The sequence below is a fragment of the Arctopsyche grandis genome, chromosome 1, assembly GCF_051622035.1.
Source record: "Arctopsyche grandis isolate Sample6627 chromosome 1, ASM5162203v2, whole genome shotgun sequence".
NCBI lineage: Eukaryota > Metazoa > Arthropoda > Insecta > Trichoptera > Hydropsychidae > Arctopsyche > Arctopsyche grandis.
The window spans coordinates 6,727,232-6,930,119 of NC_135355.1; the positions used below are offsets into that span (position 1 = coordinate 6,727,232).

General features: G+C 32.9%; 2 protein-coding genes across 2 annotated transcripts; one reads left to right on the forward strand and one right to left on the reverse strand.

Annotated features, from left to right (window-relative positions):
* Positions 1-50,667: 50,667 nt before the first annotated feature.
* Positions 50,668-192,044, forward strand: AdamTS-B (ADAM metallopeptidase with thrombospondin type 1 motif B). The gene is made up of 19 exons (XM_077434917.1): positions 50,668-50,959; positions 63,244-63,752; positions 104,418-104,655; positions 121,051-121,213; positions 165,160-165,483; positions 168,527-168,718; positions 168,786-169,036; positions 184,583-184,696; positions 184,995-185,141; positions 185,215-185,285; positions 186,631-186,800; positions 186,881-187,068; positions 187,143-187,273; positions 188,462-188,727; positions 188,803-188,918; positions 189,007-189,124; positions 190,323-190,497; positions 190,576-190,715; positions 190,789-192,044. Exons 2-19 carry the CDS (start codon positions 63,566-63,568, stop codon positions 190,936-190,938), a joined length of 3,141 nt encoding a protein of 1,046 aa, XP_077291043.1. The 5' UTR covers positions 50,668-50,959; positions 63,244-63,565; the 3' UTR covers positions 190,939-192,044.
* A 19-nt stretch (positions 192,045-192,063) lies between these two features.
* On the reverse strand, positions 192,064-194,953 carry LOC143915113 (G kinase-anchoring protein 1-like). Its single transcript, XM_077435550.1, has 7 exons — positions 194,687-194,953; positions 194,100-194,264; positions 193,889-194,023; positions 193,633-193,813; positions 193,273-193,545; positions 193,036-193,190; positions 192,064-192,408 (listed from the first exon to the last, which is right to left on the reverse strand). Exons 2-7 carry the CDS (start codon positions 194,256-194,258, stop codon positions 192,376-192,378), a joined length of 936 nt encoding a protein of 311 aa, XP_077291676.1. The 5' UTR covers positions 194,259-194,264; positions 194,687-194,953; the 3' UTR covers positions 192,064-192,375.
* Positions 194,954-202,888: the final 7,935 nt, after the last annotated feature.

Genomic DNA, 202,888 nt, shown 5'->3' on the forward strand with positions numbered 1-202,888 from the left:
TGTCTAAATAGATAATTTTATCAGACGCATAACATCTCTACATCTGGTCACCATCAGTAGACTTATAATACCTTCTAATAAAATATCAATCACGTCACGCATAACTACATATAACGCCTTATTCAGACTCACAATAAAAACCTTTTAATATATATTTTTTTCAATGTTGATAATCTAGTACTATAATCGAACGTTAAACGCCCGAAAACGCAAATATCGGAAGGCAAAGATCGAAAATCGAAAGATCTTAAGTCGAAAGATAAAAAAGAGTCTCTCCCCCCGTCGTACATACTCACTTAATTTGCGCGAGCAATTAAGTGAGTATGTACAGGCTTTTCCTCCCGTATTCTGCGCGAACACATTAAACAAGGCTGTATGAAAAAAAGAGAGATAATTTCACCACATGCCACAAATATTTATTATATATACATAGTACCGTTTACCATACACCCTTTTTTTTTATATTTCGACTTAAGATCTTTCGATTTTCGATCTTTGCCTTCCGATATTTGCGTTTTCGGGCGTTTCACATTCAGGCCCGTGAGGGAGACCGATTTTGAAGTTGCCTATTCACGACACAATGTACATATGTATGTCACATATGATATGTATTACTTTAAATTTACCGAATCGGTCTAACACATTGGATGGTGTGATTCCCGCATCAGATCTGTTTGGCCCGCCACTGATTTTGATGTCGCGACTGAGCATTATTGTCATGGGAGACACGTCCAATTCCTCCGGTTTAAATTAAGAGTTTGTAATCTTAACAAATATGAGTGGTAAGGAGTGTAGGGTGTGTCGTAAAAGGGCACGTCGGCGCATAAACATATCAATTGTGTTGCGTCGAGAGCGAAAACCCGCGCCGCGCCCAGATAAGCTAATGGCTGTCGTCGTTGCGAGTTTTACGATGTTAACCTCGTTAACTGGGGACAAATGGTATGGTCCTGGTGGTTCATAGTCGTCTTCTTGCAGCATCAGCAGCAGAGAGATTGATGAAGGGCACAACCCTCGAATGAAGGAATAGGGTATTGTTCTGCGAGCGCTGACTACGCTCACCATGAAGCGTGTGCTCTGCTTTTGAATACGTGTACATATTAATATTACAATATCTAGAGTCTAGTGATGTACATATTGATATGTTTTAGTGGTATGTGACGTAGATAGATTACCACAACTAAACGCAAAAAGCACGGATACTAAATTTTTGTGAGAGGAAAATTCTGTATAATGAATATAGTAATGTATGTAGTTGGGCATAGAATGTGTTCGAATGGGATCGCAAATACAATGAATAAAAATTATCTAAAACAAGTAGAAATAGAGATTTTTACTCAGCCGTGCATAGTGAAATCATTAGTTGTTCTATTTACGAAGGCCTGTCCCCACTCCACGGAAAAGGTGCGCAAGATATCATCTTGTACCGACCGTTGTTTTTGCGCACCTTTTCCAAGGAGTAGGGGTGAGCCGTCGTAAATGGACTGACCTCTTTGAAGTGAGCACTCGGAAACAATAAGGATTTGAAGCCTTTTTATCATCTGTCACGAAATTATGTATGTATGTAAGATATATATTTTTCTGAAAGTTTTTTGTGTCGAAAGAATAGCTGGAATGATTTCACGATTAGAAAAAATAATTCGTAGGTGCCGATGGTACATTTATAAATAACGGTCACTCCAATTGTAAAGTCGAAGAATTTTATTTTCAATCTGATAGAGAAAACGCTTTATATTTTATGTGATGTAAATGTGGTACTTCACATTTCCATACTCATAAAGAAAATTCCTCCAATTTTTCTTAAGAGACGTAACATTATTTTATCACTTCGTGCATAAACAAACGTGACGTTTAAAATAAAAATAGTGCTTGTTATCTGATCTCAATGTCCTTCTAATGTACGTATTAATAATTCTAGTTTGTAACGATACTTGCGCAGATAACGTCAATCTACATTTATGTGTTATTTTTTTTTATTTAATTTTAATTCAATGCGTTGATTGATGTATAAATAGCACTAAACATTTCATTGAAATCAATCGTTCTGTTATATTATATTTTTTAATTGTTTTGATTCCTTGTATGAAATTTATTCATGACAACATACATACATACATACATACATACATACATACATACATGCATACATGCATACATATGTTCGTGTAAAATATGACTGTACCGGGACAAGAGCCTTTATAGTTGTTGTTTTAATTTCTACCGATGATCTTTTGACTCTAGATTGTGGAATGAAAATAAAATTGAAAACAAATTTAGATAAATCCACTTTCATTCAGTCATTAATACTTATCGCCAATTATTCATACGTATGTTGATTTTTTTTATCAACCAAGCATTGTTTCTTCAAATGAATTTTTTGTGCTTTATTTTTATTTTTAACTTTAAGAAAATACGTGGTGGAAAGTGAGAGGTAATGTTTTTTTGGTTGGCAGGATTACTATTTTATGTACCGATTCAATGTTATTTGTACTTTATCTTATGGTCGTAGTATCAATAGATAAAATTTTGCGATCGTGAGAAAATTCTATTTTGATCGATTTGAACTAGAAATTGTTCATTGATCATGTTTCTATGGTTCTTAAAATATGTGTGTGTTTTGTAGATAATTTGAACAATCTAATGCCATTGAAACTTTGTAGTGGTTAATGAAATGATAATCGTTACGCTGTAAATTTTTTATAAAATTTTAAATCGACCATATTTTAAATCGTATCGAACAAAACTTAAAATGTTACCTCCTCTTTTTTATTTTATTTTTTTATTTTTATTTATATATCTTTGGATTAAGTTATCTTCTAAGCCGCTCAATGATTGCGCTTCAACTTTTTTATTTGTATACTAGATGAACCCGTCATGCGTTGTAATGCCACAATATGCAATTCCCGTTCCCGTTTTTCCCGTTCCCGAGTGAAAGTCCTGGTAATCTGACGTATCCAGCGTTTAACAGCGCAAAAATGCAGGCAGCAAACATATTTGAAATTATTCAATTGTTATAATTTCAAATGTCCCTAACAACGCAGGTCGCGACGCGAAAATATTTGAAACTATTGTGTTGTAATGCCACTCATCTTTTTGTGTTGTAATGCCACTCACTTTTCCCGTTTCCGTTCCCGTTTTTGGCCGATTTTTTTTCACAGTAAGCTTCCCGAATATGCATACAACAAATCCTAATAGTTCCATCGTAACCGGTTGAGTGTTTTAGGAGCCTATACGAGACAGACAGACAACCAGACATTAATTTTTATATATACAGATAACTAGTTGTTTTATCCGGCTTTGCTCAGTATTTGTAATATAAACAGCTTAAACATGGCGAATCTAATAGTAAATATTCTTTTATTTATTTTTATAAAATTTATTTGAATAAAAAAAAAAAATGTTTACGAAGTTCCCTGTTTTGTTTACGAATATATTAGATAAAATATATATTATACAAGAATCCGGCGGCCCCCGGGAGCCTTCGCTACCAGCCTCTTAGCCCCCGGAGCCTTCGCCCCCGGTGACGCCCCTTCGGGGCGAGTTGATTAGAATCGAAACTGATTTGCTTTCGACTCCGAACAATCCTTACATACATATACATATATATACAAAGTGTCTTTCAAAATTATATATTAGATAGCGGTCTTCGTGACGAGCCCGAATGTGAAACGCCCGAAAACGCAAATATCGGAAGGCAAAGATCGAAAATCGAAAGATCAAAAAAAAAGGGTGCATGGTAAACGGTACATACTCACTTAATTTGCGCGAGCAGGATACAACAGGAACAAGAGGAACAGACTTTTCCTCCCGTATTAATGTGCGCGCGCAGAATAGACCCATTAGATATGCCCGTGAGATAGACCTAAGGCCGGACCCAGAGCGTGCCGCGTATTGTTCAAATGTTGTAAATGCATTGTTAAAGGTTTGCCGAACCTCTTTTACAAAGGATTTACAACAATTAAACAATGAGCGGCCGCTTGGCTATCCTACCTCTAGATAGACCCATTAGATATGTAGGTACAATTATATTTTTTAAATATTTTATCTAAACTGAAAGAATTATTTTTTTAGAGTTTTTATGTTTTTTTCCGAAAATTTTCCGCGTATTGAACTGAAATTTCATAGCTACATATGTATGTATGTATAAGTTTCAGCTCAATATCAAGTAAAAAAATATATTCAGTGTAGATATGCTTTTAAGTTTGTTCGCCTTTTCTTCTACTATTTTTTTCGTTCTCATGTTTGATCTTTATGAGAAAATTTTTGTTTCATTTAAATAGAAGCGATGAAACGATTAAAAAAAATAAAAACATAACGATTCGCAATTGAATTAATTCAATCGAAAGTATTATTCAGTTGTCCGTTAAGCGATTTAAAGATTAGTGTGCAATTAAATTGGAATGCAACAATAATTTTTGGTTATCGAGGCGAGCTTTTTTCAGCAAAGCTCGCTTTCATCGCGTGCGTTGACCGCGCGAACAATACGTTAACGAGACGCATTTAACCCGCTGAGCGCCGGCCTCCGCATTGTCGACGGGTTCGCGAGCGCTCGTAAAATCGCGGTCGAAGCCTCGTAAAACGAGCCCTCGACTTCGTAAATCGAATCGAAACGATAAATCACGACACTCGAGACTTGCGTCGTTCTCTACTTGCGCGTTAACGCGTTCACTGCCACATGACGCAGGCGTGGCCCACCAGGTGCATGCACTATACAATTTATTTTCGACACTCATTTTTCCATTCAATTTTTATTATATTTATAAATATAAATTTAAATTGATTTTTATTCCCTTTCTTGTATTGTACATATATGGTTTGCCATGATTGCCAAGTAACTGAGTGAAGTGTATGCTATTTTGAAAAGTTTTGGTTATGCGTTACCTCGTCCCACCAACTTGCAATATCTCAACACTCTTTTTCCCAACTTTTTCAGTGTATTTCGCCGTCGAGTTTGTTTATATTTGACTAGCTGAACCCGGTATGCGATGCAAAGCCACAATAACACATGAAATTCCCGTTCCCGTTCCCTTTCTCGTTCCCGTTCCCATTCCTATTTGTCGAAAAAACGCAGGCAGCGAACACGTTGGTCGCAACGCGGAAAAATTTGAAATTATAGCGTTGCAATGACACTCATTCCCGTTTTTTCCGTTTCCGTTCCCGTTTTGGGTTATTTCTTTTCACAGTAACCTTTCCGGACATGCATACAACAAATCCTGAAAGATCCATCGTAATCGGTTCAGTGGCTTAGGAGCCTATTCGAGACACAGACAGATATTCATTTTTATATACAAACATATATTATCATCTAAATTCTATTGACGATAATTTAATCGTTAATTACGGTTTTTTAAATTAATTATCATCGGTTACCGGATCAAATCGAGGACAATTTATTTTTGGGTCACGATGCTGTCCTTGAAAGAGTGAGAGTACTTGATTGGATTCGGTTCCAGAATTAGCAAAAGTGTGTGTCATTGGTGGATGGGGTAAGGGGACACTGGGAACATCGCTGACGTCAAAAGGAGAGAATCGCAGGGGTCAAGTGTGAGGTCAATTGAAATATAAACACATTTTGATAGGCAAAGGTCAGAGGATCACCTCGGCCGAGTGCAGCGGCCGTCGTCATCCGAGACCGTTCGCCAGGTTCACGTCAATCATTTCGATCATCGTTTGAGAAGAAACTCTTCACATGTCTTTCAAATTATGACGCGCAAGGTCGTCTGCTGACGCTCTCTGAAGTAACGTGCTTCCGCTTTTTAAAATCACACCTGCACAACTCTGCTTTGGTGTTTTGACGAAAATTTAGGAAAATTCTGTTTGAAATCAAAAAACTGGATTGCTTAGAACTACATACATGTTGGATATTTTTATTTGCGAAAATAATAATACGTACATATTTTCGTACAAAAGATTCATTTATATCATCGTTGTCACTATTGTCAACATTGTCCTGTACATTACTGGATTTTATAATAGTTCATAATTTTGTTTTACATTTTTAGAATAACTGTGGATTGAAGTCGAATCAAAATTCACCGACTCTAGCTCCGGCCTTATTTTATGATTCGACTCCGACTCCGATTTTCTATTGACAGTTAATGTTATTCAAGGAATAACTGAAAAATTTATCTTTATAAAATTATATATAACATATTATATACGTGTTTTTATTTAAGACAATTTTTTTCTTGTCATTATATTATTTCAGTTTATAAATTATAAATTTAAATATATATGTAGTTGTTTTCAAGTGTTTTTAAAACAAAAATATTGATCCCCATGCGTCTGCATAAGTATGTACATACATACATGTGTACAATACATACATATTTAAAGAGTATGATTTAATGTTTTCCTGTAGAACATTTTTCAGATTTTTGTCAAGGTTTTCTTTTGTACGAAATGTCGGCAATAAAACAATTCTTTTATGTGTTTCTTTCTTTTTATTCTATTTTTTTATCTATTCAGGTTCCGTCTTACTATTATTCTTCATTTTTTTTATGGACAATGCTAATGTCACAGTCAGGATTTTATAATGAAATATGAATTTTGCATATTGTGCAATGAAGTTCACGATTCACGTTACCCCTATGTATAAAATTGCAATTATAGCCATTATGTTTTATCGAAAATATTTATATTTAACGTAAACGATAAGAGTTATACTACAAATTCATTGTTTTATACGGATTCATTCATTATTATGTCTGATATTATAGGAGTTTTCTTATCGGCGTGGCTTATTTGACCTGGAACTATCTATTTAAAATTTTCATAAACATTATAATAGAACAGACACAGGAAAAAATATTTTTGCTCAAATCTCCGTTGTTTTGTGGATCCGAGAGAAATATGGAATGATTTTAAAAACTAACTCAAATAATATACATACACACATACATACATACATATATGAACGAAGAAAAATTTCCATATTTATGCCTTATTTTAGCTATTAACTTTCAGTATCTTAAAGCTCACGCAATTTAATGTATTTAGGGCTTAAGTTCATCTCAACTTATGCTATATTGCTATTAATCGATATATTGAATTTAAATTGTTTAAAAGAATAAATATAAACTTTTATGTTCAGAAATCTGGCGTTCCATTTATTTTATTTAGGAAGTCGTTTTATTATACACGTTGTAGTGGTTTAAAAGTAATTCAAATAATTTGCCCAATATTGAGATTGGAATTTGAACAATATAATATTATGTACATATGTATATACAAGAGTCAAAATTTGCTATCTGACCTGATGCGTCTCTCACTTATACGAAGACGGATAATGAAATCGATAAAACTTTATTGGTTGTAATTAAAAAAGTAAAAAATGAACGTTCATACACAAGTTAAGGAACGGTTCGTACCGTAATGAGTTTAATTTGTACAATTTAAAAGTCGTAATTGTAATTGAACGCACGGTTGCCGCGAATAATTTATTTGCATCAAATTGACAGGCGCTAATTAACATTAGCGATCGTTTTGTCACATTTACATTCGTAAATAACGTTACGAAACACACAATGGCGACGTCTCCAGCATTACATGTCGGAATATTACTAATTGAGTAATTTTCTTCTAGGAAATTTCACGCATGATTTTCATGTGACTTTCTCTCTGCTACGGACTTTTTCTCGCTTCAAGTCTTGATTATAACCTCCTGCGAATACATTACGTTGATTTGCTCAGGTTTTAGCTTTAAATGCTATGACGTTAGGCAGATTAAACAATGGACTTTCGTTTGCGTTCATCCGCAACGCATTGTGCGAATTACGGTGACCATAAAACAATGCGGACCGGAACGCTCGATTAGTCTCGTAGATCAGTGATCCGCCAAATTGTCACCGTGTGTCTATTACATGCGTAATGCTTAAAAGAAACGGACGATTTAATATCGATTAAAAAAAAATTAAAAACCTGCACATATTTTATTTTATTATATGTACACATATGTACGTATATACATGCCCACGTCCTCTTCCGAGAAAGTCTCAATTGATCGGCAATAATATAAGCACATCCATTTTTTATCAAAATGTACGAGGCCTTAAGTCTAAACTGGATGAATTAGGTTCTAACTCGGCTATACAATGTGCTGATATCCTGGTACTAACGGAAACCTGGCTTGACGACTCTGTGCATAATGCGGAATTGCTGGACGGAACTTACTCAATCTTCCGCAAGGACAGACCTACGAGAGGTGGAGGAGTTTTGTTAGCAGTGAAACGCAACAAGTATGTTACAATAGAGAGACTTGATCGTTTAGAGAAAGGAAGTGAATGTGTGTGGCTTAAGTTGAAACTGTATTGTATTCCATTCTTATTATATATATGTGTTGTTTACTTTCCGCCTAGATCAACGCCTGAATCTTATAGGGATTTTTTTAATTTGATTGTCTCAAATGTTTTAGATTTATCCAAGGGGCGTGTAATTTTGATTGGGGATTTTAATTTAATCTCCTCGAACTGTTCGAGTGAGGATCTTAATTTTGTTTTATCTTTGTTAGATTTAAGTCAAATCAATTTTATTAAAAACAATTATAATGGTTCTATTTTAGATTTAATCTTCACTAATATTGATTGTGTTAATATATCTGTATCAAGAGCGTCTAATCCTTTAGTTACAGAGGATATTTATCATCCAGCACTTGATGTTGATATTATTTTTAATTCAGCTAAAGTTAATATTAATAACATGTTGTGTTCTGATGGAAAAATGATACCTGGATGGAAATTTGAATATGGAGATAAGCTGGTTAAATTAGGAAATAGTCTGGCCAATTGTAATTGGAATGAGTTGTATAAGTGTTGTGATGTAAATATAGCTGTTTCCACCTTCTATAATATTGTATATAATGAATGTAATGGCATTTTTAATAAAAAGAAATTTGCCCAGTTATCCAACGATTATAAGTATCCTAAATGGTTTTCAAAAGATTTAATTAAGATTATTCAAAGAAAAATTTACGTCCATAAAATTTGGAAATCAACGAAATGTTGCATAGCACGTGCTGATTTTGTATATCTGCGTAAATTAGTAAAATCAACTATGGATGAATGCCGTAAAAAATATATTTTAAATTGTGAAATTGCACTATCTAAGGAGCCGTCTGCTTTCTGGTCACTTATTAATTCTAAACGTTTTACTAAAAATATGCCTGGCACTATGATTTATGAAAACTGTGAGGTACATGGTTCCCAAAATATTGCTGATAAGTTTGGTGAACATTTTAGCAATATTGTGCGGAGTTGTCAATCTGTACAAGGTCAGTCTAACAGTATATCAGACAATGGCTGGTTCCCTTTTCTAAACCTAGATTGCTGCAATCAAAATGACTTAATTTATGGTTTTAACAGACTGAAACCAAAACTGTCGGCTGGTCCAGATCTCATTCCTGCGTATGTGTTGAAAGCTTGCAAAGCTCCTTTAACGCAACCACTATGCTTTATCTTCAATTTGTCATTAAATTCGGGAATTTTTCCTGATTTTTGGAAAATCACAAAAATTGTTCCCATTTTTAAAAAAGGTGACATTTTATCAATTACAAATTATAGACCGGTTGCGCTACTTTCTGCACCTGCCAAGGTGTTCGAGGCAATTTTACATCGGTATATCTACAATCACTGTGAACCATATTTGATCGATCAACAACATGGATTTAGAAGTTCTCGTTCAACAGTTACTAATTTATTATTTTTTTCCAATTATGTAACCAAATCGGTTGATGCGGGAAACCAAGTTGATGTAGTATATACCGATTTCATGAAGGCCTTTGATATGGTAGACCATAATGTTTTGTTTGTGAAGTTAAGAAATTTTGGGTTATCAAATGGCTTGATGCAACTTATACAAAATTACTTTGAAAATCGGAGGCAATTTGTCTATTTTCACCCTAATTCCTCAAATGAGTTTATTTCACATTCTGGGGTACCTCAGGGGTCCAACTTAGGGACATTATTCTTTTTAATTTACATTAATGACATCTCAAAAATAATCAAGTATTCAGACTATCTTTTATTCGCCGATGACCTTAAGATTTTTATGACAGTTAAGTCTCATAGTGACGCAGCCCTTCTCCAATTGGACTTAGATGCGCTGTCAAGTTGGTCTGTCGATAATAAATTATTTTTTAGCATTAAAAAATGCGGTGTTCTCAATGTGGCAAGATCTTCAAATCGCTTGATTTATCCATATCGCCTAAGTGGTGTTGAATTAAAGTTTGTGGATGAATATTGTGATTTGGGGGTCTTGTTCTCGAATAATTTTCAATTTAAACGACACATAGACAATATTTGTTTGCGAGCCACAAAAATGCTGGGATTCTTACTAAGAGTTAGCAAACCTTTCCAGAGTACGTTGGTGCTTAAAATTCTTTATGAATCTTTAGTACGTAGTATTCTAGAATTTTCTTCTATTATATGGAATCCTACCCATATAACTCATTCATTGAAGATTGAGAGAATCCAAAAACGGTTTCTCAGATATCTTTATTTGAAACAGTATGGTTATTATCCTTGGCTATATCCTAGTGCATTCCTATTAGGGGCGTTAGGTTTCAACTCATTGGAGTCTCGTCGGAATATGTTACTGGGAAGGCACTTTTTTAAGCTGTTGAATGGGATAATTCACAATCCTCAGGTTCTACATGAATTTAGGTTTAATGCACCTAGCAAATTCTGGGACTTGAGATATCGTGATTTGTTTGTTCCTCCTGTGGCTCGCACAAATATGTTGACAACGGCTCCTATATCTAGGGCTATATATCTGCTCAACCGGATTTCTGGTGAAATTGACCTCTTCAATATAAAATATACTAATCTGGTTGAGTGGTTGTTGAGGAATGCCAGTGGTTGATTTTGCCTATTAAATATGAATGATTGTTATTACTTTATCTATGTTTTTTTTTATGATTTTAATGATGTTGTGTCAATATTGTTATTTTTATAAGTTATTATTACTGTTATGATGTTATTTTTACTGAATGACCGGCCACAGTGACGCGTTGGAGATCTCTGTAATGTCACTTTGGCTAATATGTTAAATAAATAAATAAATAAATATGTAGATCATATGTGCCTATCAGGAATTACCCCAATGTTTAGATAATTTTTATACATATGTGCGTACTAACAATTTTTCAAACAGTACATAGAATAAAATTGAGACATCTTTGGACCGTCAGCAAAATTTTTGATACCTGGCAAGTTCGTTTAGGTAGCATATTTTTATAAGATTTAAAAAATTCGACGTGCTAAGAACTCAAATTGAGGGGGAAGATACCAATTTACTGGATCCGTCACAATAATTAAGCTAGAAAAATCGGAAACTTCTAACAGGAGACGTTCTATCCATGTTTTATTAACCACTAGATCTCGCCAGCAGCGTATTTGGCCGGGACTTGAACCCACGACTTCTCTCATTGTATGCAATAGGTCTACCAGTGCAATACGCTGTAATGTATAGGTATACATTTGTATATTGGATGATTGCATCAGTTCTTTTCCGATTTTTATACATGGCGTTAAACGGGTATGGACTTATGCAATCATCTAATAAATACAATCAGTGTTTATGAATAATTTTAGAGAGAGGAGAGGAAGGTGCCTAAAATGTATAATAATAATATTATAATAATTTATTTATTACTTTATCTATGTATGTATGTTGTAATAATAGATGAATTCACTCCGGATCACTCCGGCCTAATGCACAAGGTTCTATGTTGATTTCTGCTAACTTATTACATTTATTGGTAGAATTTGGTTAAGTCCATTTTTTGCATCAACGGCTGATTTAAATATCATCTTGCAAAATAAACTGTTTTGGATTTAGCGGCTGACGAAGAATCGAACATGGTTTTCAAAATCATGACATCACTATCTTCTATTTGGATACATGTTAAAGCAGAATATCTTGAACTTGCTGAGATTGCGTTATGTACGTAGTAACAATAGATGAAGTTTTGTGATCATGCGAAAATTCGAACTCCAGATTTTGACTGATTCGAACTCAGAATCGATCACTGATCACGTTTTCATGATCTAGAAAAAATGTGTGCGTGTGTGTCTGTGTATTTTGGGGATTTTTTGAACACCGTTAGTCCTATCGAACTGAAACTTAGTATTGGTCACTGAAATTTTTATGGACACGACCTAAATTTTTAATCGTACCTCTCTTATAGGTGTCCCCTTTTTTAAGTTTTTGAATTCAATCATCTAACAAACCGCTAACTGAATCCAACTGAAATTTTTTCACATGTAATAGAAATTATAAATTTTATAATCTAATATTTTTATCTGATTCGGAAGTAGTACTTTTACTTTAGAGAATTGAGGTTTTTTATGTTTTTCTCAGAAACATTCTAGTAAATTGAACTGAAATTTCATATTTATCAGTTTAAGTTTAATACCAAGTTTTGTATAAAATTTGGTAAGCATCCGTCAATCGGAAGTGGCAGTTTACTCTTGTTTGATTTTTCTTCCACTATTTTTTTCGACCCCTTAAACTTGAGGGATCTTCAAAAAAAAATTCAAGTGTAGTTCTTGTATTAATGTGATGAAAAAAATAAATTTAATTTTATAAACCGGAAGTGGGATTTTTTTCCTCTTGTAAAGGTCAAAAATGTTGTCGCCACTACTCTGTACACCCCTAAACGTATCAATCTGAAAATTTATATTTATATACTAACTGAGAGCTGATAAGGTTTTGGTTAGAATTCATAAACCGGAAGTAGTATTTTTTTTTAAAACAATATTTCATTATTTTATTTTGACCTTTTAAATCATTTTAATCTTATATTTATTGTGTATAAAACAGATAGTAATTTTAAGTAATAAAAAAAAATTGAACAAAATCCGACAACCGGAAGTAGAACTTTTGTCTTGTGCAAGTTTCCATACATTTGCGCTCAATTTGTATCAAAAATTAGTATTTCATAATGCTGCTGGTATGTGTGAATGTGTATGTACGTTTCAATATCGAATTTTGTTTTGTGACCTTCTTATATTCTTCAAATTCATAGATAAAGTCATGGGTTGGTCACATCCGAATTTTTTTTTAAGTAGTTGAATTCAATTATCTCCTAAACAACTTATCGAAGAGATCTGAATTTTTTTTTCATATAAGAGATATGATAAATTACATAAGCAAATATATTTACCTCAACCGGAAGTATAACTTTTACTCTAGAGTTTCAAGGTTTTTTTGAAATTTTCTCGGAATTTTTGTATTGCGTGAGTTTACCTCCATTTAGCGTTTATACTTATTTGTATCGAAAATGCTCTCATAGCCGGTATGTGTGAATGTGTATTTGTGCTTCATTATCGAATTTTGTTGTTTATACTTTTTATATTCCTTAAATAGTCATGGGCTGGTCACATCCGATTTTTTTTTGATTTTGGCTGTATGCGAAATAGTAATAAAACGATTGGCATTTATTTTAAATGGGTTTCAACTTTAGCTAAATAATTGTTCCACTATAAAAGACTTTCATTATATAAAGTCAATATGCATGCAAATCTATTGGGTTAGGTTATAGGTTGACAAAGGTTCTATTGCGATATTTAAATGTCATAAGTTCTAGGTTCACTAGGAATTAACATTTACCTTGTGCTCGTGATATTCTTCTGGCGGTTTACGCATTGAACAAAGTTCACGTTTTGTGTTCGAATACATTCGAATATTACCGCAACATAAATTAGTCGAATTATAAGGGGTTAAAAGCAATTCTGTCGCTTTTTTACAACAATTTTCATAGTTTTTTTTCAATGCCGTCTTTATTCTGATACACACAGTCCACATGCAAATTGTCGTATTATTTAAAATTCTTGTTGGATTTCTTATTTCAATACAATGTGCAGTTACTCGTCACCTTATCGATGCAATCTCTCAGACTAGAATAATGATTGTCTGCTTTTACATAGCGAGAAATGAAATCATCGGTTGTTATGAAATTGTTTAGTATTTATATTACATATGAACATGTGTATATATTTAGATACATATATGTATGTACATAAGTAGTTCGCTATTGGAAATATTACTAAATATTACTATTTGATGGAAATATTAATAATCATCGCTATATATATATATATATATATATATATATATATATATATATATATATATATATATATATATATATATATATATATATATATATATATATATACATATGTATGTATATACATATGTATGTATATACAGAGCTGTAGCGATGTTTTTTGCACCCTTGGCAAATATAAAATTTGTCGCCCCTTTATTTTTTTATTAGATTTAAAGAATTTATTTCATTTAAAAAATACATATTTATTGAAATATTTCATTTCAAAAATACATATTTATTGAAATATTTCATTTCAAAAATACATATTTATTGAAATATTTAAATTAAATATTTAAAAAAAACAGGGTATTATTTATGGTTCGGTAATTATTATTGGTCACAAATGTATATGTACATAGTATATAAAATTGAACCAGATATATGTATGTATCTTTGTGGATATGTCGCGGATGCATCAACAAGTATGGAGACTTCAAAAAAAATTTTTTTGAATAACAGGAGTATATGTATGTTATGCATAGGGATGTGGCGTGACGATCGATCGTGTTGTGGAGGCGGATCGGGGAAGCGAGGTAGCGCGAAAGTGGGGGGGAGGGGTGTGTAGCGTGTGACATGTGCTCCTGATATTAAGCACCCGACTTGGAACGGGTAAGGTCAGCGTCAGATGAGGCTAAGCATGCGCGGGAGCGTACATCCATATACATATACATACACAAATGCACGAAAACACACACACACACACACACATTTATTCATCATTTTGAACGAGTGAACGAGTAGAATCTGTGAGCGTGTAATGCACGCATCTAACTTTTTAATATGAATACGTGCGCGCGCCTATAAATTACCTTACATTATATGTATTTATAAATGACATAATTTTATTTTAATTCGTGTATCAATTCCTTTCCGAAACCACCCGTTGAAATCAACGGGCACAACACTAGTATGAAATAATGTGCATTTAATGTATATCGACGAAATGCTTTGCGTGGAAAGTTTTAATGGTTTCCGGAAAATCCGGTCGGTTTATATGAATTTCGCAATGCATTTAATTTATATATTTATATGTACATACATATATGAACTTCACCTCTCCGACATACAAATTTCGTTGTAAAAATTTATACTATTTATCATAAAACAATCAATATTTCATCTGATATTAAGATAAATATGCAATTGCAATGTATGTGTGTATCTATGGATATTTGAATTCAACATACATTTATTCGATTAAACCATGGCTGTAGAGTCGGATTCGTTAAAAGTTTGAGCGACCCCGACTATGTTTTCGCTTTTAATTGGCATTTCAAAATAATGGGAAGAATGAAGTATTATAGATTGTATGTATGTATGTACGTCCTCCTAGGTATTATTTTCTGCAATGGTGATCCAGTGGCGAGTGCTCCAGACATAAATAAAGCATCCTTGACCCGTTTGCGGCCAACAGACGAGACCAATTCTTTTGTCGTCGGCTGGAGTCTATTCGAGGCTGCCGTCTCCTTCATCATGCTCCATTTGGTACATGTCGGTCATCAGTCTCCATCGCCATTATTCAGCCTTCGATTTTTCAGCGGAGACAAGTAAATATGTACATAAATCCATCCATGCATATTTACTATGTTGAGTAGCGGTCATTTAAATAATAACAACTTCTTGAATTTTTTCAAATGAACTAAAAGATTTATGTAAACAGTATAATAAAAAAATGTGATTAATAATCTAAAAGAGGTATGTACATACATAGTATAATTAGTGGCAGCATTGTGTTAGATTAGTAATATAATATTATTACTTTTGACTAATTGGTCACACGTAGTGTATTTCCACAGGAAAAAGTATCCTCTGCTCATTGCCATATATTTACTTTATCTATGTACATATGTATGTGTGTACCAGTGGCGTGCGGTGACTTTTCAACCAGAGAATGCTGTCAAAAACAGGATCATTTTATTTTTTTTTAATTTTATTTTATTCATCCAAACATTGTCATATTTATATTTATTAAAATGTTTTCGTTTTTGAATGAATATTCAATATTGGTGTGAGTTTTGGGCTCTTAACAATAATCTCTTTTTCATTATATGGTAGAGAAGCAAATGTCCTTTTTAGTACATTTTTAATTAAACAATTGCAATTATTATTAGCAACGGCGATAAATCCACTTGCATTGTTACTTTGGCTATTTATATTTAGGGCCATAATAAAATAATAAAAGTAAATAACTTAGAACTTAACGTACGAAATATCAATCAACGAATCAAGCGAAAGTCTATACATAAAAGGTGAATCAAGTCCATACATACGCAATAGGAGATTTTGCTTCCAGAGTAAGTGTAGCGCGAGCGACACGACTGTAGAGTCGTCTCACTTATGCACATATGCAAGAGTGACAGCTCACTTGTGCGCATGCGCAAAAGATTTGTAGAGAACTTCAGCATCCATGGTAATACAAACTTGATGGGAAACAAGCACCGGTCGCGCAGACGGCTACGGCCTTTCAATTGGGATGATTGTTTATGTCAATTTTGGATCAGACAAAGATCGTATATATCAGAATCACGTAATCAAAATTAAATGAAAGAGAAATAAAACTAAGAAATTCAGAAAACAAACGGTATGAAAATATTTTTGAAGTAAATTTTAAGGGATGCGCAGCATCCACAGTATCCACAGACGGCACGCCACTGATATGTACGTAGTAACAAAGTTTTGTGATCATGCGAAAATTTGAACTCGAGATTTTGACTTATTCTTTTCGTTTCGTTTGAATATGATTTGAATATGCTCAGATTACTATAAAGTTGTGGTCATCAAATGTTAGAACGAGAGTCTGCTCACAATATTTGGTATACAAAATTTTATATGAAATATTAGTTAAAATATTTTTAAATTGTACTCGAAAAACATTGTTTATATTAATCAAAGTGCCAGGACGGCGACCCGGCCAGACCTGACCCGACTACACCACTACCCATAGATGTTGTATAGGTGGTGGTTGGTATTGAAAATTGAAACATTTGATATTTTTTGTATTGAAAAGTGAACATCGAACGATACCGCGATATTTTTGACGGTCAAAGTATCTTTTTAGACGTGAATATGATTTGAAAGAAAATATTTATGCGATAAATTGTATGTATGTAGTATATGGACAATTCCCGAAGGTGCCCGATATAGCTATGACGAGGACAAACTTTGCCATAATATACCTAAACGTAACGATGTAAATATGTCATTATTCTCGATTGCGAACAATGGAACGTCGCTTCGTCGTCGCAAATCCCTATAATTAATGAAGGCATTCCAGCTATAGGTTTATTTGTTGTGTTTCGTTGTAAACGTGCTCCTTTTGTGCGATCTCCCACGCTAAAATTTGATCGTATTTATTATTATTTATATATACGTACATATATTATATACATATATTAATTGATTATAAATTTAATTTTAAGAAATAAATTTGTATCAGTTTTAAAGCAGTTTCTATCCTTGCCGGAGTGAAGTAAGTAAGCATCGAATAAGGTTTTGTAAGTGCATCAAACTTTTTTTTTATTTATCAGAGATTGGCTATCATTTTGGTCTGAGGCCTAAGTAAGAATTGTGTAGATTAATCGGCCATGAGATCTCGTCGTTTTCCTTCACTTTTTTTTTCACGAATTTTCTTTTTACTGATTATAATAATGCTTGAAGTATTTGCATTTTATTTTTTTCTGTATATTGAAAAAGGCCTCTTTTACGATTTAATCAACATTTATTTTGTGATTTTATCATGCAGGAGATCCTTAAAATTTGTCTGAAAATTTTCAAATTATAACGGATGTAAAGTTATGGAGAACAATATTGTGGTCTTGATATTTTAGTTGATTTTTTTAAATCGACTTAAATAAAATAAAGTAAAAATGGGATCAATAATACGCTTGGACTGTCGGTTAAATGAGCGGAAAGCTCACCAACGTTCCAGAAAATTGAGAAACACTTGTCGACGTTGTCCTTGTACGCAATGCATGTACGGGAAGTTTCGTATTAAATTACCTGTTCTCTCACATAACACATCTCGTTTATCTTGAAGATTTTTACAAGCGTTACTATTATTTTTTTATTAAAAAAAATAAAAAAACGCTAGTTTTTTGCCTCGGCGAATTTTCGACATTCTCTTCTGAATGTGTGTAGTTAATTATTGGCATTGTTATTTACAATATTTTATTATGAATCGTGATCCTGTTCATTATTGCATTGGCCTTATAGGGCAAGTTGCATAAGTGCAATGTAATAGGAAATGCAATTTATTTTTTCGTACCCGTATACTTAGTAAATATAATAATATCGCGTAAAAAACTCCTATTCAACAGTCGAATAAAACAATTATCAAATAAATAAAAGATAGCGCGAAATGAAGTTTCCGCATTTATTCGTTGATTTTTTTTGATTTGAACAATTTATATCCCCCCGTATATACATATGTATGTATTTATGTACATACGCATTTTTTAGTTCGGATGAAATGTCAATCGTGTAGAATTATAGATTATCGGCATCGAAATATTGATGTTTTGGCAATCAAACCAAGGATGGTATTTTGCAACATTTCGCGGAAGAATATTGTATAATTCGACGTAGGTATTCGCTTACATGCGGGCTTATGGCCGTGAGTTTTATCCGTGTGGACCACAATGTGTGTCATCGATTTTGACGTGCGCATATCAATTTTCACACTTTACGTAGGCACGTGTGAAAATTTTCAATTGGATACTCGTATCTTTCTTCTATCTTTCGGACACGAGTAATCGATAGAATAACGTTTTCGTTGTATCGTATTTCAAATAGTTGAAATAGTGAACTTAATTTTCGAGTTTTTTTAATTAATTTTATCTTTTAGGTGCAATAAACGTTAATATTTTTAATTTACTCTATGGAAGTGTTAAATGTGTAGGTATCATCATCATCATCATCATCTACAGCCTCTCACCATCCACTGCCGGATAAAGCCCTCTCCAACACGCTCGTATTTGTTTTGCGCAACTCTCATCTATCTCACCCCACACATTTTCCTAATTTGTCTACCCATCTTCCCTGCGGTCTCCCTTTCACCCTTTTGCATTCTCTAGGGTACTGCGTTTGTCCATCTTTCGTCCATTCTTCTAGCCACGTGGCCCGCCCATTGCCATTTCAATCTCTTTACTCAATCCACTATATCCACTACCCTTGTCATATTTCTCACCCACGTGTTCCACTTCATGTATTTCCTCGTTATGCCGAGAATACAGCGTTCCATACTTCTTTGAGTGCATTGGAATTTGTATAGAATCTTGTTATAGAATCGTTCAATGTTCAAGTTTCAAATCCATACGTTATCACTGGTAAAACGCATTGATCGAAGATCTTTTTCTTCAAGCAGAGTGGCTTTTAAAAATAACGTTCATTCGTCCAAATGCACTCCATCTTAATATCACACGTCTCTTTATTCTTCTTTTTTACTTCCGGACTATCTAATAAAATGCTATCAGGCATGCAAAGCTATTGAACATTAGTTTGATAGTTATACCTATATCATATCGTACTGATATATTTAGGTATATGTACATTTAATATATGTAATGTAATGCTTGAATTTGTTATGATTTTTTTGATAAAAAACAAATAAGTTGGTAAGTTTTTTTATTACGTAAAAAATATATGAGATTCTTTTTTTCTCTTAGCTTGTTTCTTTGGTTGGTTACGTGAAAATTACCTAAATTAAAATGGGAGGAGTTAAGCACTTTAAACTAACATGCAAATAATCTTCATACAAAATTGTATAATAATTGTAATTGCTTGGTTTGAATTGATGATGAAATACTTTTATAATATAATACATACGAAGTATCTTTGTGTAAAGTGCATATTGTGCTCTTAAGAAAATTTGAGAGTATGTGTGTGACATCATTAGAATTGATAATAATTTCATTTACAACAGGCCAAAAATAATTAACATAATGTGAAGTATGTATGAAAAAATTGCTAACAAAACTTTGTCATTCATGCTCTGTGGTAAGTGAAATATTTACCTACATAACGTACATACATATATATGTATGTATGTATATAAAGACTTTAGGAGCAACACATTTTAGTGTCGAGACTATCTACCGGTAATGTGTTCTCCATGAATATATGTAATTCAATTTCCCAATCGTTTTTATTTTTTAACTATTCTCAAAGCTTTAATGTCATACGTATGCTGTATGCTGAAACAATTTTTAAGAAATGTCGACTATGGGCTGGAGACGCGTTAATACCTACTGGCGCTTAAGGTATCAAATTTTTTTAATGTAAAATTATTCCATTTTTATGATGAGGTGAATCGAAAAAAATTAACTACTTGAAAAAAATACGCCACTAGTAAAAAAAAAATCGGTAAACTTTACGATTTTTTCAAACTTGAATTGGCTGGTGGCAGTACAAATATATTTTTTATAATTTTTATTTTACTTTTTACGGATTCCCCGTGATACAGAACATCTTTTCCAACTAGAGGTGTTTTCAAATTTCAGAAATCGATGTTTTAGATCTGATGTGATGTATTTACATACATACATACATACATACATACATAGATGATATTAATTAAATTATTCTTGAAGTGTCGAACGTTAATCACTCTTATGTTAGCACTTCTTCAACGGTCGCCGAGTTCATTAATCTTCCTTACCGGAAAAAGAGTCATCCGCACCTTTGCAGTGGTATCACGGACGTGGACGGATGCGACGACCGAAAGCCGCATTTTTTATATATAGGTATATCGTATATATATATCGATTATATTACGAGATCGCAGAGCCGTTATGATGGAAGACAGTGCGAAGAAGGAGAATGAGAGGAGAGGAATGATAATAATACACACACACACACACACACACAAACACACACACACACACACACACACACTCAGCATACATACGAAAAAAAGGAAATTATTTCGCGGAAGTCTACTTGCAGCGGTATTGAGTGAGACAGGTTCTGGCACACCCAAGTGGAAGAGAAGCACCGCAAAAAAGTTGCGCAAAAAAGTGGTCGCCGCCTCGCTGTCTGGGGCCCACGTGCAATGTATATACACTCACCTGCTTTTTGGCTATGAACCACCTTGCCATCTTGCTTCTCACGACTCGTCTATTCATCTATTGTGCTCTGTCCCAGATGTCTGTCTCGAAGCTTTAGTTGCGTTGTTGGCCGTCGCCAAAATCCTCCTTGACATTAGCCAAATTGGTCCTATTGATACTGTGCACAATGCGCTTCAATCAGTGCAAAAAAAAAACGATAAATCACCCCCAATCAATCCCCACAGTCGAAGACTAATTGGTTAGGCCTCAATGTACTTAGTTCGATTGTAATTATTGTTGGAAAAAATTGTCTTCAATTTGTAGGCGACGTGTATTGTTGGATTTGTTAAAATCGGTATGGTAAAAATAGTGTGTACATAAATTCAATTCAATTCAGAAGTCCAATTTTCAGTTCCAAAAACACTTTCCGTTTGACTTAATTCACAAATTGCTATCACTTATTTTAATTCGATATGTCCAGAATCTCAGAAAAACAGAATAAACGTAATACAGGCCACCAGTATTTTTAAATATTGTTAAACATAAAACATTATATTTAATTTTTTACAAAATATTTCTCGAAATGAATAAAAGTAGACTTGTGCCACTTTCAAATTTAACAGCTCATATATTTACGTAATACATATATATGTATTCCCGTGTTGTACAGTTGTCATAAAAAAAGTCTCGACATTTTCTCACAATCCGACTCTAACTACGATTTTAAATATTTAATTTTTTTCCATTGAGCTAATTTTTGAATATATACATATGTATGTATATATTTTTAATTATATTTCTAAATTAACGATTTATTTGTTCTATTGATAGGAGAAAAAATAATAAGAAAAAACTATACACATTTTTGTTTTCAAATTTAATCATATTTAAAACAAACCCTAGGATTCATGGACAAAAAATATTTCATCATAATACATGTACAATCTTTTCTAGTCCATTTTTTGTTAATTTCATTATTTGAAGTATTTCAAACTGTAAATAGTTGAACATTAATATTTTAAACGATTAATTTATGTAACTATTCCATTTATGGGCTAAGCGGGTATTTTTTTTATGGAAATCCATTAATCTGACAATATAAATAGTCGACATAAACAAACAAAATTTTACTAAAAAAATTATGCCTCAATTTTAAATGGAACCAAAATTAGGCGGTTTATAAAAAATAATGTTGCAAAAATGCAAATTTATCCATGGACATCTCTATGATGCTCTGTAAAATTACTCTACATGTACATGTAAATAAAAATAAAATAAAATCAAAGTTTTTCCATTGGTCTTCATAAGAAAATTGATAATGCATTGTAGCCTATACACAGATTATGGTATATACAAACATATATACCTACATATATTTAAAACATTTACTTTTTATCTGAACGAAATTAGAATTGATGAATTGAAATTAAATTTGTGAAAAATCAATAAACTTCACGTTTAGGCGCCTATTTGGGCTGGTTAGTGTTTTAAAAGTCAACTGTTATTTTATTTTAAGAAATCAATACACCAGAGACTTGACAGGTAGCCCCAAAGCGTCACTGTGGTTTTAATACAAATATAAGTAGGAATACATAAAACAAGAATAGCAAAAATAATAAAAAAACAAAACTTCATCTATTGTTACTACGTACACGGATAAAATAATAATAAGAAATATGTATGAATAATGAAAAACAAATAAATAATAAAGTTAATTACATCGTGCTATGTAGGATGTGTTCGACCGACTCAACATAACTGGCATTGAAGAGATCTAAGGAATTTGCCAGTAAGTTGAGGAGTCGAACAGTTCTCGAGAGGGTGGAGTTCACGAGCACGTTTGTTTTAGCCGTAATTGACAACAAGATATCATGCTTTCGTAAAACCCTATGCTATCTAGAGGTAGATATTTAAATGCGATAAATCGTGAACGTTACATCAGCGCAAATGGGAAAACCGGGAAAATTTGTGACAAAAAGAAATATCTGCTGAAAAAAAAAATAATTGGTTGATTGTCTGAAAGCCACCGAAAAAGTATTTTTGTTGAGAGATTTTTTCTAAAGATTTTTTTATTATACGATATGTTGTAGTAGCGAAGCTTGAAATCGAGTATACATTATTATTATTATGATAATATAAATAAAAAACCAGGAAACTTAGCAAATATTATTGAGACATCAATAGTTGTGGTATTATTAATTTTGAAATGGGTACATAAAGTATTTTCAGCGATTAATTGCTTTCATTACCCCGAGTCATAACATGTCTAAAATGTGACTTATCTTCTCTAAGAAAATAAACATGTATATTTATTTCGCATTTTGATGTAAATTTTGCATGTGTCTACAACACATTTATGCATTTTGATCGCCGTTAGTTTGACATTAGTATTACATATATAGATGATTTTAATGCCAATTTTTTATATTCCTCGTTTATTACATAGTAATTACACATGTATATAATAAAATAAAAATAAAACTGGCGTTTCCAATACATCACCACGACCTTAAAAAAGTTTAATGCATCGATAAAATTCTTTATTTAATCCAATTTGAATATTGATATTTGAAGTGAGTGGTTGTGGTGATTGATTAGGTAAAGAAGTGCGGCATAATAAACAAAGAATTTTCAAAGAGCTTATTAACCGATCACAGCAACTCAATAAATATTTTTTTGCATATGAAAAAACAATTTCACGTTTTACTAATTGCATACATCCTATTAAAACATTGAATATTATTTGGGAAAAAAATCCAATATATCGACACCTGAAATTAATTACTTGGGTTTTGTTTACATATATTAAAAAATGTAATAGATGTTTTGACGCGAAAAATATTATATGTAAGTATTTTATTTCATAATTTATGAAATTGAAAGTCAATGAAATTTGTAAATATTAAAATCATCAAATTATAGATTGGCCTTTTCACGTCAAAGGCTATCAATAAAATGCTTTAAATAAAATATGTATGTTAAAGCTTAGAAACTTTCAGTTTATACCAAAAATTATGTACCAATATTTTTTTCATTTCAATTTTATAATATATGTAGAATATTCTTTATGTTAGGTTTATTTCACTATCGTGATTTAATTTTAAGCTATTGAAGTTCTAAAGGAATTAATTGAATATGCAGCACATGCACCTCTAATAAAACTCATCGATTAATCTTTCATATATGTATGAACATTATGTACGTTGACATCAAATTTATACGATTTCAGTCACGATTTAATATTAGGTATATAATGATATTCATTCATATCCGAAGACATTAAATCGTTGATAAAATTCTTCTCGTATAGATATTATATTTACATTCTACGTATGATATATTTTTTTTTGTATAATATGTATGTATGTAAAGTTTCGTTTGTATTTAATCGATCGATCGGCCACGTGTTTCGATGCCAAGTGTTGTGTTGTTTCTTTTCATTAGCCTTATGCTAATGAGCAGTGTCGGTCATCGAGCGGGCTTCTTCGTGGATTAGTGTTGTCAGTACAATTGACACACGAATTTCCACTGTTGATGGCTTGCTTTAAAGCGATTACACAAACAGACGGTTTCTTGTGGGCGACCCTGCCTCGTCGGCAAAAACAGTGGATTAAGTCCCCGTGTGCGGTTCCATATCGGGTTAATAACAACACGCTTTTCAACTGTGCGTACAGTGTCGGTCATGAATTATTTTCATTTCGTGAACATTCTCTCATCACGTTGTCCCCGGATTTATTTTTTAGGTCAACTTTATAAGATGAAAACTGTGGTAGTGCATATTTTTTTTATTTGATTAAAATTCATTTGAAGTATACATATACAATGATGACATACATAAGATAGAACGATTGCGACGTATGTATATATCGATCCAAAGTTTGCGACAAACAATCCACCAAATGAAATTTTCAAACCTAGATTGTCTATTCGATTATTGAACAATGCTATGCAATGTTGTTCTCTAAAATCTGAAACAAAAATTATTTTTTTTAATGTTTTATCCAAACTGCGCCACTATTCAGTGCAATTTAGTGCATTTTTCCGGGAACCGTATGTTTATATAAAGTGTCTGATATTTATGTATCATCTGTTCAGTGTCATATTGGGGCTACCTGTGTAAGTATAAGTGTATTAAAATAAAAAACAATAGTGTAGGAATTAGTATTACAAATGTAGATAAAATCGAAAATAAACTAAATTTAGTACTTATAAGCGGTGTAACGATTTTTAATTAAAAACAATGTTAGATTTTCATTCAATTTTTCAAACACATTTGCGAGCAAAATAATAAAATCGCAGTTGCTATACTCAAATTGAATAGATTTGTTTGTATCACGTATAGATCCAACAAAAATGGATGTCTTTTTGAAATCGAACTCACCTTTTTCTTGATTAATTGCTTTCAAATCAGAGTTAATGATTTTTAAAGCATCGGTAAAAAGACGGATTTACAAAACAATTTTAAAATGGTCCAAAATAATATTTAAAAAAACGATCATTGAGAATGTATGTATAGTCTTTTGTTGATTTTACGGAAATCTACATATGTTGAGTAACTAGCACCAGAATATAGCATATATAAAATAATCTGAATTTTTGTAATCCAGTGTAAGGTTGTGAGGATTTTATCACTGACACGGAATTATGTTAAATTTCATGATTTAATTATATTGTGAAATTTTTTTTTTTTTTAATTTTTAAATGCTTTTTATTATTACTAAATTATGTTCACAATACATCTTATATCTATTTTAATAGCTACTGATCTACTGATCATTTTCTATTTTACAATTTTAATTTAATTTTGTTAGTAGTCATAGTATTATATTATTCTAATATTAATGTACAGCATGATAGGAAAAAGAGCTCAAAAACCTATTTAAAATTATGGTTTCATCAAGATTGATGGATAAAATCAATGATTTTTCAGGTGTATAGACGGTTGTGTAACTTAAGCACGATTCTAAGATTGAGCTGTTGGTAATTGTAATTTTTAATTTTAATTTAAATAAATATTTAATTAAATTTTGTTTGTTTTTGTCGACTATTTCTTTTGTTAGATTATTGGATTTCCAAAAGAATACCCGCTTTGCTCATTAGATATATTAATAAAAAAAATTAATTGTTAAAAATATTAATGTTCAACTATTATACATATGTAGCTGCAAATAATTCAAATACTAAATTACATTTAAAAATCAAATACTAAACTTTGAAGATACATGTATTATGATGAAATTTTTAATGTCGATAAATTCTAGGATTTATTTTAAATATCATTAAATTGGAACACAACAATGTGTATAGTGTTTTTTTATGAATTTTTCTCCTATCGGTGATTGAATAATATCATAAGTAGAGTATAATATATGTAATGTATATTTTAATTAGGATAATATATACGTACATCAAGTACTTTCAATAGAACAAATAAATCATTAATGCAGAAATATATTGAAAATATATATACATACATACATATATCGGGGCTAAAGTGAATTCGCCCACTCACGTGGAAAATCGAAAATACCATTATTTCATATTTTTTTATTTTTTTCTTATTTCATATTTTTTATTACATTTGATTTTGCAAATATTGTTATAATTAAACATACATATGTTCATAATTTCGTTTACCACAGTATTTATAGCACTACAAAATCTCATACCTTAATTTATTTATACAGGTATACACCCATTTTTATTTTATTAACACCCCATTTTTATTTTATTAACACCCATTTTTATTTTATTAACACGAAATCTATACATGGTCAACATTGTACATAAGTATAATTCAAAGCCAATTACAAGCATCAATCATCAAACATTGCAGTCATCATAGAGACATTTATGGACAAATTTTTACAACTTGGCAGAAAAATTTTCCGAGAAATAGGACAGGGAAACCAATTTGATGGACCTGTTTCCAATAAAATCAGATAAATTGGCAAACTCTGAATGGAAACGATCGACTTTGAAGTTACATATCCAAGGTCTGGCCAGCAACAAAGCTAGGAATATAGCCCGTCACCATCTAATCGAAAGTTGACACGCTAATCACTGATATACATATGTTGCTGGTTAAGTACATACATATAGTAAGCTAGTCAACTTTAGAATGTAGATTCAATTATAGAACTGTATGTTTAAGGAAAATAATAAATTGGCATAAATTCGAACGTCGATGGCCGACACTGTGTGTAAGAGGAGATACATATTGTATTTTAAGATGGATATAATAAATATGTATGTTTGTGTTTGTTAACGCGTTTGAGAAATGACGAAAATTTGTCACGTCGGCATACAAAAAAGGAGACTAGAACAAAAGTGAAAAATAAACCTTGAAGCGTTTCGGCAACGCGTAACACAGGGGCTCTCAAAAGTCATACTCACTAGTACTATGTACATATGTATGTACATATGTAAGTGCAACCTGTGTATTATTTTACTCGTATGTCAATGTTGCAACGTTGGTCTGATTTTCTTCGATTTTGTTGCGTTCGCATGTTTACGATGAAATTCCGCTTAATGATTGTTATTAATTTATCGTTGCACTCGTGCGCATGATTTACGGGTCAATAATGTCAAAATAAGGTGTGTGCGCGTGTAACGACATGTAATGATTGTTATTTAAAGTAATTTACAACGAGAGTAGTTTGTTTTGCAATTTACAATCATTTTATTAATTGCGCGCTCGGACTCAACAAACTGACGCTTTTTCGAGAAGTAGACCAAAGTTTGATAATTATTTGAATGTGTAGGTGCTTTTCGATACTTTTCGTGTGATTTATTTTAATATATTTTTTTATGTATTAGACAGTAATTTTCGATAGTAAATAATATGCAATTCAAACTTAAGTCACTCATTTTACCGAATATATGAAATTGGCACAACTTCGGTGTAAAAAAAATTGTTAAATGTACTATTCTTGAAACATTAAAAAAGTTTTTATATAATGAATTGAAAAAATACATAAATTATATGTACATATGTATTTGACCAGCATATTATACTCTTAATAATTGGAAAAACTATGCTACAATAAGGTTTTCCAACAGGTCTCTTTACAAGAGAACATGCCCTCATTTTGACAAAATTCTTTTGTTCTCTTATTTGATTTAGTCGACCTTTAAATATGTTGTAATGAAAATAAGCATTTACGATTTTTTTATAATAAAATAGCACTCATGATAGTGATTAATTTAGAGAGTTAGAACTTTGTATTTTTATTTTTTATTATTTATATTATTTATATATATATATATATATATATATATATATATATATATATATATATATATATATATATATATATATATATATTTTTTTTTTTCACTATTGAATGTGATGTACATATGAGTGGAATTTTGATCATCTCTCTTCCATTTCGGCCTCACAGGGATATTTTGTATTTACGGCTGGTTCTTATAATATGTACTTATATATTTATGCAGGCTATAGGTGAAAGACATTCCCTACTTTATTTTATTATTTGATATTTTTACTTTATCTGCTACTTTATTATTACCTTTTATCATTAATTCTTTACACTGTAACAACTCCTGTGAAATGCGCTAAATTTAAATATGAGCAAATTTTATCTGTGACGGTGGGAAAAGTTGAAAAAGTTGTTAATATTTTTAATATTAATTTATATCATGTAAAAATTATTTACAGCTCCAAAAATTATTAGTCAGCTCCATTGTATTTTTGTTTAAAAGAAATAATAAAAGCCCAAAAAATTATTAATAGTGACTTATTGTTTAAATTTAAGGTACATTTTTAGCCCATTCTCAAAGACTTCAAAGAGTGTTTGTCTGTAATAGTCCCCTGTCCAAAAAATGTTTTTAAGTTAAACCAATGAGTGAGAGGTGACTACGAGCTTGTTAAAATACAAAGTGTTCTATGGCTCAGGTCTTCTATGGCTCAAAGTGTTCTATGGCTCAGGTCACGCAGGGCTGTTTTGGTCCTTCGGACAAATGTATCTCCGGACTCCGGAGAGATATATGCAGTTAGATTAAGCGTTTCACACCCGGTGATTTCTTAGTCGTTCACATTTTTATACATTTGGTCTGGTTGGTGTAGCCGAGAGCTATGTTCTGGGACATATGTAATGAAATTAAATATTTATAATATAATACTGATTCTTCAAAAGGTATAAAATCCCGACTGTTAAAATATTGATCAAAATGTATAAAAATAGCATTAATTTATGTACAAGTCATATGAGATGATCGAAACATATGTATGTAGTCATATTATACATAATAATATGTAAATTAAACTAAATTAAACATCCTCATTCATCTGACACTTGGTTATAATATTACACGCTGTCCAGTTCACGCATTCGGCAAAGAATTTGCCGAATCCGTGAACTGGGCAACGTGCTTGCATTTTTCACGCATTCGGCAATTCTCCTGCCGAATGCGTGTCATAGACAATTTCACGGATTCGGTGCATTAAGGACTCCTGTAATGCCACAATGGTCTAAACTTAAACTTAAAAATAAAATAAATAAATCTATTAAAAATATATTATAAAGAAAATTTGGAAAATTATAATCTGATCTAACCAATATTTATTTTTATTGATTACTTTTAATTTATGGGTGTTAACTATATAATTCACACTATTTTGTAAAAAAAATCGCGTATTATTAGATAACATTTTTCTAATGGTAAAGTGAAAGTAAATGCACCAGCAAATATGCAATGAGATTTAAGAAATAGTAAAAAAAAAAGTTAAGTACGGTGCTATTTTCTGACTATAATTTTGGTTAATTTGACTAATACTTATTTTTATTAATACCCTACTTTTCCAATATTTCGTATGATTTGAAAGTTGCAATTTTCTCATGATTTCAACTCACGAGCCTTTAATTATTTTCAAACGTATGTTATTCAAATATTTCACAAAAAAATGGAAGAAAAATACTGCTGTTATACTTATATTGATTAATTATTTCCATAGAAATATACAAATGATTTCACATAGGCAAAATTTATCATTATATTAAAAAAAAATAAGGGGGGCCCAATTTTAGTTGATGATAGGTACGTCACTGAGTGCATTTCATATAAATAAAATGGAAGTGTTCTAAACATTATTATATAAGTGGAATTTAAAATTATGATTTTAGTTGTCGATGAGGTCCGAAAAGCTGGCAATGCCTGTTCTAAACGTTCTCATGTTAAATTTTGAACTAGTTCCTATTTATTGTGATTAAAAAAAATAAAAATATGTTATTGAAAAATATCCTCTTTTTTTAGTTCCCAGTAGGCAACCCTATGATATTGAGTTCTAGAAATGTTCAGTTATGTATAATAAACGTTCAATGTTGCCGTTATAATGTGACATAAAATAAATTAACCAAGTATAATAAAATAAATCAACCAAACTTTGTTTATATTACAATTTCACTGTCGTTAAATTATTTTTTTTTAGAAATTAAATCGCATTATAAACAGGAGCATCCCTTAAAAAACTCAAAGAATTTCATTAGCTTGAACACATTTTTTCCTACATTTTCAAATAATCGAATTAGCTCACTCCCGCCTCGTATACGAGAAGATTGATGACTACCGAGCGAAACGAAATGCCAGACGAAGTTTTATATTATACATACATACATATGAATGTACATACAGTGAAATTCATTTTTACTTTAATATGTATTATAATTAAAACATTTGAAATATCGATCAATCACAAACCCAACCGAACTCATAAACAGTTTTTGATCCTTACAACATAGAAGTAAATAGGTATTTACATTATATGTGGTGGTTCGATTCGTACACATTTTGGAATGCAATAAATCACAGCATCCGTGTCAATGCAAACGCTATCGCTACCGACTTTACATTGTGTAACTCGAACACACTATCCACGAATCGAACATTGGAAACTAATACCCATTCCTGAAGAAGATCGCCCGAAACCATACGTACTGTATGGTTTTCCTTTGTCGACTTTCCCAGAGCGCACAATTCGCAACCCCTGAATACTCGAGCGAGAACAACTGTAATTCTATATACAGGTGTATGGACTCTCGAATAATTGTTTCCACGTCTGTCATTTCAAGTCATTCGTTACGTCATCGTTTGTAAATTTAACCGGTTCGGTTTTGCTTCGTCGTTCCCAATTATTAACGGTGTTTATATATGTGTTTGATTATTTATAGAAATTTTGATTCAGTATTACGTCTAACGAAATCGATACGGTGAAATTGTACGCATTTCAAAGTCGAAATGCCATATTAATCGATGGTATGTGTGTGTGTGTGTATTTTTTTCTCGATAATTGATTTCACCCTTGTCTTGAGATATGTTTATTTAGTGTCCATTAAGATGCGTTAATTTTTATTTCGTGTCAAGGAGTGGTGATAAATAATATTTCAAGCAAGTATTAATTTGCAAATGACATGTTGATTATATGTTTTATTATATTATATGTGTATTTTTAAACGTTGGACATTTAGCGCTCGATGAATATCAAATAAGGCACTATTTTATCCTTGATCGGTATTGAAATGTTTAATGTAATTGGTTTTCGGTATGTTTCCTAATCTAAATTCTTCGAGGAATCGATAGGCTAAATATGAATAATCTTTTGAGGTCAGTCTAATTTAATACGATTTAAAAAAAATCATTTATTTTTGAATTATGATATTTTTAACGAGATTTTTCTTATGATTCAGAGTTGTAAAGCAAAAAGAAAATTCCTCAGATATTTAATGTCTCATGGTATTCTTATAAAGTTTTCTCGAAAGTATTCGAAATATCTGTAGCTGGTTTTGTTTGAAGTATTTATTGTATGTAGATCATTTTCGAATTATTTTGCTATGCTTTTGATGCAATTAAATTTTATCCCTGTATATATAAAACAATTTCGAAATAATTCGGTTAACATTACGAAGTTAAATAATTATAAAACAATGCCGAACAAATTGAACGAAAATTCACTCTATGTAACTTGACGAATAAATTTTATTCGTAGCATTTGACACGCGCACTCATCATTCGCGAATTATCCGCGAGTCATCGCATAATTTCCTTGATTTAAATGGGTCGAGATCGCCTCCTTTCCAGCACAAGCTATATCTACACATACATATAAGCACACACGTGCTAGATTTTATCAAACGGGCAGCTTTTGTCGGTTTATCGGACGTGCTGAATGGATCATTACCGGCCTCGGTTTCTTCCAGTCGGGGTTCAAACGTCTAAACTTAAACAATGAGCTTCTGAAGTCACGTACCGACATACATACATACATACATATGTATACGCCAAATGAAGGTCGCGAAACGATAATACTAATTCTTATGCGAAAACTAATCTGTCATATTTAAATTTCCCCATCGTTGACAAATTATCCACAATTATTGTCTCACGGTGAATACCTCGTCGTCGCGCGTTACGCGAGACCATAGATCACCGAATTTAAAAGTGTATTAGATATTGTCCACTGTATTGTATTTATTATCATCATCATCATCATCATCATCTACATCATCCGTTGCTGGATGAAGGCCTGTCCAACACGCTTACACTCGTTTCTGTATTGCGCAACTGTCATCCATCTCACTCTACACATTTTCCTAATTTCGTCTGCCCATCTTCCCCGCGGTCTTCCTTTTACCATTTTGCATTCTCTCGGTTACCATTCTAGTAATTCTTTTGTCCATTCTTCTAGCCACGTGGCTCACCCATTGCCATTTCAATCTCTTCACTCTATCGACTACCCTCGTCATATTTCTCACCCACGTGTTCCGCTTCCTGTATTTCTTCGTTATGCCAAGCATACAGCGTTCCATACTTCTTTGAATGGATTGGACTTTGTGTAGCATCTTGACGTTCAATGTCCAAGTTCCACATCCATACGTCATCACTGGCAAAACACTATGTCGAAGATCTTTTTCTTCAGGCAAAGTGGCATTTTTGATTTAAAAACCGCATTCATTCGTCCAAATGCGCTCCATCCTAATTTCATACGTCCCTTTATTTCTTTTTCTATTGTATTTATAATATGTATAATATGTGCATATCATGGAATTCCTCAGCTCATTGTTTTGGTTGGAATGTTACGAGTCGGACACTCTTACGTATGTACATATGTATATATATATGTACTCCCTAATATGTAGCATGAAATGAGATGCTCCATGCCTTCAAGTACATACTGTACATATTTTGCAAAACATTCAGTGCCGTAGTTCCAAATTAAAGAATGCTGGAGCGGTGCTTACATTTATTATATGTACATTTTAAGTTTTATTAAAATGTAGGTTTTAGAGTTGTTCATTTTGAGACTGATAGGCTATTCAGTTTAGAATTAAACACATGTATTGTCAAATATAAAATGCATAAATTAAATCTCAGCGCAAACCAACTTTGCGCCGACCTTTCGGCGCAGACAACTCAGCGGATGACAATTCAGCGCATGGACTATTCAGCGCAAAATTAATTTTTTCAATAAGTTTCAAATGCGTTTTCAAAAATAAAAAAATAAATTTTTGAAAACGCATTTGAAACTTATTGAAAAAATTGATTTTGCGCTGAATAGTCCATGCGCTGAATTGTCATCCACTGAATTGTTATTGCGCTGAGTTGTCTGCGCTGAAAGGTCGGCGCTAAGTTGGTTTGCGCTGATTTGTCGTGCCACCAAATTAAAAATTCCATTCACAATGTATTCCATTCACATTCCATTCATAAATTTCTTCACAATGATTGTTTTGTTTCCATACAATCTAGGAGGAAATTTTACGATTTTTTTTTTGTTTAAGCTTTTGAATTATATAATTGATAGTTCTTATTTATTAAGTAAGATCCTATTCCAATGTTCAATCAGATCCCTCCGCAATTCTTCATTATTTCACATTTATCGTTGTTCTTCCAACTATTCCTCTAATTGCTTTTCACATTTATATATCTTGCTCCTCTTTTAACAATATTCCCCCTCATACTAATCCTTTTTGTTATTCCTATTCTTGCTTTAAATTTCTATTTTTTGAACATTTTTCTTAGTACATATGTAAATAAATATTTACACATATAAGATATAGATTAATAGTTTATTGTATTCAATCACACAAATAATAATATAATGGGGAATCCGTAAAAATAGTTTTATTAGTTTATTTTTTTAATTCACCTCATCATTTTTTTATGGATACCCCCGTGACACAGAACAACTTTTCCGACTGGAGGTGTTTCCAAATTCCAAATTTCTCTGATTTAGATATACCCCAATATACATATACATACACATATGCACATACACGCACTTACACACAAGAAATAAAAATAACTATTTACACATTCATACAGAGGAGTTGCCTTACAGATATCAGGAATTTATCAATATTACTTATTTATATATTTCTAACTTTATCAGGCAGCTTATTATAATTCAGCAGCAGCGTGGCTCGGTCGTTAAGCTTCTGCTTAACACTGAGAGGCGCCGAGTTCGATCCCTTGAGCTGACCTCGATTGAAAAAGAATTTTTCTGAGTATATCTGTAATGCTGCTGGTCAGACCAGGATTTGTGACTCCTGGTTGATCGTTTCCTATCAGAGTTTGCCAATTTTCTCTGATTTCATTGTTGAAACGATTCCCGATTAAAATTGGCTAAAAATCCTTCCTACCCACTATGTCACCACTATTTGAGTATGATTAATGTAAATATTACAATAAAAATGTATGTACAATTCATAGATGTCTCGTTAATTGTCGAGTTTGTCAGTGTCTCGTAATTTAGCGACTTATGTATATAATAAAAAATGCTGTATTGTTTGTAATTTGGCCAGGAAGGCGCATTGGGGTTTACCTGTAATGCCTTCCTGGTATGAAATAAAAAAAAAATAAAAAAAAAAATAATTAACAACACATCCTTAAAATATGTTTTTCTACTCTTATTTAGTTTTAACCTCTGTATGGTTAATTTATTTCTACCTTTAATACTATATTTAAGTAAATCTAACCCTCTAATAAAATATCTATCAAAATACTCAGGTAACATTTTCTTATATAAATTATACATAAAGACCCACGTACATACATATGTACATCACTAATGTTCATCCAATTTATTCATCCAGTTCATCTTTTAACATGGATCTTATACTAGTATACAATACCTATTTACATCTAAGATACCCCTCATATCCCATATCTATGTATGTACGTACATACATATGTATATATGTAAGTAATATTATTCAACGCATTTTTCTTTGTTTTTTTTTCATTGTTGTTATTTATATTTAGAAACTTTTTTGGTGTCAATTTTATACATTGTAATTCTGTTTTTTTTAAATGATTAAATATATGTACATAGTCCAGTGATTTCAATGAATTACGCTCAGTATAAAGAAGATGATACACATATATAAAACGGTGATCCGATAAATGCACTCAAGAGAACCGCACTCTCGAGACATAAGACATAACAGAGATGAATGGAAGCATGTTGGAGAGACTTTCATTGAGCAGTGGATGGAAATGATGATGAGGAATTATGTATTATAGATTTAATCCAGTTGAACAGCGTAGATGTTTGGATTTCAGTTTGTAATCATGAATACCTACATATGTATCTTCTTTAGTCGTTCATTAGGGTCAGTTTCGCAACCGCTACGCTGTACAATTAAGAATGCATTTCTGTGGAGGTGGGCCCTTTGTGGCAAAGCACTGTGGTATTTTCTCGTTCGTCGAGTGGTAGGACAGAGTAATTGACCGCCACTATTTGTGTTTTAACTGCGCAGTGAAATTTATTGCAAAATGCGCACTAACCGGCGGTTATAGAGGAATTTTCGTCGGCCCGAACCACCTTGTTCCAAATTATTTAGTTTTAATTGGCTTTTTATCATATTTCACGTTGAAATGAAATATGGCTTTCTTTTGATGTCCAGAATGCAAATAATCGGTTGATTTAAGCCGCAATAAAGCGTTGTATAAACGCACGAGAGACCTCAACGTAACCGGTGCGGTGCCGGTTAACCTTCACGTCAAATTATATTATAAATACAAACGATACAAGCAAACTAAACATCTTCCTAGCTTTTATATTATTCTCGTGTATGATAATATAAATATGTGTACATCTGTGTACATATTTATTATTATTTTTTTTCTTCTGCGGGCAAACGAGCGTTATTGTGTGTGCCGATCGAAAGTCGTGTCGTTTGTCTCGGCCGACCATTACATTTTAATCAGCTTTTGGAAGTGTCAATTAATCGACGAGAAGAACGCCAATGAAAACATCGTTGATGTTTTATTTCTTTTTTTTTTTTAATTTTATTTGCATAGATAGTCTCATGTTCACTGAGATCCGTTTATGCGTAATAGTAATGGGTTAATGCCAACTTTAGCGATTAGAATTAAATTAATTAACATTTTTACGATTTTTTTTTTAAATTTAAGTAGCAGACTTCATAATGTCAAGTATTTACTATGTAGCGAAGGTTTATTAACAAAAGAGTTTATCTCCAGTGGTGTAAAGTGTTAATTAATGGATTATGATTTTTTTTCGTTTCCTATACCCTACTTCTTTCCTTTTGTTTTGGTATAATTCCCTTGAACTTCATAGAAAATTCTCATTATTCGATTTGTTTTCCAGCTTCTACGTGGTAATACGTCATGCACGTTTTTACTATATATAATAGTTTAATATAATATGTATGTAAGTATGTGCGTGGTAGACATCATCACTTGATGATTGTACCTCCTACCCGCACAGATCTTTACCGGATAGTTTCTATCCTATCAAGAGCTATCCGACTTCTTAATGATATCGTTACTGCCATGCTTGCCATGTGATTTTCCACATAAGTGAGCGTAAGTTATCGGAGATTATTTATTACTATTTGTCTGGTAGCCGGCACATATCATTATTTTCATAATTGAATGGTGATTTTTAAGTGAGTTTTGAACTCCTCTCTTCTAGTTGGGCTTCACGGGAATATTTTGTATTTACGGCTGGTTCTTCTACATATGTACATATATTATAAATATATTGGTGCTGACTGTTCATGCAAGATATTCCCAATTTTTCTCCTTATATATTTTAACTAATAGTATATGTTTTGTGACTCCTTCTATTTTTGTTTGAACTATTGTTATATTTTGTAGTATTGATTGGATATTCAGCGGTACCGATTTTGTATGGAGTTCAATAATTATTGTCAGATAAAACCGACAAAATCTATTTGTCTGGTAGCCTGCGCTCGTCATTATTTTCATAATTGGATGGTGATTTTTGAGAGAATTTTGATCTCCTCTTTTCTATTTGGGCCTCGCAGGGATGTTTTGTATTTACGACTGGTTCTTATATATTGGTGCTAGACATTCCCTACTATGTATTTTATTGTTTGATATTTTTACTTTATCTACTATTTTTATAATGCTGTTGTTTTTTTTATGATTATGTACATATATGTAAATGTATTTTTTTTGTCTGTGTATACGTTGATGTATATATTTTTATTTTTCTCATCTCTCTGTATTCTTTCGACCATTATGGCGCATTAGGGACTTCTGTAATGCCACAATGGTCCAAACTTAAACTTAAATAACCTTCTGACAGCGATTGGCATGTTCGTAATCTTTGAGAAAATCGAATAATTTTTCTATTTCGGCCGGGATTCGAACTCGACTAGTTTTATGTAAATTTAAATTTAAATTCTAATTAAACGTATAGGTTCACATTTGCATTTAATGTATTGGTCAGGAATGGAATTTTAAATGTTTAAACGTTATGTTTACAATTCACCTTTGCTTTATTCTTTAATTAATATTTACTGAACTAATTTTCTATTTTACAAATATTTTTTTATTAGTATTTGTTGTATTGAAAAAAAATCATGGGGTCACATTAATGATGGTATTTGGTACTATGTATAAAAGTTTGATTATATGTAGGTGTCACCTTGGGCAGCCTGTAGTAGCACTGATGGTCGGGGTTCATATAAAATGGATAATTAAGTAAATAAATAATTATGTAAAAATATTGGAATACTGTATGTTTCTGTTGTTAATAAATAAACTATAAAAATTACAACAACGTGCTAAAAACTCAAAGGCTAAAATTAAAAACAAATTGCAACGTAATCCAATTTCATGCGCATGTACATACATATGTATATTTATAAATATCAAGCATCCCCTATTGTTAAATTCAAATTCATCTGATAAAGTCGCTCCGTAGTGATCGAAATCAAATGAGAAATGTATTGTCCAAACGCAATATTGTATGAAACACAATGCCTTTCGTTTTCGACATAACTATTGTACGTACACACTCGTACGATGATTCTGCATGATCCGCTCTCACACATCAGTGATAATACCAAATGTCCAGTGCTTATGTACATACATATTAGTCATGCACTCTCTAAATAGGAAGATGACCGGTTGAAGGTTCGAGAGAGTCGTTCTTCTTCAGATATTACGTAAAACTATCGCCAAATTGACTATTAGCATTTTTATCGCCTCGTAGAAGAAACGAGGCCTCTTCGTAAATTTTTATCGCAAACACGCGCGCGTACAGATATTTGTATCCGCGCATTAATTTCAGCGACCCAATTATATTTATTATAGACTCGAGAGACAGAATGAGGTATAAAAGAGGCAGATGAAACAAATTGGAATTGAAAATACGAAGACGACGAAGAAGAGGACGGTTCTTTGGGTCAAGGGTAATATTATTGGGCGGGTTAATTGATTTATACGACACAAGGACCACAGATGATCCAAATTTGCATACGGCTATCAATTAAGTATGGGCGCGTCGAAGTCACCAGTGGCGTGGATAATTTGAATTTTTTTATTTTTAAAACTCGGTCAATTGATTGATAGTGCCAGATAATTTTGGACGTTTTCCGTAATTGTGCTCGACGTAAGGGTCACTTCAAATTAAACGACCTGTTCCTCAATACGTAGATGTAGAGTTTACGATTGTTCATTTGCATATATTATATAGCAGTGATGATATATTAGGATGATTTTTTTACATTGTTTAACAAATTCAATTGACATAAAATGTTAAGGCCTTCTCATTATACAAAGCTGTAGAATGGGAAGGTTCTGTATTAGAGATATCAAAAAACCGGCCGAAAAAAAACGGTTTTTGGTTATCTTTCCAAATCAAAAGTCAGTTAAACGGTTTTCACCAGCTTCAGAAAATTAAGATTTTTTAAGTTTTAAATTTTTATATCAACAGTTGAAAAAAAATTACTTGCGTAAACGAGAGGTTTGAAAATATATACAGCTTTGAACAAAACACTTCTAAATTATAATTTACTAGCTGTATTACCCGGCTTCGCTCAGTGTTTATAATATAAACCGCTTAAACATGACTAAGCTAATTTAATTAAAAAAAAAAAAAAAATTTAAAAATTTAAAAAAAAAATTAAAAAAAAAATTAAAAAAAAATAAAAAAAAAATCAAAAAAAAAAATTAAAAAAAAATCAAAAAAAAAATTTAAAAAAATCAAAAAAAAAAATCAAATTTTTTTTTTTGCCTTCTAGGGCTTCGCCCTCGGCACCCCCCTGAGCCTTTGCCTTCTAGGGCTTCGCCCCTCCACGCCCCATGAGCAATTGCCGTTTAGGGCTTCGACCCCATGATCAGTTGCCTTTTAGGGCTTCGCCCCTCCGCGCCCCCATGATTCAAAGCCGTCTAGGGCTTCGCCCCCCTTAGTTAATGCCTTTTAGGGCTTCGCCCCACGCGCCCCCAAGATTAATTGCCGTTTCGGGCTTCGCCCCCCTTAGTTAATGCCTTTTAGGGCTTCGCCCCTCCGCACCCCCATGATTAAATGCCGTCTAGGGCTTCGCCCCCCCTAGTTAATGCCTTTTAGGGCTTCGCCCCCCGCGCCCCCAAGATTAATTGCCGTTTAGGGCTTCGCCCCCCTTAGTTAATGCCTTTTAGGGCTTCGCCCCTCCGCGCCCCCACGATTAAATGCCGTCTAAGGCTTCGCCCCCATGATCAGTTGCCTTTTAGGGCTTCGCCCCTCCGCGCCCCCATGATTAATTGCCGTCTAGGGCTTCGCCCCCCTTAGTTAATGCCTATTAGGGCTTGCGCCCCATGAGGCTGGGCCCCCCGGGCCCCCTTCGGGGCCCCACGGGGCTGCGCCCCTTGTGGCGCCCCCTTTTGAGCCCCATGGGGCTGCGCCCCATGAGGCTGGGCCCCCCGGGCCCCCATTCGGGGCCCCACGGGGCTGCGCCCCTTGTGGCGCCCCCTTTTGAGCCCCATGGGGCTGCGCCCCATGAGGCTGGGCCCCCCGGGCCCCCTTCGGGGCCCCACGGGGCTGCGCCCCATGTGGCGCCCCCTTTTGAGCCCCATGGGGCTGCGCCCCATGAGGCTGGGCCCCCCCGGGGCCCCACGGGGCTGCGCCCCTTGTGGCGCCCCCTTTTGAGCCCCATGGGGCTGCGCCCCATGAGGCTGGGCCCCCCGGGCCCCCTTCGGGGCCCCACGGGGCTGCGCCCCTTGTGGCGCCCCCTTTTGAGCCCCATGGGGCTGCGCCCCATGAGGCTGGGCCCCCCCGGGGCCCCACGGGGCTGCGCCCCTCGTGGCGCCCCCTTTTGAGCCCCATGGGGCTGCGCCCCATGAGGCTGGGCCCCCCGGGCCCCCTTCGGGGCCCCACGGGGCTGCGCCCCTTGTGGCGCCCCCTTTTGAGCCCCATGGGGCTGCGCCCCTTGTGGCGCCCCTGGCGGGGCCCCATGAAGCTACTCGCCTTGCGCCCCCGCGGGGGTGAATCCATTGAAACGAAAAAAACAAATCGGCGCCCATGGATCGAAAAAAAAAAAATCGAATCACGTGTTCGATGACGTCACCGATCTACGGACGAAAACGACGAAAACGACGACCAAGGATACATACAAAGTCTCTTTCCAAATTATAGATTAGATTCAGGGTTCTCCATCAGTTTCGATCGGTGGGTTGGATCGACTATAATTGTTTGAAGGCCGGCCAGCCAGAACCCGATAAAATAATAAAAGAAATAATTCGATTGTAAGAACGTAATTTTTTATGAATATCACAAATAATATACATATCTTGAATTTCTAGCTGAGTAGTTTTTTTAATCATCTGGGTTAAGTTTACAAAATAGTAGGCTTGTACAAAATAGTAGGCTTGTAAAGGGCCACGGGTCAGATTCAATGTAAATCCGACGTTGGATTGAAATAGTTCGGAAGCCGTATGTTGGAGAGCCCTGGTATATATGTTGTATCTTTCGTCGTAAGAAAGTTTTACTTCTCGTTTGAATCAACCTTCGAGTCTTTACGTCTTTAGCAAATTGTCCCTTTGCCGTGACCTTGTATAAATTATTTAAACTACTTTCAATAATAACTCATTGGTTTATGAACCACTAAGTGAAGTCCCTTTTTTGTAGTTCAATGAATCATACGCCTATTCCCTTAGAAAGTCTGGATATGCTCATTTTTACTTTATGTATGTAAGTAGTAAAAATACATGAAGTTTTGTGATCATGTGAAAATTCGAACTAGATACTTTGACTGATTCGAACTCAGAATCGATCACTGATCACATTTTCATGATCTAGAAAAAATGTGTGTGTCAGTTTGTCTGTGAATTTTGGGGATTTTTTGGACATTTTTCGTCCTATCGGACTGAAACTTAGTATCGGTTACGGAAATTTTTTAAGTTTTTGAATTCAATTATCTCCCAAACCGCTAACTAAATCAGACCATTTTTTTTACATGTAATTAGAAATTTCATACCCTAATATTTTTACTTCAACCGGAAGTAGTACTTTTACTATAGATAACCGAGATTTTTTATGTTTTTCTCAGAATTCTTATGGTTTATTAAACTGAAATTTCATATCTAGTTTTATTTTGGCTTCAAAAAATAATATTAAAAAAAGCCTTATAATGCCGGATTTCAGTTTTTTGAAAAATGGTCAGAAACCCGGTTTTTCGGTTTTGGTCTAAGCCGTCTTTGAAGCCCTAGTTCTGTGTTCTACATATGTGTTAAAAATGAAGCGTGTGATAAATTAAATTGGCCACTTCAAATCAATTATACATTTGTATATGGGTATCTGTTAAAAAACTAGTGTTATATACGGTTTTTGTTTGAAATTGGTATGTGTATGTGCAATGATAGGCCATTATAATGGTAAACAAATTAATTCGCTCGTTCGAGACACTAGTGGTTTTTGCGGTGTGATTTTTTTCTTCCGGAAACTTGCTGGTTTCAGAATATTTATAGCAGCATTTTTGAAAATGTCCTTAAATTGAACAGTCGGAAGTGGAAGTCGCCTTCTGTGCTACATTTGAAATGCATCGATTTCGTACAAAATGGCATTAAACTTCGCGAAAGGACAACAAACGTAATATGCCGCGACATTAGAAATTCAATTATGCGATACTGTGGGGTGTTTGCGTACGAAATGCGATAAAATCGCTTAATTTTATTTCAGTAGATATTTTGCAACCACGGCGGATTCTTCCATTTCCTTCGTTACCTCCCTCATACATAATTGAATAATTTTATAATTTCAGTATATATTTTTTCCTTATAAAATTTACATTATTAAAGTCGGCATCGCAGTAAATTTAATTTGTATAAAATTCGTACAAAATTGCCTTCTACTATGTAAAAATAACAGAACGAACAATGAAAAGAGATTTTGTATACAAGTTTCAAAGGTGTCATATATGTAAGTACATATGTATATGTATATGTCAAGTTTACTCTATTTACATATATGTACATACATACTGTTTGTAGTAAGACTTTTGATTCTGTCAACCATAATATTCATATTTATTTGTTAGTTAAATAAAATGGGATTTTCCGGATCATTTCTTAATTGGATCCACTCATATTTGACAAACCATAGATTGTTTGTTAGAGTGAATTCTGAATTTTCAAATATTATTTATTATAAAAGTGGTGTTGCTCAAGGATCTCATTTTGGAACTTTATTAATTTCCCTATTTATTAATAATGATATTGATATTTTCGATAGTGATATTGGTGTTTTATTGTATGTAGAAGTTTTTGAAATCTGTTTCATGGGACGATATGAATTTAGTAAATAATAAATTCGAATATTTTTTTGGATATCAGCCTGGATTTCTTCTCTGAACCCAGAACCGTCTATCAACCATTGACCTTTTTGTTGTGAATACAAACAAAAAAGCTCCAGCAAACGTCTATTTTTTTAAAATATCGGGTATTTTTACTAATTATCCATTATAGTCACAAATCATTAGTCTGTTTAATCCACAATTACACAAAAATATAAGCTTTTAAAATATCTATTTAGACTTCTGAAAAATTCGAACGGCGACTAGGCGGCTTTCACTCTAAATTATCTCTTTTAGAAATTAAATACATAATTGTGTTCGTACTATGTAGTAAATATTGATATTGGCCGTTTTTAAAGGTATATATACGTATGTATAAATGAAGGAATAGTTGTGAAAACGTAATCGTTAATTAGATTTGTTTAATACTTTATCCTAAGAATGTAGGCGATCATCATAGTAAAGGTCAACTGGCGTCCTTTCAGACTACGAGAAATAAGGACACAGAGCAAAGTACCCGTAAGTCCTTCCGTAATGACGGTCGGCAACCCTAATTAGTCTGTAAGTTTTGAGATTGTACGTGATCGAAGTGTGTTAGTTGGCTACACTCGTCATCATCCCAGGAACGTGTTATACCGGCAAACGCTATCATCGATACATATCAGATGATTGATCTGCGATTGGTGGCAGCACGATTTGCCTGCATGTCATCACGAAGTTACATATCGGAAAAAAAGCCACGTCTTTGTTTCAACTTGGGTTTCCTTAACGGGCCCGAAATGATAATGCCGTCCCATCAATAACGGCCGTCCCGGCTCGTAATTCTCAATCATCATGGAAACCGTTCGAGAGGATTACGGATCATAACGAATCGTTAAGTGTAAAATACGAAGCAAGATGCGATGGAAAAAAATGAGACTTTTCGCCGCAAGTCCTTCGCTCTAATGATCAATAGTCGATCGTGAGCGATAATGGTCGTTTGTAATGAGTTGAGGCCTTACATGGACGTGCGTTCGTCCGTCCAAGGCTTTTATGCCAAATATGCAATGGACGCGGATGCGATCTGAATGAAATTATTATAAATCAATTAAGACGTTCAATTTAATGTTGTACATAATTCGTATGGCGTGATGCTGTGAAGCTGGCTCTTTCTCCCTCGATTGAGACTTCTGCTTTCCTTGATTATGTGAAGTAATTTAGGAAGATACTAGAAAGTAACAAACAAACAAAAATTACATACTTATGTATATTTTTATTTTTAATTCATGCTCGATTCCTATTTGCCGTGTTTTATTGGAAAGTGTATTTATCAAGTGGTCAACTATTTCTGGAACGGAAATTTGATTTTCGTTAGTGCCAATTCTGTATGGAACCGTTTCAATCAGGGCTGTGGAGTCGCCGAGTCGTACAAAATCAACTGAATCCGACTACTTTTTATTATTTTCTTTAATTAATAGTGTAACGGCATGTGTCAAACAGAGTCTCCAATTTTAATGAAATAAATTCGCTAATAGATTTTAATTTAATTATTTCTTTACTAGTGCTTTTATCCGGCTTCGATTGGTATTTGCAATATAAACCGCTTAATCATTGCCAATCTAATAGTAAACATTTTATTTAATTTATTTGAATAGTTTTATTTTATTTAAATTTATTTGAATATTAATTTGTTTTCTTATTAAATTTAACGGCATGGATTTTACGAACCAAAACTTACATATAAAGTCTCATTCAAAATTATATATTAAGAAGATATTACAATATTAATTGAGTTTGCTTTTACATAACAAATAATAACTCGAAATCAAATACAATTAGCACAAAATAACAAAAAATCACGTTTTTTACTTTCCAGAGTGGAAATTCACAAACTTAAATATAAATTAAAATAGAGTGTAAATTAAATTAAACAAACATACATACAAAGTCTCTTTCAAAATTATATATTAGATTAAAATCATGTTTTTAAATTATGTTATAAATAAAATCGTTGAATTGCAGGTATTTTGATGTTTTGTGGTCAAAACCGATTGTTTCCTCCATCTTATACTTTTTTACTCTCATTTTTATCATTGATAAATTTGTCTATGAAATTCATACACATATACAATTAACGTGCCTCCTTTTTATTTATACCTATTTAATTACCAAAAATGCAATAAATTGGGTTATACGTCAATTTTTAGCGATTTATTTCATTCCTTTAATTTTGTTATATTTTGAAAATTGCTATTATTTTTATTATTATAACAATTTTATACGTTGGTAAGAAAAGTCGATCGTACTAAAATCGTTCAAGTTGGAGTCGATAAATTTTGATCCGACTCTACAGCCCTGGTCTCAATAGTTATTGTCAGATAAAATCGGCAAGAAACGCTCGATCTGAATTTTAATCATCAAGAAAATCGAATATTTTTTTTATTTCGAACCCACCAGTAAACATTTGCTCACCAGTGAGCAACGTTATTTGGAGAATGGTTAATTTCTGGGTAGCGGACTGTTGAAATTTTCCGTTCGAACATTATATTTTACATATGTACGTACTGGTTGGTTTGATGAACAATCTTCAAATAATGGTACTTGCAAAATTGAGCTTCAATGTTCCTAGCCGACACGGCTACATTAGATGCTACAGCTTGTTCTCTTCTCATGTGGCACGCACCAGTGTGATTTCTTCGTCACATGTCGCAAGAGGCATCAAGCTCTTCAACCAGATTTATGTTAGCTTGGATTTGTTTAATCTAAATATGCTGATCTGGTTGAGAGCTTGTTTAATTTGAAACCGTAAATGTGTTCTAATATTGTATTAATTTCTTATTTTATTTTTACATCCATATTTATTATTGTAAGCCTTTTTTTTGCTTGACCATAGTAACGACTTGGAGCAATTCTGTCGTGTTATGCGTACTATAAGGGCGAAATCACACAAGAGTGGGACGTTGCACGTGTTTTTCTTTAGATACTTTTAAACATGCGAAAAAATTCAGCAACTCTAGCACGTAGCACGTGGCGTTCATGACACACAGTCCCAAAAATTACCGAAGATATGCCGTGCCGTTCATCTCTGTATGATTTCGCCCCAATTCGACTTCACATGCTATGAACTGAGCTATGGTAACGTGCGTCCTCAGCTTTACGTATCCGCTCTCGCATCGGATCTCGTGTGATTGTCGCATCAAATTAGGGGGTCAATAGTGCAACATTTGAAAAATGTAACCGTAGGTTTTCGCGTTCGCATGCGACACGGGCCTTGATTGTAGGCCGTGATCTTTACATGGGCACCTCGGGTTGTTAACCACGGCCCGAATTTGGTCACAGCCAATCGTACGCGACGTGACTATACGCAAAATAGGCGGGCTTTTATTATTTTTTTTTGCCATTTTTTTACACAGTCGTTTGTCGGCTCGCGATCTCTTCAAACACTTTCGAATTCGGCACAAAAGCGCACTTGTTCCGACAACTGTCAGCGTCACTGACGGATGGACTTGTCGGTGCGACAACCTCTTCCATACATGTATATTATATTGTATATATATGTATGTACATAATGTAATATATTTCAGCCGATCTGTATAATTTGTTATATGTAAGTACAGTGAACTCCGTAGCGTTCGGTGATTTTTTTTTGCACGAGTAGTTTTTCCTGTGGAGAGTGTTTGAACTTTTATCAGGGTTGTAGTTCGGCTTTTGTAGTTTTTCCTGTCCGAGTCACTGGTGTGGTTTTTTTTTATTTTTTAAACGAATCGCGATCTGTTACACAATGCGTTATGAATGCGATTGGGTAATGTGGAATTTTAAGTTTTGCGATATGAGTGTACGTCATCTTGGATTTATTTTTAGAATTGAATTTTGAGTTTGATTCAATGGCCGTTTAGAAAGTGTTTTTGTATTGTAATTAAGTCAATTGATTTGTTGTTGTAATAAATTTTTAGTTTCCCATACTGTCCGTGGTTAAAGGTGGTGAGTTCAATCTGTGAGATTTTTCGATAGTCTAAACGAGACTTTTAATCGATTTGTCTTTGATTTATCATTCACATATATGTACATATGTACATATATATATTTTTCAAATCAGTATAAAAAGTATTTCAAAAATAACATATTAAGATAAGAAAAATTTTACTAAAATTTTTTAAATTTTTATGGCATATTTTATTATTCTTTACGGGTTGTCCTTGAGCCACGCCTATGGTATTTAACTTGTGCGTATTTAAATGTATAGATTATAAATTTGGAATCATGTTCAAACAGTGATGAGAATGGTTTTGCCAATTGGATAAGAAACTGTTTCAACAATGAAATCGGATAAAATTGGCAAACTCTCGGAAACGGTCGATTTGGTGTTACAAATGCCCAAGTTTGACCAGTACCACTACAGAAGTACTTTCGAATAAATTAATTTTCAATCCAGGTCAACCCAGGGCTTGAACCCGGGAACCTTTCGGTGGTTAGCATTAACCCACTTTGCTATATGTGTACCTATGTAAATGTACCTGTATATGTATATATACAGGTACATTTACATGTACATATATGTATATAACGTTAATAATTTTTATGATGTTTTAAAGTAAAGGAAAACTAAAAATATTTTTTTTTATAAAAATTATATATTATTAACAGTAGAAATTTCTTGACTAGAATTTTATTCAAACATAACTGACATGTGCAGTATCGTTTTACACACGTAGACAATTAGGTGATTTAAAATATATATTATACATTTTTATATGTTTAATTTCGGTATTTCTATTTTATCTCAGTAATGTATTCGCATTTTTATTATGAATAAATTTCTATTAGATGCAAATAAGTAAACTCCAAGGTCGGTGAGTCATTTTTAGGGCTGGTAAAAAACTGGAAATTTTATATATTTATTTGCATAAAAATTACTATGGACGAATATATTTGCCAACTGTGTTTAAACGTGGAACTACGCACCCAAACTTAGAATCCCTCGCAGAAATGACAATACCAGAGATGCTGTTTTTCAAAGAGTTGTCACCTGAACATCATTGATATTAACAATAATTTCAGCCATTTAGGAGACTTTATACTATTATATTAAATGTATATTTATTACAGTTAGTATTATGACAAAGCGTAATTCTTGATCCATTCAATGATATACACGGTCATAATATTATTGGCATGGGCGTACACAGGATTTTTTTTTGCGCGGTTCGACCGAGAGAAAGAGCGCCGTATTAGATTTTCTAATTCAGGGGCGTGACCTATTTTTTAGTGATAAGAAAAGTATAACTGGATTGATTTTTTATATAATTTATTTTATAATCTAATATATACATTACATATGTAATTTCGAAAGAGACTTTGTATGTATGTAAGGTTGGGTGGTAGAATCCGTGATGGTAAATTTAATAAAAAAACAAATGAATAAACAAATAAATTTAATAAAATGTTTACTGTTAGATAAGCTATGCTCAAGTGGTTTATATTACAAATACCGAGCGAAGCCGGGTAAAACAACTAGTGTATAATACGAGTAGAATATGTACATGTACATATGTATGTATGTACATACATAGGTATATTCAAATCCTTAGGTTATTCCGGACCTATTGAATGATCCTTATATGGGCCCATGATTATTTTTAATCTCCGATTTTAAAGATGACACATTTCTGTAATACACTTTTAGATAATATATACCCTCACCAAGGCTGTAGCAAGGGGTTTTTTTAAGGGGGGGGGGGCTAAAAACAAAAGTGTAACCCCCCCCCCCCAAGCATCTTTAAAAGAAAAAAATTAACCTTTTTCTTCGTTCGATACTAGATTGTAATTTGAGGAAATTATCTAATTTTAATTATTAGATTTATCTCGTGAATTCATTCGACTAGAATATCCTGTTGAATAGAATAATCATTATGACTTCTTTGGACCAACTTATCAATCAAATTAATTATGCTTTCGAAAAGATTTACTCCTGTGGCGCTTTAATACAGTTTTATATAAAAAGTTTATGAATCATATTGTGTATTATCGGAAACAAGTTCACGTAGTCGTACTTCTTTAAGTACTTATTTATTATTTATTTATTGAAAAAAATTAAAACGTTTTTTTTTCTTTGTAAATACATACATATGCGCCATTTTTTAAATTTATGGGGGGGGGCGTCTGGCGTCTCCTAACCCCCCCCCCCTGGCAATGACCGAGACCCTCGCAAACAGTTCTAGTTTTATTTTTTTGACAAGAATAGGTACCTCTTGATAATCCATTTCAAATAAATGTATTCCTCATATTTTTATTAATTTAATGCCTTCCCCTAACAAATAATAAAGAAAAAATTATTACAAAGAATTCTCGGACATGCTACATATTTAAGGCAATAATAGTTTATGAAAATTTTTTTTAAATAACTATTTGAGTCTCATGCTACTTTCTGTATTCATCCAGTATTTCAAGTATTTTTATTTTTATTTTATTTTATTTATTGAAAAATCAACAGAAAACAGACGTAGAAATGCACAAAAAAAGAGAAACAAAATAGCAAAATAGCGTCCGAGTCCAATTAGAGATTTTTACTAAATAACATAATAAAATATATATACAAAAAGAAGGACATACGTAGATATAAAAATAACAAGTATACAATATAGTGCTATCAATATTGTACAAAAAAAAAGATAGTAAGAAGAGAATAATTATCATTCCAAGCTTGTATATATGTATGATAGTTCTATGAATTTCTAGAACATGATTAAATAGAACAGCACATGACTAAACATAAAGTGATAGAATATTGCATAATAATCTCTCCCGATGGCAATCCTGAATTGATGCAAGGAAACACCGAATAGATCAACCATATTCAGCTCCCCGTTAAACATACGATAAACACGCTGTAGATAGGAATACATATGTATATTAGGGTATTAGTATTGAAAGGATTAATAGAAAAGAGTGCAGCGTTTCTAGTATACCTAATTGGGATCCTGAAACCAACCCCACTCAGTAAATTGGGACAATCAAGGAAACCATTTAGGAGCTCAAAAAGGAATGTGGCATTAGTGAGTCGTATAGCTATGTATATACATATATGTAAGTTGGGCTTTTTATTATTTTTTCGCGTACCCCTAAATGACCCCGCGCGTATCCCTGAGGGAACACGTACCGACCCCGGTTTTAAATCGCTACGATAGGTAAAATTTTAATTTGAAAACTTTTTTTATTTTTTTTGAATATACGCACGCATAATCGTCACATGAAAGTGAGACGATGATTCATACGTGTAAAAAAGTAGGGGCACGTGAGAACCGGTGCATCGGACACCGGTGCATTTGCATTTGCATTGGTTTGCGTGCAGTCGACCAAGGGGGTTGGGCATCTCGACAAAGAGCGATTCGACGACTTGTATATATATGTATAAATATATATATATATATATACATATATTCCGGAAACTTTCCAGCGATGCCAGTTGCCGATTCCTACTAGTCGGCCACCATCCGGCGAGCCGGCCACTCGTCTCAAACACTCGCTCGTCGACGCGTCTCTCGCGACACCAAACTCCACATTACGATCACGAAACTTCGATTTCAAACTTTGTTTATTCCGTCGAAAAATCACTAAGAGCCCCCTTCGTATTAAAAGCGAAAAATAATCCAATAGATTTTAGCATCGTCGTACGATTTTGTCGAAATCGTATTTAATCAAGTGGTTGAGGAGACCGCGAGTGTGCAACACATCGATGACACCTAAGGTAGTGCTCGGGTCAAATTTCGCCGGTAAGTTGTTACTATCGTGCATACGCATCGTTTTTTTTTTCACTTTATTTCTTTTGTACGTCTAAATTTTTCACACCGAATTATTATGTTGAATTCGTGTGTATTGTTTTATCGGTGAAAATTCGATACTTTGAACACGTGTCGGCTTGGATGATTTCCCAAGTGGAATCTCGTCGGAATTGTGTGTGTATGTGTGACGTTTAATTGCATATATTTATCTTCGTTGCCGGGTAATTTTTCAGGCCGATTCTTTTTCGACTTTATGATCAAATTGAATTATAGGTATAATATTTACATTATTTTTCTACGTATGTATGTATGTAGGTGCTGTTTTACGGCAAATTTGCATATATAATATATTTATATGTATGGTGTGCAAATTTCAATGTCAGATTAGATGTGACAGTGTGTGTTTGTGTGTGTGTGTGCGTTCTTTTTTTGAACCTTTGAACTATTAATAGGCATTTTATTTAAAGCAAAACTTTATATATTTTATCTTGTATAATTGTTTATTATTTTTTTTTTTAAATTCCATTGAAACTTTGATAAGCTAATACGTGTAGTAAATATAATAATTTTAAATTTAACAAGTGAAGTTTATTATTTTAATTTGAAATATTTACATATTCGAATTATTCAACAAATTTTATTAAATTATAACTTCTTCCATAATTTTAGATCAGATTAGTCCCCGCCGCGTGTCTTTTAATATTATTCCGCGTCTATTATTATCTGAGAGATTATCGGTGTGTGCGTATGCAATTAGGCCATCGCGAACCACGCACCAAGTTTTTCTTTCGGGTTTTTTCGCATTTCCTCCGGTTTTCCGACGCCTGTGCAAGGCAGTGGGTTTGCAAGACCTTGCGACCACTGTTCCATATCCCAACAGTTTGTAGCTTGTCCCAGAGCAGAACACAGAGCAGGCGAAGAGGCCACAGCGAACAGCTTCTGGTTTATTTTGGCCGCAGCAACACAACACCGTACCTACAATATTTTTAAACACTTAAATGCAGTCGATGAAATGGCTACTCTAAATTGTAAATATAGTTTTATACGCTATTTAAATTTTTAAACGTTTTGCACTACTAAAAGAGTCTCATTATCTTCCTTCAAATAAATTACAATAAAACTTCAATGTGTACGTATTTTTTTCCAACGCATTTGAAATCTGCCTAATAGAATTTGTGAAATAAGTGCTCGTGTGATAAAAACTCTATTCATATGTAGATCGTTTTAATAAGCCTATTCACAGTACCTTTTGTAAATTTTATCTGAGATTCCTTAATTTGTTTTGTTAAATATGAGAATTTGACATTTTTAGATAACATTACATCATACTATACGCTCGAATAAAATTTAACTATTTTCTGATTAATTGCTCATTTTCGCACTCTTTGATTAATTGAAAAAAAGCCTTGAATTTTCCTGTAGAATAATTGAAGGTAATTGAATAACCTGCAGATAAAATGTATTGAATTTCCTAAAACATTTCAATGGTTTTAAGCTTTTTATCGTTCATATATTATTAATGCTATTTGTGATCATTATCTATTTTTTATACATTATTTTTCTTTTTAGTACTTTTAATATAATATTATTTTGAATGTTAGTATTTATTTTTTTCTTTTCTTAGCCTGTTTAATGCACAATCGCCAAACAGATCACTGCAAAGCGATGAGTGCATTAAACAGATTAAGAAAATAAAAAAATAGAAGAAAACATACATGAATTAAAAAAAAACATGTCATTAATAATTCACACAATAAACATAAATATAATGATGGTGAATTTGTTAAAAACATCCAAGTGAACAGTTAAAAAATAAGTTAGAATTAAAGGCATAAAAGAAAAAAACAGCTTAAAAACCTATTTACGCATTTCAATGTGAAGTTTTTTTTACATAATAATTATTTTTATTTTTAATTAGCAATGATAATTATTTTTAACTGGCCGAAAAATAATTTACTCTTGTGCAAATAACATTAAAATACTTGATCAGTTAAGAAATTCTTAAATTAGGAATTAATCAGTCAGGAAAAATTCAAGTTGTTGCTATTTGATTTTGTTTGATTGAAATGAAAACTTTATGCACTGGAAAAGTTTTTCTCATACTTTGAATAGTCGAATACTAAAAATAGGATACATAATATAAACATTGTACACGTTGTATCTGGAGCGAGAGTAATTTCAATACACACTAGATGTCAAGCGTGAAAAAAATCATTGGGTTTTTTACGCACGTGCACTTAAACAATAACGAAATAGTAATTTTTCTTCCGCCGACCCGAGCGTTATAAATAAACTATGCGTGTGAATGAAATGTGTCCGTTATCAATGGCACACGGTGTTTCGGTATCAAAACAGTTATTTTTAAACTAGTTACCGGCCTTAAGCACATGTATGCAATCGTCGTGAACGTTTGCAGCGAATGAACCGGAAAGATTTTCTTGATTCATACGAATTTATCAACACGAGAAGAAGCTGTAGTATTTTTGCTAGATACATACATTTTAAATTGTCGAAGGTTGCTCGTTTAGAATCGTATGGGTTATATGTCGAAAGATAACAGGCGTACGATGTGGCTCGTCGTTAATTTACGAGATAACTATCGTAATTATTTTTGAAAAAAAAAAGAACAGCTTATATTTGTCATGTGTAATGTATATTAAGCGTGGTCCAAGTTCAAGTGTATTTGTTTGTTTTATTAATGATATATTTTTCCCACATAAAAATAAACGTACGCTTTTGTTTGTGTTAAAATGTGTGGAAATTTCGTGTGCGTTGTGCCGATATTCAAATTGGTTTTAGTTATCTGTGTGTGTGTTTTTTTTGCCGCTTATTTTGTTTTATTTGACGTACTTTATATCTGGAAGTTTAATTCGTGTACGTATTTTTATTATACAACTTCTAGTTTATCGTATTTGTATTAATATATACGGTGTTAAAACTTGTTATATACTTGCGAGAGTAATATTATATGATTCGCTTTAAAAAATATTATAAAGATGTTTCTGTCTTGTTTATTTGAATGAAAATAGCTCGATTATGGATTGGTATTGTAAGTTTTGAAATTATAATCATATAAGTAATGAATTCAAATGATTAAACTCGTATATAACATATATATATATATATACTTGCGAGATTAATATTATTTGATTCGCTTTAAAAAATATTATAAAGATGTTACTGTCTTGTTTATTTTAATAAAAATAGCTCGATTATGAATTGGTATTGTAAGTTTTGATATTATAATCATACTAGTGTTTTTACCCGGCTTCGCTCGATATTTATAGTATAAACCGCTTAAACATGGCCAATCTAATAGTAAATATTTTATTAAATTTATTTGAATATTCATTTTTTTTTTACGAACCAACAATAGTTACATACAAAGTCTCTTTCGAAATTATATATTAGATTAGTAATGATTTCAAATGATTAAGCTCGCATGTAACAATTTATATTATTGAATTTTTTATATTATCTATTTAATGAATTCGAAAATAAAGAACATTTGACGTTTCATTAAAAGTTAAATTATGTAATTTAGGCATTGTATAATATACGTAGATATATATTTTCCGAACCATTGTTTTCCGCCTCATTTTTCCACAAGTCTCATTTTCCTCCTTTTGTTTTGCTTCGCCTTTCATTTCACAAAAGAAATCTTGTTGATTTTTTCGAAATTCAAATGAATAATAAAATTCGTATTTCTAAATTAATAACACGGCAAAATATGTCATCACTTATATGTATAAATGATTATTTTTTTAATCAAAGTGATTCTAATTTATTCGTGCGATTTATTGTCGATGTTGATTTTCCGCATTTTCCACGGGCGGACGTGGTCCAATTTTGCTCGGTGCGGTCCATTTGCATCGCAAAGAGACGGAGAATTAATTTGTACGTTCCTTATTCCTCATATAAATCGGCATATCAGATTGTGTATGCGGGCTTGAAACGAATGTAAAATAAACCGACGCGGTCCAGAAAACGATGGAAAATGATTCATTGCGCGGTGAAAACGAACGAAAATGATTTTCTGCAGATGAATTCGCGGAAGACACATTTCGATAGACATCATAATTGATGAAGCGCCAGTTGTGGGGAATCAACATACACACACAGAAACACGAATTTAATTTAATATCGGCCAGAGAACCCGGTCAAAAGTATTCCCAGAGCACACACTGCATATTAAATTATTTCGAGAACTCGTATAATATAAATAAAATTCGAAATACAACCATTATTTTTCGCTTGGCTCTCCTATCGCTTTCCGACATGATTATTTTCTAATGTATCGACGTTCAAAGCTTCGCAGAATCCGGTCTATTTCCAGTGTCTAATTATACTTATTTTATCCTTTATGTAGCCAGACCGGTAAGTTCTTTAAAATTTTGAACAAATATAAACCGCATTCTAGAGTTTGAGTTTGTTCGTTTCAATATGAAGAAAATTCAATAACCTATGGGAAAGTAAGTCTCTAGTTAGTAAGTAATTACGTAAGTCAACTTCCCAGTCGACGTCTCACGTCTGTCGAATACTGAGATGAAGGGATAATGATTGGAAGGGTAGAAATTATATTTATTATATTAATGACTAACCGTGTATAGAATCATTCAATAGTTTAGTTAACCCTAATCCGGATAAGATCGGTCCAACGGACCGACTCGCCTCTTAAAATTTCAATAACTCAATAATAGAAAACAAAATTGGTTGATATCCTTCTAATACTTCCTTTATTGACTAATTTAATCTTATTTATATATTACAATAAAACATTTTAAGACTTATACGTTCGTCAGAAAAAAATAAAAAAAATTCTTGTAAGGCAACCAAATACAGGGTCTATTTGACCCAATAAGGCAATTAGTTTGGGATTATGCATTTTATTACATTTAATGATAAAAATAGTAAATGTAAATGAGAAAAAAATGCAAAAAATATTATTATTTGATATATTTGTGATTAAATAAACGATATTATAAGATAATATTTTATATCCAAATACAACTTTATATTCCATCATCATTCATTCTACTCGTCTAATTAGAAATCAGAATGCATTTTTGAATGTCCATTTCGAAAATATTATGTTATAAAAATACCCGTTTGGTATTAGTATGGAATAAAATTTAGTTCTTTTAAGTAATTTTATCACCAAACGACCGCAAACCACGGGTTGACTATCACGGCACTTACGTGAGACTTAATTTTAATCAATATAAATAAATTATTTTTATTTTTAATCAAAATACCTGTATAATATGGAACTGGGTCAACTTGCAATTTTTTTTTCCAAGGTGCCATTTATTATTTTGAATTAAAATATATTTTATTTAATCAAAATAAATCATATTAAGACTTTTATAATCAATTACCTTTCATATAAAACAAAAATAAACTATAAAACACATTTGAAAAGCATACCGATATATGCATGTGTTCAACAGACCCACCGTATGTATCCGTTTATGTAAGAAAATTGTAGTATCCGTACTATAAATGATAATTCCGATATGGATTCATGTCTTGTGTATTAAAAACATATGTGGATGCGATCTAGTATGAAATCAAATGAAACTGTTTTGCTTTAATTTAAACCGAAATGATAAATATACATACACACATTCGAATAAATTGAATTTGCAACTTTTTATTTTATATTTATATTATACATATCAATGCTCTTTCCTGGTCAAAGTTCGCCATTAAAATAATAAAAAAGTAAAGAAAAAGTGATGAAGCGGCGCTATAACTAAGTTAAACTTCGGCCATAAAATTATATCAGTCATTGCGGTTTTAATGAATCAGAATAAATTGGGGGTCACACGACCCACAGGTCACTTAATTATACACATTAAACGTTTGAGATTTCGGTCATCATCTGTGGTTATAAAGCAGTACTAAATTTTACTCCTATAGTATGATGTACATATAATCTAATATATAATTTCGAAAAAGACTTATTGTTGCTTCGTAAGTCCGTGACGTAATCGAACAAATGAATTTTCAAATACATTTAAATAAAATAAAACTATTCATATAAATTTAATAAAATTTTTACTATAAGATTGGCCATGTTTAAGCGGTTTATATTACAAATACCGAGCGAAGCCGGGTAAAAGCACTAGTATGGTATAAATCTGTTTTATAATATTTACACCGGGGTTCGGCTGCGCGATTCTCGCTTATTATCAATTGTAATCAGTTGCAGGAGCTGCATTCCTACGGTGCATTTGCTCGTAGACCGCTTTTGTCCCAAAGACAGTTCGAAGCCGGCATTTGTGAATTGCTTTAAACGAATTCCTTATGTAATTTGGCGCACATGTAAAAATATAATCTGTACGTGTGAGATGAGTTCACGTAAATATTTCTTTCTGGGTCACAGCAGCACAGATTGGGCGTCGCGCAAATTTAACGTAAATATTGTTAAAAATAATTTTCTTTTTTAAACGTTGATGGATTTTCATCGGATGGATGGATAGATAGATGGACGGATAAAACAGGTACGTATGCCGTGGAGATGAGACGAACTCGCAATATTTTCTTGCACACATCGCACGTATATTATATATGTATATGGGCGTTGGGTTTATGGTGCAATCGCGCCATAAATCACGAGCAAATATTAATTTCTAATGTCGGGACGTGAAAAAGGAGTGTTGCAACGCAGTTGATGAACTTCAGAACGCCGTTTTCAACTAAAGTAATTAAGGTTTTTGTTGTTAAAACTGACGGTTTTCGCTTTGTAGTTTCTTTTTTTAATTTCATTTATTTGTAAACTGACGAAGATCGTTGATTGCCCTGTGGAGTTTTAAGCGATTGTTTTTTCTCTCCGGTGAAAAATTAATTGAATTTATTTTTTTAAGCTTTATTCAACTATGCATCCATCATATGGATGCATCGTGAATGTCTAATGGAGCTAGCTTAGTAATTTTTTTTTAACATCCGCAACTTTTTAGTACAATATCTTATGCTGTTACATATAATAATTCATTTTAATTTTACGAATATAAGTAATGATATTAAAAGGGCATCAAGTAAATTTATGACTAATTCAAATTTATGTATGAATGTACGTCTAAAATTTGTATTGTTTTATCTTTTTTATGTGTGTAATGAATGTGAAAAGTTTATAATACATAATAACTCATATTTTTTTTATTAAATCGTATGCGAATTTGACGCCCTTGCATATTTTGCGCCTCAGGCATTCGTCCTTTTGACCGGCCCTGCATAAACATTTTTGGATTTATTCAAATTACTACGCTATCTATTATGGTTATAAAACATTTATATCTCCCATCAAATGATGCTCAAGAAAGTATTCATTTTGAAAATTGCTTACAATAAATTAATGGGCATCCTGATTTTTTCCCCTCAAGCCCTGTACAATTGAAAAAAAAACAATTATTATAATAATATTATTTTTTAAATGTTTAAATATTTTTATTTTTGTTTAGCGATATTCAAATGTCTTTTTTATTTGAAAATTTTTCACAGACGTTCAATTGCTTGGTTAATTTTGCTGTATTCATAAAACAGTTTGATCGGAAAATGTGTGGAATATCGGTATGACGTTAGTATTATTCAAATCATTAAGTATAATACAAATTTTTTTTTTTTAATATACTGGCTAAATGTTTGCTTGTAGATAAAGCATTGCTACATATGTATGTACATGTGTACTTGAAACTTGAGCAAAATATATGTTCTTACGTATAGCAGTTTGGCTTCTGAAAGGCTTCTTCGAAAGTAGTCTTAAGGAGTATCAAAAGAAAAAGGTTCATCGCGTCTTAGGCAAAAGCATCTTATCTATTCGACAAAGTTTATTCCCGATTAATTAAAAGACACAAACCAATATGTCTAAGTGCAAATAAAATCCGACCAACGAACATACAGTACGTGAGTATTTATTGCAATATTATATTATAATAAATGTAATAAGTAAAATTTGAATCTATCAAATAAGTTATGTTATCAGTGTAATATGTAATAGTTAGTAATTTTGAGAATCTTTTTTGAACAGTTTAGTATTTTATTAATTAAAAAAACAGTATAACAACGTATAAAACATTGACACAAGATATTATATGTAGATATGGAATACATGTGTACACATGTATTATTAAAAAAAATGATCAAACAATAGAAATTTAAAGCAAGGAATTATATGAATAGTTCATAGAACAGGGATTAATGTGAAAAAATGAAGAATTACGAAGGGATATGATTGGACAATGTAATACGATCTTATAATATATAATTTCGAGATACTGTGTAAAGTTGTAAGGTTTGGTTGGGAGCTTCAAAAACAAATGAAAGTTTCTGTGAAGATGGTTGAATATTATTTTTTTTTCGATTCAAATAAATTTAATAAAAAAACGAACGAATGTTTACTATTAACCATGTTTAAGTGTTTTATATTACAAATACCGAGTGAAGCCGGGTCAAACCACTAGTACTTAATAAATAAGTATTATCAATTCAAAAGCTTAACCAAAAAACATAAATCATAAACTTTCCTCCTAGATTGTAAGGAAACAAAAATATCATTTTGAAAAAGTCTGAAATGGAATTTTTTTATGCATTCTAAATTATTAACATACATATGTATGGGTATATGCGATAGAAAGGATTCTAAAAAGTACTAGAAATTTCTAGATGATTTTTTAAATTAATTGAAAAAGGCAACAGTACTATGGGATTTAAAGGTCTTGGATAGTCTATAAATGAAACCCAAATTCCTATATGCCTTGCTCATTATTGAATGAGTATAACAGCTGTTATATTTGAAAGTGGCGGAAGTCCAATTTTCAGTTTCAAAAACACTATTTCTGTTTGACTTAATTCACAAATTGTTATCACTTTTTTTAAGTCGATATTTCCAGAATCTTGGAAAAGCAGAATAAACGTATTACAGGCTACCAGTAAGTTTAAATATTGCTTAGCGCAAAACATTATATTTAATATTTTGCGAGATATTGCTCCAAATAAAGAAAAGTGGACGCTTTAAAATATAACGGCTCATACATACATACATATGTACGTATGTAGCAATAAAAAATAAACCAAAAATTGTCCATGGAAATCGATGTTTCACAAAAATCATTTATTTCATAATTGCCACTACTGTCTTGTACATTTCCTTTGTGAACATCTTTGAAGTTAACAAAAGTTCCTTTACGAAGATTTCATACAAAAAAAAAAAAAAACATGTCACTCAGGAATAGTCAAAAATGCGTCCATCAAAATATTACTCAGTTGGCTATGGCTTACAGTATTACGCCTGTATAATGCAGATATCTGCATTCCACGTAAATTTTATATGTATAATCTTTATTATTCTTGTGTTCGTCTTTGAAGCAGCTGATTTCAATAAACTCGAATTTATTGCGCTCATTGCTTTCCGTGCCTATTTTCATCTGAACAGCTAGAGCTTTCAGCCTCGCATCCGCGGCGAATTTTCCGGCGAACTTTACATATGTACATGCACCGATGCATGTTACGTTGTTTTTGCATGCGAATCGTGTCGTCGCACCTGCCTCCATACATACATACTACATGTACATACATATGTATATTTCAAAGCACAACCGCCTATGAAAGGTAGCTTCGTAACTTCGCCGACAATGGCCAGAGGTGTCGAACACCGGTCATCTTTTCATCTCGTCTCAAACGAGGCCTGAATATAGATTCAGCGTTGTCGATGGATCGCTTCAATCGGTCACATTCCTCTGATTGCTCGCTGGTCGTGCGCACGCAACACCTGATGATGTAATTATGTGTATGTCTGCTCAAATTGCACCATAATAAGCGAAAAATTCTCGGGACCGATGCACACGCGTTCGTTATACGCGTATGTAATCATTTTCCATTATATTATATTATATATGAACATGTGTGCATATATGTATATGTATGTGTGTGTTTTGTGTTCGTAGGGCAGGTGGATCGTAAAATCTCGGTGTCGATTTTATTATTGAATAAATTTTAAACTGCATCGATTTATTAGTGAGTAATGTATCGCTCTGATATGTACGTGTGTGATTTTATTAGGATAATTTCGGAGCGATCTGTTTTTATGTGTAAATTTGCATTTCGCTTCGTAGTGGTTGTTACTCACTATACATATACATATGTAATTTGATGGAAAGTTCATGAATCGATTTTTAAGTAGGGCGAAAAATATTTTCGGTATTTTTATTTTATTTTATTTTTAACATTTAAACCCCAATGCACTTTCCTTGCCATTTACAAAAACATTGCAGCATTTTTTATTACATAAATCGCTGAATTTCGAGATGCTGAAGAACATCGTGAAATTAACTATTAATTAAATAATTAATTAATCCATAGAGACGTCTATGGATTTAGACTTGTGTATAAATTTTTACATATTGTACATAAATCAAATTCAGATATTGGTAGGATTGTTTTTGACAATTTGATGGAGGAATCGTTTCAACAATGAAATCAGATAAAATGGCAAACTCTGATTGGAAACGATCGACTTGGAGTCACAAATAAGACCAGTGACGCTTTGGGGCAACCTGTCAGGTCACACTGGTCATTTTATTGTTGTTATTGTTTTAAAATAATAATAAATTAAATAAATAAATAAATATCCAAGTCTGACCAGCAGCATTAAATATTAGCACGGGATCGAACCCGGTAACCTCTCGGTGCTAAACATAAACGCAACCGCCGAGCCATACTGCTGGCTATATATGTATATTAATTGATATATTTTAATTGATTTAATTTAATTTTAGTAATACATATGTATGTACATGTCTGAGGTGCGTTTCTTGTGGGATTGTTTCGCGGCGAACTTTCGCATCGTCCTGTGCTAAAAATGAATGTTTTTTCGAACACTGGGATGACGTGTCGGTGTTATTTTGGTATTCTTTAGCATTCTGCGTGGAAATTTATTGCAGTCTCGTCCTAAGCCGTAGGCGTGGAAAAATCTACGACAATGTAGTTCAAGTTCTCAACGCGTCATCAATTTGCAAACGCGTTCTTAAAATATATTTATATGCGTTCAATTTACACACTACGGTTTTGATACGAGTTTATAGTAAACGTTCAGTAAAGACGCATACTTGTATGTATGTATGTATGTACATATGTATGTATGTATGTGTGTATTCCAATTTTCGAACTTTGACATTGTATTAAAATTGCGCTTAAATCAGCTGTGGAGTCGGCGACTCCGACTCCAACTTTAACGATTTTAGTAAGATTGTCTTTTCTTGCCAACGTATAAAATTGTCAGTAGTAAAAATATTAATGATTTTCAAAATAAAAAAAATTATGGAAATAAAAAAATCCTCTAAAAATTGACGTGTGACCCAATTTATTGAATTATTGGTAATTAAATAAGTATAAATAAAAAGTAAGCAAATTAATTGTGTAAATTAATGAGTTTCATACACAAACAAATCAGTGATAAAAATGAGACTAAAAAAGTACATATAAGATGGAGGAAACAATCGGTTTTGACCACAGCACATCAGAATACATGCAATTCAACGATTTTATTTATAAAATGTAATTTAAATTCATGATTTTTATAAAGAAATTGTTTACTTCAATAATATTGGAGACTCATACCGTAATACTATTAATTAAAGAAGATAATAAAAATTAGTCGGAGTCGTTTGATTTTCTACGACTCCGACTCCAACTCCACGGTTTAAATTGAATGCTCGCATTTGTATGAAAGGCGGTAATGATTTTATATGTAACATTTGTAGGATTATTGCATCTTCCTCAAACTTTTTAAATCAGAAGTCATGAGATTGAAAAAAGTTTTTCGGTGTAAATCTCGCAATGAAATACACATTTAGGATGTTTATGGGCGGGCGATGTTATGTCGTTTATTTAATTTATACACTGAATTATTAACAAGAAAAAGTAATCGAGTGTGCCACGATATGTGATTTTCTCGATTGAAAAATAGACGGAAATGTTATTTTTCGAGTCCATAGAAACATCGGTAAATTTTAGAAAGAGCGTGTTATTTCAGTCTAGAGCATTTTGTTTGGTTAACTTAAGATATCGTTTGACTGTTAACGACGAATTTGTTTGACTCGACTTCAAAAGGATACGATTTTAAATAAATGCACCCACACATTCGAATTGCCTTTACAGCATGTATTTACATACAAACATGTATCACATGAAATATGTACACGTGGGCATATGCATGATAATATGTAGGTATTGGAAATGATTTTTGTATGACCGTTTTGTTTTTTTTATTTTTGCAGATCTCAATTACGATGTGGACTCGTCACAAACATGAAGAGATTGAAATCGCCAAACAGCTGAACATTGAAAATAGATACGTGTTCATCAAATAACAAATTTTGGGTGTCTCGTTGTTTGGCAGTTTGCTGTCTTTGTTCGTCGTCGATAGCACTTTTCGTGATGTGATTGCCATTGCGAAAAGTGCCCACGTTGTTGAATTATTAGCGCACGCTTACAGACGATAGACATTTCTTTATCAAATTAAACATAGACCGTGTACATTTTACGTATACGTGGTAGGACATAATAGACACAATAAAAAAAGTAACAGAACTCTGTAAAATGTGGGGTGTGGTGTTGAAGTTGCTCGTGTTTCAAGCGTTGTTGTCGTGGTGCAACGCGCGGCTTTTACCCTCGGCAGAAGACGTATCTATACCGGAACTGCGACCGGATGCTGTGCAAGACGTAGATGACGTTCCGATTGCACTCGTTGCTGAACACTCCAACGAGCTGTCTGATTCGATCATTGGTAAGTTTTTTTTTTTTACTTATATTACTTGCCATTGGTGTTTTAATACCAGACTTTTTGATGTTCGCTTTTCGGTTCTTTTTTATTATTACACGATAAACGAGTTCTCATATTTTACGCTTTGAAAGAAATGTGCCTTTTATAATAATATTTTAATGGAAATTTTTGATGAAATATTTTATTAAAAAACTCTCTTCGAAATACACTCGAGTGAAAAAAATTGATTTACTCTTGGAGAGGACAGTAGTCGGAATTTTTCACAATGTAATATAAAACTTTATATTTAAAAATATATATTACTTTGAGCTTTTGGGAGCGATTTTAACAAGGCTTTATTTTATGTTCGACTCCGACTCCGAATGATTTTAGTAAGATCTTGAAAGATTTCTTTTTCAACGTATAAAATTATTTATCATATATGTATGTATAAAATATCGCTATTCCGCCTGTCTGTCTAAGATAATGTTCGCCGTACTTTCGAAATAGTCGTTTCGATTCGAAAGACATATGTAGATATGTACGTCACTGCTAAAACGTATACGAATATATAATAACAAAAGAAAAAAGCTTATATATATATATATATATATATATATATATATATACTAATCAATGCCAATCTTTGTACTTGGCTGAGAATTTACCGCCATCTATTGAAAATTTATTTAATTAATTAATTTTTCTATCGGTGTTTTATATTGTTTACCTATAATATCTAGGTAGATAGATAGTTTTTACCATTTTTTTTTTTATTAAATTGATTTGTTTGTGTAATGAAATTCATACACATATGTATGTATACTGTGTACACATATACTTACTTTGTACATATATATACCTATTTCATTCGAATAAGATGAGACGGTAGAAACATCGGTTTTGGCTAGAATATGTACAATTCATCATGTACAATTCAACGTTTTTATTTATAATGTAATTTAAATTCATATTTTTTTATCTATTTTAATTTATTGGTCGATTTACCTCAATAAAATTAGATACTCTTGAGTAGTTGACGCATATTATAATAGTATTAATTAAAATGATAATAAAATTAAGTCAGAGTCGGTTGATTTTTTACGGCTCCGACTCTGTTATTTCCACAGCCCTGGATTTTAAGAATTTCAACTAGAAAACACACAATTTTTTTTGTGTGTTTGTGAATTGTGATAAAATATGTTAATTTTTAGTAAGCAGAAAATAGAGAAAAAACAACTTTTTTTATTAATATCTTCTAATAACTATTATATTTATGAAAAAAATTATAGAAATACATATGTAGTTGGAATTGTATGTGACTTAAATTAGGGTAAATGAAATTCCACCTGGAAACAAAAAAAAAAAAAAAACAATTTGCTAGTTGGCATTTTGAAAATGCTAAAGCCTTTTTGAAAATGTTTGTAAAAATATGCATTGAATTCGCATTTGTGTCAAAAGATTTCCACCCGCGGTATTACATATTTATTCATCTCGCCCCATGTAGCATGCAACGTGTCTAGTATAATATAAATATTATGTATATTTAAATTTTCATACATAGTGATATTCAACTACATATATAAAAGATGCTTAAAATCAATCGAAAGGCCGATTCTAAGCTTCAATCCGGTAACTTGGCAGTAGACAATCTCTAAATCTCGATTCCAATTTGTCGACGAGCTTTGTTATGAATTTCTGGCATACGTGAATGTGTAATATATGCATATAAATACGAGATTCCTACTGATTGCGTGTTTTTTAAAAGCTTTTTTATCGCTAAGTTATCTGAAATAGAGCGTAAGCTCTTCGCGAGTATGCTTTAGAATCTCCACACATGTACATACATACATTGTACATAGATATTGTAAATGGCAATTGTGACGAATATTATCTATGTATATGACAAGTAATGATATGTTGAGAATTTTATTTTTATAGCGTCAAGTCTCGGTACACATGAATAGGGCACATGTACATAAATAAGTTCGTGGCTATGAATATTTTTCCGTTGCCTGTACTTATTTTGTATAGGAAATATGAAAATATATTCGTTCATATATACATATATGAGGGAATTAGCATAGTTATTTGTAGGATTAGTGTTCGTTTAACGACGGCACGGCGGAGCTCGGAAACAATTACCATATGAATTATAGAGGAAGCCGTCACTTGCAAATGCATAATGCACTCAAATTTACGCACGCCGTGCTGCTGCAAAACACACACACACATACACATACAATACATACATATGTACATACGTGCAATGGCCGATGCACATGCAGCATCCCAGGAAGAGGGAGCGGAACATCAGAGCAGACGGTGTGTAAATGTACATAATTGCAGGGGCGTCTGCGGGAACTCTGCCAAAAATCCTCTTTCGACGGGATAACCGGTCATTGCCAATATTTTTCGATTTTTCCGACAGACAACAGAGAGAAAGATGCAAAGAGGTGAAGGGGGAGGGGGGCCGTGGAAGACATCCCGGTATTATTTTTACGCGTTTATATTACTCACGCAATATTTATATTGTCAGCCAACACGTGCTCGGACGGGTAAATGACTTGTGTCTTGGCGACGTGTTGCACTTTTGCTATTCTAATTTCGTTCTATAATGTAATAAATAGTCGCGTTGATACTTTCGAAATGATGTTTCTGTTGGGAAATTCCGGAAAATTCGAATGAAAATAAAGGTTGTTGTTCTAAAACGAAATAATAAAAAATATTTGGGGGCTTGCGTAAAATAGAATAAGACTTTTAATGAAAAAAATAAATGAAGTTGTGATATTAAAGTATAATAGAGGCTTTTATATTCTAACGAGTGCATAAAGTTTGGGGTCTTTATTTTGCGCTTTCGTATGTAAATTTTGTTTTGAAATGTTATTTAATTGTCGTTTTTGTACCGAACGTATATAAAACATCATGTTAATATTCAGTAAAAAATGCTAAAGTTTAATTTCGATTATTTGAATGACCACTTTTTAATCTTATTTTAAATTTATATTGAACTAATTAAAGTTTTGCAATTTTTCAATGGCGTTTGAGTGCAGGATATATATGTACATATGTATATACAAAGCATAGTAGAAGTAGTAAATAATTATTTATATTATGTCCGGTAGTAAAGAAGAAGAAATAAAGAGATGTATGAAATTAAGATGGTGTGCATTTAGACGAATAAGTGTTGTTTTTAAATCAAAAAAGCCACTCTGCCTGAAGAAAAAGATCTTCGATTAAATGCGTTTTGCCATTGTTGACGTATGGATGTGAAACTTGAACATTGAACGCCTAGATGCTACACAAAGTCCAATGCACTCAAATAAGTATGGAACGCTGTATTCTTGGCATAACGAGGAAAGACAGGAAATGGAATACGTGGGTGAGAAGTATGAAAAGAGTAGTGGATATAGTGGACAGAGCAAAGAGATTGAAATGGAAATGGGCGGGTCACGTGATTTGAAGAATGGACCAAAAGAGGACAAAAGAAGTACTAGCATGGTATCAGAGATATGGCTAAGATAAGATAAGACGGCAGGGAAGATGGGTATACGAAATTAGGCAAATGTGTGGGGTGAGATGGATGAGAGTTGCACAAAACGGAGACAAGTGGAAGCATGTTGAAGAGGCCTTTATCCAATGGTGGATGGTGAGCAGCTGTAGATGATGATGATGCAAAACATACTTCAGCTATTACTCCCGTAAAGTGTTGATGCTTTAAATTTGGGAAATCAGTGAAATTTTTCTGAAAAAAATGTTTCCAAACCTTTCGTTAGTGTGGAAATTGTTGAAATGAAATTCAGAATTTTTATATAGAAATTGGTATGGATAGGGTTTTATTTAATGCTAGTAATAATTGATTATCATCTCTATCGGTATTCAAATAAATGTCGCAATAAATACTGTCGGAATTTTTACTACAGATTAATATTGAATTGATAGTGTTATATTTCAATTTCATTATACATAATTGAGATCAGACCTACGGGCGGAGCTCAAATACGCCAAGATGCCAAATTGCTGAAAAAAATAATGTTGTCGAATAAATTTAATATACAAACTTTAAAATTTATGTTAACATAGTGATATCGGTTTAATATGCAAAATTTATAAAATACTATTTGGCCGCTCTGATGTCGGAAATTGAAATTTTCAATTACACAGTTTAATATCGATATTGAATACTTAAGTGTAAATATACTGCAATGAAATCTTTCAGCAACTCCACTCTTATTATTAGTTTATTTAGAACTTTCTTTCAAAGCTCAATGCCGTAATTTGGTGCGCGCACTGGCCATGTGCTTGGGAACTTGTTTTACAAAACATATGTACATTTACACACAACTATACAAGTATGTACATACATATATGTATATGTCGATATGTACATAAATATGTATGTATAGCAACTCTGCACAAAGTCGATTATGCACAGATTTTCCGGACGAATTTTCCGATCAATGACTCACGCCACGAAGCGTGCGCGAATTAATTCTCATTTTAATCGCATAAATAGAAACAGGCGGCGCTTCAAATATTGCATTGCGAAATATGGATATTCCGGGAATGAATACGCGTATACATATTACGGGCGAATTTATTATTTTAAACAAATTGTAAACGACGGTCAAATGTTTAGAAGAGTCGCGCCAAAAGTCTAACTTTGTGTAAACTCGTGTATTAAGGTCGAAGCAAGTTTATTTCAGGTCATTTTCCTACACACATATGTATGTACATATGTACATGTACATGTACGCTTGGTCCAGCGGCTCTCGACCTTTTTTTGACTCGCGTACCCCCTGGCAGCCAATTTCTAAACTTAAACCATTCAAACTAGATTATTTTACCGTACATATAAGCTCCAAATACTCCTCACATAGACATAACACAACTAACCTCTTTTTTAAAAACTTTTTTCCATTTAGAATTATATATATAAGAAACCGTACCATGAAATATTTGGAGTCAGAAGGTCAGAAATGATACTGCTATTGTTTATAGAGAATGCAAAAGGTATAAAGAAAACCGCAGGGAAGATGGATAGACAAAATTAGGAAAATCTGTGGGATCAGATGGATAAGAGCAAAACAGAGACGAGTGGAAGTGTGTTGAAGGGGCCTTCATCCAGCAGTGGATGGTGAATGGCTGTAGATTAATGTTTTATTACCCATTACGCCATTACACTGGTTGGAAATCGCTGGCGTATTATATAATAATATATGAGCACAGGTCCACTTTTCTTCATTTCGAGAAATATTTTGATAAACATCAAATATAATGTTTTGCGTTTGACAATATTTAAAAATACTGGTGGCCTGTAATACGTTTATTTTGCTTTTCCGAGATTCTGAATTAATAAGTGATAACCATTTGGGAATTAAGTCAAACAGAAATAGTGCTTTTGGAACTGAAAATTAGACTTCCACCACTTTCAAATATAACGGCTCAAATTTACCAATATTTTTATATACATTCTCAATTTCGAGTGCACGGACTTCATTATGTCAAAAATTTGTACTTTCGTATGGTAAAATTATCTTATGACGCGTTTTTGTTCCCAACGGTGTCTCGTTTGCCTTCCGGAGCGGAGAAATAGAAAATTAAAACGAATTATGAATGTATAAGTTTGATTTTTTGCAATACCAATTGTTGTCGGACAGAGCCAACAATGTCTGACAGGAGATGATCCATCTGGTTTTTATAACAATCCAGATCTCGTTAGTGGCGATAGACATACATAATCATCGATAATATCCAGCCGGGATTCGAGAACCCAAGAAACCTCATCAGGTAAACAAGACGCATAGTCTGTGAGCTTCGCCGTGGTAGTAAATGATTTTCCGGTGTAATTATTATAACTTCAACGGTGCATGCTATGTTAATATATATGCGTGTACTTATGTACATATATACGGTATATACAGCTGATGACAAATTGAGTGGGTTGAAGATGAGATGAAGCGTAACCGCTAAGCGGTTTTCACGGTGATTGTGTTAATTTAACCGGAGAATATTTAACCGAGCGCTATTTACATATTATACGGTGACGTTTGTCGAGTTTATTTCTTTGCGCACGCGTGTGTGTATTTATGTATGTGCGTGTGTATTTTGGGATCATCAAATCACTCTGAGCCAAGGTGCCTCTTTATTGTTATCAATCTTGTCAAACAACATCTTAGTGTTTAGATGGAGAAAAAAAAATAATAGACATGTGTACGTATTTATTTACGGTGAGTTCGTTTACCGTGTGAAATTTGTTAGTGAGCGCATTTTGTTTATTATTTTGTTTGTACATATGAATATACATATGTATACATATGTATGTATGTATCTACATACATAATATATATACAAGTATTATTTATTTGGGTGCAGTGTTTCTAGAACTGTGAACTGTATATGGAAAATTGTAATAAAAAAATATGAAATTTTGAAATGTATGTGCTTGGGAATATGAAAAAAGCGTAGCATATTTATATAAAATTATCATTGCGGTACATTTTTTTGTTGTTCTAAAATACAAATGTGGGTTGTCAACGGTTCGCGAAATTAAACGAATCGATTTATTTTAAATTATGTATTAAAAACTGAAAAATACCCCATTTGTTACAATATCCTAATGAACAGGCAAGCCGCTGATTTTTTGGCGGCTTGGTTTAGTTGTGTCATCATCATCATCTACAGTCATTCACCATCCAGTGCTGAATGAAGGCCTCTCCTACACGCTTCCACTCGTCTCTGCTTTGCGCAACTCTCGTCAATCTCACAACATTTTCCTAATTTCGTCCATCCATCTTCTCTGTAATCTTCATTTTACCCTTTTGCATTCTCTTGGGTACCATTTTAGCACTTCTTTAGTCTTCCTTTCGTACATTCTTCTAGCCACGTGGTCCAGCCACGTATTCCATTTCCTGTCTTTCCTCTTTATGCATACATACAGCGTTCCATACTTTGAGTGCATTGGACTTTGTGTAGCATTTTGGCGTTCAATTTCCAAGTTTCACATCCATACGTCATCACTGGTAATACACATTATTCGAAAATCTTTTTTTCAGGCAAAGTGGCATTTTTGATATATGTACATATGTTACATATGTAAAAGGTTTAGTTTAAAGTATACAATATTAGTTCATAATATTATAAGTTCATAATACTGAATATTATTTCATAATATTCAGATATGTTTTCTTCGATTTTTTTTATTATTTAGTTAGCCTAAAAATAATGAGGATTTTTTTTTGGTTTACATAGATTTTTTATTTTTATTGATATTTTATTTTTCCATTTGCGATGCTAACAAAGAAATTAAATTATTCATATTGTTTTTTAAGGTCAAATGTCGAAAAGCTTTAATTACAAATTTAAAATTAAAAAGGTCTCCCTTGTTCCGTAAGTCTAAAAGTGTAACGCGATATATCCGTACATAGCGATTTTCAGATTTACATTTACCATTTCTAAAACAGCAAAAGCTTGAATGGCATTAATTTAAATGGCTAAACTATGACAAGTTTGAAATAATATACATAAATGCATATGTATATATGTATATACGTTGTACTCATATAATCTGTAATGTGTTTACCTTTCAATGGGGTAATACAATAGGATGACTTTGTTACACTCTCGTTTCGATTGAAAACTAGCCTATTTTTAGAGTTGGGCGTGTTTGCAGATGTAAACACACCATTATGCTTTCCGTAGACGTTATGAAAAGCGTAAATCAGTCGGCTGAAACGAGACCGAGATATGCATATATTTTTTTCGCATGTCTGAAAATTATGTAATTCAGTCATAAACAATGATTCACACTGTGATGTGCGATTCGCACGTACGTAACACGTTACAATGTAACATTATTGTATTACACATACGAACTTGCGTATGTAAATTAACGTACATGTGGATATATGTATATATGTATAGTATAAATTTTACAACTCCACTTTGGAGATAAGTGCAAACACTGCAAACAATGTTTCATGATTACAAACATGGCGTGATGATGTGTACACATGCATACACAAATAACTTTTTTTTCGGTCGGTAATATAGCGGTCGGTTCGTTTCTTTCTGTATTAATTTAGACGCCACTTAATCGAAACCAAACAGCTTTTTCAGCAGTCGAATACATTATCAAGCATTACAGGTAAAACGTGTATCGTGAATATTTTTGGCGTGAAAGACGTGACGTGTGTGTGTACTTACGAATTGTCGATCGGTTGGGTTAACCGGTGAAAGTATTGAATTCTTATTTAAATGCTTTTTTTATTGGAAGATAAAAAATATACTCTCGATTTATTAGAATATATGTATGTGCAAGTTTAATATAATAGAATGAAAAAATGTCATGAAAATTTTTGTTTACCCGGTTAATCCAAATACAAGAAAAACTACAAGCCGTTTCTTATATTCGAATATACATATGTAAATATGTACATACATATATGTGCTATAGTCGAATTGTATTTTCAGTAGTAATATATTCCAACTGGCATTTAGGTCATTCATATTCGAATTTAATTCAACTGTTAATTACATATGTATATCTCTACAAGTGCAAATACACTTTCAACAATGTGCGCCAGTTGTAATATTATAACAGTAGAGTTTTGACAGCACTGAGGTTTTTACGAATGCTTTAATTTTTACGAATTCAATAATGCGTTTATATTTTCTAGATATTACGAATAATAGGTAATGAGTGCCGTATAATTAATACTATAGCTCTAAGAATGTGTTCAAAACAAAAATGTGATTTTCCAACTCAATTTACTTATCGCGTGACGTTTTCTCGAAAACCTAACCTCTCACCCACATTATAGTTGAACTGTATTTTCAGTTGTAATATATTTTGACGAGTTGGAATGTAATTCACCATATGAATCAACGTACTTGGGTTAGACAGAATATACTCAAACAAGTCAAAATATATTATAACTAAAAATACACTTCGACAATAACGGTAGTTGGTACCAGGCTAGATGGAATATATTCCTACTAGTCAAACTATATTACAACTGGAATATACACGTCAACTATGTAGGTATATATGTACATAAGTAGGTATCAAATATCTTAATTTTTGGTAGTATCGAATTATCACTTATTGACTCGTCCAGATACATTAAACTGTATTTTCAGTTATACTAAATTTTGAATGTAATTCGCCATATGAATTAACTTACGTAGGTTAGACGGAATATATTCCAACTAGTCAAAATATATTACAACTGAAAATACACTTTAACTATAACGATAGTTGGTACCAGTTTAGTTGGAATATATTCTAACAAGTCAAAATATGTATATTACAACTGGAACAAACATTTCAACTGTGATATATGTACCAACTCAATATACCTAAGACTTTTTTGTATTCTTTGTGAGATTTTTTTTGACCATGTTGATTTATTAGCGTGCTAGTGCTAATATGGAAAAAAGTGAAAACGTTCGTAAAAAAGGTATAAATAAGTACTTACAGTTGAAATTTTCCTTTTTACGGTAAATTTTCTCACTTTCTATTTTAATCGCATCGAGGCTACCTGCACGCCATTGTGTTTATTTTTCTTCAGCTGATTTTATTTTTTGTAAACTCATTTTTTTCTTCGTCTTGTAACGTGTCTTCAGATAAAAAGTCACCCACTCGCGCAGTGCCATTGACATTTCTTTGTGTCAAATTAAAATTCATCCTTTGCAGAGATGATCGCAGCCATCGTCTCTCTTCGAAGGATGATTTATTATGTTCGTCTCTCACATTCGGACCGTTCATCAATCACCGCTCTGTCATTATTTAGTTGCGACGAGCCTGAAAACGATTTCATTATTATTAATTTTTTTTCGCGTCACCATAAAATTTCCGACATCCAAATGAAATTCTCCCATCGGTCTTTTAATTTCCTCGAAGACGTTTAATATTGATCGCCGGTAGCTATAGAAATGGCGTGTCCTGAATTAATAAGCCCCGCTTTATTTGCCGAGAAATTGTAATACACACATAATGTATGTACAATAATAGATTTTGGACGTGTAGATAAGATAATAATCTGATTTAGGAGTCGTCGTATGCTGGGTCTTTACCTAGAATTGCACATTTAAATTAAATTTCAGGTATTTTTAAATTACGTCTGGGTGTGTTCTAAAATGAGCTAACGATAGTCAGAGTCTTTCCGCAAGATCTGGATATAATATTTCTTCATATCAATTCTTAAATCTTAAAAAAATACGTAGATGAGATATAAGTTTGATATGTACATACTTGATAGAAATTGATGAGTCGGAACAGGTTGTGGTAGTTGTGGTACTAGTGGTACATCACCAAATCTCGGGAGTGTGCTAAAATTATAATAATGATAATTATGTACTTTGAATTCACAAATAGAAGAATTTACCCTTTGAATGCTGACCAACACCGATTAGCGTTTTGTCAACAAGTCCATGAGCCTGAAATACACCGATAGGCGTTTTATTTTGAGTGTGTAAAAATAAACAGGAATACTACCCGATAAGCCTTTCCAGGTAGCATTGAAAAAAAAATGCATTCAACATGGGTCGTGTAATCCGTGTCAATGTTTATTAAGACTGGTTTACACTTGAATTTCTGAATTTATAACCATAGCAGAATTTCTCGATGGAAATCCCTAACTGTTGAGTATTTTAGATTGTGGTTTGGCATTTGATTGTGAGCATTACATTTAAACAACAATGAAGAAGATGGAACTACCTATAGTTTTCGAAAAATACATTCATTACTACACTTCTTTTGTTTATTTTATATTGTTGCAAGATATATTAGAGAGTTGTAAACACACCTTTACAATACTCGAAATCCTCGGCGGTAGTTATCTAGGGTTTGTTTGAATTAGCTACAATTTTTATACCTGCTATCTATTGGATTTCTAAATAATTCTATGTAGTTGGAAATGTTGGCGAAATTTTCAGCGTGGCGAGCTTTCAACAGAAAAGACGTCAGCACTCTAAGAGTTAATCTAATAAATTATCTGGTGTCATTGAATTTTCTATGTACTAATGTTTTTATATGTAATTTAAATAACTATAAGTCTTTCACGATCGCTTTCAGCGATGAAGATTATGTTTGCTCCCTTCGAGCAACAAATCAGTCACTGTAACATGATTGGACAGATAACCGGATCTTACGATCTGATATATGTATGTATGTATGTATGTATGGATATATACATACGTACATAGTGTTGGGAATGGAATGGGGCAACTTTGTAACGCGAAACAGCATTGTTGAAGGTACCATGGGTATGTAGTTAGTTGGAAGCAAGTTATCTCAACCACGTGGTCGGTTCAGCGAGAGTGAACTCTCTGAAACCCAAACCGAGCATATAATAATATACATAATATGTATATATTTATACCTATAGTATAAAACAAGGTGGTCACGGTTCGTTCGTGCAGTTTCACATTCCTCGGGCTGGTTAGTTAGTCACCAGTCGGTAATTAACGGCCAATTGAGTTGCAGTCATCGACGGTCAGACGACTTATGCAAATCGAGTTGCAACAGTCGCAAAGGTCGGTTATTGTACTCGAATTCGGTCGATTGATTGAACCCCATGATTGAACCCAAGATTTGGGACGAAATTTTCCCACGGCCAGGATCTGAGCATTTCGAGAGATATGATCAATTTTAATTACACCCGTCGGAAATGGTATAAATATACATACATACATAATAGTTTGATTTTTAACTCTTACGAGTGTTTGTTTTAATACATTTATGTGTAATATTAAAATTTCAATTTGAAAGTTCCAATAAATTTGACATTGAACCATAATTGTTTATTAATTGGTAAATATTTGTTCGCCTCTTTGACTTTTTCTTTCTAGGAAATAAAGTTTGCTTATGACAGGATGCTGCTTTATTGCGAAAGTTTTCGAATAAAAGCTTTGTCCTTTTAATAGATCGATGTGAGCCAGCAGCGTGGACTAGTGGTTAGCATATTATACTTTCGTGCAGAGTGGTAACGCTTCAACTTCCGCTAGTAGCTAGTTGTTGGGCAGACTTTGGTTTGTGACTCCAGGTCGATCGTCTCCTATCAGAGTTTGCCAATTTTTCTGATTTTTATTGAAACGGTACCTGTAAATTGGCATCTCTTTTGCAATCTATCTTGCAAATCTCAATTTATTCAGCGTCTTGAGGTTTACCAATTTCTATATAATAAAATTCTGCAAAAATTTCTCTACTGTGGATGATGTTTGTATGAATTCGCATTGTATAAAATGCTTGTATTGATCTGTAAAGGCGACATGTTCGATTGAAAAAAATAAAAAAATGTATACATTTCAGTTCGTATTATATCAATAATTGAGATAAACTACATAAATGGAAATTGGTATAGATATTATACATATTTTCACTGTGATATTGATTAAATTATGCACAGAGTCTAAATATGATAATTCGGATGAAAAATTTGGTTTTTTTAAACAAAAGTTTATATTTAAAATGTGGCCATAATTTAATGGTCGTTGAATTTATGATTAGCGGTAATTAGATTATTAGTCACATCACGATTACCCAAAAGACATTTTTTGCCATGAAAATCGCGAATACGGAATATTTGGGCACTCGAGTTCTCGTTAGTATGATGGACTTTTCGGCTGCCAGATGTTCCGTTATAGAGATTTTAGTGACTTGTGGGCGAGCGCTTTGTGACCAATAATCACCAAACCATGATTAGCATACATTTTACAATGGGAAAATTTAACTACTCTTAAAATACACTGATTTATTTAGTTCTTGGTATTTCAAGTTGTTAAAATGGATAGTGTTATACAATTTTACATTTATGTAGTTAGCAAATTGCAACTTGACTAGTTTTTAATTTGTATAGGTACACAGCGCTTTTTTTCTAGTATTATATGTATTATTATATTTGCCCCGTAACGATTTTGAAACTTCAATAAGTTCTGAATTTTCTTTTAATTTGTGTTTTGTATAATACATATACATGTACATATATACGTATAATGTAATGATTTGCAATGTGTGCCGTGTTGATATTTATATGGACCGTTTGTGTTGGCTCGTTTAGTGTAAATAATTATTATACAATATAATAATATCACTGTTGCTAACAATGTTGACAGTTTCCTTGTGCACCGAAATGCAGGCGCGTCCATTAGGCGCCCCCACCGAGCCCACTGTTTATGTTCTCTGGTGTCACTGGTTGCCAAATGTTTACACGACGGCTCGCATCTTCGGCAAAGTCGGTCACCGCGAAACAATACTTGCACTATTATGTGTGGGTTTGTGTAAATAAATAGGAATGCATTTGAAAATTGATATACATATTGTACATATTTCAGAGTGGCGCCTTGTAACTCTTGTATTGTAGATATGTACATACGTACATGTATTGTGTAAACGAACGTATATAAGTGTGTTTCATATGATGTATGATTGATTGAGTAAATAAACACCATAGCATTTGTTATTGCTGTTTTGATTTGGGTCTTTTGGGGTTTATTGTACGTTTTCATATTCTATGGGTATACTATTGAACGAGTCAATCTCGTATGTGACATTATTCAATTAAAAGTTCACGATACTATGTCAAAATTTTCTAAATTTAAGTGCATGATATTTGACGTATCTGTATTGGAAATACCAATAAGTTACCAAATGAATAATATTTATTTTAAAGTGTTTGAAATAAAGTTCTGTGTACTTAGTGAACGCTATTAAAAATAAAATTCAATTATGTATTCTTCATTTTTTTTCAAAAACAGTTTTTTTCATTCTTGCGCAAATTTATAATGGAATGGATTTCGAGTTTGTAAAACTCGATATTTTAATATTTGCAGCCTTATATATGTATGTATGTAATAGTCGCATCCACGCAAGTAGACATTTGTGCGGGCATAGAGCAAGCCGTACTTGCTTGTGTACGATCAGGATGCAAGATGAAAGCCACGCCTTCGTTGATAGGGCTCTGGTCCATACATTATTATCATACTCACCCTATTCACTCTTTACCGGACAAATCTCTATCTTACTGATATTTATAACATTAATGAGCATTATTTATTGCCAAAACTGTATGCATTTTTTAATATATTTGAAAAAAAAATGGTAAACGTTAAAAAAATTTAAATATAATTATTATTTTAATTTTATTTCAGTTAAGATAAAAAAAATTATTTACTATCGACAGTTTTTCAGTATATTGATTTATTGACTATTTACAATTTATTAATAAAATATTTAAGAACGGCATTTTTTTCAATTGAATTTAAGGTCTTTTAAATTCGATTGTAGTCGAGTATTTTTTATTACAAGGTTTTTTACAGGGTTTTTATTAGTTTCACTTCACCAATCAGTCTGACAAACTTACTACATTCTTCCGATTGCTTTAAAACTTTGTCATTTTGCGAGGTTTGGCTGCCGATGGTGAAATATAATCGTAATAAACACATTTAAGAATCCATTAGCCAGTAGCTTTGTTTGTTTGACTTTCCGCCCCCCACTCGTTTGGTCAGATTTTAATTGTTTAAACGCGTATTACTTCACCATTTTCTCATTATATCTTATAATTAGACACCGGACCCAGAAGGTGCCGCGTATTGTTCAAAGGTTGTAAATGCATTGTTAAAGGTTTGCCGAACCTTTTTTACAAAGGATTTACAACAATGGAACAATGGATAGCACTGTGACTATCCGGTGTCTACTTATAACATTTGCATTATAGGCTCTCATATATATTTTTAATTCACCAAATAGTTTCTAAACCATTTCGATTTGGATTTAATTTAATTTACTTTCATTATATTACAAAAACAAAAATCCATCAATCTATAATAAATAGAACACATCGAAACGAGTATGGAAATGAAACTAGTAGATTTAACTATGACTGCCTGGTGAAAAATATCATAGGAATTCAATTGAACCGTAAATCATACACATTGCGCAATCTTCCGATTCGTTACGCAAATTTATCACATCCACACGCACGCATTTACACAGCTGCTCCAATAATAATAACAGGCTTTCATTATTATGCCCGTACGTAAAAATTCACGTGCGCGTATTTTCACTCGTACATATGTACATACATAACATACGTAAATATGTACGTATGCAGATCCGCGATTAATTGAGGCGCATTTTTAATGCATTTTAACGGGCAGCGGGTCACCTGCTCTCCGTGTGAACAAATCGTACTGTCGGATTATACACCCGATACAATTTTGTGTTCTCGAAACGTGTGGGCCGGAGGATTATCTCAGAGAAAAATGTTTCGATGTAACGAATAATTTATGCGGTGCTATCAATTTCGATCGGATTACAATACGCACACCACCGGTCGGGATGAAATCTTTTGTTATCATGGGATGCTAACTCGGCCACTAACGCTGAAGGGTTGTTTTGTTAAACTGTATAATTTCCTTTGTAAGTGTGAATGAATATTAGTCTTATATATTTCATCGGATTGTTCGCATCGATTAAAAATGACCGGGGTCGGAGTCGATTTTCATAGAGGTGCTGTTTTAGAAAGATTAGTTTATTTTAATACGCTATATTGCGCTACAGTGCTCAATCTATTTAGTGGATTGTTTATTGATAAACTGCAGAATAGAGCAATGCGTGCAATTTTGAATGTGAGAAAACGTAAGAATGTTAGATGAATTGAAATGGTTGGATATTAGAAATAGTCTTTAAAATTTGTATATAATCTAGATAAAAATCTATTACCCAAATATTTTAATAATTACATACATAGTTAGAAATAGAGATATACATAATTATAAAACTAGAAAAAGGAATAAATTAATTATAGGCAGAGTTAAGAAAGCAAGAACTGCAGGAGGTGTTTTTTTACAGAGGTATTCAAATCTATAATGCCCTTAATAGAACTGCTAATACCATTGGTGCTTTCTTCGAGGGTGTTAATATACGTACGTACCTCTGTGGAAGATGATGTAATTATATAAGTTAATAAATGCAATTTTTGGCATTATAATATTATGTTATGGTTACTAATTATAGTTTTGTTAATTATATTATAATTTTGTTATATATTCATTAGCAATTTGCTATAAATAAATAAATAAATAAATAATCTTTGTCTTATATGCACATTATTGGAGTTAACAATTTTTTTTTACTTAAAATATAATATAAGTAATTATTATTGTTATAAATTTTATTGCTGTGCAAGATAAATTATTTGATTAATAGTAGTTTATAGTAATTTTTTCTGTCGCGGCTACCGCTTACATATAACCAGCAGCGTGGACTAGTGATTACCATATATGCTGTCGAACTTAGTGGTCACGCGTTCGAGCCTCACTGATTGCAGCATCTCGAATTTCGCTGATTCGTATAAAAATGTTTCGCAAACTTTTGAATTTTTCAGTATCTCGAAATTTGACGATTTATATTTAAAAAAAAATTCTCCGCAAATTTAAGTTTATCAAAAAGCATAAGCATATGTAGTTTTACATCAAAAATTTGTACATAGTTTACAAAATAAAAGTTTACTGGTAATGCTGTAAGTTTTAAAATATTCAATTTTTAATGTTTTTTCTTTACTTTTTAATTAATGGTTTTTATCATTAAACACAGAATGTTGATTTCCTTGAAATAAAATATCAATATACAAACTCTTTATATAATCAATTTTTGATTTAATCAACTCGGAATATAGTAATATTAGATGGTATTAATAATTTTTAATTCAATCAAATCAATGGTTGAAAATTTTGTCGTATTTAGCTTCAAATTGTAAATTTTAACATGATTATTGATCAATGGAATTAAATATAGTTGTGTTAGATTATATTTTTTTTATTTATTTTAAGGAAAGGTGGCATGGGATTTCCGAATGATTCCAAAGGTTTATTAATACATATGTACATATATACAAAAATACAAAAATACAAAATATCAAATAAGATGAAAACACTAAACTGAAATATAAAAAACTCAAAATAGAGGAAAAAATAAATAAACAGTTAAAAAAAAGTTAAAAATATAAACTGGAGAAAGGAAGAACTATTTGAAGAACCATTTATTTTAAGGAAATTATCAAGTTTATTTTATAAATTGTTAAACATAAACATTGTTTAATGTTTAACTTAAACGCTTTTTAACTTTAACTTAAAGTTAAAAAAGCGGTTTATCACAGGATATTGTAATGGTTATTAATATTTTTAGACTTCAATTAGATCTCCTCTTATTCTTCTCATTCTCGTCTCCAAAGTGGAAACATTCATTCATTTCAACATCATATCAAAGCGATTTGAGTTCGGAGAGCATTTTTGTTACCTTTTCTAATATAAGACGTATTTTTTAAAACGAGGGTTCCAAATAGAATAATCAAATTTTAGTTTTGGTCTAACATACATACATATAATATGTAGGTTTATTATACATTGGTATTAAGTATGTTAGTGATTTTTGTTACATTATTCTAATATAAAGTAAAGTTATTCAATTTTTTTAAAGAGAACATAAAGATTTATATTAATAAAATTGTCTTCATTTGGTTCCTGGTTTCATTGAGTGTTTTTCAGCGAAATAAACTTCTCAATGATATGAATACAATATGTACAAAAATAAAATAATTAATCTTCAGAATTAACAAAAAAAATTTTTTTTTAAGGAGGCCATTATAGTTAAATATCCTATATACAGCTGACGACAATTTCGATATGTTCTGTGCTTTGGCGAGCTTTCAGGATATAAAGATATTAGGCTCACCGGTACTGTAATGATTATTACCTGTACAGTTTGTGTGCGATCAGCGATAACCCAGTTGCCAAAAAGCGGTCGCCGAAGATAACAGAGATAGAGAGCAAACTAGTCGAGACAAGATTATATAGGCATATGCACATACATATGTACATATGCGTGTGTTTTGTTATCACAGTTACGCCATTGCCAATGACATAATATTACGGCACAGTGTTATCGGATTCGTTTTGTTTGCAAGGGTATTAACCCCATACGCGTTTCATTGTCAAGATGTCGTAATTTACGTACTCACGGCGAGAATTTTACGTAAATTGCATGGGTACGTATGTACATACATACATACATATGTACATACATGTGTATAGCTTTGATAATATGTATGATTATTTTAATATTAACAATTCTCCATTTATTCAATCGTTAAGCGAGGATTTGTATGATTTAGTGGTGTAACTTTGTGTGACAGGTGCTAATCCGCACGTCTAAATCGTGTTGTATTTTATTGCGTTGAAGATTTGATTTATTATTTTGCAACTTAAAAAATACATATGTACTTTCGAACAAGTTTAATTTTTGATTTTTTCTCTTGTTCCTGTAATTGAAATTTTAATGAGAAATTAATTTCTCTTTTTATTTTTATACAAGAGGTGTAATTTTTAATCAAACGAATCTTATTTTTTATATATGTATATATATATATATATATGTATATATGTATGTATGTTCTTCATACTATCTGGAAATGAATTCTGAATTTAATTTAGTCTATAAATATCATCGTCGGAAATGCTCGAGGAATTTTCCGAGGTATATTTTATGTCTCGCGTACATATTTAAATCAATACTTTGATCAGATTTTTGTTGTTTTACTAGATTTATTTTTTATTTATATAAATTAGTGTTCTTATAAATTACAAATTGAGTGTTCCAATGCATCAAAAACGAGGCAAATAAAAAATATTTATAGATATTTAATTTTGTATGTATAATATATATGTACATATGTATATGTAATTTTAATTATATAAAAGTAACATCATTAAATATTGACAATCAAGTCGTTCAAATTTATATGCTATATTTTATGTACATATGAATGTATATTTGTACATAAATGTGAACGTTATGCAAAGCAAGCTAGATTCCACTTAAATATATTTTCTGGGGTAAATATTCAGCGTTTATCAAAAAAAAAAAAAAAAATTAAATTATTAAAAAAAATCTCATTGAAATGGATTGTTTAAGCAATTTTTTTTAAATATAAAAGCGAAATACTAAAATTGAATAAAACATGCAACAGTTACATTAATATACATATGTATTTAAATAATTTTGCTTTTTGCTTTTTATCGTTCAAGGTTAAAATCGCACAAAATTAAAATATATATTTTATTTAAACGATACTAAGTCTAACTCGGCTCAGTTTAGTTTAGTCGGCTTGTTCTTGCAATTTGTGCATAAAATAAACATTTGCAAACGTGTGCATACAAATGTACATACGTACATACATTTGTAAACGTTCGATGCACACGGCTCGGCACACGGTGGTCCAGTGGCGTTCGTCCAGCAAATTAACACGAGAAATCATCATCATCATCATCATCATCGTCGTCGTCGTGTTGGGCAAGGTACAAACAACGTGTTCAGGAAATGCAGTCGGACTGGTATCGCAATTCGAGCTGGCCGAATCGACGACAGCTACAGTACGCGCGATCAATCAATTGCTCCAGACCGGAACAACGAGATAAAACCATTCATTTAACATCTCAAACATTCGAGCGATGATGTCTTCCTTCAGAAATTTTCGACTTGCACGTGTGAGGATCCCTATTTCAAAGCGGTACTTCCATCAACTATATGCACATGTATTCCAATCATTTTAAAGCATCATATTATATATGTATGTAGGTATAATATTCAAATAATTGTCGGCATCAAACAGATACGTCATTCGGGGAGGGCAGGGAGGGGAATTTCCCCCTTCACCTCCCAGATCTGGCCAGGCCAAGAACTATTGTAAATTTTAATCAAATCGATTACAGAAACTGTAACAAGTATTTATTTATTGAAAAATCAACAGGCTTCAGATGTAGAAATTCATAAAAATAAAGAATACATATAACAAAATAACACCTAAGCCCAATTATATGTAGATTTTTACAAAATACATGATATATCTAGTACATATAGACAAATGGGTTTACATCTCGGCATCGAAAGTAGAAATATCGAAAAAGCAAATATCGGAAAGCAAAGATCGAAAATCGAAAGATCTTATGTCGAAAGATCAAAAAGAATGTATTCATGGTAAACGGTACTATGTATATATAATATATATCAGTGGCATGCGGTGAAATTATCTCTCTTTTTGTCGTACAGCCTTGCTTAATGTGCGCGGGCAGGATACGGGAGGAAAAGCCTGTTCCTCTTGTTCCTGTTGTATCCTGCTCGCGCAAATTAAGTGAGGCTGTACGACGGGGGGAGAGAGAGTTTTACCGCACGCCACTGATATTGTACATACTTATGTATATACTACTCGCTTTTCATATGTATTCATGGTAAACGAACATTTTCGATTTTTCTACTTTTCGATGCGGTGACTGTCACTGGCACATAGGGTACATCGAAAACAACGAGTTTTGGAATTTGGAAACACCTCTATATGTAGTTGTTAAAGATGTTCTAAATTATGGGAAATCAGTAAAAAATAATATTTGCATTGCCGCCAGCCAGCTATTTCATAGTTGACACAAATGACTCTGTGAATATCAATTTATTACATATAAAATACACATTTTTCGGATAGAAATACTTGCAGATTGACTGCCGCCAGTTCAATAAAGTATCGTGTTACAACTACTGCTAATATGAACCATCACAAATTAACGTAATTCAACGCCAAAAGCTATGTACATTATGTACATATGTACATATGTAGGTGAACCTTTAATTTATTCATGTCATTTATTCAAAATGATTTCAAACTTACAGAGAAAGTGATCGAAATCTTCTCTCATTGAATAATATTTCTACATATATGTATGTATGTATGTATGTACATCATACCCATTCAATAACGTTTTCATTTTTTTTCTTCATTTAATTTAAACACATATACATATGTATATGGCTGAGACGTAGACAAATCGGTAGTCAGTATGGTGATGGAACTAATCACGTTATTCATTATTGAAGAAGATGCGATGTCGTGTTGTGTGGTGTTTATGTAATGGCGGTGGCGCTTGCTAGAGAAAGAGAGACACGTGGGCGACCACCCACTCACGTTTTAATTATTTATTTATATATAACTACATATAGCGTATTTCATATATTTTCTTTATTATGTATTCCCGACCGTGCCACTGTGCTGGATTTTCTCGACTAGGAAGTTTAATTAGTTCTTCGAACATTCGGCGAAACTTAATTTGAGGATATCGATGGTACGGGCGCATAGATTTTGTAGACTTGCTAACTTATACATAGATACATACACATGTAAATTGTATTAAATATAATCAAATCTGAATATTTGCCAATGATTTTTGTTTAAAGCATATTCACCAATGGGAAAATGGTAATGAACTATTCAATCTATATTAAATTTGACCCATTGAATTCGAATATGACAATTAATTATATATATTTCTTCTCGATTATTATCTTATAAATGAGCGTTTAAAAAATGCGCATTTTTACAGATTTTCGGCTTTCCACTCAAAATCTAGTATTACTGCGCCAAGAATATTGAAATCAATAGTCAGATGATTTTTCTATTGATTATGATTTTTTATTCCTTTAAAATACTTATAATAATTAATTATCTAACGAATTTAAAAAGTCAAACATGTACTTTTTTCCGTAGTAATTTAATGAGCTTATTTCGCTAATATTTCATTTAACTACGTTTATGGAGATTGGTTTTTTATCTCATTTTTTTTATTATCTAATCACATCTATTTGAGTGGTGAAAGATTTTAAATTAAGTTAAAAAATGCAGTTCTATATGACCGTATGCGTGATGCAAGAACTATGTAGATGAGGAATGGAAAGCGCATCACTCCATCTAACTCTCCCCCATGCTCACATACATACGTGTGATGAGTGGACGAGTTACATTTCATATTGTAATTTGAAATCATTTACCGCTAGAACTAGTACGTTCAGATAAAATACTTTAACCAATTTTTATAAACGTAGTGAAATATAGAACTTGTCTAATGAACGCATGTTAGCGTTGATAGAAAAAAATGTTTAAAAAATATATATTTTTGACTTTTAAAATTTTCTAGATAATTAATTATACATATTTTACAGCAATAAAAATCACAATCATTAGAAAAAAAGCACCTGCCTATTGATTCCAATACTCCCTTTTGGCACAGATATACTAAATTTTGAATTAAAGTTGTGCATTTTTTTACCGTTCATATCTCATAAACGAGAAGAAACCAACAAAAATCATTGTCATATTTACATACAGTGGGTTAAATTTAGTAAATATTGATTAGTCTACGCTCCGGTATGTAAAAAACGTAATTATTTGTTGCTCAGTAATCAAATGTTTAGACAAATACGGAATACTATTATTAATAATATTATACTATAGAATATATACTCGAGATTAATTAATTTGAATGAACCTTCAAGCCTAAATTCAGACGAAGTTACAATAAAACTTTTGTTCGTTCTATTGTGACTTGAATTCTTCTTTCGAATTTTAAAAATTAACTAAAAGTAGAAGAAGGGTAGTTTTTTCGAAGTAATTTCGCCGATTTTACCCTTTAGATAAAATTATTGTGCAAATCGTATTCAAGACAAAGAAATGAAAGGAGAGCTTTGAAGTCAAACACAGATTTTTTTTTCAATTTGCATATTTTCAAAGGAAAAAGTTTCTACGGCTAAGTACATAAGTAGCTATATTATGTAGGTTTAATGTGTTATGTAAAGATATTTTATTTTGTAAGCTCTGTTGAGCACATGCTTGATTTTTTGCCGTACAATCATGTTTCAAAACGTCAATAAAAAAATATCAATATATGTATACGTATTTTACATATTGAATCCGTATTCACCGTGCTTACATAAATTACACCGCAAAAAAGTCGGGTGATGGCCGCATCGAATTTTTATTTACCATACAAGTTTCGATTCGTACTAAGAGAGTATTCGCACATGCATAGTAAAAAATTACATATGTATGCAATACGTGCGAAAAAAACTTGCAAAATTCAATAGACCTCGCGTTTACGATATGCGAATAAATTTCAACGGAATCGCACACGTACGATATTAACATACGTGTATTTACGATGGAAATTTGCATAGAATTAGTATGCATCGTCCAGATTAGGAGGGTAATTAAAATGGATAATATGGACCCGATTGAGTTGAAACTTATGAACAGCATGTTCCTATGAATGAAAATGTTGGGAAAAACCACCATCTGATTTCAAATATAAATAATAAAATTTTTGCGTTATATCATATATGTGTTGATGTATCAAATATCTATTGATGTATTCAGCGTTGATTTCGTATATGTATGTAACGAAATATTAGTTTTTGAGTGGGACTCTACTGGATTATACTGTATGTAGATGCGATTTAATTTAAATATATTTTCCTAGTCTCTTTAGTAATGTTGTTCTTTTTTATTTAAACTTTTAAAATGATATAATAAATGGATTGTTCAATGGTTATTGCATGCCTGATAGCATTTCATTTGATGATAAAATAGTAGAAGTAATAAATATATTTAGGTCAAATAATTGACATTTCCGGTAGTAAAGAAGAAGAAATGAATAAACTTATGAAATTAGGATGGGAGTGCATTTGAATGAATGAATGTTGTTTTTTAAAATATAAAATGCCACTATGCTTGAAGAAAAAGATCTTCGATCGATGCGTTTTACCAGTGATGAACGCTAAGATACTACAAAAAAAAATCCAATGCACTAAAATCAGTATGGAAAGCTGTTTGCTGGACATACATATATGTAGACGGGAAACAGAATACGTGGGTGAGAAGTATGGCAAGAGTAGTGGATATAGTGGATAGAGTGAAGAGATTTAAATGGCTTTAGGTGCACCACGTGACTAGAAGAATGGACGAAAGGTGGACAAAAGAAGTACTAGAATGGTACTCGAGAGAATCCAAAAGGGTAAAAGGAAGACCGCAGAGAAGATAGGTAGACGAAATTAGGTTAATGTGTGGGGTGCGATGGATGAGAGTTGTGCAAAACAGAGACGAGTGGAAGCGTGTTGGAGAGGCCTTCATCCAGCAGTGGATAGTGAGTGGCTGTAGATGATGATGATACAAAGCATACTTCAGCTGTTTCTCTAGTAAAGTGTTGATGCTTTAAATTTGGAAAATCAATGAAATTTTTCTGAAAAAAATGTTTCCAAATCTTTTGTTAGTGTGAAAATTGTTGAAATGAAATTCTGAATTTTTACATAGAAATTAGTATGGATACGATTTTTTAATGGTAGTAATAATTGATTATTATTTCTATCGATATTCAAATAAATGTTTTTATATATTCGTGTGAATGTGAAAGTATGAAATTCTGCATTCCTTCATCCGAAAGTTACAGATTTTGAAATCAGAAGGATTACTTTTGCCCGAACTGTATATTTATATTATAATGATATTACATACTTATGTATATAGTAAGTATAATGGCTAGTGGCTCTTGGAGAAATGAGATAAAGCTCGCCGACAAGAATAGTCGTCTTTCAAACTATCGAGTTTTCCCAGTTTCCGCGCCGCAAAGTTTCTAATATAGTGCTTTCCTGTTCGAAGTTTTTGAATAGGTGTTCAAACTCGCACTTTCAATTACGAAAACTTAAATTTTCGTCCTACACACCGTAATACGCGAATGTGCGATGTTCCGATTAACGTGGGCATCCATGAATATTTATAAGGCGGGTTTTGTATCTATAAGGATGTTCAAATTTATTCAAATTGTTGATAAATTTATAACATCGACGGGAATTTTTTTTTTATTCGATGCTTGATACCGATAATTATTGCGTGCGCTCGCATCTATGGAGTTGGACATGTTTCATCGCGACACGTTGCCTTAACACGTGTAAAGGTCGTCGGTTCAAATTCCCGCCGAGATGCGCTAGGCATTTTTGGAATGAAGAATGAATTTGCGTACGAATAATGTATGAAAAATCGTCGCATCAATATTCAAGAATGGGCAAGATGTATTATCGCATGAGGGAACGCAAAGTGCATAGTAAATCAAAGTTCAATCTGAAAACCTCGAGTGCTACTTTGGATCAATTATTTTAACGACGCGTTGCCGTTTTGAATACAATAAATATTGATGTATGCAAATTTTAAAATATTCTTCAACCGATGATAATTCGTTGCATTGTTGGTATTTTTAGGTGTGTATGATTTTTTTCTTTCGTCGATTTTTCACAATGGGAAATTTCTTCAATGCATATTTATTGTTAATGCAATTTTTAGGTCTATACACAGTGTGTATTTGATATACACATTATATTCAAATGTATGTAAATATGTTCGTAAATACTCCGATGAAGGTTTTTCTTTAAGATTCAAATTAACAGATATTGAATTAATTCCAATTGATATCCATTTACATATATTATTTAGACGCAATTCTGCAAAAAATGACAAATTACATTGAGCAACAAAAAAAAATTTAAGGGAGCAGAGACTATTCAATATTTACTAAATTTGACCCAATTAATTCGAATATAATTTTTGTTGCTTTTTTCTCGTTTATGAGATATGAGCGTTTAAAATATGCGAAATTTTCGGAGAATTTTGACTTTTGCACTCTTTAATTCAAAATCTAGTATTGCTGTGCCAAAAGTGAGCATTTAAATTAATAGTCATGTTTTTTCTATCGATTGTGATTTTGCTCAAAATACTTATTTAGCGAATTTTAAATGTCAAAAATATACTTTTTTCTAAGACATTTTTTCCGTTATTTAAAATATACATATGTAATATTTCAAATGAGCGTACATATGTTAGTTACGGGGTGGGGTGTATGTCTAAAGAAATAAAATATACGATGGAGAGTAAAATTTGGATAGAGTGCTTTTGGAAAAATGAAAATGGTTTTTAAATCTAATATTGCGATGAATGATGTTAAGAAAGCTTTCATCCAATTTGTTTTGTCAGTGATGACGAATGGATGCGAAATATGTACAATGTGTATACTGTGTAAAAGTTGAAACGGAACCTGATGTAAATTAAAAGCAAATGAAAAAAAATATATACTGAAAAGTTATTTAAGAATATCAAAGAGGCATTAATCTCGCAAAGCGTGGCTGAAAATGAAGTCGATATACATAGTTGCATATAAAAATAGCTACAAAATTTATTTATTAAAGCTTAAGTTTGGACCATTGTGACATTACAGGAGACCCTAATGCGCCACAATGGTTGAAAAAGTACAGAGAGATGAGAAAAATTAAATATATATGTACATACATGTGTATATACACAGACAAAAATATACTATGTAAACATAATCATAAAAATACTTATATAATAAAAAGAAAATATCATATTCAGGCAACATATCATATACAGCAACGATTTCATCGAGTCGAATAGCTTTTGGAATAAGAGCCATCCGATAAAGCACTGTGCGGGGAGGAGGTACAACCATCAAATGATAATAATTATTAGGGACAAAAAGTCCCAACTGTTCCAGCAATGACGGGTATGACTTATAACCACGTAGAAGCTGGAGAACAAAACGAATTAATGAGATGTTTGTCTAAAGTTCAAGGGAGTTATACCCAGGCATGCCCAAAAGCAACACAGACAGGTAAAATTGATGCGTTAAAAAAAGGAAATGTGTCCGTCACTCCAATCCAAATCCCATAACAATATTTGACACGCTTACGTGTGAAATTTCTCATCTTAAATTAGTGTCTATAAAATAAATCGCACTTCACAAATGTGTCGAAAAAATCATTTGATTGACGTTGTCAATATCCATGTATAATATAGATACATACATTGATTTTGATTTTGATTTTTAAATGCTTTTTATTATTGCTGAATTATGTTCACAACACAACTTATATCTATTTTAATAGCTACTGATCCACTGATCATTTTATATTTTACATGTATACATGTATAGAACAAAAACCCGCGTTTTTTTATTTTATTTTATTTTACAAAGCAGTCAAGTTCAACTTTTTCCCCACTCTCAATTATTCGAACGTGCGAGTGTATATTTACATAATTAAATGTTATATTTGTTAAAGTACGATATAAATCATGCGAGAAGAGCTCTCTGTCGTCGCCCGCGAAATATAATAATACATAATATAATGCTAAGGGTTCGGCAGAACGCGTGCCAAATTCACGAGAGCGTCGTTAAAATCGCATATATTTTCAGCGGCGTTGTCGGTAGAGTTTTCGCGCAATTTTCAGCTATTCTCATCGGGAAAAATCTCCGCCTCTGAACGGAGGCGGCGAGAGAAAGAGACGTCCGTGAAAATGTGGCGCCGGCGCTGACTTTTCCTAACGCGCCCATTATATTATATTATCGTCACGTCACGTCACGTACTTCCATTGTCGTCACCGCAATACGGTCTATTTTATAATATCAACATTTGCCAGACGATTATTTGTACTCACATATGTATATTATAAATATCGTACGTATATGGCAGTCGACTAGCAAACACGTCGCGTCGTACGTTTTATTTTAATTTAAAATGGTTTAGTTTTTCGATAATTTAACATTGTGCTCGTTGATTTCAACCGGTGGCTTCGCAAAGGAATTGATACGCGAATTAAAATAAAGTTATATTTTATACAACTAAGCCCGATTTAAAGGTCAAGGAATTCGACCCTTAAAGCTTTCAACATGAGCCCCCCCCCCCCCCCCCCCCCAACGAATACAGTCTAAGAGACCCTTTCGTCAGAGAATGAGACGGTTGTTCATGAATATCGCATAAGAACAACCGCACATCACTGCTCTAATCCACACTGTACATAACCAAGTACAAAATAAACAACAATGCATGAACACATAAAGCGCACATGCGTTAGGAATTGATACCTGAAATGTGCCGTGCAATGCACGCACACCTCAACTAGACATATGTACATACGTGTATGTATATGCGTACATAAGCACACACACACACACACACACACACACACACAAACCACAAATACATACAAACGCAAATGCATAGCAAACGCACGTTCACACACACACACATCCACAGATTATAAAAAAAATATATAAAAATAAACTCATTAATGATTTTGCATTTAAGTGGAGTAGTAGCATATGTTATATACAAATAGGGTACCATTTATCGGCCCGGCAAAATAGCCCTATTGCCAGACAAATTGGGTATAATAGTGTCCGTCTCTAAAATAGCTCGCACGACAGATTCGGTGTTCGCCCGCCAAATCAAACGGCAAATGGGTTGCCAGTAACAAAAATAAAATTTGATAAAAATAAATACCGACTCTAACAACCTAATCTTAAATGAATAGGGCCAACCCTAACTTAGTCTAACCTAACTTAACCCTTAAATAAATAAGTGCTGCTAAGATATTACGATGTGTTTGGATGGATATTACGATGTGCGGACCATGAGGAGAGTGGGAATGGACAGCAGCGAACTCTCAAAAACTGTAATTTCACTGATAGGGGCTAGTGAAAATGTAATTTAATATGATTTCACTGAAATATTCCCAGCGAAAATATAACTGGTTATGTTTTACTGAAACGTCAAATTTTATTTTTGTTACTGGCAACCCGTTTAACGTTTGATTTGCCGGGTGAAGGCCGATTCTATCGTGCGATTTTAGATATGTTAATTTGAGATTTTATGTCGTTTTGACATTCGCCCGTTCGAAATGATGAATGAATATGTGTGAGTGTGTCGCTTATCTTAAAACTTATCTGAACGTGCGTTGCTGTATCGTATGAATAGAAACGGTCGTTTAGGTAAGTTGGTGTACTGAGCTGCAGTCGTGAACTGCTGGATAGTATAAATAGACGTTCAATCTAACAAATAAAATAAAATACAAAGTTGGAATAGCGAATGTGGTAAATAAATTATAGGTTAATTAATACTCGCTTATATAGAAGTTTTCAACTGGAAAATGTACCCAATTAATATAAATTTAGTTAGCATAATTCTCGTATAATAGACTGCGGAATTAATTTTCACATTCATATGCAAATTCCATATGAACTCCGTAGCGCCGAGTACGTTCAGTTTAATATGTTTATAGCAACTAAAATTGACTCGCGCAAATCTCCTATATACATACATACATATGTATATACAATTCTATTTCGTAAATGTAGAATTTCAATATGTCTCGAGTGCAAAATGGAGTCAATATCGTCTGGCTTCGTCGAAAATCGCTCGACTGCACACTCGAAAACAACCGATCCAATTCATAATCGTACTCATATGTACATATGTACATACATATGTAGTTCCAATCACGATTATTGATAACAGAACTCTACACTGGCGTACAATTCTATTGCGGGACTTTGATTCTGCTCTTCATCTTATCGCCGATTGCATTTCCGATCCTTTGCCAGCCGAAAGCACTTTTAGCAGAGGCGTCTGGCCGCATCAATCAAAACACGCAAACGTATGTTTTGATCTGCCCAAGTGATTTACGACGGTCTCGTCTGCCACTTGTTCAAACTGGGGACTGTGTGTACGTGCACTGTCGTTTGTTTGTTCCCTCAGAATAATTATAAACGTTAGTCAAATAATTGCAATTCAATTCATTTCAATTTTATATCGAATGGTGGATCCAATTTACTTAACAATATTAATATGTATGTATGTACATATATAGTGCAGCTACACAAGCCATTTTTCCAACCATGCAGCTATCAGCTATGTATATATATATATATATATATATATATATATATATATATATATATATATATATATATATATATATATATATATATAAATCAATTTTTGTCTGTTTTTCTATTTGTCTATTTGTCTGTTTGAATGTTTGTCTGTTAGTCTGTCACATATGCGTTCTTATAGACGGTTCCACGACATAAGGTCCAATGCTATAAGATCCAACGACAAGGGCACCACGAAAGAAGATCCACCCGTTAGAATGCCCACCTGCTAAGTGATCCAGACAATAAAAAACCGAGATGATAAAACGTCCAACCGAAAATCGTCCAACCTGTTAAAGGTCCAGCCACAAAAAGTCCGAAAACAAAATATAAAACATAGATATAGTAGTAATGTTTAATAAAACGATGCATATTTACATAAATCGGATATCGAGTCAAATTGACTCGATACTCGATTGAATACTAAGCGGGTTTAAATTTTTTTAATTAATTTCCGAATAAAATAATAATGTTAGATTAAATCATTGCAGCACCTGACATCGAGTCAGGTGCTGCCAATCTATTCAGCGCAACGACAATTCAGCGCAAAATCAATTTTTCCAATAAATTTTAAATGCGTTTTCGAAAATAATTACTGTATTGAAATTGTCGGCCATATCTATGTTTCGAAGCCAATATAACTTTTTCCTGCCAATTCATTTTTTTCCTTATATTTTCCCCCATGGTTATCAAACGGAGAAATTCGTATTTGGACCCTGTATCATGTGTCCGAAGTACTCCATCTTTCTCCGCTTGATGACAGAAATAAGTTTTAGTAGACTAATCACTATTCAATTGTTCAATGTACATACAAAAAAATTGAATTATCAACTGATTCACTTGTCAGTTGTTAGCTTTTTTACTAACCTCTTCTTATTTTTTATAAGTTTAAACTTTAAAGGGGATGTTCTATGACATTTGAACTTAATGTTTCATTGTGTAAAACCTCTCTGGAATGATACTAATTTACGTTACAAAATTTGAACATTTGTAGCACATCTTTAATACGTGTAAGTACCAATCTAAGCCGTCGTTAGAGCACGTCCTCGTCGGAACGATAGTAATCACGTGGAAAGTGGTTAACAACCAGACCGATTTGTTTTTGACAGAATTCGTTTCCAGGACAATGGCGCCTCCTCGGTGAGTTTTGTTCTTCTTCATGCCTAATTGCGATCGTCGTCATTACGGTAATTTGTACCAAAATACACTAATAAAGTCTCGGCGTGTGTGCCATGCCGTTTATCTGCATGATTCCCGTCTTCCGCTCCCAGCTACGGGAATCTGCGGCTCCCAAACGAGTCGGATTCTATTCTTACGATACGTTCTTCTAGTTGGTTTATCTTTTTCGAATGCTTGTGCGAATAATTTCGTTTAATTTATGTACATATGTATGTATTGCATAATACATTACGCAAATATTACTATATTTAATTCGACATTCAGCAATCGTGGAGTGCGTTTGAAAGTCGACGGATCCTTGACTGTTAAGATAATGGGTGCGTAATTAATATGTGTATTCTAAATTTTTTTTTATGTATATATACATATGTAGGCATTTATATTTCGTAATATATGCTACTTATCGACAGAGGCAATGATATTGAAAATTACATTACACTCTATTCTAATCTAATAAATAAATAATAATAATTCGGCAATTTTTATGTTAATTCTTAACTAATGGGAAAAATAACCTTAATTGACATGGATTGTGTCCTCGTCGAATGATGCATATTAAATAATCCTACCTAGCAACTATTAAAACATTCCGAATATATAAAACATTTATTTCAATATTATCATTTTGTTAGACAATATATTTGTATAAAATTTATTTTATTAAAAAAAAAATGATGATAACCTTTAACAGTGGGTTTTTCTGTGACTTAATTTTTTTTACTTATTCTGCATTATTTTTTGCATATAAAACGATTTTGAAGTGATTAAAAATTCTGATGACCCTTTCTAAATAATATAATATATCATTCAAGCATGCGTACGTTACAGTGCCGTAGCAACGTATTGGCAATTGGGTGATTATAGGATACGAAGGTGCAATATAGAATACAATAGAATATGAATAATCTAATAATATACTTTTTGATAACATAATAACAGACTTTGATAGAAACATTCAAGCCACAATAATTTTAATAGAATATGTAAAAATATTTTAGTTTTGTTTTTAAATCTTTCATGGAACTTCTGCATCAATTCGACGATTTCGTTATACGTTTTTTGTATCTAGCTATCATGTTTTTTAATTTGTGACGTTATTTTAGTCCTCGAAATTCAAAAATTCATATTTTTTTTGTATTTATTTGAAAAAAAAACATTCAGCCGTGGCGCTTTTTTGCTTATTTCAGACAAATAATAAATAAATTAAAAGAAAATACACCTCCATATTGTCTAGTATATACTTTTTTTTTAATTTTCACAAAATATTTCAAAAAAATTTAAATGTTTTCGTTGTTACGACTTTGGCAATATGGGATATTTATGTATAATATTAAAAAAAAGTTTAATTTTTCAGTATTTTGATTTTGATTATTCAATTTTTATTTTATTTTAATTTTTAATACAATAAAAAACACATGGGGGGGGGGGGGGATTAGATATTTTTTTAGCGCCAAATACATTAATACGGCTCTACATTATATAATCGCATGATTTGATGGAACACTTTTTTATATTTGAAAAATAATATTTTTAATTCAAAAGTACGTCATTTAATATTGTTTTTTTTTCGTGATAACATTTAATTTATCTCCTGCCTTTCGGACAAGAGAGCGTTTTGTAATATGATAACGGAGACTGCGCCACTCTGTGTTTAGATCCCAATCGACGAAGGCGAATGAATGTACCACTTTCACTTAACAAAACTACTCATCTCTCAGATAGTGTTTCTAGTGCTAAAGGAGGAGCATTAGCGATTCAGGTAACCTGAAAAGATGATATCTAATATGTTACATTTGGGAAGCGGCGCCACACGCATTATTGTCCAAGACTGGCGCCGACCCGCCTCTTCCAATCCTAACTCTTGATGATACGTTGTCAACTTCTTACCACTGTCGTCTATTTCTCGTTATGTCAGGGTAGCTCAACCGTTATTATTTCTATTGTATAACAATGCCGGTCAATTAGCCCGCTGCATAAATTTTACAACAAACACAATCGTGTTTGTTCGCTAATTATGTGCACAATATTTAACTTTTCACCGGCTCGAATGTTTGTGTATTTTGTAATATATAATTTGTAGGTGTGTGCGTGTATGTGTGTATGTGCACGTGCAGACAACTGTGCAAACGCGAAATTCGAAAGAACACCCACTCGTTCGTGATAATTGTCAATTTGCTCATGCTGCGAGAGGATTATTAATGAGTTGTGTCAGATGGGACAGAACCGCGGATAACAAAATATTAACCCCGTCGACAAATATTTGCATTCAATAAAAGCGACGGCTATAATAAAAAGTGTTTGTTCGATTTGTTTGAAAGAGTCGCACGAACAAAACGTACAAAACGAAACGCTCTCTTTGCATAATTCGCCATAAGGCGTGTATAAATAGACTGCATTTTGCATGGTAACGTTCGATGAGTCTTTTTAGTTAGTACAGGTTTTGTGTTACGTCTCATTGTTTACATATTTGTGTTAGTGGAGCATTGGACTTGTGAACTGGAGTGTGATTTATTTCCCTATACTTTAAAAAATGTAGAAAATTTTACGATTTTGTAAATTTGTAAGGGTTCCGTGCAAAATTGGCCACTTTTTCTGATATTCTTTACATTTAGCCAGCAGTATGGCTCGTTGGTTGCGTTTATGTATAGCACCGCGAGGTTGCCGGGTTCGATACCATGCTAATTTTTAATGCTGCTGGTCAGACTTTTTAATGCTGCTGGTATTTGTGACTCCAAGTCGATCGTTTCCTATCAAGTGTGCCAGTTTACCTCATTTCATTTTTGAAACGGTTCCTCCCTCAAATTGGGCAAAAACCATCCTATCCGCTGTGTCACAAATGTCTGGATTAGATTTATGTACAATATTTAAAAAATTATGTACAAGTCTAAATCCATAGATGTCTCTATGGATAAATTCATTAATTAATTAATTGTTCATTTCGTGTCCTTCAGCCTTTCGAAATACAGCGATTAATGTAATAAAAAATGCTGCAATGTTTGTAATTATTTTTCTAGGAAGGCGCATTGAGGTATACCTGTTAGGCCTTCCTAGTATGTATATACTATGTAAAAATAAGACAATGGGACATCAACAGAGTATATTTGTATATAGGAAAGTTTTGTACATGTTAATTATATAAGTATTATTTCATTTTAATATGATAAATGAGAAAAGCTCTTGCCAAAAGGCAAAGAAGCAATGCTGGATATCAAGTGCTCCATTTTAAGAGGCTTTAAAGGTACCCAGCTTATTTATTAAATCTACTATTTATGAAAATTCGGGATATTTTGTAATGAAGGTATCACATTATTTTGTATTCATCTTTTATATACCAAAATAAATAATAATGATTGATAAATAACAATAATGATTTATAGTAATACCGTGAAAAAATTATATTGTATAATAATTTCGAATATAATTACATAAATACGACGTTAATAAATTTCGTTACATTTATTGTGTTTTCTTTTATCTTCAAATCCTAACCTAACCTAACCTTGATATGTGTTTATTTTATACGGCCGTATCGTAAGAGTGGGTATCTAATCTGGGTGTTGTTACACAACAGTTTCATAATTTTTTTTATTCAAGTTGTAAAAAGTATACGAATGTAATTTCTAAAATAATATCCTGGAACGAATTCGATATTATTTTATATGAACGCTTGTGGTTTTTTTTTTTGTTTGGTATAAACTGTCTAATTTTTGTGTTAGGATCGTCTGGAGCCTGTCTGGCTGCGACCCATATCTGTCTGTCCGTCTCCGCGAAGGACATTTTAGGATACGACCAATTATATATCCATTTGTTGGATTTTTGTACATATACATACATATATACATATACAGAAAAAATATATAAATAAAAGAAACAGAACCCAAATCTACTTAAAGTTTTCCAAAAGGAAAAAAATCGTATAAAAAATTGTCTAGTCACTTTAGGACCGGAATACTTTTATATAATATTATAATTTTGAAATAAAGCCGTCACGAGTTGTCTTTTTGATGCATTTTTGTCAGCATTTAAATTACATACGTACATATATACATATATATTTTATTTGTATTTATATATGTATATTTAATCGATGCTAAACGAACTGCGGCCGAATGCATAATTTTATTTTATTTCATGTGATTATAAATGTTATACAATACGAAATATTTTGACGTATACTGCAATTGTAGCGAACTTCTGCAAAGGTGAAATATGTTAATCTTGTCATTTGTACATCCTGTTCATTTTATTGTTTCTATAATATGTACATATATACATACATACATATACATATATTATAAATAGACATTTTGTACATACAAACATAAGTATATAATTTTATTCTAGAACGAAACCTCAAGTTGTGATGCAAATTTTATATTAAAAATTCAGTGCATCAATCCTCTTAATGCTCTTGATTTTTTTTAAGTCTTGAGAGACAATAAAATCAGCGAGAGTGTATCATTTTTTATTAAAAAAAATTAATAAAAGGGTTTTGAACCGTATTCAAATTTTCATCTGACATTTGACACTGCAAAAACGAATCTAAACTTGGACAAAATAAAACATTCATTTGATGCACTGTGTGTGTCATTTTTTTTTATCAAAATGTGTGATAAAGTGACATGAGACATTTCGACGAAAAAATTTATTTCTCAAACAAAGAAATATCTGTTTATAATGACTATTAATCTATCCAATTACATAAAAATTCATCAATTATTACTAATTGGATTATAAAAAGTGCATCGCTCAGGGGTCACTTGCTGTCGTCGAATTTGCTTAACAAGTATATATTTTTAATAACTGTCATGTCATTTCAACGAACTGAATCGGCGCATTTTTTGCTAATCTCGATAGTGTCAAAATTATCACCGTCTTGAAATTTTCGCAGAATTGAATAAAAAATATAAATAATTTGGTTTCTATGAAAGAATAATTTATGAATGTGGATTTATTATACATATATTATAAAGGTACACAAGAGTGTGAAGGGCGTGTCAAATAGTACATTTGTTAAGATGAAAAGGCTCAGCGGGTGGCTTTTGTCTGAGTTTTACCTGTTTAATGAGATCCTTTCGAAGCCTTTGTGGCGTGTGCGGTCCATGCCCAAATATCAACCTTGTGGTTATTTATTTAAACTACTATTTTAATATACACAGGAAAGGCTGTGTGTAGTATCCTTTATGTGAAAAAAAATGTAATCAAATTGTATGTTAATTCGGTTGGAAAATTCTTTTTGAAACGAACATGTCGGTTTGACGAAGCAGCAGGGAACCTTTTCATATATGTACATATATTCGATATGTTTCCAGCTATAATTTTTGGGAGATTTCCAGATAAATAAGATTCTAATTTTAATAGTGATTGGTATTTTTGAATCAGTGACAAAAATTGAATATTTTTTAATTTGCATTAACTACACTGAGGAACAACAAAAAAGATAAAGTAAAAATTACCGGAGCGGACACTTATCAATCTTTACTAAGTTGACCCAATAAATTCCAATACTATTATTTGTCCTAAATATAAATAATTATTTACTACTTCTACTATTTTAAATAGATGCGTTTAAAAAAATGAGTAATTTTTATAGATTTTTGACTTTTGCAATATTTAATTCGAAATCTAGTATTTCTGTACCAAAAGTGACTATTGAAATGAATAGTCAAATTTGTTTCCTATTGATTGTGGTTTTTTATTGCTTTGAAAAACCAATCCTTCTAGACGCGGTAGAGTGACAAATTTGCGAAATTAGTTCATAGTATTACGGAAAAAAATATATTTTTGACTTTTAAAATTCACTTAATAATTACTTTTTAGTATTCTAAACCAATAAAATATTACAATCAATAGAGAAACTATCCGACTGTTGATTTCAATAGTCACTTTTGGCAATACTAGATTTTGAATTAAAAATTGTAAAAGTCAAAAATCTCTTAAACGAGAGTAAGCCAAAAGAAATTTGTCATATTCGAATTCAATGGGTGCAAACTTAGTAAATATTAATTAGTCTCCGCTCCGGTAAGTAAAAACCGTGATTTTTTGTTGCTCAGTGCTATTAATCTCAATATTAATATTTATTAAAAAATTTGCTTTAACTTTTCTACGCGACTGATCGTCAACTCGAGTTCAAATTTAACCGTGCGAAAAGAGTTTTGGTAAAAAGTGGAAGCTCCACACTTTAAAAAATCTCGCAATTTAACATAACTGGTCCTTACTTTTGATCGAGCTACGGCAACCTGTATCCTGAGGGTTCTTCGAATTTTCGCATCGTCATTAAAACTGTACTCGGTTGCATCGCCATTACGGGCCCCCGCATACATGTAATATTAACACATTACATTTTTATAATACGTCATGAATCATTCAATTTATTCGAAAGAGTCACGTGTACGCTTGTGTGCCTGTTTCGATAGCTCGGGGCATCGAAATATTTTAGAATTCACGAGTCCCATAAATAATGGCGAGAATATTCGCAATTGATATCATTAAAAATTCACGTCGTATATAAAAAGATATAAAGAAAAGTAGTGCAAGGCTCGCATTGCGAACTAGATATCCGGAGGTGAGCAGCCATCGTCATTGGTATTATTCATTTGGGTAACGAGATCGATCGGGTCATAACTAATTTATGTCTGTCTTTAATATATTTATGTATGTATGTATGTATGTTTGTACGTGCGAGTGACAATGTGACACGTTGTCGCATTCGTGAATTATTGACGCATGTCCGAAATTTTGATTGGCAAATATTGGCTGATACTATTGATAAGTTTGGTGCATCGAAACGATTTTGCATATTTTATGTATAGTTACATATTAAGCTAATGCAATTTCAACGAATTCGATACGGATTTTCCTCTTAACGTGACGTTTGTACATATTTTCCTATTGAAGTGTGGATGAAATTATTCATCAATTTATCTTTGGTTTCTAGAGGAAGGGGGTATGAAATGAAATGGTTGATTATTTGAATTATTAGGAATAATGTTATTTCTAAATTCTACTTGGAAAAATCAATATGTCTAGAAGTTTCAATAAATCTATTTAATTATTGATTTTTTGGGGAAGGATTAAGAAGCTTTTGCTCAATTTCTGCAACATTATATGCTCAAGCTATTCAATACAATAGTTCGTAAGTTTCGATGAATTATTTAATAAAGCAAATTTGTAATGTTTAAAAACAGAAATAAATAAATAAAAATTCAATTTTGTTATAATATTATTATGATAAGAAGTTTCCACTTCGTCAAATCCTTATATCAAAATTGAAATCTCGTGGAAACTATGAATATATTATATAAACTCAAAATATTCAGGATTCCACAAAATCGTTTTCTATCCCGCCTAAAAACAAAAAGTAAATAAACTGAGCTTTCGATCAACAAAAATTCGTGAATAGTTATTTCAATGATATATTATTGATGTATGTAAAAATGTATGTACATATGATAATAAATATAAATTTAATTTCAATTTAGGGAAAATCTCACAGGACATCGATGTATGTACATATGTATATATTTAGGTATGTATATACTAGGGTTTCTGATTTCCCAGATTTTTTTAATTCCCGAAATATAGGACTGGGTTTGGGATTGTTCCTGAGTTTCCCGGAATCTTGGGACATATGATGTCCTTTTATTTTTACAAGGTTACATTTTCAAGAAATATCTGGAAAAACAAACATATCGAATTAAAATAAGCGATAACAATTTGTGAATAAGGTCAAACAACTCTGTCTTTGATAACTCCTTATTTAATTCTTCATTCATCGTTAAACATACAATTATTTCATCTTCATCAGAATCCAAAAGAATTTCTTCCATTATGGAATCGACAATTTAATAGGATGCACTCGCTTCATAATAGTTTCATCGTAGGATATACATATGTACATTCGCCTTAATAGAGAAACCATTTAAAAAAAGTTTTCATGGAAATATTTTTTCGGGATTCGAAAAAAAAAGCATTATAGGGATACAGTTCATCGAAAATCCCGTGATTTTCTGAGAATTACCCTCTTGGGTTAACCTGGTAGTATGTACATCACTAATTGATGTGTCTAGTTGTGTAGTGGGTAATGATAAACAATAGTGTCTATTATTATGCAACACAATTCGCAGTACGTATAATTTAGCAATTTATCAACGCGAGACGGAACAAAAGTTCACGGTGAAAAGCGAACGTGTCAATAGTGGTGATTTATATTTATTTAATCTGAAATCTAGATCTATACGAGCACGCTTGTATCGTTTATAATACAATAATAATAGTTATCCGATTCGTGCTCGAAGCACTGTTTTTTTTTCTCTTCATTATTTAACTTATCATATTGCAAAAAATTGCACTTATCGAAGGCCGTATCTCGCAGTTTGTGCGTTTGAAGCTTTTGTATTGTTAATTACGCGATTAGATCTTCGTGTACCCAACACGTGACTTTTAAATCGGATTATCAGTTGTTAGATTTCATTATTTATTGTTTTAATTATTACATTGCGTTTGTTGGACTTTTTCATTGTATTAAATTAAGTTGTCATTTTAAAAGGACGTAGAAAGTTTAGCACCCGTACATATGTACATATGAACCTATGATAGATATATGTATGTACATATGTATAGATATTTAATATTATACATATATTGTGCAATAAGACGAATGATATTTTTTTATTAGAACTAACATTCATACATACATACATGTGAGCATATTGGATGTATATGTATGTATAGTATTAAAAACGACAAATTTATATTTCATATTTATAAAATAATAAAAAAAACTTAATAATTGAAAATAGATATTATTTTCAGTTTAAGCTTTAAAATAATATACGAAGATTAAAGTATGGATTATTAAACGTATGGATGTGAATGATTAATTATTATTATAATTATTAAACGTATGGATGTGAAACTTGGACATTGAACACCAAGATGCTACACAAAGTCCAATGCACTGAAATAAGTATGAAAAGCTGTATGCTCGGCATCACGAGGAAAGACAGAAATCGGAACACGTGGGTGAGAAGTATCACAAGGGTAGTCGACACAATGGATAGAGTAAAGAGATTGAAATGGCAATGGGCGGACCACGTGGCTAGAAGAATGGACGAAAGGTGGACAAAATAAGTGCTAGAATGGTACCCGAGAGAATGGTAAACCGTAGGGAAGATGGGTAAGCTAAATTAGGAAAATGTGTGGGGTGAGATGGATGAGAATTGCGCAAAATAGAGACGAGTGGAAACGTCTTGGAGAGGCATTCATCCAGCAGTGGATGGTGAGCCGATGTATGTAGATGTTGATGATGATATAAAAATAATAAAAGAATAAATAATAGTCTTTGCTTTTTAAGAAAATATTGATCATAATTATAGTATATTATAATAAAAGACCTTAATTATTGATTTCTGGTACAGTTCGATGATTTAAACTTATATCTAACAAATAATAATGTTTCGAATTTAGAATTTTTTTTACCTATCTTTTAATATATTTTTACTTTTTATTTTCCATAATTCAAAACAGTATTTGAAAAAAAAGGTTGACACGACTATTTTAACATGATCCACCCGTGAATTTCCGCCATTTTCGATTTCAGCCTGAATTCGTGAATTTGTTACGTTTTCAAATCTCAGTGTATTCTAAAAGAATTATTCGATCGTAAAAACATCCCTCAGAAGAGCCATACTTTTGTACTGTGTTTCAAAGCAGACCGTATAAAATGTTCAACCATTTTCCGGCATCGATCCTTAGGTCAAAAATTAAATTTGATTTTTTAAACTTTTGGCGTTTCCAAAAGTATGAAAGAGAAGACTTTTAAACCTACATATGTATGATATTTATGTTTTTCGATTGCAGGTTTATATTCGCGGGGCCACGTCACCGAGGACGACTATGAAGTGGTAGTTCCGATGAGAGTGGCTTCTGACGGTGGTTTTATATCTCATGCGGTCTCTGCCAACCACCGGAAGCTGCAGGAGGGAAGGGCTAAACGTGAAGCCCCAGACGGAGGTCCAGACCTCGATGAGAACGCAGTCGACACCCTCATCCACTACAACATCACTGTGGGGGGCAGGCCTCTCAGGCTCAACCTAAGGTACACATACATGTACATCATATAATATGTATCTAGGTATCTCTCTCTCTCTCTCGAGATGTTAACAATTCGAGTTGTTGCATAAATGTGAAACGTGAAAACTGTGAAACGTGGTGTGAGTGAGCGTTATACCCTCTATCTCAAAGAGATGGAGAGTGCTATCGCTAGTAATCCTCACCACTTTTTCAGATTTATTAAGAGTAAGCATATTTCACATGGCCTTGAGCATTCGTTCTCATTTAATAATAAAAGTTGTGTCGGTCCTGAGATCGCTAAAGCTTTTGCTAGTTTTTTTAGCTCTGTATTTGATCAGAGATCACCATCCCTTGATGCTAATTTGGCTTCCCAAATTGGTACTGAAGGTGTTATTATAGACATTCCGCGGGTCTCGCTTGGAGATGTTAGGATAGCAATTTTGAAGCTGAAAGGGTCTGTTGGGCCTGACGGTGTGCCCCCTGACGTATTAAAGGCATGCTGTAATTCGCTCTTAGAGCCTCTTCAGTTTATTTTTAACCTTATTCTGGATTCTGGTAATTATCCTGATAAATGGAAATTATCTAGAGTCATTCCCATTCATAAAAGTGGCTCTAAAAATGAGGTTGAAAATTACAGACCTATTGCTATCATCTCGGCTATTCCCAAAATTTTCGATAATATCCTTCACCGTTTGATTCTTTTGCAGTTCAAAAGATTGTTGTGTGATGAGCAGCATGGTTTTTCACCATGTCGTTCCACTACCACTAATCTTGCCTGCTTTTCATATTATACCATGTCTAAAGTTGACCGTGGACAACAAGTTGATGTAGCCTACTTTGACTTTCGAAAAGCATTTGATCTTGTCAACAATGACGCTCTTATGATCAGATTAGCTGAAGTGGGCTTTTCTCCACGTCTTCTTAAACTCTTTGCTTCTTATCTTAGTGATAGGAAGCAATTTGTTAGATATGGTATTTATGAATCTCCTTCATTTTTTACGCGATCTGGTGTAACTCAGGGGTCCACCTTAGGCCCTTTACTATTTACAATAGTCATTAATAACCTCCCAAAAGTACTACGCAATGCTTCATGTCTCTTGTTTGCTGACGACGTTAAACTATTCTTTGCTGTTAAGGATGAGAGGCAAGCCTCTCTCCTTCAAGCTGATATTAACGCTGTTTTAGAGTTCAGTTCCAGTTTAGGGCTTGAACTGAATACTAGTAAATGTGCTATTATGAGTTATGGACGTGCGAATTCGCTCTATTGTCACGGATATTCCATTGGATCCGTATTGTTGAAGCGCGTGGAATCAATGGTCGACTTGGGTATCACTTTTGATCCTCAATTCACCTTTCACAACCACATCAAGACAATCGCTGACGTTTCCTTTCGTCGACTTGGATTTGTCTTGAGATATGCTAGATTATTCTCCAACCCCTTGTCTTCTCGCTTGCTTTTCAACTCGCTTGTTAGAAGTAAGCTAGAGTATAATGCAATTGTGTGGAATCCGCACGAAGCAAACTACTCTCTTATTATAGAAAAAGTGCAAAAAGCATTTCTTCGTTTTCTTTATAAGAAAGAGTATGGGTACTACCCATATCTCTATCCTACTCCTTTCCTTTTGGGCATGCTTGGGTATAATTCCCTTGAACTTCGGAGAAACTTCTCGTTAATTCGTTTCGTTCTCCAGCTATTGCGTGGTAATACGTCATGCCCGTTGTTGCTGGAACAGTTGGGACTTTATGTCCCTAATAATTATGTGCGTGGTAGACATCATCATTTAATGGTTGTACCTGCTGCTCGCACAGTTCTTTTTCGAATGGCTCCTATTCCAAGAGCTATTCGACTTCTCAATGAAATCGTTGCTGCTGTCCCTGAATGTGATATTTTCCACCTTGGGGAGCGTAGATTGTCGGATATTATCTTAACATATTTATCTGGTAACCTGCGCTCATCATTACTTTCTTAATTTGAATGTGATGAATGAGTGGAATCTTAATCTACTCTCTTCCATTTGGGCCTCGCTGTGATTTTATTTTTTATTCATATTTTGTTTTATTTTATTTTATTTTTTCTTTCTCTTTTGTACATTTTTATATACTATTTTAATTTTGATCAGTATAAACAAAGAATGGGATTTATGGATTTTATTTTTAATTTTTACACTTTTGTTATTTTTTTTTTCTCTCTGAATGATGTATTATTTTCCTTTTGTTACTTTTTTTGTAATTTTATTTTACCATGTTTTCTGCTTTTGCTTTTTTCCTTTATTTACAGTTTACTTGTTTTTATATCATGTTTTTATATATTTTTCAAATGTAGGCCATTGTGGCGCATTAGGTTCTTCCTGTAATGCCACAATGGTCCAAAACTATTAAATAAATAAATAAATAAATAAATAAATAAATAAATTTTGGACGCTTGCTGTGCGTTACTATTTGAAAGTGTATGAGAGGTGAGATATGCTGGAGAAAAGTACGACCTACATATGTATGTTTGTTTGTTCCATATATCATAGCAATAGTTTCTTCTACTACGGCTATTTAGAAGACTTCGTATACAATTTAGTTATTTTTGACAGACTTTTAATTTATTATTAATATTATGTTTGCAAAGTGTCATTTTTTTATCAACATGCTATAATGTCAGCGATTTCCAAACTGGGAAGCGCGCCTGGGAAGAGACTCGGACTATAGGAATAGTAAAAAGGAAGGCGCTTTAGCTAATTTATAAAATAATACGATAAAATAAAAAAATATACATATGTATGTATACTAATAAATAAACTTTCAAAACTGTCAAACGCACGTGATTTTTGACTGATTACCAAACGATAATCCACTAATAATGAAGATATTGACGGTATGGTCGAACCGATCCAGCACTCCACCCGCAATGACCAATTACATTTCGTTTCAGTTTCGCATTGCATTTTGGTCAAGAAATACAACATTGTTCATGCGTATAATTTGAGTTTTATTTTTTGTTAGTTTTGAGTTCGTGTTTCGTGTTTTGAAATATGTACATTAATAAAGTTGTTGATATTATTAATTTATTTATGGAATACGCATACATATTATATATTATAGACATAAAATAAAATATTTTTAGACAATAAAAGTAATTGTCAACGTCATGTTATGGACAGCAAAACTTATAGTAATATTATTAAAGACATTGCATTGAATTATATTGTAATAATATTATATAGTCAAATAAGAAATAATTAAAAAATATATATATTTAACGTCCTTATAGTGTAACACCACATTACACAAATGCGACAGTATGCTCGGTTCTCGTAAGTCTTAAGCTACATTGGATCGATTATGATACAAGTAAAGATATATAGTAAAAATATAAGCACCTTGAAACTATACATCCTGAATACGTTAGTAAACCCATAGGATTTTTTCAAAGAAAATTAGATCAGCTTAATAAATATAAACAAACGTACAAGAAAATAGTTTCTGTTCTATCAAATGCATTGCTAGCATCGTACAAAGTTTCTTACAGAATCGCAAAATGTAAAAAAACCACATACAATAGAAGAGACACTACTTTTGTCAATAGTTATTGATATGGGTTAAATAATGTTCGGCGAAATAGTTGCGACAAATACCGCTTGCTTTGAATACAATAGGAAGAGAAATTTTATTGATATCAATTATATTTGAATTTTTTTTTTGTATTAATACATTTTGTCATTTAAAATTCACTTATTATTCACTTATTTTATGAAATAAAGAGGGAGGTAGGGGGGAAGTAACCAAGATTAGATTTTTTCAAAGGGGAGGCCTAATTAATGGCTCTATAAGTAGATATATAGATCCCGGATTTATAAATATTTGACAGTTTTTAGTGTCGCGTTTACCGATTATATGACGCAGTTTTACGTCAAAAAAGGCTTTTGAAAGTTATAATTTGTTATCGATCGGTGGCTGATTTCGGGTCGTTGGCTTTCAAATGAATTGAATTACCTAGTTAGGAAGTCAACACTAACTTTATAATCCATGTTTCATAGTTTACATACATAAAATATTCATATGTATGACGCAAAAAGCTTGATGTGACAATTTTGAGGCAATATTTACTTTAGGTAGAGCTAACTGCTTTGTTGGTTTAAATTTGCAATGGAAAGATATTTATTTAAGTATTTACAAAAATAGTTATTGATTTATTTTTCGAAAGGAAATTCAAAAGCTTTAGACAATTTCGTTGCATTATAATTTTTGTCGCAATGAATAGTGTATTTCATAATACTACGAAGTATTACGAATCAACGTGGTGAAGTCTCAGTTGAGTTGGCAATTCGATCAACTATACATTTCTTCAAATTTACTAGTAAGTTAAAATTATGGGTTCGCTTAGAATATGTAAGTATTATGTATAGATTTTTTTATTATCAAACATTGCATAACGTGTCGATAATGATTATTATATAAATATAGTGTCCGGTTGTAATTTTGAGTTTGGAAGTATAGTCGTTATTAATTATGCATTTAAGGCGAGTTAATTACAGGTCGTTATACATTCTGCGGTCTCTCTTGTGAACGATTGACGAATGGGTCATTACGCGCTGGAACGCCATTTTTATTTTTCCTTCTTTCCTCTCCACATGTCAGTATAATTAAATTATTCTCACACAGTTCACCTGTAATTACCATAATGAATATTCATTCATTCACGTGGCTCTTAATCTAGCCGTTTAATACTGTCCGCAATTATGGATCATTTAAGAGATAAAACAAATCGCTCGCGTGGATAATTGACGTCTTTAATATCACAGATGTACATATTATATGTACAGTTAACAGCTATGTATGTATATGTCAGTATCGTAAATTTTTGTATATATGTATTTATGTTACATTCGAGGTTTATTTTCAGTTGTAATATATTCCAACTGGCGTTTTAGGTCATTCATTTTTTGATACAGTTCAACTAGTAAATTATAGCTCTACAAGCGAAAATACACTTAATACTAAGTGTGGTAATGATGATTGTATTACGATAACTAATACAATAAAAAATGTAACTTTCCAACTCAATTTACTAGTTGAGTAACGTTTTCACGAAAACTCAACCTCTCCATCAAACCTGGTACCGACTTGTTGAGATGTATTTTCAGTTGTAATATATGTTTACCAGTTGGAGTGTAATTCGCTATATGTACGAATCAACTTATTGGGTTAGACGGAATATATTCCAAATAGTCAAATCAAAATATTACAACTAAATATACACTTCAACTATAACGGTAGTTGGTACTACATAGATTAGATGGAATACACTCCAACTAGTCAAAATATATTACAACTGGAAGATACACTTGTAACATATATAAAATTATACATAAATTATGGGTGGCGTTTGTTAGAAAATTTTATTACTTTTATCACTGAAAATTTACATGCTTACATTTTTTTATGTGTTAAAGACATCATTAGTATATACATTTTCAACTTTTGAGTAAAAAACCTACAGTTTGCCAAAAATAATCAAACTTTCAAACGTTAGAGCTTAAGCTTTATGGTTGATTTGTGTGTATGTATGTATGTATGTACATGTTCATGTTGAAATTGATTCTCAGAACGCAAATATATACTCGTAAATATGTATTTTTTTAAATTATATATGTATAAACGCATATAAAACTATGTATGTATTTACACATATACGTAAATTAACTACAATGTCACGGATCTTCTACATATATTATCCATACATATATACCTAAATATGTATGTATGTATGTATGCAAAAAAAATGTTGCTCTGTCTTGACTTTAATTCATTTGACCTTAACTTATGCAAACAGATTATAAATGTAAGTTTTATATTTGCTTTTAATTATGAAAAATAATTAATAATATTTGTAATAGTAATTGGTAATTCAATTCGATTGCAAGCGATGAAATCTTTTAGCTGTATTTCCAATGGAAAAAATATGTCCCTCATTATTTAATCATCTACAGGAAATCTAAGGGGAAGTTTAGATAGTGGAATCCCAGAAAACTAAATTTTCACATGATATCTTCTTCGTTTACTTCAATAATACTATAATACATTCAACTTACATATGTACATATATGTATATAAATAGAGTCGACATAATTCAATGATTTTTTCCTATTTTCTTCAAAACTTTACATATTTTCCACGAATTTGTTGACAAACCTGTATATATTATACATGCATCCTATGGTAACAAACAATGTTAGTAAACGCACAGCGTACTCAGAAACTGTCACATATTTCTCGGAAAAGCCACGAGCTTTATACTAAGCATCTGCCCGTATATGTATGCCTACATACATATGCACATATATTCGAGTACGCATGTGTGTATGTACATATGTACGTATAATACGTAGATTCGCTATATACAGCGTGTACAAAATGGACACGATGGACAAGATTCGCGTAATAAGCGTGACGGTTCACAGAAAACACAACTACGAGTGCTACAGGTGTCAAGTAGTGGACGTTGAGTCATAACCAGTCATAATAATATCGTAATAACTCGCGTAATTTTGACAGCACGCATCCGCGAAATTGATAAGTCAACGAGGAGCGAAAAAAACCTTTTTTTGTTATGTACCTAGGTATTTAGTGTGTGGCGTTTTAACTATCTTTTCACAATATTAGGTATTAAACATGCTAATTAGCCATGTTTGCTTTGACCCCTTGATCTCGTCGCTTTTGTATTACTTTCGTGCGACACATACAATGTATGTATGTATATATTCATAATTTATTTATAATATAAAAAAAATATTGAATAGTTTTGACTCTCAGTGCTGAAAGCAGTTTTTATTCGGGAGCAATTTAAATGCACATTTAATAAAACAAATTCACATTTATCGTAATCATTTCATAAAATCTATGTCAATTAATAAAAATATTATATCATTTTAAATATTTAAAAATAATGTATTAAAAAAACAGCAATATAAAACTATTATAATTATATTATGGAGCAAAAGAACATATAAAAAGTCTTCCTTTAATTTATTTATATCATAATTGTACATTTAAAAAATTAAAATGCAAAAAGACAAAAAACTCTTATATATAAAACCGAAACGGCGTCTGTCATTCGTTTCTGATTGGCTGTCGTCAAAGTTGTTTCTGATTGGCTGGATTGGTCAAAGACGTTTGTGATTGGTCGGTCGTTAAATAATTTTTTTTTTTCGATTTAAATACATTTAATAAAAAAAAAACAAATGAAGATTTTTTCATGGTTTTCATTTTATTTCTATTTACCGAGCGAAGCCGGGTAGCACCATTAGTAAATAAATAAATAAATAATAAAAAAAACTTCATCATTTGAAAAGTTACAAATCTATTGTTTGAATTAGGTCAGAATTTTAATATTAAATGCGGGCATTTCATGAGTTACTTTCTTAACAGAAAAATATTGTATGAAGCATCCTGATTTGAATGAAATTATTATTGCTGTGTGTTATTGAATTATTACGCATTAACGCTGAACACTAAAGACCTATAACTGCGCATTTTTTAATGATTAAATGATCGAAACATTTTTTTTTATTTCATACGACAAATAAAATATTGCTCAATGTAACATTTTTTTTTATTTCACAGATATATATTTATTTAATGCACAATTTCTTTTATTCTAATGCGCGAATAATTCGTTCTAAGTAGAAAATATAATATATATTTTAATGCACCGTTACATTGTATCCTTTTTATTTTAATGTGAGGTAATTATGTGATAAACTATGTAGATCAAAGGTTCTTATAGTGCCCAAAGGAAGATAACTATTTCGCTTTTCTTTCCGTTCAAAGTATTAATAGAAAATATGCATCGCGGTCTATTTTTTTAATGTGATTAGACTGTGCCACTGATTAAGAACGTCTGAGCTTAAAATAGTCAGTTCGCAGACAAATGGTGTGATTGAGGTCAATTTAAAGTAAATCATTTTCTGCCTAGCGCGTGGCTAGACGAATTTTGTACAACGAAATTCTATAAATGCATCAAATATATGTATATGCTGAATTACGTATGTCTATTATAATATTTAGTCGCTCCACTGAATTTACACTTCACTTGGAGTTTCCGACGCGTCGCTCCGCTGTGTACGCTTTGTACCTGAAAGTTCAAACATAAATAAATTGCGATCATCTATTAATATCAAATACACTGTAGTTTCATTGCGAATTTTTCAATGTAAAATACAGTTTCAATGACTAGCAAGCAATTGAGATTTTTTATGATTATATTACAAATACGTATTTACGACACCCTCTCAATCTGCAACTTGACCATATATAAACTGCACTTTAAAATGAAAGAAGCATTTCTGAGAATGTGACACAACTTAATTATTGCGAACATATGTTGTCCATTTCGCCATAGATTCGCTTAATTTTGCAATTAACTTACATAGAAAATTGACGTTCATACGTGATTGTGCGTCTACATAATCGCTTACCTTGTAAAATTGCGTGCCTTTTTATATCATGCACATGTGTGTATGATATTCGTATATGTGCATTAATGTAATGATCGATCATAAAAGTAGACAGGACTATGTTTATATGAGTCAGATACTACATACATATTAAACGGGTTAACGCAGCTCGTTTAACCTTTCGCAGTGAAACGTCCCGACTATTATTCGAAATGATTAGCATTTATAGTGTTGCAAAAATAATAGGGGCCGTTTATTAATTAAGACGATTAGTTAATGTGTCAATGACATCACTCCGTTTGTGGGAAACACTCTGTATAATATGTGGATGTATGTATGTACATATGTGAAAAGTGTACGCGCTAGTATAGGTTGAACTCGAGCGACAGGATTTATGGACAGTCACAACGACATTTGTCTTTTGACAATTCAATTTGTCGACAGCAAAACGTCTTCTGTGCGCTTCGAATGCTGTTTAATTCGTTTGACATCATCTGATGAGTGAGTCACATTGATAAATATACATATACCCCGTATCCGTTTTGGGGTATCCTTTTGATATATGTATACTGTGGTAAAATTTCGATTTGAATAAATGCACATTTATATATGATTGTTAAGTATCGATTCGTTTATGTGTTAGCTAAATTTGCATATTTTATTAAATGTTTGAGAAGATTTTGAAAAAAAAAATAGAAATTCTAGGCCAAAACCGCTAAAATTCGTTGTATGTATTTATGTAAATATGTGTGGAAATCTTGACAGTCGATAAACGTGTCACAAGCGTTAATTTGCATATTTTATAATTTTAATATATTAATTGGACATTTTTAATATTAACAAAAGTAGTCGAAAAACAGATAATATAATATGTATTATATAATAAAAATTTGGGAAGAAATTCTAAATAGAGATGCGTGTTTTTTTATTTTTAATCTTAACCAGCAGAATAGACTAGTGGTTAGCATATAATGCTTTGAACAGAGTGGTCACGGGTTCAAATCCCACTGGTTTCTGCTGGCCAGACCTTGGATTTGTGACTCCAGGTCAATCATTTCCTATCAGAGTTTAAATTTTTATCTGAATTTTATTGAATCAGTTCCAATAAGCTGGCAACCTTTTCCATTTTCTCGCAAAAATCTTGAGTTTGCAGAAATTTAGGATTTCGCTGAATTGTATAAAATGCTGCAAATTTACAAATTTGACCATAAATGTCTCTGTGGATATTAATTGATATGTACTTTATACATATATAATACTAATAATATTTGTATCAAATGTACAATGTTTCTGGCCGGGAAGGCGCATTGGGGCTACCTGTTATGCCTTCCTGGTATAAATTAAAGATAAAATAAATAAATATTCGAGTTCATAAGTGCTTAAAATCTTTGACATTCAGCATGTATATATGTATGTACATAGTTACCAGATTCTGCCTTTGAATTTAAATTCTAAGTTTATTATTTAATAATTTAATATCAAATTATTATGTAATAATTGAAAAAAATATATGTATATTCAAGAAAAGTCGTTTACAATTTAGATAACTTCATCTATTGATGCTGTCAGGTGAAGTTCCAGAGAGTACTTAAATTAAAAGTTTTAACGATAATTTGAGAATAACTCTTAAAAGTTCGTTCGTAACGAAGTCAAATTAAATAAGACCGAATAAATTTAGATTCATTAGATCAAAAGTAGATTCCAATATACAATATGTATTCGTAGTTTGTTTTCAAATAAAAATTAATTGATTTTTATATACTTATGTATATATACATACATACATACAAACATACATACGTATTATATAATTTACAAATCACAGTCGTGGAAAGGTTGCTTTTTAAACAATCGACATGTTTATTTATTAAAATCATGGATCTGATTGATAAAAATTCATTATTCGATCGTAAATTACTCAAGCTGCGCATGTGGGTCACGACTTGTCATTTCGAGACGTTCGAGACTCGCTCTCGTACGAGAAAACGAAATTAAAATGCTGAAAAATCAACGGACTGCATTATGCATTCGCCTGAGATGCGTGTCGTATATTTCAGCTTAAAATTACAATCTCCGGTCGTTATAATTTATAAATACGATTTGTGTTGACTTATATAGGTCTCCGAATGTCGCCAATTAACTCGATTGCATCTTAAACTCGTATATTTTTCAGCAACCGAACGAACCAATAAATCGGTATATGGTATTTTAAGCATTGTATTTTTTGCAATCAAATGGTGTTTCTAAAAGAAGAGTTCAGCGAATTGTTTGTGAAGTACGAATTCAATTTGTGGTGGCTAATAAACCGCCAACATCGCAACCTTCAATATCGGAGCCATCAACGACACAACCTATATCTTCAGAGTCATCAGATCAAGCAGCATCCACATCTTCATCGACTGTGCGAGTTGTTTTAAGGACTTTTATTTATGACAAGTTCTGACTTGGCCACAAAATTCCGAAGCCGACAAACAATTCTATGCCAACAGTAAACAAATTCGAAGTGAGCAAATAAACAACAAAGTGTAGCGCTTTCTTTGCGAATTTATTTTATTATCTTTGTAACGGTCGGGACTTAATACTGTTTAATATAATTTATATCCTATATTTTTTTCTCATTTTTTAATTCGTATTAATTTTTGCATACGTACGTTTGTTTTACTTATAATTAAAAAAAAATGCTATTTATCATTTTATTCGTGGCACGTATTGAAATATTAAATAAATATGCCATCCAAATTATATCATAGATCTTAAAAACATTACACGATCGGTTGAAATAAAATATATAAATATTAACGTGTTTCTTTCAACAGCCTGTATATGAAGAATGCATTTGTGTGAGTACCGTGCAAGCGCCCTCTGTAGCTAATATACCTATAGTATCAATTTAGTCTCTAATTTTAAAATTGATTCGTTTGAATAAACATACATAGAGGAATTGATTTCCATATGAGAAAAATCTTAGTGTGTAATTAGAAGTTGTATTATATAATGCTTGCTTACAAAAAACTTCATTTTTTTGTGAAAGAATAAAGCTAAAATTCATCTGAACTTGAAATTGAATCCGAAAAATTGTTTCATCATGTTGCAATAAATAAATCATATGGATTTTTGGACAAATTGGTGCAGTTTTTAAATCTTATCTTATGTATCCTCAATAGTTCATCGTCTTTGATACCTCTTGCGTCCATTTGTATTCTGCAGACTTCGGAGATCCTCAAGGTTCCAACCACGGACTTGCTTTTCAATATGTTTGTTCTTGTGAACTTTTGCACCATGATTTTGTAAGTGCTCTTCATGCTTAGTTTTTGATTAACCGTTTGCCTCTCAATGTCTCCAAATGTAAGGTAATATGTAACTCTAGATTTAAATCTATGTCTGTTTGTAATTTTACCTATTTTATTGGTAACACTGAATTGAATTGGGTTGAATTTACTGTTGATCACGGGGCTTTATTTCAGTATGACCTCAGTTTCCCCAGCCACATTGATTCTGTTTATTGCTCAGCTTCTAAGATTCTAGGGTTTGTTTCCGGCATTTATATACTGCTGCTGTTTTGAGGTTGTTGTATAATGCGCTGGTAAGAAGTATCATAGAGTATGCTTCTATTATCTGGAGTCTTTTAGCTAAAACTCAATTTTTTAAAGCTTGAACTGTTTTAGAGACGTTTTCTTTGGCTTTTTTACAAGGAGCAGTTTGGGATCTACCTGTATTTGTTTTAATCTCTATTTATCATGGGTATGGTTGATTACACTTTTCTTGAATACGGGAAAAGCGTGGGCATAATTAAGTTTTTATTTGCTATTTTCAGAGGTTTTATCTCTTGCTAGTTTTATTCTAGCTGAGATTGGCCTTTATGCTCTGGAAAGTTTGGTCTCGTATACCATATTCTCTAGGCTGGAACCACCGTATACATAAATTCACCCATTCCTCGTTTTTTTAATGTACTGGCTTATGGTTTAGATATTTTCTCGATCTCTTTTCCAATGCTCTCAGTTACAGGTATGGCACGCAACTGGACCCGAGTATTTAGTTTATTTTTTATTGTATTTTCTTATACACTTTTGCTTTTTTTTTCTTTCTTATGTATTCCTAATTCATATAGCACACTCGTCGCGTTGAAAAAATCTGTTATACGTGTGTGTATGATTGATTTATAAATTACATAAATAAAAAAATGAGCCGTTATATTTAAAAGTTTTTCATTCTTCATTTCGAGAAATTTTCAATTCAATTCACTTTTCTTCATTTCGAGAAATATTAAATACAATGTATTGAGTTTAACAATATTTAAACATGCCTGTAATTCGCATTTTCTGCTTTTCCAAGATTATGGACATATCAAATTAAAATAAGTGATAGCAATTTGTGAATTGAGTCAAACACAAAAGTGTTTTTGGAACAGAAAATTGGACTTCCGCCACTATCAAAAATAACGTCTCAAATATGTGTATTTAGAATGTATAAGAAAATTTTCATTATGTGTATAATGTTTTATAAAATAGTAATAAAATAAATTAAATAATAAAATCAATCATAGATATAGCATTTAAAAAGCATTAAGTCTAGAAATAAAATGGTTAAATAGTGGATATTTTTTTTCCAAGGTGTTAAATCAATCATGACTTGAATATGAAGACATTTTGACGTTGTACATAATGAACGTAAATATATTTTGAGAAATTCTCATCGCTAATTTAAATGCAATTCATACACGAAATCCGTGGGATGTCCACATCCGAATACTTCCTGAATGAAATATAAATAATAAAAAAAAACTCTATGAGTGTACCGACTATGTTTAGCTCTCGAACAAGCCCGTGCCAAGATCGGGGGAATACCCTATTACCTGTTGAAATTTAACGAAATATCAGATGATATATGTATGTATTTAAACATTGACTCAAAAGTAAATATCTAATCTGCGATATCTCATCTCGAAGAGTGCGTGAGACGTGACAGATCGAATCGCAGTGTTTGGTACAGAATAGGGGGAGCACACCCACGTTTAGTTTCATATAAACGGTTTTTAATAATAATGAGTGTCATTGCGGCATTAAACGGGGCTAACCGAGCCGGTTATCCATAAGCGTTATAAGTGGCGCGATCATTAACTGACAAAACGGCCTGTGACGGAAAGTTTTCATCATGGGTGTTCTTGTTCGGAAATTTCTATGGTCTCCTTGGGAAATCACCTACGCACGTCGCGACCGAGACTTATTACCATTGAATGAAAAATTCCACTTTTGTATGCAATTATACAAATTGTTTATTATCTGTCTCTCTATCTGTAAATATATAAATATACATATATTTTTTCATTATGTTGTGATGCGTCAGAAGTCGCCAACGCGGCGCCTCCATATAAAATTAATGACATTTTTCATTGGATAAATTAAAAATAGCTTCTTTCAAATGGAATTTTCATGGAACATTCGAGCAGAGTAGTTCTTCTTGATAGGCAATTAATTACAAAAAATCGATATATTTACATCTGCATATGTATTGTATCGATCCAAGACTAAGTTAATTATCATAATTAATAGCACAAATGTATTGAACAAACATATGTACATATGTGTCTTAAAACTTATGAACTAAACGTTTTTTAGATATCATTTATTTTTATCTTTACATTGTAATTAATATGAAGTTACATATACAAATGTACACTTATTACTATGTACCATGGCCGTAGCCAGGAATTTTTTTAGGGGGGGGGTCTGAAACACAGGTGCAATCCCCTCCAAGTGTTTAAAAAAAAAGCTTATTTTGTTCCTAGAATTCGTGGAAAATTAGTTACATTTAAAAATAAAGTAAAAATTATCCAGTGGATTAATACGACAAAAATATGAAATTGAATAGAATAAACGAATTTTAGTTATTTTTATGTATTTTTTGGACCAAATTACCAAATTAATTAATCAATCAAGTCGTCATCATGAGAGTTGGGACCGTTTCGACCATGTTGGTGGCTGCCACTTTACTTTCTTCTCGACCGTCATGTTAAATAGCCCTTTCACCCCCATAATGCTGTTTTTTCGAAAAAAAAATACGCCTACAGTGCTTTGATACAGTTTTATACAAAAAGTTTATGCTTCATATTGCGAATTATCAAAAACAAGTTAACGTTTTCATATTTTTTAAGTATTTATTAATTTAAAAATTTTCACCTGAGACGTTGAATGAAAAATGTGATTTTATGCTTTTTTTTCAACATATTGGTCATTTTTTAAATTTAAGGGGGGTTTGCGCCCCCATTGCCTCTCCCCCTGGTTTTGGCCGTGCTATGTACTAATTGAAATGCAACTTGAGTATACATTTATAATAAAAAAATATCGTATAAGTAGAACATACATACATATATGTACATATATATTTTTATGCATATTATTTATTGCAATATCTAACATGTAAGGTTCGTTGGAAACGATAACCGACAAACAATTCGTTCGTCACGGATCAATTCCAATATGAATTTATCGTAAGATAATATTTATTCATTAGATTTTTTATTTGAAAATGATTGCAGAAAAAATGCAATCACTTTTTGTCATATTTGTCCTTAAATATTATTGAACAAATTTGAAAAGTGAAAATAATATTTTTATATACGTACATATATATATATGTATGTTTAATAGAAAATCAGTGTGAACACGATTGTTTGAGTTGTCAATTTTCGTGTTTATTTTGATGTTTGCAAAAAAAATCACGCAAATTTTATCTGCATTTTTTTCAACATTTTCTTGGAGTAATTTATTATTTTTCAAGAATGTCGCTCTTTTGTGTGAATTTTACTTTTTAAAATGGGGTATAATTTCAGCAGCTTTCACTTTATATAAGAAGGATTCGGAATTGACACAAGACGTAAAATGGAAAAAAAAACGTAATAAAATACAATTCAACGACTGTTGCATGTCGAAAAAGTTAAGTATTTCCAAAGTTCAGAAACGGAAAACAGATTGGGCAATTGTATTTTTTTTTCATCATCGTCCATTGGATTCGGAATCGAACGCTTACTACGCTCACGTATGCGGTCGGTTTCGTTTTCATCCATGAATTATTAATTTATTTATGTGAATGAACAATTTATATATCTCGATGAAATACCGGTTTTTTATTATTTTTATTATTATTACTACATAAGTGTATGCATATCTACTACTCTCGTCTATATCTCGTTGTCGTTTATCTCTCAAACAATGATCGAACAATTTGTTGAAATTACATGTTCTTATTTCTAAAAAAAAATTAGATCATGCAATTTCAAAATACATTATTTTTATTTATTAATTTTGGGCTTATATTTTAATGTTAAATATATATTTAGATTTTATTTTTATAAAACATTTCTTCAATATACATATGTATATTTTATAATACTTAGGGTTTCTGCCGGGCTGGCTGAATTTTTGATAACCCGTGTCCCGGAAATTCTCATCTCAAATCCCGGGAAAAATATTTCAATATAAACGTTATTTAAATAGTTTAATAAAGGCAAGTGTATAATAAATATCCTACGGTGGAATTATGTACATATTATGTATGTATGAAACAAGTGTATCCTTCTTGTTTTGACGATTCCACAATGGAAGATTTTTTTTACATTCTGATGAAGATGAGACAATAAATTGAGTGTTGGTGTTGGGATGATAAATGAAGAATTACCTATATAAAGAGTTATTAAAGACAAAACTAAAAAATTAAATTAATAAAAATAGCCTCGACTTTAAAAATGAAATGAAAATATACTTGCTGACAGATGAAAAAACAGATTATTAAAAAAAGTTTTTGCCATTGCTGGAAATATTTGTGCCAAAACTAGAAAACTAGGCTTTTAGATTCTCATTTAAATATTTTAATATTCTTAAGAAGCTTATTGCTTATGAATTATTACTGTACCTACTTAATGTATAAAATAAATATGTATGTATATGAAAATATGATTAAAATTTTCCGATTTTCCACAGGCCGTCGCATTCTTTCATAGCGCCCGCCCTAGTCATTGAGCGCCATGGTGCAGACGGCTACTCTCGGTCCAGACCCATCCGACAGGCTGCCGACTGTCACTACGTGGGATCAGTTGTCGGACAACCCCAATCCAGCGTCGCACTCTCGGCATGTGAAGGATTGGTGAGTTATCACATCACTTTAACCAATTGTATACTAGCAAACTGGGACAAAAGTCAACGGTCTTGCAATCGAGTGCAAATTCTTCAATTCATCTCGGAGCGGGTCATTTTCATGTTAGCTTTTGTTGCAAGCGGTGCAGGTGTTAGATGGACCATTTTGCATATCACCGCGTGCTATATTTCCACAATTGAAGCATGATTACTATAATCAAAGTAAATCACTATATTGGCGAGCTCACTTCACAACAACCTGTTCGCGAGCGCCGCACCTCTTCAATGTACGTGTGTGTCTATCATGTTATGATATAATCATAGTCGTACACGAACCAGATGATATCGATAGCCGATGGGGATATTCTGCACTCTGCATGCATGTAGAGCAGGGTTTCCTAAACTTTTTCTGCAATGGAACACTTGGCTTATTTTAAGGCTGGGTAGTTTCCAGGGCCACCGAGAAGAATCCCAGGCCCTGGAGAAATAATGTCGTACCCTATGACAAACTAAAAATAGATATAGGTGTTTTTAATATGCGGAAAATATATCGGAACTATTAGAAAAATTACCTATAAACTTAAAAATATGAATAAATAAAGCACTTAATGACTTTGATGATTTAAGTCCTTGAATTGCATATCTTCTTGATATCAGGCACAATATTGGTAAATTGCATGTTACATAATATCTGGTGTGGCGTCGAGCCTGTCCCTGCACTTTGACTTCGTTGCAGAATAATAAGAAAATCCCGCTTCGCATAAATAGGTTGTAGAAAAAGGAAGTAAAACAATAATGGCTTGTTTTGAAAAACTGCGTTACTCTTCTGACAAACTCACCCAGAAATAATTTAAAGTCTGATATTTGTATTTTTGTTTCAAATCAGTCACTAATTAAATTAATTAGATTTTTAAGGCGCTTAAGCCTACTGGCTTAGCTGTCACGAAAAATGGATTCCGAATGCAGGAATCATCTTTACTAGTTTTCGGAAAATATTGTAAGAGTTGTTTTCAAGTTATATGCGTGTTCTAAAAATAGTTTGGAAACTTCTTCGTTTACTTTAAAATTTAAATATTTCAAACATTCAGGCAAAATAGGAAAAGTATCAAAATTATTAGATTCAACTAGATGAAATCCAAAATTGTATTTTGTTATCAAAAGATGCAATTGTATCTAAGAGTATGTATTAAAAATTGTAAGACTTTTTCCTTGTAATGATAAATTAACTTCATTGCACTTGGTAAAAATATCTGCCAGATATGCAAGTTTTATCAACCATGAAGGATTTGTTATAACTTCAACAAATTTTTGTCCTGAATTATTTTGTTTTGTTAAATTATTCAATATGAAGTAGAAGATCTTTAAATGTGTTTCAGTGTATTAAACCTTTCCAAATTGTCGCGGAACGCTGGTGTTCCACGAAACATAGTTTGGGAAACCCTGATGTAGAGAATATGTAGAGTGTGATGTTATATAAGTTGTAGACAGTGTAATTTCTGTGATATATGTATGTAGGTTGTTTGTTTATTTTGAAAATTTTGAGAAATTAAAAACATAAAATTCGAAAATACTGACTTAAATTGGCTAAGGTGGTTCGACGAGCATTTAAATGTTCGTATTCTATTAAAATGTTTAGAAGGGTTCTTTGCGATGTTTGAAATTTTTGTACATATTTTATTTGAAACGAAGGTTCATATAAGAAAAAAATGCATTTCAATTGTAAAATTCAATTGTAGAATTCATCAAAGTTGATAATTCGATTATAGATAAACTTAGACGGATGGATGGATGTTTGGATTTTTTCATTTCTAGAAATGTAGCTCGGGAGAAAACTACCCTCCTATGAAAATCAGTTTCTCCTTATTTGGAAAGATTTAAAATTTTCAACATAATAATTGTATACGTGATGAGCCTTTTAGTTAGGGTGACCATATTTCCCAGGACTCAAAATGGGACGCCTGCAAAAAAAATTTCCCTCCCTCCCCACCCACCCTCTATATAAAATGTGTTGTACGTCCAAAAATTTTATAATTTTCCACTCAAATAACTATTAATATTGACAAGGTAATAATTCTTGTGTACAAGGAAAATATGTGGATACAAAATAAAAAAATATAATATAATATTTGATATTCATGCACCACAGGCTGATTTTTTATTTTTACATTTTTCAAGTAATATAATTTTAACAGAACGTACATTTCTTTGAAAAAAGAAAATGACACGAGATAAAAAATAAACTATACATTATTTTTTAGAAACACGTAAAACAATGTAACAAAATATTTACTTTAAAACGAATATATTTTATGTAAATGTATTGATTTGCCATCCTACATATTATATATATATAATTTTTAAAAAATTTTCATTTTCATATTCAGTCCTCTTGATTTATCATAATCTTGAAGTTGCTACACTGTAAAATATGTAAGTCTTGTAAAGTCATCCTTGCGCTATAAAATCCATGGGAATTGATCTTAGATATACTCGTATTATATGTATGTACATATATGTATGACACGTTTTCAGCTTCATTCAAGATACAGACTTCCACAGAATGCACCCATTTTTCAGTAGGGAGCTTCTGTCATTTGTCAGGACGCTTTCTTATCGCAAGCGATCGCGTCGATATCGTCTGCGAAAAAATTCCCAACGACGACAACCGACCAACTTACTGGTCGACGGATGGAGATACTTATCTGGCACGCGTGCGTGTGTGCCAGGGAGGAGATTTTCGAGATCGCACACGAAGCTCAAGATACGATCGCCCGCGGGCCACTATCAGGGGCGATTATCTCGCGGACCGCGGTCCGGTTTCGGCCACACGTATACCGGTGCAAATTTCCCCTCCCCGAATCTCGACGATCGATCTAGTTTCACCGATTCGCATAAATCAAAAAAGATAAAAAATATATGTACATACGAATAATCTTTCGCAGCGATCGGCCAATTTTCGATTCGGGATGGACAAAAGTCTCGTTACCACCCGTTTTCGAGTGACGAGGGTTTCGTCCCGAATTTTTTGTTTACCGTCAGATTTGACGGGTTCGTCTTCGCGTCGACGAAACGCACCTGCGTTACCCGGCAGGAAAAAATCGACAGACGTTTGTTATCATTCGGGAGACGTTGCTTTCATGACGTGTCGTGTGCGTGTGTAGGTGTCCAATTGCACGTCAATATCCGATTTATGGATGATTGATGGTGGTAATTACTAGCAAGGACGTTGTATTATATAAACGATATTTTACCTAAAATGAAAAATTCGGATTTTTGAATCCAAAACTTGTTTATGAAATACTATTATAAGTTACAAAAGTATTTAAAACCCACTTAAAGTTTGGACATCATCGATCTTTTGATCACTGGTTAAGTCCTTACTCTTGTCGTTTTCTGTTTAGCCTCCCTGCATGTTTAAAATGATTTTCATTCAGAACATAAAAATGTCACAATACCAGATCAGATCATTAAGGAGATTGGGAAACAACGGTAATGGTGTATTTTTATCAAAAAATAAAAACATTGAACACTCAACGCGGTGTACATATGTGGGTTCGTTGTCGAAGTGCAAGAAATAATCATAAATTTATTACAATTCGAGACATTCACAGAGTTTAAGAATAACAGCTTATTGCAGGGCTGTGGACTTTATTTTATGATTCGACTCCGACTCCAACTTTAATGCATTTAGTAAAATCGACTTTTCTTGCAACTGATTAGTAATAAAAATAATAGCGATTTTCAAAATATAAAAAAATAAAGGATTTAAAATAATCACTTAAAATTGACATGTGGCCTAATTTATTAAATTTACTGGTAACTAGTTGTTTTACCCGGCTTCGCTCAGTATCTGTAATACAAACAGCTTAAACATGGCGAATCTAATAGTAAATATTCGTTTGTTTTTTTTATTAAATTTATTTGAATCGAAAAAAATACATATCGAATCGTCGACATAGAAATTTTGATTTGCTTTCGATGTTACCAACAAACCTTACATACTTACAAACATACATGGTTACAAAGTGTCTTTCGAAATTATTTATTAGATTAAATAGATATAAATAAAAAGTAAGTACATTCATAGTATAATATATGTAAGTGTATGAATTTCATACACAAACAAATCAAATTAATAAAAAAAATGGGACTAAAAAAAAGTATGAAACGGAGAAAACATCGGTTTCAAAACACATCAAAATATAAGCAATTCAACGATTTCATTTATAATGTTATTTATATAAAGAAATTGTTAAATTTAGATTTATGAGTTGATTTTTACAAACTTCAATACTCTAGCCTACACATACCGTAAGACTTTTAATTTAAATAAAATATTAAAAAGGAGTCGGAGTCGGTTGATTTATTTACAAGGTTTGTATTAGTTTTACTTCGTCTATCAGTCTGACAACATTTCCTACATTCTTCCGATCGGTTTTAAACTTTGCCATTTTGCGCGGTTTGGTCACCGATAGAGAATTAAATTGCTTCCGCTCATTCTATGGTGAACATAATCAAAATGAACACGTTTAAGAATCAAAAAATTTTGGAGACAGTGACAGCTCATTCACCATCAATGGCCAGTAGCCTTGTTTGTTTGACTTTTCGCCCCCCACTCGTTTTGTCAGATTTTAATTGTTTAAACGCCCTATAACTTTATCTTTATCACACTATATCTTAAAAAATTTGCATTATAGGCTCTCATCGTCTCTCATAAATATTTTTACTCCACGAATTTACGACCCTGGCTCCGCTTGAAATGCTCCGACTCCACAGCCTTGGTTGATTGTGTAATGGAGAGTCATCAAAGTTTTATTGTTTTTTTTTTTAAATATTACATTCGATCACTTTTGAGTATCTTTTTCTAAAGTGGACAAGATGATATAATAGAACGAATATTCGATGGTGTTAATTTTTTATAATGCAGTCATAATCAAATAGGCGCATTCTAATTCTTCTTTAATTCAATTTGTTTATTTTACCTTCTGAAAGCTCAATTATTTATAAAGTCTGATTTATGAAGGTCCGTGTTTGTGAGAAGTTACAGGGAAAACATTCTTCACTTACACGTATATTAATTTATCGAAAAAATAATAAAGCAAATAAATAAAACACTCTCGCACGCAAATGAATATTTTCGTGACGTCAAAGAAATTTCCCACCGCTTCCATTATTAGTAATGGAACGATTTAATTTGTAAAATTTAAAAATCAATATTTTCTCAGAAATTTTATACAATTAACACGGTGCATTTTTTCAATACACAATTAGCACAAAGATTTTAGCAAACAGGATGTGTGTACACATGTTGTATCTTGCATATGTACCTATGTTTTCATGGAATGTGGACGTTTCGATTTTTTGCGAACATAAGTTAAGTATTATATCATATTATATTATTGCACTTCAAAACATTTTTTTAAATGTTGCTAAATGCAACATTTAAAGACGCATCATGTCAGCTATTGTTTGCATTACATAATGTAAATTGTTTTACATCAATGTTTATTGATAAGAGATGCAGCGAAGCGTCATCTGTTCTCAATCCAAAATATGATTTATTGTGCAGCTTAAATGTAATATTTCTCGATGGATCGTTTAAAAATTTGTTGTCAACGCTCAGATAACGTTAATGGATTACTCTCGGTGCAGCGATACTTAAAATGCGGCGGAGAAGTGGGTAAATATAAAATAGCGATAAAACGATTTTCGTGTTTTATTTTGAATTCCTTCGTCAACATAAAATAAAGGTCACAATAAAGTAATATATATATATATATATATATATATATATATATATATATATATATATATATATATATATATATATATATATATATATATATATATATATATATATATATATATATATATATATATATATATATATATATATATATATATATATATATTTTGAAGATGATGGATTTTTATACGTCTCAAACTGGAACGGAAATGCCACCATTCTAAGATAGCACACGATTGTGCAACTATTTTCACATTGAGCTCATCCATTTTATTGAGGTTAAATATATATTTTATTTTTATTGGAATGATTTTATGTTGATTACGTAATAAAAGTTATTTGTTGTTGTTTTAAATTTTTTTTGTTCTCATTTTATATTTCACGAATTTCGTACAATCAGTGGCGTAGCTAGGAATTTCAGATTCAAAAATTTAAACACCCCTCCCCTTAACGTGATTTTTTAAAATATGAAATGAAATAATTCAAATTATTTGTTGATACATACGTACATATTTAAATAGGACTATTAGTATAAGAATCTACCAAAAATAAATTTAGCTTAGATCACAGATTGTAAAAATTCGTCTTTCACGATTTAAGGCTTGTAAAACTATGTGACGAGTCTAATGGATATATTTCCAATCAAATCTTTTTTTAATAATGACATTACGTGACTAATTATCCCACTTGAACCCAATTAGCTTTTAATGATCCGCAACGATAAGTCCAAATATGTACATAGTTGCTAGTGAACTATTCACATTTCGACATATATCGTAAAATAATGTTGAACCAAAATAAGATTGTTGGACAATGTTAATTTATATTGAGTGTACATACATATCTTCATTTATTATCTTAATTTATATATTGTACATATTTTATATATGCATCATCATCATCTACAGCCACTCACCATCCATTTCTGGATATGAAAGCCTCTCTAACACGCGTCTACTCGTTTCTGTTTGGCGCAACTCTCATCCATCTTACCCTATTTCCTATTTCCATTTCCTAATTTCGTCTACCCATCTTCCCTTCAGACTTCCTTTAACCCTTTTTCATTCTCTCGGGTACCATTCTAGCACTTCTTTTGTCCACCTTTCGTCCATTCTTCTAGCCACGTGGCCCGCCCATTGACATTTCAATCTCTTTACTCTATCGTATTCACATATTTAGCTTCCTGACTTTCCTCGTTATGCCGAGGATACAGCGTTCCATACTTCTTTAAGTGCATTGGACTTTATGTAGCAGCTTGGCGTTCAATGTCCAAGTTTAACATTCATAAGTCATCACTGGCAAAACGCATTGATCATCTTTTCTTTTTCTTCAGTGGAATTTTGATTTAAATACATCCATTCGTCCAAATGCACTCCATATTTCTTCTTTTTATTTACTATCGGACATGTCTATTATTTCACCTGAATTTAAATAATTATTTACTACTACTATATTGTATATTATCTATATAATATAAAAATTTAGACCCCCTGTCAACCTGGGCCCTCATGCTCGGCATGACTTTGCTATGAGGTACATATGTATGTAGCTACACCACTGCGTACAATCAGCAATTTTGTAAAACGGCTTTCTTCGATATCAACGGCTCCATCGAATGAAAACTTGATTGAAAATGAAGCTAATATAAATAAGCCAATATCATTGTGCAGACTTAAACCAAGATAATTAATAAAGCTTTCATTTTATATGAAAATAGTGGAAGAATTTTAATAACGAGCGGGTATCTCAAATCAGCAGGGAAATCGATGTAGAGGTATTATTTTGCATTGATCTATGATCAAAGAGTCGATTTTATTATTTCATTCTGCCGCACTTTCCATGTCCGTGTTGACTTTGTGGTAATCCTAGTTACATACAAATGCATCCTCGGCGATTGAATGGCTGGAGTAGGAAGTCGTGTATTTTTGTTAGCAAGCTCCTGTGGGTTATTTGCGTCGGGCACTTCTTCCCGTCTGGTCTGAAAACGGGACCGAACCACTGTGTGACATCTCTCTCGTGTATCCCATTTATTTTCATCTCGACAGAGTTCATGTTCTGTACGTCTTCGTCCGACGACTGGCACTTCTTCCTCTTCGCATACTTCTCGTGATTGTGGTGCTTTTGATCTGACCGCCAGACGCAGACGACACTCGTCAATGAGTCGCCTTGAAAAATCATCAAAGGGGCTACATTTTCCATTAAAAATCTTACCCGTTTCAGTGGAGGAAATACGTCGATTTTTATACATAGAAATGTCGTCCGACTAGGGGTTCAATTAACACGTCGAGTCGCTTTAACAAAGTTCGTATGGTGGCGATAATTTTATTTCTATGTTGAATTTTACGGTGTTTCAATATATCTATATTTTTTTGTTTGTTTATTTGTATCGTCCGGTTTGGAACGCCTCGGCAATAAAATTTATGGCGTCGAAGAATTCTATTTCGTTTAGGGTAACTCAAATGTAAATATCTATCTCGAATATCATCTGAATGTGTACATAAATTATCAGCTGCATGTGTATGCGGATGCGTGATAAGTTTCGTCAAAACAGTACATATTATTAAGTCATATTATATTATACAATTGAATTTAATTAAAAATGTACTTAATACCTGTTTAAATAATTATTAAAAATAGTTCTTAATCTGTATAGCACACTTCAACTACATGATAGTTGGTATGTACTAGGTTAGATGAATTACATTCTAACTAGTCAAAACATATTACAACTGGAAGATACACGTCAACTGTAACATATGTATATATACAAACTCAATGACGAAATACACCGATAAAGGCAGGAAAACGAGTCTCGAGAAATTTCAAGTCGGTGGAACGACATAGACAAAATTTGGAATGCAATCATTTGGTATGATTTTAGTTTCAACTTATGTTATGTGGTTTTTGATTTTATTGGGTCACTTGCGAATAGATGATATTAGTATTTCCGTTTTTTTATTAACCTCTTCTTATTTCTTTCGATGTTTAAAATTTTGGTTGTTTGCAAAATAAATTCGACTTCGACCAAAGAGTTCCTGAAACATTTAATACTTTCAATACAATCGTAACTAGCAAGCGATATTCCAGATTTTTTCCGTCAACTTTTTATCTATAAAACTGAAGAAACACTCTTTAATCGTTTGCTTTAAGCCAACACTTTTAAAGGGAAATTTTTACGTGATAGAAAATGAATTGTTTTGTAGGAAAGACAGCTCTTTGGCAGAGCACGGCTTGGTTCAGATTTTTTGGCGTTAGACAAATTATAAACATTCGACTGCCATCAGTAAAACTGACACTCTGATCAGGGCCGGCGCTGCTTATGGGTAAATGGGGCAATTTATCACGGGCGCCCAATTAGCCGGGGCGCCAAATTCGGCGCCTCGTAAAACGCCTATTATTTATATTCCTATAATAAAATTAAACACGAAAACGTTATGAAATTAAATTGTGCGGCCGAAAATAAACGTTCTCTCGGGTGTCTAGAAATTATCAACTGTGTATAATACATATTGCAGTTACCGATGTGTCTCTACATTGTATGTATGTACATACATTGTGCACTGTGCTATTTTCAAAGGTTACGTTATGTCTTTGATGATTTAAATCGAGATTCGTTTTATCGTTTGCGCATAAAAAAGATGTGTTGAAAAAATCCGGGCAATTCTCTCGGGCTTGGTCCACTTTTCGAAGCGGAACAGTCGATATACACATGGAAGTTCTAAATAAAAGATGATTTATTGTGGAAAATAGGCGCCACGTATTACATCATTTCGTGTGAAAAGAATAGCAAACGCCACTAAAATTATAACAGACCGTTACTAAGTGGATTCTGTGATTTCACAGTCGCTTTTCCGGCGTTTTCCGCGTAAACAAAACGCCACATGCAAACTAACGCTTTTCCTGTTACACCTTTTTTCATATTATTTATACTAGATTTTTAATTAATCAGCTTGGGCTTTGCAATATTAGATGGAGTGCATTGTAAACCAAATTATACAACCGAACAAAAATTAAACGATCGATTAAAACGCACAAAAATAATTTCAGGTAGTTTTAAATTACAGTTTTTTTATTTAAAACAACCACATTTGATACATGTATACATATGTTTGTCATTTTACTTATTCTAACTTAGATCACAGACTACACAATTCTCAAAGAAAGTTTAATTTTTTACTTATCCTTTTTCAACTTTCACTCGCCCGAGGAACATCTATGTACATTAGCCAGCAGTGTGGCTTAATGGTAGCGTGTATGTTAAGCACCAAGTGATCAGTGGGTTCGATCCGCTATACTGCTGGTTAGATTTGGGGGTATTTTTGACTACAAATTGATCGTTTCTTATCAGAGTTTGCCAATTTTTACTGATCATTGTTGAAACGGTTCCTCAAAATTGGCAAAAATCATCTTTCCTGTTGTCACAAACCTTCTGTATTTATTTTATGTACAATTTGTAAAAACTATGTACACATCTAAAATCCACAGATGTCTCAATGGATTAATTATGTAATAAATTAATTAATGAATTATTATTTCGTGTTCTTCAGCTTCTGGAAATACAGTGATTTATGTAATAATAAAAAAAATGCTGCATTGTTTATAATTAATTGTCCAGGAAGGCACATTGGGGTCTTCCTGTCAAGTCTTCCTGGTATATATCCTGTATACATATATGTAAAAATATAATAAAAAATATGTATGTACATATGTACATAATTTAATATCGTGGAACACGTTCACAATTACATACTTACATATTATAGAAAATAAATTAAAGGAAATTCTGGAGATTTGTAGAATTTTTTTTAGTAACAGCTATATTTTTTGTGTCAACTCTGAATAATAAATAAATACAAGTGTATCGAATAGGTTATTAATAATTTGGCAAGCATTAGCCAGTAACCTGCAAATAGTGTTTCCCGTGTCTACCATTAAACGCTCTCCAGACGACCGTAAAACAAAAACAGACACACATGTGTCTACAGTTCAATAATACACACTTCTCTGCTAATTATAACGGAAGCACACACAAAGCCGTTGCATTTTTTTAATATTATTAAAATATTAATACAATTTATATGTTATAATTTGTTATTGTCAGTGAATTCGAACGCTAAAGGCGAAAACACACTGAGTGGTATGGGACGTCACGTGTCCTTGGCTTTCCGCCGGGACCGTAGACAGTAGATGTTCCCCAAACCGAATTCGGAAGTACTTGCACGTGCAGAATGCATATGTTTGGGAACTCGCACGTTTATGCATATCAATATGCAACCGACAAGTTTCTCCTACATTTCTTCAAATATGGGATTCATCGTTTGATTCACTGGCAAGGAAGGATAGCCAAAAATACTCCAGAGGGTGATTTTTGGACTGTGTGTCATGTACATGAGTACATGGTACACGTACCAAGTACCACTCAGTGCTTTTTCTCCCTAATGAACCACGCGATAGTGCACGTCGTAATACCGACCCACCATGCATTCGAACGCTAGCTAGCCAGATCAGTGGCGTAACTACCGCGCCCGCAGACCCCGCAATGCGGGGGGGCGCCGAGACCTGGGGGGCGCCACGAAGCGCGCCTTTTTCACGGATTTTTTAATTTGTTCCGTAATTTTTTTAAAAACTTCTCTTATTTTTCAACCTATTTGTACTATATGTGTATGTACATACATTAACGTATTTTGAATTTATCCTCATGGTGTAATTGATCATTGTGTAAAGACTACCGTCTTTTTCCATCTTTTGAACGTCAGTGCCACTTCAACCTATTAGCTGAGAATTCTCTTATTCTTGTATATATTTTTTCAATGTGTTAACAATAAAACAAAATTATATGATTAAAACCAATAAAATTTATAAATTTTTCGCTGTCACCATTAGGAGGTGAGAAGTTTTTAAGGAAAATTCACCATCAGTTACATTAAACAGATTGTGCACTGCTTGTTGGTCGTCCAGATTAAACTATTAATGCACTTTGATATATAGGTACACATATCGATACGTCAAAAAGTATAAATATTAATTTGGAAAGTTATTTTGCTAATATTAATATATGGGGGAGGGGGGGGGTGGGGCGCCGTAAAATATTTTGCGGGGGGGCACCGGGAATTCACGCTACGCCACTGCCAGATGATCTGATAAAATGTGAATTTTCAAGAAAGTCGTATACTTTTTGAAATATGTATATATATATATACATATGTAAATAATAGTTTCGAGGATAAGGGTATGTGGGACGTTTTTTTAGATAGTTTGAAAAAAACTATCTACATATAAAATGGTGTACGTGTTCACATACGTAGTATCATGTGGTATACACATACATATGTACATGGTACCGTCTTTTCAAAAAGAAACACAAGGAGCTGTTTCGTAGAAACTCTATACTAGTGTTTATCCTTGCTTGACAGTGATATATACCAAACGATATTTAGCTTTGGACAATTTTCGATAAAGATGAATCCCATATTTGAAAAAATAATAAGATCGTACGAAATAAAAAAAATAGATAAAGTAATGAAATTAAGGATTTCTAGCTTTATTTTTAAATAATTCAGTTTTAAACTTAATTAGTAAACAATTAACAAAAATAGATAAACAAGTGTCCGGTTTGTAAACAACAATTGACTAATATTTCCGGGTAGGTTTAAGAATTAAATACTCATTTGGAAATATGCCATTCATAAACAAACGGACAAAGATGTTTTCTGCATAAAGGGTTCTAAGTAGTGCACTAATTATTGACCGTAACAATTTTTTCTTATTATTGTTATGAATATTTTTGTTTCGTCGGCTTTGCCACCTTCCCCGTGTATTTTAAATAAATCAATCAAACAATTTTTCGAAAACAACGGGACGTACGCAAATCACGTAAAAACCGGGACGTACATATATTCACCCTAGTGTATATGTATAAAAATAAAACGGTGAATTTTCAATTGCTAACTTCGATAACATGTAAATCTGGTGCAGGAAATATGTATTCAACTGTAGGTTGATTGCTTAGCGGAAAGCGACGGAAAAGTTCGCTCAAAATAGAAACTCCATTTCCGTGCAGATTGTACATACAATGTATGTACGTACTATCACTTTGGGTTTGAACTAGCGTCGAGTTGGAACAAATTTTACAGCGAGCTTTCCGATTCAATTTTCCTCAGAAGTAGATTAAAATTCATTGTCGACGTTTGCACACATATGTATGTGGCAGTTATGTACTAACTACATATGAAGTTTGATCGATTTTAATGAGCGACACGAGGCAAATATTTTTTCCGCATTTGCCTCGAGGGAAAGCCGCTTTCTTCGCGTCGCGATTCTAATCAAACGTTATATTACGTTATGTCTCGTTTTACGAACGGTTCGGACGTTTCGATTTCAATCGCTCAATCTCGTCGATCGGGTCCTCCTTTCAGACAGGACCAGTTCGTGAGTCAGCCGGCTTTTGTGTATGCACAAAATTCTGCACTTTTCCAGTTTGGGTGCGGCGGCTGTTCGCTCTGCTGGACACCCCAAGATCGGATCAGGTGGTTGGACCACTTCCGGTTGTTCATGTCGCAATTTCCATCTCGTATCGTATTACAGGTCTATGTTTTACGTATTATAATACAGCCGCTTGGTTCGACTGTACCTATATAATCGAAATGAATTTCGGTCGATTTGTATCTGATTTCTGAATTTTGATACATTTTTTATCGCTTTTGGGAAAAGTGATGGTATGCAACCGGTTGTTGTTGCAATTTTTGATTTATTTATTTTTTTGTTTGTATTATATCATAGATTTAAACTGTTTTATATAATGTATGTATTTGAAATTTCATATACATATGTAATTTAATGGAGAGCTCGTCATATTATGATTGATGTTGGAAAATGTATACGTACATAATGTATGTGCATATATTTATAAATATATTATTATCATTGACGTACTAAATTATTGATTGGGCACAGCCAGACGAGCAGTTTTATTTTGTAATGAATTGGAATGGAGCTACACTTGGTAATATTATTTTATTTATTTTAAAATATTTATTTATTTAAATTAACAACCGAAACAAACAGCATTGCAATGTATGCACATAGCATAAGATTAATTTCAAGTTTCTAAAAATAAATTAAATAAAAGAAGAAAAGCATTGAATAGTGATAGATATGTGATACTAAGAATAATAACCAAATAATATAAATTTAAAGCAAGAATAGGAACAACGAATATGAGGGAGAATATTAATAAGAGAAGAACTTTAGGTATATAAAAGATAGAAGTATAGAAGATATTTAGGTTTACAAAAAAAAGGAATTACAGGAATAGTTGGTAGAATAGGGATTAATGTAAAATAATGAAGGATTATTTCAATTGGAAATAGGAATAGTATCTTGCTTAATAAATAAGGACTATCAATTATATTATATAATTCAAAAGCTTAAATAAAAAAAAAAACATGAATCATAAATTTTCCTTTAGATGTAAGGAAACTAAACAATCATTTATCATCATCATTATAAATATGTAATATAAATTTATGTATTTTAAAAATATAAATTGATTATATACTTTTCAATTATTCAATGATGCGATTTCAATGACTATTAAGTAGTTGCATATGGGATTGCAAATAATTCCGCAAAGTCTTTTCATCAAAATTTGTCCTCGTCTAATTTCGCTTTTTCGCATAAGAGCCCATTATATACATATATATGTATGTACATATATGCTATAGGTACTTTTTTATTGTTATCAAATTTAGAGAAAGTGGCGTGGTGATCGTGTCGAACTATTTATTTTTTCGCAAGAGTCAACCATCACGATGCAATTAATTCGGCAATTAACCGCTTTAATGTTACGAAACGGAACACACAAAAAAAAATTATTTCGATCTTATCATGATTTGTCATTTTCGATGTCCACTCGTGACGAAATCGAAAAGTGAAATTGCATTTTAATTTGGTCGATTGCATCTCACCGACAGATCTGTTTATTCGCATTTTTTGCACGGGTTTCGAGACTGCAAATCGTCGCTGAAGATCCACAGTAACGAGTAGCAGAACTGGTTTATAGATGTGGACTACCTGTTTTCTTCGCAGACTCCTTATCGGTCTCGATGCGTGAACCAGCTGAAGGAAAATGACAACCACGTCAAATTTGCACACCTCTTTATTACGAAAAATTAAAAAAGAAATCCTTTAGACTTACATACATACATAGATATGTGTATACCAACATCAACGGTTTATTTTTCGAACAAAAAATTGCATAAACTAGTGAAAAGTTGGGTAGGAGGAAGAGGAGTCTATTATTACTTACGAAATGAAACTTACATATTTCGAGCACAGAAGGAACCCACTGTTCTACTTCCTATAATGAAAATTAGTTTTGACTAGGGATTACAATACCGTTATAGCGGTTTACCGGTAAATTGACGAAATTTCTCCATGGGTAAATACCGGTATATTTTAAGTTCTTTGTATATTTAAGTATTATATCGCTAATTAAGTACATATACATATTTATATATATATATATATATAGGCATATAATTACATAACATTACCTATATACATTAAAAATCGATGCAAATGGCGTATTGTGGATTAGGTGGTCTTGAATTTGTTTATATTAAATGTAGTAAATGCAAACAGACAGTTGTTTCAATTATGTATGATCAAAATTTTCAAATGGTCCAAACTTTAAACAAATAAATATGATGGTCAAAAATAAAAAAATTATATTTATGAATATACTATTACGAATTTTCTTTAATGCATTTATATATATGACATTATTCACCTGAGATTATTTTTTTTAATATTTACGATTCAATATAGGCTAACTTTTTTGGAATAGTAACCACATAGAGCTATCTAGAAAAAACAGTTTTTTGCATTTACCGGTAAATATCGGTATAATAGTGAATACCAGTATACCGGTAGTTGGAAAAATCATTTTAACGTTTACCGGTATATAAAATAAATTGACAGTGAATTGCAATCCCTAATCTTGACATTATATGAGCCGCTATATTTGAAAGTGGCCGAAGTCCAATTTTCAGTTCAAAAAACACTATTTCTGTTTGACTTAATTCACAAATTTTTATCACTACTTTTAAGTCGATTCTGATTTCTCGAACTTTTCAACTCCCGGCACACGGTCGAAACTCAGGATCGTTCCCGGGATTCCCAGGATCCCAGGACACGTGAGCCGATATATTTGAAAGTGGCCAATTTTTAGTTTCAAAAACGCTATTTTTATTTGACTTAATTTACAAATTTTATAGTTTTTTTAATTTGATTCGATATGTCCAGAAAATCGAAAGAGCAGAAAATTCGTATTTACAGGCCACTAATATTTTTAAATATTGTCAGACGCTAAACATTATATTTAATGTTATGAGAAATATTTCTTGAAATGAAGAAAAGTGGAATTATTGGCCAATATTGACTGTTAATAAAAAATAATGAAAAACAAAAGAATTAATAAAAAATTAGCTAAGGTCGTTACGAATTATTGCGATCCAGTATGAATTCGTAGGTAGTTTGAGCTCCATTAACGCCCCAGTGTTTCCATCAGTTTACAAATTGCTCAATTGTTACGTCTCGATATCCTAACAGGCCAATAAAGGCTAGGCAAGACAAAAAAAAGCACTACAATGGTCTGACCGATAAATTGTATAGTAGGCGATCCGTTATAAACTACTTTTCGGCTTGAACCAGGTCCGGGCATTGTTTGCGTATTTTTTTCTCCGCTTGTAATAATTTTATTATTATTGTTGTTTTGATAATGTGGACACGTGTCTGCACGCCCGCATTAACACCTCTGGTTTGTGCAACTCTGGCGCTATTTATCCCACGTCTGGTCAAACTGGTTTCTTCGCCAACAAAAGACCCAAGACCAACTATCCTGGGAAGGGATACTGTGATACTGAAGCTGTTTGTCGCCTATGTAGAAGTTACAGCCCGAATGATTCATAGTGTCATGTCGGCGCTTTCTGAATAATCTTGCGAATGTGTTCAACGTGCCATTTATTCTTGGGAGAATTTTCTTCTGAATCCTATCGCACATCACTTTGTGTCGCGAGTGATGTATTTACAATGCGAAATCTTTCATGATACTAATTTAATATGAATATAATTTAATTTATATTAAGTTGGAGCAAAATTGGTGTCGGTGATTAATACATACCGCATTTTTATATTCCGTACCTTACATCTCGGTGTGAAATCTTCCAAGAAAAGTTTATTTTCATATTGAACCCCTCAAATATATATAACGATTAAGAGCATATTCGTCGCATCATCGCCAGAAGTGGTTAGCTAGCTTAGACTAGTGGTTAGCTTACAATGCTTTGAACAGAGTGTTCACGGGTTCAAATCCCACTGTTTCTGCTGGCCAGACCTTGGATTTGTGACTTCAGGTCGATCGTTTCCTATCAGAGTTTGCCAATTTATCTGATTTTCATTGAAACGGTTCAAACAAATTGACAACCTTACCCATTTTCTCGCAAAATCACGAGCTTCCAGCAATCTCGAATTTTGCTGAATTGTTTAAAATGCTGCAAATTTATATATTTGATCACAAATGTCTCTGTGGATATTAATTGATATGTATTTATGTACTTTGTATAATACTAATAATATTTGTATCATATGTGCAATTTTTCTGGCCAGGAAGGCGCATTGTGGATACCTGTTAGGCTTTCCTGGTATAAATTAAAGATAAAATTTAAAAATGAAAAATATAGGAAGGAAGGGAAGCATATACATACGTACATATGTAGTTCATTGTATTGGTCCTTAAAAAGGGGTAAATTTCACCATTTGGAGAAATTAGATTTAATGAGGATATAATAAGTCGCAGATACATTTGGTGCTCGAATTATTTATGTAATATCATTCAAATGATGGCTGTTGAAAATTATGAATACAAAATTTGCTAACTTCTGTAAGGGTTACAATCCCGGATCTTTCGGTGTTGTGCATAACTCTGTTATTGTAGCTTATCTGAACGATTTGAGGAATGTTGTTAATGGCTTAAGATTCTCTTGTAACAAAACAAACGCATTACAGAATTAAGCATAAATTATAAATAAATGGAGGTGTTGGCCACATAAATAATTTAATGTAAAATTTGAAAGGTGAATGTTTTGTTCGGAAATCATTGTGCAAAGTTTGATCTAAATTTTATTATACAAAAGGTTATGGGAATTTATGTAATTATTTATTTAAAAAATAGAAATAAACAACATTACAACGCATATAACATTGACAGCAAAAAAATTTTTAACAAGATTATTGACGATGAAAAAATAAAATAAAAACAAAGAAAAAAAGCATTGAATAATTGTAGATATTGAATATATTTACATATGTACATACATATTTATTACTGAGAAAAATGATCAAATAATAGAAATTAAAAGCAAAAAAAACCTTAGAGCAGGATATTTGTATATATAATAAAAAGGAATAACGGGAATAGTTGGTAGAACAGGGGCTAATGTGAAAAAATAAATAATTACGGTGGGGTCTGATTGGACATTGGAATAGGTCTAAATTAATAAATAAGGACTATAATATATATAAAAACGGATGCGATGTATATATTTATGTGGATACATGGGTATGTGGTGGACGCGTCGACAAGAATGAAGATATAAAAAAAAACAAATTTTAGAATACCAAGAGTATACGTTATGCTTAGGGAAGCGGGGAAGTGGGGGGGTGTGGAGCGTCTGACATGTGCTCATGATATTGAGCGCCTGGCTTGGAACGGGTGGCGTCAGCGTGAGACGCGCTGCGTGGGAAAGTACACACATACACACATCCACAAAGACACACACGCACACACATTCATTCATCATTTCGACGCGGGCGAACGGCGCATTATGTATGTATGTATTTATATACAACATATAGCTTTATTTTAATTCTTGTATCAATTCCTTTCCGAAGCCACCCGTTGAAATCAACGGGCATAACACTAGTTATTAAATAAATATAAAAACGGGAAGACAATTGAAAGATAAGTATATTATGAGTATCAAATGCTCAATTTAAAGTACGTACGTACGTATAGATAAGGCGCCAATTTTGACGCTAATCTAATTGGCCGCCTGTGGCAAATTGTTCTACATTCGCAGCTCTAGATTCGCTTAACGATCTGTTTTGTCAAAGCCAATCAACAGCGCTAAATGGGGGATTACAGTAAAGACGTGCTGTCAAACAAAACCTATTATTAATGCGATAAGATGCGCAATAGATTTAGTTGAACATGAAAAATGACAGCACTTAACAATATAATATATACCTACGTATGAAAAGCAGAGGTTATAAAATCTCAATAATTTTATACTAAGCATAATATGTAATTAAGTATAATATGTTAAGCTAATTAGTGTCAATGGAGATGTTTTGCTTAAACTTTTTTAATCTATCGGTATTCTAAGATCAGCTGTTTCTCTGCTGATAGGATCCCCGGCTTGGTGCAATCCCGAATTGGAAAATGGGAAGCAAAGTGCGAAACTCCTCGGTGGTTGTTTTTATGGTGGTTTACACTTAAAAGGTTCAAAGGTTCAGACACTCCTCGTGTTGGAGCAGGTTCTGGTGCTGGCTTTGTGACGGCAATGACCTTCGCGGCCGTGGTCGTGACCGTGTCTGCAACTCCTCAATCCTCTGTGCATCCGAAAGAAGACCCATTCTGCAGCATCATCCGAGTGATCCGTAGCCGTCACGAGTCGACGATTATATCTGTGTGTGAGACTTCACGACACGCCATTTCTTCGCTTGTGTCAGATCAGAACAGAATGCAAACAATCCTTGACCTTGGTCGAGCGTAAAATAGGAATTTAATTTTACGCAATGTGTGTGTCTATCTGTCTTGCGTGTGAATACGACCATGTGTGGCTAATCTGATTTGATTTTTTATTTCATTTATTTTAATTTACATTTTTAGATTTGAGTATATATGGGAATGTGCGTGAGTCATCTGCCAAAAATCAACTATAAATATTCGATGTCGCTAAACTATTATACAACTGTTAGTTCCTGGTTACTTAAGTGGGGTGTGTTATCGGCAGTGTGTTTAATTTTAACTTAGTAACCTATATTTATACGATTTTTTTTTTGTTTCTTGTATTTATTTAAAATTTAAGAAATATTCAAAGTTTGTTTGATTTGTATGCTGAATTTTATGCATATGAAATATTATACATATTTATTATATGCAGAACAATGTATCATGTATTGATTGTATGAAGTAGAAAAATTTAATTCAAAGTGAATTAAATTTTTAAATTTGAATTTGGAAAGTGACGTATTAATTGGATGTTTTCTGTATACATATGTAAGTAGTATTGTTATAGAAAAATTAAAAAAAATAGCGAATACTCTAGTCGCATATAATAACCGTCTATTGCGTGCGTGCGTGCCCACGTGCCTGCGTGTGAATTCCTCCTTGGAATCGTATATCGTGGAAAGAGACGCGGCATAGTGTGCACCTTGCGCATGTCTCTTCGTTCACATGATCGGCCGACATAAACAAAATAATAATACTTACCTAGGGTTTCTGCTAGGGTCGATCCCAATTTTTGATGGTCCGCGTCTCGGGAATTCTCATCTCGAATCCCGGGAAGAGTATTTCAATCAATACATTATTTAAATGGTTTAATAAAGGCAAGTGTATTTATATCCTACGATGGAACTATGTATTATGAAGCGAGTGTATCTTTCTAGTATAGATGATATTACTGTTATAGAATCTGATGAAAATGAGACAATTGTTGGTTTGACGATGAATGAAGAATTAAATAAGGAGTTATCAAAGACAAAACTAAAAAAAACAGCCTCGACTTTAAAAAATAAATATATGTACATACTGACAGGAGAATAAAAAAAAACAGAAAAACAGATAATTTAAAAAAAATCGTCTCTTTTTATTTTATTTTATTTTTTATTAATTTATTTTACCGTAGTGGCATTACCTTACAGAGTGATTCAATGCGCTATTGTGGCCAAACATATTAGTTACATTTATTTATTTACTTTTGCCGGTATATTTATTATATTTTTTACGTTAAACACGACATCTACGGTCAAATATTGTACAGAGTATTCTTAAGTATTATAAAAAGCAAATAAAAACATCAATTAACATAACAGAGACATTTTTGATCAAATTTGCAGCATTTTATATAATTCAGTGAAATTCGAGATGCTGAACCTCTTGAAATTTGCGAGAAAATGTTTCCGTTTCAATGGAAATCAGATAAATTGGCAAACTTTGAAAGGAAACGATCGACCTGGAGTCTCAAATCCAAGGTCTGGCCAGCAACGGCCTGTGTTATTTGAGCCCGTGACCACTTTTTTCGATTTTATGCTAACTACTATTCTATGCTGCTGGTTTTAAACTATAAAACCAACTTTGACCGAAACTGAAAGATTTTTTTTACATTGCTAGATATATTAGTGCTAAATCTAGGCTTTCGGATTCTTATATTATATTTAATATTTTGGTATTCTTAAGAAGCTATTTGAAATCACTTTTTTCAAGTTAGTAGATATGTATGTCGTCAACTTTTTTTAAATGAATATTAATGAAACATTTTTTACATTATATGCCCCGGAATCCCGGGAATCCCGGGAACGATCTCGAGCTCCGTTCTACATAGTACATATGTCGTTAATTGAAAAAGTCTGGGAAGTCAGAAACCCTAGTATATAGGTATACTTATACTATATAAAATAAATATTTTCACTTTTTAATGAAATACAATGCGTTATTTAAGCATTATTGTCGTAGAAAAAAATATAATCAATGATGTGAACAATATAATCTTCAATGTTCATTCATTTAAAACGGCCAATTCCAATTAACTTATAATGTTATAGCAAAATGAAATTGATCATAAATTATTTGCCGACTTTGATTCTGTACACCTTCATGTATAATATACTAATTTATATGACTTTATATCTTTATACGTAGCTTTATTGACATATTTCCAGCTAACAATGCGAAACCTTACACATTGCCACTAACGCGTGAAGATAATACATACATAGTAAACGACGAGTTTTACGCATTTAATAACGGCTATAAAAATCTGTAGTATTTGTCCTACACTTTAAAATACATATGTATATATATTTTAATGCGATAAAGATTTATTATAACGGCTTGGCTTGCGAATCGATCTATCGATCGCCGCGAATTTCGATTCATTGTCCGTCGGATATAATATATCAATTTTGAAACGAGAGTACGTAATTTATCTCCAAATATATGTAATTTTATCGTGGCAGCTGGAGATGAGTGATAGTGAAGACCCGCTGTGTGACCACACGCGAGATGAATCCGTACAAAAAAATTGATACGCATCCTTAAATATCGATTTATGAGCATAACGGTAACGAAACTGTAATATTGCTCTATTATGCTTTCGATCGCGCTAAAAATAATTCTAATTTTGTATGAGTCGGCGTTTTTTTTACTTTAAATTCTAATTGAAACTTCCTCTAGAAGGATTGCCTGTTATGTGCGGAGTCGTCTTCATTAATTCAATTCATTTTTCATTGTATTTCTAATTGAAGGATTGTTTTGAAGTTTCCCGTACTTAATGCTGTATTGTATTTTCCGTCTACGAACGTGCGAATGCAATCTCATTGTACGTACGAATATATCATTTCAATTTGAGTATTAAAAAATGGTAGGAAAAAATCGTTGAAACGAAATCAATAGACCGGAAGTTTTATAGTCGTTCTATTGAAAAGATACCGAATGCTTTTTTAATTGAAATCCTTTTTTGGACATCGTTGTGTAAACGCACCATTACTTTGTATTTTTTTAAGATATGTATGTATGTACATATATACCACACAAAGCTTATGTATATTCGTATTTGAATCCGAGCTATAAATCTTATGGTTTATTTGTCTAAAATTAAGTCGAAAATAACGCTTTATGTATTTTAGTTGAAATAAAAGCTCCATTGTGTAAGCGTTCCAAATAATGCAAAGGAACATTTCATATTCGATATACATACATACACGCATATAGTAAACTACATAGTATGGTTCGTAATGCATCGGTAAATTCCATTTTAGTGCATTTCCCGTCGAATTTTCCGATTGGTGAAAATTTTTCCCAAACCTCCAATTATCGGTGAACTGGTCGTGTTCGGCCTTCGGCGCTAGTTTAATCCTCTTATTTATAACGTGCACAATTTCATAGTGACGTCATCGTGAGCGTTTTATTACGTGCATGTTGTATATATGTATATGTATGTATGTATACAGATTGGCCGAGAGCTACTAGACCCTAATTAATAGAATGATTTATGAATGGCGTGAACGTAAGACCGACCGGGGTGTGAAGGTTGAGAACGATTGTTTTAGTGGTGAGGTGTCTCATATTTATCATTAGTTTAGTGCAGTCGTGCGATCAAAACCAGATGAAACCGGCCGAATTTCATTTCAATAAATTCCAAAAATATATACGGATGAAGTCTCATTTATATAAAATGATTAGGATCGTTTTAATTTTATTCAGGAATTAAGTGAGATTTATTTTCATTGATTTTTATGAAGTTTACCAAAATTTTATATGAAGTGATATTTTTTAATACAATCGATCAATGTACAGTGTATAATTTCCATGAGACATAATTTTTATTTGAATGGAAGGTTGTGTGAAAAGAAGAAATTTTTCTTTGTATAAATTTTTTTGAATTTTCATCTTTTATTTATGTATTTTTTAAAGGTTTTATCTCTTCATAAATTTATAGCGGATTTAATATTGAAGCACTCAAGACTGGTTCATCAAACAGTTGATGCCTTATTATTATGTAATATAATCTCGTCCATTAAAAGCTCTTACAAGGAAAGCTTTCAATATTGAGGAATTTTAAATTAAATACTCAATGGCGCCTTTGGGCATGCTGCTACCGTAAAATAAGTAAAATAAGTAAAATTTCCTTGGGGAAAGTTCAAAATGTATGTATGATCTATATAAATTTTATGAATAAAATGCGACGTAAGTGAAATTCTTATGTCGTATCCCAAGTATCTGAATACCCTGACCACTATCAACATCCCCAAAACATAAGTAGCGACATATTTTTTAGCTTTTAATATTTAAGATATATTTTCTTCGATTGTGTTAAGAAGAATATATGTAGGAAGTTTTTTGATCATACGTTAATTCGACCTAATTTTATCTGTTTCCACGTGACGTCACTGAAAGCATTTAAATAAATTCCATGTACATACATAGATATTCTATTATAAATCAATACTCAGCAATCTATGACCCACGGGTCATTGAGTGACCTACAATATTTTAAGCTAGTAGTCAAGAAATATACACAGCTTATCATATATATTTGTTGTGAAGAATGTTAAACTTTTTTTATTTATTATTTATTTAATAGCAAATTACTGATTTTGTTGACAAGTTGCATATGTATATGCGACGAAAATACATATCAATCTTAATTTAATTATATCGCCCACAGAGGTATCCGTTAACACCCTTCAAGAAGGCACTAATGTTTTTAGCACCTTTAATGTTTTCGGGAAAGGTATAATAGATTTGATACGCCTGTGCAAAACACCTGAGGTTATTGATTTTCTAAATCTACATACCAACAATATAATAATTAATTAATTCCTATTTCTATAATTATGCATATCACTATTTTTAACTATTTGATTATTAAAATAACTAGGTAAGAGATTATTATTTACTTTATATACAAATTAGTGTTGTGCCCGTTGATATTTTAACTGGTGGTTTCGGAAAAGAATTGATATATGCATTAAAATAAAGTTAAATTTATGTATAATAACAATAACAATGTAAAGAAATTTTCGTCGTAATCGTAATTGTAACTGAAGTCTGAACTGGAATCGGAAATGGAAATCGGAATCAAATCCAGTACTGAAATAGGAATCGGGAATTGGAACTGATAAAAGAACCGGAATAGGAATTCGAATCGAAACCGGAACTGAAATAGGAATCGGGTATCGGAACTGAAATAGGAATCGGGAATCAGAGCTTAAATAAAAATCGGGAATCGGAATTGAAATGCGAATCGAGAATCTGAACCAGAACTGAAATCGAAATCAGAATCGGAATCGAAATTGGAACCGAAACTGAAACTGGAACCAGAACCGGGATCGTAATCGAAATCGATATAATAACTTGATAATAAGCGTATACTTATCGATGCATTCGCATTATATATAAAAAAAATTTGAATACTTACATAGTTTAAGACTATTTCTAATATCCAACCATTCCAATTAATCGAACATTTTTGCGTTTCCTCACATTCAAATTTGCACGCATTACCTTATTTTGCCCCTTTTGTAATGTATCAATGTTCAATCTACTAAATAGATTGAGCTTTGTGACGCCAATATACAGTATGAGGCCGCACAATACAATTATATATTATTATTTTACTTTTTATACATATTTCTTAATCTTAAAATCTTAAACTTAAAATCTATATACGTATGTACATATGTATGGATATATATATGCCTGAATTTGAAATACCAGTAATCACAATAGCAAATCTAGTGAAGCATTTTTTTATACTTACTTTCTTCGTTGAGAAATTGAGCCGTTTGGAAAATATTCGCAGGTGAAATTTTTAAAAGGAAAAAAATCAATAGCTGAATCATCACACGTACGGGCATTGTTTACCTTTGTCGTAATTAACAGTGCAATATGTGCGAAGTAAGAATCGTTGACCGACAACGTGATGCAACAATCTCGTGTTGCATGGCGCACACGCATACACATACCAAATGTACAGGTGGCTAATGACCATTTTGCATAATTCACCGACGCATAAGAGGTCGTTGCCATTGCTCAACAGGTGATTGTTCATAGACGAAAAAGCTTATTGACATCACAAACGTTTCACTTTCTATCTCGTCGAATCGAAATGTGTTGCTTCGGACAATCGATTGCCGTTTGAATAAGTAAGTCATTGTTTGAACTTGTCGACTGGACCAGTTGGGTCATTCTTCCGCTCGCAACAACTCACTTTTATCGAATCGTACGAACCGAGTGGCTCGGTACTTTTCCGTGTGTTTGCATAACTAATCATCTTTTTGGTCGGCTTCGTCGGATGTGACACGTAAAACAGAAATGATGTCACTCTTGGTGGCATTGAGAAGGTTGTTTGTCGAGTCGATGACAGTTCAATCGCACCTCTACTATTTGCCGATTATACAATCTATCAAACGATTTCAATATTTATAAGTCTGTGCGAGTTTTCTATTATTATTTTTTCTCTTTTTTACAATGTCTAACCTTGAAAATTTTACTCTTGGGCGTATAATTCTAATATGCTGAAGTTCGCCCACTCTCGCCAGCTGAAAGCTATCGTCTACAAATGCCAAGCATCTCACCGCACAGTGTAGCCGTTTGCAGATCTGTCTAGACATTCATATTTTCCGAAAAACTATTGTTTATATTGTTTAACTAGCTAAGCCCGGCATGCGTTGCAATGTCACAATAACCCATGCAATTCCCGTTCCCGTTCTCATTTGTCACATTTTAAATTTGAAATTATTCAATTGTTTGTTTATTTTACCTAACAACAAAGGTATGTTCTAATATGTTTAATTAAAATTTTACCAAAAATATAATTACTTTTGTAGATATTTTGATTAGAATATCCACCCCCGAGTTTGATATTTGATATCCAACTCGGGGGTGGTTTAATTTATATAAAAAGTTTGATTTATATTATATATACCCCGAGTTTGATTTATATAAAAATCTAAATTTTCAACAAGGAAATTAATTATTATAGAGGTAATTAATAATTGTAATTTCAATACTACTACCGGGCTCTTTTCGGACTACTGAGGGGTTACAGTGCGTCGAAATTGTTTGTAGAGGGTTAGATGATAGACGTTAGAAGGGCACATATCTCACTTTGAGGCCATTTTCAGGATGAGAGCGGCCTCCCTACGTCGTCGTGTATATTTGTATCGTCAAATTGTTTGCTTGCTGCCACGTCTTCTCATTTCCGCTCTTCTCTGTATGGATTCATAAATTGACTTTTATCATTGCTATTATTTATTACTATTATTTATTATTATTATTTAAGTAGTAGACCTGAACCATTCAACCATAAGAAACTGTAAAAATTTTCTGCCAAAAATAACCACAGTCTTCTTTTTTTTACGCTAAACTTCTATCTTTGTTTTGTAAATTGCTACACCGATAAATAAATTTTGTGCTACAGTTTTTGAGATATAGCGTTTTTAAAACACGGTGAGCGCGTGTCTAGGCAGATCTACAAACGGCCACACTGTGCATCGGTAGGATTATGTTTTATGTCCAGATAAATCGAGGATGTCTTTCGTAAGTCGGGAAAAATCACCTGTCGTAGTTCGGTTGTTTGACTTTTTTTCGAATTTATGTAAAGTAATTTAATTTTCGTCTGAAACTAATGATGCGATAAATAAAATGATTTTTTCTCAAACGACCACCTCTGAAGGTAGACGTGACTCGTCACATATCTATTTTTAATTGCTTCCAACTTGAAAGATGAATCATTTTATTAATACGAATGTATTATGCGATTTATTTTAATTGTGAACATTTTCATTGTAATAAAACAATAAAATTTATAGTCGGATGCGTTGATGTAAATTGACGCAGCAATAAACGGGCTATCAAATTTTTACCATTTTAATTGTTATAATATATTTATTAGTATTAAACTGCCGTATAAATTAGTTTTACGAGTGTTAAATAATTCATTAATGGGTAAATATTTTAAATTTATATATTCATTTACATTAAATTATTGATTTTTTTAATAATATTAGGCAGATAAAATATTGATTGAAAATTAATTTTATAAAATCTTCAAACCAATCGAATCGATTTGACACGACAAATAATTGATTTTTTTTTCTTTATAATTCTCTTGCCACAATATTAATATATTATTTCGAGGCATAGTTTACATAAACAATAAAATTCAATTAAACATAATGTATGTAGGAAATATACAGGCAATTCGAATCTATATGTATGTAAATGTGCAAATGTCACTTCAACGAATATATAATATACTATATGTATTTGAAGTCTATTTTCATAATTCGGTATTCGAATATAAGTATTCCAAATTCCGTATTCGTATACTATAAGCAGTATTGAATAATTATTGGAAGCTTTTAAAGTCATGACAAATTATGTATCAAAGAAATGCATTCGCGTGTAAGAGCTTATTTCGCTTGGCTGTCTTTCAACGTCAAACTCGGTTGATATTTCAGTCTGTGCAATTTTAATGCAAGTGCTCGACTGGAGCTCGCAATAAGCAACTTAATTATTTTTTTCTATCTACTATTAAATTTCAACGAAAGTTTCTAACGTTTGATGCGGCCCGCTCGTATAGTAAAATATGTATGGATCGATTTTTTTCTATCGCGATTCGAATGCTCAAATCCGACCTGATGTCGAATTACTCAATCATGATCAATGCGATGGAACAAAAAATATAGTATATACTCATACACGATGATATCTTAACATCGGAGCTGTATTGAAAAAAAAGTAATTATTTTTTTGCTCGACAGCGCAGTAGAAAGGAAGGAACTGGTCTAGAGATGAAATAGATTTAGACTTTATTGTGATCTTCAAATGAGTTCATCTTGTTCGTTCTTAGTAGGTATCTACGCTCCGAATAAGCCAATAAGCCAGTCGAAAGCTTGACTTATCGCACATTTGGATCCTTTCGGGATAAAGAAGATTTTGTGTCCTCTTTGTAATCGGTCCCGGTTTACCGATTTCTTTCCTGAATTTACTGGTACGCTTTTATGTGTTTATTTTATTTATTTAAATGTTTTAAATCTTAAGCTTCCTATTTTATCATGTGAACTAAGTATTTGAAAGATGATAAAATAAATCTGGATTAAATCACACTGGTCGCTGAATTAGTCAAATAAATTTTCAATCAATTCTCATTTTATTTTGTTCGATTATTTATTATACATTTTCACACCCGAAGATTGATTGGGAATAAATATTTCAGCATATTACGAACCTAATTCAAAATTATTAATGATTTTTTTCGGAAAAGTATTAATTTGTGGCAAATTTAATACGAAAACATTAAAAAAATAGTAAATCTTAAAAATAATTAGATAAAATAAAAACAATGTATGTATGTATGTGGCAAAAGATATAGGCTTAATATTTAACATTATTAGATAACCATTTATGTACATATGTACATTCATTATTCAATGTATGATATTCGAACTAACTGAAAAACCGATTTAAAGTAGTACAGTAATATAAAGTCGAGCAAATTTTCGTCAAATACTCAATTTGATCACAAAGATTAAGAAATTTCCAGTTAAATAACAATAAGTTTGATAATTTTTTAGTATCTTTTATGTTCAAATAACTTAATCCAATGGTCAAACTAAGTATCGAAGTGTATTTTCAGTTGTAATTTTTTATATTCCAACTGGCGTTTTAGGTCATTCATATTCGAATACAATTCAACTAGTAAATTATATCTCTACGAGCGCAAATACACTTTCAAAAATCTGCGCCAGTTGTAATATAACTGTTGAGTTTTGACCGCTCTGATGTTTTTCCGAATGATTTAGTGTGTTAATACTATATTTTCTAGATATTACGAATAAAGGTAACGAATACCGTATTATGATAACTCTAAGAATGTGTTCAAACCAAATTATGACTCCGACTCAATTTACTAGTCGAGTAGCGTTTTCACGAAAACCTCACCTCTCCACCTAACCTGGTACCTACTTATAAGTGAACTGTATTTTCAGTTATAATATACATATTTTGACCAATTGGACTATAATTCATCATATGAATCAACTTACGTGGGTTAGACGGAATATATTCCAACAAGTCAAAATATATTACAACTGAAAATACACTTCGACAATAACGGTAGTTGGTACCAATCTAGATGGAATATATTCCTACAGTCAAACTATATTACAACTGGAATATACACTTCAACTATGTAGGTATAAAATATCTTCATTTTTGGTAGTATCAAATTATCACTTATTGACTCGTCCAAATACATTTAACTGTATTTTCAGTCATACTAAATTTTGACTAGTTAGAATGTAATTCGCCATATGAATGAACTTACGTAGTTTAGTCGGAATATATTCCAACTATAACGGTAGTTGGTACCAGGTTAGATGGAATATATTCAGCATTAAATTATTTTTTAAATCCTAAAAATATAATATATATATATATATATATATATATATATATATATATATATATATATATATATATATATATATATGTATTTGAAATATGCACACGATTTAAATTTAATTGATTCCTTGTATGATATGAAAACAATATAATATTAAAATTTAGTATCGTATAAAGAGACCTTATTCAATGTAGTAGATATCGATTTAGTCGGTAGGACGGTGTAAAATTTGTATGGAACCGGAATCGAGCCACATAAATCGGCAAATTCTAAGAAGCATTCGTAATATTTGAACCCGGATCCTCACAATCACCATCGAGGAAATTAAACATCAAAAGCATCCCCAAAACAATTTAGTGTCTCACTCGAACAAAACCGCAACGCGCGAAAGGTCGGCGGATGTGCGAAGGACGGCGCAGCGCCAAAGGTCGACCGGCAGATGTGCTAATTAGATGAATGGACCGTTGGTCCGAGTCGAAGGTGTTAACTGGGTGTGTGTGTGTGTGTGTGTGTGCGGTGTGAATGTGTTGACGCGTCGCTCAGGTGAGTTGTGAGTTGGCGTCGACCGAGACGCGCCAGACTGCTTGGCTACGATCGCCCTACTTACGAGTGCCGAACCGGTGACTTCTATTGCTTCTCACTTATTTTTCTTCCACTGACGACGACTGGCTGTCGCGTGTTAATTAACACGCTAGTGGCCGACACAATGGCGCGGATAGCGCCCACGCGCGCGCCGAATCTGCGAAATTGCGTCAAGGCCGCTTTTCGGACGTCGAAACGATCGATCGGTGAGATAATTACCGCGGCGAACATGAAGATGCAAATTTCAGTGGACTACTACACAGTCTCGATGCATTGTAAAGCGTAAAAGGAAAGGTTGATTGGATCAATAGATTTTTTTTTAAGTGTAACGTTTCATGCTGTTTGAATATTCAGTTTTTGACAACGAAACATTTCGTTGAGTTGCCCAATATTATCAAAAATTTTAAGATCGCGTTGAAATATTACTGCCATTAAAAATTAATGATGTTACAGATGTCAAAAAATACTTCAATCGATTTTAATAGGTATTTATGATATATCTATGTACGTATTTATGATATATTTAGCCAGCAGCATAGCTCGGTCGTTAAGCTTCTGCCTAACACCGAGAGGCGCCGGGTTCGATCCAGTGGTGTAGTCGGGGCAGGTCGCAGCCCTGGTACTTATTTTTGAGCCAAGTCGCCGCCCTGGCACTTTGATTGATATAAACAATGTTTTTCGAGTACAATTAAAAAATATTTTGGCTAATATTTCATATAAAATGTACATATATCAAATATTGTGAGCAGATTTATTTGATGACCACAACCGAATAGTAATCTGAGCATATTCAAAACTTAAAAGACGTTCAATGAAATGTATGGACTTTTTTATTTAAAACCAAACCAAAACTTTGAAATAAAACATTCTTTGAACTGTTGACCATACGCACTTGAGGATTGATAAAATAAGGGAAATCAAATTAAATAAACAGTCATATCTGAATTGTTAAAATTTGATAGATTTTCGACATATATGTATGAACATCATATATGGTTTTAGCTGCTGAAAGCAAATGTTTTGCTGTTGACACACAAACACGGGTTTGCAAAATTGAAAATGTTGAAGATGATGCGGTGTGGAAGTTTATATAAAATATAAAAAAAACGTCATAATTTCAACAAATAAGAATATTTGTTAATTGGCATTTATTTTTTTTATAATACCAATTTTAGGATAGATATTTTTTAATTAAGGAAAAAAGGTGGGGGCGGGGGGGTCGTAAAAATTAAACACCGCCCTGGTTCTTTTTTTATTTAGCACTACACCACTGGTTCGATCCCATGATCTGACCCCGGTTGAAAATAATTTTTCTGAGTATATCTGTAGTGCTGCTGGTCAGACCTGGATATTTGTGACTCCAGGTCGATCGTTTCCTATCAGAGTTTGCCAATTGTTGAAACGGTTCCCGATTTTAATTGGCTAAAATCCTTCCTACCTACTATGTCAATACTATTTTAGTATGATTAATGTACAATAAAATATATGTACAATTCATAGATGTTAGTGTCTCAATTCAATTCAACGACTTGTGTAAAGAAAAATGCTGCATTGTTTGTAATTGGCCAGGAAGGCGCATTGTAGTTTACCTATAAAGGCTTCTAAAATATTTATTTAAGAAGCTGATTTTCACTGATTACGTTTTTCATGGTTTACAAAAAATATGTGTGTGTCTGTGTATTTTGGTGATTTTTTGAACGTTATTAGGCCTATCAAACTGAAACTTGGTATCAGTCACTCAAATGCTTATCGATACGGCGTAATGTGAAGATCCATGCGTCACTCTCCCGAGGTTCCGATTGGCCTCAACCTTTTGTTGCCAGAGAGGCTTAGAGAATTTCGTTCCAGAACTCTATTTCTAGCAATTCTGACCAGAATCAATATGGTTATGGACTCTTTCAAAGCCTAATTATTAAGCTTTATAATAAAATGCCATATGAAAAATTATATCGATTTTAAAGGCGACCTTTTTCAAAACGCCGCAATTTTTATCCCCAACTTTTACAAATATACATACATATGTTGTAATTCTGCGTCAAAATGAGTGCTTGAGTAAGTATTTTTTCAAAAAGCAAATCAAATAATTTTTACTATGAAATATGTTTGTATTTACAAATACACATATTTATATGTATGTATGTAGACTGTTAGTGATATATTGCAAAACATCAAAGAAAACGTTTCCTTACAGCCACCTTTATGTGTACTTTAAAGACAAGATATATAATGGACAATATATACGGGCACTTAAATTCATACATACATACAATATGAATGGAAATACATTTCGGAACACTCATACAATACTTCAACTAAGTTTTGCAATATCTTACAGTAATCGTACTCTTCAATTTAAACTGCCTACATACATATATATAGATAGTTGGATATTTAGTCGAGCAGCATTAAATGTTATAACTCGACCTATTTATAAAAATACTTATGTACATTTCATGTAATAATAGTTGGCTTACTTATACATAGATTCGACTTTAGATCTCACTATAAATTTACAGTATAAAAAACATCAACATCATAATTCATAAAATAATATATATATATATATATATATATATATATATATATATATATATATATATATATATATGTATGTACATAAAAACGGACGCGATGTATGTTTGTGGGTATATATGAGGCGGATGCGTCGACAAGCATGGAGATTTCAAATAAAACAAATTTTACAATACCATAGGGATGTGGCGTGCCGATCGATCGTGTCGAGGAAACGCGGGGAAGCGGGAAGCGGGGTACCGGAGATGTGGGGGCGTGTAGAGCATCTGACATGTGCTCTTGATATTGATGCGTGACGTCAGCGTCAGATGCGCTGCGCAGTTGCGTACACATACACACACACATTCATTCATCATTTTGACGAGGGCGAACGACGCATTAATACGCGCGCGCGCCTATAAATTACCTGACATTATATTTATATTTAAATATATAAAACATATAATTTTATTTTATTTCGTGTACCAATTCCTTTCCGAAATCATCCATTGAAATCAACGGGCACAACAAAAGTAAGTAGATATTTACCGTTTAGGTTCTAAATGTTCAAATTAACCTAAATCAAATTAATTTCAAATACATATAATTTCAAATATTCAAGTACTTGAAGTACTTTCCTGTCAGATAATGAATGGTGGTTAGTAATCGACGAGGTCGATCCAAAGCAATATTTTATTCAAACTATTGCCGATATTTGGGTATTGCATAAAATCTTGAAGGTCTCACCTTCAAATGTAGGATAATTTAGTGAGGGGCCTGATGGTGGGGGATTGCCAAAATTTGATTTGTAAGTTACGCCACTGTTCACATAGATATTTATTTATTACCGTCGGAAGTGTGCGGCTATAAAAGTCTGTGGAAAATGATTTATTAGTTTACTTTTGCATAATTTAAAATGATTTTCGTCCGAACGACATTGACGAAGGCTAAATTAAACATACACCTGAATTTTTGTCACGTCAAAGGTTAAGCGTTGATTATACGTAAATATTTCGCAAGAAGAGTTAACTATCATATATACATATTATCAACATATGTACACTAGGTATTAAATTACCGGTAATTGGCCCGAAAAATAGTTGGGTAAATTAGTACCTTTACCGGTAAATCAATAAAACGTTTTATCACATTCCTCTCCTTTATGTTATCTTCTGGCAATACTGTCCGACCCAGTGCTTCATCCAGGAAAAATATACAATAATGAAAATAATAGTGGAAGTTATACACATAGGTAGAACAGATTTAAAAGGTAGTAAATCCTTCGGAATCAGTTTTAGATTCCGATGGTGATATCGCAGTAGTTCCATCTACGACTAAGTGGGTATTATCAGTAAAAGAAAGTGTTCACATGGTTATTAAAAATAAAACTTAAGTCTGTTTGGGAGAGGAACTTATCCAGAAGAAAAAAATAAAGAAATCGTGAGGAAGAAAACTAGTTTTTAGAAGAAATAAAATAAAAAACTGAAAAAAGTACTTGAAAAATTTGATTAACGATAGTCTGTATATATATATTTTGTGGATGATAGTGTGTATATATATTTTTTGTGGATGATAGTGTGTATATATATATTTTATTCGTTATTATAAAATAAATATTAAAAAATATTATATATATGAAGAATTATTTTTTTTCCTTTTTTTGGGAATTATATTTTAGTATGTTTTAAATAATGTTTATTAGTCTTTGGTTAAATGTGTATATTTAGTACAAAAAAAAGTAGTTAAATTTTGAGATTTAAAAATTCGGTAATTTACCAATAAACTGATAAATGGTGAAAAAAAATTATCGGATTACCGGTAAACAGAAATCTCTGTAAACTGGACTCCGTAATATGTACCTAAACGTGTATCAGCAATATATTCCACCAAAATCTTCAAGAAACTTATTCAAATTTTCTCTGGTTTGTTTAGCCAAAAATGAATACATGAATATAAAATATATCCAATATCCAATAAGTAAGTATTGAAATAATTGATCTAAAAATAATATTTCTCCTAAAAATTCTACTTATTTTACAAATTTTAGGATCGTAGATTAATCATATTCTTCATTTTAAAAGATTCTTCAAAGCTTCTTGTCCTTTATTTTTATTTATTTTATTATTTAAAAAAGTATAAACACGTATATATAAAAACTAATATCCAGACGTTTCATTATTGCATGTATGTATGTATAATGCATTCTGCAACCTTTACCAGTACATTTACATTTCGTATAACATAATATAATAAATAAATACGAAGATCACACCGTTTGTTAATATAATATTGCAAAAATGTACACGGAATGTGTAAGGTCAATTAAATTACAGATTTATCGCATAAAAAATCTGTTAACCTCGGTTTGTAATTCGAGATATATCTAAATTTTACCTCATTCCTCATTAAAACACTAAACGAGCAGGAAATCGACGGGGAGATAGAAAAGATGAAAAAATAAATACCCACATATAATATAATATAACATATGTAATAAACACACGCTATGTTGTATGTGTGTGTGTGTAATGGGCACGTTTGATATGTAAATGTTAAGGTCGATAAAATGCAATTTAGATTTTCGCCCACAGCTATCGCAAAACGAGGATCTACGGCCGAATTACACAAGCGAGAGTAACTCGATAGAGATAGACAGATCTGCCTACCCACCATAAAAGTGCCATAAAAACCCATCGAGCATCGAACGATCTCCGGATGGCCGCAATGGCGAAAAGAGACACCGCGTAAAAGTATTTTATATGAGTGCGTAATACATATTATGGGTATATTCGCCTCGTTTGGCGGTTTCCTCGAAACGGGTGAAATTGCTGACCCACTTTGTTTATTTGTCCGTTAACGAGATGTTTTATGGGAAATTTCCTATACTGTGACCGTATTGTTAATTAATTATTATATATATAATATGTATGTGCATACCTGCATGTATGTGCTGTTGAAACTTTCTACTTTTTTATCTTACAAAACTACGTCTATGACAACTCGACTACTCTTGTAGATTGATTAATCAAGAAATTCGTCTTATCCTAGCACTTTTTCCTGAAGTCTCTTTTGAAAACTTTTTATTTTCTCTTCTTTACATTTTCATTATGATTTTATTTTGGTTAAGTTTTTAATCTGATTTTGATAATTATGAATCGATCGTTTTCTTTTAACATTGCTTCATATCATTTTATTTATTTAAAATTTTCCCATGACATTACATAATTGTAATAAAAAAAATCAAAAATGAACAGAGACGCAAAAATAAAATATGAAACAAATAAATCTAATCTGATATATAATTTTGAAAGAGACTTTGCATATATACATATATGTATGTAAGTATTGTTCGTTGGGAAACGAAAACAACACAATCGATTTTTTTTTCGATTCATAGGCACCGATTCGATTTTTTTCCGCCGATTCGGGGGGGCGCAAGCGCCGGATTCTAGTATACATATAATTTCGAAAGAGACTTAGTATATATGTTTGTTTGTTCGTGACAGTCAATTTAATAAAAAAAAACAAATGAATATTCAAATAAATTTATATATAAAATAAAGCTATTCAAATAAATTTAATAAAATGTTTACTATAAGATTAGTCATGTTTAAGCGGTTTATATTATAAATACCGAGCGAAGCCGGGTAAAACCGCTAGTATACATATAATTTCGAAAGAGACTTTGTATGTAAGGTTTAAAGGTTTGGGTGGGAGCATCGAAAACAAATCAAAATTTCTATGACGACGATATAGATATCGTTGAATATTATTTTTTTTCATTCAAATAAATTTAATAAAAAAACAAATGAAATTTTTTTCCCATGTTTATGCTGTTTATATTACAAATACCGAGCGAAGCCGATATATAAAATATATTCATTATATAAAAACAAATAAAATATTTAAGATCGTAAATTTAGCAATCCCTTAACCAGACCAGCATATTTTAGTTTAAATAAATCCAAGTTTGATGGCCCTTGCGACACGACAGGTGACGAAGCCATAAAATTGGTACGTGCCACAAGATGAGAGAACAAACCGCGGCATCTAATGTACACACATACAATATACCTGATTTGACCGGGAGCATTGAAGATCAATTCGGCAAAAAAATATTGAGGACTGCTCACCAAACCAATCTGTAACTTACATTGTATATATGTACACGTTTGGCCATAGTGTCGGCTTGGGGCAACCTATCATGATAAAAATAAAAATATTTTTTAAATTTATCTTCGTTAATTTTAATGAATAAGAATAATTTTTTTGGCGAAAGTAAGATCATTATTTATTTTTATGTAGCTTTTTTATCACAATTGATACTTAAAATATGTATCGATTTAAAATGAGCTTACTTTCACCCGTTATAAAGGAGTTTTTAATCATATGTGTCCTTGAAAAAGCGTATTAAAACAGTTATTACAAAAAGCGTACTACGACAGAGCTGAAGTAATATATGTATGTATGTATAATATAATATATTGAAATCAATGAACCGAACTGTACTGAATAAAATTAATGCGTACGAAGCTCTATTTTTAATAATTTTATTTCTTTTTTTATATAGAAATTTATTATCCACATAGTACATATGTACATATGTAATGTTATTCTTGTAAATTCAGACATAAAGGTGACGAGGATTCTGTGTTCCAAATTTCTACTGTCACGGGATTTGTCTGCGAAGACGTATGTACGTAGGTACGTACAATACAAATTTGCACATTAAAATGAATTAATTTCGAATTCGTTCTCGACGACACGTGTAGACGAAGCGGAACATTCGCGAAAATTGCCGATTTAATGCCAAATTAACAATAATAACCGTCTATGATCATCGACCGTTTCGGAAATTTACATCACATACGTAATAATAACGTATACATACATTATGCATTAATTTCTTTTATTGTCGATTCTAAACCGATTGACAAATTCAAATTTATCGACTAGGATGTGCTTGATTTATTATCACGTTTGCTCGTACGCCATCATTATGTAATACATTGTCTTCAAGATTGATGAAGCTTAAACATAGTCAATTATCATTTTTGTCAGTAGGCCAATTATCGCTCGTTAAAAGGGACATATAAAATTTCATTAAAATGATTAATTTATTACCAAATTTTAAATCAATTCATTAGCTTTCAACTTTATTAAATAAATAAAGCTTCGTAATCGCCTTTTTCAAGCTTTAATTTTTTCTGTCTACGTAACCAATACATGTAACCAACGTTCCCTCTAAGGGCGAAAACACACGAGTGGTATGGGTTGTCACGTGTCCGTGGCTTCCCGCTGTGAGCGTAAAGGCGAAAACACACAGCGGTGCAAGTGGCACATGGTTTTTTTAGATACTTTTAAACATGCGAAAAAAATGGGCCGTGCCTTGCACATATCCATGGAACGCCCAGCACGCCCCGCCCCAAAATGACCCTCTGGAGTATTTTCGGTAAAATTGTATCCTTGTATTTATCCTTGCTTGACAGTGATCGATAACGGTGTATCCCATGTTTGAAGAAATGTAGGAGACCACCCTCAGAGGGGAGCTATGCACACGATGTGCCGTTCATCGCTGTGTGTTTTCGCCCTAAGCAATGGGTGTTCCCAAACCGAACATATGTTTGGGAGGTCGCACGTGTATGCATATCCATATGCAACCGACAAGTATCTTCTACATTTCTTCAAATATGGGATTCACCGTTATTGATCATTGTCAAGCAAGGATAAATACAAGGATAAAATATCACCAAAAACACTCCAGGGGGTGATTTTTGGAACTGTGTACCATGTATATGGACTAGGGGTGCTGCGTTTTTTGCATGTTTAAAAGTATCTAAAAATAACACGTACCACGTACATCTCAGTGTGTTTTAACCCTAAGCTGCGTGAGTACGCTACCACGCAGTAGTTTTAAACCCCCCGAGCACATATCAGAGTCTAGCACACACTCCCAAAATCTAAATAAAAATCTTATTTCTAAACAACCAAACATTTTTTTCGAGATTGAATGTATTCTTGATTTTGTTTTTGTATGAATTTTATGCACATTCACTGAATGTAAATGGGCAATGAAAGGAATCTTGAGAGTTTTAACTGAAATCCCGGAAGATTTTATCATCATATTATAAAACATGAAACGTTAAAAAGCGGACAAAAATATGATCAAAATTTTGATAGGTAATGTAAGCAATAACCATCAATTTATTGATGCCTCCATACAACAGTCTTCGCCAAGTGAGCTATTTTTGGGCGTAAGGATGAATACTAATAAAACCAAAAAAATACTTTTTTCATTTACCGGTATACCGATAGTAAGAAAAGTAGTTTTCCCGTTTTATAAAATTTGACGGTAAATTGCAAACCCTACATTGCATGCTACTTGTATGTAACAGGTCGCCTAGGCAAGGAATCAAAGGATAGTTTTATCATATTTCATCAAAATCCATAAGCTTGTTGTCAAACTGATAAATTTGACAAATATATATGTAAGCATACAAGCTTTGATCGTTTAATATTTCTGATTGGATGTACATACATATGATATATAGGGTTTCGTTGTAGCGTATCCATGAGAACCGAGCACGCTAGGAAGAGCTCGCTAAACAATGGATGATCTCTCCAATTGATAAAAGCCCATCCATCCAGCATCGATTTGAACGTCACACGGATTTATGACGTCAATATAATGCAAGAGTGGAAAATTGTGTTGGTTAGGTTCAGTCCACCCACAGAGTCTGTGTAGCTCGAGGATATTTACATGTCGTGAGTACTCCCTGATGATGAAGATATGATCCTGCTCCTCGTGGGCGACCACCACCAATCGAACTCTCCATTATACGCCCACTCTGCCCCACTGGGTCTCCTCTCTCCCATTATAATATAATGCACAATGTAAACGTATTGTCTCGCTGTTGCCCTTCTTATATACATACATCCATTTTTTTATTGCCCTTCGCTTAATTACATTATCAGGATCGTTCGTTTCCGACGTGCACTCGTAATTCACTTCTCCAGCTCGTTCTGCTGCACCGCAGTCGATAACTAACTGCCCAATATTTCTTCTTCTTGTAAACATAAATAATGTTTAGTGTAACATGCATCTGCCAACGGCTGATTTTACCTTTTTTACAAGACTTTTTTTCCTCTTCGAGCTTGTATTATATTAGGAGGATAACTTGTTCCTTCGAAACATACTAAACGTTGCTTTATATGTAGATGTATGGAATTTAACATATTTTATTCTTTGTTTTTACTTTATCAATATATGAGGAAATGTGATTGTGAGAAAAAAAAAAGTTCGACTAATTTGAACTCAAAATCGATCATTTTAGTGTTTAATCACGGTTGATAGCGAAAACACACAGCACGGAACGTGGCACATGGAATGTCGACAAGTTCTCCTACATTTCTTCAAATATGGGATACACCGTTACCGTTCACTGTCAAGCAAGGATAAATACAAGGATACAATTTTACCGAAAATACTCCAGGGGGTCATTTTGGGGTGGGGCGTGCTGGGCGTTCCATTAATATGTGCAAGGCACGGCCCATTTATTAAAAGCCTATTCTATGTTTCATTTCGCGTGTTTAAAAGTATCTAAAAAAAAAAAACACGTGCCACGTAAATCACTGTGTGTTTTCGCCCTAACCATTTTTTTTATTTTTCGGTGGGTACATTTTTCAATGGATTTCTTCCGTATTGTTGAGCTTAACTAAAATGGTACTCAATTTTACAAAGATCAAACCAGCATAGATCAGTGGTTAGCGTGTAATGCTGTCAACCGAGTGGTCACGGGTTCAACCCCTGGCCCGGTGCTGGATATGTAACTCCAAGTCAATCGTTTTCTATCAGAGTTTGCCAATTTTTCGGATTTTATTGAAACGATCCCATGAATTCTTACTATGATATATATGTTTTAATAATCAATGTTTATCAACCAGCAGCATAGATCAATGGTTAACATATAATGCTTTCAATTGAATGAGTGGCATTGCAACGCAATAATTTCAAATGTTTTCGCGTCGCCACCTGCGTTATTGGGGTAAAATAAACAAACAATTGAATAATTTGAAATGTGTTCCGCTGTTAAACGCTGGATAAGTCAGATTACCACGACTTTAACTCGGAAACGGAAAAAACGGGAACGGGAACGGGAATTGCATGCGTTATTGTGGCATTGCCACGCATGCCGGGTTCAGCTAGTATATAATATATTATAGTTTCTTAATTTGTATACATATAAAGTTTATGTTATTCAAAATATTACTCGCTCGTGTTGGATTGCACTGGTCTATTCGAAATTAAGATTATTTTATTGCATCATAAATATTTTTATTACTGAGTAAATTACATTACAATATCATAATTGCTTCATTCCAGCTTTGTAGGATGAGATTTTGTATTTGCATGATTTAAACGAAACACTTATGTGCGTTTTATGGGTCTAAATTTTAAAGGTTTAAATTAAAAGCCTATTCAATGGTTATATTGCAATCGATTCGAATGCAATTTCTGAGTATATATGTACATATGTAGTTTCATCGACGAGCAATGAACGTTTCTGCGCTTACTATTTCTAGACAATTTCAATTCTAATCAGTGACAACAAACAGTTCTTTTACAGTTGGCTTTGTGAAATCGACCTTAAATCGACATAAATGGCAGATGTCGATGGAGGATCTCTAGCAGCAAACGAGTTCTTTACGTCTATCGGCTTCTTTGAACCGGCGTAATTTATCGCCGTTAATTATTTTAAGCTTATTTTCTTTTCGAACGAGCGATGCTTAATTGTTAAACGTCATTTTTTTCCCACCGGCCCTTCGTATCGATGTAATCCGCTGGAATTTTATCTAAGTAAAAAGTGGAAGCATCTTTCACGAAAACGCTAAATATAATATGGGGGTGAAGTAATCAACGGAAACAACTGATTGGAGCTTAAGGTCATTGAACGTATTTTTATTCATCCTAGAAGTGTGTGTGTGTTTTTTCATTCAATTAATTGATGACATGTGTCCCGTTATGACACAAGCAGTGCAATGACATGAGAGCAGCTCGATAAAGGATACCCGAAACTTTAGATTGACTTTGGCGGTTCATGTCCATGGCTTGAGCTCATCGTGACCTCGCGTTAGCTTGATTGATGGACACGCTGATGTAATTGCTCCATTTTATTTTTATTTTTACGTCGAAACTTTCAATAATAATAATTAAGATCGGCCTGGATGAAATTATATACATTTGTTGACACAGGCGTTTTGGACCTACGCATTTTTATCAATGATTTTTTCTTCTCTTATGCAAATGTCTTAAAAATGACAAGTGTAATTCGAAACTGACGCACGGCGTAAAAAACAAAATTATCCGAGGAATTTTAGATTGGAAGGCCATTTTTTAGCATTTAATTGCAAACCAGTGTGTGAAACTATTTTTGTTTCCGCCTTGAATTTATTCGATGCGTAAATTTGGGATATTTTATATATCTATTATATTGTCACTTTTCATTTTTTATATTTACATACATATTAAATGTGAACAACCGTACTCCTTTAGCATTTTTTTATTCTTTGCATATATATTCACCTTGAAAAAAATATAAGTCATACAAAACAATTTTTTTGTCTTTTAAATGTTTCATAATTTCATCTATAAAATTATAATATTAATATCAGAATCAAGTGATAAAATATGTACATAGCACTGAGCAACAAAAAAAATTACCTACCGAAGCGGAAACTAATCAATCTTTACTAAGTTTGACCCATTTAATTCGAATATGACAATGATTTTTGCAGGCTTAATCTCATTTAAGAGATATGAGCGTTAAAAAAAAGTACAATTTTTACAGATTTTTGACTTTGCAGTCTTTAATTTTAAATATATTATTGTGCCAAAAGTATTGGAATCAATAGTCAAATGTTTTTTTATAATAATCTTAAATATCTTGATACAATAATTGATTTTAAATTACAATACTGAGTTGCAAAGTGCATGATGTTAAAATTTCCACCTTGATAAAAAATTCGTGAGTGTTTGGTCTTTCATTTAAGTCATGCTTGGATGCAGTACTCTTCGACATTTTCATTATTTTCCTCTTTGAGCTACATTCACATGTACATACATACAAAAACGTTCATTATTGTATTTGTGATATATCTTGCTTTCTTCTATGCAGATATACATATAATATATATTATTTGAGTATTCTCTATATATTATTTGATCATCATCCACCCACTCTTCTCGCTAATTGTTCTGTCCTTTGGCACATTCTTTATTCAATTTAATGGGTTTTCTTACTTCGTCAAACTGTTTTTGTTATTATATCCAGATTATTAATTCCCATGCAATATATTCGTTCTCCCACCCTTGTGTGCAATTTTAAATTAATGACTGCAAAAGTCAAAAATTTGTAAAAATTGCACAGTTTTTAAACGCTCATATCTCTTAAATGAGAGCTAACTAACAAAAGTTATTATCATATTCGAGTTAAGCTTCTTTTAAGGAAAAGTAAAAGAAAATCTGAAACCTAAGTTGTTTAAATTGCTCTATATTACGTATCTCGCAAACGATCTTCATGATGAATTGGACTGTTTAAAAATCAATAGTCTTTGAATAAGTTATCAGCATTCGAATTAAGATCAAAATCGTAATTTCTCCGTCTAATAAAAATAGGTCAAAATATCAACGCGACCAAACATTACATTTAAAGCTTACCGATGCCCTAAATTAACTCTTAGGCATTTCTTAATGATAAGAGCGAATATTATATTAATGTTTTAGTATGTAGTTATGTAACGAGTGTATGTATGTATGTATGTAGATAAATTTTGATAATTGATTGTGATTAATCTGTTGTACAGGCTGGCATGCTGCGTACGGAGCACGGCGAATACTGGGTGGAACCTTCGCTACAACACACTCCAGCTGCCGAGGGAGACGAACATCCCCACGTAATATACAAGAGATCAGCTCTGAGGTCTGCCAGACGCAAAAACAACAGGGAACCGGGTGAAAAAAGGCGTAACAATAAAAATGAGAATAACGAAGGAAGAAGGCGTAAGAGGAGGCGTAGACGTGCCAAGAACTGTGCCACCAAGCAACCACGACGCACGACAAAACTCGATTGGAATGATGGACCTGATCACGCCGTTACGCGGGAGAACAAGAGCGACAGACATATCAGGGTGAGTGTGGACATTAAATTTAAAAATTAAGAAAAGTAAATTTTAAAGTAGAAAAATAAAAACTTTTAAAATATTTGATACATTTGCTTTGTGGTCATAATTACATTGCAAAATAAATCGGGCTAATCGTAGTGCTGAAGCTGATGATTTAATCTTGATTTTACATTTTAGTTTATATGTTTATACATCTCGCCATATCGCGCACGGCACTAAAATTTCGACCGCGGAACATCTGGCACCCAAAAACTCCATCGATCGAAAGGAACCCACGCGAAATATTGTACGCGATCGCAATTTGCGCAATAATCCATTTACCATTAGTTACTGCTAACATGTATACTAACAATTTAAATGCGCATTTTATAAAACAAATGCTTATTTATAGTTTGCATTTCATAAAATTTGTGTTAATTAAACATTTTATTATATTATTTAAAAATATAAATACACAATTCAAAAATATTTTTTAATGTACATATATAATATGATTAGATTATAAAACAAAAGAACATATTATAAAAAATGTTTCTTTAATATAACATTTATACACTTAAAAAAATAAAATAAGACAAATCCTTGATAATAATAATAACTTTTTTATTCCAGTTGAAAGGGAGAATAGTGCAATCCCCATCGTCCATATAATAATATATAAATAATAAATAAAATAGTATAGAAAAAAATAAATATATAAATAATGGTAAATAATCATAATAATAATAATAAATAAGAATAATAATAATAGGAAGAATAATAAATTAATTAATCAATTAATAAAATAAACAAAGAATAAAAAAAAGTCTTGAGCATTTAAAAAACTACAAATTTATTGTTTTAATTAAGTCAGCATTTTAATATCAAATTCGCACATTTGTTACAACTAAAAAATATCAAGCAACCTAAAATTAATTAAATGCGCATTAACGCATACTATATGGGCATCTCACATACATACATACATATATTCACTTTTGCGACGTTTCCACGGCCCTCGAGCGTTATATTGACCACGCACCATTTTTTTTCATTTATCATTTCATGTTTATAAACTTCGCACTGTTTTTAATTGTTGAATGATCGGAACATTTTTTTGTTTCATACTATGTACAAATAAAATACTGTTAAATATCACATTTTTAATTTATCTTCATGCGCAAATGATTCGTTCTAAAGAGCAAAGCTATTTTTCTAAATGCACTATTAAATCGTACCCTATGTACATATATAATATATACCTACCTAAATTTACCGTCACTAATAGATGCATGTAGTTTTACGTAAAAAATGTCAGGTCACGGCATCGACGAGCGATGGTAATTTATTTAGATCTCGGTGAGCTGAAGCTATGCTGTTGATATAATCCGAATGTTTGCTCCAGACGCGAGGTGTCCTGGAGGTCGAAAAGTCGCAGACATGCACATTTGTCTTCCTCTGTCGTTTCTTTTATTTTGTCTAGGAAAGTGTCTATTTTGACATCGTCGTATACATTAGAATGTTAAATTTTGCACTTTTGAATAAGGAAGATAAGCATACGTCCGATTTTTTCGCGGCGAATGTATGTATAATGCATAATATTTTCACCAACAAAATCTTACGAGGCAATATGTACATACGTATAACAGTCGTAACTGTACATACATTTTTATTTAATCTCTCTTAATACTTGATGCTGTTTTTAATTTTTATTTCTTATAAAATCTTCAATAAAGACCTGAGTTTATTGCCGATAACTTCCATACATATGTATATGACTATACAATTTTGTGAAACTTTTTCTTTACTTTCTAGTCCATCGATTCCTAACCTAGGTTCCTAATGTTCGATTAGTTGTAAATTAAGATCGTCATTTCTAACCTTTCTTATTTTTAAATAATTTAGTCTATTTTGCCAGATGGAACATTTTTCTATGTCTATTCGTTTAAGCCGAATATCATAAAAGTATCATGTCACCATTTTGACGTTCTATTACCTCAAATAGATATAATTATGTATATATATATATATATATATATATATATATATATATATATATATATATATATATATATATATATATATATATTTATTTATTTATTTATTTATTTATTTTAAACAGACCATTGTGGCATAACAGGAATTCCTAAAGCGCCACAATGGTCAAAAAATATAACACAAAAAAGAAAAAAAACAAAATAACAATTAAACATAAACATAAATACATTCATACATAAACATAAAAAATAGCATTTAATAATAACAGATAAAGTAAAAATATCAAATAAAATATAGCATAAGGAATGCCTTGCACCTACAGCCAGTTTCAATAAATATGTAAGAAACAACTACAAATACAAAACATCCCTGTAAGGCCCAAATATATATATATATATATATAGCCCCCAGGGCGCTGGTAACGTCGGTGATGCACAAAACGTATCACTTCGTAATTCATATGTAATTTATAATTCATGCATCAATTTCTTTCCGAAACCAGCCGTTTCGATTTCGATTCTGGATTCTAGAGGTGCACACACACACACACACGCATTCATTCATCATTTCGAACGAGTTGGATTGCTAAGTGTATACTGTGCCATTTTTTATTACGATTAATATTACGTGCGCGTACGCCTGTAAATTACCTTATTATTTTTATATATATATTATACTTATATACATATGTATAACATATAAATTTATTTTTATTCGTGTTTCAATTCATTTTCGAAACCATCCGTTGAAATCAACGGGCACAACACTAGTACTCTAATATTTATTTATTAATGTACCCTACATATTTCGCTTTTCTTGATTGGTTTTAAGTTTTTTTGACGTCGCGCTGAAACGTTGTCTGCGCGAAAATGACGGGCAATTTTTTTATCAGCTTTGCTAAACAAAAATCGACTGCATATATAATATAAATTTAAAGCACAGTTAGGGGGAAGGAGAGTTGGGAGACATTTTAAATCTAAAAAAAATAGTTTGAGGGGTAAAATTTTCGGAAATGAGCTGCGAAGAGTGAAAAATGTTGGAACCGCTGTTTTAATTCGTATTTTATTTCCAGACTAATGAAATCGAATACAACCAATCCGACAACGCGAGCAAATCCAGGAACAGAAATCGCAAAAGGATGCGTCAACCACGTTCCGTCAGCAGACCACGTCACGTAGAAGTCCTGTTGGTTGCCGATAGTTCCATGACTGAATTCCACCAAAAGGGAAACGTCGAGACGTATCTTTTAACCATTATGAACATGGTAAGAATCATATCACATTGTCCATCATTGCTTTAATTTTTTGTATTAACACTATACTTTCTTTCAGGTGTCTTCTCTATACTTGGATCCAACCATAGGAAACTTCATAAACGTCGTAGTAGTCAAGATCATTCTGCTCGAGGACCAGCACGCCGGTCCACAGTTGAACATCACCACCAACGCCGACACAACCCTGGCGAACTTCTGCCGGTGGCAACGAGATCTGAATCCAGCAGATGACAGCCATCCCAACCACCACGACGTGGCCATCCTGATCACCAGGAAGGACATCTGTGCCAGGCAGAATGTCCCTTGTAGGTATGACTGCTTCTTAAAACAAATCTCCCGAAAATCACTCCAGCTCCCTTCCTGCGAAACTGCATCTCCGTCGACTGCATCTCGGAATGCATCTCGCGTTTCGTTCTCGTCTCGTCCCCGAGACAATTGCGGATCGTTCTCGGCTGATGGGCAAAAACAAAAAAGGCAACAAAACGCAAACATGGCGGCCAGACTTGTAATTAATGGGGCAGGCTCGTCCCAACGAGCATTCCACACCGTACGTATCGTATCGTCTTCCCGTTTATCCTTAAACTTGATCTGATGCCGCAATATATATGGCACACTGACCAACACTAAACCTGTCCTCTCGCGTTGATTGCGCCAATCTATATTATATCGATGCCCTTACGAAGAGTCAAAATTCGTGGGAACTCGGCTGATGTACCGTCTCGTGTTCGCATTGTTATATGAGCAGGCTCGGGATTGTTTTGAAGTCGATGGATAATCGTATATTGCTGGGGTCGAGTCACTTGACGGCAATATTGGAAAATACGAAAAAGCAAAAATTTATCAAGTTCGACGTAGGTATTCTTGAAACTGAGACCTTTAAATCTCAAACAATTTTTGTAGATAGGTATTACATATATGTATGTATGTATTTTTGTACACAGTTCGCTTAGAGAGTGACTGATGTAAATTTTATTTTTTTATATACTTTTTGTTGTTCATAATACATCTTAGGCCCATTACAATAGTGGCTGATATAGTGGTAATTTTATATTTACAAATTTGACATTATTGCACATGCGTATGAGTAATTGAAATTCTATCGCTAATCAATAATCTTAACAGTATTAATTTTATTTGGAATTTTGTGACAGAAGAACAGCTCACTTGACAATTCTTTCAAATAAACGAATATTTTACTAGTATTGATAAAACATATAAGTCCTCTTTTCGACTTTGCCTACAGTGCATTTTAAATAAAGTAAAAAATAATCAAATTAAAAAAAAATTCATACAAAGTGACATCTTTTGCGGTCCAAAATGATATACTTCATCATCAAGTCTTCAAGTACTTCATATATGTATTATACATGTGTATGTCAAAATCCAACAAAGAATCTACGTAAATACGTACTCGCTGGATATCATATTTTATCATGAACAACAAAATAATTCTGTAAAAAATTTAGCCTGCAGCGCAACCAAAATGTATTGAAATAGATTATGAAATGTAAATAATATAAACATTAAGGGTAATCAAAAAATAATTTTGCCTGCGGCGCATGTCTTTTCTGTAGCAGTTATTTAATATGTCAAAAATTTAAAGACATCGGTCCGTCCTTCCGTAATATTTCCTATTTTTATTAACTCTTTGGCTCCTTTTAGAGTATTATTTTTAAATAAAATGAAAATACCCTACTGGCAGCTAAGCAAAGCTGAACGACAAAAAGAGAGATAATTTCACCGCATGCAACTGATATATATATTATATTATATACATATATATACATAGTATCGTTTACCATACATACATTCTTTTTGATTTTTCGACTTAAGATCTTTCGATTTTCGATCTTTGCTTTACGATATTTGTTTTTAAGAACTTTCGACCTTTCGATGCCATGATGTAGACCCAAAAATACCCACATATATATAAACTATCTATGTATATCAGTTCAAATGCAGCCCGCGGATGAAACATATTCCAAATGAGCCTTCGGGCTACCTATGTAAAATTGGACAACCCTGTAGTACGTAGAAGATAGATATCGTTACTACAAAATCTCTAAAACAGTAAAATGCAATGGTTTAACAATTTCTCACTCCACCCTGTGACATTCTTGTCGCGAATATCTCAGTCGACAAACTAAATATAGAAGAAATTCAGAAGAATTGTAAACCGTGTGACAGAAACGTTTCTAGCAATTTGAGTAGCGCATATTAAAAGTGTGGGCATTTGAGATAAGATCAAGTTCGCTGACCATCGCGGTGCATACGCTCACGCGTCGAATTCGCTTTGCGGCGAATTCGCACAATTCGGCGACATGCCGGCATGTGGTATGAATGACGTTATTATGCAACATTATTGAAGTGCATCGGGTGCGCCCTTCGTATGTGCAATTATGCAGACAGACATACAGACGAACGCCGATGACCCGTAACACTTTCTTGTCTCTGTACAACCGATACGAGTATGCACATTGGTAATGTTTCGTCCATTACGTACTCTGAGATGCGGCATTATGCAAACATGCTTATCAAGATACATACATAGATCACAACTAATAAAGATGCTGCTCATCGTTTCATTACTCAAAGCTTTAGTATAAGTGTAATATAATATAATATATCAAGCATTATATATGAAATTATATCGTTTACGAATTAAATTCCAACGATTCAAATTGCATCATATAGTATTATGCTCAGCATTTTAAACGCCTTATTATAATATACTGTTTGCTAAAGCTGCGCCATTTAAAAATCGAACACTTTTTGTTTCGACCAGAAAAAATGGTGTTGAAATCGATTTTTTAGAAAAATAAAAATTTGTTAAATATTTCGATCTCATATAGGTATCTTCCGAGAACTAGTAAATATTTATGAAAATCTTTTATATAGTATTTAATCTTTTTTTATTTATTAGGGAAAATGCCTTTAAAATGTAATAAATTATTTATGTATATATGTACGTTCGTGTCATTTTATTTTTATTTACATTGTATTAAAATACTAATCTCTTCACGGGTCAGAGCTATCGGTTCTCAGATCAATTGATTTGTTGCATTTATTTACATTTTAGCACACCCGAAACTAGAATTTCGCTTTCGAAAGAATGCCATTATGCAGATGCGAATTTAAGCACTCATAATACAATACACGTCTATGTATATATTATATTGAATAAAATAAAATTGAATTATTCGGCACATAAATATTATTAAACTCTTATATTATAACATAAAAGTAATATTTTTATATAAAGTTAGTCGTAATTCGTCGTCTTATTATAATATAGTAAAAATTTTCTTGAAAAATTACCGTGTTCATTCAGGAATATAACAATTTTTTTTTGTACAAATCCACTATTTTTTTTCATATCATAAAGGCGTGTTTTATATCTCGATTCGCACCAGTAAAAGGGACGTATTTTCTTTCTTTGTCATTTACATTTATTAGAGTAACATTGTGGATATATTTCATATACATTAAAACCACACTTCTAAAGCATTTCTTTTAAACTGTCCAACACTGTTTAGACCCAACTCTAAATAAAAATATAATTTTATCTCCATAATCAACAAAGCCCAAAATTGTACTTTTTTTAACTCTAAGTCCAACGGCGACTTCTTACAGTCTTATATCAGTTGTCTATCCCAACAATATTTTACATCCTCTCCACTTTTATCGGGGACGATTTAACGGTACATTTAGAAAAATAGCTATGCTCCGTAGTACGAATCATTTGTACATTAGAATAAAAGATATTGCGCATTTAAAATATATTTCTGTTAAATAAAAAAATTACATTGAACAATATTTTATTTGTAGGATGAAATAACAAAAATGTTTCGATCATTTATTTGACAGTTAAAATGTGCACAGCTAAAAAACATGAAATGATAAATGAAAATTATAATGCTTGGCAATTATAACGCTCGAGAGACATAGCAACATCGGAAAGGTGAATATATGTATGCGAGATGCTTGGGTCTACGTGACGAGCCAGAATGTTAAATTACAGAAAACACAAATATCGGAAGGCAAAGATCGAAAATCGAAAGATCTTAAGTCGAAAGATCAAAAAAAAAATGGTGCATGGTAAACGGTACATACTCACTTAATTTGCGCGAGCAGGGTACAACAGGAACAAGAGGAACAGGCTTTTCCTCCCGTATTCTGCGCGCGCACATTAATACGGGAAAAAAGCCTGTTCCTCTTGTTCCTGTTGTATCCTTCTCGTGCAAATTAAGTGAGTATGTATGCGAGTATGTACCGTTTACCATGCACCCTTTTTTTTTGATCTTTCGACTTAAGATCTTTCGATTTTCGATCTTTGCCTTCCGATATTTGTGTTTTCTGTAATTTAACATTCTGGCTCGTCACGGAGACCGGAGATGCTTATATAGGATGCGTTAATGCGCATTTCATTCATTTTAGGTTGCTTTATATTTTTCCGTTGTAAACCTAACTTATCAAATGCCCGCATTTGATATTAAAATGCTGACCTAAATAAAACAATGCATTCGTAGTTTTTCAAATGCTCGTGTTTTTATTTATTTATTAAAGGATTTTAGTTTTATTTCTTTTTTTTTTTTTTTTGGTGTACAAATATTATATTAAAGAAACATACATTTGTATGTATTCTTTTGATTATAATCAAATCATAATATTTTTTTTTTTTGCTGCTTTTTTTTATTAATATATAAGAAAATATTTTTAAATTGTACGTTTATATTTTTTAACTTACATAAATTTTATGAAATGCTTACAATAAATGCGCATTCGTTTTATAAAATGCGTATTTAAATTGTCCCCCTTTTTATCTCCATACATATGTGTGTATATTCACAAAATCAAAAATGATGAGGGCTGCCCCTTAACGGTGCTCGGCCTCTATTTCAGCCCTGAAAAGAAAATATATGACTAAGGCTTAATTAAAAATGCATAGGATTATCTAATTTATGATATCGATTCGTGGCGTGCAGCGCGCATCAGCATAAACATACCAAATTTTGATCGCTTTGGACCAAATCCAACATGGCGCCACCGGAGCTCATTTATCGCGCGAAACTACAACCCGTTAAAAACGATCGTAAAATGTAATAAAAGCCGTGGCGAAAAAAAAAGCTTTCAGACATGAAACGACAGACGGTCTCCGAAGGCCCCTCGTTATGGATTTCCCCGATAAATAAAATATACATACACAAGTTCGACTGAAACGAGCGCGGCTCGAGTGTGTTTTTCTTTGAATTTTAATAATCGTCGCGAAAGATTATTCTCTCGGGATTTATGGATTGTATTTATAAACACATACCGTGAGGATTTATAAAGCGGGCAAATGTCAAACAAAGAGACGAGTATTTAATTTTATACGATATTTTTCCGGCACGCCGTATCGATACAATACCGTTTTGTTTGTTTTATCAAGACGAAGTATTTATATTCGCGTCGGGAAGATTTTATCTAAAATTACAGCGTGAAGAATTACAATGTGAGGGAAATAAATCAACGCCTCAGTTCGTAGAAACTACGAGGAAACTATCCGGAGGAAAATCTTCTCGGCCCTTATTTTTCTTTGTGTTTTTAAATTTTGACTCTTAAAAAATATGTATCGTTATATTTGACAAATGTATATTTTTCGTGCGATGCATGGCGTTTGACATTTGAAGGAAAAATCTGGAATACATCACGTAGTTGTATTATTTGTCGGAAAATATTTGCTCGTTAATCGAGTCTTAGAAACCTTGGATATTAAATGGAGATAAATAAACATAAAGAGAGGTATATTTTTATTTGTTTATATAGATTGTTTACTTAATAGTTTGTTGAAATAAAAAGGGACGTCGCTTGCATTTGTTATTTATCAGAAGAGGCAAATCATCAAACCTTGTAAAGTTGATGATTTCATTATTGCCTAGTAAAGAATTTACATTTTTAGTGTTGCGCATTTTTGCAATTTGATTTATCGCTTGATTTTGTAAAAAATTAAATTTTTTTATGCAATATTTCGCTTGAAAGTCTCACGTTTTTATTATTGTCTAACATAATTCAATCTTACGCAGATAAATATAGAAGAGCGTCAACTGGCACATTACATCGAAATGCAAATAATAATACACTAAGGCAGAGGTTGAAAACATTGTCATTTATTCTTACAAATTTTTAAAAATAACATTCTCATAAATTATTCAATTTATGGAAATTAAATGTTACGTATAAAATATTATATACTAGTGGTTTTACCCGGCTTCGCTCGATATTCATAATATATACCGCTTAAACATTCATTTTTTTTGTTATTAAATTTATTTGATTCGAAAAAAAATATATTTAACGACAGTTAATCAGAAATGAATTACACACTCACAACGAATGGTTTTTTTTTCATATATAAGGGAACCGGAACTAAAAATAAATCCAGATTCAGAACTGAAACAGGGATCCAGAACATGAAATGAAAAAAGATTCCGGATCCGAAAATGAAAAAAGAATCGGGATCGGAAACTGAAAAAGGAATCTGGATCCGAAACTGAAACAGGAATCCGGATCGGGAACTAAAATCGGGATTGGCATTCGGAACTAAAATCGATATCGATATCGTTGTCATAGAAAATTTGATATTTTCGATAACGTTGCGGATTTTACCACCCAAACCTTACATACAAAGTCTCTTTCGAAATTATATATATAGGTATATTAGATTATACATTGATTTCAAATTGTTTTATAAAGTCTATGAAATGAAATTTCTGAGACTTAAATTACACTGTTCGACAAATGACGACTTTTTTTGGTTCAGAGACGAGATATGACTTTTCTTAAAGATCTATGCCCAGTAAACACGAATCTGGTAATAAAAAATGTTGATTGGCTCGAGATTCGGAGATATGTGTTTTTTAAATCGCGCGATTTTTCTATATCTTGGTATTGTTCGGTCGATGTCTCAAAATTTGTCAATTTTTTGCTCAAAATGAATATTGGAATCTATAGTCGGGTATATTATCTTTCATTTGTAGTACTTTTTAGCTTTCAAATCTCTCTAAGTAGTCGTCCAGTTCAAATCAAAAGTCAAAAGTACGTATTTTCACTTGGGATTTTTTCCAACTGCTAATACTATTTTATACTGAGATTTTTCTGTTGAAACATTTTTATTGGGATAGTGTTCTAGCCACATTTTTTTTTTTGTTTTCGTTTAAAAGGGTTAATTGGAAGTGTGCTGAATTTTAAATTGGTAAAATTGCGAGTTAACATCTCGTACTATTATTTACTTGTATTTACACGAATCTGAATTGAATTAATAGGGATAATATATTAAATTGTCTTTATATTAGAATTAAATGAAATTCCACTTAGAAAAATCATATTTCGACTACTTTTGATTTGAAAGATTTGAAAGCTGAAAAGTACTACAAATGAAATATAAAATACCCGACTATAGATTCCAATATTCATTTTGAACAGGAAATTGACAGATTTTGAGACATCGACCGAACAACACCAAAATATAGAAAAACCGCGTGATATTAAAAAAACATATACATACATATCTCCAAATCTCGAGCCAATCAACATTTTTTATTACCAGTTTACGGGGGGGCATAGATCTATAATAAAAGTCATGTCTCGTCTCTGAACCATTTTTCGTGTCGAACAGTGCTATTTACATATAGAATGATTTTCAAAGCTAATTTAGCACACTAAAGTAAATGTTTTTAACTCAATAATTTAAGCAAAATATTAAACATCTAGTTAAAAAAAAAGTTGTTCATATCTGCCCAATTCTCTAAAAAAAAACAACAACAGTAAGTTATTGCATTTTCGAACGAAAACTATCTCCAAGATTTATTGCAGTAATTTTACCAAGATTTATCACATAGAATTAGGCTAAAAACAATTCCGAGTAGTTTATCAATTGAAAGCCTTTTCGCACTTGAGAGCTTTTCATAAACTTTTTACGGCGACTCGACCTTGAGCTTCAGACCAGCATTGAAACACTTTAGAGATGACGAGTGATGGATTGTCGAATTGGGTTAGCCATGAAGATGGAAGCGTCCACCAGACGTGCATTGAAATAGGTCATGAGCTCGCACATGACCCGTGACTCAGATTCGCCATCGGGAAATAATAATCGATAAGAGCTCGAAGGACGCCACGCTCCCACTGGATTAAACTCTGAATATCATCGTTTTCCATTCAACTCAGAGTTTCGCAAATACCGATTGTAATCTGGAGAGTGCTTTGTTTCGAATTAGGCAAAGGTCTGACATCACGTCTAGCTCTTGACATATTGCTCGCCTGACTCATCCCTGGAAATATGCGTACCTATACAATAGCTCGTTCACCATTGTCTTTGATACGGTGTTGCGATTTTCCTCGTTGGAAAATTAGACACAACTTTCAGACAACGGGGAGATTTAGCCTGTGGTTCTGTTGTTTCAAAAGTTTTTTATTCGAAAAGTTAGTTAATTGTGTCTGAATAATAGACAATTAAGTGGGGGGGGGGGGTTGGTGCTTTAGGTCTAGCGGTGATTTACAATCCTTTCGATTGCCATTTGTATATGCCATATTCATTAGTTTTTCAGATCAAAAGACGCACACAATGCTTTTCACGTCTACTAATTTCCTTCTTTTTATATAAATATACTGATGGTTTTACCCGGCTTCGTTCGGTATTTGTAATATAAACAGCTTAAACATGGCAAAACAATGTAGTAATAGTAAACATTCTTTTTTTTTTATTAGATTTATTTGAATCGAAAACATCGTCGTCATAGAAACTTTGATTTGTTTTCGATGCTCCCACCCAAACCTTTAAAACCTTACATATAAAGTCTCTTTCGAAATTAAATATATACTAGATACAGAGTTGTCACGCGTATCATTATCATTTTTAAAAAATCAAAACAGAATTAATTTTTCATAAAAAAAATTAACTAATGTAATATGTCAGTGGCGTCACTAGAGGCGGTGTCACCTAAAACACATTTTTTATTAATTATTAATATTTGTTAATTGTTATGACTTACGAGAAAGAATCGCCAAAAGCTATTGCGTGTCCGTCTGACTGAATCAGTTAACCTTCTTACCTTTAGGTATATACACAGATTTCTCTGGAATTCGAACAAAATCCAATTATGGTTCATATTTGATGCTATATATGTATAGCTGGCGGATTTCACGGTAGTTGTATAAATACAGAAAGCTGTATATATACAGAAAGCTGTATATATACAGAAAGCTGTATATATACAGAAAGCTGTATATATACAGAAAGCTTTATATATACAGAAAGCTGTATATATACAAAAGCTGTATACATATATATACAGAAATTGCAATGAGGCATGTAGCCACCCAAGGACCGTCATACAACGAATATATCGAATTAACGTTTTTCAATTTGAACAATTTGGTTTCACCCCAAAAATTGTGTCACCTGGTGTAGACCGCATTACCTGCTAGTGCGGGCCTAGTGACGCTACTGAATATGTTTGAGGGGATATTTTATTAACGTAGCAAAAATCACGTCAAAAAGGTGACGTCCGTCTCTTCTGATACAGTTTTCAATCCTGGCTATCTTTTGTTCTCAACGTTCGTGTAGCGCCTTATGATTTTTTCCATTAGTTCCATTGCTACTGAATACAACATGGCGATCCATTAGAAGATGAATAGCTGTACCCCTATCTGTACGCAACTCTCTCTTCCAGGAGTACTTACCCATCAACAGTGACTCCCTAACACTATGTATGTGCCGCCCTTAGGCATAGTTCAAAATGAACGCCCTCTTAACCCTAATCCGGATAAGATGGGTTCAAAGGAACCATTCGCCTCTTAAAATTTACTCAATTATTATAGAAAAAAATTGGTTAAAATCCTTCTTCTACTTCGTCTATTGACTAATTATCTTATTTATTTATTATAATAAAACATTTTTAGACTAATATGTACGTTCGTCAGAAAACACCGGATACAAGGGTTCATTGGACCCAATTGCCTAAGGCAATTACTATGAGGCTATTCATTTTCAAAGTGCTGCTGCATTTTATTACATTCAATGCTATAAATAGTAAATGTAAATGAGAAAAAAAACACAAAATTATTTCTGTTTGAGACATTTGGCATAAAGTAAACGGTATATATTATAAGATAATATTTATTTATCCAAAGATAATTTTATATTCGATCATCATTCATTCCATTCATCTAATTATGAGTCGTAATGAGTTTTTGAATGTCCATTGCGACAACATGTTATAAAAAACCCGGTAAGTATGGAATAAAATTTCATTATTTCAAGTATACAATTTTACCACCAAACGACCGCATGCGGCTCGGTTTAAAAACATTTAAAAATCAGACCGATATATGTATGTAAATACATATGCAAGAGTACAACGAACCAACTGCATCCGTTTATTTGTGTTAGAAAAATTGTAATATCCGTATTAGGGTTAAGAGATGTGGTTGAAACGTATATTTTTTTCATTATTATAATAACACAGATAAAGACTTTGAATAAAATGTTTAAATCATAATTTTATTCAGACACGCAAATATCTTGAAATCTATATTTGTAGTAATTAGGATGCAAATTATAAATAATTTGTTACCCGAGGGAAAAGGTAAATTTTCACATTATCTTAGGGCTCATGTCGCTATGAAAAATGAAATCAAATAAGTTATAATTTCTTATTATCAATATAAATTGTACAATATGCTTACAAAAAAGCTTCTGCAGCCGTATATATACATATTTTATAAATACGTCTGAAAAGTATTTGTTGAGAGAAACGTATTTGTTGAGTCTAGGCAAGAGCGATTCTCGAATGATGAAAAGAGTATTTCGATAATTATTTCATAAAACATATTACGAGGATTTTTTTATTAATAATGTATAACTGGATGCAAGAAAATAAATCATTATCAAATTAGTAATGGTCATCTAAAACGGGCATTTCAACACAGTTTCAAATAAAAATCACAGGAGGCGCCACTGTATGCTTGTCTTAATTCATGAACTACATAGGTAATGAAATGATCAATTTCATTGCTTTTCATGCCAGATCTTATACTGTTACGATATAATGATTGAGAAAGTGCAAAAAGCATTTCGTTTCCTATATAGGAAAGATTATGAGTATTACCCATATCTCTACCCTACTCTTTTCCTTTTGGGCATGTTTGGGTATAATTCCCTTGAACTTCGTAGAAACTTCTCATTAATTCGTTTTGTTTTCCAGCTTCTACGTGGCAATACATCATGCCCGTCATTGCTGGAACAGTTGGGACTTTACGTCCATAATAATTATGTGCGTGGGAGACATCACCATTTGATGGTTGTACCTCCTCCCCGCACAGTTCTTTATCGGATGGCTCCTATTTCAAGATCTATCCGAATTTTTAATGAAATCGTTGCTGCTGTACGTGATTGTGATATTTTCCACCTCAGTAAACTTAGATTATCGAAGATTATTTCAACCTATTTTCCAGGTAGCCTGCGCTCATCATTATTTTCATAATTTAATGTAATGTATCAGTGAAATTTTGATCTTCTCTCTTCCATTTGGGCTTCGTTGGGATGTTTTGTATTTGCGACTAGTTCTTATATTGGTACTGGCTATAGGTGCAAGACGTTCCCTACTTTGTATTTTATTCTTTGATGTTTTTACTTTATCTCCTGTTATTATAATATAGTATTGTTATTTATGATTACACTGTTCAACACGAAAAACTCGTTTATTCTATCGAGCTAAGCCAGTTATCAATAGAATTTTTGTTATTAATCCACAAGAATAGTCGAAATATGATTTTTCTACGTGGAATTTTATTTAATCCTCATATAAAGACAATTTAATATATTATCCCTATTAATTCATTTCAGATTCGTGTAAATACGAGTAAATACTAGTACGAGCTTTTAGCGCGAAATTTTACCGATTTAAAATTCAGCACACTTCCAATTCACTCTTTTAAACGAAAACAAAAAATAGTGTAGCCAGAACATTATCTCAATAAACATCTTTCAATAGAAAATACTCAATATAAAATAGTATTAACAGTGCGAAAAAATCCCAAGTGAAAATACGTACTTTTGACTTTTGATTTGAACTGGACGACTACTTAAAGAGATTTGAAAGCTGAAAAAAATTACTACAAATGAAAGATAAAATACCCGACTATAGGTTCCAATATTCATTTTGAACAGGAAATTGACAGATTTTGAGACATCGACCGAACAACACCAAGATATAGAAAAATCGCGCGATTTAAAAAACACATATGTATATCTCCGAATCTCGAGCCAATCAACATTTTGTATTACCAGATTCATGTTCACTGGGCATAGATCTATGTATGATAAAAGTCATACCTTGTCTCTGAACCAAAAAAAAATTCGTCATTTGTCGAACAGTGTTATGTATAAATGAATTTTTTGTCTGCATATATTTTTATTTTTCTCATCTTTCTGTATTTTTTCGACCATTGTGGCGCATTAGAGACTGCTGTAATGCCACAATGGTCCAAACATAAACTTAAATAAATAAAATAATCCATCGCCATAGACTCCAAAAATAGAATACACTTGATAAATAGATACAGAAAAACATGATAAAATATAATTTTCGTTTCGCAATTAAAATATATACATACTACATATATATAAACGCGTACACACATAACGCGATACTATCCACATTCATATATACATCGGTACAATGCATTGTTAAGCTACAACAATTCGAATCGCAAATCACGACGGAAAAACACTTAACACGTACTCGCAACGGTCCTGCACGATAAACGCGGAGGATTTTCCGAGCTTTTCCGGAGCTTTTTGTAGTCGCGTTTCGCTCTGAATAATATCAAATCGCACAAAAGTGAACTTTGTTCTCGTTGAATTTATTTCGGGTTTTCACATACGAGCACATATACATATACATACATATATGTAGGTCGTGTATTGTTTACGCATGCAATTGGCTAGACGCGCCCGTATTATTACGCTACTTTCACACATCAAATGGCCGTTTATTTTCACACGATACAGTTGACCTCCGACACCTTCGCCGACCAATAATAATAAAAATTTACACACCCAACAATATCGCAGAATTCATCTCCGATCGATTTATTATGCACGGCTCGCTGCAGCCCAACCGCAAACATACATACATACGTGGAAATGCATTCCGTAATAATTCTCCCGGAATCGACCATATTTCAATGTACATTCCGACGTGTGCCACTCCCGTGTCGTTTAGATGGATGCATGGATAGAGTTTCGACCTTTGAACTCTCATACATAGCTATAATACATACATTGTCCGACTTGGATATTATTAGAATCGTAGGCAATATCGGCTAAATGAGATGAATCAATTCATACCTAAATTTGATTAGTTTGTAAGCACTCAATAATTCTGAACATATCTAATACATATTTATTAAAAACAACTTCATATACACTGACATTTTTCGCAATGCGTTCTAACTCACAGATTATATCTTAATAACTTTTCAAAAGTATACATTCATACATATGTATGCATATATGCACATATATTTAAATTCAAAGCCTTGACCTCTCATTTTTTAAAGTATTAAATACTAGTTGTTTTCCCCGGCTTCGCTCAGTATTTGTAATATAAACAGCGTAAACATGGCGAATCTAATAGTAAATATTCATTTTTTTTTTATTAAATTTATTTTAATCGAAAAAAAAAATCGACTCATCGTCATAGAAATTTTGACTTGTTTACGAAATTCCCAACCAAAGATACATATATACATACATACACACAGTCTCTTTCGAAATTATATATTATATAATAGAGTTTTATATTTTTGTTTGGACCATTGTGGCATTACAGAAATCCCTATTGCGTCACAATGGTTGAAAATACATAGAACAGAGAAAAAATACATATTATATAAAAAAAACAATAGCAGCAATAATAATGGTTAAATACAAGAAGAAAAATTAGGAATGTCTTGCATCAACAGTCAACACCAATATACATACATATATATGTACAGGGCCGCTGAGAGGAATCTCGGGCCCTGGGGGAAAATAATTCTAGGCCCTATGGCGAACTAAAAAAAGATGTTATAGTTATATTTTTAATATGCAAAATATCTATCAGAACTATTAGAAAAACACCCATATGTTGGTTGTTATTTTTTAAAGCAATTAAATAAGAAAGTATGAAAAAACAGTTATGATTTCACATGGACACAAAGAATGCGTGAATCAAAATCAATAAATAATTAGCATTAAACAAATACATGTATTTTTATGTAGAATAATATAAAATTGGTCAGTAGGAAGTCCCAATACAGAGCCTCTCAGGTAGTCTGGGCCCTGTAACTGTACCCCGGCTCCCCCCCTCTCTCCTCGGCCCTGTGTATGTTTGTACAAGAACTAGCCGTCCGAATACAAAGCTACTAGATATCCGAATGGAAGAGAGAAGATCAAAATTCCACTCATAAATCACATCTAATTATGAAAATAGTGATGAGCGCAGGCTACCAGACAAATATGTAGGTTAAAATAATCGCTGATGACCGACGCTCACTGAGGAGGAAATATTACATTCAGGGCTTCAGACACAACAGCAACGGTTTCATTAGGAAGTCGGATAGCTCTAGAATAGGAGCCATCCTATACCACTTTCTCAATCACTAAAGAGTAATTTGCATCATGCGGATTCCACACAATAGTTGGCTTCCCACATAAGCTATTAATACAAAAACTTATCTACTATTACATAAACGTGAATGTTTTATTGTCACATATAAGTGGCATAATTCAACTTTTCTTCATTCCGATATATAAATATTAACAATATTTAAAAATACTTGTAATAAGTTTATTCTGCTTTTCCAAGATTCAAGAAATATCGAATTAAAATAAGTTATAGCAATTTGTGAATTAAGTCAAACAGAAATATTGTTTTTGGAATTGAAAATTGGACTTTCAAATATAACGGTTCATACAGGACTGTTTTTTGAAAGAAAAAAAGGTGCTGGAACTGACTTATTGTCAATTTTTTTATTGAAAAAGATTAAATTATAGAGAATATTCGTTTGAAAATAAAATATGCTGAGACAAAAAGGTGCCGGAACGCTGTTACACCGCGATACATGGGGAAAAAAGCCCTGGGTTCATATAAATAGAGTTTTTATATCATATTACTCTAACTTAGATCGTAGAATAGAATTCATTGTGAGAAAGTACAATTTCTTCACATTTTTATTCAAATTTTCATTCGCCCGAGCAATGCTCGTTTGAATTTAGAATAAAAATGGCAAATTTCGAAAGTAAACACTTTGTGATTCAGATTCATATTTATATTCAATTTGAAATTATAGCTTAAGCTTATTTGAAATAATTTTACAAAAACAAAACAAACTATTTTTTAAACAGAAATTGGTACCATATATAAAAATTTGTAATTCCATATTCAAAATAATATTAAATAGACATTTGACAACAACCGTTTGTGATCGACGACCATTAAAAGCTCACCATGGTAATAGAGATATTCACTGCTCAACGCTTAATTACCATTTTGTATGCCAAATAAATTTGTGCCGGCTTGATTTGCATGTTAAATGTCGAAGACCGGTCATATCCCCTTTCCTAAATGTTTAGCATACGCACCTGTCCACTATTTTCAGAGCGACGACAGGATTTCTAACAATGCAATTGTCGCCAGATGGGCCACACTGGCACAATGCACTTAATTCGAAAGATGCAGACATCCCGAAACCAATCCCGCTACTTCAAATCCATTGGAGATTCGATTATATATTTTTCTCTCTGTGATATACTAAATATTCAACCAATTGCAGCACCCTCGGAGTGGCCCACGTGGCCGGCATGTGCCATCCGAACAGGAGCTGCTCAGTCAACGAGGACAACGGCATCACCCTGGCTCACACCATCACCCACGAGCTCGGACACAAGTTAGTATTCATCAATAGTGCAAAGATTATAATGGTAAACAGAAACGAGGAAGTGATACGCGAACTCACTTGTACAAGTTCAATGAGCTCGTCCAGCTCATACATATATGGGTCAAGCTCCGATGACCATGGCCTAAACGAATAGAGCAGAGCGTCTGTTTTGTGTCAATCGAAACGGCGCTCCACTAATTTATGTGTTCGCGCCAGATTAATTCACTGACTCATTGATTTCCGCAATCAATAATAATGATTCTATCTTCGGATTCGTTTCTTTACATATTTTTATTGTGTGTTGTAGCTTTGGAATGTACCACGATACTGAAAAGATTGGCTGCCATCGGCGCGTCGGTTCAATTTTGCACGTCATGACTCCGATATTCGAAGCCGACACGGTTGAAGTCGCATGGTCCAGATGCAGCAAACGAGATTTGACAAGCTTTCTAGAGTGTGTATTGCTGTTTAATTTAAAAGTACATAGCTATTTAAATGATATAAATTAATAGTTCCTTTGATCATAGTTCTGGATTGGGAGAATGCTTGGCAGATCAGCCAGCACAAGTGGATTATATATACCCTGAACTTCCACCTGGTAAGTCAAGAAATTCATTAATAATCATAATAAACGCAATATATAAAACACTATCAATTAAAGAACTCACACATATTCTATCTTCTTGGAAGATCAATGTAAGGAAAGGAATACATATATACATAATGTATATCAGAGGTGGCATTTTTACAAGGTTTTTCCAGTATTATCCTATTGGCCTATTTTACTTCTATAGATATTTTATTAAAATACATAATATAAAATATAATATGTATTTTAACAAAATAAAGAAACAAATACTATGAATTGTAAGAAAATAAATCAATAACAATGTAAATATTTTCGTGTTAAATATTTTAGATAAGATCCATCGTTTCCTTTTTATTCTCTTTGTCGGGGAGGTTTATACTTTCTTTTGTATTTAAACTTGCATTTACATTTAACGACATCGGTCCGCCTATCCGTAATAAACATTATTTCCTGTTTTTAACTAATCGGCTCCTTTGAAAGTATTATTTTTAAATAAAATGAAAATCCTTACAGGCAGCTAAATAATGTCTTGTTTAGAGAAAAAAAGTATTTAGTTAACGGTAATTTCATACAAAAATAGTCTCAATGAGCAGATACTAAAATACCATAACTATTCATTGCAGTTATTTTCTTTCAAAATGTGCGAGAACAATATAAATTTCTTGACTGGTATACAAAGTATAAACTACGCCCAAAAAAAGCCCCCATGGCCACCACTGATGTACTAAGTATATGGTACTTTTTTATACCAACTTTATTGAAGCAAAACTAATAAGAGCGAAATTTCAAAAAACAGTACATAGATCAAAACTTTTCTTACTTTAAAAGTTCATTTTTAATTGTTACTGTTAAAATAGACAACATGAATTTTACAAAACAAATGGAAAGTACCAGGAAATTTTAGCAGTCTTTCAGAATTTTTTGTTCTAACTTCGTCACAAGATCTTATGCAGTATTTGTATTAATAAAGATTGAGAAATAGTTCAAATAATGACATTCGGCGTTGCATATCCACTATATATATAGTAGACAAGTGTTTTTACCCAGCTTCGCTCGGTATTTGTAATATAAACCCCTTAAACATGGCTAATCTAATAGTAAGCATTTTATTAAATTTATTTGAATATTCATTTGAACCAAACAAACATACATACATACAAAGTCTCTTTCGAAATTATATATTAGATATAAAGATAAATTTTTGTTTGCCTGAGCAGCATCAGGTAATTCAACTAGTATATAAAAAAAATTGCAAATGCTGAAAATAAACAAAATTTTAGAGTTTTAACACCGTATTATTAGTCACTGATGACCATTTCAATTGATTCTGTATTAACTATAAAATTTTGTTCAGGTGCCTTGTACGATGCTGGAAGACAATGTCGGCTACAGTTCGGCGCCGGTGTTGAAAGAGTGTGTTCAGAGCAAAACGAGATCTGCCAAAGACTTTGGTGCGTCGTCAACGATACATGCATCACAATGCTAAGACCGGCTGCTGCCGGCACAACTTGCGGCGAGGACATGGTGAGGATTCACCATCAAATAATGAAATTCATTCCTTTTTGATGAACGTATCAGTATTAAATTTGATCGCATTCTTATAGTGGTGTCAAAATCGCGAGTGCGTTCCTCGAACTTCACCTCCTCCACCTGAAGACGGAGACTGGGGAGAATGGAGCAACTGGACTGAATGTTCGCGTCCATGCGGTGGTGGCATTTCAATCACAACGAGGGAGTGTAACAATCCTATGCCTAAAAATGGAGGCAAATTCTGCACTGGAGAAAGAACACGGTACTGTTTCCTCACTGCGCATTCAATATTTAAATATAAAACGATCATTTTATGTAAAGATATTCCTATTTCAGGTATCAAGTATGCAATACGACGGCATGCAGCAAAACGGAGACATCTTTCAGGCAAATACAATGTTCAAACTACGATAATACAATGCATGATGGAAAACTCATCAGTAAATGGCTGCCATATTTCGAACAAGGTATTATAATTAATGAATTGCTCACCGGTTACCGGGTAGTTGAGGCATACAGCCGAATTAAAAAAATTACACTGAGCTACAAAAATCATGTTTTTTACATACCGAAGCAGATACTAATCAATCTTTAACAAGTTTGACCCACTGAATTCGAATATGACAATGGTTTGTTGCTATTAGTTTATGAGATATGATTTTTGACTTTTGCAGACATTAACTCAAAATGTATTAATGCTGTGCCGAAAGTGAGTATTAGAATCAATAGTTAGGTGTTTTTTCTATTGATTTTATTACTTTTAAAATACGTATAGCTAATTATCTAGTGAATTTTAATTCAATTTTTATCTAAAGCTATCGTGCATTTGTTGAACTAGTTCTATATTTCACTACGTTTACAAGGGTTGACTTACAGTCACAATATATATTTTTTATTTTATCTGAACGTACTAATCCGAGAGGTAAATGATTTTAAATTACAATATGAAATGTTCTAGACGGGGCGAGGCGCTCATCACTCGTAAGTTAGCGTGAGCGAGTGAGATGGAGTGATAGGCTTCTATATTCTTCATCTATCTCTTGCATCATGCATATGGTCATAAACAACCGCATTTTTTAACTCAATTTAAATTCATTTACCCCTCAAATTATTACGTTTAAAAAAATATTTAGATATAAAACCAATCCTTATAAATGTGATTAGGTGAAAAATTAACGAAATGAGCTCAGAATATTACTGAAAAAAATGTGTAGGAAAAAAGTATATCTTTGACTTTTAAAATTAATTTTAAGTATTTTAAAGCAATAAAAAACAACCATCTAAATAAAAAAACATCCGAGTACTGATTTCGATGCTAACTTTTGGCACAGCAGTACTAAATTTTGAGCTAAAGATTGCAATAGCCAAAAATTGCGCATTTTTCAAACGCTCACATCTCATAAAAGAGTAGTAACCAGCAAAAATCATTGTCATATTCGAATTCAATGGGTCAAATTTAGTAAAGATTCCACTGTGTTAAATTTTTTTTTGCTGCTCAGTATTATATATATTTATGATTATTATAATGATTATAATATATGTATAATATATATATAATGTATAGTATATGTATATATAATATATACTATAATGTATAATATATGTATATATATAATATTTAAATGGGCAGCATGATAGATTGGATTGAATTTCAGATGAGCCTTGCGAGTTATACTGCAGTACACCTGACGAGACGGTGATCAAGGTGTTCGGTGATTATGCTCTGGATGGCACTCCGTGCAACTTGGGAACGAGGGACATGTGCATATCGGGAATATGCCGGAAGATTGGTTGCGATTGGATCATAGATTCGAACGCGACCGAAGACGCTTGCGGCACTTGCAAGGGAAACGGAAGCTTGTGCAAGCAAGTTCAAGGCATGTATAGTAAGAGTACGACGAGAGAGACCGGATACAGCGAGGTGATTATAATCTGCGATTATGATAAAACATGTTGCAGTTTGAACGTGTATAACGTATAAATTGTGTGATCATAGGTTGCAATAATTCCGGCCGGTTCCAGAAATATAAAAGTTGAAGAGGTGTCGAATTCTAAAAATTACATCGGAATCGGAAGTGCTCATTCTAAAAAGTTCTATCTTAACGGAAAAAGGTATTATTTATATTAGAAAAAATTATTTGTTGTATAGTTTTTATTGTACATCATAATACTTATGTGTGTATAAATTATAATTTTGTAGGAAAATCACTTTGGCTGGAGAATATTTGGTTGCCGGAACGCCAGCCTTATATGAACGAGATAGAGATTGGGAAAAAATTAATATACCTGGACCGATAAAAGAAGACATATTGATATATGTAATAATTTCATTTAAACTACTTCTTTTACACGTTTGCTTATAGAGAGTGGGGTGAAACAATTATACGAATAGTATCTTGAAAATGAAAAATAAATATTCACTAGTTACATAAAAGCAAGTTATGTTAAGTAATTTTTAAAGATTAATGTCACTCCAGTGAGCTCAGCACATTTTAAGCATATAATCATGCTTGCATTTATTCATTTTTTCAATTAAATTGTTCATTTTAAAGACACTAATTGTATTAATTGAGCCGTTATATTTGATATTGGAATAAGTCCACTTTTCTTCATATCGAGAAATATTTCGCAAAACATTAAAAATACTGGTGGCATGTAATCAGGCGCGGCCTGAAGGTATGTGGCCCCCAGGCAGATTGGTTTCAGCCCCCCCCCCCCTCCCATTAAATTTTTAAACAATAAATTTTAAGTTGAAGAAAAATATATAACAACATAAATATTAAATTAAATTTAAAATTTGTATTCAAAATAGGCACGTTTTATGTATAAAAATGAATAAAATAAAATAAAATACGGATAGCTATGAATATATTCTGTAATGGAAACATTTATTTATATTCAACAATGAATCGAAGAATTTTTCTTTCGAATATGATTGGTTTAGATATTTAATTTCGTGAAGCAAATCCATCCCTGATATATATTTATATACATACATACATACATATGTTTCAGCGGTATTTCATATAAAATACAATTCCAAATTACCATTTGTACCGACGACAGTCTGTTGTTTTATTTGTGAGTTGTTGATATTTAACAGTCAACTTCCTGCGTTCCGCGTAAATTATAATATTTTACAATCAGTATTGTTACTTCGAGAAGAAAAATTAAGTTGAATATAAAATGTTTTATAAGTTCAAAGGAAGCCAATTTTTTTTTTCAATTTAATAATCAAAAAAAGAAAAATGGGGGCGCCTCGCAGCGCCCAAGGGCACGTGCCTAGTTTGCTGCACTTTTGAGCCCGCCCCGCCTGTAATAAGTTTATACTGCCTTTCTGAGATTCTGGACATTTCGAATTGAAAGTAGTGATAACAATTTATGAATCAAGTCAAACTGAAAGTGTTTTTGGAACTGAAAATTGAACGTCCACCAATATAACGACTCAATTATTTCATCCCACCTTGTGCAATTTGTGAATATATTAACTTCAATCCGCATTCTCGCACTTTATAGCAAATGATTTATACGGGAAGACATCGCAATCCCGGTGTGAGGTACCAATACATAGTCGACAAACATCAAGTCGACACTCAATACAGATGGGGAGTGAGGAATTGGACTCCGTGTAACAAAACTTGCGGCGGAGGCATAACCAGACAGCCAATCATATGCGTCAACAGTACAGGAAGTATGTGTGACTTTTTAGCTTTAATTAAATAAATGCATTATTTTGATCCGTGTCATAAACTTGTATGTAATTTCACAGTTCAAGTCGATCACGAATTGTGCATCAGTCACCTCGAAATGGAGAAACCTTCGGAGATCATGAGGCTTTGTAACAATCACCCATGTCCCGCGAATTGGTCAACCGGACCGTGGTCGCAGTGTCCGCCGTGTATAAAACAGGTAGATAAAACTTAAACTTGTCATGACGTTACAATAAATAAAGGATGATGTATGACTGATGTCGTTGTTTCAGAACCATAACGTGCCTCAAAAACGACGGAAAGTCATATGCAAGGATTACAACGATCATCGTCCGCTTCCCGATCACATGTGCGACATGATGAACAAGCCGCGGATACACTTTACATGCACCGGACTTCCCAAGTGTAATCATAGATATTGAGGAAACACGAGGACGTTTTTCTGTGGCCGAGGAAACGAGGACACTGTCTTGAGTACGCCGAGAACTCTGGTGCGATTTCGTTCAGATGGAGAGCTTCTTTCGAAAGGAATTCTAATATTTAAATCATTACAATAAAACCATCGGCTTTTGAGGGTTGACGAAACCTGACTGCCATTGAGAAAATCGAATTTTTCCGCATAATTAACGTGTAAATATCGAAATTAATACTTATAATATTTATATTACATATACCATAGACATGTAATTTATTATTCATCTATTACTCAGCTGAAAAGCGATGGATTAAAGATGCATTTGTATTATTAATGTTTTGAATTAAATATCTAAACCACATATATAGATAATATAAACCTACACCACAAACTTACATATGTATTTCTATCTAAAAAAAAATTTTTTTAATATTAGAAATTATTAGAAAGTTTTGAGCTATTTGCAATACTATTTATAAGGTCTGCCATATGTAATTATAACATGATTATATGAATATTTATATAAATTTAAACAATTTCATCATAAGTGTAAGGTAATGAGAGATTAAAGAACTATGTACGTGTACCCTAATATATGTATGTAATGTCTAGGGAAGAAGTAGTTTCGGCTCAGTTTTAAGAGTCAGATACGTGTCAGTCGCTATTTATAATATACATACATATCGGACGGAAAACTCCATACAAACTATTCATGCAAAACTTTCAGCAAGGCTTTCTGCTATGAACCAGTTTGAGTTTTGTATGTATGGTCCACGTCTGGTACATATATACGAAGAATATCACAATTTTCATTGTCGGTACAAATTGCCAGAGGCCAGAATGTATAGGTAGATGGGCGCGTGTGTACTCGGCTTTGGATACACCTGTATTATATTAAACCACGCAAACAAATCAGTGTCGACTGCAGAAGCGAGGTGCGAATTTTGTGATAAGGAAAACTATCAGCGTAATATCGTATAACCATTGTAAATAAATTAATGAAATAGATGCATTTTGTTCTAGCACATAGATACGCATGCATTATTTACACTTGTATTTCTATTAAAGTATTAATTTAATTTAATTTTTATATAAAAATAAAATGTGACTTTTAAATGTGGTTTTATTTATTCGACTGATTTAAGTGGATGATGGACGTGTAAAAAAATATTGATGCATTATGAAATGAAACAATTTTATACACGGTAATTTCATATATGTATTTTTTATTCAACTCTATACACAAATTAAATTAACTGAAAGTAGTATTAATTTGTGTTAATAAAAAATATATATAAACAATTTTGAATAAAAATGAAAAATAATAATAATAGTTCAAATGACGTAACTACCAGCTTAAATTGTAAAATAAACATTTATGTATTTAAGTATTTAAAATGTATTACACAACTTTTTAATTGTGTTATTAGCCAAAGGAAAAACTTCAAGCTTCTTTGTCATTCAATATTTTCTTTTTCTGAAAATAGTTAAAAATTCATTAATAGATTGCTATTAAAAATTATGCACAAGCACAAAAAATATGATATTAATTCAATGAATAAATACAGTAAAGCCTTGATTATCCGGATTGAACACAGCATATAATTTTAAAGAAGATTCTCAGTTCGGAGCGTAAGTTATGAAATAAATACATCAAAAGACACATTCATTCAAAAGCAATCATCAATTAATATCTGATCTTTTATTATGAGAATTAACCCAAGATTGAATGGAGATCGATTGTTTGGATTTGAACGAATCAATCGCCATTATTGGATAATCAAGATTCAACTGCATAAAATAAATTATTATATTGTAGGCAAAAACATATTTTGTTCAGTATTTAAGGTAAGGATGTAAGAAAAAAAAAAAACATAATTACTTAAAAATAAGTCGTGAAATTTCCAAAAACTTAAAAATCGACAAAATTGATATATGATATCAATCAAAATGAGCTTCGGAGGAAACATCGAACCTAACTTTCTTTACCTTACAATACTGTTTCTGAAAAAAATAATTTTCTTGAACAAACAAATTCAACAATTTACTACGTAGATAATTTAGTGGATGGAAAAAACTTCATGCGAATTCGCTGAAATAATACCTTATCTTTGAATTTTGTGTCAATTTTAGTTGCCGACGAGCCTTTTGATCTTTCCTGTTCTAATTGTGCATGAAGTGTACCCACTGTAATCGTCAGTTCATTTTGAACTTCACGTAATTTTTCTACTTCAATCAAAACCTCTGCTTTGTCTTTCACTATAAATAAAACGTGATTAATCATAACAGTCAACAGAGCACAAATAAATCAAAAACAAAAAAAAATGTAATGTTATCGCACTTTCTCCTTGACCGATTATACTGCACAATTTCTTATTCCTAGATTTCACTTTAAATAGTTCATCCTTTAATGACACAATTTCTAATTTTAAATCGGCAATTTCTTGCTCTTTTTCTTCTAGAACACTTTGAAGTTGCGATCCCTTGATTTCTTCATTAGAAGGTGGTTCTCTTGCTTTTTGATTTGAACTGTTTACACTTCTATTAACGTCATTCTTGTTTCTGACACGAAGAAGAGTATCTTCAAAATAGGTTTTTTCCAGCATATCATTGCCTGAATGCATACAAAACGAAACTGCGATAAAATATATGCAAACACACAAACAACATTATATAAGTATACGTATAAAATAAAATATACCGTTAACATATTCTGAGGTTTCAGGCTCGGATACACTTGTAACGTTTCCTTTTTTCTTTTGTTTTTTACCAGCTCCTTTAATCTGAAAATGTTCATCATTGGTTGTTGATAAATCAGTGTTTAAAACTCCTTCAATCGCTTTTTCTCTTTCCTCTACATCTAATTTCGACAGTAAAATTGCCTAAAACGCAAAAAAAAGACAATTCAATCAACAATTCAAGGATGTATCATTCAATTTAGGGATTTATCATCACACCTGTCGTAGATCTTCTTCGAATTTTTTTTCTGCAAGCTCGATAGGTTTTGTTTTCTCTTCACATTGGTCGGAATGAGGTGACAGCTGATTTTTCTTTTTGGTCGTTTGTGTATTGTTGCCGTTTGTTGTCTTTGGCTTAAATTAAAATATCAAATTCCACACACACTGATTTAATTCAAAAATAATAATAATAGCATCAAACATAACCTACTTTGTTGGTTTTCACATTTTTTGTCTTCTTATCGTCACTCTTTTTATTGCTTTTGGTGTCAGCTTTCTTTGTCTTATTAGTTTCCTTGGGTTTTGGAGGTTGATAGTCATCTTCGACCATTTTTAACAGAGAAAATCGAGATGGGACAACGATAGCCATGATCAACTGAAAAAATACACATTTTATATTGAAAAAAAAAACTGTATTAGTTTGCACAAACATAAAACAACGATATTTTTAACTATAGTTCTGGAAAGTAATACAGAAAAGTAAAAAAAAAAAAATACTTTTTATATATACTACATGTAACAATTTTAACCACTTGAATAAACATTTGCACTTATATTGTCATCGCATTTTATAATGAAATCGATTTTCATTTTAAATAGATATTCAGACTTTCATCCAAATAAGAGGTAAATTACACAATATAATGGAGCAGGCAATAGTATTCGGGATAAGACTCCCGAGGGTTATATCAAAATAAACAGCGTTGTCCAAACAAATAAGATTGTGATTTACAGTTTAAACATGAGATATATAATACAACATGCGTATACCATGTGAGTAATGAAGGATTGTGTTACCGTGAGTGACTGCAACGGTCGTGGAGGAATTTGCGGTAATCGATAAATTTCGATATGACAAACGTGGAGATACGGCGTGCCTACAGAATTACCGAGTTGTCGAAAGTAACGCAGGTAGACCGGAAACGACTGGATTCGTAAATGAATGGAGTCGATAATGGCGGGAAAGACCGGCCAACAAAAGCGAGACGAAGGCCTTCTTCGCCGATAACTGATAACTGGACCGCCTTTGTTTATGTCACGATTGCCAATCGACACTCGACTGGCAACTTTACCAACATTGGGTTGGAATTACCGCTATGCTTATGGCCATAATCGACAATATTCCAGCTACACTATATTAATGCAGAGTCTGCATTATTTTAATGCAGAGTCGTCGAAAGCGAACCCGTCCCTAGAATCGACGGTTGAGTTTGTAGGCGGGGTACGATGTGTTGACCGTATCCCGGCCTAACGAAACACTGTTGTGTGGTTCAAAGATGGGGTCACCAATGTAGGCGGGGTAGCGATGTGTTGACAGCGCTGTTGGATGATCAGAAGGTTGCGTAGATCACGTCGGAGTAGTACCAATGTAGGCGGGTTACATGTGTGTTGACCGTATCCCGGCCTAACGAAACACTGTTGTGCTAGTTTTATAAAGTTTTATTGTTTGCCTATGGTTGTACAAAGGTATGGTATTTGTGGGCAAAAGTATGTCGTTCAGCGGTCTCTGGATATGGTAGAGTGTCGCTGGCTCAGCATTCAGCTATGTACGGAAGGTCTCTGGATACGGCAGTGTGTTGCTGGCTCGTCCGGCTGGTTGATCTTCCAAGTCCGCGTAGTGTAGTGGTGGCTGGTCAGGAGCTGTATGTTGACTGGTCTGCTGCTGTGTGTCGACGCTTGCTGCTCTGGGTCGACTGGCGTTGTTTGGGTTGTACCTCCTTTTATAGTGTTTTTGGAATGCTTGGTGGAAGTGGTTATTGACGCGTACGAGAGGAATTTTGTTTTCGTCGAGGCGTCGAATTTTCTGGAATGCTTGATGGAAGTGGTTATTGACGCGTACGAGAGGAATTTTGTTTTCGTCGAGGCGTCGAATTTTCTGGAATGCTTGATGGAAGTGGTCGTACGAGCATTTAGTTTATTGATGCGTACGAAAGGAATTTTGTTTTCGTCGAGGCGTCGAATTTTCTGGAATGCTTGATGGAAGTGGTTATTGACGCGTACGAGAGGAATTTTGTTTTCGTCGAGGCGTCGAATTTTCTGGAATGCTTGATGGTGTTCCGCTCGATGTATTTTGTTGTTGCGGAATATTCTCGAAGGTTTCGATGACGATGACGACGACGAGATTCCTACATGGCTCTCCGGTGAGTGTTAGCGATGTGTGTGATTTTGTGGGAATCTCGATGTGTTGGAGTCTATTGACTCGATGGCGTCGTTGTTTGTCCGGTTGTGCTGGAGAAAGTTGTCTCGACAGCGGGTCTTGTGTTGCATGCCGGTCCAAGTCTTGTTCTCTACCAGGTTGCTTATTTTGGGCGAGCTGCGTTGGTAGTGAAGGTTTGTGATGGCTTGGATGGTGCTGTTGTGCAGGCTGCTGTGTTCTGCGTGGAGTCATTCGCGTGACTGTTTTGCTGGTGGTGCTGAAGTTAGTTGTCTCGGCAGCGGGTCTTGCGTGAAGAACGTTGGTTGACGAAGTGCGTTGAGTGCTGGTCTTCGTTGGTTGTGCTGGAGTTAGTTGTCTCGACAGCGGATCTTGCTTGAAGAACGTTGGTTGACGAAGTGCGTTGAGTGCTGGTCTTCGTTGGTTGTGCTGGAGTTAGTTGTCTCGACAGCGGATCTTGCGTGAAGAACGTTGGTTTACGAAGTGCGTTGAGTGCTGGTCTTCGTTGGTTGTGCTGGAGTTAGTTGTCTCGACAGCGGGATTTGTGTGGAGACTGTTGGTTAGCGAAGTGCGTTGAGTGCTGGTCTTCGTTGGTTGTGCTGGAGTCGGTTGTCTCGACAGCGGGTCTCTTTTTGCGTACCAGTCCGAGTTGTTCTTTTCTACCATGTTGCTTATTCTGTCTAGGCTACGTTGATAGTCAAGGTTGGTGGTCTGGACGGTGTTGTTGTGCAGGCGTTTTGCTGATTGGTGCTGGAGTTAGTTGTCTCGACAGCGGCTGTGTTGTGTTGGAGCTAGTTGGCTCAGTGGCGATTTGTTTCGCCGGTTGTGCTGGAGTGGGTTGACTCAACAGCGGGTTGTGTTGGTAGCTGGTCCATATGTACTTTCACACCATGTTACTGTTGCGGTCGTTACAATGGTAGTGAAGGTTTGTGACGGTCTGGACGGTGCTGTTGTGCAGGCTGCGGCGTCCTGCATGGGCTCATCGAGGTGATGAATCATCGAAGGTGTGATGAGCGGTGCTGGCGGATCAACAGTAGTGGATCCATTTGGTTGTTGTCTCCGGGTTGCGTCTTGTTGTGGCGAAAGCTGCGGAGTTGTTTGACATGGTCACTAGTTGTGGGGACATGTTGCGGACTGCGTTTGAAGTCTGCGTTGAGGGTTGCGTTGTAGACTGCGTTGTAGGCTGCGGTTGCGTGAAGTCTGCGGTTGCATGAAGCTTGCGGTTGCGTGAAGCTTGTGGTTGCTCGAAGCTTGCGGTTGCGTGAAGGCTTCTGGTTGTTGCCTTGTCGTGGCGTTTGTTGGCTGCTTTGTAGGCTGCGCTGTGGGCTGCTATGTAGGCTGCGGTGTGGGCTGCTATGTAGGCTGCGATGTGGGCTGCTATGTAGGCTGCGATGTGGGCTGCTATGTAGGCTGCGATGTGGGCTGCTATGTAGGCTGCGATGTGGGCTGCTATGTAGGCTGCGATGTGGGCTGCTATGTAGGCTGCGATGTGGGCTGCTATGTAGGCTGCGATGTGGGCTGCTATGTAGGCTGCGATGTGGGCTGCTATGTAGGCTGCGCTGTGGGCTGCTATGTTGACTGCGCTGTTGACTGCTGTCGTGGCGGCTGTTGGTTGTTGTGGAGGCTGCACTGTGGGCTGCCGTGTTGACTGCGCTGTTGACTGCTGTCGTGGCGGCTGTTGGTTGTTGTGGAGGCTGCACTGTGGGCTGCCGTGTTGACTGCGCTGTTGACTGCTGTCGTGGCGGCTGTTGGTTGTTGTGGAGGCTGCACTGTGGGCTGCCGTGTTGACTGCGCTGTTGACTGCTATGAAGGCTGCGTAGTTCAAAGATGGGGTCACCAATGTAGGCGGGGTACGATGTGTTGACCGTATCCCGGCCTAACGAAACACTGTTGTGTGGTTCAAAGATGGGGTCACCAATGTAGGCGGGGTAGCGATGTGTTGACAGCGCTGTTGGATGATCAGAAGGTTGCGTAGATCACGTCGGAGTAGTACCAATGTAGGCGGGTTACATGTGTGTTGACCGTATCCCGGCCTAACGAAACACTGTTGTGCTAGTTTTATAAAGTTTTATTGTTTGCCTATGGTTGTACAAAGGTATGGTATTTGTGGGCAAAAGTATGTCGTTCAGCGGTCTCTGGATATGGTAGAGTGTCGCTGGCTCAGCATTCAGCTATGTACGGAAGGTCTCTGGATACGGCAGTGTGTTGCTGGCTCGTCCGGCTGGTTGATCTTCCAAGTCCGCGTAGTGTAGTGGTGGCTGGTCAGGAGCTGTATGTTGACTGGTCTGCTGCTGTGTGTCGACGCTTGCTGCTCTGGGTCGACTGGCGTTGTTTGGGTTGTACCTCCTTTTATAGTGTTTTTGGAATGCTTGGTGGAAGTGGTTATTGACGCGTACGAGAGGAATTTTGTTTTCGTCGAGGCGTCGAATTTTCTGGAATGCTTGATGGAAGTGGTTATTGACGCGTACGAGAGGAATTTTGTTTTCGTCGAGGCGTCGAATTTTCTGGAATGCTTGATGGAAGTGGTCGTACGAGCATTTAGTTTATTGATGCGTACGAAAGGAATTTTGTTTTCGTCGAGGCGTCGAATTTTCTGGAATGCTTGATGGAAGTGGTTATTGACGCGTACGAGAGGAATTTTGTTTTCGTCGAGGCGTCGAATTTTCTGGAATGCTTGATGGTGTTCCGCTCGATGTATTTTGTTGTTGCGGAATATTCTCGAAGGTTTCGATGACGATGACGACGACGAGATTCCTACAAGTTGCTGCCATAAAATAACAATAGCCCTTGTAGGAATACAATACAGCTTGTACGAGATTCAGCAAAGCCAAAGCAATCATCTATTCGCTCCAGATAAACAAACCTTGAGTTCAAGGGAACAACCGAAATAGTATAAATCCTATTACCCCATAAAACACAAGGCATGCGACCACACAAATGAAACCCTTGAACCCGGTGGAATCCCCGAGAACAAGATGACATCACCGTGCCCATATATAAACCAGTAGCAGCCACAGACAGCAGTTCAGTCAGGCTTTCCCCTGAAGCAGGCAACTAGCCCACTTCCCCGTGAATTTTCTGTACTGACAATAAACTTGTATACTGAAGAAAATAAATTTCCTCTTGTAGGAATCTCGTCGTCGTCATCGTCATCGAAACATTCGAGAATATTCCGCAACAACAAACTACATTCCCGAAAACCAGACGTCGTACACCTGCAGTCATTATATTAAACTCAAGCGGAACGCCCCTACCAGTCGAGTGGAACCAAAACGGTCGAAACACGCCGCCACCATTAAACCACATCGAGCGGAACGGCGCCAATCATTCCAGAAAATTCTACGCCTCGACAAAAGTGCATTCCTTTCTTACGCATCAACAAACCACCACCATCGGTCAGGCGATTCCAGAAACACTATAAAAGGAGGTACAACCCAAACAACGCCAGTCGACCCACAGCAGCAAGCGTCGACATACAGCTCCTGACCAGCCACCACTACACTACGCGGACTTGGAAGATCAACCAGCCGGACGAGCCAGCAACACACTGCCGTATCCAGAGACCTTCCGAACATAGCCGAACACCGAGCCAGCAACACACTGCCGCATCCAGAGACCTTCTGAACATAGCTGAATGCCGAGCCAGCGACACTCTACCATATCCAGAGACCGCTGAACGACATACTTTTGCCCACAAATACCATACCTTTGTACAACCATAGGCAAACAATAAAACTTTATAAAACTAGCACAACAGTGTTTCGTTAGGCCGGGATACGGTCAACACATCGCTACCCCGCCTACACTCTGTTATCTACAACGAGTTTCCATAGGCCGGGTTACGGTCACAACATAACCGCCTCTCCATTTTCTGATAAAGTAGGAGAGCAAAAAAATAGTTTACAATAGAAATTGACAATAGTGAACCATTTTTTTGGGGGCTACAGACGCTCCGGAATTCCGGAGAGGTCTATCTTGAGGCGACCCATGTTGATGCAGACAGCAACGTGTGTAGGATGATTCGTCTTGAGGTCGGTTCACCTTGAGGTTGCCAATTCGAATGCCAATCCTTAACCTTTGAAGGACAAGGCGTCGAGATCGAACGACTGCCCCGAACAGAGGTCACGTATTTTGTAATCAAAATACAGCTTTTCTCAATACAAATGGGTTCAATATATATCTTATTAATCATTTTATACATCAACATATAAAATTTTAGTTGTATAGCATGTTTTTGACTATTTTTGTATTAAAAAATAACGACAAGCATCGACGTGTGTTCGCGCATAGGTAAGGCCCACGGGCGACTGAAGTCACGCGCCCAAAACGACGATAGCTATAGCTTACGAAAATATATGTAGCTATATCTTTCTCTCGCATTGATTCATCGATCAACAAGAATCTGCAAGCGAACAGTCAAAAACATATCTTATCGCTACCGCTTTAAAATCATACATACTTTGGAACGTATAAATGTATTTATTTTTTTACGATGTACCCTTTTTGTAAATCATAGAAAATCTATTAAAATAAATTTCTTATAGTTCATTCTAGGAATACAAGAAATATAGGGTGTATAGCTTTGAAAACCACATAGTTATTACGAAAAACGTAAAAATTGGGGCACTTGCATACCCCACTTCCGTGAGGCAGGGTTAGTAATGACTAGAGGTAGGATAGCCACAGTGCTATCCATTGTTCGGCAAACCTTTAACAATGCATTTACAACCTTTGAACAATACACGGCCCCCTCAGGCTCCGGTGACTAGTAATGACAGTGGCACCGCTAGGTTTGATGTCATCCCCCCCCTACCCCAGATCAAGTTCTATATTTACAAAGGAAAAAAAATTCAGTGGTATAGTCGATCCGATGTGGCTTAAGGCTTACGAGAACCGAGCATGCTGACGCATTCGTGCAATATGTTTTACCATTGTAAGGAAGTGAAATAATTTATTTATTTTTATTTCTTATTTAACTATGTAATATTATTACAATATACATAATTCAATGCAAGGTCTTTAATAATATTACTGTAAGTTTTGCTGTCCATAACATGACGTTGTCAATTACTTTTATCGTCTAAAAAATATAAATTTCCATTAATATAAAATATATACGTATTCCATAAATAAATTAATAATATCAACAACTTACGTATTTTATATTAAAATTTTAATAATGTAAATTTTTCAAAATACGAAAAATGAACTCAAAACTAACAAAAAATAAAAGTCAAATTCTACCGACCATGTACATTTTACGAAAGTTCAATGCTAGGTCGGTTCGACTATATATACTCGTACATACATACTAGATTCTTGGCTTGGATATTCTGAAATATGGCTGCTACTTCCTTTATAGTTCTTGATCTGATTTGGCTTGACCCCTGTCATGACACCAGCTTCCGGATGATTCATCCGGATGCTTTTTTTGCTTTAAAAACAAGTTCAGGTAGTCTTTATTCATCGTGACCCCACGAAGAGCAGATTCGCCATTTGCTATCATTTTTAATTTAGTTCTATTTTTTTTTAATACACACTTCACGATTTTCTCTAGAATCGGACTTCTCAAATAGCACGGGTCATACAAGTTTATCTCCTTTCTCCTCCCCCCCCCCCCCCCACACTTTTCGTTAGCTTGTTTATATACATTGCATTCTGCATGCGTCACTGCATCTGCAACGCGAAACTTCTACGATGGAACAAATCGATTACATCATCTTATCAAATATTTAAACACCGTCAATCATCCAGCCAGCAGTATGGCTAAATGATAGCGTGTGTGTTTAGCACCAAGTGATCAGTGGGTTCGATCCGCTATACTGTTGGTTAGATTTGGGGTTATTTGTGACTCCAAATCGATCGTTTCTTATCAGAGATCATTGTTGAAACGGTTCCTCAAAATAGGCAAAAATATCGTGTTTCCTGTTGTCACAAATCTTCCGTATTTATTGTATGTATGTACAATGTGTAAAAATTATGTACAAAATCGAAATCCATAGATGTCTCAATGGATTAATTATTTAATTCATTAATTGTTATTTCGTGTTCTTCGCTTCTCGAAATACAGTGATTTATGTAATAATAAAATGCTGCATTGTTTGTAATTAATTGTCCAGGAAGGCGCATTAGGGTCTTCCTGCCAAGCCTTCCTGGTATATATCTATGTAAAATAAATAAATCTTGCTGCAACGTAGAATCTAAGAATTCACGCAGTTTCGTAGATTCTACGTTCTACATTCTACATTGTAGGTTCGTAGATTCGACCAATACGAGTTTTAATTCATTACTACCCAAAATACACCGTAGGGCGATCTTTTAACAAAATATATTTTCAACGAAGAACAGCAAATGGTAAAATAATGGATAGAACATGGTTTGTTTATTTATCCGAATTAGATTCTGTAGTGTTCTGTTTTCGAGTTTTAGAGTGTTCTGTTTTCGTTGCAAAATATTTAGTAAAGGCGAATTTGCTTTGGTTCAAGCTGGTTCTAACGATTGGAGACACGTGACGGCTTTATTAAAGGGACACGAGAGAAGCACTCGTCATTTTGATTGTTATGAGAAGACTTTAGAGAGTCTTTAATTAATATTATGTATTAGATGTATTATGAACATTTATAAGGATTGTAAATAGGTTTTTGAGCTCTTTTTCCTATTATGCTTTAGATTAACATTAGAATAATATAATACTGTGATTACTAACCAAATTAAATTAAATTGTAAAATAGAAAATGATCAGTAGATCAGTAGCTATTAAAATAGATATAAGATGTATTGTGAACATAATTTCGTAATAATAAAAAGCATTTAAAAATCAAATCAAAATACAACATACAAATAAT

Coding starts and splice junctions, on each gene's coding strand:
- AdamTS-B (XM_077434917.1), top strand. CDS start 63,566: ATGTGGGGTGTGGTGTTGAAGTTGCTCGTGTTTCAAGCGTTGTTGTCG. Junction 63,753..104,417: donor GCTGTCTGATTCGATCATTG/GTAAGTTTTTTT, acceptor TTTCGATTGCAG/GTTTATATTCGCGGGGCCAC. Junction 121,214..165,159: donor TCTCGGCATGTGAAGGATTG/GTGAGTTATCAC, acceptor TCTGTTGTACAG/GCTGGCATGCTGCGTACGGA.
- LOC143915113 (XM_077435550.1), bottom strand. CDS start 194,258: ATGGCTATCGTTGTCCCATCTCGATTTTCTCTGTTAAAAATGGTCGAA. Junction 193,191..193,272: donor TATAATCGGTCAAGGAGAAA/GTGCGATAACAT, acceptor TTTTATTTATAG/TGAAAGACAAAGCAGAGGTT. Junction 192,409..193,035: donor ACACAAAATTCAAAGATAAG/GTATTATTTCAG, acceptor AACTATTTTCAG/AAAAAGAAAATATTGAATGA.